Source organism: Xiphophorus hellerii, chromosome 18, assembly GCF_003331165.1.
Source record: "Xiphophorus hellerii strain 12219 chromosome 18, Xiphophorus_hellerii-4.1, whole genome shotgun sequence".
In the NCBI taxonomy this organism is placed as follows: Eukaryota; Metazoa; Chordata; class Actinopteri; order Cyprinodontiformes; family Poeciliidae; genus Xiphophorus; species Xiphophorus hellerii.
The window spans coordinates 31,531,197-31,742,233 of record NC_045689.1 but is presented as its reverse complement, the minus strand read 5'-3'; the positions used below and the strand labels follow the sequence as shown (position 1 = coordinate 31,742,233).

General features: G+C 41.1%; 5 protein-coding genes across 20 annotated transcripts; 2 read left to right on the top strand and 3 right to left on the bottom strand.

Moving 5' to 3' along the window:
- Positions 1-7,969: 7,969 nt before the first annotated feature.
- On the top strand, positions 7,970-16,811 carry LOC116707987 (uncharacterized). Its single transcript, XM_032545721.1, has 12 exons — positions 7,970-8,180; positions 8,299-8,410; positions 9,677-9,798; positions 10,367-10,391; positions 10,613-10,659; positions 10,753-10,885; positions 10,973-11,279; positions 13,635-13,740; positions 14,976-15,122; positions 15,239-15,299; positions 15,686-15,868; positions 16,219-16,811. Exons 2-12 carry the CDS (start codon positions 8,308-8,310, stop codon positions 16,302-16,304), a joined length of 1,320 nt encoding a protein of 439 aa, XP_032401612.1. The 5' UTR covers positions 7,970-8,180; positions 8,299-8,307; the 3' UTR covers positions 16,305-16,811.
- An 8,975-nt stretch (positions 16,812-25,786) lies between these two features.
- atf5b (activating transcription factor 5b) lies at positions 25,787-31,053 on the bottom strand. Of its 3 annotated transcripts, XM_032545450.1 has the most exons (4): positions 30,814-31,053; positions 29,968-30,189; positions 28,426-29,614; positions 25,787-27,929 (listed from the first exon to the last, which is right to left on the bottom strand). In XM_032545450.1, the coding sequence occupies exons 2-4, from the start codon at positions 30,104-30,106 to the stop codon at positions 27,743-27,745; spliced, it is 1,515 nt and encodes a 504-aa protein (XP_032401341.1). In that variant the 5' UTR covers positions 30,107-30,189; positions 30,814-31,053; the 3' UTR covers positions 25,787-27,742. The 3 variants fall into 3 exon arrangements, with proteins under 3 accessions (XP_032401341.1, XP_032401343.1, XP_032401342.1); XM_032545452.1 differs by lacking the exons at positions 29,968-30,189; positions 30,814-31,053 and adding an exon at positions 29,886-29,961; XM_032545451.1 differs by lacking the exons at positions 29,968-30,189; positions 30,814-31,053 and adding an exon at positions 29,820-29,936.
- Positions 31,054-54,330: 23,277 nt separating this feature from the next.
- LOC116737283 (alpha-2-macroglobulin-like protein 1) lies at positions 54,331-84,588 on the top strand. Of its 3 annotated transcripts, none has more exons than XM_032590348.1 (36): positions 54,332-54,580; positions 59,029-59,209; positions 60,971-61,127; positions 61,843-61,895; positions 63,287-63,307; positions 63,736-63,904; positions 63,999-64,083; positions 64,593-64,713; positions 65,154-65,268; positions 65,348-65,457; positions 65,801-65,956; positions 66,266-66,502; positions 66,667-66,730; positions 67,740-67,885; positions 67,983-68,132; positions 68,246-68,476; positions 69,557-69,629; positions 69,890-70,028; positions 70,937-71,162; positions 71,249-71,375; positions 73,362-73,483; positions 74,867-74,918; positions 75,054-75,137; positions 75,279-75,455; positions 75,732-75,813; positions 77,830-77,986; positions 80,000-80,074; positions 80,290-80,455; positions 81,180-81,376; positions 81,451-81,666; positions 82,172-82,290; positions 82,379-82,469; positions 82,544-82,612; positions 82,705-82,810; positions 82,890-82,931; positions 83,980-84,588. In XM_032590348.1, exons 1-36 carry the CDS (start codon positions 54,495-54,497, stop codon positions 84,000-84,002), a joined length of 4,425 nt encoding a protein of 1,474 aa, XP_032446239.1. In that variant the 5' UTR covers positions 54,332-54,494; the 3' UTR covers positions 84,003-84,588. The 3 variants fall into 3 exon arrangements, with proteins under 3 accessions (XP_032446237.1, XP_032446239.1, XP_032446238.1); XM_032590347.1 differs by lacking the exon at positions 69,890-70,028 and adding an exon at positions 69,701-69,839; XM_032590346.1 differs by lacking the exons at positions 69,890-70,028; positions 83,980-84,588 and adding an exon at positions 69,701-69,839 and having other exon boundaries at positions 54,331-54,580; positions 82,890-83,313.
- Positions 84,589-86,923: 2,335 nt separating this feature from the next.
- Positions 86,924-190,452, bottom strand: phldb1b (pleckstrin homology-like domain, family B, member 1b). Of its 12 annotated transcripts, none has more exons than XM_032590338.1 (24): positions 190,203-190,452; positions 173,472-173,573; positions 168,697-168,820; positions 167,398-167,568; positions 147,203-147,328; positions 134,565-136,078; positions 122,359-122,679; positions 113,199-113,345; positions 112,961-113,098; positions 112,417-112,545; positions 108,959-109,114; positions 108,111-108,221; positions 107,924-108,013; positions 107,488-107,622; positions 105,714-105,875; positions 104,526-104,666; positions 102,158-102,274; positions 101,521-101,626; positions 99,043-99,367; positions 96,877-96,970; positions 95,894-96,040; positions 95,075-95,294; positions 93,061-93,146; positions 86,924-89,065 (listed from the first exon to the last, which is right to left on the bottom strand). In XM_032590338.1, the coding sequence occupies exons 2-24, from the start codon at positions 173,529-173,531 to the stop codon at positions 88,925-88,927; spliced, it is 4,761 nt and encodes a 1,586-aa protein (XP_032446229.1). In that variant the 5' UTR covers positions 173,532-173,573; positions 190,203-190,452; the 3' UTR covers positions 86,924-88,924. The 12 variants fall into 12 exon arrangements, with proteins under 12 accessions (XP_032446229.1, XP_032446230.1, XP_032446227.1 ...); XM_032590339.1 differs by lacking the exon at positions 190,203-190,452 and adding an exon at positions 184,857-184,975; XM_032590336.1 differs by lacking the exon at positions 190,203-190,452 and adding an exon at positions 174,682-174,874 and having other exon boundaries at positions 122,416-122,679.
- Positions 190,453-201,203: 10,751 nt separating this feature from the next.
- On the bottom strand, positions 201,204-209,923 carry LOC116737287 (coatomer subunit delta). The gene is made up of 10 exons (XM_032590352.1): positions 209,744-209,923; positions 207,115-207,378; positions 206,028-206,207; positions 205,753-205,952; positions 205,501-205,662; positions 205,210-205,375; positions 203,922-204,069; positions 203,580-203,688; positions 202,134-202,338; positions 201,204-201,573 (listed from the first exon to the last, which is right to left on the bottom strand). The coding sequence occupies exons 1-10, from the start codon at positions 209,744-209,746 to the stop codon at positions 201,484-201,486; spliced, it is 1,527 nt and encodes a 508-aa protein (XP_032446243.1). The 5' UTR covers positions 209,747-209,923; the 3' UTR covers positions 201,204-201,483.
- Between the last annotated feature and the right edge of the window lie 1,114 nt (positions 209,924-211,037).

The window sequence follows — 211,037 nt, the reverse complement described above, 5'->3', positions numbered from 1 at the left end:
TGACGACTGTCTCATTAAACTTTCAGCTTGGTCTGCTTTTTCTGTAAAGCTGTTAGGTTTGCGGCAGGATAATACTGAGAGTGTAACACGCCACTGCAGATTGTTCAGTGTTCTCAAATGTTTGAAACCCAGGTTTTGCGGTTTAGTTCAGTTCTTATGTTGGTAGCTGCTGTCCGTCATCACGCTAAAAAGATTTCCCTGCCTGAGTTAAGACAGGCAGTTGAGATTAAAGAAATGCACCATGACAGTATGATGTTCATTAAGGCTGAGTTTGGATTGGGAAAATTGAAATGGTATTCTAAAACTGCTCCCTGTCAGCATGAAGACGGGCAGGGAGCTCCTGTAAAGACGAGGTGAAAAGGTTTCCCTGTGAGGTGTGTGAGTCAGTCTGCCATGACGCGTGTTAAGAGACTCAAGTGTAATTAGAGACCTGTGGTTTAAGCAAGTTCCCACCATTTTCATTTATACATTTACACAGATCTTGGCTACTTCTACATGGAACATGTGCATCTGGTTTAGTCTGAGCTGTCAGTGATTAGTGCATGCGAGTTTAGGACCCACAGATAATGTTAAATTATGCCCATCACTGAGTGTTTGATGTCAGAATTACAGAAACAGTCACTCAGTGTTCACACAAGAACACTGAGTGACTTAGTTTGTGAATGTTTGGTTGTTTAAAACTCTTTAACCATCAACCCCAAACACGTTCATGTAAGTCTTTGGGTCCGTGAGGACAGCCGTGTCTTTATGACGACTAATGAGTCGAAGCTGCAGTATGTAACTTTCCCAAATGTTTTTTTTTTTTTTTTTTTACATATTTGTTCAAACCGTCACCATGTTGTGAGACATAATCTGTGAAAGGATCAGCCCCGCCTCCACCCCCTCCCAGTAACTGCTATTGCCATCTGCAGAAATCCACCGCTCCCAGTCAAAAACAACCAATCAGAAAGGTCTCAGCGCTGTCAGTCAGCCTTGTGGTACATGCTGCTAAATGTGTTCACAAGTTACTGGACAACTTACCGTTCCAGTAAAGCTGTTTATCCGCTATGCTAACTAGCCTGAGCATTCATGACAGGCTGTGCTGTGGTGAAACAGCTGTAACATAGCAGAGAGCAAAGGAAGCGCTAACACCCTTCACCTGGCTCTGATCGTCGACTGCCCAGTTTTTGCTCTAACACACTTGAAGCGCCACGCCCAGCTTTCTTCCTGAAACATGCAACATGTTCACCTTTGACCTAAAAGAATCTGAGGGCAACTCTGTGAGACTGAGTACAGAACAGATTATGTATCCAGAACTTCTGAAAGATGACAGATGACTTGCACTAAGTTTAAATGGGTCATGGCTTTGTAAAGATGAAAAAAAAAAAAATCCAAATGTGGCATGTTCTTTTAATGTTATGCAAAATCTGTCTTGAGTATGTTCTGAGTAGTCAGAGTTTTGTTTTTAATCCAGTATGTGTGATAATTGTAAAGATTTTGTGTACAATTTGAGATGATATATTTACTACACTGTACATACCTGTGATATTGTATCATTTTGTTTTTGTAAAGCAGGTAGTTTCTGTATCATAACACATATTACAATGTTAGTAATAAAAGGTTCTGCTAGTGCCTGACATTGTCTTCTTTAAACTTCAATACTTCTGATTTATTAATAGAAGAGTTTATGAAAATTGTTTAAGCATGCATTACTGGCACTTCCAGATTCAAAAAGCAATTGTTATAAATAGGTGATTTTATTTGAACTAAACATGTTGGTCTATTTAGAGGCAGTATTATGTGTTTTCCAGCTACTTTGTGCCATTTTATAGCATAATCACGTAGCTACGTTACCTTCAGTTCTAGGTATATGTAGAAATGTATTAAAAATTTTACTTCGTAATTCAACACTTTGAAATTAGTCATCACAACATGGTTCCTCTATTAACTCTTCAACTATGTTTTTACCAGCGTTGCACTGGGAAGCAGCTCGTTTAATGAGCTCATCTGATGCGCAGTTGCACCAGGTGTTTGCTAATTGCCGCTGGCTAGTCTGAAGGAGTTGCTTTGTAAGGTGGAAGCATGGAAACTGCAGCTCAGAGGAGGAGCTTTGTCCTCTCAGTCCACTCAGTCGATTTGCACAGCTGAATGGTTGCCAAGGGAGATTAAAGGATTTCTCAAACATGCATGAAAGCATCACAGTAACACTGCGTATGTTTTTGATGATTATAAGATGATGTAAAGCTCAAAACAGTCAATTGTACATAATACTGCCCCTTTAACATATTTGCAATGCCCACCTGATGGTCTTTTGGAGCCTTAGAACCAGAGACACAACACTGTGTGTAACACACACACAAACTATTCGATCTGTTATTTCAACAGTAAGCTTTTTTTTCTTTCTTATGTATCCATATTTTAGTTGCAAACATCACACATATTGGGCATATTAAAGCAGGGTTTTTTTTCTTTACTTGCAGTCTCTTGATCTGATGAGATTTTTTTCTCTCTTTTAAATATGACATTCTATCATTGGGGCCAGTTCAGGAAGACTTAGCTCACAAACTTAAGAGCCACCAGTTTTCTGTGAGCCGTATCACCACCCAGGCTAACTTTTGTTACCCAGTGCTGGACAGCGTGTGGGGTCGGAGTGACCGTCCCCCTAGCGGCAGCTCCGCGCGTAGCACCGTATAAAACCTTAAATCTTGAACAAGTACACGAATACAAACACGCAAAACACATTTACAGAAATGGACAATAAGAGGAGCAGTGAGTGGCCTTACAGTGTGTTTCCATGTTGTGATTACAAATGTATACATTGTTTATTCTATTCAATTTAAATTAAAATATATGTATTTTTTTTATTATTTGAAAATATTTGCAGGTCTTATTTAATTAATTAGGTCTTAATCTGGGCTGGGTTTGTTAGAGTAGAATCCATTTCCAAAGACGGTCCTATGCTGCGATCGAGTGGGGAAACACTGTAAGTACGTGAAAACTGTTGATAAATGTTTTTGGGTGTTGGGTAAATCTGACCAACAACGTACCACCGTCTCCCTCACCAGGGCCGCCTGTAGGATATTAATGGAGGGTAATATTAATATTTCTGCACCTGACCTCAATAACAGTCACAACTTCAACGCGCATTGTGTGCGTTGCACAAAACCAGCACAAACCTAAACCGTGTAGCTATACCGTGTTATTCAGTAACAAATATACTGAATTTGTATATATAACAAAGACTGGACAGCAGAGCCTACCCGTGTGGGTCAGTTGGTGTGTCTGAGAAGATGATGCAACAATATTTGCTTAGTTTTTACTCTTTTGGACCAACGTTTTCAAAAAGGAAAACCCCACGTGCGCACAGGGTAATAAGCTCGTGCGGGGTCCACTCAACCCCTCTGAGGATTGTTGAAGGGTTAAAAGTCCACTCATTCAGTTTTAGCTAGCTTTGCAGTTTAGCAACACTTAGCGTACAGAAAAAGCGCCAAGCCGCCAAATAAACAAACGTAAACTGACCAATAACATTTAAGTTTAGGCGCGCGCCCTACAGTCTCACACAGATGAATTACAGGATGTTTTGACACAAGAGACACATTTTTATTTTTGCCCCACAATTTTGTTTTTAGCACAGGTGAAAATAATATAACTCAAATAACTATATTATATTTCTTCAGCGTCTTACATCGTTGGCTGAAGAGGAAGATGTCCTACTGACTTGGAAGGACAAATGCAAACACTAGATGGCAGCAGAGAACCAATTTTTCACCACTTAGAGTTCAAGTTCACATAAAATTGAAGTATTCTGACATAAAAGGTGCATCCAAAGAGTGAAGGTTCAAATGTAAACATTACTAATATTTGTCCATGGAGGTCAGCAGGCCTCACAATGTTAGACTCTCATCTGAGTCCAGAAGTTGTTCTAACATGCCCTGAAAGTGTGTGTTTACAGCCAAATTGAAATCTTGTGGTTGATTTTTTATATATTTTTTTTCAGTCTGTTTGCATCATTAGGTCTCAGGGCTTTAGTTCTCCTGTCTCTTTCACCATTCAGCTCCACAGTATCAAGCGTAGGCTTTACATTATGGACGATGTGCTTCTTGGCAGATAGTGAAAGGCCGCAGGCATAGCTGCCTTGCGGCGCTGCAGAGTGAGCCGTATTTATAAAGCACAATTCCCATTCAGACAGTAATCTAAAACAGTTGAGCATTAACCATTTAAACAAAGCAGGGATTTGGTCTTTTTCCATCAATTGGAAGGAAAAAAAGGAGTTGGGGGAGAGGAGGAGGGAAAGAATCTCTAATCTCCATCATTGCTCTTTGACTGCAAAACTATATTCACTGAACTTCTGGTGCCTTAAAGCAAATCCATTTATCTGTCACATGCTGCTGGTGGGGGGAATGTTGTGCTCAAGGATGCTGCCTGTAGCTTATCTGCTGAAATCAGAGAAAACACTAATATGAAAAGATTTAATCACATTTTCTGCTGCCGGGAACCACAAGGTGTGAAACTGCGGGAGTTTTGTCTTCCAGTTTCAGCGCAACAACGTAAAGGAGCCTGAAGCAGAGGTTTTAGCAGCTCACATGGACAGCACACTTCCCCCAGGCAATTCTCCTAGCCTGTAATTGCATTTCCAACCATCCTAAGTCTGCAGGATTTTCACCCATCCTGTTTTGCCCAAGGCTTCTTCAGGGAACGCCATGGGTCTCCCATGCTCTTGGATGAATTTCATGAGGTAATGCAGAGTGGGATGCTAGCTCTGTTCTGTCACATTATCCTGGCGCAGAAGATGTTTGTTCTGATAACCTCTGACATTCATCCATCCATCTCTTAACTCTGAAGAATCTGAATCAATATCAGTTACAACAACATTTAATTTCCCTTAGGGATCAATAAAAGTATTTTTGAATTTGAAGCATTTATCTTTTTCCACCTACTTCACTATACCTCAAACGTGATGATTTCATTTAAAACACACTTATCAGGCACAGGTACTATCAAAATGGCAGCAGACTGTAGTTTTAAACAAGGTGAAAGGAGGAGAACCAGGCAGATGAACACGCAGAGACAGAAGAGGATGAAATCAGATGAAATATGAACAGTATTAATCAGTTATTTGATAAATCATGCAGTGATGCTGATTTTCCTGTCAAAACTGAATCGCCCCAAAAATAATTTTCCATCTGTGATTTTTATTCCCAGGTGGCCAATATCATTTACAGCAACAATGTGTATGCATACAGAGCCTATAAGGTAAACTATAACTAATAAAACTAAAAGACAAAATGGCTGTCTAATTTCTCATCTGGGTCATAATCAGCCACAGTTTATTCAAGATATTAATATTGCCAATGTGTAAAGCAGTGTGTAAATAATATACCTCCATAACAATAACATTTTAGACTGCTAGACAGTTAGAAATATAAAGTAATGCTAAGCATCTGCTTAAGGCCCTGTACAACATGGGGCCGGCCCTGCATAACAAGCTGGAGCCCTGGACTGCAGCGCTCTCTGCTGGAAGCCAGGGTTATAACAGCTTTACATTTTTCATTACAGCATAGTTTTTTTTTCCGTTGTGACTTTTTATCTGTCTAAATCAGTTAGCTTTAATTAGCTTTAGGAGTTTGTTTGCTAGTTTTTATTAGTTATTAATAGTTAAATATTGTTTAGTTTGGTTCTTATTAGTTTGAGTTTTTTCATGCTTTGATTAATTCGTAGGTGCAGAACCCCAAAAGGTCGAAGTATTGTATTGTGAATATGAATATATATCAAATACTCAGCAGAAGAAACCAGTTGAGGAAGCATTGAGGAAGATCCCCAACTGAAGCCCGGATGAGATCAAACCAGGAGCCGAGGACACTGGGTAAGAAGTTGACAAGTCAGTGGTGAACTCAGGATCTGCTAAGGAAACTGTGAAAGTTGAGGCCAAGGTTATCACAGCTTGTGTTAGAACCATTTATTAGGCCCCAGGTCCTAATAAAGATGCTTCCTGATCAGGCAGCTGGAACAGCTGGAACAGTCCTCAGTGGATACAATACACACCTGAACACATCCAGTGGTCTGGCAGTTGACTCCTTATGCTGTCAATCATAGCTGTGGTGGAGCTATAATTGCTTTTCATCTGTGCCATAATATTTCACAACAGCCGGCTCATAATCTTGTGTCATGAAGTGTTCATGACAAAGAGAAATAGTTTTGTGGTTGAGAAGAAGGCCTCCTACTTCATCTCTGCTCCGTTTTCACTCCCTTTTCCTGCCTGACTGGATCTTCCAGTAAAGAATTCTCACGCTATCTTTTGGCCTGTTGTTCTATGAGTGCAGTTCACGCAATCTCGTTGGCAAGGTTGTTTGTGGTCACAGCAACACCAATAATACTATATTGATATGTTTTTTTGGCTCACGCATTTGACAAAAATGGCATCAAATGAGGGGCGTGGTGCGGCGGCCGTCCTGAGTTCCTTTGCTGCACGTTGTTGTGGCCATTTGTGCTAAATTTTGTGGATTGTAATTTCTACCAATTTAGTTTTCTCTTTTGGGCAGTTAGAATATATTTAAGTGTAGAACCAAAATTTGTAATTAATTTTTCTATGTGGAATTGTTTAGATTACATTGGTAATTGTTAGACCCTCCCATTAATTTGAGTAATTAAGAACACACCGGGTTCTTGGTGGAGGTCTATTGTTTGGCAAATGTCTGGCGTGTTGGCGGGAGGTTTTGTAAAAGATTTTTTTGACCACTTTTTAGAGCTTGAAACATCAAATTAACTATACTTTTGTTTTCAACCAAGTTATAAGAGATTTTTAGTAATTATTTTGCCGCTATTTGTTTTTACAAGAAATAAAACATATATATATTTTTTCAAAACAGTCAAGTCGAAAGTGTGTGCAAATCAAACCACCTGCTACCACCCAGGGCCTTTGATGGAATTTTTGGTTTTTGGCCGCAACACACGTCTTTCCCCACTTCTCTCTGTCCCCTCCCTGTCAAATACAGGCCACTAGTACCAAAAGAAATGTCATCCATCTCACATGCTTTGTTGTCTGTCAGTGTCGTAATTGCATTGACTATATAGTTGCGCAATTTACCATTTCAAATTTGCTTACTGGAGATACGCCAGTTTATAAAAAACCCTGTTTTTTGATAAAAAGATTTGGCACTAGTATGTTTATTTATTTATTTTTTTGCCCATATCAAACTTGTTTTTTTTTTTTGGCAAAACTGCAATGGAAACACTTTTTTTCACATCACACGAATTACATGATCAACAACCGGATGTTGGCAAAGTTTTGTGCAGCTACTAACACTTTCCTGATTCAAACAATCCCCACCAGAACTCTTAGTCACAGCCAAACCCAGGTCTTCTGGTTCTGGTTCTGGTTCTGCTCTGCATCCCCAGAACCAGAACCAAACATGGAGAAGCAGCATTCAGCTTCTATGCACCACAAGAAGAACAAACTTCCAGAAAACTGCAAAACAGTCGAAACACTGAGTTCCTTTAAATCTGGATTAAAAACTCACCTGTGTAGAGTTTGCATTTGAAACAAAATCAATTAAACATTATTCAACAATCTGATGTGTAATGACAGCAAAATGGAATGTCTCAATTATTGACTGTGTTCTACGACTATTTTTTTGTGTGTTTTTATGATGTCAAGCACTTTGCCTTGTTGCTGAAATGTGAAATACAAATAAAATTTGATTAGACTTTTTTATTTGATTTGAAGCATGATCACTACTGAGAACCTTTCTAGCCCAGAGGAGCTCATATAAATCAAAGGGTTTTTAATTCCAACATCCAGGTGGAAGCCTAATGCATAGTCGATGTATTTTTGGCACATTTCTATGGATTGTTGTGGATTTTACACTGTTGTTCACAGGCCTGTTTCTTTCATTTGGGACCTTGGATCTGAACTTGGTAAACAGGATTTGCAACTATCTCCAGTAAGAAGTGTGTTTCCATCCTCACCTGTGTTGTAGCTCTAACAGTAAAAGTGTTCGGTATGTGAGCCCGCCCTCTGGCACCGCGCCGCTGCTGTTAAATCTGCGAGGCTGATCTTCCTGACAGCATTCCTTCTCCTCAGTGGAACACAGAGTTGCGGAGCAGATCAGATCAGATCAGGCTGTTTGTGTGAACAGCAGCGGCTCCTCTCAGACCGTCAGCTCCTCCTGGGGACGCAGCAGCAGGTGACAGTGACGCCCGGGGTCAGAGGCTGCTTTTAGTACGTTTTTGTTTCTGGGCACATCTTCGGCTTCATAGGAAAAAAAAAAAGAAGAAAACTTCTAGTTGGTCTTTGCTAATGAGAACCTTGTTCCCCAGTAGATCCAGGAGATGAAAGGACCGTACAACAGGACGGCTCCAGGAGTCGGGCTGGGCCCTCCGCTGGAGGGGCCGCCCGCCGTGCCGGGCCCGCCTGGCTGCAAACGGAACAAAGGTAGGGAACGAGTGTTGTTTGACCACACAAGTTTATTTGATGACTTTTACTAAGGAATGATGTAAATAATACGTCATTTCAATTCAGTTCAAGTATTTCTAGTTTTTGAATATGTTGATAAAATTGTTTCTCACGCTGTGGCATATATGGGGTATGGCAGGACCCTTTAACATAAAATTAGTTTCATATGACTATCTGTAATTACTTTCCAGGTGTCTTAAAATTAGTTTTGGCTAAAAACAACTACAGTTTGACTCTCAAGAATTTAAGATATCTGCATTCAAATTCTGATTGGTCAGAAGAACAGAAAAATAACATTTTGATGGATCGAAATGCCTTTTGAGATTTCTCAAACGATGTCACCAGATTGGCCATTTGAAAGATCACACTTCTGTAATTACAATCCAGGATATCTCAGATCAAATTACGACTAGTCAATTTTATATTTTCAAGTATCTGAAATGAGAAATTGCGTATGACATAAGACATAAAGTTGCTTTTGTTTGACTGTCTGATTATCAGATAATGCCGTTTGCATTTCAAAATGCTTTAAATTCGAGGACAGAGTAGGATCAGTGAAACAATCATCTCCAAACTCCCACATAGCTTTTACTTGAAGTACTGATTTAAATCAAGGCTCTTACATTCTGTCCTTTTATTAGATGTCAGACTTTGGATTAGTACGATAATTATAACTTGGAAATTTCACAAAATAACCTAAAGTCTTTGAGGCCTCCCTGCCATCACCCTAATCTTTACCTTCCACTCAGAAGAAACATGTTTCCATGTTGTAAGCTGTGTTTACTATAAGCTCTCAAACACTGCAGCAATGTGTGATGTGTAGTAAAGTGTGCAAAAGATTCAATGATACGAAGTATCAAAGGTTCAAAGTACCATCACAAAGTTTTACGTAGAAGTTGGTCTTGTTGGATTGTGAGTTCAGGGCTGCTAAGACACCCATCGTTGCAGCATTCTGACTTGTTGAGAAGCTTTTTGTTTTTTCCCAACCTTGAAGTTTTAACTTCAGAGTAAAACCAAAGTACAACATGACAGCTGATAACAATCATATTTATTTTCAACTCGGAGGTTAAACAGTTAGCTGTGTCTTTTCAGTAAACATGTCCATCCCAGGTGTGTGGATAAGAGAGCCAAAAAAACCCCAAAATGATCTAACGTCAACTATGCTTTCACTCAGTAATTAGCTGGAGTTGCGGAGCAGTTTTGATCCTGTCCAACAGGCTTTTTTGTTTTCTGTTTTTCATCAAGGCACAAGATGTTCAGTCTCCGGCGGTGAGCAGGTCTACCTCGGAGTTCGTGTCAGAATGCCGGTTAGGGATCTGCTGAAAAACATCCGAGTGCCCAAAGACATGGACCCCGATGACTTTAACGTAAATCCTTTCTTCTTTTTGTTTGAAAATGCCTGAATTGGTGAGCATATGTTCTCTTCCACTCCATCAGTGATCTCTTTTAGATCAAAGAGATTTAAAAGAGATGTATAAAAGCATATCAAGTTGGGTTTTTATAGATTTCCTTCTGGAGAGGCTCTAAATGCAGTGGGATAATAATCTTTGTCTCCTTAACGCCCCTGTGTTCCTGCTGACTCACTGTTCTATGCCCAACATTTCACAAGTTCTAAAGAAATTCCTACGATATCAGTGAGTCAGTCCAGGTGTCTTCGTGAATATCAAGCATATACAGGTACAGAGATGCAGGCGTGACCTAGTTCACCATGTCTTTATGAGAAGAGTGACTAAAAATATTGACCATTTTCATGCTACTCAAATTTTTGTATGTAGTAGTAATCTAAATAAGTGATTCTTGAAGTGCAGTCATTTGCTATGGTAGAAGCACGTAGAAGCAACATTTTAAACATTTTGATACACATTGTGCATTGATGAAACTTTTGTTTGTTTTTTTTTTCACGTTTCTCCACAAAATGTGCATGTGTGAATGTAGGAAAGAGGCTCGAAAAAAGGCTCCGGTGAGTGAACTGATGTCATTACTGCTGTCCAAAAGACCAAAGCTGCTCTAGTAATATTTCTTGGATAAGAAAACTGAGTAAACTGTGGTCTATGACAAGACAGACATGTAAAGCTGCATTGTTTTTGTCAGATTACCAAAGGTTTATATATATATATTTTTTAAAACTGTCATTGCTTTGCTCCTTGATCTCCTGTTGATGTTTGTCTCTCTGTTCAACAGGAAATAGGAAACGTGCCAGAACTCGCGCAAGAAACAAAGTTACCAGGGTGTGTGTAGGGAAATAAAACAACAGTGGGTTCCTCATCTTCATGGGTGAGAGATTTTTGGATTGCTGAGTTTGGCGTTGCTTTTACTTTTAGGCACAACAACCTGTGAAAAGCCTGGAGGAACTGGCAATCATCATCGAGGTGTTGGAAGAGGACCTGAGATCTGGCTGCACTCCTCGCTCCCCTCCTACTGACTCCACTACCTATCCTGAACTGTCTCCAACTGGTAACACACACTGAACACTTATAGTCCAACTTGCTAAACTTGGATCTGGAAGATAACTTCATGCTACCCCTGTGCTTTCCCTTGTAGATGTAAATTCCGGTGACGAATACGATGAAATCATTCCCAGCCCAGAATCCTACATGGCCTACTCTCCCAGCGCCTCGGAACACGACGTGGCCTGGACCCGACCTGACTGCATGTTCCTCAGCCTCCAGCCCGCCGGTGTCACTGATACGCAGAGCTACGGTGACAGAGAGGCGGGCTGGTTCGAGCCAAAGAACAACTGGGATCTGAACACTTCTGCCTTCTTCTGGACACAGCTGCAGAAAGAGGAGAGCTGGCTGAAGAAGACCTCTGATGCTGAGCTGCTGACCACCGATGAGCATGGCAGGACGTAAGCGTGGTGCTCACTGTTACTGTCTGGGAGGAGAGGCGTCTTAAGCTCACCTTTTACACTGATTTTATGTTCCTCCTGGTTGATTTGGTCCTCCAAATATTTTGAGAACTATAAATTGCTCTGGAATTGAAGTTGCATCAGGCAAAAAAAATGTAGAAAATCTCATTGAGATTAAGAATCTCAAGAGAATCCTGGGCAAGACTGGCAGCGGCACCACTCAACATTACAGAACACTCACAGCAAAAAGAGAAAATGTTCACACTAAATAAAACAATTAAACGATTCCTCAGTTAAAACATTTAAAGAGAAACGATTCCTTCTCAAAACCAGTGAGAACAGATTTAAAACATTTGGAGACATTTGGACCTTTAGGTTCATTTTGTTCCTGCAACTGGTTCCAAGAGCATGGAGCAGAAAACTGAAAAGATTTCTTTTCAAGTTTAGTTCTGACACTGAAAGTAAAAATAAATTCTCACAACAAAGAAAATCTCTCCCAGTGGACTTTCTATTTATTTAAAGACCAACAAATACAAAGTTCTGCTCAATTCTTACTCCCTTCAATGGCCCATCTGGGATTTCTCCCATTCAGCTTGATTTATCAGGTTGCGTTTCACCCGGACCAATCGGTGAACAGGAGGAGTTGTGAATAACTGATGTCTACAAACGAAGCCTTTCAGTCGATGTTGGCCACGCTGTCAAATATTGAGCTGTTAAAGTCGGAGAAAGAGGAATGTTTAAGATATTTTGTTGCTGGCAAAGATGTAACTGCCCACAATTTCCGGTAAGTTTCATTGAGCTGGTGCATTACATACGTCACATCCAATAGATAACGACTGGCTCAAATCATTGAAAACTTTCATCAGGGTCTGCCCCTCCAACCAGCAATCGTTTCTCAGCTAGTCAAGCGTCTGTTTATAGCAAACAGTAGAACAAGTGGCTGGTTTTTAACAGGCTAATGAAGCGGCAACAGCAACAACATGAAAGGGCCGCCTGCAAAGCCATTTGTAATTATTTCCTCCTGACAGGTCATTCTTCCAGCATCCATTTTCTGTGAACTCGTTCCTCCAACTCTTGCTCACAGCCCACACTTAGCTCTCTTCACGGCTGCAAACGGTAGTGTTTATTTCTGGGTTCATGTCGGTCAGTATCAATCATCAAAGGTTAAGTTATGAAGTGGAAAAAACATACATGTCGCATCTGACAGTATGTCACAATACCAGTCAACCTATGAAGAAATGTCCAACTTATGGTCCAGAAAATACGCTAAATAACGCTGACAGTAAAATTTTGAGATTTTACTCTTCAAGCTGTGGAAATAGCTGCAGCTTGCCATCCAATCAAAATCATTCAAATAAACTCCACCTGCAACAGTCCATTAAGTTATCAGCTGAGTTCAAATCTTACTCTTTGTCGTCAAAGTCATTCTGAAAATCGTCATTATTGTTTGTTTTATAGGTTCACCCTCAGTTCACTTCTCCTCCTAATCCTTTTTCTTTAGGAAAGTTCTTTCACATTCCTGTTCTGACCTAGAGTAATTATCTTCAATTGTCTTTCGGGTACAGCACATTCCATGTGTTTGAATGAGTCACATGTGACACAAAACACAAACATGCGATGTGTAACCCTGAGGAATGGGAAATCCAGCTATGACACAGGAGCAAGCATGACGAAACAATATGTTCGTCGAACTGAGTATTCTCACTTTCATTGATCCTTCTCAGTCTCAGCTTCGTTAAGGGTGAAGGAGAAACTGAAAACACTGACAGTTTAATCAGCAGTTCAGAATGAAAAAGTGCTCTGAGATCATTCACATTCAGGAAGATGTTGGAATATTTAGTATTGAATCGATGGTGAGGAATATGAATCTTCTGTGTCAAAACATGGCAGAAATAGGTTGTTTTTTTATTCCCTTTCAGCATTTTTACATCCAAAATCTCCCTGTTTTCCATAATTTCTTTAAATTGTTCTGTAACAACACTAGGAAGGCTTCGTCCGTATTTACTGCCTCGTGACTTTAACGTCTTCTATGAATAGATGCCTTTGACAGCGCTGTCATCTTTCTGTGATAACTGAGTGCCAGAGTTTCCCAAGATCAAAAAGTGTGGGAAACTGTAGTCAAGTCAGACGGAGGTTCAGTTTTATTTCTGACTTCAGATCAACATCTTGTCATGTTGGCAGAAAGGTGGAAATGAAATAATTCAACCCCAGGCAGCACCCGACTCATCCTGACGGCAGCCTTTTTCGTCATGCTAGCTTATAATGTATTTTATCCGTGTTTTAGATTTGTAACTTTTCCTTTTGTTAGATCCTCAAATGCATCTATTTTCCCTATATGGCTGTTTCTCCCTCCAGACTTCTGCATAAAGTGGTGTGTCTGGGAAAGAGAGCACAGGCGTATGCCATCGCCAGAAGAATGTCTGCTGTCAACAGCCTGGACCTGAAAGACTCTCATGGAATGGTACCGAACACACTTATTACACCAACATTTAACTGTTGAAGTTTTGCCGACTGAAAGCAACACTATTTTTGCCACCAAAACTAAACACGGCAAAGCCGTTGAGATGTGGAGTGAAAAGCAGTGAAACAGTTCACACCCTATTCCTGGTACACTGAAAAATGTATTGTCTCCTTATAGATTTTTTTTGGTCACGTTTCTGTTCATCAAAAAATGTCAATGTCAGTAAGAGATAATCTCAGAAAAAAAAACTGTTTTGAAAGGATGATTGTAGTTAGTGATGGGAGACAAGCTGCCCAAACCATTCTGGATAATCAATAAATCACTTGAAAAGAACTTGTCTGACGACACAAGGTAAGGAAGAATATCTTGAAAACAAGCAACTTTGTCATGTTTGTTGCCAATCGTTTGACCCACATGCAGAACACATGCAGGAGATGGAGAAATCAGTAAAATCCATCCATCCATCCATTTTCTAACCCCCTTGTCCCTTGTGAGGTCGGGAGGGTTGCTGGTGCCCATCTCTAGCAAACGTCCAGGCGAGAGGCAGGGTACACCCTGGACAGGTCGCCAGTCTGTTGCAGAAATCAGTAAAATAAAGTTTATTATATAAAAAGAAATGAATATGTTTTCTTTGTCTGGGAACTGGACCAGCTGGGGAATTTGGAGCACTGAGGATAGAGGAGATGAGAGGTGAGCACAGCTTGACAGATGATTGAAATGATAATCTTACTTGTGAGGTGGAGATTGATCCACTGGGTCAAAGTAAGGCTGGCGCTGGGGCTTGGTCCCTTCAAGAAGTGTTGGATCCAGGTGGAGTTGGAACTGTTGACAGGAAATTCAGTGAGGCAAAACGGTGATAATTGCTAGGTGGTTGTTTTCATTGGAGGGCAGACAGGTAGCAGCACAGGCTTGTGAACACGGAAGAGGTTTGTTGCCAGTCGTGGACTCCTGAACCAGAGGTTTCTTTATGGAGATTCTTGTTGTCGAATGGTAGGACTCAGAAGGCACAAAGGGTAACATCCAGAGCACCATTTGAGAACCAGCAAGATCACAAAGGTGGGTTGAGTGAAACACTCAGAAAACTCAGGGAGACTCAGGAGGAGCAAACACTCAGGGGCACAGAGTACCATGAATGGCTAACCCTCAGGTATTTTGCGTACTTGTGTAGCTTGAGTCTGCAAAGTGTCACAAAATTTCACATTGATGTAAAATTTTGATCACATTTGTACCCCCAGACTGCCCTCCTCTATGCGGCAAAACACAACCAGCACCTGATGGTGGCGGATTTGATCCGACTGGGGGCAAACGTGAACGAGACCAACAACCTGGGAAAGTCCTGCCTGCACCTGAGTGCAGAGAATGGCTACATCAGAGTGTTAGAGGTCAGATGATTTGTGTGCATTTTGTTTTTTATTATTATTATCAGGTGGTGTGGTGTTTTCCTAATTCCAATTTGAACAATCCTTCTATTTTTCCTTCCGTTTTTCCTCCCTTCCAGGTTTTAAAACAAGGAATGATGGACGGGCTGCATATTGATGTGGAAGCCACTGATAACTCTGGTAAGTCCTAGTCTGCTTAGCTATTTTCAATATTAGATCAAATAAGAAGAAAACACTATTACAACTTAAAAAGGGGCTAAAGACGACTATATTTAAAAAGCCACTAGAAACATTTGAATTTGTCTAATTTGGTGCTAATACGCATAGCATTAGAGGTTGTGCCTGATATCACCTTTGATATTATTATTGTTATTAAAAATGCAGCAAATATATCAGTAATGCCTTCACTAAGAGACTCATTGGTGAGAGAAGAGCTTGGGAACTTCACACAGAGAACTTAAGAATTGTCCGGTTGGGCCTCTGTGCTTCTTGTAAAAAATTACAAAATAGATTTAGGCACCAGAATGTAACCAACATCAGTCATCTAACAGTTAATTTGCTGTCAGGGATGAGTGTCCTCCAGTGTGCCGCTGTGGCTCTGAAGGCCAGCATGAGTGAGGTGGACAGCAGCAAGTCTCTGAGTCACAGCAGACTTCACACTCTGCGCCAGGAGCACATGATGGAGACACTGAAGTGTGTCCTGCAGATGGACAGCTTCCTGCATGCTGCTGCCAGCTGGTCTGCTACAGGTATGTTTGAGAAGAAAACTGATTCACAGCTTGAAACACTGGATGTGTTGAACACTGCTGAATTCTGTGCGGATGTCTTAACGCAATAAATATTTTTAATGACTTATTGAAGTCAGTGATTTATTGAAATGGTTCCAAAGTAGCCAGGTTTGTTTCTCGTGAGCAACTTTAAGAATCTTTTCTTTTTTTAAACAAGTAATAGTTATTTAAGCTTTATTTCAAACATTTAGCTGATCCTGGGTTGGTTTGCATCACAACAGGAACTCTGCAGAAATAATAACATACCGGTAGGTCTTTTTTATGCATTTTGTCAGGCATAATATGTAAATATGCCTTTTCTTCTCTTTCAGATCCAGAGTACACTGTACAAAGCTGGCTGAGCAGCCAGCATGTTTGCCCTGCAGGGCATTTTGAAACCCCGACAGTAATGTTCTGAGTTTGTTCAGGCTTGACTTCAGTCAGAGAGACTACAACTATTTAGTTTCTCGCTCAAGTATAAGTTCAGGCCTGTTATATATGTGAAGCATCTGTTAGGCTGTGTGTGGTTGCAGGTATCTGGCTTGTAGTCAGTTCTGTACTAATGCCTGCACAGAAAAATCAGATGCACCTTCACTGGTTTCTGTGAAACTTCCATTGTTAGTTACAGTTTCGTAACAAGTTGTCTCTTAACAACTGCGTCCCTACAGACTCCAAAGTAAAATTCTTTGGCTTTACTTAAAGTATCGTAGGGTGATTGTGCCTTTCCAATATATATCTTCAGAACGATTATGAAGAGCTGTAAAAGAATATTTGAGTCTTCATTGGCATGTCTCCATCAACGTCATCTTACGCATAATTTTGAGGTATTTCATTAAAAAATGTTGTTGGAAACAGCAACATTTTTAAAAACACTTCATTTTGGGGAAAAAAAGAGTTAACAGGACAGTATTATGTAAAATCAACTTTTTGAGCTTTACATTATGTTATAATGTTATTGTGTTTCCTCGATTCCTTCATGCATGTTTGAGAAATCCTCTAATCTCCTTGGAACCATTCAGCTGTGCAAAACATCTGGGTGGACTTAGCTCCGCCTTCGAGGCCCAGCTCCTCCTCATAGCTGCAGTTTTCTAGCTGCCAAGCTTCTGCCTTACAGAGCAGCCCACCCCACTCAGCTCCTTCAGACTAGCCAGCACCAATTAGCAAAAACCTGAACTGCCTCATCTGCTGAGCTCATTATATGAGCTACGTGTAAGTGAAATGCTAATAAAATTGCTGCTAAAGGGTTAAAAGAGGAGCCATGTCGTGATGGCTTCCTGAAGGCAGAGATTCAGAGAGAGGAGGAATTTTTAAAAGGACAAAGGCCCAGTTTGAAGGCATTAAATATCAAAGTAAAATTTCCAAGTCATATTTGATATATTTAGCATTTTTATAACAACTGAATATAACATAGTTACATGATTGTGTTATAAAATGGCACTAAGTGCCTGGAAAACACATAATACTCTTTAATCCACAAAAGGGGAGAGAGAAACATATTTGCTGAATAAGCTCTGATACAGCAAATTTCCCGTCTTTGCCTTACCAGGGCCTCAAAACTCTGAAAACTTCAAAGTTTTTGACATGAGTGGTCCATTCTAGTTTGTACACTCTACTTCCTGCAGACATGAGTAACATGAACATCTGGCAAAGTGACAATCTGCGTAGCCTAGATGATTCTCTTCAAACCAGTAGATGGAAACAAGGCTAATTCTCGCTTTCATTTATTTTTCTTTTTGGGAACATTTTAAAAATGTGCTTAATATTTGCATGACTACTGGATGGAAGAACAGCTATTGACCAATTAGAGTTGCTCCTCATTGGTCACACTTTAACTGCAGGCTGGTTTAAGATTCGATATATATACCCTGAACATCTGGTTAGTGAGTTGAATAAGCACAATCACAATACAGATGTAAACCATGTGAAAGGTTTCAATCGGATAAAAGGCACTGGTTTGATTAACTGGATGGAGAGCCAATGAAATCCAAGAAAAAAAAGCCAAAAAATTTTATTTACATGTTGGATGTTTTAAGGACTGTTGTTTAGAGCACATTAAATAGTGAGTTGTTATGGGAAAGTATTTCAGTTATACTTAACTGCTGTCCCATGACTCATTAAAATATTTTGGTGTGTGGAGTCATTATTTTACCTAATGTCACATAAAGAGTCTTTCTTTATGAAATGTAATATTTTTTATGTGTCCTTGGAATATTTAGTTGTTTTTTTTTTTTTTTTTATCATTACACTTTGAATTTTAAAAATTCTAAGAAAAATGAGTTTAAAACCTAAATAGAGAGAGGGATGTTTTCTCACCTAATATATCAACTCTAGTAATCTTTTTTCCTACTTTGGTTTTTGAGTAAAAGGGGGAAAAAATTTATTAATTTCCCCACAAAAAAAATCCCATTTATTGTATCAGTTCTGCTGAATATGTTTCTATGTTTGCACTACCTGTTATTGTTTATACTATTAAACAGATTAGTTTATGGGCTATTCTTTCTGATCTGTGGTGCCATGCTGTAGCATCACATGATCGTGTTTTATAAATGTAAAGAAAATTGCATATTATATTGGGAATACTGTATATCAGTAAGGGTTGTTATGAATTATGGATACTTTTCTTTGAATAAATGACTTTTTGAATATCTCTAATACAAAATATGTAAAGACTTTTGTATTTGTAATCGTAGTTTCTAATTACAGCTACTTTTTTTTGTTGTTTTAAATGTATTCTGGAATTTTGCTGTGTTTTTCCAAACGGGGAGCAACTGGGTGCATGCTAAGGAAGGTAACGTTTAAAATAATGTTGGTTAGAGGTAATGCCAACAATGTCTGTGGGCGTCGTCATGTTGAAATTCCTGCTTCTTATCTGGAACTCTTTAACCTCAAGTCTGATGTCAAACCTGTCAAGACACCTCATAAATTACTGAGGAGTTAGTTACTAATACCACAGTTTTATCTCAGGCTTTACCAGGATGACAGATCAAAGTTCGGAGCTGGCTTCTTTTCTTTTCTCCATTAGTCCATTAAGTTCAAGATTGCAACCCTTAAATTTGCATAGCTTTTATTATAAGGACTGTATTTACCTTTATCCATCAACATAAGCTAACGCCTCATGGCTAAGCTAACTTTGGCTAAGTTCTAATCCAGTAACAGATGTTCAGATGCTTTGAACCAGGCTTTTCTCTCCATAATTATGAGTAGCCCACATAAAGCTGGTGATTATACCTGAGAAGGTTCCTATAGGGAGTAAAAATCCAGAACACAATAAAAATGAAGCCATCTGTTTCTAGCAGCTCCTGCCTCCATATTCATTTGTTACGCACAAAACTTGTGAATTGTTTTGTAAAACTTATTGTTAATGTAAACGTATCCCACAGTCTTCTGCAATTTTCATTCTGAAATTCAATAAAAAAAAATTTATTTAACTAGTTTACAGTCTGTAATGTTTTAATTACACACATAATATGATTATTGAAGTAGATACCTGCTGCTGTTTGTATTTGCGCCAATCAAGCACAATTTACCTCTGACAGGTCAATAACTGATTATTGACTCATTATGGAATCGCATGAATGAGATATATTAGGAAAAAAGAGAACAGTCCTCAAAGCTGATGTGTTAGGATAAGCGTAAGAGTCTCAACACAAGAACAATAGTCTCAGTGAGTTTAAGTACAGCTGACATGGTCCTACTGAACTGTGTCATCTGACTGGGCCAGATTATCTACACTGTAAAAAATATCCATATATTTAACAGTGTTAAACAGTAAAATTGTGACAGAAAAAACTGCAAACTAGAAAATAGTTTAAGAATGTTGATTTGACATGAATTCGCTGTAAATAAGTTAATATTTTAAAACAGTAATTTGTACATTGTTTCTAAAAAAAAACCAAAAAAAAAACAAAACAAAAAAACAAAAAAAACAACGTAATACTACCGTAAAGCACTCTTTCAGTGTTTTCTTCAATGGAAAGATTTCGTAATATGACATTGTGATTTCAGAAATATTTTTCACAATATAAATGTTTTTAGTCAAGAAACTGAAAACACTTTACACAGAATCCATTCCCGATTCTCTTTTCAGGTCTTTATCAGCTTCCTTTTGTTTTGTGATTTTTATTATAGCATATTTTACTACTCTTTTGGATGTATTTTGTTTATACAGAACACAATGTGTAGCTTTTTAATATACATTCTGTTAAGCTCATAATTGCATGAGCTTTGCAATTCAAAGTCAACAACTTGTCAGGCCTACAGCTAGCTGCCTAGACTGTTGATTAAAATATACCTTATAATCCCAACAGCATTAAAATAATAATTTGATATTTTTTCTATTAATTCATACTTAAATAATATTTTGTATGTGTTTTTAAACAATAAAACGGAATGATTTTAACGGTATTTCATTTAAAACAGTCTCCCCTTTGAAGTCTGAAGCGTCGTTTCACATTAAGGCGCCTGAATTCAAATGGGCCAATCAGCGCGCTGCGTCAGGCTCCAAAGCAGATAACGTCATACAGCTCCACATAAGTTTCACTTTGGACAGGCGATCTTTACCAAGTTGTTTTTATTTGCTGATACCTAACTTCAAGCACACCTGGTCTTCAGTTACTTCGGTAAGAAAATAATCAAATAATCTAATCTAAATCTAAAGGTGGCCCGGATTTTTCTGCCTTTTTTGATGCCAGGCCTCAAGGCCAGGGGCGGATCTAGAAAAATATGGGCGTCCCGCTGTCCTCTTCAGCTGAACCTGGTGGTGTCCAGCCGCCATGAAAAGGCTCCGTCATGGTTAGGATTAGGGCTGAAATAAAATTTGGATTAACTATTTCCTGCTTGTCTAAACATAGAACAAATATTGGGAATTACTACTACTCAGATTTTTTAATGTACTCAAGTTTTCTTTGTCAGATATTGAAATGTATGATGATCTGAAACATTGAAGAGTGACCAAAAAAAAAAGCAAAAAGAAGAATTCTACAAGTACACAAATACTTTTCTCATCACTAAATGCATAATAGGTTGAAAATATACTGTAGTCATTTTGTTTGTTAGAGAACAGCTCAGCTCGGCTCAGTATTAGCTAGTCTAATACTTTAAGTGCCTTTGGATCCACACAGACTTTCTACATCTCATATCTTGACTTGATAGTATTTGCCAACTTGGCCTTGTACAAGTTCTCTAAATCTATCCTGTCTTTTTACCTACTAGTCTGATCCCACAGGACATAAACTACATTAGAAGTGGAAGCTAAAATGATTAAAATCTCATTTTTTTCCCTATCATAACAACCTGGTATGTGTGGGATCCGTGCATCTGCAGTTCAACAGAACTCTTATTTCATTGATTTTTACACTGCAGCAGGGATTCGCTTTGCTCAGGTTTGACTAGCATGCTCTTTAAAACTTGATGATCATTGTTAGAGGCCAAACCTCACCACCAGCTTTCCTGTGAATTATCAGTTAATCTAGCAAAGTGTGATATGAACAATTAGTAAAACACTGTTTGCATAAAGCACTGACATTTTTCATGATTAGGGTCATTTAACAATAGAAATGTTTTTCTGACATTCAGTTATCACCGCTCACTAACAGATCTTAACCTTAACAAACCATCAGGTTGTGTTTTCAATTATAGATAAAATATTAACTACTCATAGTCTCTCTATAGAATCCCAATTAAAACTTTTATATATTATTGTGCACATTTAATATTTTTTGTCATTTAAATTATTTACAATATTACAGTTGTGTCTATTTTATTTTTTTGGTAACACTTTATTTGACGGGTTGTGAATAACACTGTCATGACATCGTCATAAACATGACATAACACCTGTTATGAACATGAGTAAGTCTTCATGAATATTTGACTGTTGTCATAAAGTGTCATTTGGTAAATCATGACACTTTTAATACAAAGTGATTAAAGATTAAACTTTAGCTTTAATAACATAAAGCTACATAATTTTTTAAAGTTTAATCAGTAATACTTTTATAACACATTTATGCCTGATCATGATTTCTTGGTTAATGTCAAGTTGTCATAATGAAGACATTTTGAATGATGTCAACTTGGTATTAAAAGTGTCATGATTTACCAAATGACACTTTATGACAACAGTCATAAATATTCATGAAGACTTACTCATGTTCATGACAGGTGTTATGTCATGTTTATGACGATGTTATGACATTCTTATTCACAACCTGTCAAATAAAGTGTTACCATTTTTAAAAAAAATACATTTTATATCCCTTACATATTGTATTTACTAATATTTAACCGTTAGGATGGAATATCCTGTGAACAAACAAGCTATTTCCATTTGGGATCAGTAAAGTATATTCTGTTGTATTTATGGAAAGACTGGGACAAGATAATGTCCCAGTCTTTAATTAATTAAAGATAATTAATAAATTAATTAATCCTCTTGTGACAAGATAACATCCAGATCACAAGAATTTATGCTTTTGTTTCAGGAGTTTTCCTTATTATTTTCATCATTAAAACAGATGTGCAATAAATAAGTGCTTAAGTCATTTTTAACTTACTGTGGAAGTTGTTTGTTATTATTGTGTACTTTAATGTTGCAATCACAGAGTAAAGGAAGAGATGAAAACTTCATGCCCCATTCTGTCTGACAGAATATTAATAAGAGGGAGAATGGAACAAGGTCACACTGTGAGAAGGTCGCAGAATCTCTGAAGAGGTAAACATTTCAGGCTGAACATTAAATTCTAATTATTATTATTATTATTATTGCAGTAGAAAATGTGGAGCATGTTAAACCAAAGTCAAAAGTCAAACCACAGATTTACCCTCTTTTTCTGTCCTCCCCTCCTCTGCACTTGTCTGCAACTGTATCCAGACCTTTATTTAAAATTTAAAGCCCTCTCGCTATCCACACACACACACACGCACGCACACACACAAACACACGCCTTGCACAGAGCTCCAGGCCATTTTTCACAGTGAGCTACATCTCCTCACACTCTTCCAGTCTGGATGTGCTCCCTCTACCCCACCTCCCACCATCCCCCTCCCTTTCAGCTTCCCTCTTGCATCATATCCCTCCTCTCCCACATGCTTCTCCCTCACCGGCTCCAATATGTTCCTGTGTTGCCTTCATCTTCTTTCTTTAACGCACATGTCTCCATATGACCACTGCCTTGCTGAGCATGGAAATTCCCATATGGAAAAGCTGATGCAACAATGGCATGATGCCTATGTTCATGATTCTCCACTGAAGACCTGCTGATGTTATTGGTCAGTAACTGGTGCAGATTCTTCTTCTTCTTCTATGGAATCTAAACTGACTTGGAACTAAAGTTCTGCAAAAGGTCGCTGCAAATCCTTTAACCAAACAAAATGTGTGAAGAATATTGGAATGTAGAGTCCCTGACAAAAGTTATAATAGCAGTTCAGCTGTTTTGCATTTTGTCACAACTTTTTTTTGTATTTCATGTAGATTTTATGCAACAGACACAAAGTAGCACATGATGTAGTGTAACACATGTCCTAGTATCATGTGGAAAGAAAAGATATTTGCTTTTAAAGGGGCCGTATGATGTGTTTTCCAGATACATGGAGCCATTTTATGTTACTTTCGGTTGTTAGAAAAATGCTATACATATCCAACAACCCCTAAAAAAAATTTGACTTTGTATTTTAATGCCTTCAAATTGTGCCTCTGTCTCTTTAAGAAGCTTCTGCTCTTACTGACTCTGCTTCAGGAAGTCATCTCAACAACCTGTCTCCATTAAGCCTTTAACATTTTTACCCACGTTGGACTGAGAAGCCGTTTGCATGATGAGCTCAGCAGGTGCACAGTTCCACCAGGTGGCTGCTGCCGCTAGTCTGTAGGAGAAGAGTGAGGGAGTTGCTGCTCTGTGAGGTGGAGGCTCTGCTTGGGGACTGCAGCTCTGAGGAGGAGCTCAGTGGGAGCACGGGTTGCCACGGGAGATTAAAGAATTTCTTAAACATGCATGAAAGGATCAAAGCAACACTCAAAAAAGTTGATTTTACATAATAATGTTCCTCTGATATTTGAGGAATGGATTTGGAGTGAGCTTTGACCTAAATCCTTCCACTGCAGCTCTGGCTGCATATTCATGGTGGATGGAAAATGAGAACCTTCCAGTCTCAAGTCTTTTTCTTCTAATAATAATAATAATAATAATAATGATACATTTTCTTTGTATAGCGCTTTTCCAGGTACTCAAAGACTCTTTACAGGAGTCCGGTCTTATCCACTGATCCATAGGAGGATCAGTGGGCTGTCAGTGTGTGTCAGGCAGGTGTAGCTCCAGCTGCAGGTCATCATACACAAAAACAAAAGAAAATCATAGGACATCAGACACATCGCTGCTCCAAACTATTTGTGTTGGAATAATTTATAAAGGACTGCCAAGTTGAATAATAATTAAAAAAAACATTTCCTCTTCAATCAATATTTAATTTTCTCCTGTTTTAAATGTCCCAAAATATCTTTCATGACAGCTAAGTGGGAGGAATCGTTCTCTGTGCCGTCAAAGTCACAAAACGGATCGTGTTGTCCTGCGTTCATACCTCAGCCAAACCTGAGTGGTTTGATGTGTTTCTTCAAAAATTTTGGAAAGGGTTTGAAAAATAGTATTCCAATATTTTATAATATACGGACAATTCCAAAACATATATGCTGGTCATGCCGGTCCTGGGGTGAATCTGTGACATGGGGATCAACAGAGAGAGACATCTTTGCTAACTACAGTTTAGGTAAATGTAATCTGTGATCTGTGTAGAACCCTGAATTGCAAAACACCAAGACTAATACGAACATGGAAGTAGATTGAACATATTTTCAGGCTTTACTTCGTTGGCACTCTGCAATAATCACTCCTAGATCTTCCTGCCAAACCTTTTTCAGATGGTTTCCTGACGCTGCTGTCTTACCGAACTGGGGCTTCAGAAGAAAACCTGAGGCGTGAGGCTCTTTTTAAAGCTCAGAGTGACACCTGGTGGTGGTGATGTGTGTTCACGTTGAAGCAACACAAAATATTCTACTCTTGATTCGAAGATAAATGTTCTCACTATCTGATTTTGTTTTTGTTCTTTTTTACAGGGATTCTACACTTTTATTGTCTGGGTGTTCTATACTTTCCCAGACTCAAATTTCAAGGTTTTTTTCTACTCTTTTAAAAAAAATACATAATCTGTTTGTATAAGAATTTCAGAATTCTTGAATTATCCATTTAAAATTAACTTTGGGTTATCTCACTCTCGTGATCTAAAATCAATTTCTTTTTCAAAGTATGTTTTTCAGTCTTTATGTTTTGAAAAAAAAAAAAAAAGCACGATTAAATCCAGAAATCTAAAATTGAGAAATATATTTTTTCAACTAAATTTAGATTAATTAATATTAAAATAGACCAATTTTCAACTAGTCTAACAAAAAAATAAATCATGGTTAAATGTTTCAGCCAACAGAAAATTATGTTACCTAAAAATTAAAGAACTGTTTTTGCTTTCAAAATTTAGATTCTGTCTTTTTGGTGACAGAATAAGAAAACGTTTGGGAAATCAAACATTTTTCAGCACTAAGGTTTTTTTTTTCTATTTTTATCGAAACCTGGAGAAAATGACCAATGAAGATTCCAGACTGCAGAGAAACCCTGTTTTTATGGATGTGTCCTGTACATTGAGAATTTTCCTTGTATTTGTGTCAGATAAAAAAAAAGAAGAAAAGAAAAACTTAAATAAAAATTATTTTAGTGAGCAATGATCAATTTCTGTCTGTAATCACATCACAAACCATAAACTCTGGCAATATGTATAAATATGTGTATAAATAAATATGCTTTACCTTTCTGCTCTGATCCACCACTAACACAGACATAGAAATAACCACAAACTCACATGTTTCATCTGTTCACTTTTATTTTTAATTTATTTACACACATCATTACGATGTTCGCCAGTGGTAATGAGACTCTAAGCTTCAACATGAGAATCCATTTGGTATTCATTTCCATGTCATATCTTACACAAACAGAAACAAATCAATGTTGAGTTATAATGAAGCCTTATGAATCTTTGTCAGGTTTTTTTTTTTTCTCCCCCCCCCAAACAAACAGAAGCGATGGGCTTTAATGACATTCTCTGTCAGCCCAGCTCGCTCTCATTCTCACACTTCACTTTGCGTCTCTCTCCGTCTCCGGCAAGTATTGTGCGATATTGCCTCATTCACTTGAAAGGCCTACAACTGCTAGGGGAGATACCAAGAGATTTCACACACACCCGTCTTCACACACACGCACACACACCCCTGCAAACAACCTCTTCAAGCTGTAGCAGATAAGATAGGCAACTACTGTTGTCTGTTGACAGCTGCAGCTTGATACGATTCCACTCGGCCCCATGGGGAAACCATCATGATGAATGAACAAAGCGGGTAAATGTCTTTTTTGTTGGGGGTTAGCCGTGCTTTCTCACCCCCCCAATTGAGTTGTTAGGACAAAGTGATTTAATATCAGATCAGAATTCTTAAGGAAAACAGTTTTATTAAGCAAAGCTGTCAATCAAAGCCTGTGTTTCATTATGATTTTACTTTTTGTGATACTACTCGACGTGTGCAACCCTAATCCCAAACCCTACCCCTAAACCTTACCTGGTCACTGCAGCCAGCTGACGTAAGCATTCTGATGGCTGCAAGACAAACGTCTGATAAGCACCATGCAGCCGAAACAAAAACAGTCCAAAGGCAGAGATGAGTGACACCACATAACTGGTTTATTTGGCTGTAATCTACCTGATGAATAGGAAATTTCCTGACATTGACATCCAATAATAAAAAAGGACCTGAATCTTAAGATACATCAAATTGAGCCGATTGACAACAAAATTCCCAGGAAGTCGACAACAATCATCGTTGCCTCGGTAGGTGATTGTGTGTCCGCGAAATAAAGTCAAGGGGCAGATAGAGAGAGGTAAAGAAAAGGGGGCTAAAAAGCGGGGTAAATGTATTACTCTCCGTCCAGGAAACCAAAAACCTGAGCGGGAATCGCACCAATCGAGACAAGATGAGAGAAAAGTCGTGGGCTGATTGGACGGAAAACTGATGCGAAGTGAAGATCTTGAAGCCATGCAGTTAACATAATATTGCCTTCAAATAACACTCGCTCATGCGTTTCCAAAATCAAACATGCATCGGGTATCTCAGTGAAGAAGGACGGGGGGACAGGTGGAAGTACTCAACAGTTTAGCAATACAAATTCTCTAAATGTCTGCAGTAGTGAATATTCATTAAGCATGTTACGCACTTTCGCCAGCAATCCCCTTTATTCATTTGATTGTTTTAACCAAACGATAAGTTATCAGGTAAAAATAAAATTATAAAATAAAATATATATATTTAGTATGAGTCTGCCTTGATGCTGCCGATGTGTGTCACGAAAAAAAAACGACAAGCAAATTTCAAATCACTACCACGAATCCAGAGAGCGATGACGATCCATCGGCGCGTCGTCACAAGGCTGTGAGTTCAGTTCGGATCACAGTGGTCACGGACAAGTTCGGCATCTCCTCACGAAGCCACCTCACTAAGGCTTCTCACAGTTCACTCACCCACTTCCACACTTCTCTTTTTCTCTCTTTTTCAGGACAAAGTTTCTTTCTGTTCTGTCTCTCTTTTTTGTTTTTCTGGATATGAACTATCAGGATCATGCAACTACCCTTTCAATCGTGCTGAGACAAAAACCAGTTGGTGATCTTGGCGTGATTGTTCTCTCTGTGCTGGCTGGGTGCTCTGGGTGGTTGAGGTGAGCGGAGGGTGAGGTTGGGGTAGTGGGGAATGGAGGGTATTTGAGGGGGGCATCTTCAGGCACTGCCATCCTGTTTGAGCCGCTGACTGCGAGCTTTGTACACCTCGATCAGTAAATCTTTGACGTACTGGATTTCTCGCTCCACCGACTCCGCCTTGTCACGTAGCTCCCGGTTCTGTCCCTCGAGGCCGTGCAGCTCCTCCTCCAGAGAGTCCAGCTCCGCCCTCTTACGCAGCCTGTACCTGTAACAGGGACAGAGGGGTGAGTGGGGGAGGATTAGGTTGCATGTACTGATTTTTGCTGCCTTGCAAATTTAGTCATGAGTCAATGTCCCTTCACTATCCTAAGTTTTCATCTACAGTTCTGAGTTCAGCCCAAACAGCCTGACAGAATTAGCTAGGTGGGGCAGAATTTGGCAGCCAGTGAGGGGCTTTCCGATCCCCTCCTACGCTCCACAGGAACAGCTAAAACACTGTAGTCTATGTAACAATCAAGTCATCCTGGAAAAGATTAAATCGTCTTTGCCCGATAGAGGGGACCGTGATCACACACTAGCCCTGGCTCTGGGTGTACCCATCTCTCACCCCGACAAATTGTAGGGAATGGACAGATGCTCACTCATGCTCATCAGTTCATCCCATCTCTTAAACCAAGTTTATCACTTTGTCTTGATTCAACTGTTCTCCAAGGTTGGAGCATGCTTTCTAAGGAAACAATAGAGCGAAGGGTGTTGCTTACCTGTGAGCAGCGGTTTTGTTCTGGTCTCTCTTCTTTTGCTTTCTCTCTCCATTGTTGGTCTCCAGGGAACCTGCTCCCATCACCAGGGCTGGCTTCATAGAACAGGGCTCGTCCTTTAACCTCTGGGTGGGGCGATGTATGGGGGCACCCAGCAGTGGCCCCTCGCCTTCCCCTCTAGACAGACATTCGTAGCTTTGGTCCGCAAGGCATTCTGGATAGAGGTAGTGGCTGTGTTGGGGCTCCACAGCCTGTGCCTGAGCCGGCTGGTCTAGGTCTCCTATAAAGCTATGGTACGGATCCGTGCTGGCCATGGACTGATGGAAGTAGCTGTCGCCGGCCACCATTGTCTCTTGGGGAAGACTTCCAGAGAGTCCGCCATCCTTGCTGCAGTGCAAGACCTCAAGCCCCGCGCTGTCGTAACTTACATTGACCTTCACGTTGTGCATCAGCTGTCCTTCTCGCTTGTGGTGGCCATCGTACGAGCCACCCAAGCAGAAACCTCTGGCAATCTCTTCACTGCAAAACATTCCTTCGGAAAAACAGTAACTTTCCTCCTCCTTCAACGATAAAGCACATTCTCTCACCTTCTTCACGCTCCCGATGCTGTTCTTGCTCACGGTCTTCAGTGTGGAGTAGTGGTTCACGGAAAACTCCGTGCTCCCTGAGTAACATCCCCTGGAGCCCCATGTTTCCAGACCCACTTCGTCGCCGACTTTCACCGACTCGCCCAGGATCCTGCGCCCGTTGTTGTGGTGGTAGCGGTGGTGGTAGCTGTACGGGGCGGGCCGTGCAATTTTGGTTCTGCTGATGGGACCGCCACAGAAGCTGGCCAGGTCCAGTTCCCCTGTTGCCAAGGTAACTACCACAGGGCTGGTTTCTGATTGGCTGGTCCCGTATGAGCCATAGGGTAACTGATAATAAGACTGGGAGCCCATGGCTTGGGAAACCTTGTCACATTTTGAGGATTTCTCCAACTTATTTGTGGTGGATGTGGACTCGGAGCGGAAGTAGTCCTCCAGCTGAGCCAGCTCCTCCTGCAGTAGGGAGGTCATAACCTCCAGATCCGAGGGCACCTTGACATCTTGTTCTAACGGCGAGGGTGGAAGAGATGAGCTCGGAGAAGACTCGGTCGTTGACACAAATGAAGACAAATCAACTTTCTCTGTCATCCAATCAGAGAGACCATCACCTAGAAAAAATGTGATATAAAATCATAAGAATATGTTAATTTTTTTTAAAAAGAAATCCATTTTGTTGCAATTGTTTGAATAAAATATGCACAATAAAAATGACAAAAACAGAAAAAAAAATATCAAAAGAAGCGAGCATCAATTTGAAAAGGCTTAAATCAAAAGCAAGCAATACATCCGATAAGATCCAAGCGAACAACTAACCGATCATCTGAAAATGATTGAACAGCATCGTCTGCATTCGATAAAAATCCACTTAGCAGTACTCACTGTACGACATTAGCCCCCGTGCTGCACTGCGGCTCCGACCTCGGGATGTGGAAAAATAAAAAACCGTCTTGGCAAAACTCACCAATTAAGCGCTGCCTCTCCGCTGGCTCCGCCCCCGACCTAAGCCGTGATTGGCTATGGTTAGCCTGTGGGAGAGGGGGAGAGCCGTGCTCGCCTGTGGAAATGGGGGTAATTTTCTTGCGAAGGATCGATGCCGCCATCGTGCCGACTGCTTCGATCGTGTTGTCCAAAAGCACAAACCATGCGCTGGCTGGAGGCGAGAGTTGTGGAATTAACTGTAGACCTGTGAAAAATTTTAAGAAAGCTGTTAAAACCAACAATATTTAATTGCACATCAATTCATAATTCATAATAACGCAAGACAAAAAAAGAGTCCATTTAAAAATGGCTAAACATGTTTTTTTTTTTAAAGTTTAAATAATTTCACATAAATTCTCTTAAATTGAATCTGTTGTTGACCTGTAATTTTACAGTGTAAAGGGCGTATTGGATTTATGGCATTTACTACAAAATCATTACTTGAGCAAAAACTCTACACAAAAAAATTTCATATTTTTAATAAAATACCCTTAAACAAATAACAAAAGTAAAGCCAAACTGTTTTAGTTTTAGTTTGGGGATAACAGGTTTGTAGAACAAAAATATTTAGAATTTAAAGTTTACTAGTAAACCAAAGTGAAACACGTCCCTGGGGGGGTTTTATAAACTGAAAAAAAAATTCTTTTTTAATTAAAAAAAAATTCTGCTAGTCACTATAAATAGAAAAATCAATTAAAGTAGCGTTTCAAGTTAATAACTACACTAACCAATCAGTAAAACAAAGTGTTCGAATGCCTAAAAGTAACTGTTAACTAACAGCTGTTGTTTCCCTGCTAACTTTCCTCTGCCCCTCCAAAGCAGTACTCACCCCATACTTGCTCTGTTGTTTTGTAGGAGCAAAGCAGTCGAAGCTTAACGTCGCAGAAGGAGGACGCCGTTCAAAGAGCCATTATTTCGCTTTTGGAACTCAGGGACTCTTCATGGAGCGCTAGAACCACGAACAGACTTGCAGACAGAAAGTTTTTAAATCCGCTACTTCTCCAACTCCTAATGCCCAGACCTGATCACCTAGCTGGAGATCAATCCGCAGTTTCCAGACTTCTCGCGGTCGTTACGTCATGAAGCCGGGGACTTTCCCATTATCCAGAGACCTCGGGCTGTTTGCGTCAACGGCACGAGCCCGTCCGACAGGTGCTGCTCCAATTTAAGTCAATACCATGGTGTTACTTTTACTTTCTTTTCAAGAAATGTAATACTTCCCCACCGGAAAAAATCATTTCGCTTTTCTAAAGCTATTTATTTTTACTTTTAGAAGATTTAAAAGTTGTTAAAGAAGCCTAAATGGATGTGTGTAGTTCGTAAAATAAGAAAGCTAATAACCGTCTGTAAAGCCCCTCAGTTACCTATTTAATTCACTTTCTCATCACGCGAGAATCAAACTATTTAATTAAAAACTTTAAAAAAAACAACCAAACAGACAGCGTGGATGAATAATGAACATGTCGAACAGATGGAACACCCGGCACTAGTTTCGGGTGCGCTGCAGCGGAAGGACATCATGTTGCAGTTCGGAGTAGTAACTTTAGTTGCAGTCCTGTTGCATCAGATCCGCAAGGGATTCGCTGAACGCTGTAACATTGTGGCCCCATCATTGGTTTATCAGGGGGAACTTTTCTATTCCTATTGGCCCTGCCATCACTTATTCTGTGATTGGTAATCATTAGGCATTAACACCAACCTGGGACCTGAGACCAGAGCCTGGCGGACTGTGGGTCAGAAATAGTGGTGCGTCTGGGGAAAGGAGGAAAAACTCACCTGCATCTGGAATTATACATAATCAGCAAATGCTATTTTTTCCCCCCTCAATTAGTTTTTAGTATTTGGCGTAACACGTGTGGATGTATTTTGGACTTATAGGAATTTGAACTTTTTAAGAAAAAAAGTAATAGCAAATCTAAACAAAAAAGTAACAATCACTTTACTAAACATTTTTAAAGGAATTCAGATCTTTTCTTTTACAGATCTTTAATCCTAGTTATTTTCTGCCTTAGTTTTTATGTTTTTGTTTTTTTTCTTCAAAGAAAACAGAAGAGGGCATTGATTTTAATGTTTGAAATACCAAATTATGTCATTTAAATATTTTTTTAAAATTATTAATTTGTTTATTTTGATATATAGTATCAGTCATTATCACACTACTACTACTACTACTACTACTAGTAGTAGCAGTAATAATAATAATAACAATAATAATAATAATAATAATAATAATAATAATAATAATAATAATAATAATAATAATAATAATAATAAAGGAAATAAATAAATTACAAGAAATGGAAGAAATTCTAAAATTTACATGAATTAAAAATAATAACCTGGATCTACTTTATCAACTGTCATAAGTTAGTTAAGTCAAGAAAAAAATGACGTTTTTATTCATTTCTTTGATCTATGATAGAATTTGAAGACAGAGGCAAGTTTGTGTATATGTATGTTTTTTATGGCACACTATTTATTAGATGAAAACGAGCTGATAATGAAGGGTTGTTTTGGTCAATGATGTCTTTTCCCATAAATGTTCTCACAGTGTGAGATCTAGATGCAGAGAGAGAGAGAGACCCATCACAAAGGCCTCCATAGAGACCGCCTCTGAAAATGTCTTCAACTTTTAATAGGAGTCACACGAATGTATCTTTAAAAATATGATTGAAAAGAATTTTATGATTGTGTGGTAAACAAGTGTACAGGGCTTCAACTGGTCTTTATTCTTTTTAAGATTTAGACAATTTTGAAATGTCACAGAAAAGGTGTTGAGTAGCAAGCAGCTATATGCTAATAATAAAAAAAATATTGTTGTAGACAGTAGCTTCAAATAACTTCTGATGGCTGTAGTTAGTTAGATTAATCAATAATAAACCGAACAAAAAACAGTTGAAACAGTCAATAGCCTAGAGAGAATGAGACACCTCAAAATGCTGGTAAAGCAAGCAAAAAAAAAAAAACAACATAAACTACCAGTGCTTAGTTTTTAAACAATTTGCAACATTAAAAGCATTTAAGTAAGAATTAGACAACAATTAGACAAATGATTTCAAATCTTTCCAGACATCTAAACATCCACAAAGAACAATTTTAGCCAATCGTGACGACCATATTTAATAGAGTCCCTGTAGATTCTAGACAATTGGCCTCAACTCCTAAAAACTGTAAGAGGATGAAGATCTAAAGTTTGTTGAGTTTAATAAAAATAGATATGAGTCACCTATAAAATATACTGTATGTCAAAATACTGAAATTGATCTGAAAGCTGATGACAGTGGTTTAACAGTTTTCCCCAGATTTGTGCCTCAACACAATACTGTTTCTGAAGTCTACAGGTAATTCCTTTATTTTCATACTTGATGTTTGACCTCTGACCTGCACTGTCAACTGTGGAACCTATTATTGACAGGTGTGTGCCTTTCCGGTCAACCGTGTACACCATTTAATAAATTTGCAAAAAATCTTAAAAACCTTTTTCCACAGTGTGGAAACAGGTGGAATATAAAATATAAAATCTGGAAGTGAAGTCAAGCGCTGTGAAAACTTTCCAAATGCAATCCATGACAATCAGCGGACGTTTTTTTTTCTTTCTACGATGTGGAAGATACAAGTGTGCACTTCAGTAAAATGAATTACAATCTTTCTGAGGTTTTCTTGTTTATACATAATCTACCATCAGCATTTATATCAGCTCTGTTCCACATTCTTGAACACATTATGGTCCAATAATTATATCTGTCAGGCGTTACAAAAATGTTAATTTGAGGGGGAAAAAATTTATATTCATATTTTCCTTCAACTTTTCTGTTCTATTAAAAACAGCCATTCGCTGTATGTCTCTCTCTCTTTGCCCTTTTTCCTGTCCAATGAGTAAAAAAATAAGGCACCAGACAAAATATGTAAAAATAATAAACATACACATGTATGATTTTGCATATGTTGTCCATACTACCTTTTATACTTTTAATATTATTACATCTTAATGGTTTTTAGATATATTGTTTAGAAAAGCCAATCTAGGGACACAAATTAGCTTACGCTACAAGCACCATGGTAACTGCTGCTTTATTCACGTTGTCTGTGTTGATGTGTTTCTGTCCCTATCAAATAAACCTAATAAATAAATCTTGCTTTTTATAGTTATTGTACTAATGATATTTAAGTGAAATGTGTAAACAGTTAAAAGACTGGTCTTATAATTAAAATAAAAAAGTACATATTTCTTATATTTTCTGTCTGGAACCAGGGATTATGACTGACTTCAGTAAATGAGGAAAATGAACAATAATTACTGTCAACATTCATTCTCTTCTAAACTTCTGATTTCTTCTCCTAACATAAATTCAGATTTCTTTCAGGTAGAAACATAACATTGATGTTAGGCCATGATTTGAAGCCTCCGACTCCGCAGCAGAGTCACAGTCCGGTAGACTCTGTTCGTTTGGGAACCAAAGTTGCAACATTTACTTCACTTTTCAGCTGCTGCAGTTCAGTTTCACACTGCACTGAGTCAAATGAGCCAAACCCCTTTAAAGCCATGTCCCTCCGACCCTCAGTTACCAACCAACAACCACCGAAATGCAGAGAGAAACTGAAAAAGTTCAACTGTGATTCCACAGGAGCACAGCTGCAGGACAGGTGTAACTCGGTAAAACTCAGGTCCTCGATATCTCTGAGTGTGGTTCTGACGTGGGGCTGGGTATTTATCACGTTGTTTATCATTTAGCGTGAAATCTTATCATGATAAGAATTCAGATTTATTGTTGTCATGATAAAATTCAAGTATTGATGTTATATATATATATATATATATACATTCAAAATTCAAGTATTGATTCACAAATGATCACTTTTTGTTTCACGAGAGCTTCAATGAATATCAGTAAATTTGAAAACATGATTAGATGTAATTACTGTGTGCAAGTTTAGTGAGGTGAATAATTCCAGATGATGTCCTTATAGAGCATATTGTTCCTGAAATGTTTTCAAGAACAATATTTGTGTCTGTGGGTCTATGAATACTGTGTCATACATTTCTCTAAAAAATAAGAAATAAATAAGCTTTTTTTTATCACAATCTTTATCATTATCACAACATTACCACAAAATATCACTGTAAAATTCTAAGTACATATCACCCATTCCTATCTTGACTCAGTGTCAAGCCAAGGATTTGATTTTTCCCACTGGCTTTTGCTGCTTTTACTATCAAACTTCTTCCTTGCACTCAACTTTCCACTAAAATGACAAATCTGTGAAAGGTTGTTCTAAATGCTGTTGAATAATGAGGTGTGCTTAGTGTGTGTTTTTTTTTTTTTTTTTTACACACATTGGTCTAAGCATTTGTTTCTCTTGTTTTACAAATGATAATGTTGAATCTGCTGTGTGTTTTGCAGACTTGAGGGCAGATATAAATCGTTTTCAGAATGTCCTGATCACTTTTGGTTATGTGTGATGCATAAAAATCCCAAAATTAAGAGAGACTGTTTTCGGTTTTTTTGGATTTTTTTTGTGATAATCTATATTGTGCAGATGAATTTGAAAACCAATAAATGACAGCCCACAACAGTGGGAATGCATAAGAGTTCTTCATGTCACAATGCATGGCCTGGATGTCATGTCACATGGCCCCCCATATAATTAAAATATGAGCTTTAGTGAATCATTAAAACAACAAACCTGTTCATGAATGTTGTGGGTGTTGGTGCTGTGGGCGGTGTGTGTGTGTGTGTGTTGCTCTCTGTGTATCTGCAGCAGATTGAATGTGTTGGTCCTGGTGAAAAGTGATGACGATTGGCTGTATTTTAATGATCACTACTCTCATTTTGGCTGTCTGTCTGTGTGCGCGTGTGTGTGCCTGTGTGTTGGTGTGTGTGTGTGTGTGGGTGTGTGTGTGTGTGTCTGACCTCCCCAGCATGACGGGCATCATGACAGGCGACGACACTGCTGAGGTCGTACAGTCAGGATGACACCTAGCCAGTCCCGCTGGCCTCATTAGCAAAACTAAGATGTCTCCCCACACGGCTCCCTGGCCTATCCTCTGCCTGCCCGACAAACCAGGAGCTGATTGAAGCAGCCAGGTCTTCCTGTTGCTATAGTAATAGGCAACAGTGGCTCATCAACCCCCCTCAGAAAAATGGTTTTGGCATTCCTGGAGCTGTGGGCTTTACGGCCTTCCCCCTCAGAGCTCCTACACACCCCCACGTTGTTTATGCAGGCGCTGCGTTTTTGCCTACAGCAGCTGTTTTTGGTGAGCTGTGTATGAATTTTGAATCTCTGTGGGTCACAAGGATCAGAAAAAGTTGTGGAGTGGGAGCGCACAATTACAACCACAAACAGATGAGCGCAAAGAAACACATTAGAGACCTGCTGAAGACAAACGGCTTACTGGTTTTTTAATGTTTTCCAAAGTCAAAAAAAAAAATCTGAAAAGTGTGGCAAGCGTTTGGTCTCGTTGCTCCTAAATAAGATCCAGTGTGAGCAACAGAAGACACCTAATTAGTAAACAGAATCCACCCGTGTGTAATTTATCGTGAGTATAAATGCAGCCGTTCTGTGAAGGCCTCACAGGTTTATTGGAGAACAAGAGAGAGAACAAAACAGCATCATGAAGACCTCTGTTCATTCAAAACCATCTGAAAATGGAAAGGCAGCTGGAAGCCTACCAAGACACGACTGTCCACCTAAACCAGAGGTCAGCAACCTTTACAGCCCTGAAAGCCATTTTTGTCTTCAGTCCAGCTAAACAAAATACAACAAGAGGCCAAAACACAACAATAAATTTGGGCCTTACTGTCCTAACATTGTCTTGTAAACGGAGTCTTACAAGTAAACATGGAAAAAAAAAACTAACAATAAATTCCACCCTGAACACACCAGCCCCGCACATGGTAGTGGCAGCATCATGCTGTGAGGATGCTTTGTTCAAACAGTGTTGATGTGACGATGGGTGGAAATACAGTCAGGAAAATCAATGACAAAAAAATTACTATATTGGCCTAGTAAAGGTACAGGCCTAAATCAAATAAAGAATCTGTGGCAAGACTTGATAATTGATGTTAGCAGACACTTTCCAACCAATCTGATGGAGCCTGAGCCGTTTTGTAGAGAAGATGAGGCAAATATGTCAGTTTCTAGATGGGCATTGTGTATCTAGAACACCAAACAAGCCCCACAGATTCCTGCCTGGAATTCCAGAATTCCAGCAAAAGATGGTTCAACAAAGTCATAATGGGGCCTAAAAATGAAATCATGCCACACTTTTCAGAATTATGATGGTAAAATAATTCTGATTCTCTGAACTTCACATAGTACTATGTGTTGGTCCACCACATGAAATCCCAATAAAATAATTTGTTGTTGTTGTAGCATCACTTTATGAAATTGACTTTCAAGATAATATGTTTTAAATAGGGTCTAAATATTTTTAAAATAATGGCCTAATCATTTTTCACAAAGTTTTTTTTTTTCAGCCTACATCATCTTTTGGCCAAAAAAAAAAAGAATAAAAAAGACTGAGTTTATTATTTTAAGAAGGTGACAATATTTTACTGTAAATCGTGTCATTGTTCCAGAGGAAAACAAACGTTTTGAATTGATTGCTCATATTTAGGCTCCATATTTTATTTTAGTTAAACAGCTGGGATTATAAACAACTCAACCACTTTCATGTTTACCCCACACACTGTTTATTATCTGTATACATCCCAGTACTATTTCAACTCTGAATGCAATAGCGGAGCCACGTATGAATTGCTTAAACTCGTGTGCAGTAAAACGATTGCCCGCTCTTTGTGCAGTATTGCCCTCCATCTGTCCGCTTGTACTGTACAAGGCATGCAGCAGCCTTCTCCAGCAGAGCATCGCAGCGATGGGAAGAGCCTCCTTCAAAGACGCGAGCGGCCATGCACTCCTCTGCTATGGCACATTGGCATCAGTTACACCATAATTTCATCACCGCCAGCTCCCTGTGAATCCTGCTTACATTAACTTTTTACAGGGATTGGCAACACAGAGGCAGAGACGCATGGCAAGCGCCAGCTCTCCAGCCCATTTACATTCAGCCTCCTCCGACCGAACCAGTTGCTCCCAATGTATTGTGTTTTTGTGTGTGCGCGTGTGTTAAGGGGGAGGAGGGCGTGCGCGCGTTGTTGTTGTGTTTGTATGAACAATTGGTGCAAATGGGGAAGAATCCCTGCAGTTACAGTGGGATTACAATGGGAAAAGGATGAGGATTAAAAAAAACAAGAGGACAGGGAGACTTCAAAAGTGAGCAGGGCTGTGTTTGAATGATGGCTGCTGTATTGTTTTGATAAGTGTTCCCTGAGGAGAACAAGCAAGGCAGCATGTCACTTGCTCCTCTCATCTGTGCGATATGGAGCCGGGCGCGTCAGCAGCAAACCCAGCCGTAATTACACAGTTCCCAGGCACACAGGAGCACACACACCCCCACACACACACCCGCACTCACACAGGGGCCACTTATACAAAGTAATTAATTAGCTTTATAACAGGAGCTAAAATGAGCATGTTAGACAGTGAGATGGGGATGATAACGCTGGTGAACACGGGAGGAGAGGACGCTTATCAAATATAGACAATTAGATCCCATCCCTCCTGATTTCACCAGCTGGAAGTGATTATTAGGAGATTAATTTCACTCCACTCCTGTCTGAATATGAATAGACATTTAATAAGAGACGTGCTATTAGATGAAAACAAGATTAATGGATATCCCTGGATATTTTGCAGGGTTGACATCGCTGCTGTTATTTGTACATTTTTCCACTTCTTGTAAATAGTCTGCTGGTTTTTGTTTTTTAATTCTCAAATATTCATTTTGTAAATTTGTTAAATTATTCTACTCAGTTGCACATCTTTTTGAATTTGAAAACGGTATTTATAATAACTGTACTCCAGTGCAGTTAGTGGATAAAATAATTAGATAAAATAAATAATAATCAGAAATAAAAAATACATGTATTTTTTTCTCATACTGTAAAATCGCCCTTGTTGTGCCGTCTATTAACAATTATTTTTTTGTTATGATATTTTATCTTTGTGTTCTTTGGCTTGACAGTCTCTTTACTGCTGAGGGATAATAAAAGTTCTTTCTCTATTCAATACTTTTTCAGATAAAATAATTTCATGGACATATATTTAGTTAAAAAAAGAGAAAAGCATTACAGAAGATAAACGAGTGTGAATTCTACTGTTTCAAAGAGCTCATGGTTCAGGTCCTTTCTTTCTCTTTGATCAGCTGAAGATAACTTATTTTATGATTCAAACACCACAAGATTAAGACTCATGTTTAGTTGTCTTGTTCTTTATTTTAATTCTTTTGTTCTACTTTGAATTGCTTTTCTGAGTAAATTCTTAGATTCACTAATTTGTGACTTGACGCTAAACCTAACTGCGATTAACAACAAACGTTCTTGTCAGAGAAGGTTTAAGGAAAACTGACAGAATTAAAAGCGGCATTTTTATCTCCTGGCCTTGCTGTTGCCTGGACTGTGTGATCAGAAGGAGGCCTGGTGCTGGATGCTGGCCTCAGTCAGAATGCTCTCCACACCAAAAATACATCAAACTACCCTCCACATGTGGAAGCAGAAAATGTCCCTCTGTGCATTTCCTGTTGTGATCATTTTCTATCACGGTGTTTCTCTGGAAATGTGTCCGTTTGCTTCACACTAACATCTTTGTTCCTATCAGGTTCATTTGGATCACTCACAAGCTGATTATTTTTTTATTTGCATTACATAATCATGTGGTAGTTGCACTGCTCATGTGTGGAAAACATTCTAATGAATTCATCTTTATCCAAGATCACAATCTCTTACAGGCAAAAAAAGGATAAATCAAACCTTTATTGCTTCCTGCCATAGTCATCCCCATGACAGAGTAACACATGCTGTCCTGTTGGTGAATAGCAGAGTGTCAGTAATTTTGCCTAAATCATCTGTTAATATGGGATGTTTTTTTGTCCCACACCTGAATAAATAACAAAGTACATGATTCCAGTTAGCGTTTAGGAAACTCTACATGTTTATATTTGCGGGGCTGTGGGGCTGTGGTGATGCAGGGATAAAGCTTAACCCACGTAAGGAGGCTTTAGTCCTCGACGAAGCCTGATGACCTTTGCTGCTTTGACCTTTGTCTTCCTCCTCTCATTATCTGCTTTCCTGTCTGAACTCTCTCAAATAAAGGTCACTAGAGCCAACAAAACCTTTAAAAACATACATCTGCAAGGATAAGAAAAGCCTTTGCCATCACTCTCAACCAGTTAGTTGGCATCTGATGGCTGCTGTGTTTCTGTTGTTATTGTTGAACCATCCTAATATTTTTCCAGGCCTGGTCGGGTCACCCTGTGAACATGTCTCTGGGAGCGCCACTGCCAAGCATAAATGGAAAGAAAAGAAAAAACGGGGCTTTCGCTGTACATTACATCTGCTGAAATACAAAAATTTAACCCAGACAGATAAGATGTATTTGCCTGTGCTGGTCGTCCACCACTGTTAGTGAATGGAAGTCAAAAAATTATATATATAGAAAAAACAGCATTGCATTTCTTCTCAGCCCTTCTCTGGTTCTGCTTTGTGTCTCCAGCTTTGGTTCTCTAACAAGATCACACACAGAGCAGCAGTTTACTCCCAGAGAAACCTACATTGCTCGAATACTGTTGTCTTTCTCAGGGTGTTCCACTGCGGTCTCTCATAACGATGTTGTGGTAGTTTGGGGGGGAGGGGCTGCACCGAGCCATCCCAGTGATTTCAAGTCATCGTGGTCTCATTACAGCAGGCTGTTGGTTATCCTCTGCCTTTGATCTGGGAGCTGAAGGGAGCTGTGTTTTACTGTACTTCAAACAGCTCTCTTTCTCTCTCTCTCTTTCCCCCTCTCTCTCCTTCTTCCTCTTTCTCTCCCTCAGCACCTCCAACCAGGAGCCTCATGGCAGCAGAGGAGTCACAGCCCGGCGGTGGAGAGGTTGGGCCTCGGCTTGTTTTCCCTCCTCATTTAGGTCAGAGCCACAGATGGAGGTTGGCTGGTGGCATTTGAGTCAATCTGAGGTTAACGAGGGGGGTGAGGGAGAGGGCACAGTCAGGGACGGATTTACAAGGATGTGGGCCCCTGGGTGGAAACCTTTTTGGTGCCCTTTCCACCAAACAAAACAATCTTTTTCTAATGCAAATTACAGAATTTTAACACGTACAACCATAAATGATTGAGAGGGAACTAAGAATGCCAACTCAGTTCATTGTTAATGTTAGGTTTAATGTGTCCCTTGGCCAGTAGCTCCATGTTGTTCTAAAAATAAAATACAATAAATTAATCAAATTTCAAATACTTGAGTACTGTTTTTATTCATGAAAACCCCAAAATATTATCACAACTCCTGACTCTCACTTTGACTCTTATATAAAGACCAATGTCTGCAAAACATGCATTCATTACAAAACATTTTAGAAAGTAAAAATGGGGCCCTGGGCTGCTGGCCCTGTAAGCCCATTTAACCCAGGAGTCAGTACAGCACTGGGTCCCTAATTCAGTTCTCTACAGATCCTCCCTCAAGTTAGGATACATCAGAGTGTGTACAGTACAAATAACACACAAATCTCAACCTTAAGTACCTGTGAAAGTCTAATCATTGCAATCTCCATTTTGCTTATTTTTCAAGCTAGTGGCTACGTTCACACAGCAGGTCTTGAAGCTCAATTATGCTCAATTTGAATCTGCCGCGTTGCACTGTATTCCCCATACAGTGCATATTGTCACTTTCCTAAAATAATGGCCCGAGTCATTTTTTGCCAAAATTGTTTTTGTTTTTCTTTTGTGCTTAAAACATATTTGGGAAAGAAAAATGTGGGGATTTTTTTTGTTGTTGTTATTGTTGCAAAAATCACTTTTGACAAAAAATGACTCAGGCCGCTATTTTAGGAAGGTGACATTTAATTATTTTAGACAACAATACGATTGAGCATTGTTAGTTGTAGCTAAAGGACAGCTTAGCAGAAATACATGCAGGATTTTTGAAAACAACTTTGTTCAGCAACCTCAGTGCACCCCCAACTTTGATGAATTTTTTTTTTTTACCCCTCCAGGGGGTCTTTTGTGGGCTCTAGTGTCCCTTATATGATAGTAGGCTGACAGGAAACGGGGAAGGAGAGGGGGGGAAGACATGAGGCAAATACCGTCGGGTCCGGGAGTCGAACCCGCGACGGCCGCGTCGAGGACTCAAGGCCTCCAAATATGGGTCGCGCTAACCACTACGCCACCACGGCACGCCCAACTTTGATGAATTTTGATGACCAATTCAATTCATTATTTAGAAGAAGTTAGATTTGAGGAAAAACACACAAGTGCAAAGAAAAACAGCGTTCACTTTCCTTACAACTTACAGGTGGAGATGGAAATGACATGTGTAAAAAAAATAAAAAATAAAAAAAAGGGCAAAAATCTGGGGGAAAAATTGGGCTACAGTAGAAGAGCAGGAATATTACAGTGGAAGGTGAATTGATTGATTAGAGGAAATGCTTTTATTTTATCAGTCAATCAATAACTCATCAGTGGCCCAACTAATATTTGATGTATCAGCAATTGGTGCAAACTGATCTCCTGTTGTTGTTAATATTCTATATAGTTTTTGATCTTATACAGATCTGATCATAGTAAGCGAATAAGGCCAGTTGATACATTATTTATTTTAATTTGTATTCAGGAGAGGAATCTAGATACGGATTATAACAAAAAGAAACAAATACTGCTTCAGATCAGATAAATATATCAGTCATTCATAAGTGAAAATAAATCATTCAGCTACCAGAATTTCAGCTGTTAGGAAGTCTTCAGCAGGTTTAGCAGTATGTTAGTAAGGTCAGACACTGATGTTGAGTGAGGAGGGGTGACTTATGGTCTCGGCGCTAATTCATCCCTAAAGTGTTGTCCTGGGATACCAGCAGGCCTCTGTTCTGGCCAACTAAAGGCCCCAACATACTCGGGCCGGACATTGTCCGTGCAAGGATAGATTTTTATGACCGCGTACTCGGTGTCGCACATTAAACTACCCGGTGGAAACAGTGTTCACGTCGAACTGGTTTTCATGTGACACCGGGCTGATACGTTTGAGAATCAGGGTTTTATGAGTTCATGTTGTTTCAAAGTTGACACCAACATGATAACAGTCAACATAAAGTTGTCACGGGAACGTGATAGCGAGAATGCTTAACAGCAACAGGCTTTATATATTCACGCAAATATTGACATGGTGAATTATGAATTATGCAGAATTCTAAGAACAAAAAAAAGAAAGAAAGTGGAGCAGAGAGGTGGTCCCATAAGTTGAGTCTGACTCTTCCCCCCTCGAACAACAGCAAAAAAAGGATGATCGGGTATGCGCTCATTTTCGATTGCTGCACAAATTATTACACCGATCACAATGGTGCTTTCGGAACATAATAAACAAAGCTTATTGAATGGATCCCTGATTACAGCTCAAGCCAGCTCAGCCTCCTGGCCCCGGGCAGCGGTTCACTGTCTTTGCCCGATGAACCGACGTGTGACTGTCATTCTCTGTCTCGCACTGAGAGGTGAGTTAAGGCCTCCCAGATGGAGAAGAAACAGAGCCAGGTGCCCAAATACTTCGTCAAACATGTTAGTTCTCATTAGGATTGTATGAAATAAAGGAATTTGTCACGAGAGAATTTTAGGTAATCAGTACGGCTCGAGTACGAAGACCCAACCGTCCGCGGTCAGTACGCGTGGAGTCCGCGCCGTTCATGGAATGCGCACAGTACGCCCGAGTATGTGGGGGCCTTAAGTTCTCCTACACTATGATTTTATAATGTCATTTGCCTGGTAAAGACCAGATGGTTGTTGGCCAGTAAATGCTGATCTATTCCTATTAGACAGTTTTAACATCACCGGTCCAACAGTTGTTTTAAAAAGCCAATGATCCAATGCAGAGGCGCTCCTAACCTGTTTGGTGCCCTGGACGAGCCAACCTTCCTGGTCCCCCGCCACTGATCTAATGTACAAGAGGTGAAACACAGCATACAGTTTTCTGTTGGCAGTAATGCAGTCTGTCGTCCCAACAACCAGACTACTGTTCATCCCTGATGACCTGATATTACAGCTGGTTCCGTCCAACCCGGGACAAAGCATCTGCTGAAGTTTTTGATGGAATCTTACGCTGCATTCTGATTGGTTACCTGTCGCATGAAGACTCCAAATCTCTCTGCTGTATTTCAAGTTTCTCAAGAGTAAACATTAAAGAGAGATCTATGCAGGGGGGAAGAGGGGGGTCAGTAAAGCTCAGCGGTGAGGAAGCGGCGGTGTCCGGCTTCCTCAGATCCCGGGAGACTCCTGAAACACACCAAGACTGTCTACAGAAACCTCTAGAAACTCCACTAACTAAAGAACAGAGAGACCCCGAGGCAGACAGCTCTGTTACATCCACAACCTAAAGCCCAGCATATCCTGGCTCAAGCAAACACACACACACACACACCCAACAGATTTTGTTATACCAATATGAAAGTCACACTTTGGTACGGGCTCTCTGACAAACATTCCCTCATCTCGGGTTCATGTGTGCCACCACCGTGGGCTTGTGTTTGTCCCCCGATCTCCAACATTTTTGTTCATGAGGATTCCAATAAAGGCTTGTTAAACAACAGATTTCATTCTCCGACTCGAGAGGGCCCTGCGTGGCCCAGAGGCGTAAGCTGCTCCTTTGAACATCTAAATCCCCGTGAAGCGACTGACTTCCCTTTGTTATTCGCTGGTGGACTGTTTCTCTGTCTGAGCTATCGCTCTGGAAAGGCTCCAGTGGGCTGCGTTCAGGGAGCTTTTAGCTGCAAAAGATCATCTCTCTGAGATCATCAAGGCCCGTCTAATTGCACTCCTTCAGAACGTCTTTTGTAGAGGAGCGTTTTAATGAAGAATTCATCAGAGGAGAGGAGATGGGAGAAACGATTTAATGAGCCCGTCCCCGAGGTGGAGATGAGAGAAAAGAAAACATTTGCTCAGCCTACGTGTCTGCTGCCCTCTGCTGCTGGGAGCACACACACGTCTATTTGGAGTGGTAAACTGTGGGGATGTTTGGTGGAATGAAAATCAAATTCAAAACTTCCAACTAAGGGGTGAAATGATTATTCAAATAATCGATAAATCGATAACTGCAGTATGCAGACTCAACATAAGCCCACTGTTGAAAGAACAACACAATCAGAGCAGTAAGTAAGCCCAAATTTAACAGAAAATATACTAATTTTGCATTTAAGATAAAAAAAATACCTTTGTAAATATGTTCCATATATACCCTGAACTCCTGAAAAGTTTCAAATTCAAATTCAGATTTATGTTAAGAAAAGAATCTTATTAAACACGTTTTCTATCCAATTAATCAAGATAATAAAATGAATCAACAAAATAATCTACAGATATTGATCCTCTAGACTTGTAACTTTCTTGTTGCTAAGTCAAGCAGAAAAGGTTCAGCTCTTAACATGCTGAGGTTAGAAGATTTTTTGTAGCTGCAGATTCTTCCTTTGCTACAAATAATCAAGTGTTCAGTAAAGAAATGCTGTCATTACATTTTAGCCAATAAGGTGGTTTTCTTCTTTAAAAAAAGAATTGAATTATTTCTTTATTTGCAAATATTAATGTAGCAGCTGCACAGTAGCGCAGTTGGTAGCCTTATTGACTTGCAACAAGAATGGATGGATGGCATATATTATTGTTATATATTATTATTATTATTATTATAGGTCTTTTGTGGTTAAATGAAAATATGGCAGTTTTTTATCCAATTAATCATCAGATTAATCAATAGTCAAAATTATTCAAATAATCTATTGATAAAATAAGCTTTAGTTGCAACCCTAGTAGATGTAAAACATACTCTCAAGGTATTATTATGCACATTTTTATTCATATTACATTTGCAATACCTTGCAAAAGCATTCATGCCCTTTGAACTCAACATGAATTGCATACATTCCAATTCAATCCTGGTTATAAAACAACGCAGCAACGCTCCGTTTATCATATCAGACGATGAAAACATTTTTCTGAGGAAACACACGCTTGGTGGCAGTAAAATTACCTCAGGGCAATTCTTTCTCTCTAAAATTGCCCTGAGATGTGTCTGTCTTGTTGTTTGTGATGGACCAGCGACCAGCAAAATAAAACTGGTAACTTGTTTTTATTTTTTATTTTTACCTCTGTCCCTCACTCATGTTTGTCAATCACAGCAGGCAGCGAAGAACAAGCTGTCAGTCAAATAACCTTAGATGAGTGAATGAGCCTCTCAGTGAGTGCTGCGTTTCATTCCTGAACTACTGCAACGTCGACGCAGTCCGATCCAAAATCCACCCTCACCTTTTCTTTACGGTACACATTACACTGGTGGGACTGTGAAGTTTACTGGCATTGTTAGCTACAACACATTTCTGCTGTAGTACACAACATGAAGAGTACAACAATACACAGCCTCTCCCTGAGCTGCAAGGAAAAAATTCGGTTGTTTTGATGAGCAGTTATGATTGTACAGCAATATTAAATCTATAATGGTGGAAATTAATTTCCAAAAATAAAATAATAACCTGATTAGCACTTTAATGGTGAAGTGACAGTAGATCAACATTATTTTGTTAACTGGCTGAACCTATGAAGGCACAAAATTAAGAAATGTGGGTTAAAGACAAACCTCCTTCCAAAACACTGGACACACTGCTTCAGGTTGGCCAGCATGGCCCAGAAAAACATACAAATATACATATTTAGTTCAAATTCATATTCAAGGGAATTAAATGTTGTTGTGATTCATTAATTCTTAAAATATTTATTCTAGATACTGATGGCTGTTGGCAGGAAATATTTCTTGCAGTGGTCTGTATTACCGTGAATCTGATGAAACCTCTGGCTGACACTTTGTTTTCCCAAGACAGTTTCATGAGGAGGATGGTCACGGTGGTCCATACGCTTCTTGATTTTATGAAGAATCATTCTGTGCATAATCATCTCCAGAGGTTCCAGAACAGAACCAGAGCAGAACCAAAACAGAACCAGAACAGAACCAGAGCCGAACCAAAACCAGAACCAGCACAGAACCAGAGCAGAACCAAAACAGAACCAGAACAGAACCAGAGCCGAACCAGAACAGAACCAGAGCCGAACCAAAACAGAACCAGAACAGAAACAGAGCCGAACCAGAACAGAACCAAAACAGAACCAGAGCAGAACCAGAGCCGAACCAGAGCCGAACCAAAACAGAACCAGAACAGAACCAGAGCCGAACCAAAACAGAACCAGAACAGAACTGGCTTTCTTTATCAGGCTGTTGAGTTTTTTTTAGGTCCCTGGTTCTGATGCTGCTGCCCCAACAGATGACAGAAGAAGAGATGATGCTCTCAGCAACAACAAATTCTTCAAAATATGCTGTATTTTGCTGGAAACCTTGAAGGATCTTAGCTTCCTCAAGAAGTCCAGTAGATCACAGATTATGTTTAAGTTTGAACCTGAACAAAGATGTTAAGAGTAAATCTTGGTTAGTCCATCTGATTATTCCAGCTATCCATCCACTGCATGCATGTCTTTAGGTAAACACATTTAATCTTTTATTTTTCTACCATATCTTGGTGTTGTTTGATAATGATAAAATGTGATGTCATGCTTGTTGTGATGAGGCTCTTGTAAATGTGCTATATAAATAAAGTTTTTCTTGACTGTTTGGATTGTATCATTTCATTTATGTCTTTGGATGAAATTTTGCTTGGGATAACTGTTTCTCTTATGTTTGGTCATAAAGGATTTTTTTTTATAAAACTCAATAAAAGTTTTAATCTCTCATCTGGTGTTGATTATTTTCTTGCTCAAAAAGTAACAAACACAATAGTAATTGAGGAATAGAGCCATAATAGCCATGTAGCCAGCAGATATTATTTTTCTATTTGTTAATGTTCACAACAAGTTTCAGTCAATATCAGATAGTAGTCTGTCTTTGGAAACTGTGTCCTAACACTCCTAATCATGCAAAGCAACTAATCATGGCTGTCAAGTAATGCAGTAAGGAAAAGAAAAGAAAAAAAAAACGTCTGGGTGTGGGACCAGGGAAAGGGCTTCAGGGAAATAGCCAAGAGGTTCATCCAGACATACATGAGATAACTACTGAATTATGGAGCAGCCGGCCCTCAGGACAAGAAATACAGGTTGTTATTCCCCAACCTGTTTTAATCATCTGTTTTAATCGAAAAATAACATCCCAAACTAGAAAAGGTCAGAGATTGACTATGCATGCTGTGCATTCACAGGCGTTTATATTTTCTTGTTCTGTATCCTGTGATGACGGGTTACTATGGTTTTGGACGACTATAAGGATGGCCTTCAGTGACGAATGGAAGACGGTGGACAGCTTGTTTCTGCTCAGAAGGAGACCTCACTACCCAAACTAACCAAATGAGATCCTACAGAATGGTTGAGTTTGGAGACAGTGACTGGGCTGCAGAGAGAAACAGTGAGGGGGCGACTGCTGGTCAAATATAGGCTGATCATCCTCAGCTTCATCACCACTGTTAAAGCTATTGTTGCAGGTGGGAGTTCTAGCAAACTGTTGCAGTACTAATATCGCCCCATATTTACCACTATAATCTCAAATAAATGAAAATAAAGATAGTTTTAGGTTCATTCATAGTAACGTCACCAATGAAAAGCAGATTTTAGGCAAAATTTTTCTATTTCTGGTTATAGTCATCACATGCTCTATGCAAATTTGACGCCTCGCTCCATGCGTAGAAAAACCCCCACCGCAACATAATGATGTCATCATCATGCTTCAAAATAGGGATAGTGTTACCTGGAGCAGCATTTTGTAAAATTGATTATATTGAGCTTTACATCATGTTATAATGTTATTTCTTCATCAAAAACATACGTGGAGTGTTGCTTTGATTCTTCCATGCATGTTGAGAAATCCTTTAATCTCCATGGTAACTGTGTCAGCTGTGCAAAATACCTGGGCGGACCGAACGCTCCTTGTCAGAGCTGCAGTTTTCAAGCTTACGAGCTTCTGTGTCACAGAGAAGCCCTCCTCTGCTCAGCTCCTTCAGACTAGTCAGCTGCAATTAGCAAACAGCAGGTGGAACTGAGCATCAGCTGAGCTCATTATACGAGCTACTTCTCAGTGCAACGCTGGTAAAAATGTTAAAAGATTAATAGAGATGTGATGTTGTGACGGAATTTCAGAAAGAGTAGGTGTTTTTGAAGAGACAGAGGCCCAATTTAAAAGCGTGAAATTACAAAGTCAATTTCTTTTAAGTCATGTTTGATGTATGTAGAAACTGAAGGTAACATAGTTACTTAATTGTGCTATAAAATGGCACCATGTGCCTGGAAAATACATCGCTGTCCTTTTAAATGATCACAGTTTTTCTCCAGGCATGAGAAAAATCGAATATCCTATAAAAATAAAGCAAAAGTTTTATTTTTGTTTCATAAGAACAAAAACTTTCTCCTGCTCTCACAATCTCAAATGTGTGTTTCTGCTAAATTTAAGCAGCTTATCATATGCTATCAATGAGGAGTGGCTCCCATCTGCTCACTCTGCCATAAAGTCCTGATTGGTACATTGACTCTACAAGAGGAAACTGGAACTCTGCCTTGGTGACCTTGGTGATCATGTATTTGATCAGGTTTCTGGCTAAGGCCATTCTTCCCCAGTTACTTGTTTTAGTCAGGTCTACGGAGGATCCGGTGGTTTCAAACTTCATCCATTTCCAAGTAATGGAGACAACCATTCTATTCATGACATTCAATCTTTCCAGAGATTTGTGCTGTGGCACAGTTAAATACTGGACTACAAGAGGTAAGTCCTTTGACTTCCTTGTTTACAAAATACATTTTCATGGCAATATAGATCAAATCAACAATATAAGCTGCAAAAAATGTGTAATTAAGTGTCGTAGTAAATGGTACAGATTCTTGTGGACCTACAAATTTAGAAAATGTTTGGTTTTTTTAGACATTTGGAAAAATGTCTATAACTATGTTTTCGTTTTGTCATTGCTGTTCTATTTTTATTTATTTAATTTTTTTTTAAAATGTAAACTACACTCAAAAAAGTTTTAGAATAAATCTATCTTAAACCTTCTGGAAAGATCTGACCAGGCAGGATGCAGCCACATTTTTGTTGCAATTTTAAAACAATTACACCGGTCATGTGATTAAACTGCAATGTTCTCCTTAGATTTTGGACATAAAAGAATCTTTACTTTAATCTTTTCAAATATAAATGAATTGTTGACTCCTCCAGAACAGCGATAGTGAAGTCTTACGTCAGCTTCCTGGCTCTCTGCTCTGCCCCTCCTCTTCTGGGTCCAAAAAAGTCCAAAAAACATATTTTTTATTTTAAGTATCTTAAAGGGAATGTTTGAGTAAGTGTCAGGACATGAATATTTATCTTGTTTGAGGGCGGTGTGCCCTTCCTCTTGCATAATAACAGTAGGGACAGCCTGAAGCTCAATTTACTGAGGCTCTGTGTGGCGGGGTGGTTTGTTTACACATTACTATAAATCTTACTAAAGGTTCCGTAGAATCCGGTCTGACAGTTTACTGCCCAGCATTACATAAACCAAGCTTAGGAAACATACAGTAATGCACAAGTTGGACTCCGATTAGTATTTCTCCAGTTAACAAACATTCAGCCTGACTGTACATCCATTCATCTGTGTTGTTTTGTGATTCTCCTAAACACATTTAACATTTACGTTTAAGACACAAGGCATGTGTGAATATGACTTGTGCACCCTCAACTAAAGAAATCAAGTATTCAATTCTCCAGACAGGATAAAAATGACTGCTGGCTTGTCCATCAATCAATTAAAAAAACAGTGAGAGTTGTTCATACTGTCATTTTTTTTTATGTATTCAGGTTTATTGCTATAGCGTGGTTCATGGCAAAGAAAAAAACCAAGAGAAAAAAAAATAAATGTCTGAACTTTTGACTTCCAGACTATGAATATCTGCTCTGTGTTGGAGTTTAAAGAAGAGAAGGAGTCTGGATTTCTTTTACTCTGAGCTGATAAACTCACCCACGCTTTTCTGCATTTTTGAATAACTGTGTTTTAAAATGCAAGGAGCAAAAATGGAAAAGATTTGTATTAGTCATAGTTTTGCTGACGGCATTTATCTGAGACACTATCAGAAGCCCAAATAAACAGAAAAAGGATGGATGAGATAATGCTAAGCTAGCCTGGTAGCAATCAGCTCCTTATTCTTCGGTTTGCTTTGTCCAGAGGGTCTGGACCATTGGCTATTGAGAAGCGATTGCTTGCTTGAGGAATTGACTCTGTTGAAGTTTTAAATAATTGGACCTGATTTTACCCAATCGCCAATGTATGTGATTCATCAGCTCTCTATGAAGCTTTCCAGAAATTGTGTGTGCTGTAAACGTGGCCCTGCTCAGTGGGGAGTGGGGCCACAACATCTCTGCCAGCAATTAAACATCTTAAACATTCCTTTTGCTCAGACATTAATTGCCCAATATTTGAAAGCGTCACCAACAGGGGCCGAACGGCATCTTTCATTTTCTGCCATTGCCAAACTACAACCATAAACTAGAATTCTAAATCAGGGCAGAAAATAAATGGCGATCGTTCACAACTCCTCCTCCTGTTTGCCGATTGGCCCAGTTGAAATTGAACCAGAGAAATTGAGCTCAATGGGAGAAATCCCAGATGGAGCATTGAAGGGAGATAAGAACTGAGCAGAATTAAATAGGAGGGCAATGGTCAGGCAAATGTCAAGCCAGGAACCATTACATGTTACTCATTCTGCCCTCTGAGGGGTGGCTGTGGCATACTGGAGGAGCAGTTGCCTTGCAACTGGAAAGCTGTTTGTTTGATTCCAGATTTGTCCAGCCACATGCCAATGTGGCCCTAAGCACAGCAGTTCCCCCCTAGTTTCCTTGTGATCTATAGTAGTGTGTGAGCAGGTAAATGAAACTCTAGTTTACAAGAAACCCACTGTAAGTTCGTTCCCATCTAATCAGAGTTCCATACTCATCTTAACCTTATTGCGTGTGTTTATTTCTGTTCATTAATGCAGCACGGCAAGCTTTAAATCAGGTTGTACCATGAGCCTCTTTAGAGTGACGAAAGAGCACATCAACGGCAGAAGCGAGGAACTCTTCATTAGCCGTACCAGCAGAAGAATAAAGCAAAAGCCGATTGCCGAAAAGGAAAATATGTAATAATTTCTTTTCCATTCAGTATTGAATTCAAATGACTTGAAGCAGCAGAGATCAAAGAGAGGAGGAGACAAAAGATAAAAGCAGATAAAAGACTGTCACCGCGGTGCCTTCAGTCAAACAGGCTCTCAACGTCACTAACCTGAAATGAATTAAAGACAAAAAAAACAACCTAACACAACCTGATTTCAGGCACTTTTTTCCAGCGGAGTCAGACCAAATAATGTCTGTGTTGTGCAAATTGCTCTCTGCTTATCTGTATTCTGCCTCCTCTCCTCGCTCAGGAATGAAGGGAAGATGTGTGTCATGTCAGAGACAGAAGAGATTTAATATCCTGAGAGGAATTCCTCTCATGTTTAACCTTTCCTGCGTCCCGCTGGACTGCAAACCTCGTCTGTAGTTGTCCTTGCTGTGCCTTGTTTTGTGCCAGAGTCCTTCATTTGTGCACCAAAGCTTTTCACTGACTGCTTGTCATTGGCTGGATCAGGTTGGAATGCAGAGAAGCAAACATGTAGGCCGACTTTGTTTCGTCTACCTGCAAAACGTTGGCTTTCGAATAACGACTTCAATGGAGTTTTATAAATATCCTTTGAATAAACTTTTCCCAAAGACAAAGAATGAAGCTTCAGGAAATTATGAAAGATGCATAATCATAATTTATTAGGCCATTTTTAGCAGCTAGATCGATGTTTCATTTTTTTTTATTAAAAAAAAACATTTCTTTGCTAGTGACAATACCTGCTGGTTTTCAATATAGATATATATTTAAATTCAAGGTCTTCAGAACTTTCATTCATGGAAAGAAAACAAAATAAAACATATAATTACATCAAGAAAAAGGAGGAGGGTTGCACTCCTGATATCACAGGCAAAGATTGCAAATTGAAATACAAATGGTACAGAGGATCAGACAAATTCTGAATCTTTTCCATTTATCCCAGATCCTGTCAAATTTATTATACTGAAATCTACCACAGACATTAATTGCTTTCATAATAAACACAATCTGGATGATTGGTGCCAATCATACAGGAATCAAACTTCCAATGAAACTTTAAACACCATAGATGCATCTCTCTGTCTGCGTCCACTGAACACAAGAGTTCAAATAAAAGTTAAAGGGAATTTGTATTCCCAAAACACCAAATCAAGTTTTACTCACTGAGTTCCAGTTTTTCCAGCATCTGGAGGAGCCTGAACAGAGCCGGCCCAAGGCAGCAGCAAACTAAGCAGCTTCTTAGAGCTCCCAAACCCTCACGGGCCCCCTAAAAACACTGGTCACAGAGACAGACAGCTTTAACACCGCAGTTTTAACATTTTTTTTTATTATTGAGAATGACAATCCAATTAAACTTTTTCAGCAGAGACAAATTAAGTTAAATGTAATTGTGTAACATTTGAATTTTTATTTGGCAAGTTTATTTTGTAAATGTTCAAGGAATAATCTTCGTAGCTTGATTATGTGTTACCATGGCTACAATCTGATGCAGTGAGTTTAATTTCAGTGTTTGAGCTCGGTTTGTTCACAATTCTCATCAAATAATATGAAGTTATCAGCGATCAGCCAGTCAAACTTTCCTCTCTCACCCAGATTCCACCCAATCTGTGTTGGGTGGTCATGTTCTTAACAGAAAGAGTTTCCCCTAAATTATTTTCTGTTTAAGGCCCCGAAAGCAGAAAAGGGACTTGGGCCAAGTCTGAATAATGTTTACTTTGAGCAGGTGATGGAGTGTCTACAAAGGCTCTTCAAGCCAAAACATATCTATGTAGTAAAGCCAGAGATTCCCCACTGACAGGCAAGTTGCTAAAAGTATCATTACATGGAACCCTTAGGCCAGGCTCCCAGGGGCCAGATTCAGATGTTGACAAACCAGTCTAGTAAAAACTTGGCATGGTCATCATGGTTCTTATTGTGTTTTCACCTTTCCACCCACTGTTTTTTTTTTTTTTTCTTGCTTGCTTTTTACAGGAATTCTTAAGAAATTGGAAAGGTGGCCTCCTTACTCTCCTTTTGGGAAGGGGAGGAGGCTGCAAATGTCCAACGAACTTTGGGGGAGTGACCCAGAAGAAGGGGGGTAATAGCTGGAGGGAGTTTCGCTGTTATAAAACAGCACCGCCACCACAGTGAGGACAGCTCAGAGCAGGCAACATCCCCAACTGTCAGGCCACAGCAGGGACCGTAGGCTGGAAGATCCTCCTCCGTCCTCTTCAACCTCCCCGTTGCTCCTCGAGACTCCGGTCCGGTCGGGTCGTCTCGCGCCGCAGACATGGCACCTGTCCTCCGAGTCCTGGCCGCTGCCATGTTCGCCTCGGCTCTGCTGCTGACCGCGACGTCGGCCAACCTGAACGAAACGTGAGTAAAAAACTTTCCAACCAACTGCCGCAGGTTGTTATGGCAACAGAAGTTGGCACTGGAGAGTAGAGACGAACTCACGCGCTGGAGTTTGCGGGATAACCAGGTGCACGTGACCAAACAGGAGGAAAACGGGAGTTCTAGCTCGCGGCAGGCTGTTTGTGTTTCTTCTGATAGCGACTCTGTAGAGTCCCGAGGCCTCGATGCTTTTTTTCAACGACTTTAACTAGCTGCACTCCAAAATTTACTCAGTCCAGTTTTTTTGTCTTTTAAAAGGGAAATGCTAAATATCATTTTGTAAGTTGAGAGACGGGAGTAAATGTAAGTATCTCATTAGTCTATTCTGGGTTTAAATTGAACACTGTTGTAGTTAAACACCCAACAAACAGTGGGCCAGTGTGTACCTTGTACATTTTCTGAAGGTATGCAAATACAACCTAAAATAAATCAGAACTATTAATCTGAAACCAATGAAATATGTGTTTTAACCTCTTAAATGACCTCCTAATTTGGGCTTATGTTTAACAGTAGAGTCGTAACCTTCATCGCAATATGATGCCATCAAAAGACTTCCTTGAGTGAAATATTTATTTATCTAATATGTTTGAAGCACCATTCTAAAAATCTTTGCTACAAAAATATGTTTGGCCACTTAGACAGACTTTCACCTGTCATTTATATCCACAACTGAGTTAAATCTTGCTGACATAAGTTCAGACAGCTTGTAAGTGAATCATATCTTGTTCAAGCATAAATAATACTAATACCATTTTTCTGCAGTTCTACACACTGTATCAAGACACAAATGTGTCACAGTCTCATTTAACAGTTAAATGCATTAAACGTTAACTATAAAAGAAACAAGAATCAGCAGTTTGTAAAGTTGTTGGTTTGCATCCATTAAATCAAAAAAACTTAAATGTCTGTTTTAATGAATAAGAACAAATGTCTCTAACATTTATCTTTCAATCTATCGATTAATAATGAATTTAAAATTAGGTTCTTAAAGTTCATCAAAGTACATTCTTTTTTTTTCTTTTTTTTTTAATAATTATATTTATTGGTTTTCAATGTTTTGACAAATAAACAAATACAACACAAGAACAAGAGAACAGTCCAGCTCTTATAGTTACATACCTGTGTATATACATATGCATGCACATACACACCAAAGAGAAAAGAAAAGAAGGAAGGGAAAAAAGAAAATTGAAAAAAAAAGAAAACAACAAAAAAAACAATGAAAGACAAATGGTCTGCACCAGAACATTTCAGGTCTTTACAGTTCGGTCCTCCTCAAATTACAAATCCTCTCCAGAGAAGCACAGAAGTTTCAAATCCTACATAAGAAATAAAAGGCTCCCAAACTTTATGAAAGTTATCTTCTTTATCGTGCAGTTTGCTCGTTAAATAGTCCAGAGATATATAGTCCAGTACTATATTTAGCCATTGTGATTTACTTGGAGCTTTGTCAGAAATCCAATTCAGTACCACACATTTTCTTGCACAAAAAGTAAGCATTCTGTAGAGTTGACGCTGACATTTACCAGTAATGCTGGCGTCAGTTAAACCAAGTAGTAAATACAATGGATTGAATTGTGTGCAAACAGAGAAAATCGTATCTAATTCACATTTTATTGTATACCAAAAATGTTGAATTTCCCTGCAGGACCAGTAACAATGTGTAAGACCACCAATATCTGTTCTACATTTTAGACATAATGGCGAGAAGCTTGTATTGAACTTACTTCGCTGAGAAGGAGAAATGTGCGCACGGTGTAAGATTTTCAATTGCATGGCCTTAACCCGATTGCAAATACTTAAAGACTTTGCATTCCTCCAAGCCTCGTCCCACCCCTCCTGATCTATTGCCCACTGCAATTCCCTTTCCCAGACTTCTTTTAAGTGTAATGTATTTGATAAGGGGTGCTCTTTCAGTAAATTGTAAAAGATTTTAATTGAAGTTCTTACCCTAGGGGAAAATAGCTGTTTTTCACACACCGAAATTGTTTGGTCTACATCGAGTGTGGTTTTTTTCTGTATGAAATCTCTAATTTGTAAATAGCGAAAGAAATCCTGTCTCCCAATGTCATATTTATCCATTAGTTGCGAGAATGATAATAACGTAGCACCTTCCATCAAGTCAGAAAGTGTACGAATTCCCTTTATTGACCATATTTTAATCAAAGTACATTCTGATTGTTAATGTGTTCATTGACCATGGGATTTTTCACTGTTGCCTTTATTGAACAGAAGGGACGGAAATGTGATTTTTGAGTAGTTCGCCTACTGATTAGGAAAAATTTTTTAATTTCAATCACCAATCGCCAACTGATTGGTGAAACGACTGACATTTTGTGTACCTTATATGTTATGAACCAACAGACATTTATTAAATTAATATCTTTGCAAGATTCACCATGTCAAAGTGCATTTCTATAGATGCCCCATTTAGGTCAACAGAAATACAGAAAGCCAAGTTCTCCTCAGAGCTTAGTTTGCACTGTGTGCTGTTTACGCTTGGGATATTCAGTCTGTGCACAGCCATCTCTAAAACTGCATGTTGCACAGAAAAAAGTGTGTTGTTGTTGAGTCGAGAGTTTCACTATGCACAGTTAAAATGAGCTGCAAGGAGACAGCTGGCCTATTATCCGGTACGGTAGTTCCCCAGTAATGAAACAAGAAATCAAACCTTTTTTTTTATCTGCTCTAGCAATCAGAGTCCAGGCATGACCAAATGATGACGCACAAGAGATTTCTTTAAAGTCGGCTACAACCAGAGAAGAGTAGATGTTGTCTAATCATAATGTTTGTGCTTTCTTCACAAAATGTGATAAAACATTTAACATAACTGCATGTACTTACATCATTTTATGGAACACGTGCCAGTTGCAGCTGATATTATCTTTCACATTATCATTGTGGCTAAAATGTTTGTGCTTATGTAGGCTAATCCAATAAGTGCTAGCTGCTTGGGTAGCGTTAGCATTTTCAGCAGCACCATGAAAACATTGAATTGTGTCGATTTGTTTGTTTCCCTTTCAGCTATAACAGTGGTTTGCATTCCGTGTATCAGATTGTAAAAAGTTCTTTCAGAGAAAACAAATCTCCCAAAACATTTTAAGAAAAAACAAAATTTGGATGCAATAGGGTTCCAACTCAAAAATGTAACATGTAACACACAATTCCCACTGCTATAAAATGTATGTAGATTCTATGCAAATGTCATAACAATATGCATTGCTACTTGCTTTTCTGCCTCATTATGCAGTGCACTGATGAAGTTTTTGAACAACCATGTGTCATCTCTTTGGATCAAAAAGTATTTTTTGAAAAAACGATAGATAAGAAAATAGGTGGCATCTTTAAGGATGAAAGTCCTCATCGATTAAGACTTTGTTCTTTCTTGTCTTCGTAGCTGAAGCTTAAAGACAACCTCTGTCTACACTTTCCTATCGTCCCTATAGAGTCTATAGTTTCCTACATTATTGGGACCAAACACATTGGTTTGAACCAATCTTAACCAAACACTTGTAGAGGCGTCTTACAAAGGGCTTTCTCTGTTGCCGTGGCACTGCTCAGAGTAACGTAGCAGTGGTGAGAGTTAAGAGGTATTTGGCAGAGCAGTTAAAATAAACTTTGTAGTGTGTTTTAAATAAAGTCTCAACAGCTGCTGGACCCAAAGGAGGGAAAGATCTTCAGTAATCCTACAGATCTATGGATTAAGACAACTTTAAAAAGATTTGGCGTAAGACGATTTGGTTGACTTGAATTTAAATATGAAGCAATTAAGATTATCTGACATTCAGCACTTTTTTATGAAAAAGGTGAATATACGTGCACTATTTTCACTTTCATACACACAGGTTTATAAATGTACGAGCTAGTGGAAACCTTTGTGGAAGATCATGTCACTTTCAAGGCAGTCATCACTACTAAGCATTCCACAGTCAACAGTTGGTGGTGTTATAACAAAGTTAAAGCAATTGGGGAAACGCAGCAACCCAGCCACAAAGTGGTAGGCAATGGAAAACCAGCGGTCATCAACTTTCTGCAGAGTCAATAGCTACAGACTTCTAAACGTTATATGACCTTCATTAACTCAAGAACAAGCAGTTTTTTTAAATTTATTTGGGATTAGAAAAACTTGACTGCTTTACAAAGATTTGACCTTGGACACTTTGTTATGAATTGGAGTAAATACCGCTAGCAATGAGTCAGTGGCTGTGTTGCCATTACAAATGTGTGTAAAACCTTTTTAATATTCTGCTAATGCATTTCTGCAACATCTTTCAAAATGCTCATAAAAGAAAACAGTGAGAACTCCTTCAGTTGAAGTTTGTTCTCAAGCAGATCCCATGCATTCAAAGCTGTTCATATTAAAACATTTTGGGAGACATTTTATACCAGTTACACTAAATAACCTTTTTTTTTTTTTTTACCCACTCCAGTATCTATGCAGTGACTGTTAGCTCCCGTGTGACTGGAGGGAAACAGGAGACCCTGTGTGCTCACGTCCAGAACCCCGCTGAACGCCTCTCTCTCGCCGTCTCCCTGACTGTGGATTCCAGCAGCAGCGTCATCCTGGAGGCGACCGTCTTTGAGGAGTTCTATCACTGCCTCAGCTTCCAGGTCAGCCTGCCTTCCCGTTTGCTGGTCTTTTTTTCTTTCTCCTGCAAAACTGAGCAGAACTCTGAATTTTTTAAAACACTTACTGCATTGATGATGTTTTTAAACACAGTGTGCTCTCCTCCCCTCATCCTCTCATTGTTTGGTCACAGAATGCCGCGGATCTTGGCATCATTACTCCTCATTAGGTAGCGCCATAACTCAGGCTGTCAGCGGTGGGGTTCAGTGGTGAATTCTCTGGTTCCTGTTAGCTTGCAGGCCTTGCTTCATATTGATGAGGAAAGCCCTGAGCCTGCTTCTAATCTGCTCTGCAACAACAACAAGTCTTCGTTTGAGTTTGTTGGGCCCCGCTTCAGGAACGATCGGGTGTTTTCACGCTCGCAGCCAAGCGAACGTGAATCCTCTTTCTGCCAGAGGATTAGCCTTCTACCTGCATTCTTCTGAAGAACACCTCCTGTCCTGTACCCTCAGAATGCACGCGTGTGGAAAAAAATCCCCTTGAAACACTTTCCTGGAAGAAGTTTCAGTTCCCCGTTACGCAATAGCAGCTTTACTGGCAAGCAAAGACACAGTGAACAAGTTTTCTAATTAAATTGTTGAGAAATATCCATTTTTTTTAGCTTATGAAGCTCAATTTACTCTGCTTTCATGCAGTTATTATCCTGTTATACAAGGCACACCTATTCCCCGGCCATTCCTCACATTCTTTCCCTTTCAGATTTTATCACATTACAACCAGAATGTGGTTGTAATGTGAAACTGATTTTCTTGGGATTATATGTGACAGACCAACACAAAGCAAGGACCCAGTTGTGAAGTGGAGGAAAAATGATCAAATCTGCAAAGTGTAAATAATTGTGAAGCCTCCTTTACACTGACGCCCTCAAATAATAACCAGTGTGACCAACTGGTTTCAGAAGAAGACTCTACCTACAGGGTCTATAAAAGTATTTAGCCCCTTGGATGTGTTATCCTTTTTTATTTCTTTTACGAATCGATTGACAAAATAAGGAAATTTAAATTATGTCAAAGTAAAAGCTGATTTCTACAAAATGACAGTGAAATAATATTTCACACAAAACAAGTGATTGTATAAATATTCACCCCCTTATAGATTCCTTTGGCTGCAATCCCAGCATGCAGTTTGTTTGTCAGTCAGACTTCTCTCCTTCATTCTTCCCCCTGAACTGTTTTAGCTCTGTCAGGTTGGTGGGGATCAGCTTCCAAGTCCACGCACACGTTTTCTATCGTATTAAGGTCTGGGCTTTGACTGGGCCACTCGAGAACCTCCACCTTGTTATCTTCAAATCTTTTCTGCGTAGCTCCTGCTGAACGCTTGGGTTTGTTGTCTTGCTGGAAAATAAATGTTGTGGTCCAGCACCAGTTGGCAGGACCTCAGTTGAGTTAGGTCAGTCACTTTAAACAGAGTCCATATTTATGCAATTTCTTCTTCTTCTTCTTTTTTTTTAAAGTTTACATATTTTTATTTTATTGTCATTTTTTCAAGAAATCAGTTTTCAATTTGATTTTCATTTTCATTTCATTTCATTTCATTTTAAAGGGTATTTTTGTAAGTTGTTTTGTCAACACAACCACATTTTGTTGATGCTCATTGATTTGTAAAAGCAATCAGAGAGTAAATCTGCCAAGTGTGTGATTACCTCTTATAGGCACCGTAAAGCCCAATAAAACACATCGACACTTGCGATTGATCTCGAATGTCTCAAATCTGATTGGATGTTGTATTATTTCGTGGCGTTGCAGGTGCCAGCCGTACCAATCAGGACGGTAGCAGTCATCCAGGTGACTCTGGCGGGTGAGGGCGCCTCCATGAGCAAGAAGACCAAAATCGTCATTGAGCCGCCCGGCTTCATCCACATTGTGCAGACTGACAAACCCATATACAAACCTGGACAGACCGGTGGGTGTCTAATGTTGCGCCATCCTGGATGTGTGGAAGCGCTGAAGCTTTCAGCTGGATGCCGGAATTAGCAATATTCAGCTTTTGTCTCTGCACTGCTTAGCAATTCAGCTGCACCAGCATAATTTTGGACTATTTTGTTGCATCTGCATAACGCTGAGCCATCACTTAGCAAGTTTGGGAGTTGTTTCTAAATGCACAGAACTACTGTTTCCTCAACAGTTCTCATCAGAAGGGGTTTGGATGAACTTTAAATTTAATCTAATTAAGGCAAAAAAAAAAAAAAGAAACCATGCATTTTCTTAATCACTTCCTCATTTCTCATTTCTCTGGCTTTATTAGGAGAAATGATCTTGTATCACAAGAGTCCTACTCATATTAATAAAGAAAAAAGTATGTTATAAGTTTATTGGGTTTTACATTTATGTCTTGTTTGAAGATATTTTTTTAATTATTTAAAGGCTAAAGCAGACAATTTACTCAACGTCTAAAACAAAATAAAATGCAAAGGATGCCTTTAACAATTTTTTTGTTTTGATTTTACTAGAAGATACTCCACCTGTTCTTTGTAATTAGAGTAATATCATTAGATTATTCACATCATTTATGTTTATTCTCCTCTCAAAATAAAATATGTTGTATAATCTTTGTTCTATTTACCCTCAGTTTGCTGTTTTGCTCATATTTAACATTATTTTTTTCTTCTCTTTTTAAGTCAAATTCCGGATTGTCTCTTTGGATGCCAGTTTCATCCCAGTGGTTCGAGTGGTATGTTCTACATTTATTATTATTTTTGTTATGCCGCTCATCTTGTCACTGTTCTGCAGCCGTGTGAAACGTGTTGGGGTTGCGACTAGGGAACTCGGTAATGGGCTGTGATTTCTTGCGAGCAGTCAGCGAAAGCGATCACCGGGGTCTATTTTGGTTCAGGCAGAGTGGGAGGCGGGAGCAGTGCTGTTTGTTGCTTTTGGAAGATGGTGTGGGCGTGAAGCAGTGTGTGGAGTGGTGCGATAAACACGCTGTCAGAGTTCATTTGGCACACACCGCGCGTGACCTAAACATCTGAATCAATACGGGCGCAGGCCTTTTTTTTTTTTTTTTTTCTCCCCGTTTCTAATGAGGGAGATGAGAACATGGCAGCGTGCTGTGAACATGAAATTTCTATTTCCATAAGTCCAATCAGATGGAAATGTAAAGACGTCATCCCTTCGCTCTTACAGGATGCAGGTTTTATGAATATACCTCTTTTTTCATGTCTTCAAGATAACACCAGAGCGGAGAGAAAAGCGTGGGTCTGTAAATAACCAATAACCTAAAACAGGAAGCATTTTTTAGATGTTCTGGATAATTTGGGCCTACAACTCAATCCAGTGATGGTTTAATAGTCCATCGATGTTTCTCTCTTTTTTTGTGTGTATTAAATTTAAGGAAGAGTTTTTCTTGATATGGTTGAAAACAGATAAACAGATATTTAAGCAGGTGGATTTTCCCTTTGTAATTCTAAGTAAAAGCATAAAATTTCTAGCACAGAAAAACAATTTGGTTTGTCACGTACATTACCCTGGTAAAAACCAGCCCCTTGTTCTATGCTTTGCTTCGTCCAAAGAGTCTGGGCTCTTGGCTGTTGAGAAAAACAAAACTTGTAATGATTTCACTCAAAACCCCTCCTCGCACTTTAGGTCTTGTGAATATATTAGGTATCTTTTTCTAAACAAATATTTTGACTACAAAATGTAAACCAAATGAGTTTTAGTTTCCTTTTGAATTATAATGTTTCATTGTTGTCCGTACCTTTTTAATTATTGTTTTGTTTGCTGTACAGCTCTGTTCTTCTTGTCCAGGTCTCCCTTGGAAAAAAGGGATTTCCTGGATTCTATTATTATGTTACTTGATTTTTTTTTTCTTTTCAATTTAACCATTGGTTTAGATAGTTTTATTGGGGGAAATAAATCAAAGAACACTTTCTCCAATCCTGGTTTTGGATTTGAAGAAGAAAAATCAGATTATCAAAGCATGCATGGACCCATAACTGTACAGTATTTGCCAGAGAAGAGGAACCCCTTTCAGCTGAGATTGACATAGTCTGGAGAATTGCTCGAAGTGTGTTTTGTGCACCTCCTCTTGACTTCAACTAAATTTTTTTCTTTCTTTCTTTTTAGTACAAAGAGGTGGTACTCCAGGTAAGAACTCAAATATTTCCATGCTGACATGTCTGCTTTCCCTGAGGAGTTTTGCCTGCAGGAAGAAGGAAAGAGGCAATAAAAAATGCAGAAATGCAGCTGGTCTGGCTGATGTTAAAGCTCGTGGATCTCTTTAACCTTTTACTGTAACAGATCTCACAGTAAGGTGGTACTTAGGGTTAGAAAGCTGAGAGTTTGTGGGAAAATCCCCAACATCCCTAATATTCAGTTAAACCTAACCTCAGTGAAAGGTGATAGCAGAGGCAAATATTTTTTAGAAATGTAAAATAAAAACACTTGTCAGCTCAAATTCTCACCAACTAATGTTAAATTATAGTGCAGTATTTAATTTACAAAAAACAAACAAACCCATGAGGTCAAGTATTTACACTATGTAGGATTAGTATTAATGAAATTCCTGTGTGTAGGATCCCAATTCAAACCGCATCGCCCAGTGGCTGAATCAGACGATCGGTGGCGGCATCCTGGACCTGTCACACGCCTCTATCCCCGAGGCCGCTCAGGGAACTTACACCATCAGCGTTGTGACAGACAAAGAGGAGGAGATCTCGCACACATTCGACATCAAGGAGTATGGTGAGTTTTTCTGGAGATATGGAGCAAGAGAAGGGCTGATCGAGCTAAAGTTTGTTGCTCTGCAGGTTGTTTCATTGGTTTCATTTTGTCGCAGTTTTGCCAAAGTTTGAGGTAAAAGTGGACCTGCCCAGTGTGATCACCATCCTGGACACAACGACCACATTCAAGATCTGTGGAAAGTGAGTGACCACTAAGTGCCAACCTGCAATATGCATATGTTTTCTTGTTTTCTCAAATACATTTTGTTAAATGAAACATGTGACAACACTATCCCAAAATTCCAAACTTCTTAACCTCAAGCTAACGTCGGCTTCTGGGGAGGTTGACCAATAAAAAAAAAAAATCGGAACTGTGATGCGCACGACTTCAGCATGTTATGACACTTGATGTATTTATAACTAAGGTTTTTAGTTCTTGTTCTTTTGGAATTCAGACTAGGGCCTCTTTAACAACAATGACCTTAAAATCCAACATGACTGCTGCATATAAAAGACAATGTATGTTAAAAATTCTGGTCGTTGTGATACTGGCCTATTGAAATGCCACACTGTAGAAGCTAGAGGCAGAAAAGTTTCTCAGGCAACAGATGAAACGCTTGAAATCTCAATTTTCATCTTACCAAGTATTTGTGCATTTAGTGGCTGACTAAATTATTTCTTTTTCTCTATGTTTTGTCTTTTGTCTGCAGATATACGTATGGGAAACCTGTTCTTGGTAGAGTTAAAGCCGAGTTTTGTAGGAAATACTTTCCATTTTTCTGGCGTTCAGAGGAGCCAGACAATGACATTTGCAAGAACTTTGATTTGACTGTGAGTATTCCAGAGGAAATGGACTGGAATCACTTCCTTTTTTTATGTTTGCTAAAGTACAGTCTGTGCACAAGTCTTAATAAGACTTAAATTAGTGTACCTAAAGTTAAGGCCTTAAAATGTCTTAAATGCTTTTAAATAAATTGGCCTTAAATACGTTAATCACTACTACTAATTACTATCTGCTAAAATACCATTGCTACTTAGCTAGCTAGCTTTTTTGATTTATCATGGGTAACTGGAAATGTATCACTGGTTGCCTGGACAATGTTCGTCTTCCCACAAACTCACATGACACCACTTCCATTCTTACACGCAATTTTCTGTTGTACATTTGTGTCATGATAAATTTTATTCATTTGTCGTAAACATTCTTAAGTTTGAGTTGATGAAACCTGCAGAAATCCTGTAAAGTATGTCCATATTTTCTTATGTTCCAGCTGGATAAAAGTGGATGTGCCTCAGAAACTATGAGCTTGGCAGAGTTTGCTCTAAACAAGTTCTCATATTCTGACCGTTTTGAGCTAAATGCTGAGTTGCAGGAGGATGGAACAGGTTGGCACCCAAAAATTTCGTTATCGTTTTGCACTCTAGTTTCTACCAGAATGTGACCCATGTGTTTGCCACTGTCTAGGGGTCGTTCTTAAAGGCTCAGGGATGGCCAGCCTAAGCAGTCAGATCAGAACTATCACCTTCGAGGATGTACCTGGAGCATACAAGCCTGGCATACCATTTGAAGGAAAGGTAAAAAGCTCCATCAAAGACCTGCTAGCATGTTTTTGGTGTTTTGCTAATAGAGATGCAGCTAAAATTGTTCAACAGCCTTTGCAAAGTGGATTTATTGGCACTTTTACGTGCGGCCCACTGTTTGCCATAAAAAAGTTACAGTAGCTTAATACAGCTGGTATCAGCTAGATTTAGGATTACTTCTGATTACTTCTTCAGTGTCAAGATTAGTCAACCTCTTTGCCACAATCATATTCTATACTTAGTAGAGCAAACTTCTGATGTTATGACCAGTTTCTGGTGTCTTCCTTAGGAATGGTGACTAATAAACATTGTGAAAACCTTTCTTTCATATTTGCAGATCAAGCTGGTCGGCCCAGACAGCCAACCTGTTGCCAATGAGCTGCTTTATCTGTTTGTTGAAGACTCCAAGAAAATGATGCTCACAACAGACGCAAAAGGCATTGCTCAGTTTTCTCTGGACACGTCTGAGTGGAAGAGCTCTGTCTCTCTCAAGGTCAGCGCACTTTTTGTGGTTTGTTATTGTTTGTAGGAGTGCTTCAGATGATTTAACTGGTTTGCTCATGAACCATTGCAGTTGCCCTTGTTGTCTGTTAGTCCAGTTGCCTGATTTGTGGGTTGACCTGTAGAAGGATTTGGAGCAACCTTCGCTGACTAATTTAGATGACAAGATTTCTGTCCCCATTTCTGAATGAAAATGCTTATTTTAACTCTTCGCTGGCCTTCGCTGGAATAAACCAAGACGGCTGGATGTTGGTGTATGTTTCAGTAATGGTCTAATTCAACCCTTGATCTTACTGAACAGGTTCTCACTAAGGATACAAAGGAAAACGAACCTTATGTTCCCAACTTACGGCGACCAGACTACGGATTGGCCTACCAGTTCGTCTCACCTGCTTATTCCAAGAGCAATAGTTTCTTGATGCTCAAGCATATCAGCGAGGGCTTCGCCTGCGACAGAGATGCAACTGTGACGGCTCAGTACATCATCCAGGGAACAGAAGTGAAAGAGGGACAGACGGTCCTTAACTTCTTCTACCTGGTATGTGTCGCATTGTGTTTCTGCTGCAGTAATGTTAAGAAAATGTTCAAAAAATTTTTTTCGTTTGCCTAATTATTCAGTTCTTTTGTTTTACCACTACAAGAGTATTAAAAAATCCCAAGTGACAGAATTTTCTCTTCTTACATGCCTTTGTGCCTTTGTAGGTGCTGTCCAAAGGTGAAATTGTGCGTCATGGTTCTGTCCCAGTGAACGTCATAACAGGAACTGGTACGAAACCAATCAAGTTTATACTGTAAAGCATAAGCTTAATGACAGACAGTCTGTGGCACAAAAACTGGGCATGAACTATATGCAATACATATAGTGCATGCCCAACCTTCGCTGATTGATTTAGATGACAATAGAGTCACAGCCCTAAAGGGAGCGCTAAAGCGATGGGGAATTTTTTTTTATTTGCCTTGTTTGTATTTGACAGCTTTTTATGTAATTAATATGATGAGGGGTGGCACCGACTGGACTCCCACTTCTTCACCTCCTTTTGTGTCGCTCTCCCACACACACCAAAGGTGTTCCAGTAACCTGCCACCTTACTACTAACTTAAGTTAACCGGAACATTTACAAGCCTTCTCTTCATACAGACGACAACAAGGGAACTGCAAAACAACAGCTCTTATTTAGCAAATGAAATGATAAAAATGAGTTACAGCTTTGGATAAAATAAAGAGTCCACTGCACTGAACCCCATTGAAAACCTCCTGGTTATTCCACCAGATATTGATTTCTGATCTCTTCCTGAGTTCAGACATTAGCATTGTTGTTTCTAAATGAATATGAACTTGTTTTCTTTGCATTATTTGAGGTCTGGAAGAACTGCATCTTACATTATTTTGGCCACTTCTCATTTTCTGCAAATGCTACATTTTTGCTTGTAATTTCAGAGACAGTAGTTCATAGAGTAAAAGAACAATGTTCATTTTACTCAAACATAAACCTATAAAAACTAAAATCAGAGAAACTGATCATTTCAAGTGGTCTGTTAATTTGTTTTTATTTAAAAAGAAGAGGCAAACATGGAGCACAGTGTTTCTCTGATTTGTTGACCAATCAGGACATGGAATGTGGTCTGTTTTGTATTTTCATCTAGTGCTCATAACTTAGCAGCTGTTGTCTTCAGATTATTAGCAAAGAACAAAATTGTTATTTCTTATTTCTCTGAAACATATCCAGCTGTTTAATCATTCACATCTGTTTATGTGTGTCTGTTCGACGCTACAGTCAACAAAGGGGAGCTGACCGTCAGACTGAGTGAGGTGATAGACCTCGCCCCTGTTGCCCAGGTGATTGTTTACTCTGTGATGGCCAATGGGGAGATAGTGGCAGACAGCCAGGACTTCCCCATTCAGCTCTGCCTCAGTAACAAGGTAAGAAACACAAAGATACAGTTTTATTTTCTTTTAACCAACACATGGAGAAAACAGCATCCCCCTTATGCCTCTCTGTGATTGGTTGGCTCCTCAGGTGTCCCTGAAGTTCTCGTCCGTTCAGCAGCTCCCAGCAGAGCAGACCACGCTGACACTGAAGGCCAACCCCAAATCCCTGTGCTCCGTCAGAGCCATCGACCAGAGCGTGTTACTGCTGAAGCAAGAGCAGGAGCTCAACGTTGACTATGTATGACAACAAGCATCTCGTCAAAGTGATGAGGCTGACACATTGTGATCCCCTTTGGAAAACGAAACACACAAAGGTTCAGCTCGCTCTCCTTTGGGTTCGTGTCCTAACAGGTGTTTAACCAGCTGCCGGTCCAGAAGCTGTCAGGGTACGACTACGAGGTGGAAGACTTCGATCCGTTCCGCTGCTTCCCCGGCATGATCCCCAGGCCAATTCCTGAGTTCCAGCCTGTTCCTGAAGCTGAAGTCACTCCGACACCAATCGTCGACGTCAACGTTCGACCAAAGCGCTCGCTCTTCATCCCTCCGTTCTATCAGAAGATAGACGTCTACAGCATTTTTAAAGTAAAGATTTATTGGAATGAGTTTCTTCTATTTTTAGGCCAGTCTGTACAATAGCATCTGTTTTAACTTCTCCATCATGTCTACTTCTTAGGCATTTGAATTTCCTGATCTAAATTTCTTCTCTTCTTTTTTCGTCCCTCTTGATCCATTTTCAGTTCTAAGCCTCTTTGACCCTTTTTACTTTTTTAATAGCTGCGTTTCCATTGACCATATAATTGTGTAATTTGACATTTCGGAAATAACTTTGCTTATTGGAAACTAAGCAATTTTGCACAAAAAAAACCCAAAAAACTGTTGATAAAAAGTTTTGGTACTAGGATGAGATGGTGTATTTGCCTGTATCAGAATTGGTTTATTTTGCAAAACTGCTATGCTCAAGACGGTCACATGATTAACAACCAGATGTGCCACTGGTGCAAGCCATGAAGAAGATGACGATAGGAAGTGGCAGGAAGATGAAGGCGTGGCATGTTTTTTATCACTTACAGACTTATTCTGTCATGTTCTGTGTTTTCTGTGTATTTATTTAGAGTTTTCTGTGTCCCCGAGTCTTCGTGTTGTCCTGTCTTCCCCTTGATTGTTCCCAGGTGTGTCTCGTTCTGTGATTACCCGCTGTGTATTTAACTCCACCTGTGTTCCTTGTTCCTCGTCAGGTCCTTGTCAATTCAGCGTCTAACGTGCGTGCTGTCGTCTTTGTACCCAGTCCGTCATCTTGTCAGTTTGTGTAACCGGTTGCTACCGGCGTCGAGCCCTGGCTTCCGCTCAGCCGTGCTGCCCGGTGTTTTGGACCATGTTGGACTGTGTTGTTATGGACTTTCATTATTAAAATCATTCATTCATCGCATCCTGGGTCTACAGCGTCTGCCTCACCACCTCTCACCACCTGCACTTCATGACATATTCACATGTGATTTTAACTGCATTTCTTAGTTAATGGAAACACACTAAACATTAAATCCCTTTTTAACAACCCTGTTAATGTCATTTACTCATATACAGTAACGATATTACAATGTGCAATAAAATGACATCGGTCATGCTACATTATTTCTCTTTCTGTCTTTGTCTCTCCACATTTAGGACATCGGAGTCAAAATTGTGACAAACTCAGATGTGAAAAAACCTTACGACTGCTTCGTGTTCAAGTTTAACGGTATGTTTTGTTGTTCTGCCCATTCTTGGTGATGAAAGTAGCCACTGTTACCATTTTAAAATTTTATTTAGCAATGCCAGAGGCTCTTCCAATGGTAGATGAAATGGACCAGGCAGCCGCTCCAGTGTCAAACAGTCAAGCTGGAATACCTAAAGAGACAATTAGAAAAAACTTCCTTGAGACCTGGATCTGGGATCTGGTCTCAGTTGGGTGAGTACTGTGGCAAAACGACTGATTGTTCTCTTTTCATGTCGTTCTAGAAGTAGGCTTGGCCGGACCTGTTGCCTTCAACATGGCATTGGCTAGAGGTGGAGAAGCTAGAGGTCCAGAGGAGCAGAAAAAGGAGACAGTCAGAACAGAGTTTCCTGAGACCTGGATCTGGGATCTTATTACTGTGGGGTAATAAGGAGAAAAGGAGAACACCATGCGACCTAAAGAAAAAAGCTTCTTGCTAATGTTTAGCTTCAATTACTCAATCAGTTTAACTTTTAAAATGTGCTTAATGTTTTTAAACTCTTCTATATTTTTTATGGCTGATTAATTTGGTTCTGGTAATCATAGCAAAAAGGGATTTTAAGCTAGGAAGAGTGGGTCCTTTTAAGATGGGTGAAGGGTGTGAGAGAGGGAGAGCGAGGCAGAAGGGGTGAATGGTAGAGATGTAGGTTTAACTGTGCCTAGGGATGCACCGATCCACTTTTTTCACTTCTGATACCAATATCTGAGTGGATCAGCTGCTTTTCTGATCTGCTACAGAGAAACGGCTGAATTGACTAAATGTTTTTTTTTCCCAACACAGTATTACAAATTAATTTGACAACTCTGCACTAGCCGAGCACACGAACAGCTTCACACGCTTGGTCAAACATGTAAAAACAACACAATTTTACGTTGTTCAGTCAGTGCAATGAGGAGTATAACAGCTGACAAAAACAATAAGTCGAGTACAAAAACTGCAACAAATCTTTCAAATGGTTCAGAATTCGAGATAGAATGTAAAATTAAATAACAGAGCATGACTTCTCTGAGAACAAAGCATAGAATTAGACTGAGTAGATCTGCCCTTATGGATCAGGCATATTGTCACCAAGACTCAGTGTAGAATTTCTTTCAATATCAGGACTGATACAGATATTAATATCCGATCGGTGCATCTCTATCATAGCTTGTGTGAAGGCATTAGCTTTGTGTATTTTTACATATTGTTCGATCTTTCTCCAGATTAAGATTTTTATTTTTTAGTGCTTTTCTAGAAATATATGAGAACTTTTGCTTACTCTTTGAATTTCCCTGCCTGGCCCTGTGTCCAGAGACGGCGGGTCGGCGAGCCTTCAGAAGACGGTCCCTGATACCATCACCAAATGGGCAGCCAGCGCCTTCTGTGTCTCCCCTACTGGTTTTGGTGTGTCGCCCAACACCGGGCTCACCGCCTTCCAGCCGTTCTTCGTCAGCCTCACCTTGCCCTACTCTGTCATCAGAGGGGAGGTGTTCACACTGAAAGCTACCGTCTTCAATTACCTCTCCCAGTGCATAATGGTGGTTACCCACATTCTTACAAAGACATTTTCCTCAAGAGTACATGAGTTGTCTGGCTTATTTTAGTGTTTGGTTCTGTTTCACAGGTCAAAGTAACTTTGGCTGAGTCTGACCAATTCACCTTCAGAGACTGTGAAGGCTGCCAGTACAGCATCTGTCTGTGTGGAGAGGAGAGCAAGACCTTCTCCTGGATTGTGACTCCAACTGCTCTAGGTACACACAACTAAATTGATCGTTAACTAATTGGATGGACACCGAAATGTAGGCTTGTTACAGACAACACTAAGGTCTTCTTTACTGAGGACCAGAGCAAGGCTAACCACGGGAAACAATTAAAGTCAGTGAATTTCTTTTGGAATAAACATATTTATTTATAGTTTTCCCTGGTTTAAGATTTCCTGCTGGACACCCAGGAATCACTGCCCCTGGATGTGACCCCTGACCTCCAACAATACAGATAAACATAGCGCTGTATCATCAGCATAGCAGTGAACTTGTTAATCATGTTTTCTTGTTTCTACATGAAGTTTAGAAACAACGAAAACAATTTATAACTTCAAACAAACTCTTTTTTCATAGCAAATTGAAACTTCTCCAATAATTATCAATTAAACTATAATTTTTTTATCATCCTACTTTCTTTTGAAGTTTCAACTTTAAAGCTGCAGTAGGTAGCATGTTTTTAAAATATACTTTTTGCATGTTTGTTAAAACTGCCACAGTTTTAACAAATATAATCTGTGGAAAAGAACGAGCTCATCTGGTTCTACAGTCATTTGCAGACTTGCACCACTCCTGGTCAGAAACAACCAATCAAAGCGAGGAAGATCTTAACGCTGTCAATCAGGTTTGTGTATGTGCTGCTCACACCTTTTCCTTCACAGCTTGTAAAAGCTCAAGATTGCTGCAGCTGTACAACTAAACATTCCAGGAAAACTGTTTATTCGTCATCGGTGGCTATGCTAACTAGCCTGAACATTCACAGCATGCTCCAGAAGCTGTAGCGCAGCAGAGAGCCAGAGGGAGGATGTGAGTAGTGCACACATGGTTGATTGACAGTGCTAAGCCCCTCCTCCTGGTTCTGATTGGTTGTTTCTGACCCAGGTGTGTATTTCTGCAGAGGGCTGTAGGACCACAGGGTGTAGGATCCAGAGGAGCTGGATTTGTTTGTTTGTTTCACAGATTATCTGTCTCATAGTATACTGTCACGACATGGTGACAGTTTTATACAAAAAAGCATATTTTAAAAAAGTTACCTACTGCAGTTTTAAACATATCCTGTAATATAATAGTTTAGACTACAGTCTTGTCAATTTTTTTCTCCTGGAAATAATCCCCCTTTGATCAGTCAGATCAAAGCTGACCTGACTGATTTGTAAATAAATTCCTGATGAGCTCATGAACTCATCATTAAAAATCCCAACTTGTAATAAAACAATTTCATTTTTTTTCATGAATTGAAAATGTCATGTATGAACGTGTCAGAATGTGGGCCGTTTGGCCCTCCGTAAACCACACCAGCCAGCTCTCATTACCTGGATTCTGACATCTCACTGTTGCCATGTGTTTGCATTTCATTAAGTGAAGTGTTGACGTGCATGCTGCGTCCATCAGAACCTTCAGCTGCAGAGTGAAAGCTAGTTCTGAACAAGCTAATCACTCCTCACTGAGGGCGCCGGCGGCGGAAGCTGATGCTGTTGCCGTAGCACAGAGGATTCCCGTCAGCCTCTGTCAGGAGGGATGGAGAGGGGGTTCTGATGTATGTCAAACCGCAATCTGCTAACCCCCCCATTATCCCGTCTTCCCCCAAAACCCCCTCCCTCAGAGGAATGCTGACAATCACTTGTACTAACAAGTCAGGTAGTATCTCTGACGAAACATTCAGAAACCTCTCCCTGAGGGGCTGATCTGTACTTGTCCTCCGTGTGAAGAATTATGGGCTGTGAAGGAAGCGAGGGAGGGCATGGGAAACAGAGCTGCATGGAGACACGGAATAATAAGGCAACAAATGGGGATTAATGAGGAGGTAAACAGGAGGAGGAAAGAAAACCGAGGAAGGATGGAGGAACAGGAAGGGTAATGAGATGGGAAGCCGTCCTTCCTTTGCACACAACGTCTGACAGGTGGGAATCGATTAAACACCCCCAATGCCTGCGTGTGTGGGGGTGTGTGTGTGTGTGTGTGTGTGTGTGTACACAGGCGACGTGAGCCTGAGGGTCAGCGCCGAGGCTCTGAGGACCCGCGATCTGTGCGGTAACGAGGTAACCACGGTGCCAGACGTGGGCCGAATCGACACGGTGGTCCGCACGCTGCTGGTGGAGGTCAGTGAATGTCAGAGCGCCCGTCACCGCGGCGACCGCAACACTTCTGCTTTTTAGCTGTAGAGTTGATGTGAACGCTGTCCGGTCAGCCTGTCCTGGGGAACAAAGAACAGTTTGGAAGATGAAAGCAGTTTTTCCAGAGCGGTGGGAGATGTTCTTCTGTTCTGATTGGACGTTTCAGATCAGAGGTCTCATAGCAACAGACAAACAGAAGCTCTGACAGGCAGCCATAGAACAAACTGATGATTATTAATGGATGTCATAAAGTGGATCTAGATAGGAATCATAATGGTTCATATGCGCAATTGTTGCTAAAAAATCAATGTGGAGGTTTTGCCCTTATAGTGTAATAATCCTTGTGTTAGAGATGAAACAGGTTGAATTATCTGTTTACTTATGCAGTGATTTGTTTCATGCAGCTGTCAACCATTTTTTCTAAGAGCATAATGAATACACATAATTAATACAGTGTTGCATATCGGCTGAATTTGAATTTACTCTGTTTGATTTGTTCTTAATTTTTTTTTATCAAAGCTATTTCCATTTAAAATATCTGAATATTTTAATGTTCCACATTAAGGAGGCTCAGGGCTTTGCTTGTTGTTTCTCCTTGCAGGAAAATTACTGGACTTTAATCAACCAATAGGAGACCTGCATCCTTACCAGACGTCTGTCAGGGTCACAGATATATTAACTGAAATTCATGTCTGTAAAAATAAGAGCAAATGTTATTAATGAGTAGCATCTTTCTGTCTTGACTAATAGTGATGGATTAATTGTTGAAATAATCATCAACTAATTAAGTAATCGATTAGCTGGAGTAGACTAGCTTAAAGAACACACTCAGAGCAGTAATTAAGCCAAAACTGTTCAAACAGTATATATATTTTACATTTCAGATTAAAAAAACCAAACTTCTTTTGTAAATTCTACCAAGAATTCATCAAGGCACAGTTTTAGCTTCATCCAGTTCAAATTTTGTAAAAAAGAAAAAAAATCTCTTACTAAGCACCTTTTGCAATCCAATAATCAATCTGTTAATCCAAAAACAGATTAATTACAGTTGCTGAATTGATTCGCTGCAGTTTCATCCTTTGCTACAAATGATCAAACGTTCAGTAGAGGAATGCTAAGTTATTGTACACTAGCTGGTAAAATCTTTTCTTTTTTAAAGGAATTGAATAATTTGAATATTTTAATGCTTTTGTAATATTGTATAAAAATGCTTAAATGACCCCGTTAATCATCAGAATAAATTACTGAGCTAATTTTTCTCTCCCATTTTTTATATTGTGAAAAACTTCAGATTTTCCAGGCAGATGCAGATTCCTTGTACATTCTGAACCATGTTAGGCTTAGTATTCTCCTGTGACTCTCTGTCAGGCTGAAGGAACGCCGCAGATGAAGAGCCACAACGCCCTGCTGTGTCCTGCAGGTCAGTGTCTGCACTTCAAAGCTGGGTCTCTTGGTCTCCAGGTTTCTGTGGAGAAAATCTCTCCATGTCATTATGCATCAGACTTTTATCAGAAAACCAGCTCACATTTCAACAAATGGCTGTTTTTGTTACCAGATGGTCCAGTGGAGAAGAAAATCTCTCTCCATCGACCTGAAATGTTTGTGGAGGGGTCAGCTAGAGCGTCCGTCTCTGTCCTGGGTAGGTGACACCGCAGTTAGGCTGCTGGTGGCCCCTGGTGGCCCCTGGTGGCCCCTGGGGGTACAGGTACCTCGTCTAGTAAGCAGAAAGTGTGCTTACATGTCTGACTTTTTTCTCCCTTTTTTTGCCCCTCTCTCGCAGGTGACCTGATGGGCCGGGCCCTTCAGAATCTGGACAAGCTGCTGGCCATGCCATACGGCTGTGGGGAGCAGAACATGGTGCTGTTTGCTCCAAACATCTTCATCCTCAACTACCTGAAAAGCTCCGGTCAGCTGACCGAGACCATCCTGGAGAAGGCCAAGCGCTTCCTGGAGAGCGGTGAGGGCACTTCGCTCAGTCTCTTCTCTGTCCTCTTCAACAAGAGGAGGAGGTGAAGCTGAATCAAATAAAAGATTGCTTTTATAGTGGTGGTTGTAATGTAGCAAAAGGCTCAGGAGGAATCGAGCTCAGAATGTCAGAGCCAGATAAACTCCAGAGAGTTGCTCTTCCAGAACAGGAGTAGAAGGCGGCTTTCTATAGGTGGAGAAATCCCTTCTGAACAAGAAGGGTTTTTTAAAAAGTATTTCTGTTTCTGTTTGCATCTCTGTGTTGTAGGATATCAGAGGGAGCTCAACTACAAGCATGATGACGGCTCCTACAGCGCCTTCGGGAACAGCGACCCCTCTGGAAATACCTGGTAAGTACAATGATCTGCAGCTTTTAATCCGGACATTTCCATATTGATTGAACAGATTAATTCATACAGTCATAATATATACTTTATTAAAATAAGTGCTAAAATAACAAAGTGATCATTCATAAAAATAAATCACATAGATGGGCTCCTATTTACACTCCATACACTGAAGTTGATTGAAGTTGAGTAAACATAATTTTATTGAGTGACTCCAACATGTGTCTGATGTTTGTTTGGAGGGCAGAAACATGAAGATAGAACTGGTGTTAGACTCAAGTTGCATCATTCGAGAAGCATTTAAAACATTTATCCAAAAGGTTCGCTTTTCATATCTCTGGTTTCATGTGACAAGAGAACAAAAAAATGCAATCCAGACATGGTGGGAGGAACACACACACGCGCACGCACCCCCGCACGCACGCACACACACACACACATACACACACACAAGCATAGTCGTCTTTGCCTGCTGCCAAAAGCAAGTATCCTGATGCATTAGTTTTATTAGGAAGCTTGCAGAAAAATTAAGATTTTCATTTAATGGGCTTAAAGCAGAGGCTGCCTGGGGGGATTTAACGAAAAGGGGGCTGGGTAGTTTTGGCAATCGGTGAATATGTGGGGGTGTGTTCACCCCCCTTTCCCTCATGTGTTTGAGAGAAACTGGGGCTTAAGGATTTACTCACATTAGAGCTTAAAGAAGCTGTAAAACTGAAATGATTTAAAAGGAAATCAGTTTTCCTGCACACAGTGATTTCAGAGTTTTAGTCCCTCTGAATTCGTCAGCTTCTTTAAAGAAGAACAGCAGGTAAACCAGTGTGTGTGTTGGCTTCATAGTCGCCAGGTGGACCAGACCCACTCTTCACATAATGTGGCTTTAACTGTGAACATGTAGGAAAGCAGTGGTCCATGTTTACAGATCAGAGTTAATGTAGGCTGTTCACTTGTTTACAAAAGTTTAAGTCTTTTCCCAGGCTGAAACCATTAATCAGGAGTATTACAATATTCATCAACTAACTTAGTAATCAGTTGTTAACTACAGACTCTAAAACATGCCATTTGCTGAAAGAAGAACTCCCTCACAGCAGATATTCAGGTCAAAACTGAATAAAGAATATAAACCTTAAGATGAAAAAGCTTTTTGTCTGTAAATCTGTTCTACCTTCATGTGGCAGTTTCACCTGATTTAAATGATAAAAAACAAAAGCAACAAAAACTTCCTATTAAGCATCGTTTGCTGCCCAATTTTTCATAAATCAATCCAAACAATCAACAATGTCATAAATACATTAAAAAGATGCATTCATTTAATGAACGCTTTATTTTTAGCAAAGGATGAATTTCAGCTAAAAAGTACTTTTAATGTCAACATGTGAAAAGCTCAGACCTATCTGACTGAACATCAAATAATAAACAGCTGATCTGTTTACTATTTGATTAACTGATTAATAATTGGATAGAAAAAGGTAATGATAGGAGATTTTTCTTACAGGATTTCAACCAAGCGAATCTAACACTGCCACTGGAGGAGCTCTGGCTGGAACATATTTACAGACAAAAGTTTCTTTTTCATCTCAAATGAAAATTGTATTTTTATTTGAGTTTTGGCTTAATTAATGCTCTGACTTTATTGCTCTTTCAGCAAAATTGGCTTTTTTTTTTGTCTGTGTTCTCCAGCTAACGATCATTCAATTACTAAATTAGTTGATGATCATTTTAAAAATAATAAACACCGATGTCAGAATTTCTGAATTCTGACTGCACACAGAAACTGTGTAGTTTCTCTGGAACTTGAAAACGGTGTATATAATTGGACCTGTATGTACAGTTTTGAACCTGCTAGCCTTGCAGAACATCAGTAGAGTGAGCAGTAGAGTGTGTTGGACACACACTGCAGTGTCCCCACTGCTTCAGTTAGCAGGTGTTTCTGAGTGCTGCTGATTGAGCCGGTCGGACCTGCCGCTGCGTATCGGGGGTCATCGTCGGGCCCCTCTCTGACCGCGCGCCTGTCGTCTCCAGGCTCACTGCGTTTGTGATGAAGTCGTTTGGCGGAGCCAGAGATCACATCTACGTGGACCCACAGCACATCAAGGACGCCAGGACCTGGCTGTCCGGACTGCAGAAGAGCGACGGCTGCTTCACGTCTGTTGGGAAGCTCTTCCACAACAGCATGAAGGTACGGCTGCTCAGGAGCTCTGGACGGGGAAATACAGGAATTTAATGTAGCTATGTGAATCTGCATCACATGGATTATCGGAAGAACAATGATGATTCATTTTAATCTCCGTCAGTGTAGATGTATTGAGGCTGTTTTTGTGGGCGGCTTATAAGTTAACATGTTGCAGCAATAAACAGGAAATCTCAGCTGAAGCAGCAGCAGAGCACCAGGACCTGCCTTACTCTGACCTTTTGCCTTCAGTCATGACCTCTGCTTCTCTTTAGCTTTGTACTGGGTGACACTCTGATTTCAGTCTGGCGATAACTGGAAGTTGAAAGGTCCTCATGTTAAAGTTGCAACCATGTTCTATTGAAACATGAACTGTTGCTTTCACAATATCCCCATTTTGTCACTGAAACACAGAATCCTGCATCTTGTCTTCCAGAAAGGAAACACTTGCCACAGTGGTTATGATAAGATGTTAAAACTTTGTCACATGGATGTCAGTTTGTTTAGTCTTTTCACTCTTTTTAGAAAATTCTAGAAGAGCTTTAGAACATGATCACGTCTACAGCTGAGGAATAGTTTCAAGTTCTAAAGATCAAATCTGGCTGCTTGGGGGAAAAACACAGCTAAATGTAAATTCATTAATGAGAACACAAGATAATTATTTAAGTGCGCTGACCCTGCTGTGACAACATCTGGCCACATGGTGCTGCTGTTTAATGAAGTTGTCAAACCACTAAAGGAGTTAGCAGAGCAAGAGACTTCTAACTGATTAACACCTAACCCAACATGTATAAAAACACACACCACAGATTTAGATGTTTTGTTTTTTTTAAAGTACACCCCTACTGCTTCCATAAAATGTAAGAGTTACCATAGCAACCAGCTCCTTAATTACAGGTGAGGGTGAACACACCGTCAAGATGAAAATCAATCAGCCTGACCTTGGAGAAGCAATCTTCCCAGTGTGAGAGTTGCTGGAGGAAGAACATTTCTTCCATCATTTGTCAAATTGTATTGTTTTCCCCACAATTCACTCTGCTTGTTCATTGATGTAACATTCTGGTAAAGTTAACGCACAAATACATTTATGTCCATGGATTCTAAACATGCAGAAGACAAGAAACTGATTTGTACTTGATTTGGTAAGCTTAAAAAAAGGGGAAAACTGCTTAGAGTTTGATTTTTAAACCATTAACATCTAATGTTAGCTCTTGGCGTGGCTAACATTTGGAATCTGCTAGCAATGTGTGTGTTCCTTTAAATACTGTAGTCACATACCTTAAGGATAAAAGAATGAAACAGATGAACATTTATACATTCAGCCTTCTTGTTATCTACTGAACTGTCATTGTTTAAAGTTAGCTTGAATGTACAACAGAAACATAGTGTACACTGTAGAAAGTAGTTTCCTTCATAAATGGCCTTTTAAATCTCATGTCTTCCTCTGAGTTAATTGCTAACTCATCGACAGTGAAACCGGGTAACTTTGAGCGTCCTCGCTTCAGTCACAACCTCCAACTGAAGAGAGTTGTTGTTGGCGCTTAGCTGTGGGGCGTACATAGAAAGATCAGACAAAATGTCAGTCGCTAGCTCGTTTCTGAGCATCTCTAGTAATGCACCAACTTACATGTAGAATCTTGCAGTTCTTATTTTAAAACCTGGACTGTTAGCAGGCAGAATCAGGAGTTTTATCTGTTTGGAACTTGTATTGATTACTAACTTTAACCTAAATTTTTAAAAAGAAGCATTTCTACTGAAGGATTTCAACGTTACTCCCTACCCAGCTAAATAATTGAAGATTTTAAAAAATTACAGTTATGGAAGATTTATGTGGTCTAAAGGACCTATAACTGAGGTAAATATCATTACATCATTCATTTAAAAAGAATCAATTGTCTCCAAAAACATAGTTCAGACTGGTACACAATGACTCGTATTGGCACATATTGAGTAAAACTGATACATAATGGCAGATTGTTTAATGCCTCTGACCTGTTGCTGTATAATCTGGTGTTTCCACAGGGAGGAGTGAGTGACGACGTGTCGCTGACGGCTTACATCGTCGCTGCTATGCTGGAGCTGGACCGAGTCGCCTCGGTCAGTTGGATGTCCTCCATTTCTCTTTTTTTTTCATCTTGATCAGTGTAATTTTTACTGTTATCAAACCACTTTTTGCAAGATATTTAGAAAAGTTGATGGTGTTTTCAGCGTATTTCTCTCACTAAGCTGTCACAGCTGCTAAAGGAAAAGGAGACGGGTCAACTCCAGCTCAGTCTAACTGTGTCTTCTTGTGTTTGGCTGCTTTGCGTCAGGACCCCGTGGTCCAGAAGGGCCTGAGATGTCTGAAAGATGCTGTGGCCGGGGAGTTTGACAACCTGTACACCACGGCCCTGATGACCTACACCTTCAGCCTGGCTGGAGATCAGGAGATGAGGAGCAAACTGGTCACCATTCTGGACCAGAAGGCCAAGAAGGACGGTAGGAAGAAGAGTGTTTTCACACCTGATGGTCCAGTAGACTCGGTTTGATTGGAGTCAAACCAACCAAACACTTTGAAAAACATGTTTACCTCCTCGAATGTGGTGGCGCTGCACCAAGAACTACTAAAGGAAACCTCTGAAAAAGACACTGAGCGCAACTTACTGTTTCAAGAAGCATAAACAAAAATAGATGGCATCAGATTTTAGTGATTGTAGAATTTTTTTTATGTTTTTGGCAACAGACCACGAGACATTAGCTACTTGTGCTAAACTCTTGCAATTTTTCTGGTTCACTTCCTCCTTTTGGAGCAGTCTCCTGTCTGTTAGCTTTCACATGGGCATTCAAACTGCATCAGAGTTCACTTCAGCCTGGGTTTGTAGGCAGACCAAAGTTCACTTTCTTGAGTTGATTGAATATCTGCCCCTCAAACAAACTAGACTTTCTGTTGTGGGTGAACCCTGAGAGAACACGACAAATCCTGGATGACGTCCTCAAAGAGTGCAAGACGACTGAATTTAAAACAATTTGAGTTTGTTTTTTTTAATAAAGAAGATGGAATGATGAACAGAATCAAGTTGAAGTAATTTTTTTCTGTGCATGATTCTCCCTCTAAGTGAGATGTCTCCACTTTATCTTGGTGGATCTTTTTGATGGAGACATTGTTGGTCCGTGTTTCGTTGCCTGCTGATCTTGTCGTTCCTCCTGCATCCTGACTTTGTAGGTGGCACTGTTCACTGGGAGCGAGTGGGATCTTCTGAGGCGGGCCTGGACGCTGTGGAAGTGGAGATGACCTCCTACGTGCTGCTGGCCCTGCTCCTCTCTCCTCCTCTGGAGGGTTTCAGTCTGGACTACACCTCTGGCATCATCCGCTGGCTCGCTCAGCAGCAGAACCCGTACGGCGGCTTCTCCTCCACGCAGGTATCGTAAGCATTTCTAGTAGAACCGCAGCCCTGCAGCGGCCAGAGCTAACACCTGACCGCTCCGCCCAACAGGACACGGTGGTGGCCCTCCAGGCTCTGGCCAGGTACGCCGAAGCCACCTACAGCCCACAGGGAATGACCACGGTGACGGTGACGTCCGTTGGCGGCTTGAGGAAGGAGTTCACGGTGACGCAAAGCAACAGGCTGCTGTACCAGGAGGAAGAGCTGAGCGAGGTTCCTGGAGAGTACACCGTTAGAGCCGAGGGACACAGCTGCGTGCTGACTCAGGTACCGCTGCGTCACACATGGGATCAGGTCCCACACTGGGGTTAAAGGTCACAAGGTTGGTCTGTAGGGATGGATTTCTGCGGTACAGACAGGGAAGCTGTTCAGACCTGATGAAAAGATGGATGGAGATAAATACAGGACAGTGATGGGAGGAAACCTGTTAGAGGATGAAGGTTACTGGAGACGGAGGTGGAGCTTCACCTTCCAGAGCAACGACCTTTAGCATTCAGTTCCAACTACACACCCAAACAGTCAACTAAAGGCTGTTGCTATTAGCGGTGCTTTCTTTCTTGCTTCGTGTTGTGATCTTGTTGCCGTATTGTCAGCTCTCAACTTTAGAATCGATCCAGATGGCAGCATCCATTATTACGTCTATAAAAAGTGTGATGGTAGTCACATGTAAAGTCTGTTGGTGTTTGTGGTTATGATGTGACCAAATTCAGTTCAGGCTCCGTATGTTTGGCCACAGACATACATTCTGTCACTGTCTGATGTTTCTCTGCAGATCTCTGCGCACTACAACGTCCCTCCACCTGACGACTTCTCAGCCTTCACCATCACCAAGAGCATCGAACCCAGATGCAAACTCAGCCGGCCACAGCTCCACCTGGCTGTTCATGTCAGGTACTGCAGCTGGAGTCTCTTAAGATCGCTGCTGGACGCTTTAATGCAGCTCAGCTGGTTTAGAAACGCTTGATGTCACTTCCTGTAGGTATCAGGGCAGGAGAGACGAGACCAACATGGTCATCATCAACATCAAGCTGCTGTCTGGATACGTTCTGGATCAGAGCTCCCTGCAGCTGGTAAGTTCCCCGTCTAACTTATGACTTCTTAAAACCGAGAAGCTGCATTCTGACGGCTGGCTCTGCTGCTGCAGCTGAAGGACGAGCGATCGGTGAAGCGCGTGGACTCAGACGAAGGATTCCTCAACATTTACCTGGACGGGGTGGGTGTCCCTCAGGCTGTGTTCTTGGCCCCTTACGTTTCCTTCCGTGTGGCTGTGCAGGAAGTGAGCGTTTGGAATGTTTGTGATTGCAGCTGAAAAAGGACGAGCCGCAGACGTGCAAGGTGACTCTGGAGGAGGATCAGCGGGTCAGGAACCTGAAACCAGCTGTGATTAAAGTCTACGACTACTACCAGCCGAGTAAGAGCTCACCTAGCTGCCTTTGCTCCACCACGTTCAGCGTGTCGTCAGTGTTACTCATTTATCTCTCCTGTTTCAGCTGACCAGGCTGCCACTGACTACACATCCCCCTGTGCTGAGAGTAAGTCAGAGTTCTCCAACTTGGTTCTCTAATGCTAGTTTTCTGTAGCACCACGCCCACCGGGATCTACAAGGTGGTGTTTAAACTGAGACGCTGTGGCTACATGGAAGCCACAGCTGAAAGAAACGAGAGAGAGATGAGATTCTGGAGGAAACGTCAAAAATGTTTCCCTATTTTTTGTTTTTAGGGGGATGATGCTGCCAATGACCAAACGTTCTCATTCTATTAACGTTTTACTTTTCATTACCATAGAAAGTACTCTTACATCTGTTTCTTTTTTATTTTACTTCAATGAACGTGCCAAGTTAGAATAAAATTACAACAAAGCAATAACAATAAATGTTCAAAGGAGTGGGTGGAAGCATAAACTTATTAAAAATTGGTCTTGTCAGATGTCCGCTTCTACTGAGCCAGGTTCTGGTTCTGCTGCAGGTTTCTTCCTGTTAAAGGTCAGTTTCTCCTCTCCACTGTCGCTCCATTCATGCTCAGTCAACATCAACAACATAATGAGCGACTGTCTGCTGGAGGAGTGAATGCTGAAAATCATGTCAGCATTCACTCAATGCAATCTGTGGGTTTCCTTATGAACTTTTTAAACAACTTTGAATAATTAATAGAGCATACTGTTCTGTTTGACAACTAAGATCAATGGGAATGCATGATTGGATTGAAATTTCTTTCTTTTAAAACATTTTCTCTGGCTCTAGTGACCTTTATTGAACAGTGGTCAGAAAGGAAAGCAGGTTGTGTGAGAGAGTGAAGATAAAGGTCAAAGGTCAATAGGCCAGGACTAGAACCCTTGATGGCTGTATCGATTACCCCTGTGCCACCGCCACCCTGAAATAACTTTTTTTTTTATGAAACTAACCTATAGAAATAGACTGAATTGTTTAATGAATGAACTGAACCTGTAAAAACATTTTGCTGAACTGAGCAGATCCGCTCTAGATCCCAACTCATCTTCCATCCCACTCTGTAAACATCAATATTCCTAACGCAAGTATAATAATCTTTAGTGTGTGTGTGTGTGTGTGTCATTTCTCTGCAGGTGACAGTGACAACAAGGTGTAATTCCTCCTTCCACCAGCAGGACAGAATTAACAGCTGAAGGAACTACTGTGTGACGTCTAGGATTATTGTTTTGAAACTCTTTATGTTAAGTTGGGATCTGAATCTACTTTGGGTAATGTTAGATACTTTAACTCTTAGTTTATCATGTTTTATTCTCTTTTATTGTGGGTCACATGCTGAGCATATATATATTTTTTTTTCGTTGGTGGTGACCAGCAATGGTCCGAACAGTTTGTGTCTCTGCTCAACACTGGAACAGTCACACTGTTACGCACTGGATACAACAGACAGCAGAGGAGTGTTTGCTGATAGTCATTTTGTTTTTTTAATTAATAGATCTGACAGAAATCCACATTATTCATACATGAAAGTGACACATGACACAGTAACACAGCATGGTCAGAGTGCTGATCGTGTCTGAGGGGAACATGAGGATCCAGTCTTAATGGTGATGGCTGATTTATTCTGTGTACACGTACCTGCACAAGTGTTGTACCAGTAAAAAAACAAAGCAAACAAAGATATTCATACATGACTATTGTACAATTTCAAATGCAAGCTGCAATAAAAGTTCTGAAATGACAAAGTGAAAAGTCATACATTTTCATACATTATCACTAACTTTTCACTCAGGCATTCTCTTTGCAATACTACTTTTCTTTCATATACGTGTAGATAACAGCAATTCATGACCAACAGATGTCACTTAGAAACCTCTTGGGGATAACATTCACTACTGGACGACTGAAGTGTCTCCAAGGTAGCGGCTAACGCTCCGTGCTAAAGGCCTCCGGTCCGGTCACAGTGGGGTGTTAAGAGGAGCTCCAGTGTTGAGGCAGCTTTCTGAAACACTATTTCAGGTTTCTGTTGGACTATTAAGGCAGAATTAGAAAACACGCTGTGAACAAAAAAGGCCACATGAAAGTACAGCAGTAGCCAATTCAATCTGTACCTCCACCAAACGGTTACAGTCGGGAAGAAATGCTAAGTACCTGCTAGGGGTGGGCGATATGGACTATATTTTCTGGCGTTGTGATAATGAAAGTGACAATCACAATAAATATCACATAAAGAAGTGTGATTTGTACACAGTAGCTACATTTAATCATATTTTCAAATGTATTGATATGTAATGATACAGTGGAGAAAGTCCTAAAACGACAAAATGGAGTTTGGTTTTTGTTAAAAATATTGATTGGAATCCATTGTAACAACAATGAATCAAAATTCATATAATTTCTCATGATAATGCGATAAATGCCCACCCCTAGTAACTAATGAACAAATGAGTTTTCCTGCGAACCAGTGGGGGTGTTAATAACTGAACAAAGGACAAGAAATTTTTCTCATGTATTTTCTTCTAACAGAGGAGCACATGGCATTATGCAGCTATTCAATAGTCAGCCAATATGCATCAACTTTTACAGGGAGATGATTTTTTTCAGTCTGGTTTTTGTTTTATCTAGGATCATATTGTTCATATCTGTATCCTATAGATCTGGTAGTGGAGAGGTTTGTGGTGGCTCATTTATTGATTCACAGACTTCCAATAATGACAAAAGATTACTCGATACAGATCATCACATCGGAACTACTTTTTCTACAGTTTGATGCCAGTCAGAACATTTTGCTCATTAATCAACCCAGATTACCTTCGTCTGTAATCATTCAGCTGGCTTGGTGTTGACCCATGCCTGCTAATATTTTATAGTCATTTAATATTTTAGTCATTTGCAAATATTGGCCTTATGAAATGGAAAAGGGCAGAACAAAGCAGCATGCTACCAGCATGGCAACTAGTTTAACCCTCCCGCAGTCTAAGAAACGGGGTCAATTGGACTCCACAGGGTTTCTACCCTGTGCGTAGTCCGGTGATGTTGCTCTGGCCCAGCGTGCGCCATTACCAGGCTTTTTTTGGTTGATGTGTGATTTCGGGAACTGACGGTCTTTCCCGCTGTTGAAATCTGCCGCGCTCCTCCTGAGCGTCGCGCTAAAAGACCACTGTTCTTTAACTGACCCAATGAGCCCACCATGTTGGGACCCTCTGGGATCATGAGAACCATCTCCAAGGTGAAGAGGAAACCATGCAAACCTGTTGGAGAGCTCAAAGAAACACTGATTTAAAAGCGTCCGTGTGATACGGGCTCCACGGTGAGGCTGTGCAGGACTCAGGAACATGTGGTGAAGGCACAGGTCTGAATTGCATCATCCAAACAGTTGAATGTGTGTGCTTGCTGCTTTAGGCTGGTCGTGGTGGCGGCTGCTTCCCAGCAGAGTCGTCACATCGTCAAGTTAGCTAAAGGCTTCCTGAGCCTGCGCCGTGTCAGAACCGGACCGCTCCAGAGATTGATCAGTTCAGGGCATCTTGGCAGCTTTGGTGAAACCATTAGACAGGCATTTTGTTTTGGCAGTCAGCCTCAGAGTGTTGGGTGTTCTCTCATTAGAATGGCTTCTGATTTAATACATACAGAGTTCTCAATTAAACTAGCCTAAAACATGATGAGAAAATGCTGCTTCAAAGCTGTCAGAGAAGTGATGGTTTCACACCCACACCCACACACATATATATAAATATATACAGTACAGACCAAACGTTTGGACACACAGTTGTTGTCAAACGTTTGGTCTGTACTGTATATGTTGCTTCATTTGGTCATGTTTATGAAAGCTTCAGTTAGTTTTCACAGTTTAATACTCAGTTGTCACCATTTTGTTTCATTTTCACCTGACTGCTTAAGCAAGAGATAAGTCATACAAATGTTTCAATGCTAATCATAATCCCTTGAATGTTTTACATTACTCTCTATTTCCAATGATTCTGCTTCTGATCCACTCAGCCTCAGAGTGCTTTAAAATGTGACCCGTAGTGCTGCTGAGTCAGGTACCGAATGTCAAAATGGCGACGAGGTGAAACAACCGGCAGTGAGGCAGATTTCTGTTTAATGGTGATTATGAATCATGTTCTGAAAATGGGTGAGCATTAAAAGTTAGCGTTGCTCTGTCTAAAGACAGCTTCCAACAGGGATGTCCAAACTGACATCAATGACCTTGTGTGGCCCACAACCACAGTTCAAGAATGGAACAAACATGGCCAATCAGAAACAATCACCCTGAGAGGGCAAAACAAATCACCAACAAAACCACAGCTATCGCTAACGAGGCCGTCAGAGTCACATGAAACTGGCTGTATTCAGTTCCCTGTAGGGGTTGTTGAAACCGACTCTCCTAACCAGTCCCCAACAACGTCTGGTCACATTTCAAGGTCTGACTTTCTGTGAAACGGCCTGAAGAGACGAAATCAAGGCTGTGCTGAACCTTAGACCACATCCTCTGTTCCAGTTTGGTTTCACTAAGATGGATTCTTTCATTCCTCCCTTCAAATGAGAGTCTCAGTATCGGCAAACGCCCCACATGGAAGGCAATGTGTCTCTTTCTTAATAGTGTGGGCGGGGCCCACAAAATGGCCGTTCTTTTGACACCCCTGACTTAAGAAAATAATCCTAAAATGGAATAAAAAATGTGTTAGAATATCAACAGTCCGTATGCTAAAGCAAGCAAGACTATGGAGAGCTTAACAGTGAAAGGTGGCTTAGTGACATGTTTGTGACAGAAAACCGTTTTTAACTCGATCACACATTTATAAAGAATGAGCAATAATTAGGAAGACACCAATATGCAAATCTGGACCAATACAAATACCCGATATTAATACTGCAGTTATGTCTGATAGCTAAATATATCTAGGTAAATATTGGAAAACATGACCACATCGCTGTGCTTCCCCACAATCCTTTGCAGCATCTCTCTATCACATGACCATAAAAATGTTTCCTGACCAACCTTGACCCCTCCCCTCCAGAAACAAACAGCAACAAGTTGGAAATAAATATTGGTTGTTAATATCAGCCCGTTTATTGGACCAATACCGATATGTCAAAAATGACCGATACCGGTTGATACCGATGTTGGTGCTGATGTATCGTGCCACCCAATAATACATAAATAAAATGACCAAATGTTTTGGGCTGGACAATAATGTGGTAACAGAACCTGGCCCAACCTGGGAACTCTGGAAAACAGCGATGGACATTGGAATCAAAATGCCTGACCAGAAATCCCTCTGATTATTTTAGAGTTTCTCTCTTTATTTACGGTCTTGATGCTAGCCCAGGGTAGCTGTGTGGTCATTCAGTGCTTTCAGTTTAAGCCAGCCTCTTCTGACAGCTTTGAAGCATAGAAACCATTGAAGTTTCGTTGTGTAATGGTGTCGATCAAACCATTACAGCCCATCACTCTGTCCTAATGAGTGGACTCTTCAGGAATACCTGTGGACAGTCCGTTCCTTTGGTAAGCCTGGTGAAGATGTGGATCTGGGATCTGAGATCATCTCTGCTGCTGACCGTTAAACAGAAAAAAGGTTTCAGCAGCTGAAACACATTAAAGTGAAGGGAATTCTTCAAATCTTCTCTCTCTACACTCAAAGTTACAACAGAATACTCAATAACATTGGCAACATGTCATTTGGCAATTTTTTCTCTAAGTAAAAAAACAAACCAATAATACAAAATATTCAACAGTAACTACAAGATCTCCTTTTGGCAATATAGAAAGGCTTTGAACAGTCCTGGACAGGTGAACATTTTGGTTTATATACAGAGATGTGTTGGTGTGTGTGGGGTGTGGGCGGGGGAGTGTGTGTGTGTGTGTGTGGCAGCAGCTCCCTTTTTCAATCCAAACAGAATCACATTGGTAACATGACAAAGGAAACGCCTGCGTGGAGAAATGATTGTGTGATTAAACGCAGAAATAAAAACAGAAACGGTAACAAACAGGCGTGGTGTCCGAGTCGGAGCGGACGTCAGAACGGACCCTGTGGATTGCGTGTCCAATCCCTGCCGCGGCGTCCCGCTCGCCCTCCGCGCTCAGTTCATGAACTGAGTGTATCCCTCCGCTCCCGTGACGATCACGTCCATCCAGATCCTCATGGCCTCCGCCGATGGCGCCACCACGTAGTAGAGGCGGTCGTGCGTCTTCACGCAGAAGGTCAGCGATGGGTTGGGGCTCTGAGGGGGTTTTGGAGGGGCGGCAGACAAGAAAGAACCAGACTCAGTAGAAGTTCTCCATCAAGTTTTCACCCATCAGCCGCTCTGCTGGGACTGGCCCTGCCTCTTACATTAACGTCCCAGCTGAGGCTGAACCAATAATCAATCTCCTCAGATTCTAAATCTCGTTTTTTAAAAATTCAGATGCTTCAGCGAGTCCGAGCTGTAAGCGTTTGGAGAATCTTTACAGCTTGGAGTTGTTGTTTTTCCCTCTAAATAATAAATCAGAAAACTAAGGTGAAGGGTGAAACTAGAAACTCTACAGCTTGCCTCAGCCTCAAACAGAAAGTTCTGCTCTGCTCTGTTTGTTTCCTCTCAGAGCGCTCACCCACATGACTTCCAGAAGAGAAGCTCACTCCCAGCTAACCGACCAAGTCATAGAGCTGAAAGAGTTGGACAAGCAGTGTTTTCCAATGATCGTCTGGATTTTGTTGTGATGGTCTCTGGTGGTCAGCACTAGAGATGCACCAGGAAATTGGCCAGTAACCAGAATAGAGCAATTTTTCTTTGTTTGATTGGCCCTGACAGCTAACCAGCTAGCCTAAAAGTTAAAAATCAGATTTTTGTCTCCGATCGGTGAAAGTATGAAGAAGCAACTGTTTGACTTTAGACCATTGCATTGGATGAAGGTGGACAGTCTACGCAGCATGTCATCTGCATACATGCATAATGCCAGCGAATGGAAGAATGTAAGAAGAAAACAATAACGGGCCAAAAACTGACACTTGTAGAACCCCACGTTAGTGGAGAATGGGGAGAACGTCTCTGTTCTGATGCAGAATGTTCAATCAGTTCGATGAGAAAACCAGTCCAGAGTGCCTTAAGGTAAGAATCTACATGTTCAAGAAACAACCGGTGGAGACTTTGTATACATAGCTGTGCTTAATCATGATAATAAAAGATGCATTGTCATTGACTCGGCGGTAAGACAGTTCTATAAAAAGTGTTTTCTCAGTTTCCAATCCTAATATTAAACATTTAATAATCTTTCATGTATTGGATCTCATGGAGCCTTACAAAAACCTGGAATGGGAAAACAGACAAAGTCTCAACAAGGGCTTACTTTGGTGTGGCAAAATGAATCTATGTAGCAATAATAATATTAGTCAAGTCAAAGAAAAAGGTACAGTGGAGTAAAACTACTTTTATATGTACCTTTTTCCAAAAAAGTTACTCAAGTGAATGTAACAAGTACTACCCACTTTTGAACAAGCTTAATGTGCTGTATTGGTATTAGCTAGTCGTCTTTTAGCTAACATTAGCTGCATCCAACAGCTTTACTCAACTCAGTCGGTTAGTTTGGGGGAAAACTGAGCAAAGTTCTTTGCGTTTTGCTGGTTTGCTGCGATGATTCTAACACACCTGAGTAACTCTGCACTGCAGCAGCAGGTCTCCTTCGCTGCTGCACAGGTGTAAACCCAGCGAGAGCATGTTGGGTTTAAAGATGGCTCGGAAAACAGGTTACGACGTGTTAACAACAATTAAAAGGTTTTAACTGCTGAAAAAAGTGACAGAAGGCACAGATATGGGAAGTGCGGAAGCCCCTACTGTATCAAATCGATATAAGAATAACAGAGAGTTAGCCACTTTAAGGTAAAAACAATAAACAGCTTCCAGTCCGGGGGGGCAATGCCGCAATGCCTGCCAATGCAGCCGGGCCTGCACAAAGTTCTGCTCAATGTATCTTCAATCAGAAACCAAAGAAAAATCCTCTAAGATATTGTAATTTCCCGTGATTCAAAATGAATGTAGACTGCGGAAACTGGCAATAAAAATCAAATCCTGAGCAATATTTAAAGATAAATATCGCTTTGCTCATTCTTCATGACAACCAGAGCAAATGTGTGTAACAAAGTTAACATCTGCAACTGTTCTCAGCCTCTGAAAGCAGTGTGTGTCTGGGCAGAGAGCAGCTCACATGAAGGTCTGCCTCTTGGTAAAGTGACATTGGAAGTGACAAGGAGAATCAAAGTTGCAGGGCTGATCAGAGCCGTGCAGTAAGTCAGAGTGTGCTGCGCAGCGACAGGCCATCAAACACACACAGATGAGGAGGCAGCAGCTCAGCTTTGTGCAGAAGTAAAAAATAAAGATGAATGTCAGAAACAGAGACGACTGCATGTAGGGCTCTGTGAAAAGGAACACAAAGGATGAACCCAGGTTCTCTCCCTTCAAGTCTCAGTGACTGATGGTGACCAGATCTCGTCTCTTCATGCTTCAAGGTAAGTGTGTTCGCTTCCATTGATCCACCCAGCAGGAAAGTGTTTTGGTCTCCTGACTATATTGTTTCCAAATTGAAGGAAGAAATTGCTGCTGGATGTTTGACTCCACTCTATTATTTACAGCGTTTATCTTGGGCAGAACTGGAAGAAAGGTCCCCCTCCGAGAGGAAAATCAAACCCCAACATGAATTTAAACTGAGGATGTTTTACTGTCGGCACTAACAGCCGTCAGCTCCAGTCCTACCCTGTCTATCCTACCACTTCCTGGTTTTGTTCCTCGTAGTTTTGTGGCTAGTTGCTGCCAGTACAAACTCTGCACTGGTGGCATTATGGCTCTGTAGCATCCTCCTCCTCAGCAGGAGACAGGCGCCTTCTTGACACTCTTGGGCATCCTGACTATTCTTCACTGCAGCTGAACTTCATACATTAAAGTTTTCTGTGTTGGAGATTACCTTCCAGCTGCAGGAACAGACACACACACTTCACCTTTAAACACAAGGGAGAGAGGTTCTGCTTTAGGCTTTGGGCTTTAGGCTATCAGGCAGACAGAGAGCTCAGCAGGACTCTGGTGGTAATGATAGTGAACATCGATGCTAAACTAATAAAGAACGGTGGGGACATTTCTGTTAATCTGCCAATTAGCAATCTGCTTCCCCTTAATATATTTTTCTGGATAAATTCTAAAGCGCTGATTTGTAAACTTTCAGTTAAATAAAGTTTGACATCTGTGTTTACGTTTTGCTTTATTAAGAGTATTAAGAATATTTAAATGGCTAGTATTAAGAGTTTTCCAGTGTCATATTATAACCCAATTAAGTAAGTATGTTACCTTTAGTTGTAAAAATGCTGTATACATGAAGTGTGAGTAAAATTAAAATCTTGTGAGTAATTTAACACGTTGAAATTGGGCCTCTGTCGCTTTAAGAAGCTGGTACTCTGTCTGAGAATCCACTGTCACCACAATAATGTTCTGTCATGTTGCCGCTGACAACCGTTCTGTAGTGTGGGTTGAGAACGAACGAACGAAGCCCTCTGTCTCTTTAAGAAGCTCGTACTCTGTCTGACAATCCACTGTCACCAACGTCGTCACAACAATATTGCTTCATGTTGCCGTTGACAACCGTTCTTTAGCGAACAAACGAACGGTTCATAACCTAAACATAGGTTAGCAGAACCTGTTTAGGATTAGTGCTTTATCTGCCTATGTGTCCTTCCCTCCCTGACAGTCTGTGATTGTAAATCTTAATTGCTCACCTGGCTAAATAATGTTTAAATAAACAAATTTAGGGTGAGCACAGCTAACTTTGTAGTTAGTTGTGCTCACCACTGCTCACAACGTTCTCGACAATAAATGAATATACACCTAATTGCTCTGCTCAAACCACATAAACTGTCAGCATCAAAGAAAGCTGGAAAACATGTGAAGGTTTGTGTTAAAACTGCAGTTGTTTTCCAGACACTTGATTCATTCTGCTGGGATCCACAGAGGGAGCAGGAAGGATTAGCAAGTCTCTGGCTTAAAACCGACAGGCGTCACCGTCTGTATTTCCTGAGGATTTCAGGCTTCAGGGCTCGCAGCACATTTAACACCCCCCACCACCCATCCAGTTCAACTAGCAGTTTGTCCACAGTGGGCTCAGGGAGGGGAGGGGAGACGGCTGAACGGGACAAACATGAACACGGGACTCGAAGAAAGCAGGGAACAGAAGGAGAACGGGTGAAAGGACAGAGTGGTACCTTAGTGGCACTGCGGAGGTGATCATAGTAGACCTCTTCTATAGCCTGGAAGTAGATCACACCCTTCAGCTTGGTCTCATGTTTGTCTGCAGCGAGAGAGAGAGAGAGGAGAAGAAAAAAAATCAGCTCTGGTCAGAACCTGATCCGTTCTGACACCGTCTCAGCTGGAGGAGCCGACTCACACCTCACGCATGTCACCCAGAATCTTCCGAGCAGATCCGCACGATGTGCTCATCAGCGCAGGAGCCCGACTTTGATCATGACCAATTTGAGCTTTGTGATGATGGATGGGAAAAGACAAGCACAGCAATATTTTTTTCTCTCCTTTCTGTTTTTTAAAGCAAGTGGAGCTTTTCATTGTGTTTTCAGACTTGCCTGCATTCTTACGCTACTCTGGTACATGATTGCAGTTTGTTTCATCAGCCACTGCAGAACTGCAGTAAGGAACCGGTGGGGAACTCAACAGCCCTCTCTACCTCCAGGCGAAAAAACACTCCAGCAGCCAACTTAAAGAGCAGTAGGTAGAGGCGGGCGCAGCGCCTTCATTTCGAGGAACAACAGCCTGCTTTTAACACGCAGCCATTATCTGCTAATGACCTCTTTAGCATTCAAACAGCCGCGCATTTGCATCTCATTTGACTCCGTCTAAATAAGCCAAAACGTGGCTGTGTTTGAGGCTGATTAGCGGGAATTAGCGGCGCTGCTGACTCCTGCTCGTCACCTCCTGTTACTCCGTGTTCAAGGTCAGGAGTCGGGGGCCGCGGCTCTGCATCCCAATCAGCTCGCTCAAAGAGCGCGACGCTGCGGCGGGCCGGGACGCGTTTCAGCCCCTGCCAAAGTAATCTCGGTACGCCTCCTCGCCCTGGCTCCCTTTCAACAAGGTACCACTGTAAGCAGCTTTGAGCGGAACCTTGTGAGGACTTCAAAGGGCCCGACAGCGAGCGGGTGTCCCACAGCTCCAGGAACCGCGGCGAATTACACAACATGTCACCCCGCTGGACGCATGTTCCGACTGTCGCTGGGCCGCGGCTTCTGCCGCCCTCCATGTTCTACTCCAGCATTTACATACGGAGGCTGATGCAACCCAAAACTAACACCCGAGTTCCTCCCCAAACAGAATCCTGCATGAGGAGCAGTTGACGCTCCGCAGACCAGATTAGCCATGGATGGAGCAACGAACATGTTTGAGTCAAGTTGACAAGTTAGTTTAGTTTCCAATAGAAAATTGGTCCATTTCCTTAAATTTGGGGGATCATACGATACTTACATGAAATATTATCTGCTGATTGTGTTTAGCTGCAGGTGCATGTTTTACTACAAGTCACAAGAATTCACTGAAGGATTGCTGTGTTGTTGAATTTTAGGCTAAAATGTCTATTTTCTTATGCAAAAATAGGAATTGAATCGTTCAATTTAATTGAATTGAATTTCAGTGGCAAATTCAAGGTACATCAGTAGAACAAATTGTGAAAAGTGAGAGCTCAGACAATAGAATCGTTTGATTATTTGTGCAATATTGTATAAAATGACCTCAAATGATTAAATGAACAATTTGCCATTTAGAAAAAAACTGAATTATTCAATTAATTGAATAATCAATTAACCATAAGCATAATCAATTGCTAAAATAAACATTAGTTGCAGCTCTAAACTAAAGTGCATCTTTATTTTGCAAAACAAACTATAACAAAGTGGAATAAGAGTGCAATACCAACAAAAGGAACTAAATAACAAAATAAAACTGTTTTCACCCTCAGTCCCACTCCAAAGAAAAAGGAGAAACTTTAACAAACATTAAATGAATCTAGAATCTGGGTACAGATATAGAGCAGTGCTGTCCCACAAGAAGCCCACAGAACCAGACTTAATAAACGGGTTCTTTTCTCATTTTCATGGAGGTTCAGAAAGTTTAGCTTCATTCATCTCTGGATTTCATCCAGCATTCAACGGTAGTGCGAATGGATTCCTGCTTCCTAAACCCAACTTATTTCAGGCCAGAACTCCTGGGTCTTACCAACGTAGTAGGAGAAGGTCCTCTTGAGGCGGTCGAACACAAACCAGCGCTTCTTCCAGGACTTGATCTTGCCTCCCATCTTCACCAGGTAGCCCTTGCACATCTTCTCTGTGAGGATGACGTGGTAGCACGTCTCCACGCTGTGGCCCGACGACTCCACATGCGAGCGCAGGTCAAACTCCTCCCTCCTGATGGGCAGGTAGCGGGTCATCGGTCGAGCCTGGACAGACGGAAAAGAAAAATTAGACTTTTGTCCTGAAGAACCTGATATGTTCAAAGATGACGTACTCAAAACCTTGGTAACACTTTATTTGAAGAGCTGTGCTTAAGACTGACATGGCACTGTCATAAACATGACATAACACCTGTTATGAACATGAATGAGTCTTTATGAATGTCTATGACTGTTGTTATGAAGTGTCATTCAGTAAATGACACTTTCAATGCAAAATTGACACTTTAATGGATTTTCAATACAAGTTTTAGAACTTTTCATTAAAAGGGTCATTATTGTCCAAATAATGCAGTTTACACTTAACTGACTTTCAATGCAGCTTTGTATTAATAGTGTCATTATTTACCAAATGACACTTCATGACAACAGTCATAAACACTCATGTACACCCCTCCATGTTTATAACAGGCGTTATGTCATGTCAGTCTTATGCACACCGCTTCAAATAAAGTGTTACCAAAACGGCTCATACTAGTTTCCAGTGTTATTTGTTACTTTACATCTGATACCTCTACATAAAACCCAACTACCTTCTAAAGTAATCCAACAACCTCTAGCAGAGTAAGTGGGACTGTCACACTGACCTGAGAAAAGTTCTTGGACCTCATCTTGACCTCCTTCTCCACAAGCTGCTGTCTGTGGAAAGTTTCATCCTGGAGTCTTTTCTCTGCCTCCTCCCTCCTCCTTCTCTCCTCCTCCAACATCTGACGGCGAGCCAGGCTCTCTCGTTCCTGGGGGGGAAAAGTGCTTTCATTAAATATTTTTTTGATCTTTGGGATCAGCTTTGCAGAGCATACAAAATTCTCTCTCTCTCTCTCTTTTCTTTTTTTTTTCCCGTCAGCACAGCACTCATATATTTATGGACATGCTCCCCTGCTGGGAGCTACACATAGACTGAGTGCTGACCTCTGAGCAGAACTACCACAGCAGTGCAGCTGAACCAGTCAGCGGCATCGGCTGGCTTACAGTAGTTACATGCTGGACACATGTTCTTTTGACATACCATGGTAACAGAGAAGTAAAAAAAATGAAATAAAAATGGAAGACACCTGCAAACAAATCTGATTTTCACAAAGGTTTCAAACTAAAATGTGTTGCAATCAAACCACCTAACACTTTTCCACACCTTCACTACAGGGTGAACCTCTGCAGCTCACCCAGAGCAACCGTGGTCCAAGAGCTATGCGACCCTTCAAAATAATAATCACTTGAATTCTGGGTGGAGCATATTTATAGATGAAGACGGTTTTTCATCTTAAATGCAAAATGTTTATATTTTTGCACAGTTTTGGATTCATTGCTGATTAATTGTTTCAGCTCTACAATAAACGTAAAACACTCTAAGGTGTTAAATTAGTGTCAGGTGAGGTGAACTTGGATTTTTATTGCTCCACTGACCTCCTTCAGCAGAGAACAGTGGTTGTGAGCGAAAGACCTGAGCTGCAGTCACAGTCTTTATGTTTTTATGTTTCCATATTCCTTCTCAGTTATGGATGAGTTTGCTACACAGGCTGAGGCTCATCCGTCACTGAGGACGGATCCGGGATGGATCAAGACGGACCCTTACCCGCGATTCGATCAGTCTGGCTTTCTCCAGCTGCGCCTCCTTCAGCATCTTCTCCATCTCCTCGATCTTCAGCACGTCCACTCCTCCAACGCTGCTGGCAGACACAGCACAGTGATGACTACCTCCCCTCCTGTGGAAACACCTCAATCCATGCAGATCAGAAGAAATCTTTAAAAACAAAGGAATTACAGCGATAAATATGATTGTTTCGTCAGCAGGGAGGTATTGATGAGCAGGCCGGTCATTAATCAGGGAGCTCCAGAGGTGCTGCTCCACCTCCACCAGCCCTCCATCCACTCAGTGTGGTTCAAAGCTGGCTGTCTGGTTGTGGTTTTGGGCTGTGTGTTGGCGGGTGTCTGCGAGTGTTAACGTCTCGTTTTATTGGTTCAAACGTTTGCAACCTGCGGTTCTGGAGCCGCATGCAGCTCTTCTGTCAGCCTGCAGGGATGTGTGTAACTTTAACCAACAAAAACAACAGATAAATATTGCATAGAAACGCCTCAGGAAAGACTAGTTGTAGCAATCGGTCTTTCATTTACACCCCCATCACCGGTCTGCACGTCTGCCAACTTCCATCCAGATCAGCTGCCACCTCCTGGGTGTTCGTCCATTTCTGTCACCATGTGGAGTTTGATGCACTGTGTGAACGGAATTTCAACCACGCAGTTACCTGAACTCGCCCAGATGTGTTAATCCATTATGATTATTGACTAATTGTGACAAGTTTTCACTAGAGTTTCCAACTTGTGTTGAACGGCTCATCCAATTAGAAAGTACGCATTTCACTTAGCCAGTTTCTCTTGGATCATGAAAACCCTTCTAGATTTTGAAGAAGTGATGGAAAAATATAGAAGAAGCCAATCTCTACAGAAACAAAATCTTTAAAGCTGCAGTATGTAACTTTTATAAATATGTTTTTTACATATTTGTTAAACTGTCACCATGTCATGACAGGATAATATGAAAAAGTACATTTCCTCCTCCTACCTGTATTTGTACGACCGTCTGTAGAAATCCACTGCTGTCAATGAGAAACAACCATTCAGCCAGGAAGAGGATCGTAGCGCTGTCAATCAATCATGTGTACACGCTGCTCAATATGCCAATGGCAGAAAAACAACTTATTGTTCCAGGAAATCTGTTCATCTGCTGTCATCGGTGGCTATGCTAACCAGCCTGAGCATTCCTGGCAGGGAGCAAGGGGAAGAGTGTGAGCAGCGCATACACCAGGGTGATTACGACACTCTGGTTGGTTGTTTCTGACTGGTAGCAGCGTATTTCTACAGATGATTGTCGGATCACAGGAAGAGGCAGAGGAGCTCCAGTTTTTCACAGATCATCTGCCTGATACCAAACTGTCCCAACATAGTGTCAGTTTCAACAAATATGTAACAAACATGTTTCTTGTAAAAGTTACATACTGCAGCTTAGGTGAACGAAGGAAAGAAATAAAAAAAGACAAAAGAAAGGCCATAAGAAAGAACAAAAAAGAAAAGAACAAAAAAAACAAAGAAAGAAAGTTTAAACCTTCCTATATCCACAGCAGCAACATTATTGTGTTTATAATATACAAATATTTGTAGGTATTAAGTAAAATTTTGTTGTGTCAGGGATATATTTCAATATTGAATAAAATATAACTGTAATAGTGCAAAATAACTTATAAAACTTATTAAAAAACTATACCTGGAGATAAAACAGAAATAAATCTTAGATGGACTCTGTCTGTACATCAACATCTGTTTGGTCATTAAAGTCAATCTGACAAAAATCAATCCATATTGATAGTTGACTTAAAGTTGCATCTTATTTGCTTTTGATTATTTCATTTCTCAGAAGATCTAATAAAAAATAACACAACATGAGTCGGATTTATGTTATAAATGAGTTTCCAAAAACAAACCAAATCAGGCAGTTGTAACATTACGGCTGATTGTTAGTAACAACCAATGCAAATCCAAGCAGCAAATGAAAAGAAGCAGAAGTGGCATTAATGCCTCTGATTCCTTCCAGTATGTAGAACAAATCAGATGAATGCTAACATATTCATCAAAATAGAATTTTTAAATCAAACTTCAAATTGATTTTCTTTTTATATTCAGGCATGTAAAGATCCTTCCTGCCATGAAAAGTGTGCCTCAGCGTGTGTGTTGCTGTCGTACCCACCTGGACATGTTGTCGGGCGAGCATGCCGAGTTGTTGCCCGTGGAAACGCTGGTATCCATGCTGTCCGAGCTCTCCAGGCTCAGGGTGTCGTAGGGCTGCTCTCCGGCCGATGGAGGCTGGTGGTGCAGGATGGAGTGGTGCATCAGGGATGGGGGGCCTGATGAGTTGTGGCTCAGAGTGGGACTGTTGGCCATGAAGGGGGAGTAAGAGGCCGGGAGGTGAGGCTGGGAGCCGTGCAGCGCCTCCCACTGGCACTGGGCCTCGGCGGCGGCTCTCTGCTTGAGCTCGGCCAGACGGCGGCGCTGTTCCTCGATCACCTGCTGACCTGACAGGAAGAGGAAGAGAGAAAAGGAGGGGTGAATTCCTTTCTTTATTTGAATTTTAGAGGGAGAACAGGCCAGCAAGCTGATCTGGTCTGAACGCATCCGCTGGATCTCAACCAGCAGGTCTGAGCCACGGTGGCAAAACCTGCTGCTGCGCAAGTTACTCAGAAGTTTGTTGCTAGGTAACCAGAGAGTAAGTAAGTTACACACCTTGGTTAACTGGTTAGAGGTTGATCAGCTAAAGCCTTTCCTCCACCTGCATCTCCCAGAATATTGTGTGGTTCTGGATAGCAGTTCAGTGAATATTCTATATACTGAATATTGAATATTCTTAAAGTTGTATTGTCTATTGATATTGATCACCTGTCTATCCCAATATATATTGCTATTGATTTAGCACACATCCAGCTATGTACTCAGTCCCAAAGCAACCGAGCTCCTCTGAAATTCTCTCTCAACATGCAGTATTCTCCGGCAGAAAGAACCATCAGAGAAAACTGATGGGAGGTTCCATGTTGCAAAGAAAAGATAATACAATTTTTTTGTTGTTGTTATCTGGTGGGTGAAGATTGAAAGAGACCATAGAGAGGGGAGGAAAAACGAAGGTTGGGGTCTGAAATGAGCAGTCAGGTTGTGTGGACGTTGCCTCTGATGGACCAGTCAACATAGCCAAGAAGTCAGGCTGCCGGGTTTTTATCATCACAAAGCCACATGCAGAGTCTGGGCTTTGTTACGCTGAAGCCTGCAGGCTGGATGCTGATTGGCTGCCTGGTAGTTATTGTAGCTTTGTCTGCTTTTCCATTCAGCCTCATTAATGAGGTAGAGTCTGACAGAGCCCTCGTTTACAGAAGCAGTAACAGATTCATAGAGAAGCTGTACTCTAACGCAACTATTGTCTTTTATTCAGATTTATGTGACAAACACAAAATAGTGCACAATTGTGAAGTAGAAGTAAAATTGTGCTTTTTTTTCCCTTTTGCTTTGAAATAAAATTTACGAAAGTGAGATTGTTGTCTGATTCCAGACCCCTTCGTTAGGACAGCTCTGACTGAATGAACAGAGGATCTGCCTCGCTCATGGTGGCAGCAGGATGGAGCCCTGCTGCGTTATTCTCATTGGCTCTTTTTCTAGACTTTTCTTCATAATTTTTTTGTTTTGTTTTGTTGTTGAGGCGTTTGTTGTTTAGACAATTATTCCCTGGGTGTTCTCACTGTTTTATTTTGGGGTTAGTTACTATGATGTGCAACCGTGACAGCAATGTGTTGTTTCCACAACTGAGAACAGCTGATTAACATCTCAAAAGTTCAAATAATGCTTGAACTTTGACCCAATTGGTCATGTGACTCTTAATACAGTCAGAGGCCTCTTCAGATTTCTTGCAAGACTGACTGCTACTGAAGACTCATCACCATCTACCACTCTTTGAAGGTGCTTGTTTGTTATAAATTGCAACATTTTTTATTGATCCCTTTGGGAAAAGTAAAAAAATGTCAGATCACAGATCCTCAGGTGGGTTTAGATCTGAACTTTGAGTAGACCATTAAACACTAGCATATGTTTTGATCTAAACCATTCAAATATAGAGGACGGAACATTTAGGGCTGGTGTTCAAACTTTTTGCCAAAATCGTCAAGTTAAAAGCTCCCAAGGGCCACAAAAATAGCTTCTTTCTAAATTAGAATTTAAAATAAATATATAAATACGAGGACATTAATAGCCGTTTCATTTCAGAGACAGCAGCCGGACAAACGAGGAAGACAACGTAGAGTCCTGAACACGATGACATCATCTACCTGCTGAGCTCTCCTCTAAAAGCTTCTGTCTGGAGATCCGGGAGTCTGTGGTGCAGCGGTGCGAGGAGAGATGAGACGTGAAAAGGAGCTGGACAGCAGACGGAGACAAATCCGTCTCCGGCAGCCGTGGGTGGGCTAAATGAGACACTGCGCTCTGATCCACTTAGTCACACATGCAGCTCAGAGACGGAACAATGTCCAACCCCAGTCTACCTTTCATTCCCACCTTTCATCACTTTACGTCTGCATGTGACAGCAGTCTGCATGAACTGAGTTATGCATATTGTGTCTGACCTGCAGATATTTCTGACAGTTGAAGGGATATTTACTGATTAAGTATCACAATCCTTCCAGCCTGTTACCTTTCTGCTGCAGAGCCAGCTGTCTCTTGGTCTCGATGTCCTGCAGAGTCGCAGCCAGGTTCCTGGGCAGGCTTCCAGTGCTGCCGGCGGCCAGCAGGGGGCTCTGCTGGGTCACAGAAAGCAGGGTAAATACATGACACCCAGGGTTGCCAGATCTGACTGACAGTTTCCATCCCAAAAACAACGCCAAGAAATCAAAACAAAACAAAAACAGCCCAAATCTCAACCTATGATGAGACTCATGTTAATCTTGTGTTCCGTACGTCATTGATTCAGAACTGACAATTTTGGTTGTCTTTAATTATATTATATTGACACTTTATGATGTCGCTTTTGACAAATTCCACACAGTTCAAAATAAATTAATAAAATAACTGGAATATCATGACATTTTATTAAAAGTTCTGTGCTATTCTGCTACACAATGACAACCATTTCGAAAGGATTTTCGTCTGAACACTTTCTAAAAACCTGCCACCTGTTGTGAAAAGCAGCTCAAATTTTAACAACCCGCCCAAAGCATTTTAACAACACCAAATGTGTTCAAAAGCAGCCCGAATGGGAGGAAACCCTCCCAACCTGGCATGGGGAGGATGACACCTGGCCTCTGGGAGGAGGATTTATCCAGCCTGCGTACCTTGGAGCTGGTGTTGCGCCCCAGCGTTGCTGCTCCGTGCTGCAGGGGGGACGAGGAGCCTGACTTGGACTGATGGAACGGAACGCCGGGATCACTGTCCAGTTTGGAGCGAAACACCTGACAAAGGAGAACGTTTCACAAAGTGATGACAGAGTAGCGACCATGTGACGGTAGATGGGAATGTTGTGAAATGTTCTGTTTTCTCATTTGTGAGTCTGAAAAAAATGTTGCAGTACTAGGAAAGTAGGGGAATACTTTTTTACTTTATTAGCTATTAGGAAATAGCTAATAAACATTCTGCAGTTGTAGCATGCAGCTTTGATTTTAAGAATATTTTAATTTGTCAGTGAAAAGCTGATCTTAAAACAAAAAATGTGTCTATCTGCAGGCCAAAACTCGATTATTGTTGAGTCAAGGTTGGGGGCCACATATAATCATGCCAAGGGCTGCAAACGGCCCCCGTGCCACACTTTGGACATCCCTGAGCTAAAGCTTCAAAGTTCAACCAAATTAAAGCTTTCGATAGCCTTTTGTAATAAACAAATCATTTCTGTTTCATTTGTTGCAGAGGATCATCTTATTTTCCAGTAACTAAAACTGAAACCTGGACTATCAGCTGAGATTACTGTGTTGCAGCTCAGCTCAGCTAACAGCTTCAAAAGTGTTCAAGGAAAACAGAGAGTCTATGGACATACTGCTGACTTTTATACATTTTAGCCATTTTACTGAAATATTTTATTTTTTAATAAATTAAGAAAATATCACACAAAAATATCAGGTAAATAGCCTCATTTTAGAGATGCTTGTTGTCCTTGTTAGCACGTAGTCCCCCTGCTGGGCTGCTTGTGAAACATTTTAGTAAGGGATGCACCGATAAACCACTGGATTCTTAGATGACAAACCAATCTTATCCAGCAATCTGTCTATCTTAAAAAAGTCTTTACGGGGGCGTGCCATGGTGGCGGAGGGGTTAGCGCAACCCACATTCAGAGGCAACGTGGCCTCGACGCAGCTGTCGGGGGTTCGACTCCCGGACCCGACGACGTTTTACCACATGTCTTCCCCCCTCTCATTCCCCCTTTCCTGTCAGCCTACTTTGAAAAAGGGACACTAGAGCCCACAAAAAGACCCCTTGCGGGGCGATTAAAAACAAATAGAACAAAAAAAAGTCTTAAAGATCAGCCACGGTCCCTTCTCTGCTCTGCCATAAGAGAGACTGACCGTCTGCACTAGGAATGTACGGTATAACATCAGTATCGGCCAATGTTATAACACAACTATAACAGTCCAAAACATAATTAACAACCGATACTTATTACAGTGTATTAACTGAAGCAGATAAGCAGTGATGCCTCCTCAGTCTGCATGTGTGCAGTTAACAACCTCACTGTTGCCAAATTAGCAACTTTCTCATTATACTCAGTAAAATGTGTAGAAACAACACAAAGAGTCAATTTTAACACTGAGCCAGAGAGAATGTGGTCCCGCCCTGTACAGTGTTAACTTTTCAGAGTACAGTAAACTTCATTAACAACATCAATTGTTAATATATTTTTGCACTATGGAGACACATAAACACTTGCGGTGTTACTTTTCAAGTGTTATTCTAACTAATATCCAATAGTGTCAGGTGACAAAAAATTGGATTGAATTTGTCTGTCTTGTAAACAATGGAAAATGTAGTAATCATCTAACACTGGAACTGGAAGACATTTTAAATATCCAGAGTAAATAAAGAAAACAACAGAAACAAAAAATAAAATAGATTCTCAAGTCTGTAAATAAAACTGTCCTTCAAAATCGGAAAACTTTTTGTCCTCTTTTTGAAGATTTGGTCTTCAGTTTGAGACCAGAGCTTCAAATTGAAGACTTTTGTCATCCAGTTTTTGGTAGAAAGAGAGAAAGAGAAAAGTGATAAATCATGCAAATACAAAATATTGAGCTTGCTTTAACTTATCATACGATTAATTGATTTATTACTTACATCGACAAGTCTATGTTAAACCAAAGGAACAGGACATATGAAACGACAACTCTTTAGAAAGTCACTTTGGTACTGGTAACCAGCTCATGCCTAAACTCATCCATCCTTCCTGAACCCAGTATGGAGCATCATCTTTCATCACGACACAAATGTACTTAATTAGAAAGAAATTATTTTTACCTTGTTGAATCTCAACCATTGTAAAAATATTAAACTGCAGACTGAATGAGTTATTGGTTATTTTTCTGTGTAAGGTGGGCAACTTAAAAAAAAAAGTATGGGACACACACAAAACACACACTTGTTTTTTGACAGCGAGTCAGCAGGACAGAGACGTTTGGCAGCCCAGAAAACACAGCAGAAAGGTGAGGGGTGAAAGGCTACCTGCAGGACCGGTCTGCGGCCTGACGGCGACTTGGCCGGCAGAGGGGGGGCACCGAGCTGTGTGGGGCCGGTCATCAGCTCCTGGTACCACTGCTCTAAATCTAGTGTGGAGAGGTGAGGCCTACTGGGCTCACACTGGTGCTGGAGAGCAAATCAGATGAGCAGCAGACAGAGGCAGAGCACCAAGGTGGAAAGCAGAGAGGAAACAAGAAAACATCAGAAAGCACTGAAAGAGAGCAGAAACGGGGATGAAATGTTTGTTTCATACACATTTTATGTTCTACTTAATATTCTGCTGCTAGACGCAGACTTTATGACTGACCAATGTTTGAGTGGCTCATAAAGGTAATCCAATCTGAATTTAGAGACCGCCAGGATAAATGTGGTGAGACCGCCATGGAAAAGTTGAAAAGTGTTTAACTTTTGTTGCTGTTGAACTTATAGATGTCCTGTAAAATCCCCAACTATAATTTTCCAAAAGTGCCGCATACGTAGCGGCTCCCACGTTCTGTGGGTTTGTCACTCAAACATCTCCTCTAATGGCTGATGATGAGTCCGAGTGTAATGGCTCAAATATAAATAAATCTCATGCAACTGTTTACATCCATCGCTGCCATAATTTCTAATGACTTATTGTGTAAAAAGACTTGTTCAAGTGTGATTTTAATTTAATTTCTTATTTATTAGATACACTGCAATTGCGAAATTGTGTTTTTTTTTTTTTTTTTCTACATTAGCAGAATATCTAGAAAGTTATACGCACATTTGTAACGGAAATACAGCTGGTGTGAGACTACTGGCACCAATTGGCTGGATCTCTGTTAAATTAGGTCAGTCAATTTAAAAGGGGGTGAATATTTATGCATTCACATAATTTATGTTCAATATTTTTAGCTGCCCTTATTTTGCAGAAATTAGTTTTTACTTTAACATCAAAGAATTTATAACTGTTGATCACGATTGATAAGCAAAAGCAATAAAAACGGTAAAACAAAAAAAGGGGGAGAGTACTTTATATAGGAACTGCATTTAGCACTTTAAACAATTTGAATACGTCTCTTAAATCTCCTTACCTCAGTTAGCTACTGCCATACCTCTAACTAAGACACACAAGCATTTCTATCGCTTACACTCCTAAACAAATACACCTGCAGGAGAGGGAGAAGAAGAGGGGAGGATAACACACACCTCCACAGACAGAGAGAGGGAGGAGCCATGCCGAGAGGGGAGGCAGGAGAAGGCAGGGTCTCCTGCTCTGGGCTGCAGGGGCTGGCGTAGCGGGGATGTAGGGGAAGACTCCACCTTGGGCATCCCATAGATCTGATTTAACTGGCCCACTGTCACATACTCCTTCACAGGGGGAACACCCACACACGATGGGAGGCAGGAGGAGAGGCGGGGGAGCAGAGAGAGACAAGTCAGCCAGACCAGAACAATGGCAGGAGGGAAACAGGTGAAGAGGAAACAAACGCTGGATTATCACTAAGAAACATCACAGTTAGTTTGGACATTTCTCTTCTGGTATCTCCAATCACACAACAACTTGCTTCCAACAAACATGCCTTTCTCACACTTCTTCATCAATCGAAATTCACAGCAAACGTTCATGCGGCACAAAGCCAACCAGCAGAGGGAGCAACATGACATGAAGATGGAAGGATGGGAGGAGAGACAGAGAGCTATGTCAAGAGTTAGGACAAGCAGGAAGTAAGAGTACCTCGGCGGCGCCGGCTAACGGGCGGCGTAGTGAGCCGGCCCGGTACAGCTTACAGGTGTCTGACAGCTTCACGTATTCCTGAGGCCCGGTCGAGGCGAGGCAAGAAGCAGACAGGATGAGAGGCGCTGCCTTCTACAAACACTACCACAACACTTGTGTACACACAACAATGCCATAGACGCTTGACAGCGGCTCTGGTGACAGCCAGACACACTCTTGAGACAGACGTCACATGTGGCCGACACACAGCAAAACGTAGCTGGTCCGCTTGGTACGATGGCCAACCTGTGGCTGCTCGGATCAACCGGAGGGAAAACACTGAACACCAGCAGATGACAATGTGGTCACACCAGGGGGAGTGCACTATGAAGCAGGATCAGTGTGATGAGTTTGTTATGAAGACAGAATTTACAGGGTTCCTCGTTCCATGTTTTACCAACTCAAAGTTGAGACTTTTTAAGACCTTCTTAAGACCACTATAAATGGAATTTAACAGCTACATCTCCACGGAAATATACAAACTTCATCCAGCCAACAGGAAATGAATTTGCACTTACCCACCCACTGTCGATGCAGTAAAGCTAGCTGGCTAGCTAGGAAAGGGTATGTTAGCCATAAGTTACCAGTAACCCTCAACTGGATTGGACTAACCATACTTAGTCAGCCAAGTTTGTTTGACTTGGTTGCAGCAAGTCAACCGTATTGACCTGCTGCAGATTTCACCAACTTAAATAACAGACATGTTTAAGACCTTTTTAATGCCACCTTTAAAAAGATTCAAGACAGAACAAAACTATAGCTATAGTGAATGGTTGGGGTTGATTCTGCAATAACATCAAGTAAAGCAAAAATAAAGACAACGTATTTTGTCAGCTAGTTACCAGTAACTTCAACCGTCTCGAGTCACAGAGCATGACAGAAAACGCTAACAACAAAAAAATATAATCTGAAAATACAATAGTCCTGTCAAGACAAACTTTAAGATCTAATATTATGATATTAAAGACCTACTGGTTTTTTCAAATGAACTTAAGACATTTCAAAGCCTAAATTTGAGCTACATTAACCCTAAGACTTTTTAAGAATGTGTGGACACCCTGGTTTAGTAAGCAGAAAACTGATGTGTTGATCTAAATGAGCTGACCCTACTTCACAATACAGGCCGCTGCCTGGTGATGGGTGAGGGACACACCACAGCAGAGGGGGGAGCAGCAGGCATCATGCGGGGGTCAGCAGGTCAGTTACCTCTGTGGGGCTGCTGGGGAACAACCGACAGAGGGGGGGAGGATGTAAGAAGGAAGGAGAGACTCCACATAGGGAGGTCTGGGAGGACCGGACATCCCCCAGCAACAGCTCAGCCTCGCTGATATAGAGAGCTTCCTGTTTGGACAGGTCAGGGGAAGGTGCTTTTATTGGCCACAGTCAAGGTTTGGGACTCTTCAGGTGACTGGAGCTTCAGTAACATGTTTCCATTGAACTAATTCATGCGATACTCAATAAATCATTAGCAATTAAAGCAAGAATCAGCTGAAAAACCTATGACTTGCTCCCAGAAGTTGCATTAGGTCCAAACAGTTATCGCAGACTTCATGCTAGTCTACAGTCAGAGGCCAGGAGATCTGAGTGAGATGATGGTGAAATGAGCGGGGCGTTGGAAGCTAATCTTCATTCTTTCACTCACCTCTCTCATGGCAGAAGAAGACTTGGGGAAGCTCTTTCCTCCGGTCAGCGTGTGGTATCTCTTCTCTAGAGCCAACAGTCGCTCCTTCTCCTGGAATACAGGCAGAATTTGGAATGTACTGACGCATGTTTTTCTGAGATTCTCAGACTTTAGGGGAGGCGGCGTTTTCTTCTGTTATCTTCAGTACCTTTTGGAGCATTTGCAGTGTGAGCGTCCGGTCCTTGGCCAGCCGCTCGCACTCCTGGGAAGCTTGCTGGCCAAGCTGCCTGGCCTGCTTCTCCAGAGCAGAAACCTTTTCCTGCACAGACGAAAACAACAACCCGACTCTCAGGGTGAAGGTTTTCTAACTCTGGATGCAACCACAGTCATCTGTCAGCTGAACAGTGCAGACATAGTCCAGGGTCTCCTGCTTCACCTGCTAACAGATGATTAGCATCCAGGGCTACAATACTCATGTTTTCATCAGTATTTTTTTTATTTGAAGAAAGGCATTAGACATTGTTGAAGGAAACAGCAGAATTGGTATTACCTTTGTAAAAAAAAAAAAAAAAAAAGAGTGTTAAGAGTGGTTAGTAAAAAACAAACCTTCAGGTGGTTTTCAGCTCTTCAGGAGAAGAGTTAAAGCGCAAAAGTGGAGATAGAAACACATTTGTTGGATAAGTTCTGGCCTAGCAAACTTTCCCATCCAGTGGTGGGTCTGTGCCTTACCAGAAGCACAGAACTCTGAACGTTTCGAAGTCTAAGCTTACAAGGTTTTAATTTTTTCTAAGATGTGTGCTCCATGCTACTTTGCAACCCCAGCATCATGTTGATTACAGCCATGCGTGGCGTCAACATCCGCTGAAATTATACTTTACTTAGCCTGAAAACCAATAGAAAGAAATACTTCTAATTTGCATTTTCTTTTTTTTCATTTGCAATGTTTCAAAAGCTCAGAAAAAAAATTCGCATGACAACAGGATGGAGCCACAGCTACTGTTGTATTGTTTCACTGGTTTAAAGGTGGTGCCTGTTAAACGTCCTGGGTGTCCTCACCTTCCTCTTGGCCACGCTGCGGTGGTACTCTGCCTTCTCCTGAAGGAGCTGCTGGCTGAGCGTCTCCCTTTCCTCCTCCAGACTGCTCTCTCTCTCCAGCTGCTGAAACTCCAGATCCTCAAACTTCTTGGTCCCTGCTTCCATTGCCTCTCCGTCCTAATTGAGCCCATCAGAACATTGTGATTGGAACAAACATGCAACAGCACGTTGCCCACCCTTGAATATGGTATCCAGTACTCTCAGAAACCAACTCCACTTTCATAAAACCAGCAGCAGTTCTCAGCCCAACAAACTAAAACACTGGCTCTCCAGCTTAGTGTTTGAGGGATGATGATTTGAGCTCAACTGATTGCCACTGACTTGAATTTGTGCGTATATAAAATTATTTTAGATTGAAAACATAAAGATTCTGCTGCAGCACAGAGACATGCAAAAATTAGTCAACTCATTACATGTTACCCCTTCTTTTTTGCCAAATGGTAAAATAAGCTAATTTTAGATCAATTATTGAGATCTCATCAATTAAAACTAACTCAACCATAATGAAGATTTAGTTGAAACCCCCCGATCCCCCAAATAAACAAGTCCACACCGATTGATGGAGAAAATATTACTTTCCGAAGCAGCATTCTGGTTCTGATGATCAGATACTGTTATTAAAAATTGCTGCTCTGGACCAAACAAGTATGTCTTAACAAAACGCCAAGATGGAAAGATATTGGCAATGACTGTAAGCATCACAAAATAATCCAAGAGCTTCATCAGTAATATTTAAACCTCGTTTAGATAGTCAGATGATAAAACATTAAATATTGTGAATTAGTATTTCTCTACTTATGACAGTAAAGTTGCATCTAAGTGAAGAACAAGGCTTCTGTAACTAGTTTTGGACAAATTAGACTAAAACAGACAGCATCATTATTTGTACCGTCCAAATTTTGAAGAAAGAGCATAATAGCCCAAGGGTCAAGCATGGTGCTTGAGGTATAATGGCATCAGAAGACTGGCCATCATGAAGACCATTAGATGTATTATTACTGATGCATTTGCACTGTTTCTACTGAGTTTGAATTTGCCTAAACTGATAAACATGTGGTGTTTTCCCCAATCTTTTGAAAGCATAAAACCTTAGAAAGGGTCAAACTTTTAATAATAATAAAATGTGTACCGAGTTAAAAGTCTGTTTATGTGGGTCCAAAAGTAGTCTATTAATATGGGGGAGTAAATCTACCACACAAAAAACACAGCTTTATTTGAAATGAAGTGATTCACTGTTTGAAAGAATGTATAAAGCTGATCTTTAGAGCAAATTTATGTAAGTTACAGTAAAATGTTTCTCTGCTGCTTTAGAGAAGCTGAATTGCAGACAGGATGAAATGTTATTATCAAGCCTCTTGAGACTGCAGCCTAGACGGCCTAGAATGTTAATTCACATCCAGATGACGTAGGAATTAAACTGACCCATTTAACGGGAGTTCAAAATAAATAAATTTAAAAAAACCTCTACAACACCCTCACACAGAACAAAGAAGTCTAGGCTTTTCAGGCTCAGCTTCTGTTTATCCTGTTTGGCATTTTTACTCTTTCCACCGCTCTGTTCTCTCCCTGTGGACACATTAAACCAAATGAAGCAGAATCGATATGAACCAGGCAATGAAATAATTTCCATGAAAGCAGCTTTGAAGTGGAAGTCGGTAAAAACACAGAAGGTTTTTACACAGAACACACGTCACTATTATGGTTGTATGAAGCCACCTCAGCTTTAGCGATGGCATCAGCGGCAGCCGAGGTGATTGGGTCCTGATACGGCTGCATTGTGAGGGGAGGTAATGTTTCCTGCAGCTAGCTGCTACACAACATGTGTAATGAGGTTTCTCAAAGTTACTCTTAACCAGCATGAAATCAGATGTGTGTATCTAACTGATGAGTTCTTTGGTTTAATGTAATTTCCCCCCAGCTTAGGTTTGTATCATGGGATCTTGTGATGATGTGAATCTATCTCTTATTTGGTAGTGTAAAAGCAGCTATCAAATAAGAGAACTGCTAGCTAAAAAGTTAGTTGTGCTAATTCTAAAGCACTAATCATAAACATTAGCTTTGCTAATGTGGAAGCGATTCACCAACATGGGATTTTTTGCTAAAACGCTAACTTCAACCGAAATTCTACCTGCCCTTGAAAGACTACAACGCCCTAGCACCAGGTTAATTTTAACATTATAATTTAAATGTTCTATGATGCGCCACTCATGAGTGTTATGTGTTCCTCATCTGGCTGATTATGCCACACAGTCACCTGGTGACTGGGCTTGTTGGTGGAATTGCAGTTCCACTGTACTCACTTTGAAAAGTATCCAAGTTAGGACCTCTTATGAAAGTGGTCAGGAGCTGATTTTGGAGGGAGGAAAAAAATTATTTATATATATATACAGTACAGACAAAAAGTTTGGACACACCTGTCTAATTCCATGGGTTTTCTTTATTTTCATGACTATTTATAAGGCAAGAAATCCCACTTATTAACCTGACAGGGCAGGTTGACCTATGAAGTGAAAACCATTTCAGGTGACTACCTCTTGAAGCTCATCAAGAAAATGCAGAGTGTGTGCAAAGCAGTAATCACAGCTAAAGGTTGCTACTTTGAAGAAACTAGAATATAAGGGGTATTTTCAGTTGTTTTATACTTTTTTGTTTAGTGCATATTTCCACATGTGTTATTCATAGTTTTGATGCCTTCAGTGTGAATCTACAATGTCAATAGTCATGAAAATAAAGGAAACTCATTGAATTAAAAGGTGTGTCCAAACTTTTGGTCTGTACTGTATATACAGTATATATACAGTATATATACTGTATATATATATACAGTATATATATATACTGTATATATATATATATATATACTGTATATGTATATACTGTATATATATATATATAAATTGATTATATATAAATGGATTAGCGCCGTTTATACTTTTTTTTTCTTAAATAGTATCAGATAAAGGTCACACCAATTTCTACAGAGTCAATGTAGCCTTAGACCGATAAAACTTGAACATTTAAAATCCTGATAATATTATGTGTTTTGTTAGTTGAACCTTTATTTCATCAACTAAAACGTAACGGATTTCTTATTTACAATTTTAGCCTGAAACAGCTTGAAAGGGGTTGTAGTTGTTATCAACTGCAGGTCAATATTGATGAAGAACGTTTGGATGACATTATTATTTATGGATTTGTAAAATCAATCTGAATGCTGCAGCTCATATTGGGCTGTAACAGTAAAACAAACATGATCCCTGGTCCCACCTTGTAAAAACAGCCTGTTTGAACACAGTGCTGAGCAACTGAGGACTTCCTGGACAGATAATGTCACATCTAATGTTTTAGCTCAACTTTTTAATACAAAAAGGTTACAACCTCTGATGCCTGGCAGAAGGTGGGGGAGGGGGAAGACCCACCCTTTTGAGCTGTTCCTGCAACTGTTCCCTCAGGGACTCTGGACAGTTATGAAGCTGGTTCTTCAGCTCAGCATAGCCTTCCTGGAGCCTCTGCAGGGCCCGCCGCTCGGCCTCAACATTTGCCCTCTCCTAGGAAGACACGACACACACACACGCACACCCCCACACAGGGAGAATGAATGGATGTTACGGGAGGATAAAAGAGAGAGAAAGAGAGAAAAAAAGCTGAACATATTACTGACTTTTAAATACTGATTATGCAATTCGGAAGCGAAACCACAATCCAGCCTCCAGCATCGGCCGGTTCAGAATCCTGAAGTTTTAAATTTCATCCAGTGTAATGGATCAAAGTAAGGCCCGTCCCTAACCTGCTGATGTGAACTGCCAATCAGTGCATGAAGCAGAAACACAGCTATGGACCAGATGCCAATGCAAAGGCTGCTCAGAGACTGAAGCAGCAGAAATGGTGAACTTTACTTTTTTTCATTGCCAAAGCAGCCCATCAGCTGGAAATCCTAACGGCTCAGGTTCCTGCTGTGTGTACCTTGTCCTTCTCCCTCTGGATGGTGCTCTCAAGCTCCTCCAGCTTGCGCTGCAGCTGACTGACGACGTCTGTCTCGGCCTCTATCTGGTCGAGCTCGGCCTGCATCTCGCCCTGCAGCAGGGCGCGCTCCATCTCCGCCTGCAAGGGTTTCAGGATACTCAGACTCACACGGCGTCACCATGAGACGGATCATTCTGAGCCTCGGCTCATTTCCACCGCCATCAACTCCGGGCTGCACCTCTTGTTCGGACTCCTGGAGTTGCTCCTCCAGCTCGGTGAGTCGGGCTTTGAGCTCGTCGGTCCGGGCCAGAACGCGGGTCCTCTCATCTTCCAGGTAAGTCAGCTCTGAACGGCCCGCGCTGCCTGAGCCAGACGAGTCCTCATGCTGCACAGGAGGGAGACAGTGAACTTAGTCCAACAGGAATAAAACCACACGTCTGAAGAAGTAGCAAAAGTTTCATCTGATTTGATTTAACCTTCAAAGAAGGGATGATTCACTGACTTCATTTAAGTTGTTAAAAGAAATTTATAGCAGAACCTCAAGCCACTAATACTGCCGAAGAATGTGGGAAAGGAACAGCTAAGAGCAGATAAAACCACAAAGTCATGGTAACATGCAACATGGTAACTATTATCCTGTTTCTTCCATCAAACCACATTCAGAGCTAGCCTGGTTGTTGTTTTCCTTCGCAATGCCGCTTGATTCTCATCTCCCTTCAGTGCTCTTTCTAAAATTTCTCCCACTGAACTCAATTTCTCCGAAAGAATTTCAACCATGCCAATCATGGGACAGAATGAAGAGTTGTGAACGATAGCTTCCATGTTAGCCACGCTTCCAAATATTGAATAAACATTAATAGGCACAGCTGTTCCTGTTCTCTTTCAACATTCGTTTCGGTATCTCACTATGGGACACGACCCCAGCGCCTGTCCCCCAGAAGCTCTATTACATTACGCCAGTCTTGACTGGCCGGTAGAAGTGACGTCAGCTCCAGGAGGAGGAGCTTCCTCCTAGTATAAATGCCTGACGACACGCAAGCGATCTTCAGTCTAACACCTCTTCTCGCTCCCAGAAGCAACTCTCAGACGGCTAGCACGGTAACTATTGGGCTAGCTTAACTGTTCGCAGAGCGAGCTAACAACTCGGTCGCCGAACGCTTCTCGGTAGCTGTGCTTGGTTGTTCTGAGTTTTTCTACCGCTGGTCTGTCACCAAACAGCAGCAGCTGCAGCTAGTCTCCAAACTAGCTGCAACCTTTGGCTTTGATTTTAAACGAAGCTGATAGTCACGTAGCTTGGACCCGTACCCGCAATGGACAGGACCAAACTACCGACTAAAACCTGCACGTGTGGCAACCTCATTGCTGGGGCAGATACCCATTCTGTCTGCGCTTCGTGTCTGGGGCCGCAACATGCCCAGGACGGGTTAGCGTCACCAGCGGGGTGTGAACATTGTGCACGGCTCTCTATTAAAACTCGTCGACGCAGGCTAGCACGCCAAGCTAGTTTGTCGGAGGCGGACCCTGTGCTGGGGGTATCCAATCCCCCTCCACCGGTTCTTGCCTCGACCGATGAGGGAGAGCTCCCTTTCGCTCAAGCCAGTTGGGGTGACCAGCTTGATGCTGTCGCACCACTTCTTGATCTGGAGGAAGATGGAGCCGACCTCCCGGTTTTCAGTGATTTTGCGGGTGCAGAATCTGACTCCGAGGTGGAATCCGTCAGTCTCGGGTCTGACGACTACGAGCAGGACGGCGAGACGTTCTCTATCCCTTTGGCTGCAAAGCCCACGGAAACTGGTGAAACCCGCTGCAGCGGCCCTCCAAACCCGACTGCATCGGACCTCCACGACGTCTGCAGAAGAGCAGCTGCAAAGCTGGGCATTGAATGGCCGGAAACCCCGGCCGAGACCACCACATCTCGGTATGAGGGGAAACGGCTTCCAAAAGCCAAATCTTCCACCAGACAGCTGCTGCCGGTTTTCCCGGAGTGCCTCGAGGAAGCAACCCGGTCCTGGAGTAATCCGCTCACCGCCAAAAACCCCGTTCTGGGAGGGTCGGCGCTGGACTGGACCGGCGTGGAGGACAGCGGTTTTTTCCGCCTGCCTCCTGTTGAACCTCAGCTAGCATTTCACCTGCACCCCTCACAGAAATCGACCATGACAGCGGCAGGACCAACCCTCCCGTTCAAGGCCGATTCGTTTCAGTCAGCTTTAAACGAAAAAAGCTACAAGGCAGTGGCAGCATCGGTTAAAGCCCTGAACGCCTCCTCCCTCCTCCTCGCTTATCAAGCAGAACTGCAGGAGCGGATGGCGGGTGCAGCAACCGCAGATCTGTGGGACGAGTTATGCGTGGTGACAGACCTCTGCCTCCGTCTCCACAGAAACGCTGTCCAGGCCTCAGGGCGAGCAATGGCTCTGATGGTCACTCAGGAAAGAGCCAGATGGTTGAATCTGTCCAGCCTCTCTCAAAGAGAGAAAAATCAACTCCTCGACACGCCGGTGGACCCGAAGGGCTTATTCGGCCCCACCGTTGCAGCAATGCAAAAACGCTGCGAGGAGAAAAAGAAAGAAGGTGAAGCGCTGCAACTCTGTCTGCCCAGAAGAGCGCAGCCTCCTCTCTCTGCGGCACCTCGTCAAACGTTCGCTCAGGCGACAACCCGACCGGGCTACCGCATCCCTAAACGCCACCCTCAGCAGCAGTCGGCGGACCAAAGCCAGGGAAAGCAGATCGAGCTCAAGGGTGCCTGGGGAAGAAAGCCCTTCACGCCACCGGTGACTTCGGGAACCAAACCTCCGGCCACCGCTAGCGCGAAGAAAAAGAGGCGGGCTACCTAGGCAGCTCGCCCCGGGGTGGGAGAGCAGGCACTGCCAGACACCTGTTCCCCCGCCACCGGAAAACGTTCTGTCCCAGTTCGAGTTTGTGAAGCCACGTTCAGGGCAATTCAAACGGCCTGCAGAGCCAGCGTTGGAGCTCGCAGTTCAGAGCCGAACGAAGAGGAGAAAGCTTACACATGGCCAGAGCTCAGTGGAGCCAGAGCTGTGGCCAGAAAGCACACACCAGTGCACAAACACACACCAGTGTTTGAAAACACAAATATCTCCCTTCACCACAAACTCAATAAAATTGTTCCCAGGCGCGCATCCAGGTCAGGAACCGAGGGCGCAGCCAAAACAAAGAAATATAATGAAAATGACATTAGGACAGAACGTGGCCGTGCGGCTGCACATGGGGCCAACAGGGGGAGCTCTTGCCCCACCTTTGGCGTACTCGGCAGCTTTGTCTCTGAAAGAGAAAGCAGACCGACAGCAGCTACAGTTTGCTCAACCGGCACGGAACAATGCTTTCACAGAAGCACTTCCCAGCCCATTAGCGAGAAAAGTCCAGCTGTGGCGAGCGTGCGGGGCATCAAATTGGGTGATAAAGACTGTGTCCAGAGGATACAGGCTCCAGTTTGGAACAGCTCCTCCCCGTTTCAAAGGTATAGTACAGTCATATGCCCGGGGAGAACACGCACGCATTTTGCAGGGGGAAATAATATCTCTGCAGAACAAAAACGCCATTCGGCTGGTTCCGCAGGAGCACAGCAGGGACGGCTTTTACTCCAGATATTTTCTCGTACCGAAAAAAGGCGGGGGTCTGCGGCCGATATTAGATCTGCGAGCTCTGAACGCATATCTGAGACGGTATACGTTCAGGATGCTGACACACGCAGCTCTGATACGGTTTGTGCGTCGAGGAGATTGGTTCATCTCCGTAGACTTGAAAGACGCATATTTTCACATCCCTATATACCCCCCTCACAGAAAATACCTCAGATTTGCCTTTCAGGGGAAGATGTACGAATATCTCGTACTTCCCTTTGGCCTCTCACTGAGCCCACGCGTGTTTGTGAAATGCACCGAGGCTGCAGTCGCACCTCTGAGGGAAAAGGGAATACGTCTGGCTACGTATATAGACGACTGGCTGATTGCAGCTCAGTCTCCGGTGGAACTTATGGCACACGCCACGATGCTGATATCACATCTGGCGGCTCTGGGTTTCACAATAAACTGGGAGAAGAGTATCCTAACCCCAGTACAAACAATAACCTTCATCGGGATGTCCCTGAATTCAGAGGAGTTCCGAGCACGCCTCTCAGCAGAACGACTGAAAGCCTTCCAGGCTTGTCTGGCAGTTTTTCGCAGAGGCGCACTCGTGAAATTCAGACTGTGTCACAGGCTGCTTGGTCTGATGGCGTCAGCACTGTCGGTCATCACGTTCGGCCGTCTGCACATGCGACCGTTTCAACGGTGGGTAGCATCGCTCAATTTGAGCCTAATACGCCATGCCCACCGGAAGGTGATCGTTTCTGGGACATGCGCACGCGCTCTGAGTCCGTGGAAACACACCGCTTTCCTGAACACCGGCGTTGCCATGGGAACCATCCTAACACGGAAAGTTGTTACTACGGATGCCTCGTTAATTGGTTGGGGAGCCACACACGAGGGCATGATGGTAAACGGTGTCTGGAGCTCACAAACACGGACAGCTCACATAAACTGTCTGGAGCTCCAAGCTGTTCTACTAGCTCTGAGACATTTTCTGCCCTCTATCAGAGGGCACCATGTTTTGGTCAGAACAGACAATACAACGGTGGTTGCATACATCAACAGGCAGGGAGGCCTGCGCTCACATCATTTACACATGCTAGCACACAGACTGATAGTCTGGACCAGCTCACGCCTTCTGTCACTGAGAGCCACTCATGTGCCAGGGGTGATGAACAGGGGTGCAGATCTGCTGTCGAGAGGCAATCCCCGCTACAAGGAGTGGAGACTCCACAGCGGGGTTGTAACCCAAATATGGCAGCGGTATGGTCAGGCGGAGGTAGACCTCTTTGCATCAGAGGAAAACACTCAATGTCCGAGTTTTTTCTCCCTGACCGAGGAAGGTGCTCCGTTGGGCCTGGATGCTCTAGCACACGAGTGGCCCCCGGTTCTCCTGTACGCTTTTCCACCACTGGAACTGATTATTCCTACCCTCGCCAGGGTGCGAGAGAGGAAACATTCACTCATCCTGGTAGCTCCCCGTTGGCCAGGGAAGCACTGGGTAGCAGAAATTTTCCAGTCACTGCAGGGCGAGCCGTGGCAGCTCCCTCTCCGCAGGGATCTCCTAACACAGGCACGTGGAGAACTATTTCATCCTCATTCGGAACGCCTAGCTCTATGGGCCTGGCTTGTGAAAGGGTGAATCTGGCAGCCAGTGGGCTTCCCCAGAACGTCATTGACACGATTCAGAGCGCAAGAGCGGTCTCGACTCGTAGCGCATATGAGGGAAAATGGCGTGCATTTGAGGGTTGGTGCGCTAAAACCATGTTTAGCGCAATACAGAGCCCTGTGTCAGTTATTCTGACATTTCTACAAGAACTGCTGGATAAAGGTTTGGCTTTTTCAACTGTCAAAGTATACTTGGCAGCTATTTCAGCTTGTCATGTAGGCTTTGGAGACAAGACAGTGGGGCAACATCCTCTGGTGTGCCAGTTCATGAAGGGTGCACGACGGCTCCGGCCGGTGTCTAAAAGCCTCACTCCTTCATGGGATTTACCGATGGTACTTGATGCCTTGTCACATGTACCTTTCGAACCTTTGGAGCAGGCTGAGCTTAAAGTGCTCTCGTTTAAGACAGCCTTGTTAGTCGCATTGGTTTCTACCAAACGTGTGAGCGACATTCAAGCTTTTTCAGTAAACCCCTCCTGCATGCGGTTTACTGAGCAGAATCATAAGGTTTTACTGAAAACCAATCCAGCTTATATACCAAAGGTTTTTAACCCGGCCTTGCCATGCCGCCCTTTGGAGTTGATGGCTTTTTGCCCTCCACCGTTCTCCTCTCAGGAGCATGAAAGACTGCATACGCTCTGCCCCGTGCGAGCGCTTCAGATCTATGTGAAGAAAACGGCTGGTTTTCGCAAAACTGAGCAGCTGTTTGTGTCATGGGCTTCACCACATAAAGGGAAAACTCTAACGAAGCAACGCCTTTCCCATTGGGTAGTCGGAGCTATTGCTATGGCCTATCAGAGTAAAGGCCTTGCACCCCCTGCAGGTCTACGAGCTCATTCCACTCGTGGCATGGCCTCATCCTGGGCACTGTTTCAGGGTATACCTTTGGAGGACATATGTGATGCTGCCAGCTGGGCAACTCCTCACACCTTCACCAGGTTCTATAGATTGGATGTCACGGCACCAACTCTGGCTCACACAGTTTTGGGCGTGGGATCCACACTTGGATAACTGCAGGATGCATCTTTTGGTCTTCGAGTAAGCTTATCTGGCAATACGGGAGTCGCCACATCCCATAGTGAGATACCGAAACGAATGTTGAAAGAGAACTTTAGGTTAAGTAATTAACCCCGGTTCTCTGAAACATGAGTGAGGTATCTCACCAGATCACCCTCCTTGCCTGGAGCGAGGAAGAGGTGTGCTTAAAAGACTGAAGATCGCTTGCGTGTCGTCAGGCATTTATACTAGGAGGAAGCTCCTCCTCCTGGAGCTGACGTCACTTCTACCGGCCAGTCAAGACTGGCGTAATGTAATAGAGCTTCTGGGGGACAGGCGCTGGGGTCGTGTCCCATAGTGAGATACCGAAACGAATGTTGAAAGAGAACCGGGGTTAATTACTTAACCTAAAGTTCTCGTCACTGATGGGACAGACCAAAATAACGCCTTCATTAGCGGCTACTATCAAAAACTAGGGATTCATAAAATATTGGCATTAACTTCTGTAGAAATGTGGACTGTGGAGGCTGACATTAGTGTTGGGGACGTCTGTGCTTCATTGATAGCCTAACTCGTTTTAGCACAACTTAAATACAACAATAATGTTTTCCAAGGTCTCTTCAGATTGTTTTTTGAAGAATAAATTAACCCCCACTGGGCCGAGAGAAGCAGCTGTGTTGTCCATCACTGTTTGCGGACATCATTTGTGCGTCAGATTTATGGGCGTACAAGAAATGTGCAAATACAAAGGTTCCTGCTGGAAACTTTGTATGTAAAAAAAAATGCAATAAATAGAACTAAAATATTTAGATGTTGAAATCTCTGTACTCAATGAATTAATCAAAATGAACACATTAAAGTCCTGGCCCTAATTAAAAGGTAATCTCACTGTTTGTCTGACTAGTTTAAGACAATATTGTGACTCCTTTTCTAAAGTCTGGTCTGCTAATGTGACTATGTCTGGTGACATGCCATTACGGTGTCACCATGTCTCCAGCTATTGGGCTGTTCATAAATTACACCGGGTTACAAAAAAAACATTTTTTGGAAGTTGTCCATGGTTTTATTCAACTGAATTGGGACTATTTTGCACCGCTGAATCCAAAAATGACATAAATTTTTCTCAATCAGGTCAGGTTTTTATTCTAATTTGATCCAGACAAATCTGATCTTCTGACTAAATTGATGACATTTTTGTGACATTATCAGTTCATTTCTGTTAATATTTCTCATCCAAGACAGATTTTAGGAGGAAAACATGTTTTCTACAAACTTTGATTTCTGTAAATTGAATAATAAACACTGATAAGGGTAAGTAAATGTGAATTGAACATCACGTCTCCGTCTCTTTCCTGTCCTGATGGAATCTCTCCTCCTGCTCATCACTCATTGATCTCAGATTCTCAGGAAACCGATCCAGATGTGAGAACAAGTCATGCATTTTGATGCTCATGTTGCTCCATAGTTCAGAAAGTTGACATGGTTGTGCAAAACCAAAGTGATTTTTGGATTCAGCTCATCAAAATTACCCTAAAACTGTTGAAAAACCCCAGACAATTTTCTGGTTGTTGACCAGTGTAATCAGACAAAGATCAGAAATGCCTGTTGGAATTCTAAAGCACAGGTTAAACAGTGAGTGTTGTTTAAAACAGTTTAGAGATTAGATTAGTGATATTAGAACAGTCATACAGAAACTTTAGGTTGGTCTCCCTGCAGCATAACATACAGAATAGCATTGAATCCACACATTTTAAACCAAATCAATTCTTTACTGGAAGAGGCAGTGCTAGTAAAGTAATGACCTGGCTCTCAGGTGGCTTGCTAGCAGTGGAAAACCTGATGTGTTTTTAATAGGGTTTTCCTCCTACAGAGCCAGTCAGAAGTGGCTCTGGCTCTGCTACCAGCCAGGCTGGAAACAGATGGAAAAACAGGCTGTTCAGATACCGAGGATGGATCAAGTTGGAGGAAGATAGGCAAGGGAAGACTGAGATAAATCTCTTGAATACGGACACTTCAAATACCACAAACCAAGGACTCTAGGGGAATTACACTGCTTGGCAGACAAACTTGGACAGAGACGGGAAAGCCATTTCTTTCTAAAATGTATTTCAGGTTTGAAAAAAAGCAATGGGAATATTTCGCACACTGACACTGCAGTGCTGTACCCTTTAATTGTACTGTGCAGCCCCAGCCTCCATTCAGTTTCTAACACAGAAGATGTAACGTTTCATCAACCACATGAAAAGAACAACAACCATGTGTAAATGTATGAAAGCAGGTGTGTGACTAATGAGCCACATGCGAGACCAACCACAGACAGAATATGTTCCTATGGCAACAGAACACGGCCTGCAGCTGGGCCAAGATCTAGTTTTCTAGAACAGACTAATTCTAAACTTCTAATAATTTAGTGTCCACTGCCTTAGGACCTTAGTGAACAAAACTTACATCAAGAGTGTGAGTCCATTCAGCTGGCCAAATATATCATTAATATGCAGAGTGTTAATATATTGAAATATAATAGAAAGCAGTAGCGATGTAAGATACATCAGAACTAACATCATTATCAACCAATTCAGTCATTTTTTAGTCATTCAGTCATATTAGAATCGGTCTGATAAATAAAACTGGGCCAATATTATGAACAAATATTCATTTCCATATTTGTTTGTTGTTTGCAGTTTGTTTCTGGAGGGGCACGGGAGAAGGTTGGTCATGTGACAGTGGTAGTGATGCAGCAAAGAATTATGGGAATTTTAACTGAAGCAGTGGGGAAGTTTTATATATATATATATATAAAACTATATATATATATATATATACAGTATATACTGTGTATATATATATATATATACTGTATATATATATCCTTTCCATAACTTTGAAAAAAACAACCTCCCACCTGACTTCCCCACTGCTTCAGTGTTCCTAATTAGTGTATCTGTTCATTACCTGTAACTATAATAAACTGACCACCTGAAAACAGAGCAGGTTCTAATTATCACAGCTGCTAATTGTTTAGCTGAGTTCTGTAACTGTAACAGCAGAAAAGCTGGTTCCAGCAGAGCCATGCAGATGCAGCAACCATGGCAACGCCTCAGCAGCATGCAGAAGGAGAGTATGTGTTGGGAAAGGAGCATGCCCTCTGACCTGTGGCTCTCCATTGTGGACCGCTGACACTCTGCTGGGGGCAGGAGAGGTCCTCACCTCCTGATGGGTGCTCTCGGTGCTGCTGCATTCCTCCTTCAGGTTCTCCTCGTCGCTCTCCCTCTGTCTCTGCGCCAGGCGGAGGGCGGCCGGCGACGTCGGGGTTCCTCCCAGAAGATTTTCCAGGGACGGCCTCCGCCCTGAGCAGTCACCCAGACTCCCGGGGAAACCCAGCTGTCCTGAGCCCAGGGGGTCCAGCCCCACGCTCTCACCTTTGTTGTACTCGGCGCAGAGGGTCAGGATGGTCTCCAGCCGCTGCCTCTCCTGTGGAGGGAGACAAACACAGACGAATAAGGAAGATTCACAAAAAGCGAAATCTCTGAGCATGAAATGAAACAGTTGTCCCTCCTGAAATAACGGAGGCCTATCTCAGAACTGATGCTTCAGGGGTCAGAGTGTTTTTCAGCTGTCACTGTGTGGTCTGTGCACCCGCATGGTGACCTCTGACCTCTACATATCCGCATCCGTCAGAGCCTGGGACGAAGTGTTTCCTAAATGGACGTTTAGACAGCAGTGTACGCACAAGAGACCAAGTGTTTTAGGTGCGTTTCTTTCTTAATGTTTAAATCTAAAACTGACAGCATGCGTTTCTTTCTAAAAAATAAAGCAATAATAGCAATCTAACCATGGCCATCTGCTGCTTACATAAGAGCTGGGGTGGGGGGGTGGACCTGCGTGATGAGCAGCTGCAGCCCCAGCATTTACCCCCAATCTCAACCTGTAATCTGGGAGCAGTTAGCTTCTAACTGGAGTGGGAGAGAGCAGAAGACCCCTGTGAGCGGTTCAACATTCAAAACAAAAGAGCCATAATTAAAACCTTTACTGGCAGGTCTACAATTCCACACGTCCTCCCGCGCAACATCTGCTTTAATGTGCACGTAAATCAAGACCTGCTCCGAGCGCCGCTCCGACGCCCAGTGTTCTGAAGCGCAGGAGATGACGGCAGCGGCGTCGTTCCCTCTGCCAGACAGCCTTCAGGCTCTGCTGGATGATTAGTGAGATCACAGACGCTCTGATTGCCTTGATTTCTGTTGGCTGCGACATGAATCAACTTTGGCTTTTGACGTCTGGCTTCTGGAGACTGTGGAGAGACCAATTCTCTCATGTTGACAGATTTAGACAAATTAGAGGTTTCACTCATTTTCCAGGATGCTCTGAAATCCAGAAGATGCTTAGTTCCTAGGTTCGGTCAAATCGAGCCGGGGAAGAAAAAAGGCGGTCCATTTTTATCCAAACTGGATGGAAATCAGGTTTATGGGCTTGAGCAAGTTTCTGATGCCATGACAACACTAGGGACCTGTCCAGGGGGTACCTCACCTCTCGCCCATTGACCCCTGTGTAACCCTTCAAGGATAAGTGAGTTTAGACAATGGCTAGGTGGATAGCATGTACCCATGGTTCCAATGTCAGACTCCAACAACCAACTAACTTTGTATAAAAACTACATCCATGTGATTCAGAAATATAACAGAGGGAACTATGTTGTGCACTTAGTTCAAACAGCATCAATAAAAGGCTTTGGCATGGTGAGAGAGATGCTGTCACAGGGCAGCAGAAGAAGCAAGTCGTCTCCTTATATGGCTTAACTTCAGCAATACAGAAGTGTTTTCCTTTAAAGCTGGTAATTATCCCCTTCATTCTGTATGACAGCAGTCAAACAAACTCCTCATATCTCTTATTTTTATCCTCTCAGCAGCCAGCCTCCCCTCTCCTTCCCTCCTCTGAGAGTCGGTGTCTCCTGTTCTCTCATTTTAAGGCTTCTTCCTCTTCCTCAAGCACCCTGGGGGCTTCCTTCTCCCCCTTCCACTCCAATTGGTGGTGCTTTGATCAGAGTGCTCACTCCTTGCTGCTGTGCTCACCTACGTCACAGGCGTAAACAGAAGACTCGGGAGCGCAGTATTTCCACAGTAAACTGGGGAAGTTCAACAAAGCTTTATTCACTACATAAACCTTGGAGGGGGGATTTGGAAAATTCACATTCCCCCGCGTCCTTCACAGTCTGCAAAATAAACCTAATTCAACATCAAACTGGGATCCTTGGAGGGCTGTGCTTGTTCTGGTCCCAGAGGAGAAGCAAGCACAAAGAGACAGCACTGTTTTATTATCTGCGGCTGCTTTTGTTCCTCTGTGTCCCTGCAGAACGCACAAGGATCAAAACGGCACAGGAATGGGACTAGCAACCCTCTCCGGTGGCCACCAACCCCCCACAGATAACAAGCTGCTGGTTTTCCATGACGCTGGCACTGATTTCTAAATGACATACAGAGTGTTTGACCCCATGGAGGTCAACCAGAGTTGAACCCACCAAGTTCTGGTCTATGGTAGAAGCCCAGCCTGGCAGGCGGTTGAAGACCTGGTTCCAGTTATTTCAAACAATTCCAGGATAAAGATGAGAGAATCGAAGATTAAAGAGAGACGAAAGGCTTGATATTCCAGTCTCTAGAGACTTTTAGGGATAACACACAGGATTGTTTCAGGTCTTAAAAACACTCATTCTGCAACAGTTACATCAGCTGCATGGTAAACTATTTGCTTTGGACAAGAAATTTGCGCAACAATCGACAGCATCTCTGCAAAATAAAACCACAACAGCTAGCAGCACAATTCCAGATTAACTCAGCTATAACCTGATAATAGCTGAGCTAGCTTTTTAAGTGTTCCCAGATACATTCTAAACCACTCATCTAGTTACTAGCTGGCTATTTTGTAAACTTTCAGTGGATAGAGTTCGACGTCTGTGTTGAAGTTTTGGTTACCAACTGTTAATAATCCTTGAAGTAATTAGATATTCCTAATCAGAAGCAGCAGTCCGTTTCTTCACCTCACATTCCCTCTTTTTTTGCTAATAGCTATTTTCAACAGGAAACATACAGGAATAAAATAAAAAAGACAGAAAAGAAGAAGATATAATCGTAATATCATAGAACAAGTAAATTATGTCAAAATTCAAATGGTGTTAAAAGATTGTAGTCTTTCAAGGGCAGATGTGACTTGAATTGAAGTTAGTGCTTTGGTGCTTTAGCATTAGCTTCCATTAAATACCTGGTTGTAGCATGTTGCACTAATGTTTGTTAGTGCAGCTAACGTTTTAGTTAGAGGTGTCCACCATTGATGGTTGGTACAGCACCTTTACATCCATCCATCTGTTCCTATAATTCACTTCCTGTTGGAAGCTTGTTACAAACTGAGATGAGCACAAAAAAAGCTTCTCTACAAACACTAAGACACGAGTGTCCAAAAGTGAGGCCTTGGTGTTTGTGGCCCTCAGGATGACAGTACTAAAAACCACTTTGGTTGTTTTGTCAAAATATTGGTTGTTCAGTTCATTCTTGAGCAGGTAAAAAAAACAAAAAAAACATGTCCGCCATCCCTTTGTAACATGTTGGCATCAGAAAAATAAATGCACGTCCTGTATTTGGCTGCCAAACGTATGTCATGTGTCTAGGTATTTCAGCTTCCCATTATGCGTTTTATTTTAAATGTAGATATGTAAAAAAAAATATCTTCAAATAGGTGGATTTTCTGCAAATGATTTGTTGTCACATTCCACAGAAAAAGCCGTGACTGGGCGGGGATCCACTGTATGTCCTTTTCTGTGTGTTAATACAGAAAAATTAGGCTAATTTTACTCATGGTAACGACACCAGAAGATTCTCATACAGGTTATGATGTAAGATAAGATTGAAATACATTTTTTAAATGACTTGTGAACCGTCACTTTATAAATAAACTGAACGAAATTAAAAACTGTGAAAATGTGAAAATGTTTCATGTCATTGATTTGCTATCTGTATTTCCTGCTTTCTAACATTTGAGAAAGATCTTTACTTTTCCATCTAAAGCAGAAGGAATTGTGCAACGAGCCTCCTGTGGTCAAGTGGGACTTTTTTCAGATTGAAACAGAAATACTTTCCGATCACATTTCTTTCCAAAAGTGAGACGAAAACAAAGTGCATGTTCTCCAGTGCCAGTGGCTCCGGAGCTGAAGTGGTTTAATCTCCGACCTGAAGCGGTTGGTGGGAGTGAAAGGTTCTCTGGTTAATGACTGAACCCCTCGGCATCACATGCAGAAAGCAGGCCGACCCACATCCCCAGCGCAGATAGAAACACTTCAGCGAGCTTCAGTTAAATATAGTCGGCGGCGGCATCGGTTACCTTTATAAGCGCTGCAACGCTGCTTAAAAAGACAGGCTTCTGTTTAGTCAGAGCCAGCAGACACAGGAGGGGCTGCGTCCCGGTCGGTGCTGGCCCCGTGGCCGGCACCGACCCGCTGCCGCCTGGTGTGTAAAACCGCTCCATTACAGCGGCGGCTCTCCGTTTGTGGCTGCTGCTGTCCTGGTGAACGGCCTCGGAACCACCTGGCTCACTCAGCTACAGCGGCAGAGAGGTGGGGATGGATCAGCATGTAGGGACGTCCTCCTGTGGGAGGCGCCCTGCTGGTTTGCTCTAAGAAAAGCAAAGGGACTAAGTTTATATACCAAGCAGAACTTTATACTGTTCGTCCGGGCTCCCCCATGCTTGAAATAGGCCGATAACTTCAAGAGACGCTGCCATGGATGACTGCTTTCAGCTGTTCACACTAATTCATCACCATCGGCAGATATCAGCCATATAAAAAAAAAGCTTTGAAGTGTGCAACGTTTGCCACGTACTGTCTCAAAGCTCAACTTTGTGCAATTATCCTTCTTTTTAGCCGTTAAATAATATAACAAATAAGTGCGAGGCTTTTGAAGTGTTTTATGGAGCTTTAGACATCAAGCGGAAGGAGATAATGACAATTAAGCTTTACAAGTCAGAGTGTTTCAGGGTGTCACTGTCAGCAGGAAGGAAAGTGAAGGCTTAGGCTTCAGAACCACCTCCACATTACACTGAAACACTGGAAGAACATGGCCACTGGGGGAATTATTCACCCAGCTGTTGCTCTCTGGCTCTCCGTCAGTTGACTAATTAACCAGAAGATGTGGTTCACCGGTTGGCTTCTGTAAAACAGCAACACTGTTGTTGTGCTGCAGAGGCCAAGAGGAGGAAAACAAGATGTTTCTGCTGCAGGGTCCCCCACAAGGTTACTGCAGCCATGGGAACTCAGCAGCTCATTAGAACACAAGACTGTTTTCTAAATAACATACTTTACTGCTCACTGATTACTATACCAAGGTCTGAGGCAGAGTTACTGCTTTTAAGGGTTTCACTGAGAAATCAACATTGAAGCTGGAATCCTTTGCCTCCTCTCTGCTGTCCTACTGCTGTCTGCAGAATCAACCAATCAGAGCCAGCAGGAGGGTATTAGCACTTTCAATCATGCTACGTGCTACACTTTAGCAAATTTACTATTATACTCATAATTTATTTTTTCACTTCATAATTTTTCTCTATCGCCTTTCAAAACATTCAATTAAACATAAAAAAATGTATGTAATTTTGGATGAAAGTACTAAAAAAATTATTTTTATTTTAAATTCAATTTAAAAATCCTTGATCCATTAAATAATGCCGTAACTCATTTCATCCATGACTCGTTAGGTTGTTGCATCCTAATTTCAATGGACTGTTGTTGCGATGCAACGCCATAACCACTAGGTGGTGGTAATGCACCAAGTTGTTTGCTGCAGTTCCATCTAGCAAGCTGAGGAAGACCATACAGTAAAAACTTCCAACCCGGATCATAATGGCTCTTCACAAACAGATGAATGACTGTTCTGTGTGACTCTTCTTCTGGAGAACAAGTAGAGCACAAGATCGCAAAACATTCAAACTACACGAACAAAGTCATAAACAGAACTAAGCCAAAACAAAAATCTAAAACTAGCACAGAATCTCTTCATGAAGTCCCCGTCCCTGTACGAGTATTTAATGAAGCAATGTAGCGCTTGTCTCATCCAATGTCCATCTATTATGGAGGACAGATCCTGACATAACTGGCAGTAAAGATAGAAATAAATAAATGGCTTGGCAAAGTAATTCGTGTGCCAAATATTGCACCTGGAAAATAAAAATAAAAGTTTTCCCAACTTGTTGTGCCAGGAAGGAGCAATCTAACTTCAAAAGACTGTAATAAATCACTTTTCTTTATTCTCAACAATAGATTTTCAGTCAGACTTTGTTAATTTTTTTAATTGTTAAGTTATAAACAAACTAACTGTGGTGTAGTTTGTTTGCATCTGCAGCTTTGAAGCCAGCAGAAGATGGAGACATTAGAAGATTGTCCCCATTCATGAATCTTAGTTTTGATGCATCTAATGAACAGTATTGGACCTGAGAATCAATGGAAAATATTATCTAGTCCAACATTTCTACCCGTCAGGGTTAGAGTTTTATTTTGCCCACATTTTATCATATTTATAATCCTATGTGTTTAAGAACGTCATGTTCCCTAAATCATATGCACTAACAGACAAAAAAACAAAATAAAAACAGATATGAAAAGCTAAATGATCCTGCAGAAAGACAATAACCCCCTCTAGTGGAGAGATCAGAACACAACAGGCAGAGGAAAGTTTCCACCTCGTCTGGTAAATCTTCTGAAAGCAGTAAATAAAGTTTGCAGAGAAGCCGAAAGGAAGACAGTTCTCATCCTAATTTGGCTTTTGTTGTGTGATGGGGATGAACGAACGTGGCATATTTGTTGGATCTGTCTCAAAACCGGATTACTGCAGCTTTACTTTGGACCACAAACAGATTTATTGCTGCCCCAGATAAGGAGCCACCCAGCCGGCCGTCTAGTGTGTCACAGAACGTCTCTCCTCGTTTGTTTTTCACTGGTTTATTTCAGATCAGATGATTTGCTTTGTCCTTTTTCCTGCCACCAAGCAGAGACGTGCAGGCCTGAGGCTGGCTGCTGTGGTGCTGCCGAGCCGCAGACCAAGGATACGATAGTTAACTAAAACTAACAAAATCATTTTTATAGTTAACTAAAAAACTGAAACTGAGAAAACATTTGTATTTAAAACCGTAATTAATGAGGAAAAACTATGACTAACTGGAACTATATTGTGCATCTATAAAATTAAAACATATTGAAATGATAGATATAATAACCTTCGTTTTCATGTTTATGAATGTTTTATTAGCTTTTCATGTAGATCCCCCACCACCACCACCCCACACACACACACAAACACACACACACACACAAAAGTAGTTCAAGTCAGCTGTCGGTAAATTACGTCGGTCTGCAAAATGGCAACAGCAAAAGTTGGAATATAACACCACACTCAGTTGTTGTTCAACAATAATTGAATATTATTTTGAAAATGGTATCTCCTGTTAAATATTCCAAACAATGTATACATAATCACAAAATAAGATTTTTGTGATAGAAAACTATCTGAAGTAGACAAAACACTAATAACCCTGCTGCAGACAAAGCTGCAGGTTGTGTGCAGCTCAGCAGGTGGATATATTTAGGAGATGCTGGTATACGTTTGCTGGGCTCCATTTAACAAGCTCGGATGTTTATTTAGTTGGCTGATCCTGCAGGAGGGTCACAAAGATGCCAACCATGCAGGAAACTCATCAACATTTCTGGCATCCTGTCAAAATAAAAGCTACAAGAGAGGACAACAAACCTGAGAGCAGAGAGACCAGCTGGACATCCTCTTCCATTAACCACAATGCATTGCAGCAACAGTTTTCTCTGTAGGGCCCCCCACGGAGGACCGCCCCCCCCCACCGCGTCACTTCACAAAGGCATCATAACTCACTGCAGTTAGCTTGGCTCAAAATAGTAAATGACAAAGCACTATCTCTGTCCTTTGCTATTCTGGGTCCAACTTTTCATCCAAACAGCTTCATCCACTTTAACCCCCTCCTCCCCTCTACCTCCCCCAACCCCACCCATTATTGGTCTGAGGCAATAACTGAAAAGTTCCCTTTCGATGACCTCACAGGAAGGATGATCTCATCCACGGTGAGCGACAGCTGACTTTGCCCCAGACGACGCGGGCTGAGTGAGCCTGCCAGGCTACGGCAGGCCGTTTTAACATAAAATCAGCTTCACCACACATTACATTCCAGATATCTGAAATTAGTGTATGATTAGACATATTAGTTAATTGAGATGTCGCTAGTCACGTTCTGACTAAATGACATCATGTCCTGTCTGTCTCTGTGTTGTCCTGCGATGGACTGGCGACCTGTCCAGGGTGACCCGGCCTCTCGCCCACTGATGATAGGCACCAGCACCCCTCATTACCCCCCTGGGGATAAGGGTGTAAAGATCATGTTTAGCGCCTTGAAATTGGGCTTCTGTCTCTTTTACTCCAGCTCTTTCTGAAACTCCACCTTCAAGAAATCATCACATGACTCCTCTATTAACTCTATAACTTGTCACCATGACAACTAAAATACTAACAATGATGAGAAAAAATCCATTTGACTGTTCTAACAACTTCTTTTCTGTATCATTTTAACTTTTCAAAAAATTCAAACTTGCTGAATTTTACACATTTTTTGTTCAAATACACGGAAGACGGATGAGGAGAGGTGAGGCAGTGATGAGTTGTGCCTCATAAATGTGCCATGGAAACACACAGAGTGAGGCAGGAAGTACCATGCCTAGATGAAAGGGGGCACTGCTGAGCTGCAGACCCACAATGGGCAACATCTGCTAGTTCTACGCATTGAAGAGGCTGAAAGTCCACATCAGGAATAGAGTTGATCCAGGACGGCTCTCCTTGGCGATCAGCTCCATTGGAACAGAAAAACTTCTAAAGATAAACGCAAAAAAGGACAGACAGACAGCGGTATCCTTGGAGATGGACAGGAATACGGACTTCATACACAAATAAAGGTAATCTCATATGCAACTTTCAATTCAGAAAGAGAGATCGGCCTAGAAAAATTTTTATTTTACAAAACCAAATTTGACTTTATTTTTTTTATTTTTTTTATTTAACATCATATCATATTGTTGAACAGCACATAATTGATTAAAGGATAATTAAAACCTTTTAAAACAACTAATTGTTTCTATTTTGGTCAAAATTGAAACCGAAGCGTCTATTTTGGGTTTTATATATTTGTGCATTTGATTCCAGAGGAGTCAGTGTCAGTCATGACACTAACAGAGCATCTCTGGTCTTAACCCCATGGAAAACGTTTCTAAAAAGTGCTTTTTAAACCATTAATAATTCAAGATGGTAATGAAAAAAGACTGTGCAGTTTTTCTGCATTTTTAAACACAAGATCTGCATTGAATTTCTACAACAGAACAACAATAAAGGAGTAACAAATATATAGTTTTAAATTTCAGTTAACTTGGCTCCAGATAAATGTTACTTAGGAGAAACGAGGGCAAAAAGTGTGAGTCTGACATGTTGGTGACCCTGGACGGAGCAACATCCAGAACAAACCTGAGAGAGAATCTATTAGAGGCTACAGGTAGCTTGAGGCTGGAGCAGAGGTTCAACAACCCTACAGCCAAAGGTACTATGGGATACTTTAGATTAAACCATAGTCATCTGTTAAAGTGGCCTGATCAAAGGTCAGACCTAAGTTAAACATAGAAGCAAGATACATTGAAGATTTTGGTTGCAATATGACAAAACATGGAAAGTTCAGTGAGGCTGGATACTTTTGCAGTGTGCTAAAAGCTCCACTGTGGAACCAGCTGCCTCAGAACATTCCACGCCTCCTTTCAGTACCAACATAGATCAGAGAAAAAACATCTCTCTCAATGGAGAGACTTGCAGCACTGGATATTAAAATATTATTTCTGTAGGGGTGCACCGATTGCAGTTTTCTGGACGATCACTGATCTGTAAAATGCCTGACCTGCCAATTCTGATGACGATTTTTTTCCTGTTAAAGAGGCCTGGGAGGACATAGCTCTGGCTTTAAGAAGCAGCTCCTCCTCAGAGAAGCAGTTTCTAAGCTTCAGATCCTTCACCTCATAAAGGAGCCCTCCCATGAGGTTCCCCCAGCTCCTTCAGACTAGCCAGAAGCAATTAGCAAATACCTGGTGGAACTGCTGAGTTTACGGTAGGAGCTGCTTGCAGTGAAATGCTGGTGAAAACGTTGTGAAATGGTTAATAGTGGAGCCAGGTTGTGATGACTTCCTGAAGGCAGACTTTCAGAATAAGCAGGAGAATTTAAAAAGACAGAAGCCTAATGTCAAGGCATTAAATTACAAAATCAAATGAATGTATTTTAAGTCATATTTGATATAAATAGCATTGTTATAACAACTGAAGGTAACATAGTTACTTGATTGTGGTATAAAATGGCACTATGTGGGTGGAAAATACATAACACCGCCCCTTTAATATATCGTCAAAGTTACTAAGTTGGCAACACGCGCTTGTAAACATGACCTGAGTCAGTCAGGCCTGTCTCAGGCAGGGCGGAAGAGACAGTGGCTGATTTTCAGACCCTTGCAGAGGTAGAAAAGATTGGCTTCTCATTTAAGTTATTGGCCAATTGCCGATCTCGAAAAAATGTAGGAACTCAGGTACAATTTATTGGTTTAGCCCTTGTATTTCAAACTTTTGGGTCTGAAATGTACTCAAATTCCACCTCAAACTAATGAGACCTGCTTAAAACTTTTGAAATATAGTAAAATTGTCATTTAAAAAAAGAACGCACCAGTACTCAAATCTCTGTCTTCATCAAAGGCAGATTATAAAGCAGTGTATACCCAAACGTTTATTATTACATTCACAGATAATCAAAGACATGAATACACCTTGCACTATTTTTTCTTTAGGTTTCTTCAGCCAGGAGGAAAGTCAAAGCTAAACGAGATGAGACGTTAAAAGAGTTAAACATGGTCAGAGTGTGAGAGTCCTGTCCTGTCCTGTCAGCACACTGCCACGTCTCCAGAGGAAGCACCGGAACTCGGCCCGGCTCAGACCCAGGCTCCGAGCAGCTCAGCCGTCTCCGCTACCCTCCAATTACAGACAGGCAGCAACACATTGAAAACCTGTCTGAAACGGACTTCTGTGTGCGTCGCTTCAGAAAAGTTCAGGACCGATTCTCACCTCGACCCCTCGGGCTCGCTCCGGTTCAGGAGACAAAAACACTGCGGTTGCTAAGGACTCCACGACACTGAGTGTCGGCAGCAGCTTAGACAGACAGCAGCCAAGTCACAGACAACTCACTGACATGGTTTATGGGGCTGGGTCACTCCTCCTTTCACAAACAGAGACGCGGTGCTCATTATGGCCGAGATTAGAGCGTAAACAAGAACCTGCAAGAAGCTTCAGATCATCTCCAGGTACTGAGAGCTTAAAGGGAAATTCTATGGCAAAACAAGTGATAAATCAGTTCAGTTCTTTTCAGGAAATGTTTGCTGCCCTAAAAGACAAAATCACTGAAACTACATCAAAGAACCATAATAATCAACTTAATTTTGGAAACCGTGTAAATACTTGGAAATGTAAGACATAAAAAACAGCATCAAGGAACAAAATCTCACATGTTCAACAGAGAAATAACCCAAATTTTATTGGATTAACTAAACAATGTAACGTCTCTTTAAGACTCTGCCAGGTATTTGTAATTCTTCTATGTTCTTTATATGAGTGTTGATTGCACACATTTTATGTGTTTTGCCTGAAGTACATAACATATTCTCTTTTGTCTTTAGCAAAAGACCACGAGCTAGCGCTACACTCACTAGTTATATTTACCCAAAGCAGCAAATCCAGCAGGAAGATTTATTTTCCTTGGCTCTGATGATTTCCAAAAGGATGATTTCCACAGTCCGCATTAATGAATATTAAGGTACAGTAGGTGTTTCAACTATTAAAACTTAGGCAGTTCTAAGCATTATTTAAAGAATATCTCAAGTATTCATGAATTTCAACTATTCACATGTGGCTGTCGTCCCTAATCCCAGCGAGCACACGGCTCTGCCGTATTAATGATTAGTGACATCCTTCACTATGGTATTTTCCTATCACCAGGAAGGCTAGTTTGATTCTACAACAGACCATCTAGAGTCAGCAAAGACAACAGAAGCAACAATATTTCACAAAGACACAAAACTGCAAACACCAGTAGCAGAATGTGCCTGAATCATCTGATGTTCAAACGAGTCTTGTTCAAACACATTGGAAAGACACGAATACAAAGACACTCTTATATAACTGCGCTCATTTTACAGTAAACACTGATCAGCAGCCACTTGTTGCTGTGGAATTGAAACTCACCAGCCTTTCCATCTCCTGCTCCCTGAGCCGCTCCTCTCTCTGTCGGCGGTGGTACTCCAGCAGCTCATCTTCGTTGTCGCTGATCTCTGTGATGCTGTTCTTCCTCTCTCGCATTCCTGGGTGGGGTCTCCCCAAGGACATCTTCCTCTGGGTCCTGGGGCTGGCTGCAGGGGATGAGCCAGGTAGGGAGCCCAGACTGAAAGCGGGTGATAAAGAGTTCCCGAAGCTTGCCTTACGTATCCCTACTCCGCTGCTACCCTCCATCAACATGGAGGTGGGGGACGGACTGCGAGCTCGGATCCCTCTGCTGCAAGACGGCTCTTCTGACGCGGATCCGGTTTTGCGCCGCAGCCTGGGACTCTCTGGGACCAGCCTGCCCAGACATGAGGGGTTCTCCGGAGTCCTTGACGTGGAGATTGTTCCAGGCAGTGCTCCTGGAAGAACCGGAACCCCCCTCCGGGCCAATGAAGGACTCAGAGGCGGCAGCTCTCTCATACTGCTGCTCCCTGCGCTGCCACCATTCAATTCCAAGTTCCTTCGGGCCAACCTGGGGCTTTCAGGGGGCTGCAGCGATCGTGGATGCTGAGGGAGAGGAGATCCTTGGATGACGTGAACGATGGGATCCAGGGGGGGCTGAAAAGCCTTACTGGGCTGTGAAAGCTGCCTGGAGGAGCTGGAGTTCTGGGAGCCATCAGCTAAGATGGTTTGCTCTCTGAAGGGACTGGCTGGCCTTTCCTGGAGCACTGTGGCAGTCTTGGTCCTGGGACTAGATGGTGAAGGCGATGGAGACGGCGATGAACAGGTTGGAAATTTAGGGGTGACTCTGGGGCTGCTTGGCGCAATGTTTTTACCACTGAGAGACTCGCTAGACGAAACAAGAGGCGTCTGTCGAGGGCTCTCTGAGCCGTCCTGGCCGAGTCCCCGGCGGCTGGGCTTGGGGCTCGGAGGGGTCTCTGCCAAAACTTTCCTCTGTAGCCTGGGGCTTTCCTGGACCTTCTGGCCCACCCCGGTGCTGCTAAAATTAGGCAGTATGGTCCTTGGCAGGGGGACAGGCAGAGGCTGGGTGCTGAAGTTGTAGCTAGAAGAGCGTATAGGCACAGGTGGCAGAGAAGAACTCTGGTCCTGGTGTCCTCCGCCAGGCGATGGGCTGGTGAAGCTTCCACTGCTGGCAGGAGAGGGGGAGGAAAGGGGCGAGAAGGGAGGGGAGGCATTCTCATAGCTGGACCCCACAGACATAGCACCTGGGCTGGTGGGAGGGGACAACAAATACCTCCCCCCTCCATTGACCATAGGCGACAATGGGGAGTGGTGCATGGACTGCCCCCCGGGGGGCTTTTTTGCATCAGAGGAAGAGGGTTCAAGGTCATCCATGACTAGGGAATCCATGATCTCCTGGAGGTCCTTCTCAATGGAGCTGACGATGGCGCTGTGCTCAGACTGGACTCTCTCTCCAGGAGCTGAGGGAGACTGGGAGGAACTGGCCTGGTGATTCCCATTGACCAAACTCTCAGTGTCTGATTGGGAGAGAAGACACAGGAAAGGAAGAGAAGACCTTTATTCATCTGTTCATGGTAGTGTATGTGTAACAAGTGTATCAAAAAACAAAGACCTGAGCCTGTCGCAATAAGCAATTAATAGCATGATAAAATGAGATTTATCATTTCCATTCTGATAATTAATATATTTTTAGGGTCATTTTGTTTAGAGAGGCTTCATAATCTATTTTATTCATGGTTTGTGTGTGGTTTTTATTTCCATTTTGCTTATTGTTTGTGTTTTGTTTTATTTTGGATATTTAAAATATCTTCTTCCAGTTCCAGTGCTAAACGTTCTTTACAAAATTGAAGTTTTATGGATTATGGATTTTGTAATTATCACTAGATTACTCGAAAATGGTATCAAAACAACAGTATTATCGTTTATTGTAATAATTATTGGTAGAAGTTATCGTCCAGCAAAATTTGTTATTGGGACAGTTAGATCACAAAATACATTTAAACCAGAAAGTAAAAAAAAATAAAATAGTGGATAAACAAAGAAGGACACATATGGGGACATAAGCAGAAAGCCAGGTCTGTGACACTGGACAGGTGTCAGAGGCAAACACAATTACTGTGTGACCCCGAAAACAACACAGCATACAGACCGGCTAATCTAATCTTAACTCTGTAATGTCAGCATGGAGGATTATTACAACAAAAACACACGGCCCCCGTGGGAGACCCAGCAGCATGGCCCAGAGCAGCAGATCAATGTTAAATGAAATCTGCTCAAATGCACTTGTTGTCATTTTGAAAGGCAAAATGAGGGTAACTGCTCCATCCAATCATCAGGGCAGTCACTGATTAGTCATTCTAGTGTTCACATGGCATTCTGGAGCTCAGGGTTTTTTTGGTTGTTGTTTTTTTACCCATCTCTCATTTATCAGGCATTTTTAATCACCTGGCAACCATTTGAGAAGTGGATGGTTTTCACATGTTCTTGAGTAAAATTTCAAAAGTTTCGTGGTAATTATATGACATGTAACATGATCTGACTGCATTATCTAAAAGTAAAAAGGGATAATTACATACACTGCTGCTAAAATCATGAAACATTTTTTTCACTACTAGTTAAAAATGTTAGCTATGACAATTATCAGTCACAAACCTAAACAAAAGATCTAAAATAAATTACTTCAAATTGAGGGCTGATTTGTTTTTTGACAAAAGTTGCACAACAATTGCTGAATATATTGTCACAGCAATATCAGAGTGTTCAATATTCAGATGGCAAAGGACTATTAGGAGTGCAGTAATTTTTGGCCAGTACTGTGTATTCCACGTGTTATGAACTTGCATTTTTCCTGCCAAAGTAATATCTAGCCAGTTGGAGCGAGTCTCGTGGCAGCAGAGGCTCAGGCTGGACACAAATGGCCTTAGCCAAAATGCTAAATGTCACAGAGATGGAGGCACAGATTAGAAAGTGAGGAAAAACAAAAATGGGCATATGTTACAACTTATATTGTCATTCCAACATTTTTTAACATAGTGCAGCCCTAATTGTGACACAAACCAAATGAAAATACAGATGTCATATTCAGCAGATAAATGGAGGTAATCAAAGAAAATATATCAAACAACCTCTGTCTAAGTACACAGAACTGTTACTTATAAAGGGCTTTTACTTAGTCAGTTTTTGCTTTGTAGAAACAAAAAACACAGGTACCATTTAGTGGTTTCCGTTTTTCCCCTGCTACCTGATCTAAAAACATGTGCAAAGTAAAACAGCTGAACTGAAAATTACCTAACAGTCATAGTTGGTATGTTCCTATCAGAGGCTGCCATGGTCTGCTTTCTGATGATGACGTAAAACTCCACCCAATATTAATTGTTGTGTGTTTTTCTATTCCAATTAACTGCATTAGTTAGAGCTTATTGCCAAAGTTTTAGTCCAGCAAAGTCATGTTTGATTTACCCAGCCAAATAACTGATTAAAAATAGTTTCAGGTAACACCACACATCTGCTGATCTTCTTCATGAAATCAGGCTTACTTATCCCATCAAAAGATGGAAATCATTAACATATTTCAGAATGCAACTGTAACTTTCCTGAACATTGAGCTGCAGGTGGTTCATCCCACACTATGTGACGAAGACTAAAATATATATATATATTGCTGTTTTTCATTTTAAAACTGGGGTATTACAAAATGGACCTTCTTGCTGAAAAAGGGACCATTTCCAGACAATTCTCAAATTTATTTCAACCAGATTATTCCTTTGTGATTGTTAGTCAAGCACTTTGTGGCAAGATCTAAAAAACCCCTTAAAATCCCCACAGGTTTTAATGGATTCAGTGTAAATTGAAAGGCAAGAAATTTAGCTCTCTGTTTCAGCTTTTGAAGAACACTTTCGCTGTCTTTAATTTTTGCGGACATAAAAGTCGCCGAATTAATTTCAGATTAAACTTCTGTAAACATAAATATGAATGTATCTGTTTGTGTGTGTGTGTGTGTGTGTGTGCGTGTGTGTACTGATGTAAACACAATTAAAGGACACAGCAGAAAAATGCACTGAGGTCTGTTTTTGTGTCTTGATGCTGATGATGTCACAGACGTGTCCCATGAGCAAAACTACTGTAAAATATAGAAGCTTGAGAAATAATGCATTAGTTGAGCTTGCTCAGCTGAGCCCTGCTCTCTGGGTACAGGGCCGGATCAGAGCACACTTCAGTGCCACCTCACTGTATTCCAGCCATCTGGCTGCCGCGGCGGTTCGCTGGATCCACCAGGGCCCGTTTAAATGTCACTGTCATGTCGTTTATTGCAGACAACAAACCGACGCGATGCTTGTGTGCAGCGCACAAGGAGGAGGAAGGAGGATGGAAAGGGGGTGGGGTGACAAGAAATTAAAGCAACAAGAAAAACCCGACCTATGATGTCATGGGATACGGATAATTGATTACAGTGCAACACGCCAAACTTCTCTTAAAAAACAAGCTATTTAACATCAACAAAATCCACATCAGCTCCATCTGTGGGTCATGGAAATAAAGGATGAATGCAATGAATCCAAGACGTTTTATATTGAGATACAAGCAGAACACACAGGCTTGTTCACATGTAACGATGCAACTATTACATTCAGTGCTAGGACTGATATACCGTCCAGAACCAGCACAAAATATTAAACCGACTAGTTGTTAATGGAGTTCGGTCTGAGACGGATTCGTATGACCGGTGTCGCTCAAATCTCAGACGTTTTGGCCGCACACTTACTCACATGAAGGGGTAGAAACTGCCAGCCGGGGTTCAGAGCGCTTCACCTGCTACGTGACACACCGGGTGGGCCCACATCCCGCGGACACGCCGGTACCGGAGTGGTAGTGACGGAGCCCCGCCGCGCCAGGCTCCATGCAGACCTACAGAGAGCCAGAGCTTCACCGCCGAGGTGATATTTCAAGCAAAGGTTGGGGTACCGAGCACAGCCGCCGAGTGCTGACAGGCTAGCCGAAATATGACCGAGTTTCCGTTTTAAACCTTCAAAATAAAGGCTACCGTCTTGAACTTCAATACAATGTTGACATGTTTCCCCCTGTCAACATGACAGTGGCAACAGAAGATGGACCAGAAATATAAACTCAAAGCTGAGGCCGGTCAGCTGTCATTAACAAGCAAACGTCGAAGTCGGACTTTTATTTTGAAAACGTGGGTGTTATTTTCCCCGTGCTGTGGCTAACTCAACAGCTGGCAGGTTTACAGACTCACGACAGAGACAGTCATGCGTGATCAATGTTACTTATTACCATTACGAAACTTTGACAGTTTTCTTATGAAGCAGAGCAGAAGAGCATTAAAAATACTACATGTGCTGAAACTGATACTAATACTTTCTATATCCATGAGCAAGAAAGGGACGAGCTGGGGCTCTTTATTGTAAATGTTTACTCCAGTGTCTCAAGTGAAGAGAAATAGTCTGAAAAGAAGAAAAATCAGATTTTTAGAATAAATTAGTAATTGTGAACTGACATATCATTACGATCATTTTTGTTTAGGATCAAAAGAGTTTTATTCTATTTTGGCTTTCCGAAAAAAAAAACAACAACAAAAATAAAAAGCCACAAAAAGATAAAGTTTGCTTCCAATAAAACCCTGAAACACTTTGGGGAAAAAAGGATTTCCTACTATGGCCTGTCACTCTAAAAATTTTGTCAAATCTGACCTTAAAACTATATAAATTTTTCAATGAGGAAAGAAAACTCCACATATAGAAATTATTTTTATTAACAAAATCCCTAGTGGCACCATCATAAAAAAATCTAACTGATAGATTAAATAAATAACAGATGGAATCACATTGATTATCAAAATATCATCAAAATATGTGTGGAATACTGCAGATGGAAAAGGACTACTTGCTTGCAACAATTTGTCAGCAAATAAGATTTCATGTGCTATCAGTGGAGGCTGTGAAGGCCTGTTAGACTCTCACTGATCCTCAGGCTGGAGGCACGTTTTGAGATGCTGACGTTTAGAGAAAGTAAGGTGGTCACTGTGATTTAGGAACAAAAAAAGTCAGGAAAATGTGGGTTAACCGAACTGATATTGTTATCTCATGAAGCCCTAATTAATCCATTATCCTAAACAGATGATATGAACATCTGTTTAAAGCAATTTATAGTGTCATCATATTTAACATGTCAAGTAACCAAATGCTCACGACTTATAATGGCAAAGTTTTGCACAGACTCCTCTCCAACAAGGGACACCACCATAAACTAGAGGGCCCTTTTATTACAGTAAAACACCAGCGTGTATCGTGTAAATTGATTTCATCATCAATGATGATGATTTCAGTGTCTCTTTTGACAAATGCCTTAGAGTAACTTCTTGCAGTCTGATACAGGTGTATGTTGCAAATAAAAGTGGTTTGAGGTCGTACTTATACATTTATTGTAAGTGTATTGAAAACTGGCAATAAATCTGGAGTGACACAGATTCGTCTGGACGGACATGTGGAACGAACCTCTTGTCCGTTGTTATGTATGGTGGAGGATCTGTGACACTTTGAGCATATTTCTCTTGAAAAGGTTTTGAGAAACTTGCTAGAATATGTGGCATCAGGAACCCTCAATATATACTGTAGCTAAGAGAGGTCGGTGGAATCTACCAGTAGACCTAAAAAGGGTTAAAAGTGGTTCACCAGACACAAAATCCATCCTCCGGGGGAATCCCAAAACATTCCAAGTCCAGCCGAGGAACATAGTCCCTCCAGCATGTCCAAGGTCTTTCTCTGGGTCTCTTCATGATGGGATGTCCCTGGAACACCTCACTAGGGACGCATCCCAATCAGATGCTTAACTGATCGAGTGTTTCACTCTACCTCTAAGGGACAGCCCAGACACCCTCCAAAGGAAACTCATTTCAACCGCTTGCATCCATGATCTCATACTTCCAGTCACTACCCAGAGTTGGTGACCATAGATAGGTTAGGAGCATAGATCGACTGATTAATCGAGAGCTTCATCTTTTGACTCAGCTCTCTCCCCATAACATCCCGGTACAGCATCCGCGTCACACCAATCCACCTATCATTCTCCTGCTGGCTTTTTCTTCATATATAAATAAGACCCAGAGATATCTAAGTTTCTCTAATTCGCCCAAAGATGGCACCCTTTTCCGGTTCAAGACCAAGATTATGTTCAAAACAATTATTTTTTAACATCATTTCCCACAAATAAATGTACTCCAAATTGAGGTTGGAATTTTCTACATTTTTCAGAGAGATAAAAATACTTCTTCATAAAACATTTTAGACATCCTTCTTTTAAAAATCATTAAAGTTTCAATGTTAGATGTCAGTTTTATCCACTACACTTGTTCATATTGTAAACCGCATTACTTAGTCTATCCTACACAGGGACTGACCTTCAAACAGCACCTGAAGAGAAAGCAAGAGAAGCACACATACTGGGCCAATAGGTGAATTTGGGGGCAAGTACCAAAGAGGAAAAAGACTGACTTGAGCTGGAAGATTATAAATAGTCTGTGAAAAAAGAGCCTGTAATCCCAGCCACAGGCCTCTTTCAGCACACAAAGCTATCTGCTGGTCTATAGGAGACACATTGAAAGCAGGAAATATTTTTGACTGACTAAAATCAAAGCTTTTGCACCTTTTCTAGATATGAAACCAAACAAGAGTCAAGTTGCTGACATGTCAGGGACAGAACATATTTGTATGAACCTGTCTCAAAGAAATGACATGCAGGCTCAGTACATCCTGGGAGAAATACTGGAACATGTGGAGGATGGAAAGTGGACACCTGACTGTTCACCTGGACAACAGAAGAGGCTGAGGAGGCAACACACAGAGTGAATCTAGTGTCTTGTAAAGATATGAATTCATAATTTATCACTCTTTGCCAGATTACCATCCCAAATTTCAATGTATTCTGTTGGGATTGACCAAGTAGTGTATATTTGTGAATTGGACAGTTTTTATCTTTTTTTTTTTTTGTATAAAAATCTGAAAAAAATATATACATTTGCATTTGGACCTTCTGAGTTACTACTCTCTAGAACTGCATTCTGCTATAGTCCTAGAAAGAACACACATTTTTGGTTTACAAAATTGCTCAAGCTCAATCAGACTGGATGGATAAGTGGGTCGCACTGCAATTTTCTAATTTTGTCAGAGATTCTATGTTGAATTTATGTCTAGACATTGACCCAAATCATCCTATAGTGTCTCTAGCTGTAAGTTTAGGGTTTAGGGAAGGTGAACCTCCACCACAGTCTCAAGTCCTTTACGCATCTAAACTGGTTTTCTTCCAGAATTTTTGAGTGTCAAATGGATTTACTTAACTTTAAAATAAGAATTTAGGCATAACAAAATGTGGAAAAACTGAAGCTTTTTGAATACTCTCCAGATTCTATGCATGTGATGAAGACTCCACTTCTCCTTGAAACAATTTGTTCAACAGCCCTAATAAACTCAGACTCATAAATAAAGGCAGCGCTCAGTGACAGACTGCTCTGGCTGTAAAAACAAGAATCCGTCTCAACTTAAAGGACTGTACGGCATTTCAAATTAAACCGTCACAGCTTTTCGGACTGGTGAAAAAGGACATTCCCATTCATAGGAACTTTTCACAAACAGTCTGTTTTGTTTAGTAAAGTTCCTCATTGAATGAAATGACCTGGAAGTACATAAGTGTCAGCCATGACAGAAGCTCTTTGGATGCTTTAAATGCCACAGTGAGGAGTATCAGTGCTTTCTTTGTTATTTCTTTTTGGCTCAGAAACACTGGACCAGCCTCTATAAATAGAAAGGACATCATTCAGTCTCTCAGGTAGTTAGAGAACATCGGGTCCTTGAATGAGGTTGTCTTTTGCTAAGTTCTTAAGAATTTTTTGGCCGTTTACATTCTGCCCTTACATTTACAAGTTTTTTTTTTAACAAGGTAAGAAAAACCCTTTGGACCAGAAAAGGGGAGTGGTGTTGGAAGTACCAGATCTGACATTAATTAGCAAAACAGGAAGTTTCTTCATATTTAGTTGACAATTTTCGGACAAACGGACAATTTTCAAAACCAGAGAGACCACACAGATGACGTAAAAAAAAAAAATCATAAATATAACCGATTTGGTTTTACAGCGTGTGGAATCGAGCCACATGGCAGGAGCAACACACGAACCGATTTCACTCGCAAACATTGAAATGTCAGGTGGGAAATCTCACTAAATCTCTCAAGTTCAAACATGCGTTCAGAGAAAACAAACATGGCCGACTGGGTAGAAGCAACAGCAAAAGTTTGTGGACATTGTTTAATAAAGGGAAAACAATACAAAGATGTCTCCAATGTCCACTCCACTGTTTGGTCCACCATGGCAGTTGCTTGGACTTCTATGTATTTTGGATTCTGTCACCTCGTTTTCTGATTGGCTAATTGTTACATTCAACAGCATGTGTTCTGGTTTCTCCTCTGAAACTCCATGCACACTGCGATATCGGGCCAGGACAATCTAACATGTTGAATATCCCCAATTATAAATTAAGTTTAGAAACTTGACTTGTGGAATATTACAGTAATGCTTAATTTGGACAGAAATATGTCAAAATGAATAATCCTTTGGTTTAGTTGGGGTTTACTGTCTTCTTTCTTGAACTCAGAGATAAATATGAGCTCATTTCTTTGCTTTTAGACATTTCAGATAATCCCTGTTTATCACAGGAGTGGTTTAAGCAGTCCTCATCTGGATGCAGCACAGGAATGCATAAATGGTACGTTTCTAAACAACGGAAGGCTTTCATTACTGGCCCAGGAAGTGTGCCGCCGGCAGCGTGCCTGTGTGTGCGCTATACTTATCCCCCGGTGGCCGGCAGCGTCAGCGGTGGAACAGCGGTGACAGTTCCACCGTAGAGGCTAAAGATGAAGGTATGCTTCCAGTTGCTGAGCTGCCAAGAGGAACACTCAGAACACAAACACATACTCAAGTATGAGTCTTCAGCAAGCAGCTGAAGACTCTGCCCGGAGACACGGAGGAATGAGATGCTCATAAAACATGCATGGTGTGAACTGCAGCTCTGGGTTCCCAGCTGGGCACGGCTCCCCCTCCGGGTTTCGCCGGGTACTGTGTTCCACGGACTGAACGCTGACAGATCGTGGCCTGTCGCATGGCTAGACAATGAACAGAACCTGCTGCATTTTCCTTGGATTTGTAAAAAGAACTGCTTCAGGGTTTTGAGCTAAAGTGTTAGCTGCCAGAGTCAAAGTTTAGATGCAATTTGAACCACCCCAGAATATTAGGATGGATTTACAGCTTAAACAGGATGGTAATATAAAAATAATAATAATAATAATAATAATAACTTTATTTATAAGCGCCGAACAGTTGTCCAGCATTAGTAGAGGTTATAAACGCGCAAAAAACAAGAACTAATTCATAGAATACTAGAAGCTTGTTGATAAGTTTGTATTAGAGATGCACCAATCTGACATTAATATCTGTATCAGTGCTGATATTGAAAACAATGTGCATTAGCAAATTGACATAAGGGCAGATCTTTTTAGTCTAATTCTACACTTTGTGCTCTGAGCGACACTTTATTATTTATCTTACATTTTATTTGGAATTCCTAATTGCTCTTTCTGAATCATTTGAAAGAAGATTCGTCTTACATGTTTGACCAAGATAGTCAACCTGTTGTTTTTGTCGGTTTCAGTTTCTTATTTATTTATTTTACATTGTCTCTTCTACTCCTACTTGCACTTACTGGACAAATTAAAGTTGTGTTGTTTTGTGAAGCTGTTTGACTATTTAAGTGTGCTGTACTGCTGAGTTATCAAATAAATGTGTAGTTCAGTATATTTAAGTCTGCGTTTAAAAAAAGAAACATTTTAAGTCAATACAGCTGTTTTTTTTTATTGCCATCGGCCGTTACTAAATCTCAGGTGTCGGTATTGGAAGTGAAAAAAGTGGGTCGATGCATCCTTAGTTTAAATTCAAATATACTGGCAGAACTTTCTGAATCACAAACCTTTGAGTTGATTTTGGACTGGCTTGTACGACCAGCCATACAGGACCAGCTCAAATCAGAGCTGTATAGGCGTGGAGGTTATTAGAGGTAGGCTGATGTACTGGACAGCCACTAAATTACTACTAAAATTATTGCAAATTTTTTGCTCAGGTCCCTCTTGAAAATGAGATCTAGATCTCAACGGGGTTTACCTGATTAAATAAAGGAATATATAAATGAGGCTCATATTTGCATTTTCTGAAATATCAGGACTGTCCTAAGACGGGGACAGTCCTGATAGTCCTCCACTGAGGCATGTCAGAGAGCAGCACAGTGTGGCTGTGGCGACAGTAAAAGTGTGAAACACGTGACAATACAGCCAACTGTCAGTCAAACAGATGCAGGAAGAACCCACAGGGTGGGGGCCCAGTCTGTGTGGGCTGCAGCTGGCAAACTTTCGACTCGCTGCAGTCAATCAAATGGTCTCCAGATGTTATCATCTGCATGGAGAAACCTCGTATAGGCAGGCCGTGCAACCTGGGAATCACCAACAGATATCAGGACAAAAACATGGCTTCTGTTCAGGGAGATCACTTCAGGTTAGCAGAAAATGCTGCAACGATAAATCAGCCCAAATTCCTTTTTTTTTTGGGAGGTTGACGATTGGTCGATACTTTCGCGTAAAACCGATCTGGTAATCAGCCACTGTTCTCTTTGCCTCTGCCATGAGAGAGGACTGACTGACGGACCTGCCCACCAGGTCTGCCTTTAACAATAACCACTCCACTTTTGCCATCTTAGTTACTTTTTCATTATATTTAGCAACTTTCCTGGCCAAAATGTTGCTAATTATAGCAAAAGAAAAAAGCAAGAAAGATTAGTAACTGGACAGAAAACTGCAATCAGTGCACTGCTTGGGGAAACAGGGAAACTTCGGCTCCCAAGTTAAGAAGAAGATAGCAGAAGTAAAATGACAAAACCTAAAATAAAAGTAGTCGTCATGGAGAATAAGAAATTGGTTGCACTGATTTGTAAGTATTGGCACTGGTCATCTACTAGAACCTGTCCAATGATCAGAAGACCTGAATGCTTGGAATGAAAGTTAATTTTGCTTTGACATGCAAGAGCTATGCTAAAGCATTAATACCCCTCAAATTTTTCCAGATTTGATCGGATAAAGGTCAGATTTGTGGACAAGCTCTAGCTGTCATATCCCACCTGAGCAGTGGATCTCTGCAGCTCTGTTATAGCTACCAGGTGTCTTTTGGCCGATTCTTTGATTTATGCCCTCCATCCTCTTTCTGTTTCCAGGTGATGGACTGAACAGAAGTCTGTTTGGGACATTAAACAATGTCCCAAACAGACAATGTCACACATTGTCAGACATTGTCTGACAATGTGTGACAGCTGCATTTATACTGAGGTTAAATTGCCCCTTGATGGGATTAGTTAGTTAGTTGAATTAGGGTTTATTTAGGGACAAAGGAGAAAAGCAGCAGGATACATGCCAAATATTGCTGATTTTATTTGGAGAAAAAAAAAAGTAAGTGAAATTTGAGGCTGTAACGCAACAACTTGTGAAAAATTCGAACGGATACAGATACTTTTGCAGGGATGCGTAAGCACAAGACGTGTTACCTGGACACAAAGCATAGCTCCCGGTGCGAACACCTCCTCCATGAGGTATCATGCTCTTCATCCTGAAGGCCTCCTCAGGGTGGTTGAAGCGGAAGAAGGCTGACTGTCCAAAACACAGCATACAGCCTGCAAGGAAAAACACAAGAAAATCACATTTATAGTGTTGCAATGTGACACTGAATATTGGAAACCACACTGTAAAAACAAAATCTTACAAAGTATTTTTGTTTGTATAGTTTCTAGTGCAAATATCTAAGTAAATCTTCAGTAAAACGATACTAGCTTGCAAGTAAATTCTTGTTAAACCTGTCACGATAACACAATTTACTGGACGACAAATTGCCCCAGAAGTTATTGTGATAAACAATAATATTGTTTTGAGACGATTTTCAAGTTATAATATGGTAATGGCATAATGCAAATTCACCCTCTCAAATATCAATAAACTTTCAATTGTAATGAACATTTAACACTGGAACTGAAAAACATTTTAAATGTTCAAAATGAATAAACAAAACAACAGAAAGAACAAAATAATTTTATTTGTTATAGCTGTATCATAGGGATACAGCTATGAATCTGCTTATCTTAAGTGTAAATTACATTTTCAGCTAAATGATAAGCTAAAAGCTAAACTTAAGCTGATTAGCTTAAATTAGCTTTAAAGCAGTAAATCGAGGTTAGAAGCTAAGCTAGCCACCTTTTCCTGCTGTGACCTTGTTCAAACACATGTCATTTGTTTTACTTTGCTTTTCTAATCTATTGGAGCAGAGATTAAACAAACAAGATAAAACTTGTGGTCTCTCTGGTGGTTCAAGGAGCTTTGATTATTGTCCCTTAGCTGTTTCCTGCTTCCTGTCTCGTAGATAAGCTGCCAGTGGGGGAAGAAGAGCCATAATGTTTTAATCAAAGTTAAAGTCCTAATCAAGAGCGATACAATAGGTGTAAAAGTCCTAAATTTATAATAAAAAGAAAACAAAAACAGCAAATATATAAACTCTCCCTCAAGGAAGGGATAGTTTTAACACTCGCCATGTGGTTTTGTCCAAGTCATTTCCATCAACATGATGGTAAACTCCATCATTGTTCTAATTACTCTGGAGGATTTTTCTGAGATCTTTGATTTTTTTCTTACATGATACAATTTCTTACGCAAGAGGGCTCAGTTATTGTCTAGTATAATATCAGTCAACTAGAAAATTCCTGAAGAAATTTAACTGGGAAACACAAACAATAAAAAATAAAACACAAACAATAATTATTCATGACTAAATATCTACACTGTGCAAACGTTAGCATTAGTTAGAATTGTTGCTTTCCTGACTTAGAGAAACATATATCTATATTCCCCCATACATGATGCTGTTGCTCCTTCAGTGACAGACATCCAATGTGTGCAAAGCAGCATTTTCACGCTGCTGCTTCCTCCCAGCAGCTGTTAGACTTTAAAACCATCACTGTTCCCAACAAACCAAATAAGTGTTTATATCCCTGCAATTATTTGTAGTTTTTTTATTTAAGTTCATACCACCCCAAACCTCCTGCACAGTCTTTCCTCTAAAATAAGGAAATCTGAAGCTTTTTTCTTAAACAAAAACATTTGTTTCCATTTTAATAGATTCATAAATGAACAGTATTTTTGGGAAGCTGGAGGCTGCATCAGAAATGTTTATTTCTAAGAATAAAATAGCTCTTAAACTGAAGCTTCTCTTTGATGAAGTGAAATCCCACTGGTTTACACAGTGAATAATCTGATCTGCCTCACCCTGATATCCTGCAGGAAACACATCCAATTATGGAGATAAGACTCTAAATACAGTTTGTTGGACATTAAAGCCTGGAGTAAACAAAGCAAAGACAGACTGAGATCATCATGACGGGTTTCAAAGGTTACTACATCTTGTCGGTGTCTCACATCAGCTACTAAAGCAACCCCAAATGCCTAAATAACCTGGATATATGAGACCAAACAGGAAAATCCCACGTCCAGCAACTGATTGGGCTCATTCTCACCGAGTCGCCATGGTAATATCCGTCCCATCCACTTTCTGTCTGGTTTCAAATGTCAGAGCACGTCACGCGTCCAACTAATCCAGCCCTCTCATGTGTCATGAGGTCAGTAACAGATAAGCAAACAATTGTTTATAGCTCTCTCAATATAGCACCATTGTGTCACGCTGGGACTGCAGGGAGAAACGTCTGTAGAGACAGGGCAGGGGGACAGATAAGATCCCTTCCTGTCGTCAGGCCGAAGGTAGGGATGGGAACCTTCTCCATCACACAGAGAGGCTTCAGGTTTTAGCAGGATGAGGCATGCGAGCAGATAAAATAGACCTGCCTTAGTAAACAACACCGTAAATGGTCAATATTAGGGATGCACTGATCCACTTTTTTCACTTCCGATACAATACTGATATCTGAGGGTATCTGAGTGTATACCCAGAAAGCCAGAGCTGAATTGGCTCAAAATGTTTCTTTTTTATAAAACAAAAACAGACAAAAATGTCCTGAATAACAAAATTATTTGCTAACTTTGCACCAGTACAGTACACCAAAATACACCAACAGCTTCACAAGCTTGGTCAACAAAACAAAAAAAACTTTAATTTGTTTAGTGCGACTGTTTTTTATATATTGACATAAACAATAAGTTTTGTTTCGGTCAAACATGTTTAAAATAAACTGCAACAAACCTGTCAAATGGTTCAGAAAGTGCAATTAGGAATTCTAAATATAATGTCCATCCATCCAACTATCCATCCATCCGTCCATCCCTCCCTCTATCCATCCATCCATCCATCCATCCATCCGCTATCTCACACCCTTAGTGAGGTCATGAGGGGTCCTGGTGCCTATCTCCAGCATCAACAGCCGACAGGCAAGGTCACCCTGGACAGGTCACCAGTCCATCACAGTCTAAATATAACGTAAAATAAATAATAAAGCATGATGTCACTCAGAGCACAAAGCATATAATTGGATTAAATAGATTTGCCATTATGGATTTTGCACACGGTCACTTCTACTTGAACTGGAATTTATTTCAGATCGATGCATCTCTAGTCAATATTGTATGTCGTATGATGGATATTCTTGACATGGAACCGATTCTCCGATACAGAAAAGCTGTGAGTCTAACAGTCATGATTTTTGTACTGTGGTAGGAAGACGGATTACCCAGAGAGAACCCACACGTGGAAAGAACATGCAAAGTCCACACAGAGAGACCCCAGGCTGGGATTCGAACCACAGACTTTCTTCCTGCAGGGAATCAAAGCTGCCAACTGCGTCACGGCAGATTAAAAAATACCCCAAGTTGCTTTCTATCTAAGGAAACCAGCAAATTTCTCCCAATTTTCTCTGCAGTCAACTCTTCTATGCTGAGCAAACGCAGGATGACACGAGTACATCGTGATCCATGGAAAAGTTTGCAGTGATAATAAGTGGTTCCAGAGTCAGAGATTCAATTCCTGACTGGTGGTTACAGCCCTGGGTCCGATCTACACCTACATGCACTTTTTAAACCTTTTGCTTTTTCTGTGTGTTTTTGCAAGTTGTCTGTTTTTTTTTTTGGGGGGGGGGGGGGGGGGGGGGGGGGGTTGTCAGTGATTGTGTCGATTTTTTTCTCGCTCCTACTGGATGTTTTTTACAGCCAACAAGCTAACAATCTGCTTCCTGTTTACGTTCACCGTAGATTCCAGAGTGTTTGTTTGTCTGCGTTAAAAGATGGTGCTGTAAAAAGTCTTCAAGCTCCGAGCAATAAAGTGGAAATAAATGTTATGTAAACCAGTGTGGTTAAATCCCACATGCCTGAAGTATATGAGCGGTGTAAAAGGGAAAACTTTTTTATGTTTGCATTAGCACTGCTGTCTTTAATCAGTACATATGAAATGGATAAGCGTCTGTTCCAGAAGATTTCCATCGTTTCGGTGAACATTTTCCACCGATCAGTTTTTTCCTGATGATTTGAGGCCAAGAACGAGTAAAAACCAAGAAAGTGCTGAATGGATGATTTAAAAGTGGTTAACACTTTGATCCTGTGGTATTTAGAGCCGCGTCAGCTCCCCCCACCAAGTACCCCCCACACTCATCTAACTCCTTCATCTAACTCCCGCTTTTCTTCAAGACTTTACCAGCAGCACTTCCCTCTCCCTCCACTTCTCTGACTCATGGTACACACGCCAACCCCCTGACTTGACCTAACATGATCTTCCAAAGGAGATAAATTCAAATAAAAAAATCCCATTTAAAGGGATATAGCTTGGAGCAACACATATCAGGTGCTTTAATCATGACAAACCATTGTTCAGTCGGAGCTGGAGGGAGTCGCTGATGACGCTGTGGCATAATTCACATAATTCACCCAGCAGCTGGTTCTAGAGAACAACTAACTTCTCCAGTAACTATCTCTTCTGTGAAGTATTATAATCAATACTGGACTACCATCAGAATCAAAGGAAAATATATTTCCTGAACTGAGTATTATTTTTTTGTCTAGTTGTTAATAATAATAACAATAATAATAATAATAATAATAATAACATTTTACTGTGAGCATGGAGAACATGTAGTTCTAGATGGAAAAACAGAACTTGGTAAAAATTGCAGCAAAACAATATTGTCATTATTAGGATTTCTTCGACACAAAATTGGTAGCATTAAATTTAAATCACAAAATTAGTATTTTTTCTAAGAAGTAAACAATCAGAAATTGAATAAGATTTTTTTCCCTCTCTTACCAGTAACTCTATGAGGCATACTTCTGATTATTCTGAGGAAATTTAAAACAAAGATACACTGATGGGCTGTGAAGCCAAGACGCAACAAACTTCTTTTTCCGTCTTGTTCTTGATGACACTGGAGAAGCTCTTAGAACGTTTTGGTTCTACTGTAAAGAGGCATTGGGGGCAGGTTTGTGTAAGAGATAAAAAGATCCAGGAAAACACACCCTAGCAGGTAATCATCGTGACTAACCATGTATAACAAAGGCAGAGCATGTTTCAGTGTGACTGAGCTGTGTGTGTGAGCATCTAAACCAGGGTTGTCCAAAGTCAGTCCTCAACGGACGGTGCTGCATGGTTTAGATCTTTCCCTGACTCAACACACCTGAAACAAATGACGGTTTATTATTGTGCCTCTGCAAAGCTGTGACATACTGATGAGGTAGCTGGACTATTTGAATCCACTGTGTTGGAGCAGAGACTCATGTAGGACAGCCGGCGATGAGGACTGGAGCTGGACGTCCATGCACTGCACCGGACGCAGCAGGCTGATAAGGGAAGACATTTCTCCTCTTACAGGCAGTAGACACACATTCACTGACCCCTCTGCTGCCCACACGGCATCCTGACCTCAGCAATGTCAGGCTGAGTGTGTGTGTGGTAACTGATTGTGGACACAAGGCCAAGAAGAGCTCACGATAACTCAGCAAAACAGACAGAGCACATGGTCTTTGAGAGGCATTGCAAAACTACAACATAACACAATCTACTATGTACCGCTTGTCCTACTCTACTCTTGAGCCACTAGAGAAATACATTTGTAAAATTACCTAACATCAGCCAAATGTTCCTATACAAAGAGCAGACAGAACAGAATATTCTGCACAATAAAGATTAACTCCAAAACAAAACAAAAGAAAACCCTGTGAAGACACTACTGAAGGAAGAATCTATAACTTCAAAAGTAACTAAAAGATAGATTGTAGTTTGGGAAAAGGCACTTGAAGACATGACCTCTGGTCTGATTAAACTAAAATCACCATCATTGCATTTGGAGTACAATGGGGGAAGCTCACAAGCATGAGAAGATTTTCTCGGGAGTGGCACCATCATGTTGGAGGGTGTTTTGCTCCAGGACGGACTGGTGCTCATCAAAAATCAAATGATATCATAAGGACAGAACATCATGTGGAAATCTTAAAGCAACATTTCAAAACATTAGCAATGAAATTAAAGCTTAAGCTAGGTTAATACCTTAAGTCTGCGCGCCAACTATGCAGTCTGTGCGCTGGCGTGGTGCCTGGCTATGCGCCTTCGATTATTTTGTAAGTCACACAGATTGAGTACCAAATGTTTTACTTAAACTGAATGAATTGTTCAGTATGCGAGCAATTCCAACTGCTCGCATTTATATAAACTCTCTATGAGAGCTCATTTTCTGAGAATACTGCACCAACATATGCATCAAGTATAAAAGCCACACCACTTGCTTGGCTCGCTCACACTCAACACCAACCTCTTAAAGCGCTACTGTAGCACACCTCTAGGTACAGATGAGTCTTCCAAATACACCATGAGACTTAACATACTGCCTAGTTATGTACAAATGGTTTAGGGGCAACAGTCAAGATTTTTGAAAAGCCCTAAAATGACTCCCAAAAAACTTTGTGACCAGAGTTGAAAGTCATTGTTACCAAGATGCTAAAGTTTGTTGGGAGAAATTGGACAAATTTCCAGCAAACCATTGCAACGATGCCAAAGATGTTTGATCCAAGTCACACAGCTTAAAGGCAATTCAGGCACATATTATATAAAAATATAAAAATTGATGTTTGCCTAAAAATAAAGCTCATTTTTGGTCATTAAGAGGAAAAAGAGAAAAATCACAGCTTAGCTAAAACAGAAATATTTGCCTGTTTTAACACCACACAATGAGGAAATGCATCTTTTGTAGGTAATTATTTTTTAACAAATATGAGATTAATCTATGTTCATTTGATTTTTTATCTTTTTTATTTCACAGGTATTTCAGTTATTTGGTGATTTTATTTCTAAAGGCATCCTAGTATTGTTAATAATAGTAGAGAATACCTACATAATTCCGTATATCTTACTTGGATTTAAGTATCATAGCCATTTCTTGAAACTTTGCAGCAATGTTGACATTTTCCAGAAAAACAAGTTATTAATATAGAGAGACTGACCTTTAAAGACGCTTTTTAAATTGAGAACACAGTCGAGAAGCAAACCCGACATGATATTTCAATCTATCAATCAGTCAGGTTTAAGTTGATACTGAACTGCTGTTGAAAATATCCATCACCAACAGTCTCTGGATGCCAATTAGTGCTTGTCAGTTAAGCCATTACCACACCACACAAGGCCCTCATCATGATGGATCTCCCTGCTGTGAGGAGACACACCACAGAGAGAAGGAATAGATCCCTGATATAGATCAGAGATAAAGAGATGCTCTAAAAGGGCCATGCATCACACTAAGTGGAGGGAGGGTGGAAAGTGTTGGACTCATAAATCATGCAGATTTGTATTAGGCAGAACCAGAACAGTTTAAACACAGGAACTGCTGTGCTTTATTTTCCAATTAAATAACTGAAAGGTAATCTAACACAAGCCCTGGGAGTAAAGTTGTTGTGCAAGAAGGTCAGCGTAATCAGCTGGGATTCTCTTAGCTTAAGACCATCCAATCATCTGTCCACCAACTTATGCATGCAGCGGTCATTGGCTGAGAGGCGAGGTACACCCTGGACAGACAGACCCCAGGCCAGGATTCAAACCCAAGGTCCTTCTGGTCGTAAAGGCAGCAGTGCTACCAAAAGTACAGTTACCATATCATAAAATCTTCTGGATAGACAGGATCACATTCACAGCTCATTTCAATTAGTTGTTTATAGAAAGAGCATCTGTTTCTTGTCTCAAGCACCCGCCTCCACCCTAAAAGTCTGGGTTTCCCCGCCTTATCTCCAGGACCGAACAGACGTGTTGCAGACATGCCTGTAAACACAGAGCTGGGTGGGAACGGTTAATGAGACTAGAGATGCCAAAGCTTAACCATAAAGAGAAATTAGCCACTCCTGAAAACCACCTCAATTACTCATTTAGGCTGGAGGGATGTTAACCGAGATGTTTGTGATGAGTTTGTTTAATCCGAAACACCTGTAGGTTGCTTACCAAGACCCTGACTATATCTCCTACAGAATGTTCAGATACACTTGTGGTCTCCATTAAGCATTTGGATGATTTATGTTCTGTTGCAACCAAAATTCCAAGACACACCATCACCATGGCAATGATCATCTTCCCTTGAGTTCTTATCTGCGTGAGCCCGCTGGTTTTGCTTGGCGCTTCGGTTGTATTTCTCAGTCAACCAAATACAACTGATATTTGGTTGTATTACCAAAATACCAGTTGGCAAACTGTCTCTCTGGAGCAAAAATGGGGAAAATAAATGTGGAGCAGCAGTGGTCAGAGTGTCCAAGGAAAATCCTTAATTTTTCCAAGATATGTTTGAACAAGACTCTGAATAGCAGATGATTCCAGCGCCATCTGGTACAGGTGATATTGGCAGTTTCTTATCTTTAAAATTCGTTGCAGTTAGAGATGTATTGTTTCATCTGTTCTGTTTGCTAACTATAAATGGTATGTTGAAGAATCAAAATCTAGCCTTCCTGGTGATAGGAAAAGATCAGACTCAAGGATTTCACTGATCGTTAAAATGGCAGACCCTGGTACTCGCTGAGGTTAGGGACTACAGCCATGTAAATAGCTAAAATCTGAGATATCCTCTAAAAATGCTTAGTTGCCTATTTCAAAAGTTGAAACACCAACTGTAACTTAATATAGTCAATGTGGACAGTGCAATGCCACAGAAGCTGACATCTGTAGTCTTCCTCATCACCGCTCTTGGGGGAACAACCAATCAATGCCAAGGAAACTAATCTTGCTCCTGGGTTGGCTGCTTTGAAAACACAAGCCAATAGCATGTTAAGTAGAACTGCACTTACAGTGCATACACACCAGTCCTGTTTGGTCCACTTTAATCAAACTCTAGTTTGTTTGCCTAGAAAGTCTGGTTAATTTGGGGAATTATGAATTATGAATTATGTTTGGTTGGGCGACCCAAAAAAACAAATGCTGATCTGCCTAAAAACCTAGGTCTCAGTTCGGTTGAAGTGAACTCTAGTGTGGTTTGAATGCACATGTGAATCCAAGCGGACCGGAAACCGCTCCAAAAGCAGGAAGCAAACTACAGTGAAGGGCATTCTGGGAAAATGCAACCAAAAAAAGTGCAAGTCTAATACTAACAGGATAAATGGCTTGTGGTCTTTTGCCAAAGACAAATGACAAATCCTACTACCGCTGAAACTAAACTGAAATGCTGAAAGGAGACCAAAAAAACAAAAACTGATGGTCAAATACTAATTTACATCAATCAATTTTAATCTTTAAAATAACAACACAAAATATGACTGGTCAACACTAGAATTGGTTGTTAAGACCATAAAGAAAACCAGAAATTGTCAACCAAAAAATGCTTGAACAACACATGCTAACAATTTGCTTTACATTTATTTCAGTTAATTTGTCCCAGGTATTCTGGTGTAGTTGAACTAATACATATTTCACTTAGAAAGGATTTCTTTAATAAATACCATTGTAGATGATGGGTTTGAATCAACCTGTTTACAGTCTGAGGCCCTTATTCTGATCTTTGTGACTCTCAATAACACACGTTATTCTTACTTCTTAAAACAACAAAATCCACCAAACTCTGTGCAATTTCAGCCTAAAATGAATGGTCTTCTCTTTCTAATGTATCAACACCACATGTGGCTTAACACGATGTTGGCGACAGTTATCTCTGATTCTACTTTCTTTCCCTCTTTCAGAGAACCCACTGACCCCCGGGCAAGCCTCTGAGTGTTCTTCCAAGAACCAGCGGTTCACTAAAATATGTCAGAACCGCGTCTCTCTGCAGCTGAGCTCAGCGAAACAGAATCTTAATACAGGTCCCAACACTTTCCACCAGCAACATGTGATATTTCAATCATACCAATGTGGTCGAAAGAACCGCCGGTGATGTTACAGAGAGGAGAGCGTAACGACTCGTGGGCTAATCAGTGAGATACATCCTCTGGACGGTGAGATATGAAAGGTTTTACTCTCAGAAGCAATTCACTGGCTTCGTCACAAAGAGTGCACTTTGATTATTACTGCAGAGACAGCAACTTTCAGCTGAACTCTGAAGTGAGGAGGACACAAGATTCCCACCACCTTCCTACAAGGACGACATGATCCTATTGTAAAACATACTGGCTGGGACTCCAAGGCGGATTAATGATCAGAGTGACGCAGACAAAAATGCTCAGCGAGTCAATGCAGCAAGGTTAATGTCAAAAGAGGAAGAGTCCTGGTCTTCTGTTGGAAGCACCGGTGCTATATGTGTTTGAAGTTGTATTCAGTTTTACTGAATAAACCGCCTTCCATCAACAAATTGTTTAGATTCAACCAGTCTTTACCTGCAAAATTATACAACAGGCTAAATAAAACATCTAATTAAGTTTTTCTTGAATTATCAGGCTAGTTCACAGGAAACCAGTGAAGAAAATGGCATCTCAATGCTTAACATGTTGCAGCAGCACATACGCTGTCGTCAGCATCCACATTCCACAATTCAGGGCTTCCTGAAAAAGTTAAAAACTGAGTGGGTCTAATAGCACTTTGCAACAACCTGATGGTTGAATAACCTCCATATTTGTTGGTGAGCTCATATGTCTATTTAATCAATAATTTAGCAGAAAAAAAGGCTTTTTGAATTGAACATGTTTATTTGGTCAATGTATGGTGTTCAATTAAAATTTGATTAATGTAAAAGCAGCAAATATATTTTTTGCTGAACTTCTTGTCAGACAACTTAGCAGCAAAAATGTATAATTATTGGTGGTGCTGTGGTGGCGCAGGGGTTAAGCACAGCCCACATAAAGAGTCCTTATTCCTCCTTGTCTTCCCTCTCTCTCATCACTTACTTTCAAATAAATGCCACTAGAGCCAAATAAAATTCTAAGTAACGAATGTTTATTTGGCCATAATATTGTTTTGTATTAAAATAGAATTAATTTTGAATACGTCAGACCCTGCAATTTACTCAAATAAATATTGTAATAGAGTCTCACCATGAAAATCTTCAGAATGTTACAAATCAAGAAAGATTTAATCCAACTCTGGCTAAATGCCACTGCTGACCAATGTGATCCCTTTAGGCCTACTGGAGTATTTCTGTGGGACTTTTCAGGCCAACTGGTCTCAAAGCAACATCTTGCCATCAGGGTATACTGTGGCAGTAAAAGGAGGAGTGGTTACAAACCCCACTAAAAACTGAAACTCGTAAACCAAATGCTCCATCAGCTGTCTAATAATATCTGCAACTTGGGCTTTTATTTTCCCCTTTTCCTACACTGGTATTACCATGTTAGCTGTTTCCACTGTGTCGGCATAGCCTGAGGTCTATCTGCCTAGAAGATTGGATTGGAGGACAGTGAGTCGGTCAGAGCCAGAGCCCTTCTCGTTCCGCCAGGATCTCACTGTACGTTCTGAACAACACCACACGAGTCCACGACAGTCAACAAACACCAAGACCTGCTGCTCTTTTATTAGCATAGCATTTCGTTTCAACTAGTGGTGAATGAGGCTGAAACAATGCATAGAAAGATTCCGATTACAAAAAACATCTCCAAAAAAAGTCATGGACCCATCCAGCATGGCAACATGCAAATCTGTTTGTTTACGACACCACAAAAATGAGAATGTATCATTATGGGCTTTAAACGAAGGTTTGACCACTAAAAGACCAACAAGCGATTGGAAAAGGGTAAGACCAATGGCCATCTGCATCCTGTTTCTCAGAGTTTCTAAAGAAAGCTACTGGTTTCTAGTGTCAGCAGAGGCTGGCGAGTCAGGTCCCCCAGTTAATCAATGACTGCCTTCCAGGGAACACAGGCACACCACAGGAAGATATGTTGCTGCTCTGACAGCAATACACATACTCAGCAGAAACTTAACATTCTCATCAGTGGGGAAAAATGGCCAGAAAAAAAAATGGCTGGTTGGAAAAAGTGATGATATATCAGAATGCGTTTGACGCCAGCAGATACCACAAGATGCTCCTGGGCAGCAGCTACACACACACACACGCACGCCTGCACACGCCCACACACCCTCACACATTCCAGCTGATTCAGTTCTGAGGTGGGATGAGGTAATTTAAAAATCTAGAACAACTCCGAACCTGGAGGTGTGGTTTGACAGTGCTAAGAAAAGTTATTTCAGATTTCTTCAGATTCACAGTTACATAAAAATGTATCTAAACCTTTAACATCTCTGTTTTAATTTTTTACCACTTTCACAAAATTTGAGGACATTTTACTTTGAGTTCTTCATCTCTCAAAAAAAGAGACTATATGCAGTGTGATAAGGGGTCCCTCCTTGTGGCGAGTCGACTTCACACCTTTTTGTCACAATCAGTTCCTGCTGCTCTCAGCATCCACATCCTACAGACCAGATGTTCATCCAGCAGGCTGTAAGCTGGTGCATATGAGCAGCATGTCAGGGGCCGGTTCTGGCTTGTCTGAACAGATGTTCTCTGCCTCTCTACCCTCACACCGCCACCGCCAACCATCCACTTCCCTCACCTCCTCTCTGGTAACTACAGGCAGCTGTTCAACTCGTTCCCTGAAGCAGAAGGCCACAAACAAAGAGGACTGATTTAGAAGAAGTCAACCATGTGATCTGGAGATTGTTTACAACCACCAGAAAAACGATATGGAATAATGACTCTAAGGGTGTTTTCACACCTGATATTAATTAATTTGGGGGTCAAAATTGCAACTTTTGTTGCATTTTTAGCTGGTGCAGTTCGCTTTCATACTGTACTGCGTCACACAGTCGAAACTAATTGAGAAACCTGTTGCACCTCCTTGTCAAATTTGTAACGTAAAGGTTAATGGAAAAAAGTAAGGACAATATGATCAGGAATTTGTTTTTATAATTGTATGATACTATAGATGAAGACCATGTAATATTGTATGCATTTTTAAACATTACTATAATACTAAAGACTTAGGTCTGCGCATACTCAAAGCAGATGTCCGTGCCAAGGTCGACACCAAGTTTATAAGGTTGAGAGTCGGCACAACCAGTCAGAAGGATGCCATTTTGTGCTGCACTAAGAGGTGTTCGAATGCTGCTCTGGTGGAGAAGGAAAAGGGCTAGTTGCCCAACTAGCTCATCAAACCTGTTAGTTTCCATTAGTCTTGTGGGATGGGAAATGAAGGAATTTGTCACAAGACATGTAGGCAATGGGTACTCTTGACTATGAAATGTCAACCGTTTGCAGACAGTGTGCGTGGAGTCTGCGTGGTTCAGAACACACACAATACGCCTTAGTATGTGGGAGCCTTAAATATTGATCTGCCAAAATATTTGAACTCTGCTTCTCCAACAAAACCATTTCGAAACAGATCATTTCTCTACCTGTCATTGCGGTTGCTTCATTTGTTCCACCTAGGAGGGTGTAGTTTTACTAAAAGACATTTCCCATGATCCTTTTCTCTTTATAAAGTTCGAATGGGACCAGGCAAACTTGGGAAAAGAAAATTGAGAGTAAAGCTATAAAATACATCTATGATACACAAACACATGGAGGAGAGCGTGAGGAATTCACCCAAAGGTATATTTCTAGAGTCTAATGAGCCTCTCGTTCAGGAACCCTGTTTAGAGCTGGGGGCAGTCGGAGGATGTACGGTCACATTCTGTCTACAACATCCAGGAACACACACACTGACCCAGCAAAGCGGGGGACACCAGCTGCTATCAGCCTCCTTCCTCTCATCATGGCCCCCATGGGCCGCTTACACATGTCTGACCTGTGCCTGTGGCACCCCCAGGCCCCCTGGGAGAGCACATCATTCTCACAGCACTCCGATGAGTGTTTGCTGGGGGGGCTTCTCTCTGTCTCTGACTCATCACTTCCTTTCTTTACAACACAGGAGTCAACACAATATGTCACTGATGACACGACGGAGTGGCTGCTCTCGTAGAGCAGTGGGAGCAGGTCAGAGACAACTAGGTGGGAAATGTCTAATGGGATCAGGGGTTGTGGCCCCAAAGTGCCAGCAGTTATAAGGGGAAACTCCATTCTCTTCCAGTTAGCAGTTCCAGTTTGGTCGCACTGGACACCAGGAATAGCAATGAAACAGTAGACAGAGACAGTGTGATCCTGCTAGACTGGATGGGATGTCGGGGGGCGGGGGTGTATATGTTTGTAGACTATTCATAGAGTTCACATGGAGGCAGGAGGGACGTCAGAACTGTGGGACTGAGTGGTTGGAGACTGCAGGTGTTGGGTTGCAAGTCCTGAGAGCTACAGCAGAAACCTAACACTTTCTTCCTGTAAAGTTTCAATATTTCCTCATAATAATTCAACGCCAAGGAGAATATCAAGGAATGGGCAAACAAAGATCATCTTAACGGGTTCTCCATGGAAAACCAGGAGTTTCAATGCCAACACGGAACAATGAAGATCTTAAACACACGTCGTTGGTGTTCTGCAGTGCAGTTTTTTTAATTAATTTTTTTAAAATAAGCAGAAAGAAAAACAGATCTGCTTGTTAGGTGTGTCAGAAGGATAACTGAAGAAATTTGGTTGGGAAAAAAATCTATTCTATTCATCTTATGAATTTAAATACAAAAATCTGATTACCCAGCTAACTAGAAATAAAATCTTGCAAGAAAATCTCAAAAAACACGTAATTTTAAAATAATAAACATTTAATCTTTAAAAAGGGTATAAAAAAAAACAAACAACAACCTGCATTTATAGTGTATTAAGTCAGAGGATTCCAAAGCCCATCAGTCATTCACCCATTCACACATTGATGGTGTAGCCATGAGGCAGACTGAGGCAAACTGATAGAAGAAATGCTGCAAGTCAATCTGTGTCACCAGGCCCCTTGATCATCACAAGAAAACAGGAGCTAGGATTTCAACTAGCAACCACCCGGTTGCTAGACAGCTCAGGTTGCTACATCCTAAGTCACTGTCTCCCAACATAAAAAATGAAGAATGAGAGAGAGAGAAAGATTTTTTTCTCTTTCTCTCTCTCTCTCATTCTTCATTTTTCATTCTTGTTTTTTTTTCTTTTTACCAAAAAGGGGCAAAAATATGTACAACTTTATACATTTTTTTGTCTTTATATCTTAATAATGACTCATTTAAAAAGGATATGTGAGTGTGGTGATTAAAGTTAATATATTCAATGCATATTATACAATTTTAAGCTAAATTTGGTTAAGTGGAGCACACAAAAGCAACAGGGATGTCCAAAGTGAGCCCAGAAGCCCATTTGCGGCTCCTGAGCTGATTTACTGTGGCCCGGGACCACAATTCAAGCAGGGTACATTTTTGTATTTGCTATAGTTTTATTTCATAAAAAGAAAGAAAAAGAGGAAAAATAACATAAACACATTATTTTCACAAAATATATTGACTTTTTATATTTCTTTTAAAAATAAGAATGAATGAAGGATGAAAGATGGAAATAGACATTTAATAAAAATAAAAGAGAAAAAAGTGTGTGGAGGTTGGGTTTTTTGTAGGTTCATACTTTCAACAAGTCTGTTTTTTGTTACCTTATTAAAAATGTATATCAAGGTTAGTTAAGTTACAAGTAGTTTTTAACTATTGCATAAAATAAATCATCTAAACCATACTTCTTCTAACTAAAAGAACAACTAGTGTAACTCTGTAGTAGCTATCGCTTTTATTAACCGTAAGGAGCAACAACAACAGCAAAAAAAGCCCAATAATCATCTGAAAACCACAACCAGCAACTACTTAAAAAAAAAAAAACACACAAAGTCTAAAGACTAAAACCAGACAAAAGTCCGACTTACTTCAGGTCTTATGAGCAGAACTCCCGTGTCCCTCCGCTGATTTCATCGCTTCTGTTCCTTTAAATAAAAAAACCACGTGTTTCTGTGCAATTGTGAACAGCGGCGTTTATTTACTGCCTGCTTTTGTCCTCCGGGTCGCGCTTTTGTTATGATAATCCCTGTAAACTCGCAGTCTAATATATTCTGCCGATAATCTGAAAGTTCACCGTGGCAGCTGTCCGCTTGGCCGTCTTCTTACAGCGCGCGCGCGAGCTCATCCGCCGGCAGCTACCTCCGTGGATCCCTCCTCACTCCACAGCCCGGACGGGACTTTACTGTCTGTGTAATCTATTTGTCCATTGTCTCCGTGTCCCCCTCACCCCACCCACCCACGCACGCTTTGTGGCGCAGTGAAGACGCTATGTGGCGCGGCGAGGCTGAGCGAAACAGCTGGCTCAGAATCACGTCCCAGCCCGCAGAGGGAAGGAGAGAGTCAGGGGGAGGAAGAGGAGGAGGAGGAGGAGGACGGACACATAAGGAGGAACTTCTTCAATATATTCATATTGCTTGAATATAGCAATAGCCTCTTTAGGCAGATCTCCTATTTTCATATCTTATCCCAATCATTAGCGAGCAAAGGTTACAGCGTAAGTACGAGCAGACATTTATTATGAGCCATAAACACAGTGAAAGTAGGGGAAGCATCCTGTCCAAGAGCTCCCTGGAGTCACATGAGCCTCGGCAGGAGTAATCACTCTGTGTGTGGCAGGATCATAACATGATCCACCAGAGACCTGCAGATTACCAATAACCCAATACTAATCATTATGCATACTATAAGTCATTGATAGGACAGTGCATGGTTCATTGACACCCACACCACGTTTACATGTCTAAAAAGGATTTTAAAGAATGTAAAAAAATAAATAAAATGACAAGGGCTGCCTAATAATTGATTATTTTAGTAATCGACCCTCCATCAATAGTGCACATTAATCTGCAGCTAAAAATAACCCCAACATGTGAAAAACGCAGGCCATTCTGCTTGACAATGCAGCGTATGGCTGATCCATTGTTTTGGATTAACCCCAAAGGTTTTGACCCGAGTTTCAAAATGCAGTTATCCCTGAAACTGACTAAATGTATGTGAGCTTTTCACTTCATCTTCTGGCATTTAGCAAATAGAAATAATTTTGGTAATCTTAACTAAGCAAACTTTGGTTTGATTTAACTTTAGAAGGTGAGAAAAATTGTGTATACCTTTTTACTTAATGTATGTAAATAACCTGGTTTCAGAATAAGCTGGCAATTATTTCAATAAATGCTGGCAGAAAACACAGGACCACAGCGACGCTACAAACGCTGTTTCATAATATGTTTATGGAAAACAGAAGATAAGCAGCATGAACGATGAATGGAGACTATAAAAGATGTTTACATGAGTGCTAGAAACTAGCTTGTCCTACATGATGTCTTGATCTGAGCTGTTGAGGTTCAGTAAAGACAACACGCCTTTTCTACTTTACCCCTTCATTGCTTTATATCCTGCCTTCTGTAAACTGACTTCCCCTTCACATCCCTTTGATTTTGAACGGATTTCTCTCCACCGGCTCCTCTGACTTTACAGCAAATCCAGGAGAATTACTTTCAAAAGCTTGTCGGTAGCATTTGCTTTGTGCAACAATAGCTGCTTGTTGATGCTTGATTTTGTTTAAATCGACCTGCTGACAAGTCAAAGCCTTGAAGAGGTGTACTGTAGATCGCTTCATTAAAAGGAAAGCCAAAGGATTTAGTTAGAAGGACTTTTGGCACATGGCAGGATCTTGTCCTGGCTTGCTGCGAAGCAACCTCTCCACCCATCACCTCTCCGCTTGTGCCGAGAAAACTGAAGCACCTTGTAATGTATTGCTCATGTAATGCATGGGAGTGGCAAGTGACCAATAAAGTCTGATCCATTTCCTGTTGTAAAATTAGATCTGCAGATTCGCTCATTCATTGCCCTCCAGCAGCCTGACAGTGCACTCAGGTTTCCCCTCACACTCAGTCTTCAACCTGAAACCTCTGGGTTTAGGGTTGCCTCTGTCTGCGGCAGAGAGGGCAGTATAAATAGCACCGTGTCTCCACTCAGGTTACTTTGCCAGAGTCCATGTCCAAATGCCATCAGGCACAACACAAACCACTCAGTCCTGCGGATATGACATGATTTATTAAGGGGCGGTATTATGTGTTTTCCAGACACATAGTGCCATTTTATAGCACAATCAAGTAGCTATGCTAACTTCAGTTATAAAAATTCTGTAGAGATCAAGTATGACTTAAAAGAAAATTAACTTTGTAATGCGACGCCTTGAAATTGGATCTCTGTCTCTTTAAAAACTCCTGCTCTTTCTGAAACTCTGCCTTCAGGAAGTCATCACAACATGGCTCCTCTTTTAACCCTTTAGCAACATTTTACCAGCTCGTATAGTAATCCCAGGTGTTTGCTAATTGCTGCTGGCTAGTCTGAAGGAGCTGAGTGGGAGAGTCCCGGGGGAGGGCTGCTCTGTGAGGAGGAAGCTCAGAAGCTTAGAAATTGGAGCTGCGTCTCAAGGACGGAGCTAGGTCCACCCAGGCATTTTACACAGCTTAATGGTTGCCATGGAGATTAAAGGCTTTCTCAAGCATGCAAGGGAATTGATGAGGGAATAAGATTATAACATGACATACAGCTCAAAAAAAGTTAATTTTACATATTGCTGCCCCTTGAAGAAGCCTATGTTAGCTAAAGTGAAGTTTCTTTAACTTCACTTTAACTCGAGCGATTAGACAGCAGCACAGGGGGAAGTTCAGAAGCTGTGAGTAATGCTGAGTAGTATCGCCTTATCTCACTCTCATAGCGTTCACACTGGCCTCTGGAGTGAACTTCTATGAATTTCACTGACTAACAGTGGAACACTTACAGTTTCACTTCCTCAGTAAAGTCGGTCAAGCATACAGTGTATTTCCAACATGCTGAATGTAACAATGTTCCTCACTTGAACCACTGTTGTGCAACACGCCCATACGGGAACATAAGCATCAAACTGTCTGACGTGTTTTTTTTTCTCCCTTCTTAATTGAGTCTTGAGGATTTGCTGTGGCATTAGAAGCAGCTTGGATGAAAGAAATGATTTTGTAAAAGTGAAAGTGCGTCTTGTCTAATTTGTTTCCTGTGTCTTAGAACCATTGTCTGCCATGGAATCACGTCAATGTCAGGTTGTACTGTGATAACCAGAGAACGTCAGCAAAGAACGTTGACTCCTAGAAAACAACTGAATACATCTGAATCGCATCGCCTTCAATATCTCCACATATTAACACATTACAACCACAAATTTTTATTTTAATGGGATGTCATGACACAAAGAAGAGCATCGTTGTGAAGTGGAAGGAAATGGATACATTGTTTTCATTTGTTTCTGAAATCTGAAAATTGTGGCATGGATTTGTGTGTAACTCCCTTAAATGTGATACCTCTTAAAATCCTTAAAATTCGAAATCCTAACCTCTGTGAGTAACTTAGTAGAAATCCAGGTGTTCTGTGAATGCCTCATAGCTTGTTTAGTGCAGTGTTATTCAAAGTGGGGACTGTGGCCCACTGGGGGGCCACCAGCGGCAAATTTTGTTTCTAACAATCCTCACTTACTGTCAATCACTGGCCATTGTGTAAAAAAAACTCTCCACTCAAGTAAATATTAGACACATCCTACTTTAGTCAGAGGATAATTAAATTCCCCTCCCTCTGGTTTTGTCAATATGCATGCTAGTGCTAGCATTGGTTAAGAGTATTTTCCCACCTGATAGTCCAGTAGACTTGGTTTGATTGGTGACCAAAATTGCAACATTTGTTATACTGGTACAATTCGCTTTCACACTGCACAGCGTCAAACAAACCAAAGCATTTGAATAACCTGTTCCTCCCCTCCTGTAGTGGCGCTGTACCAAGAACCACTGAATGGAACAACACAAACACCTCTGAAGAAAACACTGAGCACAACATCCTTCTTCATGAAATGTAAACAAAAATGGAGTGATGGCAGATTTTAGCGGTTGTAGGATTTCTCTTCTGTCTTTGGCAAAAGACCACAAGTCATTTCTCCCCCTAACACAAGAACAGCGCATTTGCTTTGATTGTATTTACCCAGAATGCTGTGCACTTTAGCCTGCTTCCTGCTTTTGGAGCAGTCTCCAGTCTGCTTAGCATTCACATAGACATTCAAACCGCACCAGCGTTCACTTCAACCAGATCTAGGTCTAGGTTTGTAGGCAGACCAGAGTTTGCTCTTTTAGTCCGGATCAGAGTTTGATTATGTATTTCCCAAACCAACCGGACTTTCTAGGTTAACTCATTGAAGTCGGAAATACAGGCGGATTTTTCCCGTCAATCTCTGGAATCATACACAACCTTTTCTTCAGCAGGTGGAGAGTTGATGGATCGATCGCTTACACGCCAGCATGCGCGGTAAATGGCGATAAAATGGCTGCTTTTTGTAGAGTCACAGATCCATACCTTGTGACAGACGGGTGGGCTGTTGGACCTGGAGCCCATCGACAGCGCAGAGGTTCCCAGAAGGATGCAACGTGATGACGCCCGACTTGTTCTCGATGTAGCAGTGCTGTGCTGCCACACCAGGGCCCTGGATGTTGATGTCCATGGCACTGTACCCCAGAGTGGTGCGGCCTGAAGGAAGGGACATGTATCAGGCTTCAAAAAGACGGTATCAAACACAAAACTGACCTCTGATGATGTAAGGCACAAGTGTCAAACTCCAGTCCTTGAGGGCCACTGCCCTGCAACTTTTAGATGTGCCTCTGCTGCACCACACCTGAATAGAATAATTAGGTCATTAGCAAGGCTGGGAGAACTGATCTACACAAGAAGGAGGCAATTAAGCCATTTCATTCCAGTGCTTTGTACCTGTGCCACATCTAAAAACTGCAGGACAGCGGCCCTCGAGGACTGGAGTTTGACACCCCTGATGTAAGGTGTACTGAAATATATATTTTGTAATATGCATATATAAATTTTTTGTTTTTATGATCACTTCTACACATTTGATAATGTGACAGTTCAAGTTAAAGCGATGGCCGAAGTGTCGCCTCTCACGTTCAAGATGGGAAAAACATCCAACGGTTGTTTCTTATGCAAGAAATGCAACAACATAACAGCACATAAACCTACAGATCTGGTTTTACTAATATGAGAACAGTAAGCTACTTGCAAATTTGATATAGCATTTTTTTAAATTGATTTGTTGAGAAGACATTTCAAGAATAAATGTCAGGCTCAAAATGGCTAATTATGGAAAAAAAACTCAGTGTCTGATTGGATAACCTGGAATAATTGGATTGGGCTATACATTTAAATAGGCTTTGCATGAAACAACCAAATATAAACTGAGTTAAACTATGATGAATAATATCTGAATAGATCTGATTCTGTTTTGTGTTCTTCTGAAAATTCAAAGCAACAGTCTGACCTGTACTCTGCCTCCAAAATGGAAGCAATCTTCCAACAAAATGTCACAGATGGTAGACAATGCATGACCTCTCAGCCTGCATAAAACCTTCCAATGTAGGAATCAGTTGGGTCATACATGGGCAGGAAATTAAGTTAAATAAAGTTAAAAAAAAACAAAAAACTTGATGGAAGTAAATGTGAAATGTGGAAGAGGGGCTACACACGTGATTACTTGTACTCTGCTCTCCGTCAGCCGTACTTTTCTACAGTGAAGTACTTTAGATCAGTTTTTGTCTCATTTGTCCGAACGGAGTAAATCACTGTGCTGTGTGGAGGTTACTGGCTCACCCTCAGGCAGAGGCAGCAAGGTGATCGCTGTACTCAGTCGTCCACTGCCCAGGCTGACCAGGTGAGGGCGCTCCGCTTGAAACTTCAGCCCCTTTCCAGTCTCGATTAAATCCAGTGGGGTACTCTGCAGGCGAGCATTTAACACAAAGAGCGCAGTTTCAACAGAACCGTATCAAAAATTGTTGATGTGGATGATGTGGCTCCGACCATTGCAGAATTTTACAGCTTCAGTGGTTCATCTGACACCCAGACAGAGGGTCTCTCTTCTTATCTCCCATCTGGAGATAAAAAGAAGGATCCTCCTTTAAGCCACTGACTTCTCTTCCTGTTTACACACTAAGAAAAGTGTATGTCCGTGCGTGTGCGTGTGTAAGTGTGTGTCTATGTGCGTATTTCGTCTTCCCCCCCCTCCAAGCTCTCCCTAAAGCACCACCATGTGCTCAGCAAGAGGGGGGTGATGGGGATGTCACCATGGCAACAGCTCTCCACAGTCATGAGGCACGAGGATCCTGGAGGCTGTTCAGAGAACTAACTTGTGTTGAGCGCTCTCAGCACAGCCTGAATATAAAACCAATTCTGCTTTTCAGTGATTTGCTTTTCGTTAAATTAATCCCACCGTAGCAGTTTTGTGCGATACCTCCAAGGTTTCAAAACACTGAATAAATTAGAGGCTTTTTTTTCCTGCTTTATGTACAAATACCAGGGTGCTAAAACAGGCAGTTCAATGTAATTCAGCCTTCTTATTTACCATGACTTATTTTGTCATTGTCTTGATCATTTTACCCTCGTTTTCTATTTAGTGCAAGTGTGAACTCCTACATGAATGAGCATTCTTTAAGTTAAATTCAGTTGAAATGTTAAAAGCAGGTGTAAGTATCGTATTATTCCCACACTGAATTAAAAGAAAGATATCAGTGTGAGGAGCGTAGTAGTTGTACAGAGAAGCTGTCAGATCAAAGTAGGTTTCTACCATCTTCAAACAACTTCAGACACCAACATATCATGCAAATGCTATTTTATAAACCTTCAAAATGTGACATTTGAGTTACTTTTATTTTTTTTTACTGCCCGTCAGCCTTAAATATGACATGGCAATAAAAACAAGGCTCCTGTCTTAGCCTGGCTCAGATTAACCGTTAGCTTTAGCTTCTGGGGAGAGCTAATCTAAAGATGCTAAGAGAGAGCTAATTCTGACTGGTAGCTAGTTAGAAAACTAATCTCTATTTCAATGAAGCTTACAGGAGCGTTTAACTGCCATAGATAAGAAATAAATTCAGGCGCAGTCCCTCTTTCCAACAAGAAACTTTCTCATTGTAACCGTGTACAAAACTTGCTAAAATGATAAAGTTCTTGCTTCTTGTTATAGCGAGATACGAGACAGGTCTCGTTAAAATGAAAATGTTTCTGATTTTAGCTGTTTCTGATACTGCTCCTGAAATCTCAACTTTGGCAGTAAGACGAAGTGAAAATTCCTAAAATTCTAATATCTGACTTATATAATCTATCTTTTGAAATAAAGGTGTTGCCCTGGCAGAACCTAACAGTTCCTATTTTAACATACGGTACCTTCTTTGCTGTGTTAGCACTACTAGCCCCCACAAGATTTTGTGTCTATGTATTTCAAATGCTTTCAAAGATTTGATTTCTTACCAAGATGTATGTTGTTTAATTGAAATATTTTAAAATAGCATTTTCAAATTAAATAATTTGTCTGAACATAAAACGTTTTGGGAATTCTAGCTAACTTGAGCTTTTCAAAACATCTGTTCCACAAATTAAGTATTTGTTTATGAGGCGTTGACGATTTCTACCATTTTGCTAACTGTGTTAAGAATACTAACAAAGCTCTTTTTTGATATATTTCACACGCAAAAGAGAAGTAGCATTACACACTTTGAAGTGTAAGACTCAAAAACAGATCTCAATATATAACTTATTTAGGGTAGATACATTATGTTTATATCTTTTAACAGTATATTAGGAGGATAAATATATTGTGGTCTGCAGACCCACATCATAACAAAGTAAGCCAGTTCAAAATTTGCAGGCAGCATCCCTCTAAGTGCAGCTTTGGAAGCAACATAATTTTGGAAGTATTTTAACAGCTTTCCACCCCTCAGTGCTGTACTTTTGAAGTTGTTATATATTTTTATATCTTTACTGTATTGGACGCTGCATGTCAACCTCTTGTTTATTTTAACATTTATCTGCAAATTGGTTACATGTTGTCTGCACTATTTTGATGTACTGTTTCAACAATGCGAGGCTCAAAATTTTAACAATGCCAAACACCGCTGGTCCTCAGCTGAACTTGATTATGCAAAGTGGCTGTGATTATTAATTAAAAGTCTGCATCGATGGGCGTCTATCCGATACAGCTCTTTGTAACAGACTGGGTTTGACCTTTATTAAATGATTATGATGATCCAAAGTATTTCCAGTTCATGACATTTCTCTGCTCTTTTTTTTGTAATTGGCATGTTTTTTTTTTTTTTTAATCAGACTACGGTATTTCTGGAGCTGTTGGAATATGAGCTCTGATGGGAGTGGACTCATTCAGTAGCAAAGACATTTTATATGAACACATACTTTGACTGTGTCTTTTTGTGCCACTTTTAAGCCTTTATGCTTACATACTTGGTACTTGGGATGCAATCATTGACCCGGCCCCTTGTTTGGTTATTCTACCTCTGTGTGTGTCCAACTGGGATTATCTAGTTGTGGTGGTCTGCCAGTGAAGTGGGGTCAAGCCTAAGAGGATCACTGAGTTACAGACTGGAATGCTAGGAAGGCAAACAGGGAGTAAAGGGAGTAGTGAGGAGCTGCAGGGATTCATGCTGCTGTATCTGCTGTGCGCTGCTGCTCCCAAGTGGTGCACTCTGCAACTGCTTCATGCTCTAATACTTCAGAAGTGCACGCAATGCCTTTATACAATTTAATGCATGCAGCAACTCATTTACCGTTGGTCGAAAATTTACTAAGCATTTCCACATTTCTGGTTGTCAAAATTTCTTGCATTCAGCCTAATTAGAAATGTCATAAACTAACTTCTATTTGTTAAACGTGAAGTCTTCTCAGTGAATCAGCAGCTTCTAAAAACCTCTAGCAGTAATAATATAAGTCAATTCTGTCTTTGTGGAGTAATTTTGGCCCTCTTTTAACTCTTATCCGACTAGCAGAAGTAATTTCTGTAAGTGTAACCCCTTACTTTCTTTTAACTTTAATGTATTTTACTGGAATTTGATGTGATAGGCCCACACAAACTTGCTCACAAGCAATTTACAAATAAAAATATTGAAAAATTTGATGTTCATTTCCTAGTCAGCCTTCTTTATTCTGATAATCCTCAATAAAATCCAGAGTCACATCACAATGAAAGGCGTTAGAAGTCCAGGGACACAGCAAACATCTGGAACAAGGCGCTCTGGTCAGACTACGCCAAAATGGATACTGAAATTTGGTGGTGGTAGCGTCACGGTGTGGGAATGTTACTGTTCCGCAGCGACAGGGAAGCTGGTTAAAGTTGTTTGGTACCAAATGTGGAACACTTCAAAGAACATGAATTCATTTTGGAAGGTCGGATTTTACTGATATATCAGGGATACTGCTGTGTCTGCAAAGCCACTTCAAATAATGAGCACTCCAACACAATCATATATGCATAATTTATTATTATTAGGTCTGCGGTTTGACATGTTAATCTGAATTAATAAATTACATCCATTAAACAGGTTAAAAATGTTAACGCAATTACTCATATTTTTCTTTTTAAAGTACAAAAGTCCCAAGCTGGAACTTTTGTATCGCATTTCTGGTACGCTTGTAAACCTGACACACACAAGCGACATCTGCTAACAGAGTCTGATGAAGCCAGTGGGGATTCAGTTTTACCTAAAAAATATGATCCGATGAGACACTGGAAAACACTGTTGTGTTCAAGTTGTGCTAAAAGGAATTAGCTTATCAGAGGAGCTATTCAAGGCTAAGATAGCATCGCTATGCTAAACATGTAGCTGTAGTACAATGTCAGCGTCCACAGTCCACATTTCTAAAGAAGTTCCATGATTGATTCCTGAAGCATTTGGAAGCTGAATGGCTATAATAGAACTTTGCACCAATCTATTGGTTGAAAAACCTAACTAAGAGATCAAAGATAATAAATATATTTGTTGTTGAGCTCATATAACTATATATCCAATAATTTAGTGGCAAAAAGGGTTTTTGACTTGAAAATGTTGCTTATTTAATAATAATAAATAGTTTTCGATTAATTGCAATTAAGTAATTAAAGACCCTGCAATTTTAATCAAGTGCTACCACTAATATATACAAGGAGATAACTCCTCTCACACACACATAGACTCAAACTCCTCCCCTTACGGCCTAATAGGATTGTCAGAGACAGCAGGTGGGAAACAAAGACTTCCAATCTCAGGGTCTGTCTAATTACTCAGGGTGCTTAATGACACACTGACATCTGCTGTCAGAGTCCGCCGCAGCTGTGCTGCCTCAGCCGACCTGGAACTTTTTCAACTCTGATTATCATCTGAAGAGAGCTGGAGCAAGAATCTGTCAACGAGACCCCATCAACGGATGCTGTCATTCTCACGCTGCCATCTTTCAGTAAAGGCTTTGGGGTTGTAACCTCCAGCTCTCATCTAGTACTACCTCAAACACACACACACACACACACCCACCCACCCACCCACACACACGCACACCCCCACACACACACACCCACACACACCCACACACACACACACACACACACCCACCTGTAACACCTGATGAGTTTTTCGCCCGAGCTCAGGCACGTTCCTGTTGAAGCGATCCATGTCCACGGAGTTGTCCACGTCTCCCTGCGACACATGAAGATCCTGGAAAGCAAAAGGGACAAGGCAGAGACAGGGACAGTGAGAATCCCAAGTTACCATGTAATAAAGCCTTAAAAGAGCATGTATGGGCCATTATAGATAGAAAAAAGGAGGTTTATATTTTCACCCAAAAATATCATAAATATTCTAGAAAATCATGGAAATTTCAGAGTTTCAAAAGTCAAAAGAGTTAAACGTTTGGAACTCAGGTATTCCCAATTTTTCTAGACAATTTCTGAGATTAACCTTAATTTTTTTTTCTAGCACATTTTTGACAATTCAAACTCACAAATTTCCTTGTTTTTTCTATATAATTTCTGAGATTATTTACAATGGCCCTAACACACCGTCGCAGTCTTCTCGTGTAACTCCATGAGAGAATTGTTTTTGGAAGGTCTGACGACGTTAACTGGGGGTTTCCCGATCTTCCTCCATCATATCTTAGCTGTGATTCATGTTGTCATCACAAAGACAAAACAACAGATGGCAGAGACAGGAAGGTACACACACATTTACACACACCCACACGTTCAAAATCGTCACCTGCACTGAACACGAATCAAATCTCATAAGGAGCATCTTACCAAACCCAACCTGGAATCCTTTTGGGTATTTCCATCAAGTCAGAAGCACAAACCCAACCTCTTTATTTATTATAATTATAAAATCTCACTGTGTATGATAGCACAAATCTTCAGCAACCACATTCTACGTAAGTGTGAGACGGTATATTTGTGTAGTCATTAGGTGAGACGTGAGACACGCTGTGGTTTAGCATGCAGCAGACGTTAGAAAGCACATAATTATCCCCGTGGCTCCCGGAGATGTGTGTGCGGCGGGGGATGGAAATCTGTTTGCGATGTGCTTTAGCCTCGGGATGACTAAACACCGCAGCAGATATCTCCATGTTTGCTCTCCTGACAGAGTCGCGAAATGATATTCAGACAGTGGAGTCAGCCTGGAGGAAGCGCCACACAGGTTCACAAAGTAGAATTAAAACAATATTTGGAAAGTTTTGTCTGTAAACTCGACAGCGCAAAATTAAAAAGAAAAAACGAAACAGCTTGTTCTCCATTAACACTAGTTTTCATTACAGGTTAGTAATATTTACCTGTCTCCAGTTGTCCAGCACGTGCATGGCCTCCATGGCAGAGAGCTGCTGCTGGCCGACTGAATCCTATCAGAGTGACCCTTATTGCCCCGGACAGCTTACACACTGCTGTGTGTGTGTTTCTGTATGGAACAGACTACCACTCAGGAGGTCAGACCTGTTGCTGCCTGCTCCACTAGACTAACACCTGCATTCCTGAATGGCAACTCCAAAGGGAGATGTGTGTGTCGGGATGTGCTTGCGTCTGAACTGTGATCAAAAGGGAAGACTGAGGAAGACAGCAACTTAAAGGAAGAAGAACAAAGTGATGACTGAAATATTTTCAGAAAAATTACACAGGGAGACACCAGTGAACTTACTGAACAAGCCACTATTGCTGTAGAATAACCTGGGATGTGTGAAGCGTATCAGAAAAATTGTTTATATGCTCTATGTGGTGTTACCTATCAGAGGTGGTCCTAGCCTGGGTGACCTTTCCAGCACCTCCCTCCCCCCACTAGGTTAAATGTTGACATTCATATCCTCGGTTCATGCCGCCCCCCACAAGATGCCACCCTGGGTGGTTGCCAATGTCACCCATATCGGAAACCGCCACCGTTATCTGCACTTGATGAGGTGGCAACGTGATTCATCCTAACAGCTGCAGCGTGTAACGTTTATTAAAAAATATGTTCTTTACATATTTGATAAACCTGTCACTATGTTGTGACTTATAACATGAGATAGATCATTTGTGAAAGCTGCTCTGTCGCCTCCCTGTGGTCCTACTGCCATCTGCAGAAACACACCACTAGGTCAAAAACAACCAATCACAGCCAGGAGGAGGGTGTTAGCGCTGTTAATCAGGCTCGATATGAATGACAGCACCAATAAAGGCCAGAAAGCCTCTGAAGAATTTTTCTGAGGACTTGTTAAATCTACACCATGAAAAATCAGGGCAGTTCTGAACAAATGAAGAGGTCCAGCCTTGACCAATTAACGTTATAAACTGCAATATTGTAGCGTTTCAGTTTTAGTTTTTTGACTCTTGTGGCCTTTATTTATAAGTGCTCAGACAGGAAAGTAGGTAATGAGAGAGAAAGAAGACATACGCTACAGATCACCAGGATGGGATTCAAACCTGTGACGGGCATGTCGAGAACTAAGGCCTCCTTATGTAGGTTGTGCTTAACTCCTGCGCCGCCACAGCATCTTCATATGTAGTGTTCATATGTAGCGTAATAAAAAGAAATATTTACAATTGCTACCACTGCCCTCTGCAGAAGTCAGTAAACATCCTGATCACATGGTCTTACTAACTCAACTGACTCCTTCCAATGATTCTAACTTTGTCTTCAAGCAGTAGTCAAGTACTATTACCTCAGATGCTTTTCATCAGCAGAGAGTTCCCTAATCGCTCAGTCCATGTGACGCCAAGATCTGGGGTTACTTTGCTTAGGCCATCTGCCCTGTCCAAAGCTTACCCTAGTAACTTTTCCTCTGTATTTACACATTGTTTCAATGCAAGGTCACATAGTCTTTCCAACAAAACATTTACTTGGAGACATTATATCCAACAATTTCTTAGCAACTACATTTATAAATCTGTATCTATAAGAATGTTTGCTGGAATTCTAAAAAAAAAGAAAAAAAAAAGTGTCAAATGTTTGACTCCTTGGTCTTAAATATTTTTCCAAAACATTTGTACATGGTTGGTTATTTTTTTTAATACATTTTTTTCTATTAACTCACTGTCCCTGTGTTTGATGCATATGGATTGAAAAAATTCAATAAAGTACAGATTTTTGATGACTTCTTTCTGATGCAGAATGCTTTTTGAAGCAACATTGTTTAGCTTTTGGGACTCAAGCAACACACAGTCATACACACAGATCAAAACTTGAGGCATGGTAGCTTTTCTAAGCACATGTGGTAGAACGATCTCTAACTGCCACTTTTAGACACTAATAAATAAAAAGCATATTGTCATTTACGCTTCCAATCCACTTTTATAGCCCTTTATTTCATTCTACACACCACAGATGAACTCCCACGTTGCTCTCGGTGTGAGCGTTGGATCGCTCCAGATTGAAGAAGGTTACTGCAGCGCTTCCTTCTGAAGCTCATATTCTAACTTCCCTCTTCTAATGCCACAGCAGAAAGAGCTGGCATTGTTTTATCTGAGCATGGCTGAATTTCCAGCACTATTTTGAAACTGAAGACATTTCTGCAAATTGAAATAGCTTCTTAAATTTGAACTAATGAACTAAAAGGGCTTCATCTTCCTCCCTTTTTTGCGGATACTCAAGCGGGTACACAGGTAATTCACTTTCTTAAAATTGGTGGTTTAACGGCTGGTTGAAGTCTTGTCATAATGAATACATAAAGATATTTCCTCAGACTGTTCTTACATCAGAAAATCATTGAAACGCTTATAGACAGTGCTTTACTGTTACAAAGAGCAAAAAGGCTTCATTTCTTTACACTCGGGTACCTTTGTGTTCTTAAGAAAACTTCTTTTATCTCTGTAAATACACTTTTGTTAACTTTTAATCTTTGCAATACGAAAACCAAGCAATTCTTAAAGTTTGGATTATTCAAAAGTTTGAACCCCGAAGGCACGTTTTGTTTTGTTCTAAAGAACTCCTCGCCGATATTAGGCAGGTTGGATCATGTGTCGGCTGCAGAGTAGATGCGGTTTGTAGCCAGAGGTAACTCACTGCATTCGGCACTTCATGACCTAATATGAAAAAATATTCACAGGGGGAAAAAAAATGAATATGAATGTGGTGGAAGGCATCATAAGGCTTTGCAGGTGTGTCACGAACTTCCTCGCAAACACACCTGGATACATTATGGAGCTGCAACAGCTCAGTGAAGGGGAGTCAGATGACAGCAGATTATTCAAATAAAACCTGTTACAAGTTGCTTGCTGAACCATTCAGAGATTCTTCCACACTAAACTGTCTGTAGCACAGACCAACATCACCTCCTGCTGTCTGAGAACAAAACTTTTCAGAGTTTTGCTTTCCTAGCAGGCTTCTTATTGGTCGGAGACGCTAACAACATTGATCATTTCAATCATAGAAACCAGAAAAAATACGGAAGAGACTGTGAAAGGCTAATGTCATGGTTAGCATGCACATATTCATATACAGCTCTGGAAAAATTAAGAGACCACTTAAAATGATCAGTTTCTCTTATTTTACTTTTTATAGATTTTATAGGTCTATATTATTCTATGAACTACTGACATCATGTCTCTGAAATCCCAAGCAAAAATTTTGTATTAATTTGCAGAAAATGAGAAATTATGAAAATAACAAAAAAGATGCAGTGCTTTCTGACCTCAAACGGTGCAAAGAAAACAAGTTCATATTCATTTAGAAACAACAATACTAATGTTTGAACTCAGGAAGAGTTCAAAAATAAATATCTGGTGGAATAACCAGGCGGTTTTCAATGGGGTTCAGTGCAGTGAGCTCTTTATTTTATCCAAAGTTGTAGATTTATACATGGTGCATTAAAAAAACATGTGTGATGTGGGTGTAAACATGAGGAAAGGAAGGAGATTTTGAGTCATTTTCATGCCAGAGGTAATAAAGTCATAAAACATTTTCTAAAGTAATAATTAAAAAAATCTGTCATTATTCTGACATTTAGAAAATAGAATTAATTTCTGTAATCCCAACTGATCCAAAACAATAAAAGTTGAGTTTGATTTAATCCTAAGCAGTCAGAAAAAAAAATCTAATATATATCTCCATACAGTGTTAAGCATGTGGCTTTAACTGTAAATACTCTGCTAAGCCATCATTCATCCTAAAGTAGTTCTGTTAAACATGAGCTGCTGAGTTTTTCTATGGTGAATGTAAATATAATGAAGCAGCACATGCTGTTTTCAGACGGAAACCACAGAAATGCAGTAAACACGAGTTCTGGGAGGAAGTGCAGACAGACAGAATGCTCTGTGGAAATGACAGGCAGCTAATTTGATCCAGTATGGCTGCCGACGGCGATACGGAGCGGAGCATCTCAAATAACCTCGTTAGAATTGGAGTAAGTGTCTCTTTCAGCTGTGTTTACGCGGCTCGGCTGAGTAAAAGGACTCTCAGAGAGTCGTAGGGAGGCAGCATCCGAACAGCACAGGCAGGGAAGTTTAAACAGTCCACAAACGTCCACTGGTGTACTTTTATAGATATAAGTGAGCGGGGCACTGGAACTGCAGCTGAGACGGGATTCTTAGAAGTGAGGAGGAGGCAGTTCAAATTTAAAGATGCAGAAAAACAATATTCAGAGAACAAACAGCCGATTTACTGGAAGAAACCCATTTCCTTTCAGCAGCTGTAGCAGCAGGGCAGCACAGATGTGGATCAAAGATCAGACTTTTCATTAATAAAGAAAATAATGCACAATGGTGCAATGCTCAGAGAGATAAACAAAGTCCCTATAGGACTATTAAATGTTAAAATTTATGATTGTACAAATACTAAAACATATAGCAAGGGGAGCAACTTTAGGCTTCAATAGCTATATAAAAATTCCAGTATAATTTCATTTGGGCAGAAAGACTGAAAGGACAGATGACTGGTCATAACGGCTCCTGAAGGCTGTAGCTATCCATCTATGATTTAGATGAGCGTAAAGCTGGATTTTAACATTTGTGTCGTATACTTTGGTGGTAAGTTTAGAAGAAATTTTAATTTTGAAACTGCTGCATCAAAGTTTCAGGTCTGTCATGTCTCATGAGAACGTCTTGAATTTTTCTGACGGTGCAAACTAAACTCATTGTCATATTTAAAACATTTAAACATCTGCTTCTATTCCACCTGCATGCAGATGGGATTTAATAATAAAGGGCTTACAGAGAACCCAACGGAACCAGCGCAAGAGAAACTAGAGGAGATCAGACAGGAAATGACAAATCAACTGGACTTCAGGGGAATTGGCAGAGAGAAAAACGCTTAGCAAGGGAACGGATGAATCTGGCCAGGTGAAGGGGAAATCCACAGGCTGCGAACTACTGGGAAGGTGGATGAGTGGAATGAGAACCAGGCGTGATGGACCAGGAGAAGGCAGAGCAGCTGGGGAAGAACCTGAGCAGAGAAGCTCTGGAAGATCATTAGAGGGGCAGTGTTGTGTAAAATCAACTGTTTGGGGCTTTACATCATGTTATAATGTTATTCCTTCATCAAAGACATACCTGGAGTGTTGCCTTGATTTTTTCATGCATGTTTGAGAAATCCTATAATTTCCATGGCAACCATTCAGCTGTGCAAAACGCCTGGGTAGAGCTAGTTCCGCCTTCGGGGCTCAGCTCCTCAACCAGTTTCTAAGCTTCCTAGTTTCTGTCTCACAGAGCGGCCCTTCCTTGTGGCTCCCCCACTCAGCTCCTTCAGACTAGCCAGCAGCAATTAGCAAACACCCGGTGGAGCTGCACATGATAGGAGCTACTTACCACACATTGGTTAACAATAGTAAAAACATTGTTAAAGGGTTTAAAGAGGAGCCATCTTGTGATGGCTTCCTGAAGGTGGAGTTTCAGAAAGAGCAGGAGTTTCTAAAGAGACAGAGGTAAAATTTCAAGGTGTCAAATTACAACGGAAAATTTTCTTTTATGTCATATTTGATATGTAGCATTTTTTTTAACAACTGAAGTTAACATTGTAGCTTGATTGTGCTATAAAATGGCACCAAATGTCTGGAAAACACATAACATTGCCTCTGTGAAAGGCTGTACAGAACATCAAGAACTCAAAATAAACCAAATACAAAAAACTAAGGGAGACCCAAAAGCACTTTCTGAAAGAAGCCTCTTCCACTTTAGCTCTGGCTCACAGGAAAGACAAATTCAGTGGTTTAAGCAGCTACACAGATAAAGGTTCAACATTCTGCACAATAGGCATGTGTCCTACAAAACAAAAGCTACATTTAATAGGTACTTTTAAATGTACATATGACAGGATAATAATTGTTAGTATAAATATAATTATTTTAGCAGCAGATGATTTTCTGCTTTGCAATAAGAGCAATCAGATTATGTTATACAGGCTTATTATTATTTTTACCTCATTTTTATCCAAGGCTGTCATACTGGGAGTATCTTAAAGTGCCTACTTGGGGTGATATTGGTGTAATTTCACATTTTATTACTGCATTAAAATTCACAATAAGTTGTGTTTTCTCTGGTTTCCCACATGACAGAGAAACATCACGAGGAAAACAGCAGGAAGTCGTCTGGGAGATAACAGAAGAAGAAGAAGACATATGTCTTCACTGAGCTATCTCTAAAAGTGGACTTCCTGTACGGAGAGCCAAACCAGGAATCATTTCCTGTTAGCAGTTCACACCGAGGTCAAAGGAACAAACTGCACAGATCTGTATCTGGGCATCAATTTCCAATGTGTTTGGATTTTGGTCTGAGTTAAATTTCCTGCATGAGGTCGATAATTTGTACTTTGGAAAAAATAAAAAAAATGTCTCTTTTATATGGAATGAGACGGCCTACTGATAGATGAGAGGCTCCGTCCTTTCAGTGAAGCTCACAGCTGGAAATGAGGTGTGCCTTGTTGGGGCTTCCAGTTAGAAAATTATGATTAACCTCAGCTGGACAGAAAACATGGAAAATGTTTCTCTGATTGTCTGTATCTGATTACACCAGTGGAACGTATAGAGTGACTATAAAGAAGAATTCACCTCCTTGGATGTTTTACTGTACGTTTTTAACTGTAATGTGCATGCTACCTAAATGCGATTACTATTTCCCCTTCAATACTACTAAACACAAAACCATTATCATAATGAGCCACATTAATATGTATAAACATCACAAAGGGCATGAAATCCTGCTCTTTATATCTGGCATTTCAATTCCTTCATATGTGCCAGAATGAACTCTGTGAGAAATGTCCAGGAATTTACTGAACATACGGAAGCAAAACTACAAACAAAACTATCAGTCTCATCGCGCTGGTATCCATTCAATACCAATACGCACCTTGGTATCGATAGTATTGATATTGAGATCAGTGTGCCCAGCCCTATCTGGAACTACACAACTCATTTCAGTGTAAATGCATGAGATGCTGTGTGTTTCCCCCCCAACAGCCTGACAGCGTGAGTAAACACAAATTCATTATTCTGGCATCAGACACCACAGGCTGGAGGGACGCCACCACCAGCAGGTGGCTGAATGCTGGCCCAAACCAATGTTCATCCATAACTCTTCATACACACAAACATGACGGAGTGGGTCGACACTGGAGTGTTTAGACTGCAGGGTGGATGGAGATGAATGAATTCTTAAGTGACGCTTTTCACAGATTAGTTCAAAGAGAGTGCAGAAACCTGAAGAGGTCCTCGCGAGCAGGCAGGTGACTTTCCTCAGATGATTAGTAGCTGCAGCACTGAGACGTGTAAACAGAGAAAACGGCCGGACACGCAAACACAGCTGGCTATCTCCTGCAGTTTGGGATCAAAGTGCGGCACTGGCGAGAATCAAGACCTGTCATTATCAGATTACCATCTGCAGTGACAGGAGGAATTACACCTCAGGAAAATCCCTGGCTGTCATCATTCAGAGCTCAGTTATCCAGCAAAATCATATGTTTGACTGAGAGCCTGGGCAACAGGCACGGCTGTTCCGGCCAGAGATGACTGCGTTTCACTGGCAGCCATGTTTTCCGATGTGGGAGTGGAAACTATTAAGAACTGCTTTTTGGAAAAGGCTTTTATTTTCGTTACGGTAAACGATATTTTAAAAAAAGGACTTGTTGCCACTGTCCAACTCCCTTTTTTCAGCTCAGAGTTTCCAGTTGCTTAGTCGGAAGGAGCTGAATACTCTACTGGTCCGGGCGCCGGCGCCAAATACGGAGAAAAAAATAAGAAGCAGATTGGGTTTAGTTAAACCCAGCAGCTCCGGTTGAAGAAACTAAATGATAAAGCTAACTATGAAGAGTGCTTGTTTGTTTATTTATTGAATATGTACAGAAAAAAATACATTATGAGGGATATTGTCACAACTTTAGTTCTATGTATCAGAGAGGGTAGAAGTATAAACTTATCAAAATTCCCACTCCTTAACCACCTACATAATCTTACATATAATAAATAAATCCGTATTTAGTAGTTAACTCATTTAGTTTTAACTGCAGTGGATAAGCAATCATTACTTCATGATGATCATAAAATCAATAACAGAAACACAAACAATAATTGGGTAATAATATCCAGCAATAATCATATGTGTATATGATAATTTGAACAGTTTTACACTAAGTTCAAAATTAAAATTATTCCAGTTTGACTCCACTTAGTGATACACCAAAGTTTTTTACTTATAGTTCTAAATTTGCACAATTTAAACTATGATTCCCCCCGTAACGTAGAAATTTACTCCATAGTCCTTTCTTTATTCTCTCTTTCTTTCTTTCTTTCTTTCTTTCTTCATCCTTCCTTCCTTTCTTCTTTTCTCCCAAAGGCCAGATAATTATACATTGAATTAATCCAGAAGTGAAGCATCCCATCTGTTGGTTGGTGACAGGTGAGGTATGCTATATAAAGGCAGCATGTGGCAAAATTTATTGATCTGTCCAAACGATTGGTGACAGACTGGCTGATGCGGGGACCAAACTGTGTATGCTGCAACTTTAAATGGATAGGAAGGCAATGCACCATCATGTATTAAACCATCACACACACAGCACTGTGTGGGAAAATATCTGTTATCCTAATAAATAAACCCTAAATAACTCAAGCGGAATAAACTGGCTCTAACCCTTGTGCAGCGCTGCATTATGAATGTGACACAATGTGTCAACTCAGCACAGAACACTGAGCAGTACACCTCATCACCATTTGTCTCCAGTCACATCTAGCCTCTGGTTTCCCAAAATGAATAGAAAAAGGAAGAGCATCTCCACAATGAGTCAAAACAAACGGTTTGGAAAGTCCTGAACGCAGCAGGAAGGTTCTGAAAAGAAATGTTCTCAACATCTGATGGGCGTCAAGAGACCTGGTTTTCTTACTTTACCCATGAAACGTCAGGAGAAGTGGAGGCAGTATGTGTCCTCCACCAGATGGTTTTACTCCAATTTTACCCAAGTTCAGCGGAGACGGCAGTGGGAAATCAGTAGGAAAAAATGGCCAGCAAAGCATTATTCCACTGCTAAATGGATCTGCTGACTTTTGGGCTGGTACGACCCAAAGTGGTGAGGCAAAGGAAGGCAACGAGGCTCTTTCAGCAGCAGTAATCAGAAGGAGGAGAGGGAACAGAACAAACAGGACCGAAGTTCTCAACATGTGGGAACAAAAGAAAGAGAATATTTAATGTCATGTTTAAGAGAATAGAGTGGTCCTCTGGGTTTGGGGGTCAGTCTCTAGTCCCAAGTAGAGGAGGTCAAGCATCTTGGTGTCTTGATCACAAGTCACAGACAGGACTGGAGCAGTTGGACCTTTGCTCTGGGTCTAACTTGGAGAGGAAAGCACTGAACCAAAACATAAAGCTTTCACATACGCAGCTCTATCTGTTTTCAATCCTCACCTTTTGTTATGATCAGAATCTCCAAAAGAATGAGATCCAAGATACAAGTGGAATAAACGAGGTCAACCACAAGATGTCCAGGTTCTGGTTTAGTGTTGGGAGGAACTCGAGTTCGAGTTAGTTGAGACGGTTCAGGAATCTAATGCAGACACTTCCTGGACAGGTACTTCCTGTTGGGACGAGGGGTACCCAGGGATAGACCATGAATCTACAGTACCTGGGAATACCTTGGATGTCTGAGGGAAACTAGATAGATAGGTATATTGTAGGTGGGTAAGACCTCGATGGTTTACATAAACCGAATAAGAAGATCTCACTGTTAAACTTAAATCAGACCCAACGTCTCTTGAGCTAAAATTACAATCATTATTTATCAGTGCAGTGGTAAACAAACAGGAAACTCTGCCATTTTTTAGATCAGTATCCTCAACAGAACACAGTGGTCATCTTTAACAACAGATTTGTGCGTTCATCCCTTGCCCAGCGCCACCTGCGCTTGTAGAACATGTTCACACATCCTCCGTTTTGTCTCCAAAACAAACACAACACCATGTTGCTCTCCTTCTGGCAGCCTGAAGGCACAGCTTTGACTTCCATGTCATGTAACACACACAAACACACACACACACTCTCTCACAACAGCAGTGTGACTCACCAACTCTCCTCAATCCTCTTCCTCAAGGTTTGATGCTGTCCTTCTCTTGTCAGCTCATTTCAGTCATAAGCTTCAAAACCCTTTCACATCTTTAAAAGTACACTGAAGTATGAACATTGTTTGGTGGTAAACTAAGAAAAAAGAGGGAGTGACAGTGAGGGGGTGGAGGCTGGGGTAGGGAAGGAAGGGAAACGGAGGGGAGGGGATTCAGCGTGGGATATCCCTTTGAGTCATGGAAGTTGATCCAAACAGCAGACATGCTCGCAGACAGCCAAGCAGCTCTGAGTGTCTCTTTGTATTGTCCTGTCAGTCAGCGCCCATAACACTGTGAGGACATTCAGTAGCCTCTGGAAAAACTTATCCAACTTCCTCATAGCGCCGTCAGTGGAAAACATGCACAACATCCAGAGTGAACACACCTCCTCTGTTTTCACACTCACTCTGGTTCTCTTCATGGATGTGTTAAAGGGGCAATATTATGTAAAATTGACTATTATGAACTTTGCTTCGAGAAATCTTTGAATCTCCATGGCAACCATTCAGCTGTTGAAAACGCCTGGGTGGACATAGCTCCGCCTTGGAGACACAGCTCCTCCTCTGAGCTGCAGTTTAAAGGCAACCGATCTTCCGTCTCACAGAGCTTCCCTCCTCTACATCTCCCCCACTCGGCTCCTTCAGACTAGCCAGCAGGATTTAGCAAACACCTGGTGAAGCTGCACGTCAGCTGAGCTCATTATACATTATAGGAGCTACTTCTCAGTGCAATAATGGTAAAAACAAAACAAAACAAACAAACATAGTTAAAGGGTTAATAGAGGAGCCCTGTTGTGATGACTTCCTAAAGTAGGAGTTTCAGAAAGAGGAGGAGTTTTTAAAGAGACAGAGACCCAATTTCAAGATGTTGAATTACAAGGTAAAATGTCTTCCATGTCATATTTGATAAATACAGCATTCTTTTAACAACTGAAGGTAACATAGTTATTTGATTGTGTTATAAAATGGCACTATGTGCCTAGAAAACACATAATGCTGTCTCTTTAAAAATGTAAAATGTTGGTAAAAATTTTATTATTCCCTCTACAATTTCAGATTGGATATATATATTATTGTTAATAATATATATGTATATATATAATTTTTTTGTGTGTGTGTCCTGCGGTGTTTTTCTCTTTCCCAGTGTATACATGTGTATATACTGCATAACAGTATATACACATGTATAACAGTTTTCTTCACCACATTCTGCTCTTACTATGTACTTTGCTCATATACATAAGAAAGAAAAATGACAGCAAATGATCAGAGGACATTTCTGCTTTTTAAGTTGGAACACTGTATTGCTGACTGAAAAACTAACAAGTACATTTTTTAATTGTCTTCCTGGGGCATCATTGTATACAAAGGAGAGTCAATATAAAATGAGCTCATCCTTAACCGAGCCAAAATATCCTTTGCTACCATGACAACTCCTTGGGGAAATGGCTATATTCACTTGTAGTAAAAAAAAAATGTATCTTTTAGTTAGAATGATGTTTTTAATGACTCCTTTCAGAGCGTTGCGAGAATCAAAGTGGCCGTGATCTGAGCAGAGTTTGGACCTTTGGCCTGAAGGCCTTCTGCACATGAAAGACAAAAGACAATGAAGGGAGGAAGTAGTGAGGGAGGAGAGAGAGGAATAAAAGGGAGTGGAATCTACAGAGGTCAAACCAGGGTGACATTCTTTCTGATGGAGTGAGAGACACGTGTGTTAAATTTGTGTGAAGAAGAAGAAAAAGAAGAAGAAGAAAGAAGGCAATTGCGGCATACCAGAACTAAAATGACCTCTGATCTCTTGACCTTTTCATGATATTCTGTGTGACTGGCTGTTGGAGTGGGCTTGAAAAGAACTGTTCACCTCCAAAGAGCCGGTCTTGTACTGTCACCAGGGCTACCAGTGGAGCAGCAGCAGCAGGCAGAGTCTGTGCATCTGTCATAAATGAGTCAGACTTTGATACAACATCCAGCTTTATCTGGTGGCACTTGCTGCCAAACATTCAGCTGCTTTCATCAGAGCTGGTGACTGGCTCATGTAGAAAGAATGTTGACATTTTCATAATCTCTGAAAGACGGCACCAACTACTGTAGAGGCACTGATACAGACATTTATGATATTGCCGAATTATGTGCTGTTACCTTATAAGTCCTGCTGGTGTGCCCCCTAGTAGTACCTGGTTTCATGAATAGTCACAGTGCTGTGACAAAAATACCTCAGAAATGTTTTCTCTTTTGTTTTTTCGGCATGCTTACACTCTTAAAGCAGTAGGTGATTTTTTTTTTATTTAAAAAAAAAAACTGTCATAATGTCCTGGCAGTACAGCATGAGACATATAAACTGTGAAAATAATCGAGCCTCTTTGCCTCCTCGCTGTGGTCATACTGCCATCTGCAGAAATGCACTGCACAGTTAGAAACAACTGATGAGACAACTGGACAAGAGTCAGGGTACAACCTGGACTCCAGTCAGAACAAGATAGAGACACAAACAGTCAATAATCATGCACACACACATTGAAGCTCTTTAGCTAAATTGTAGGTTAGTTGCGATCCAGATGCTCATTAATATTTGTGTTATGTGAGCACTGTGTTCATGGCAGACAGGGAAGGGTTTCTGTTTACAGTGCAGCTAGTGAAGTGAGGTGGAAGCTAGGGGTCGAAAGTGCATGCATGTTCAACAACATGCTAAAATTACAGCGCCATGTAGTGACCCGGCGTGACAACTACGGCTGACTGAAGATGTGTTGGCGGTGCCGTCGAAACGTGGAACATTTTCCCAATAAGCATCTGAGAATACCGTCAGTTTCCAAGCAATGACCTGGTGTAAACGTAGCCTTAATGGCATCGTTTTAAACATCCAGAGATGAGAACATACAAAGCCCAAACAGAATGGTTTCAAACCCAGAACCTCCAGGTCAATAAGTTATAAACCATGTAATTTTTATCACATGGTTTCTGTAATGACAATGACAGAAACCAAATATTGAAACTGAATACTGAAATCAGTTTCAATATTGATTGATTGAAACTTTGAGTCCCTCACTTCAGCACTTCAGCAGTGCCGCAGTGATACTGAGAAACTACATGAACATAATGACAGTATTCTGGACATCCAGCAGCACCTTCTGCCTGATCATAATCAATGTCACTAATATCATTAGCAGCTAAAATGAGAGAAGAGAGAGCAGCCAGAGGAGGCATTAGGACCCAACAGAGAGGGAATGTGGGAGAGAAAAGGGTTGGTTAGATGTTTGGAGGCTGGGGACCGGGGATGGGGCGGTAGATAGAGCGCCTCTGTGCTGGCCTGATTATTCTCTCAGCAGAATGAGCTCCCCGTAACAAAGGATTTATTATCACAAGCTGGAGAGCGACTGCACTTTGGAGACTGTGCACAGCCGTTTTCACTGGCAGCCACCGAAAAAATGTGGAGCAGTTCAGCTTCGGTTGGGTGCTTCAAACAACAGCATACTCTGTGCACGGGTCCATAAAGCAGCCAATGTTCGGGCAAGGCGGAAAAGCAGGGGGCTAGAGTGGTGGTGTCAACCCAGCTACGTCAACACCATGTTCCTGGCAAAAGGGAAGATCAGAGTCAAAGTGGAATTTAAAAATAACAGAACACACAATTTGTTAGGTCAGATTCACCTGGAAAGATTCTCCACTGCACGCTCCATCTTTACGGGTTATGATTCCCACTAGCTTTGCTGCTATTGACCTTAAAACGGTGAAAATTGGAATCACACGAGTCATGTCAGTTTGTATCCAGCAGCCTCCTGCTTATTTGTATCCACTGGTCTCCCTGGATAAGGAGCAGTTGCTTCCAGCAGAGGTCTGACAGCATCACACAGTTCATCAAGTGCTGAGCTTGATGAACTCAGCACTTGAGTTCATAAAATACTTTTACCTTTGTCATTGAAAAGTATTGAATCCATAGCTCTAATGTAAAATTCCCAACAGTTTCCCAAAAAAATCCACATAGTCAATCTCAAGTTTAAGGGACTTATCACTCAAAAGAATCAATAGCTGCATTTCAATTGTGCATATTATTGCACAATTTGACATTTTGAAAATAAATTTTATTAATGGAAACATGCCAGTTTTGAAAAAACTCTCCTTTGCTAAAAGGTTTTGGCGCTAGGATAAGGTGGTTATTGGCCGGATCAAAATTGGTTTGCTTTGCAAAACTGCAATGGACACATTTTTTTTTGCATCACACGAGTCACATGTTCTCCAACCAGATGTTGCCACTAGCACAAACTACAAAGAAGAAGACAAGAGAAACAACACAATTGCAAAAATGTGTTTTTTCAACATTAGCAGAATACTGAAAAAGCTTGAAACAGAAACTCAGCTGCTGCTGTTCTATAGATACCAAAAGCCTTAGAAAAGGCATCGCAATCCTTTCCATAAAAAAATCTAAGTGACACATTCTTTAGATCTCGGCATGATGTATTGCTTTTCAAAATTGCATAGTCAATGTTATGTTGTCAAACAGGTTCTATTTGAGTCAGTTTCTAGTGCACAAGTCTGGCAGTAATCGATCCGGAAAAAACCTGGTGAAATTGGAATTAACTTACCAAGAATCGTGGTTACTTAGTGGCAATAACTTTTTCAAAATGAGCCACGGTGATTTGGGAAACCTCTTGCCTTAACGAATGAAATCATTTGAAAAACTTTTCCACATTTTCAAGACAGCAAATATCTTTGTGGCAGGCTGGTGTGTTAGGGAACACTTTATCTCATCCACCACTCTCTGACTTCATAGCAGAGAAACTTCTCAGCCTGTTCAAGACTGTTGTGTCTGTCACTGATAAAACAAGAACAGCTTTAGTCTGAACTCCAGGTTGACCATTAGTACCAATAAAGGGTGTCTCTTTTGGGTAATCATTGTAAAAACAGCAGCTCTCCAGTCCGGCGTCGCACCCACATGCTTCTCAAGTCTTCAGGCAAGACATCACTGGCTACATAAAGCTCTCTCTGATAACACTGTGATAAGCACAACTGGAAAATGTAACCGAAGGCGACACTTTGCCAAGAAAACATCACAAGCAGACGCATGACGAATTCCTGTACAGAAGCCGACATTATTTTTCCTCACCTAAACATAAAGAGGAACGTAACAAACCAGGGCATAAAAGGCAAAACTTTCACTCCGTTAAAAGCAGACATGCAGGGTTCTGGTGTGCAATCTGTCGCCACGCACACCTGCACACACACATCAGGATGATCACACACTCTTAGTTCCTCAGAAGGCTGCAGCCTGCTTTCAAACAGCAGTGATCCTTTGGTTGTGGTGAGGCAATGGGTGTGTTTTACCTGGTGGAGTGATGGGTGTTGCAGGCCGTCCGCTCTGACAGGTTTAAGCGACCGGTCCGTTGTCCCAAAACCCAACAACTCTGACTGGGATCCAGTGAGGAAAGACTCCTGATCTCTGTTAGCTCCTCTCCCTCACCATCTCTGCTTGACACACACATTCACCCAGTGTGTAACTGACTGTCATAACACACACACCGATCTGAAGCCATGTGGCTGAAACTCTTCTGACACACTCTGTCTGTCTGGCTGCTGCAGCTCCCACCGCCTCTCCTCTCATTCACATGTTCCTGCTTTCTCTCTTTCCCTCAGCATTACCAGTCCTCCACCCATCCACACACACACACCCCCACACACACACACTGTACCCTCACCGTGCCAACACTCAGGGTTCCTTCAGCAGGGAGACACAAGGCGCTCATTCTTTTGGATGAAGAAATGCCGTGTTGTTCTGCACAAACGTTAATCTGAGCCTGGACTCATAGGTAAACATGGTGCTGAAAATGAGCGGAATACAGTCAGGGGGTAAATGTTCGCTGGAGAACAGCCACATATGCTCACACACTGGCAGCACTGTTATGGTGAACAACATTTTCTTTCTGATAGAGACTTTCTGACCCAGGAAACCAGCATACAGCAACTCTAGATAGAGAGGTGTTAGATATGGTTAGTCAGCAAAACCCAGCGCTGCTTCTGCTGATATTAATAGGATGCTAAAGAATTTTTTTTTTTTTAAAGTGGGCTCTGTTAGCAAGATTCTGGTTCTGGTTAACGTTTGTACAGAACAACACGGCATTTCTTCAGAGGAACCAGAATCTTGCCTCCAAACTAGGGCTGGAATTATAACTTATTAATTCTGACTAATTAATTAAACAGATTTTAAATGTGTTAAGAATGTTTAAGGCAATTAATCAGATTTTTTTATATATATAGATAGGTTCTGGTGGGAACCTTTGCGTACCTCTGGTACGTACACCCATAAATCTGACGCGCAACAAACATCAAAAGCAATGAACGACAGAGCCGCTTTTTTACCTCTACAGCAGAAATATGAATAGAATTTCTGTTGTTGAGTTTATCTTACTGAATATGATATCAATAGTTCAGACAGAAAGCAGAGGGATACTGACCAACCCCAGATTACGCAGAAAATGACGGACAGATGGAGAAAGAAAGAACGCTAAATTAACTCTGAGCCTAAATGCTGACTGATGCTAAGTCAGTTAACATTTAGCTAGATGTATGCATTCTTCAAGATCGTCTGGCTTGTCTGTTTAACTTGTTACCAACTTTTTAGATTTATTAGACAAGCTAGTGGATTACAAATTCAGGTTGTGACAGTACAGCTAACTGAAAACCAAGCGCCCAGTGCAACCAGTTAGCTTTACCTGCAGTCTTGGTCTTGTCTTCATGGTGGTATGTTCTGGTCTCCTTCTCAACTCAGTCTGAGTCAGAGCAAGCTGGTCTTTGTTACATCAATTAGCATTAGCACAGCATAACTGCATTGTGCTTTGAACTTTGCACATATGTTCAAGTTTAAGATACATTGAGAAGATTCTGTGCATGTTGGACACAAGATCCAAAAATACTCGTAAGATTTGGTGTAAAGGATTGTTGAACTCTTGCAGACTCCTGTAAAACTGACCACAATGGTAGGTTCATTCTGGACAGTCCAACAGCTATAATGGAGGGGCTCAAATATGTGTTTGTTGTGGCTAAGAAAGTGTAGCAGACTTTCTGTAAATAGTCAAGCCTTAAGACAGAGAAATATTCATAGTGTTACTCCTTTTTTATCCTGTCGTAGTTTGTGTTTGTGGGCAGCAGAGCAGCCACAGCCTCTAACCAAACCGGTCATTTAGAGTTATACCAGAATGATGTCTAAAGCCCAGTTAGAACTGCTGTGTGTACACTTTACAGGCTCAATGTCCTGATCCAGAAAAGCTTCCTTCTGGAGGTGACAAACTGCACATACCTAACATTCCTGGAAGCCTGGGTGGGATATAACATGATTTAGGTAAAGTGTATTCATCTGTCAGCCTAAATTACACAGCTGGCCTGTCACCCACATAAACATCCCAACCAGGCTAACATCTCCCAGCCTCACAGGAATTCTGCATATATAAAGGCAGCTGGTGGGAAATGTTTTAAGCAGACACTGAGCTGGAAGTTATCAGAATGGGCTGATAGGGTGTAAATCAGAACCAAGATGCTTGCAGAACTCCCGTTTCACTTTTTGTTCATTGTAGAAACAAGCAGTGCTCTACCTCCCACCATGATCATCACATCTTCAGCCTGTCCAGCAGCATGAGATCCATCCCTCAAACCTCAATCCTGCAGCTGACATTTGGTATTGTCTTTTCAAACAACTGTTGATTCTAGTTAGCAACAATCTTTCTCACAGGTTGTAGTGTCTATTTGTCCGTTGAACAGACAGGCATGAAAACACAAGTCACACAAAATGACCAAGTAGTCAGCAGACAAAGAATACCCAGCAATAATAACAGCTCCGAAAAATTCCTATTCAGCTATATACACTTCAGCCAAAATGTAACACAAGTGTCAGCAGTTCTGTAAGCAACTTAAGAAAATGTTAAATCAGCATATCTTTTTTGCTAAAGATTTTTGTGGCACTAGTGGCAGTTTCTTTGCAGTAATCAAATGGGATATTGGCGGAGAGAGAAGGGGTGAAGACATGCAAGAAAGGTTCCCAGGTTGGAAATCAAACACTGCAGAGTGGCTTCAATGTCTAATAGCATGTGTGGCGCCCGCTGTACCTCTACACCATGTGCCACCCCAAATCAATAGTTCTTTGAATTTCTCTTAAGGGTTTTGCATGAAGCCTCAAAATCAGTTCTCATTGCCATGACGAAAATCGCATTATCTTGTTCTCAGCCTCATGTCGTCTACTTGTTCTTGTCACAACCCAACTAACAAACTTCTTTATACGACACGATTGTGTGTCAGAATTCCATGGGTGTGTTGGGTTTTGCGGAAAACAGCCACAACAACTCAACTTCCAGCAGCTGGCGCATTTGTCCAACGCCGTAAAAAAGTATGTACTGTTTAGCCAAAACACTGAATTCAGTTCAGGTCCACTGTGGTTGGGGAACGTTACACAGACGCCTTCTGTTCCTATTGTTGGCTTCCAAAAACAGAGAATACAGTGAAAGCCTAATCGATCATCAATCATTATTTCCTCCTCCTCCAAACTTCCATCCAGCCATTTTCTTACACCCTTATCCCATTGGGGTCAGGAGGGGTGCTGGTATCTGTCTCCATCTGTCAACAGGCGAGAGGCGGGGTACACCCTGGACAAGTCGCCAGTCCATCGCAGGTCCTCCAAACTTGTGAACTCGTAGTAGTCATTGCTTTCTACCATGATCACTGCTTAGGGCTCAGTGCGTCTTGTTGACCTAGAAGGGTGTGTGTGAATACAAACATCCCGCAACCACATGACCATGCATGGATAGTTTGACTTCAGTCCGATCATGCAAGACCCCTTAAAGGGCTCTGATTGGCCGAGCTGGTTTTAGTCTGGCAGTAGCTAGTTTCAGAAGCTTTGTGGGCCTGTTGAGGTCCACAAAGCTGTTGGCGTATGTTTCTATCTGCTTTGCACACCCAATGGGTAGAATTGTTTCCTATTCTTCATTGTAAATTGCTTAAACTCAGTCAGATTGGACGGCGAATGCCTTTTAGCAGTAATTTTCCAATGTCACCACAGATTCCTGATTGTATTAGGTGTGTACTTTGACACCTAACAAAATAATATAATGGCCAGTGACTTGACCATTATAACACATGAAGATCCTTTAATGACTTCCAGCAGGAGTCATTGTCCTCCTGCTGGAAGGAGAAGCTCCACCTCGGTCTCAAGTCTTTTTCAGCTTCTAACTGGTTTCCTCCCAGTATCGTCCTGTATTTAGCTCCAATGAGTTTCCTATCAGTGGTTTCTTTTCTGTCACTAAGAAAACCCACTCCCACACCATGATGCTACCACCACTATGTTTCACCAAGGGGATGCTGTGTTTAGGATGATGTGAAATTTTTGTTTTCTACCGCACAACGTTTTTAACATTGGGGACAAAGGTCAGTTTTTGTCTTATCTGACCAGAGCATCCCATTTCTTTACTTAGAGAGTTCCAAGACTCTGACATTATGAATCTGGACATTACTTAAAGAATCCTGAGGAGAGCTAGTATAAGAACACATTAACACAGCCATAACCATAGTTTTTAGTAAGGGTGCCATTTTCAACAATATCTTCAGACAACAGTCTTTGAGGTACATTCCACAGGAGCCATGGGAGCTGTGAATTGTGTTTTACTATTTCCTCTCACCACCTGTGGGGACGGAACAATGCATCCCAATAAACCGTAGATCCAAGGCCTGTTTCTTTGTTGTGGGAGCAGAAAGAAGGGAGCACACATGCAGGGCAGCCACCGTATACGCGGACGAGCCCACAGGTAACTTACAAATCACCAGGGATCCAAGGGAAGTTTCTCCTTTAATTTAAACACACACATCCACCCACTCACACTTGGCATAAACAGACGTCTGAGACAGTAAAAGCTCTCCGTCCTTTCATCTCAAATGAAAACCATGTTGGGTTCTGTCGCACTCTTCCCCCAGCACCCACGCACCCATTCAAATGCTTTATAGAAACATACAGCGCAGCGCTGCAGGGCTGAGCAGAGGGAGTCGCTCATTATGAACATCAAAGGCCTTAGTGGGCGCTGACTCCAGAGGACTAGAGCTGCTCACTGGGTGAATGAAATATCTCACAGCATCCCTCCACACTTCTGATATCGTCAACAGAAAAGGCAAGTCAAATAGCAGAGACGAGTCACAGCCAGGATGAACTACCTTTGATGAGACAGACCAATTAGAGACGGCCACATCTTCCTTTAGGGCACATTCTGTCTCGCAAAGTTGAAAGGTCGACCCTGGGCTCAACAACCGACACCAGAAATTTAGCTCAGACTAAAGTGTTTGTGTGAGCTGCTGCTCTGGAGGTTTCAAGGCTTCAACCGTAACATCTCTGAGGTGGTCAGTAGAACAGCACTGCCATCCAGTGGCTGTTAACTGCAATGGCGTGGTAGGGCCATTGTAGATAGAAAAAAAGAGGAGTAAATTTCTGCATTCAGAAATTTAGAAATGTATCAAAAAGTTTAAAAATTTTCTACAAAAACAAGAACATTCTGAGTTTGACAATTAGAATATTTGCTTGAGAAAAAAATAACTGAAAGTTTTAGATTCGTTTCAGAAAATTCCTACAAAAAACAGAAATTCCTGAGTATTAAAGGTAAAAAAAATTTGCTAGACAAAAATAAAAGCACATTTGTGGCTTTTCAATCATTGAAATTTTCATGTATTTTTCAAAAAGAAATTCTAGAAATTTTCTAGGAAGAATTTCTGAGACAACTTAAGCATTTCTGAGTTTTGTTTCTAGCAATTTTTAAAGATTTCCACACAGAAATTTCCTTTATTTATTTATTTTTTTCAGAAAATGTCTGAACTTTCTTGCCAGAAATCAAATGTATACCTTCTTGTTTTACTATCTACATACATACCAGTATGCTGTGCTCAGAAATGTGCAGAGGCTGTTCTTATTGAAGTCTACAGTAGATGGGTTTGGACACAAACTGCAAACACAAGATATTTAAAAATGATCAATATCTGGATCTCAGCTGACCGTCGTTCCCATGGAGACTGAGGTGAAGGATGAAACATGGCACGGCAGTGTGAGGAAAACCCAAGAAAAAGCTCCCGCTGTTTGAACAGTCAACGAGAGGAAATTCCACATATGGACACAGAATTCTTACAATTTCCTTCCAGCCTCCGTCTCCCTCCCTGGAGGGCTTTCAGTCAGGATACTGGCTGGTGCTGTGAGGAAAATCAACAAAAATCACACGCCACAAAATGTCTGCAGCTAATCATCTTGTGTCCCACTGTGCACTTTGACCTTTAAGAAACTAATATAGTTGTTAAAAAAAGATCTTAAAAAGGCCATAAAGTTAAAAAAAGAAAGAAAAGGATGCAATAAGTACAAAATTGAATAGATCTATATAGTTGGTAATACTGTAAACACATGCTTTAAAGTGCTTTTGACTTTTATAAACACTTTATCTTTGATCTGCAGAGTGTTATAAATATATATGTAAGTGTTTCATGCACTTTCTGATTCTATATAAATGCTGAGCGAAGGCAGTAGACACCCAAGTCTGTTACATGACTTATGTGGCGATTGAAAGCCCACAGCATGATTTTATTATGGCCGTGGCTAGGAATGCTACCATATGAAAATTTGGGCCAATATCAATATTGGTGTTATGGCCGATCACCAATATTTACTAATATTATATATATTTCTCTACTCTTACCTTGAAAAAACGACCACACTTCTGACTTCACCAGCGCTTCTCTGCTTCGGTTAAACTCCCCACAATCCTTTGCTGCATCACAGTCACATGACCAAACAAATCCCACATGACCACCGACCCCCAGAAACAAACGGCGACAAGATGGAAATGAAATGACCCAGTTTTATTTATACGATCGATGCCGATAAATATGACGAATATCGGCCAGTTACGATGTTGGTGCCGATATATTGTGCATTGCTAGTGGTGGCAGCATCATGCTGTGGTGATGCTTTCCCTCAGAAGGCACAGGGTATACAAGCCTGAAGCACCCGACTCAGCAGACATACTGAGTTGAGCCAAACTGTTGCAGTGAGAGTTTTTATGAAAATGGAACAGAGATTTTTTTTTTTTTCTAATTTTAGCTTCCATTGATTGGGATAGAGTTTAAAATAATCAGTCCAACCTGTAAAATGCTACATCACTCTTATATTCATATTTTCACAAAAAAAAAGAAAGAAGAAGAAGAAAAAAACAAAGCAAAAAAACACACCAAGTAGCTGTGGCTGGTTCTGATTGTTTCTGTTTGGCTGTGATTTCTGAACACAATCACTCAGCTCAGGAAAAGTGTCACCTTTGAGCGGATGGTCAGAACAGCTGAACTCTGAGCAGAACTTTAACCAGATAAGGGTAATTTATTTTGCTGGAAATAATTTTAACATCACTTTTAAACCTTTTCAAGTGCATTGATATCCAAACAAAAATTGGAAAACAGACAACGTTTTCTTAGAATACAGGAATAAACACAAAGTTCTGACACTTTTAAGTAAATCTGACCTTAGCAGCGAGTTTTACCAGATACATGAATCAGCATGTCATCAGCATTCTATGGATCAGTCACCAGATTGTGACTGTGTTTTCTAAGAAATGCAAAAATTACTCTGAAACCATTTTGGGCAGGAAAGGAGGAACTGTGGGAGTACTGATGCTGATCTCACTGGCATTTCCACATTCTAAATGGAGCTTTCCATTTAAAGAGACATGTAACTCTGTTTGATTCTTTAAAGTCGGTGAGAGGCAGCAGATCCTGGAGCTGAGCAATAATTATCACCTCGGTGTCGCCGCTCAGACGGAGCAGCAGCGTCTCCCTCTGAACTGCTGCTCAACCTGAGGCAGGAGACCCAACACGAGTCCACTGCTGCTCCTTAAAGGGACGGAACGCAAAACCTCCACCTTACAGGTGGATTATGAGATATCAAACAACAGGTTTCAGGTTGCAACAATTTCTTCTGGCACTGGTGGATAGTTGGTTTTCTATTTTCCCATTAAGAAGTCACAAATAGACATATTTAATATTTAAAACAGCCGTCCATAGAAAACAGAATCAGTTGAGACTCGAACGGATTTCCTTACCTTGAATCGTACTTTCTTGACCATCATCCTTCACTGGCAGGTGAAGCGAATGTCAGATGTTAGAGAAGTTTTCCACTCTCGAGTTCCATTCTGGAAGGACAAAACTCCATTAACCAAAGTTCCTGCCAGTCGGTCGTGATCCAGTCAAAGCCTGCAGACGGACGCTGTGACGCTACCGGTGTGCTTTAACAGGACAGAGACAACAGTCTGCCCGCCCCCGCCGCCTGCTCCACTGAGAGTTTTATCAGCCAGCTCATTCATTCGTAAAGAGCACACCCTCTGTTTATGGTTGGCTATTAACACCAACCCCCCCCCTCCTCAATCCAGGCACGGCTGCTGGCTGCCTTGCAGCTGACCCCTATGGCCCTAAAGTGGCCCCCAGATCCCACCCCGTCCCCGTCCCTCTTCATCTGCCATCATTTACCCATCTGTTGGCCTGTAGCGTTTCCACTCAGCATCTGTCTCACCTTCTTCCTCGTGGCTGCTGATGGGATTCTTTGGAGTTGCGTGTGGATCAGGCAGCAAAGAGAAATCTGTTTTAAAAGGTGAAACACCAAAACATAAATTCACTTGGCTTCAGGACAGAGGCTAAAAGAAAACCTGCTGGCGAGTTTAAATTAAGCAACCAAGAACTGGTGCGCACTGGCGCATTTCAGTATAAATGACGTGGTTCTCTACCCAGAGAGTCACAGCATATGGGGCTACAGCAAGGGAAAGAAAGGGATCTGTAACTTGTTCCCCAAACATGTTTTCCTTTGTTTAATTTAATTTTTCAGTCAATGACAAATGGGTGTGCTGTGAGTTATGTAAGAGCTGTGACAAAATATGGTTATATATCATTAGTGGCTAATGCTGCTGTAGGTGGTATCTACATTGCAGCTTCTGATTTAGAGGTAAAATGAGATGCTATTGTGGTGGAACAAGGGTCTTTACTCTGGGTAAACTGGAGAAAATATTTTCAAAGTTCAGTTCAGTAGCAGAAATTATAATCCAGAAAACGCCTGTACAACATCTGGACAGCATTCATGGTGCTTAACTGTTTCCATGATTTGTTGTCATGGATGGATGAAAAAGCTCTTTCCTCAACATTTTACACAAAAATGTCCCCATTATGAGAATGTTGAGAAAAGTTGAGATTTTTTGGAAAAGTATTCAAAATAGAAAACCAAGAAATCCCATTTACACAAGCATTCACACCCTTTGCTTAATACTTAAAAACACGGCTGCCTTCATACATTTTTCATAATCTCAAAAAGTTGCGGAAGCTTCTCCCTGAATGTGTCGTTCCATGTTGCCTCTGGGTCTTTGTGATGGCCACGCAACATCTGGGAAGATTTTTTTTGACTCACAGAGGACGTACAGATGAGACGTAGAGGTTCAATTATCGATGTAATTGAACCAAAGCTGTCCATCAGGAAATCGTATAATGATGAACACAGCTGGTTTTCTCTTTAGCTTTTTTGCATTCCTTGAAGGGGCGGTATGTATTTTCCAGGCACACAGAGCCATTTTACCTTCAGTTCTCATCAAAATGTACAGATAAAAGACATTTGACACCATGGAATTGGGCCTTTTTCTCCAGGTTTCCAACTCCTTCAGCACATCATCACAGAACTTCTCATTATGCAGCTTACAACCAATCATAGGAGCATTGGACTGAAGTAGTTGAGGATCCCGCTCTGTGGGTGGGAGATGCAGGTCCAAGGAGGAGCTCTGTGTAAGTGGGCGGGGCTTGGTGAGAGCTGGCATTTAAGCACCTCTGAATGGTTGCTAGAGGAGATTCAATGATTCCTCAAACATGAATGAAATAATCGATCCAGGAATGTTTTGATAAAGCAGTAACATTATATGTGAAATATTTGCCCATTCTTAAACTACGTCTGAACATCCATTGTTCTTTTGATCAAGTATTGTCACAGAATTCCTTCACGGGTCTTCCTGTCAACTCTGGTGCATTTTTCTGCAATAACATTTACCACTACAGCATAATGCCTCACTAGTGGAGAATTTTTCACAACTCAACAGCATTTTATATGTAGGTCATAAATTTAACCTTTGGTATTATTTGACATAAGCCCCAGGTTTGCTGGTGGGAAAATGCTAAAATTATGTTAGCAACTTTCTGCTAACCCACTTGATGGAATAAAGGCTCATTAAGACCAAGTCCACCTTACAGTTTTAATAATACATTTTATTCCATTAAAGTTTCTTTTTTTTTTTCTTTCTAGTTTTACACTGGAATGTCAGGATTCCCCTTCTGCAATTTTGTTAAAAAAAGAAAAGAAAAGTTGTTTCTGGTCATTGTTGACCCAACATCCACATAACCATTGCTAAATTGAAATTGAGGGGCAGGAAAGGAGGGAATATAAGTCAAAGAAAAAACCCCCATGAAAGACAAATTTTACTTCATGTATAATGTCGACGCTCTTTGACGATGCAAGTAAAGGATGACTGGTTGGATGAGTATTAGAGCTTACAGTGGGGGGGAGGTGCAGTAAGCCCCCCTGCTGACGGGAAATATAAAGTGGGGGGGAATAACGGCTGAATCTGATTTTAAACCCTTGAAGTGTGAAATCTCAGGGTTCATCTCTGAGCTCAAATGGAGCACAATTAAACATGGCGTCCCTTCTAGACCAGGCGAGGAGTGGTTTAATGGTGTTCCAAAAACAACATGGTGGGGAAGTTTAATGATTTTTACTGATAGGTGTGTTGTTGAGAATCCCTTACAACGTCCTGCCAAATTCACCGAGCTGAGCAGTGGTCAGAATGAGCAACAGTAGAAAAGAAAAGCAGAAACAAAAGGACGAGCTTTTGTTTACGTTCTCCAGGAAACAGAAAATCGGAGACATGAAAACAGAAAGTCACAAGAGCTTAACAATTCCACATGAGAAAAAGACAGCTACAGTAAGGGGGGAGAAGAAAGCACCCGTTCCATTATCACCGCAGTGTGTGTGTGAGAGAGAGAGAGAGAGAGAGAGAGAGAGAGAGAGAGAGAGAGAGAGAGAGAGAGAGAGAGAGAGAGAGAGAGAGAGAGAGAGAGAGAGAGAGAGAGAGAGAGCGCGTCTGTGGAGAATGCATGATGATCGGGGAGGGGGCGGAGCTAAGCTAGCAGCGCTAAGGTCCTGCTGTTCCTCCACCAGCACTTACTGACACAGCTAGCCTCTCCTTCATCCCCACAGTCATCCTCTACTCATCCTCTGTACAGTTCTGCACCACAGCATTAGTGGAAGGAGAAGTTGTGTGTTGGTTTTATTCCTGTTCAATTAACTCTATATATAGATGATCCTCTGTCATACAAACATAAATACACCACCGCTGCTGCTGCTGCTGCTCTTCCCCACAGGAGGTGCCGTTGCCACGGCGCTGGCGGGCGTCCTGTCTGTGTACAGTCTGATAATATACAGGGGCAGCAGGCTGGAAATCGTCGATCTTTCTCTGTAGCATAGATTTGGACTTTTTTTTTTGTAAATGGTGATTTTTTTTTCTCATTTTGCCATTTTCTTCCAATATTTTTACTCAATTACATATTTGTCAACAACAAAGGAGGTTTCTGAAGAGAATCTGACGGAGCTGTCGCCATCTACATGAGACACTTTGGTAACCTAAAAGGAAAAAAAGAAAAAAAAGGTTCGGGGGTTATTTTTCTTTAATGTGGAAGAACTTCTGCAATATTTAAACAATATTTTCTATCGATGTAACTGAAAATGACTAAAAGAAATATTTTTAAATTTCTAAAGAATTTTTTAATTCATTAAAAAAAAAAAAAAAGAATTACATGTTACATGAATTTCTGTAACTTGTCGCATGATGGTCACGTCTGTGATAACCAACATTTCACGCGAAATGTTTCAACTTTTTTCTGAATGGGAGAAAATGGAAACTGAAGTCACAGATATCTCATCATTTCACAGGTGTGAGGGCTTCATGGTCGTGTCTCAGCAGCGAGCCGTTTCCCAAACCAACACGGCTCCAGGTGACCACATGACACTGCTGAGCTGTGCAGCGCCAACACAGACCTCTTCATCCAGCAGCTTCAAACTCCCTCTCCCAATCTATGTGCCAACTTTTTACCATCTCCACTGTTACTGCACTCATTTCATCTAAAACTACTGAACCGAACGAAGCTTCTTAAGAAAAGACTGCACCTTCATCGGGAGCTCACCTGAATGTCACAGTAGTTGCGCTTGGACACGAAGGACACATTGATGGGAAAGAAATCATTGGGCTGCCCGGCGATGCTGAATTCCAGGCTGCCGGTTTTGTTGTTGGCATCGATGACTGGTAGGCACCACTCCAGGACGTTCCGCCGGCTGTCGTGTTTGTACTCTCCGTCCAGATCTCCGATCACAGGAGCGCCCACCCCGGACCTGGAGGACAACGACAGACAGACGCTTCACATGTCGACGACCGCAAACCGTCACAGTGGGTTCAAACACACAGAGACGTCTCATTGGCTCACAGAGAGCGACCTGAGGTCACTTTGATATTGACATTTATATTGTTGTAGGTTTAAATTTTTGTTTTTTGAAGAGATATCCATCTTATTTCTAGAGCTGAAGCGACTGGATTAATCGTGATTAATCGATTATCCAAATAATCGTCTACCACACAGTTAATGATTAATTGATAACTGATGTAGGCAGTTTTAGCTTCATCTGGTTCAAATGGTGTTTAATAAGTCTCCTATTAAGCGATCTGAGGCCAATTATTACTCTGTTAATTGAAAAAATTAATCTCCAGTCCTTTACTGTGCTGATGTTAGGTCAAGCAGAAAGAATCGAGTTTTCCACATGTTGATGTTACAAGGAGTTTTTTAGCTGTGGATTCATCCTTTGCTACAAATTGTCAAGGTTTCACTAAAGGAATGCAGTTACTGCATTTTAGGCAGTAAAATGTTTATTTTCTTCTTTAGCTGAATATTTTGCATAGTTTAATGTATAAAATAAGAATAAATGGTTGAATCAAAAAGCTCCAGTGTGTCATTTTTTAAAATCTGATTAATAGAGAATAATCAACTACTAAAATAATCGCTATCTGCAGCCCCACTTACTTTCTATCAAAAGCAAACTGCCGACTACTTTCTAACTTGCACATTCTTAATTCCTGGACAGTCAAGAGCTGAACTTCCTCCAAAGCAGGTTGTCAGACTCACTTTCATTTTGGCCACAACTACATCAAGAACGTTTTCAAAGAGCCGGCTGTGGCAGAATGCATTCATAGAACTATTAAAAAGCTCTTCAAATATTAATTATAAGTTTTTTTCTTTTGTATTTATTGTTTGGATTAATTGAATTTATTTTTATAGTTATGTCATTTTAACCTTGTCTGTTTTTTAGCAGGACAGACTGAGCATCGTTCAGAGACAACAGATGACAAATAGTGTTTTGGCTAATCCTGGCACATTTACACAAATGTCAATTAATGTGCATTGTCTATACTAAAATTAAATGGCCATCTTTTCACCTTCATGTAATCAGATATTATGCAGATCAAACTGCTGTGATTTGATTGATAAAATAATATACAAGTACACAGCTGTAATATTAAAGGTTCTATGTTTAGAGTATTGAATTTGACTGGCGTAACCATGGCGATTTGAGGTGCTTACGGAACAGGGATGCTGATGACGACGTCGTTCAGTTCCAGGTTCTCCTCCTGCAGCTCGTACTCGATGTTGACGTCGCAGCCGGAGGCGCTCTCTGAAGGCCAGCAGTTTACTGGGAGACAGAGCAGCTGGATGAGAGAGCAGCACATCTACTCTACTCTGACTACTGAGGACCAACAGTTACAGCACAACTGATGCTGATCGCACCTTACAGTCAGTAATCGCATTATCAAAGGAAATGGAAACATTCCAGTTAGATTTGCTGAGTTATTTCCATCTCGGTAACAAACAGTCTCACGTTAAAATAAGTCTGGATAATCTACAGGAAGGATAACATGCACTCACTGGTTAGAGGTATGAGGGACTCGTCTGTGGTCTGGAGTCTCCACTTCAGAACGCCAACGTCGTTATTGAGAGGGAAGGACTTCTCTGGGTTCTTTAGGCCAATCACCGATTCAGCTGTGAATAACTTCTTGTCCACATTAGGATGCGTCTGCAAACCAACAGTATTTAACCTGGAGTTAGTTTACCAATCAGAATTCGAACAGGATGTGGATCATTTAGTCTGCAGTTTAGGTTTTAGCTTTACTGCTGAACTGTAACTAGGAGGGAACATCAGCAATAGCAGCATATGGCAGATCACAGCCACTTTAGCACATTTTCTTATGTAAAAGAAAGTCTTAATGAGAAGCAGAATTGATCATTTAGGCCAAAGAATATTTCCAAAAACGGTCTTATCTATTCGAAATGCTTTGTGCATTTTAGTGTACAAGTACCCCCGATTTAGTACTTATTTGGGTTTTAAAGTTCAATACACTTCCATAAACAAGAATAAATACATAAGCAGGTGAAACCATTAGTTTATATACACTATACAAAAATACTTTTATCACAGTCTGAAGTTAAATCAGACCAAACATCTCCTCTTCTAGGTTGGTTGGAATAACCAAAATTACTTCTACTTGCTAAATGCCACAAAATTTGGAGAAATAATATATCTCAGAATAATTTATTAATATCTTCAAAGTTAGAGGTTAACATTCATTTCCTCAGGATTTGGTAACATTGCCTTTGACTTGTATGACTTGGGTCAAACATCTGGGTTTCCTTCAACAACCAACAGTTTGCTGCGCTCAGAGAATTTCAGATATTCCACACATTTGAAGAAATTTGTTTTCATATTTTTCTACCGCAATTATAAACATCAAAATCTCTAATTTGGAAAATCCATGTGTTCTGATCTGTCACACATGGACAGTGTAGCATCACATTATATTCACCCTTAAGTACAATAATGAAAATGGGAAGAAAAGAAAACACGAATACCTGAAGTTTGCTTTATATGGGCACTAACATCGGCATCTATATTAGTCTTTTTTTTGAACATGTTGGTATCAGTCCGATAAATAAAACTTGGCCGATATTTGTTCCCCACAGATCATGTGGTATTTGTTTGGTGAAGTGACAGTGCAGGTGATGCAGCAAAGGATTGTAGGGAGTTTAACTGCAGCAGACGTTGTGAGACATATAGCAAGATCAATCTTGGCTCAAGTTTACATATCGGTGCACCTCAAATGACTGGTAATAACAATAGAGTTGGACTACAGCAGCCTGTTTTGTGCAGCAGACCCACCTGAAGCTGCAGCCCCTTGTTGTCGTTGTTGTTGATGATGAGGCGGATGCGGCCGCTTTTCTCGTCCGAGACCCGGAGCGTCACCATGCCCAGCACCTCCATGTTCTGCAGGCCGCCATCACGGCCGCAGCTCAGCGAGATCTTGTCCTCCACGCGCAGATGTACGCTGAGGAGCGAACACAAACAGCAGGAGCTTTAAACGCCCAATCAACCGATTTTGTTACACTAAAACCAAGAAAATTAATCTAGGAAAACTGGAAAATGAATCCCTTCTGAACCAGAGGTGTGTACCTCTCCACATTGACTGGCGGTGGCAGAACCTTGGACACGTCTGAGCCTCTCTTTCCTGAGGAGGAAATGATGGTTTCACCCTCAGACTTGAGCTGGTCAACAAAGTTATCCACTTCTTTCCCTTTAGCGCCTAGCTTCAGAGCCTTGCTCGGGCCGCTTGATCTGGAGGAACGAACAAACAACTCATCAGCTGACCGATGAGGAGAGCTGCACGCTCAGCTGGGGGCTGTGTTGCGTTTCATGGTGCCGTACCGGACTGGAGCTGGTGTGATCTTGGGTTTCTCAGGTTCCACTATGGTGTCTGTGATGAGGGACCCTGACGACATGCTGCTCACGTTACCAAACCCGCCGAACGCCGGAACCTTCTTCCCAGAGCGCTCGGCGTCTCTCCTGGCCTGCTGCAGCTCCTTCGCTTTCCTCCTCATCTCCGCTTTAGCCTCGCGTTCCTGAGTCTGCAAACATTACCGACCATTGACGCAGTCCTTTTCTCCTTTTTTCTCAGTTTTCATGCACGTCTAGCGTCTTACCTCTCTGACGGCTCGGAACACCTTCTCCTCGTGGGAGTCCATCTCTGTGAAGGTACGGATCTGAGCCAGGTTGACGTTTTCTCTGTAGCCGAGCGCCACGATCTCGTCGAAGGCAAAGATGAGGTCGAAGCAGTGCTCCGAGATTTCACTCTCCTCCAGCACACGGCAGTACTCTGGGATCTGGAGCGGAGCAGAAACAAGGAGGAACCGATTCAGACAGGGAACTCAACCAACACTGAAGGAAGAAGAGCATCCTGAGCTCATTTTATGAATTCAAACTCTTGACTGATCTATCCATGTGCTCACGGAACATAATATAACCAAATATGGCAAGAAATACTGGGAAATATTTCAAGTGTTTTTAGCTTTTGCAAAACAAACACACTATTTCACAGTTTTCAAAGTTTTGTGAAAAACAACAACTTTAGTTTTTGGAAAAACATTTAGTCTTTTTCTGTAAATGTGGCGCTGGAGGGGGATGGCCACTGACTAAACAAACAGGTTGAGTTCTCCTGTGGATCAACATGGTTTAGACGTCTGTCTTGTTAATCAGAACAACAAAAACTTACAACTTCTGATAGAAACACTACAAAAGATAGCATAACCTGCATGAAAGGTTGCACACACATTTTTTTAATTGTCTGAAGTTAAACCAGACTAAACTTCTCTTGCTTTAGAATCACCAAAATTATTTCTATTTGCTAAATGCCACAATAATGAAAGAAAAAATAAATCAGTTCTGTCAATATATTCTTTGTCCTCTTTAAAAGTCTTGAAATTTTCCACTGAAACCCATGAGTGTGTGTGTTTAAACCCCTGGCTGCAGCCTGCAGGCGTCCAGTGTGTGTGTGCATGTGCATGTGAGCTTTGCTCCATCAGTACGGTTCATCTCCTTTCTTCAAGGTTTAGTCGGCTCTGTTCTGCTTTTTCAGAACCATCGGCAGATAACATTAGAATTTAACTTTAAAAACTTCTGCTCTTCCAAAATGTCTAACCATCAACTGCCACATTATTATTAAAAGCATCTCCAATTCCATTTTTTGTGGCGTACATTAAATGTTCCAAGTATCCTCCCGGGTTTTCTTACCACGCGGGAGAACAGTCTGAGTGTCTCGAGATCCTCCAGGATGTTGCTGTTCTTGGTGGTGATGAGGACCATGTAGAGCTTCTCCAGCGGCTGGTACACGTAGCGCACGCTGTCTGTTTCCACAAAGGTGTGCTGCTTGCCCGTGTTCATCAGCTTGGGGAACGCGGCCAGCAGACCCTCGATCCGCGTCCGGGTCATTTCCACAAACTGCCGCGACACGATGGCCTTCCCGGCCTTGGTGCACACCGCCGCTGCCAACAGCACCTGCAGGGGTGGGTGGGATATAGGTCAACTGATGAAACACCTGCAGACATTCCCTTTCTGCATGCATCTCTCATTTAGAGATCAGGATTCTAACTAGAATGGAGAATTTATTTCTAAAATAATCATTTCAGGAATAAATATTCTGTCAGAGTAACACTGATCAGTCAGTTACAAGATGCAGGACTGGTCAAGGAATCTTATGGCAATATCAGCAATATGAATAATTTAAAAAACAGCAGCGTGTGTGTTTTTTAACGTCTGCTGCAGTGTGATAAATGTTAGCTCATGATTTAGGTTCCATACATTCAGAATCTGTATGTCAGTGACATATTTAGAGACACTAGTTTATTGCAGCATCATGATCTTTTAGAAGATAAAGAGGAGCAAATGTAGTAAAGCAGGACCATCCCTTCCATCTCTCTTACTTGTATTGGAGCTTTTGGCATGTTTAGCAAATAGTTCCACAAACTCTATTCATTGGTTTCATTGTGGAATTTCCTTCTGATTTTTTTTGCTAAGATATAAAAGAAAGCCGATTCCATCTCCTCCTTTTCCCCCATGTGTCTTTCCTGGGGACCGTCATATGTGTTCATTTACAAACTCTTGAATAATCGTCTAGTTCAATCCACTGTGTCTGCTGATCTCATATTTTGGTTTAATTGGCTTCCTAAAAAGTTGAGAATTAAATAATGCCATTCAGGGTGTGTCATATAGCCACTCCAGATCATGGCCTTGTCATACTCACGTTGACAAAAAGATTTCAAATGATTTTCTACAGTTTATTTGTTAAGAAATGGTATATATCCCCAATAAATAATATCTACAGGAAGTCAGAGTCATTTTGTTTTCATCAAACATCATAAGAGTTCATAATTCATAAAAGTCAACGGTTTCAGATGCGGATCAGATCTAAAACAAACATAGTGTCATTCCGAGTTCTCAGAAAATAAACTTTATTTCATTAGGCATACAATTTTCAACTTTGATGAAAATTAATCTCTCTAGCTCTTGACAATACCTATTGAGTATAAAAGGTAAACTGACATGTTAGAGCTCAAAAATATATTGAATTACAATCACCATTACAGTTCTAATGCAGGTTATTTAATGCAGGTTACACTGCAATCTGCCACTTGAATGAACTTCCAGCCCAAAGCAGGTGCAGGTTTAAACATTCAGACTGCTGGGGTCACTGATGGCACAAAATAAAGAAAACTGGGGGAAATGATGAGTTTCCCAGAATCTGTGTCATCATTGCATTATTTTAAATTGGGTCAAAATTTCCCCATTTTCCTTAAATCACGCAGCCCTAGATAAGAATATAAGACTCAACAGGGTTAATTTATTGGGACAAAATGGCAACAAGTCGGTCTACCACCAGGAAATATGATACAGATATGATTTTGTTGTAGTCCATTTCATAAGCCTCCTAATTTTAGAAAAAAAAAACTGAATAAAAAGCAAGTCACGAATTCCAGTACATCCTCAAAATTGGGTAAACGTGAGCCTATACTTTCACATTGAGGTAAAGTGTCATCACCGGGAGTATTAATGCTTTAGAACTTTAATTGTTTGGATAATCTTAAGGAGAAAGGAATAATTAGAAATGTATTTTCTGCCCTCTCTGTGACTCCTGTCATGTGTCCAGCATGAAGTGGACGTTGCTTTAGAATGATTAGGCATGATGACGATATGTACACAGAAAGCAACATGACGGTGTTTTGTTTGTACAGAATGCGTTACAATATTGGGATAGCTCAACGTGCCTCTATGAAATATAAAGCCACCTCCATGAAAACTAAGCTTTACATGAACCTTACAAACACGATTGAAATTAATGAACATTATCGCAGCCTAAAGAAAGAGGCTGCTTTTGTTCCACGTTGACGTTGAAGGCAAACTGACTACGTGTTGAGCTTCTAGACAAGCTAAAACTGGCTAGCATAGCATAGCTGTCATCGCTTGGGGAATATATTAAAGAGCATATGTACAGGTTTATACTTTGTATGAGAAGAGTTGGTCGTGGAGGCTGACGAGGGGACAGTCTGAACGCTTAGCTCGGGTCCAGCTGGTGACAGAAGATAACTAGCGCTAGCATGTGAGGCTAGTTAACGTCAGCAGTGTCTGCAGACTACATGTCCCTGATTCATGTCGCACTGACTTAGTACAAAAGAAACATTCATTGGCTGTGTACTAATATTCACAACGTTAGCCTCGGCAGTCAGCTGAAGCAGCCGCTGAATTTCTCTCGTTTCCGTTTAAGAGAATACAAGCTACAAACGTGCTAGCGTTAGCCACTGTTATGATAACTGCGAGGCCCGACAACAACTAAAACGATTTACAATGACTTTCAGCTTTCACTCACCATGTTTGGTCTCTCTTTATGTGTGAACGCTCTTCAGTCCGTGGTGTATGTGGTTTGGGGGAGATTTATCGTCACTCTGGAATGCCAGGGTGCGACTACAGCTGACTTCGAGTAAGGTGAAGCGTTAGCTAGTTAGCGTCAATATGGCAGCGGCAGCGGAGAGCCACGTATCCACCGGAAGAGACTCGCTGGATCAGCCCACCGTGGAAACCGGTGACGTGGGCTCCAAAATGTTGGCCTTGGTGGAGAAATGAAGTGTAGGATAGGAGTGTTTGTTTGTTTGTTTCTGCAGGGGTTTATTTCTCAGAAAATATCAAAACTAGACTGTTTTATCAACGCCAGCAGCAAAAATACTATCTAATTATGGCACTAAAACGAAAACCACAACATTAAGCTCTTGTTAAAAATGTATTAACTTACTTAATTGAGTCAAATGTTTTAATTACGTGTGCTAAAACTGTGTATTTTTTTTTCTCAAAACAGGTATCTCTCTCTTATAAGTGAGATATTGGATCTCAAATGGGTCAACCTGCATAAATAAAGCTTAAATAAATAGAATTAAACATATTCCAAATTGTGAAAAAATATATTTTACCAAAAATGTTAATGTTAGACTTATTTTATCGTCGCATTTTTACTCTTATCTAATGCAGGCTGTGTTATTCAGTTTTGTATGGGCAAATTATCCTCTATAATTTGTTAAAAAGTTAATTTTTCTCATAGTGCCCTCTTCAACAAGTGACTTCGCAAGGGGGACAGTAGGGGGTGCTAAAGCTCCCCTCTGGGTCAAACATTGCACTCCCAAGAAAATAAAAATTTTAAAAATGCTTTTTTTATGGTTGTTTTTTCTATTTAAAATATTTTTATAAAATCTGACTGTGATTTTATTTAGCCTACATGAAAAATACAATCCCTACTAAACTGTTGATTTTGTATATGGTTATGAACTAACAAGAAAAAAAGGACAATGGAAAATGCAACATGCTGCTAAAGAAATAAGGGCATGGATGAACCAATGACGAATTTCAGGAGTTCTTATTTATTATGCAGCATTACAAATATTTCTTTTTAGACTGTTTTTAAATATTTATTTTAATATCGTTGTATGTGGGGCCACACACATCCAGCAATTATTTCCTCAACAAAAGATCCAGTCATTAAACTTAGACAAATAGAACCAATAATTTTCTGAGAAGGTTCTTGTGTTTGTTGCTGTGAACAGACTGAAATGAATTTTTTATCCCAACTAAAAAACGGGTCGACATTCTGGGTCGAAAAAACAGTCGACCCAAAA

Excerpts from the sequence above, each read along its gene's own strand:
- LOC116707987 (XM_032545721.1), top strand. The coding sequence starts at position 8,308 with ATGAAAGGACCGTACAACAGGACGGCTCCAGGAGTCGGGCTGGGCCCT. Across the intron at positions 10,392-10,612 it reads AGGCTCGAAAAAAGGCTCCG|GAAATAGGAAACGTGCCAGA; the intron begins GTGAGTGAACTG and ends TCTGTTCAACAG. Across the intron at positions 11,280-13,634 it reads ACCGATGAGCATGGCAGGAC|ACTTCTGCATAAAGTGGTGT; the intron begins GTAAGCGTGGTG and ends TTCTCCCTCCAG.
- atf5b (XM_032545450.1), bottom strand. The coding sequence starts at position 30,106 with ATGGCGGCATCGATCCTTCGCAAGAAAATTACCCCCATTTCCACAGGC. Across the intron at positions 29,615-29,967 it reads GGAGAGGCAGCGCTTAATTG|GTGATGGTCTCTCTGATTGG; the intron begins GTGAGTTTTGCC and ends CATTTTTTCTAG. Across the intron at positions 27,930-28,425 it reads AACAAAACCGCTGCTCACAG|GTACAGGCTGCGTAAGAGGG; the intron begins GTAAGCAACACC and ends TCCCTGTTACAG.
- LOC116737283 (XM_032590346.1), top strand. The coding sequence starts at position 54,495 with ATGGCACCTGTCCTCCGAGTCCTGGCCGCTGCCATGTTCGCCTCGGCT. Across the intron at positions 65,269-65,347 it reads GTTGCAGGAGGATGGAACAG|GGGTCGTTCTTAAAGGCTCA; the intron begins GTTGGCACCCAA and ends GCCACTGTCTAG. Across the intron at positions 69,630-69,700 it reads CTTCGTGTTCAAGTTTAACG|CAATGCCAGAGGCTCTTCCA; the intron begins GTATGTTTTGTT and ends AATTTTATTTAG.
- phldb1b (XM_032590333.1), bottom strand. The coding sequence starts at position 174,717 with ATGGAGGCCATGCACGTGCTGGACAACTGGAGACAG. Across the intron at positions 109,115-112,416 it reads TGCAGGAACAGCTCAAAAGG|GACGGAGAGGCAATGGAAGC; the intron begins GTGGGTCTTCCC and ends GGGCTCAATTAG. Across the intron at positions 96,041-96,876 it reads CCAGACTGATCGAATCGCGG|GAACGAGAGAGCCTGGCTCG; the intron begins GTAAGGGTCCGT and ends TTTCCCCCCCAG.
- LOC116737287 (XM_032590352.1), bottom strand. Across the intron at positions 206,208-207,114 it reads TCAGACTGTTCTCCCGCGTG|ATCCCAGAGTACTGCCGTGT; the intron begins GTAAGAAAACCC and ends GCTCCGCTCCAG. Across the intron at positions 201,574-202,133 it reads GCAACTACTGTGACATTCAG|GTTACCAAAGTGTCTCATGT; the intron begins GTGAGCTCCCGA and ends TTTTCCTTTTAG.